The 275,909-nt window shown below is 36.6% G+C and overlaps 4 protein-coding genes across 11 annotated transcripts in view; 1 reads left to right on the top strand and 3 right to left on the bottom strand.

Annotated features, from left to right (window-relative positions):
- Positions 1-50,408: 50,408 nt before the first annotated feature.
- On the bottom strand, positions 50,409-209,068 carry LOC117407102 (unconventional myosin-XVI-like). 7 transcript variants are annotated; one of them, XM_034011736.3, is made up of 36 exons: positions 193,863-194,052; positions 186,153-186,416; positions 170,394-170,464; positions 169,841-169,984; positions 161,325-161,433; positions 156,318-156,442; positions 155,986-156,111; positions 151,612-151,687; positions 148,684-148,834; positions 148,097-148,247; positions 143,283-143,393; positions 139,800-139,865; positions 134,506-134,633; positions 133,079-133,184; positions 130,981-131,098; positions 128,345-128,492; positions 125,175-125,286; positions 121,773-121,890; positions 120,385-120,456; positions 116,119-116,260; positions 112,008-112,080; positions 103,437-103,589; positions 101,978-102,178; positions 99,396-99,471; positions 95,522-95,697; positions 94,537-94,617; positions 93,047-93,252; positions 87,396-87,498; positions 83,276-83,372; positions 81,397-81,643; positions 74,678-74,985; positions 72,818-73,972; positions 69,737-69,895; positions 67,123-67,202; positions 65,820-65,904; positions 54,532-54,668 (listed from the first exon to the last, which is right to left on the bottom strand). In XM_034011736.3, exons 1-35 carry the CDS (start codon positions 193,888-193,890, stop codon positions 65,857-65,859), a joined length of 5,529 nt encoding a protein of 1,842 aa, XP_033867627.3. In that variant the 5' UTR covers positions 193,891-194,052; the 3' UTR covers positions 54,532-54,668; positions 65,820-65,856. The 7 variants fall into 7 exon arrangements, with proteins under 7 accessions (XP_058885120.1, XP_058885121.1, XP_033867625.3 ...); XM_059029137.1 differs by lacking the exons at positions 65,820-65,904; positions 193,863-194,052 and adding an exon at positions 208,689-209,068 and having other exon boundaries at positions 50,409-54,668; XM_059029138.1 differs by lacking the exons at positions 65,820-65,904; positions 193,863-194,052 and adding an exon at positions 201,273-201,393 and having other exon boundaries at positions 50,409-54,668.
- Positions 209,069-225,137: 16,069 nt separating this feature from the next.
- LOC117406875 (tumor necrosis factor ligand superfamily member 13B-like) lies at positions 225,138-231,576 on the bottom strand. 2 transcript variants are annotated; one of them, XM_034011243.3, is made up of 6 exons: positions 231,210-231,576; positions 230,920-231,040; positions 229,994-230,050; positions 227,247-227,359; positions 227,006-227,156; positions 225,138-226,404 (listed from the first exon to the last, which is right to left on the bottom strand). In XM_034011243.3, the coding sequence occupies exons 1-6, from the start codon at positions 231,462-231,464 to the stop codon at positions 226,292-226,294; spliced, it is 810 nt and encodes a 269-aa protein (XP_033867134.3). In that variant the 5' UTR covers positions 231,465-231,576; the 3' UTR covers positions 225,138-226,291. The 2 variants fall into 2 exon arrangements, with proteins under 2 accessions (XP_033867134.3, XP_033867135.3); XM_034011244.3 differs by having other exon boundaries at positions 227,247-227,329.
- A 5,998-nt stretch (positions 231,577-237,574) lies between these two features.
- Positions 237,575-240,684, bottom strand: LOC117406742 (protein ABHD13). Its single transcript, XM_034011028.3, has 2 exons — positions 240,323-240,684; positions 237,575-238,735 (listed from the first exon to the last, which is right to left on the bottom strand). The coding sequence occupies exon 2, from the start codon at positions 238,688-238,690 to the stop codon at positions 237,677-237,679; it is 1,014 nt and encodes a 337-aa protein (XP_033866919.1). The 5' UTR covers positions 238,691-238,735; positions 240,323-240,684; the 3' UTR covers positions 237,575-237,676.
- A 33,984-nt stretch (positions 240,685-274,668) lies between these two features.
- The window catches only part of LOC117406466 (NALCN channel auxiliary factor 1), a 119,953-nt gene continuing 118,712 nt past the window's right edge, over positions 274,669-275,909 (top strand). The window contains exon 1 of the mRNA XM_034010520.3: positions 274,669-275,882. Coding sequence (XP_033866411.1) covers positions 275,154-275,882 — 729 coding nt within the window. The 5' untranslated portion in view covers positions 274,669-275,153. The remainder of the gene's footprint in view (positions 275,883-275,909) is intronic.

Genomic DNA, 275,909 nt, shown 5'->3' with positions numbered 1-275,909 from the left:
GAGGTCATAAATGTATTACAATTATGTGCATATAAAGATATACAGCATCTATGGAGACAGTAGTTTGAAATGTACAGTAGATACTGTGTACAAACACTTTCAGATTATATTCTGATGTTATTTTCAAAGGATGGAAGAGAAGAAAATAACACACCAGACACGATCTCATATTACCATAATGATCAGTTTTACAGTTTATATATATATATATATATATATATATATATATATATATATAAATATATACACACATACGTATGACAAAATTCAACCTTTCCTCTTATATGTTTAAAAGTAAAACATTATTTTATAAACACTATTGTACATTTCATATTGCAAAATGGAACAAGTTATTTCCTGTGAAAAGGAATTTCCTGTTTCGGAAAGTTATGTCAGTAAAACTTAACCTTGTGTCTGTTTATATGCATACAAAAAAACAGACTCGCCGATTTTTCAAAAACCAGATTGCTGGTTAAAAGCCAAACAGTATTTACAGTATTTAAAAACTGCTTGAATGCATAACCTGCATTTTTCATGAATTTGAGAGGCCCCCTTGACTGCAGCTGGTAGGATACATGCATTTACTATTATTGATACCACTGGTTTGGGAATTTTTTCAATTAAACACCCTAAAGGAAGAAAACAAATAAAGGTTTTTTGTTGTTACAATGGAAATAGAATGCATTATTGAAAGAAAAATGTCCTGGTAAATTGCATGTTCATGCGCAGATACATGCAAAAAATACATGTCATATATCACCTCCTTCATAATAATGATGCTTCATTGTACCACTTGTTCATTACTGCCCAAAACTCGAGACATATATGCGTGTGTGATAATATCATCGTGATCCACACATTGTTCTTTTTTCATAATACAATCCATCTCTTCTCTGCTGTCCCATAACGTGTGCAAAAACCTTCTGTAGTTGTATAACTACTGTTGCATAGCCACCAACAACCACCAAAAGTTGTCTTTAAAGATTACATTGCCATGCCAGTAAGGTAAACACTTTGAATTGTTCTCTAGGGCTCACTGAGTCATCCTATTCAAATAACACATTCAAATGTGTTTGAGGTGCCATGTACATTAATCACAGTGATCCCAATGCTGTATGTTTTTTCATTTTTATTTCTGCTATCTTTACCAAACTGCTTTGGAAAACATTAAAGGGTGAGGTTGCTGTTTACAGGAATTGGGTAACAGAGAGATCTGCGGTATCCAGACTCCACTGATTCCTCAATTGCAACTGTCCAGATGTGGTGTTTGCTTTCAATGCCAAACCCTAGTTTGCATGTAAAAGCTATTTAGCTGTGGAACACTCAACACTCTTTGAAATAACACCCTGTAGCTACCTGAAAGGTGAGTCACTGGAGATGGGAGGGGTCAGAAAGCCAGATGGCGAGCATATTGCTTAACCTACTCCCAACTGTTTTTCTTTGCTGTAGGATCAAGAACAGGAAGAGGCGTGACAATGGAAGTTCCATTGATAAAAGTCACATCCTTTTTCCTCTGGCATGGATGGGCCAGAGAGGGCCCAAATGGTCAACAGAGAAAATATTAGTACCTGAGAATACCTGTTTTAATTATAGAAAAATCCCTGCCCTAAAAAGAAAAGAAAAGAAAATGTTAGCAGGACAGAGGCTCTATAATTGTGCTCATTCCTGCATTTAGTAGTTGGAATGCTCCAATAAAAAAAGAGCGTTGGCGTCTCCCGGCAGGATATTATTTGATCAAATGGACCCATAGGTGCCATGATACAGCTCAGATGTTTTTATACCTTGACATGGAACTTCAGTTCTGGGTCCAATTGTGAATCATGTACTGTACACATTTAAAACCTTAAGCAATGTATTGAGCAATTTCTAACAGGATTAAAGGCAATATTATGTCCCCTTTAACTACATGTGTGCACTAATAAATCAGGAAACAGTAATGTTGAGATATCTTGTGGGAATTTTTATATAATTATTTACCAGCTATTTTTAGTATTAGGATACATAGACATTCTCTAGAAAGTACATACAGTCCAATAGATTTTTTTAAAAGTTAACATTAACGAATATCAGCAATGGCGTAACTTTTTTCCAGTTTATTTTTTCTGTTTATTTACCTTTGAAATATTCCTATTCTCATTCTCAGGCTTTAAAAGGCAACTCTGAGTGGAATACTGACCTATGAACTTTCCCATAACAACAGTCCTGACTCAGTGCCAAGAACAATTTTAGTAGTATTAACAAAAATAAATATTTATATTGGTTTTACTTCTTTCAGGATTTTAATTTCTCAGACTTTATTTTCACATTGATTCTGTTTTTTTCTTCCACAACTTTATACATAGGAACCCTCCTCTTGCCGATAAGAAGCTATGTGCGATCAGGTGAGATGCTATTAGTGAAAGATATGAACTTGTATCATATCTAGAGGACCATGGTTTGCAATGCTTCAACATTTTATTTCTTACCACAGTTGTTTATCTCATTTGTCACCCAGGGAAGAGTCGATCTGTTCACTACTAACAAGAATTACAACCCCTATCTCACACAAATCAAGATAAGTACGTTTCCTCATCTCTACCATGATGTCAAAACTGAACCCACTTGTTAGTCCTAAATGTAGATGGCCAAAAAACAATTAAATGTGTGGCGTTTTCACCATGTTTACTATATATGCATATTTACAACATGCATACACAGTCTGAAAGGCTCAACTGCACCCTCACATAATAAGTCAAAACATAGCTTGTTTTAGGTCTGTCTTTTTTTAAGAGTACAATTGGACAAAGTGGAGTATGTTTTTCAGAAAAATTTGAATAACATAATTACAATATTAGGTCACCACAGGATGCAAAACACTGCTTTTCTGGGGGCTGGGAGGGGCTGGTGGGCTGTGCTGCCGATGCATTTTGACTAGTATGCGTCAGTGAACATATTAAAATTCATCAGTCTGCTGGTGGCACCAGAAAGAGCATGCTAACCATTTAAGCAAAGATTATTCTTTATTAGCAGAAGATTGTATTAGCAAACCGAAGGCAGAAGGCCTTGTTCTACATATGGGTTTGTGTTTTTTTTTGTCCAGAAAAACAATTCAGAAGGATACAGGCTGGACGCCATCCTTTTTTCTTAACCAATTTGCACTGACCAGATGGCATGCACTGAAGATAGAGAAGTCTTTGACAAAATAACAGCAACAAAGATTGTGGCTTTTACACAAGAGGTTTTTCAAAATACTCTTCAAAGTCTACATCCCCTAATTTCTGTTCACAAAAAAAAAAAAATGGTATAATTCAAATACTGTAGAATGTTTCTTTGAATCATATACTAACACAAACATATTGCTGGAAGTCCAATACAGGCCTGCTACCTCATGAATGTATGGTTGTCTGAAGTAAACATAAGATATTCTATAACTGGCCCTGAACTTGGATGCATTTACTGTTGACAATAGAAACTCCTGTGCCTTCAACACATAAAAAAGGGTGATTATGAGGTTTACTTTTGGCCTACGTGAATGAGTGCTGGATTACGTGTTTCATTCTTGCAACCCATCTGTGATATTTTATATTCCCTAGTGCAAAACAGATGGTAGACAAAGGCATTCCTACATTTCATGCAGAGTCTCGTCAGCCACCTACATCTTTGAGTGCTTGGAATAAAAAAGGGGGCGCCTCTTCCATTGCATGTTGTCAATTAGTCCGGAAACAAATGCTCCAGGAACATCCACACTTTCATCTGCACATAAACCCAGTCCTAACCTTAAATCACAATTTCATCCCAGATCGTCAATTTAATCCGAACTTTAATGACTGTATCAGGTTGCAAAATTTCTGTTTAGCTCCACAGTGTTATTCTCTGTACAACGGATGCTATGCGAAGTCTGGATGCACCCAGAGAATTTTGTGACCAACAATGCGCCGTTCAGTGAAGGATTTTTTACCTCATTTTTATCTCTATGTGCAGGACAACATTATACTGAAGGGGGCCTGCATCATCAACCTTGTTTTAAATTAAATAAAGCTAATCTTGAATATGGCTTTGAGAAAACTACATTTTCTGCTGTTCAACACCAGTGAATCTGTTAATGGCAATAGAACCAGTTCTCCACACATGTTGGAACCAGAAAAGAGGAGGAAGACCACTGTACACCTGGGCTTGAATCTGATGGGAGTGAAATGAGTGTGGTGGTCTCAGCTTAGTAGGCATTAAAAATAAAGAAAACAAATAATAAAACGGCACACAATTCAATAAAGCTGGGTCTGCAGGTGGGGAGTAGGGAGACTAGAGAACTGCCAATCCAGCGCTTTTCATCAGAATCAGGTTAGTATTTCTTCTACTGTCACAAAGCATTTTTGATGTATTGGTGGATTTATGCCTCAGGCAAGTAACAATGAAAATATTTTATTCAAATCCTTATAAACACTCTGACATGACCCAGGACCAGCGATTAGGGAGGCCGTGTGTCATTTGGACAGACCTCTTGGGTCCTCTAGGAAGCTGAGAATTTTACAACAGCAGCTATTTGAGCTGAATAGGTAAAATAAAAATATACATTGTTATCACACAGGTTGTAAAACAGCCAAACATAAGACTATCTGTAATTTGCCCATGAATCATTAACCTGTAACCACAGCTGCTTCAGAAACCTAACATTTGTGTTCTTGACTTAAAAAGTGTTTACAAACATTCTCTGAAGTTTAAAGGTGCTTTTTAAAAATGAACATTTCTAACCCCCTCTAAAACAGTTCAAATAGCCAAAAGCATTCATTAATATAGTCCTTAGCACATTTTTTGTCAGAATGTGTATTTACACTATAATGTAATATTGCTACAGTTCTCTTTTAAATTTAAATGTGTAATGCAGATCAAAAATGAACAGTATGTCAATTGATCATTTCACACTGAAATATGTATCTCATTCCCTAGTTTTCTCTTTTTGTTTCTCAATCTACCCTTATAAAAGCAGAGAGGTATGTTACAGTATATTAAAAAATATGACAAACCAGGATAAACTATGGTAAATATATGCTTTGGTGTATTGCTTTGGTTTTTAATATGCTTTTATCATACATTTTTGTGCTTTAATACACTTTCATACACTTTTACCATGGTCAACCTTTTTGAAGCTCCCTTATGTAAAAAAAATGGTGGTATTGCTTGAAGGAATTTTTTACAGCCTGATTTTGATCAGATTTTAGCAAGAAAACACATCCCTGAGCACATTCCTGAACAAAAACATTCTGTCCTCTAGAAGATACAAATCATTTTTCCATTTTTGAATTGGAAAGAGTAGCTTACTATTAAAGAACTGACTGTATAGTATAATTAAAACCACAGCTTCTGTCCTGCACAGCTTCTGTGTTTTATCTCCTATAAGTCATACATTCTATTGAAAAAGATTTCTCATTAATATAAAAAAAATATTTTCTGTTTTCATCCCTTAAAAACATGACCACCAAGAAAAAAATATCATATTGTATGAGAACATCACCTTTTAGCCTTCATTTTTACACAAAAAAAAAAAAAAAAAAATAGGAGGGCGATAGTAGAAAATGATTGACCCGAGGGAAGACTATTGTTACCGACAGGGGGCTGTAATGCCCAAAACCGCAGGAGGTAACAATAGTCTTCCCGAGGGGCATTTAATTTTCCACTACGGCTGAGGCTGCAGTACATATTTAATATATGAATCAGTCAAGAAAATAAGTGAGGCAAGGTTGGATAGTAAATACGACTTCATGTATTTTGTTTAAATATAGCTGATACAGCATAAGTAAATAAATAAATAAAATAAATACGTAACAGAAAATGTTTTTGAAGTTCATACCATATAGTTAGCAAAGTCTTTCTCTGTGTCTGTCTGGTTTGCCGACTGCTGCATAATCTAGTTTATATCCTGCACGTCATAATTGTTTTCGTTGAGTTGAATTTGTTTGAATTTCAGAAAGTCAGAAAACAGTGACAGTGACGTTTTAATCACCGTTTTAGTGTTTGGAGCATCTTTCTTTTGTAGTATGTTTTCTAATTAATTTTTTGTTAACTCACAGAATCGATGTTCAGCCATTTTCTCTTGTGAAGAGTGCAGGGGAGAAAGGTGTTCCTTTGAAAAGGGGCGGCACAGTGATGTGAACCAATCACATGACAGACCGAGACTATTGACTGGTGGTGTAAGGATGTTAGGACAATAGTTCAATCTATTTTTCCTCCTATAATGAGGTTTTAACCAATCACAGGCCAGGATTTCCAATCTCTGATTCATACTGCAAAATAACTAGAAACTTTTGGAGTTTTTGTGAATAAAAATAAAGCATCCCCAGTGGCATAATCTAGGGGAATGTCCTATCAGATCAAAAGGTTTTTAAACATGAAATAAAATGCATATGTGAAATATATCGAGGAGGCTGTGTGGTCCAGTGGTTAAAGCAAAGGGCTTGTAACCAGGCGGTCCCCGGTTCAAATCCCACCTCAGCCACTGACTCATTGTGTGACCCTGAGCAAGTCACTTAACCTCCTTGTGCTCCGTCTTTCGGGTGAGATGTAATTGTAAGTGACTCTGCAGCTGATGCAAAGTTCACACACCCTAGTCTCTGTAAGTCGCCTTGGATAAAGGCGTCTGCTAAATAAACAAATAATAATATCTGTATCCTTGGTAGAACTTGATGGATATTTTAAACATTTCTACAGAAATGTCCTTTTTGAGTTCACAATGGCATTAATATCCTATTGCAAGTGGCATTCTTGCTTTAAGTGTCAGTTCATGACAGTTCATGACACTTAACAGATGCTGTGGTCAAAAGTGTTGCAACACGCTATAGAATTAACTAACCTTGCTTCATAAGACTCGAAAGAAACCTGCCGAACAATATTACGTTAACATATTGAATTACATACTGCTTTCTAGTTTTCCATATATTTAACAAAAAACTGTCAATTTAAAAATGTGACATTTCAAAATCTAACATGAAATATTATACTACTATTTTGGTTTCCAGTAGACTTTTGCGATATAATTTTGTAGTTGCTTTGATTACATGATGTTAAATAAAATATCACAATTTTGTTTATATAGTTTTTTTGTTTTTTTTTGTTTTTTTTTTTAATTATGTCTCAATCCTAAAATTCTAGGTGGTGCAAAACGTTTGGCCATAGCTGTATATAATACATTCATTGTTTGAAAATTACATTAGTTTTATTAAGAAGGGTAACATAAAAAACAATTTGTATTTCGTATTTAACACTACAATTCAATATGAATCGCTACTTTGAAATAATAATGTTTAGATTATTCATTTATTAGAAACAGGGGCACTTTGTGATATCTAAGAAATTAAGAAAGCAAATTTCTTATAATTTTGTAAGCTTAAACTGTTCTGTGTTATAGAACTGATGATGCCTTACATGGTGTAGGATATTGAATGCTTCCTATTAGCTGACTCTGAGACTAATATATTCATCCTGTATTATTTTGCTACTTCCACTTTATGGCTTACAGGAAACTAATCCTGGTCCAATAACTACCTTCCTGTTCTCACTAACAAATGGAGCCAAATTGCTTTGGGAGGGAAACCTCCGCAGCCCAGTGCAGTTCCTGTTAAGCAGTGATGAAAGCAGTATAGGAAAATGCAGGGTGAGAAGAATAAGAGAAGTCCATTGATAGTCTAGCTATGTACCAGGAAAGTAATGCTTGTTTGTGTTTTGTTTACATTTTGTATGAATAATTGCCACTTCCTCCCGCGCAGATCAGGTACTCAGTGAGGACACACTGCAGTGGGGGGGTGGTATACTCTTAACATGTATATAATCACACTGTTCAAAACCAACACAAAACCATCCCAGAGGAGGAGCTACTGTCCCGAAAGCCCAAGAGGGAAGAACTGTCATCCACAGAAAAAAGGCCCACAGTCATGCCGCCCTCAGCAGGCAGTCTACAAGCTGCCTGCACAACCAGTGTTCATGTGGCAAGCATTGCGTGCCCAGCATCCACGTGTCCTGAGCTGTTGCTGCTGGAGTGCCCACTACAGATGCCAACTGTCCAGTTTTAGACTGGACAGTCCTGTTTTTAAACTTACTGTCTGGTTATGTTTTACCACCCTGCTCTGTGCATTGTGATTTATTATATGACAATGGAATTGACTTCCCCACTTAATCCTGCAATAAAAACATAAAAAATAAGTGAATTGATGGAATAGTATTGGATCTTTTATATGTACCATTGCTGTAGTGTTTTAGGACCTGAGTAAGTTTATTGCCGTATCAGGTGTGCACTATGTATACAATTCTGTTACCATCACCTGGTGAGAACAGATTATTGCTTGGTGAGAATATTATTATGTGAGAATACTGCAGGTAAACACTTCTGATGGTGACTCATGGAACAGTAAAAACATCCTGGAGAAAACACTGCTGTGAGGGAGAAATATGTAGAAAACAGGGACAAGTGGCAACCCTAAATGTAATACTTATGTCTCCTGTAACCAAATTTTTATGCTTAATTTGTGCTTTGTTCATTACCCGCATTCATAGCTAACACACCAACAAACCAACTTGGTCATTTTTTTCTCCTACTGTAGCATTTTAAGGGCTTCATTCACTAAAGGGTGATATTTTTTGGCATGTTTTCCAGTTAACTGCCTTATTCCTCAAAGTTTTTGCTGGAAAGAATACCACATGTTAAAAGCACTTATTAGCATATACGACCACTAGTGAACATGCTGTATTTTACTATGCATTCGGATAGTCTACCACATAGTAAATCGCAGCCTGCTTTCTGGCTGGGGGAGAGTATGAAAGGGACAGCATTCCACTGTGGTCTTTGCCTTTGCCCATCAGGATACTGCAACCCTGCAATTAGGGTTATAATGGCAAAAAACTATAACATTTCAGAACAGTACCACTCAGCACCAGGTGCTCAGCTCCCAGTACTGCTTGAAAGAATACATCCAGATTTGTCCAAGGTAAAAATTACTTTACATTTTATTGCCAACGGTAGGGTGCTGAGGATTAAAAACTGAGAGAGTTTAAGGAGAAAATAAATATCTGATTTGTGTTTTTTGTGAGGCTGAAACTCTTGCTGGCGTCAGGCAGTGTAGATTTCCTAATGACTTAACCTGTCTCATTTCTCTCTTATCCCTAGGGGGACACATCATTGTAATAATAATAATGTAATAATTGTAAGAGAGTCCTCTTGCCCACACAGTATAGCTGGCTTCAAAAGCAAGTATGGGCCAGGACAAGGCAACTGAGCACAGGGTTAAGGAAACAGGGAAGGCTCTTCAGTATAACAGTATTTAGGAGTGAGAGTTTGTGTGACATAATTCCAAATATACAGATGTTTTGTGGTATCTACATGTAAAAATGTGCTTTCTAGGTTGCAGGAAATTGCACATTTCAACTGGAAGCGACTCTCTCGTTTCACTCGTTCACTACCACACTATGAGCCACTCGCTCACTTAATGCAACACAAGTGTACCTATTTTCATCTGTCAAATGTTGGAGGGCATGCCACCCTGCACTGCAAGGATAAACCAAGTGTTGTCATTCCGTTCATTCTGTGTAGTCTGAGGAAGAATGAAATGCAGTGCCAAAAATGTGTCCATGAGTATAGCAGTGGCAAAAAGTTAGAACTCTATTTAGATTTTTATATAACTAATTCAAACTGAATCCAATTTCCCTTAAATTGTAACATGATCTATACCAGACATTCCAAAAACGGAACTCTATACAAAGAACATGAGTAATAATGAGAAAGAAAATGCCACTGCATTAAGAAATGTATATGTGAGGGTCATATATAAATGACCCTGGCTATACAAAAATGTCTGGTATCTAAAGGTTAAAAAATAGAGTGTAGAGAGAAAAAAAATATTGAAAGAAAAATATTGATAAGCAAAAAAATATAGTATTCTTTAAGTGTGATTTAATTTTAAGCTAATTTCATGTTTCTCTTGAAGGAAAGACTGATCTGAATTGCCTGTACAAGTGTAGTTGTAAAATAAAGGATGTTAGAAAAGCCATGCCCTTACTATATACGAAAGAAATGTTTTTACCTGCATGGTTAAGTATAGTTGAAACCTAATTTAGACAAATCAAAAGCATCGTCTCCTTCTATTGTTGCATCTTCACTTTTAACATTCAGAAAGAGACTTACAACTGTTCATGTGTTTGTTCTTTCTATAGCAGCTTTAATGTTGCTGTAATAGCATTGGGATTTGGAGGGGGCATTCGTCTGCTGTTTGAATTGTAAGAATGTAAAGCAGGTTCACTGTTGAAACAATGGAGAAGCTGAATCTGTTTTGAAGTGCTGCAGGAGTCAATTTTGTGTTTTATGGGCTTAATAAAAAGCAGTGGGAGACCAGTTTCTGTATTTAAAGTTTTCCATGGGACTGTTTCATTACTGGTACAGTAAGAAAGAGAACGTTACTTTCTGAAGTGGTTTATTGATAACCGTCACCGATACGCAGATGATCTCCAAAAAAACAACAACAAAAAACTCAATAATCAGTGAAAAAACAACTCGATCTACATTGGTCCAACCTGTTGATTAAAACAAGCTTATCTTCAAGCAACAGTTAGTGAATAGGCTGAAGGTAGTGCAAACTATTCTCCACGTGTGTGGTGAGTCACCAGCACTCAATGTTAGGTTTTAGTTACATGAGTATGGATTGTCAAGATAAATGCGTAACAAGAATCTCCTGACCAACACCACCACCTTCAGAAATGAATCAGTGGCCAGCTTGTTGCAGTGAAGTCCCAATAATGGCTTCACCAAGCTTTCATTTCAGAGCTCTCCAGAGAAATGGCAATGGTTAATGTGTACAACAAAAATAAATCACTTCATTAAATCGTAACTAAATGTTTAATTACGCTTGGTATTAATGGAAAACAAGATAGTTTTTCATGGGCAACTCTAAAATAATTAGGACTAATTTTGTGAGTAAAGACATAAATAATTATGGACTTCACCCGTATGTGTCTTCTCTCACACATTGATTACTGTGTTGCCCAACCATCCTGTATCTCTCTGGGAGACTGTACTTCCAAATTAGCACTCAGTTTTGTTTCAAGAATGAATTTGTAAATCTGATACAAAAAAATGCAATTTGTGTTTGTTCAGCTTTAATTTGAACTATCAGCATCCCCTGAATTCCTAATAGTAGAGAAATATATTTGCAGCGTCCAATGGAATATCTACACATTCTCAATATTCAGTTCATTTGGACTTTGTTAAAAAAATTATTGACTGAAAAATAAATACACTATGTTGAATCTACAATAGAAATGTTTATCGTTTTAATAATTTCTGTATAGCCATGAAATACCTTAAGCTTCATTCTTATCAAAAAAAAAGAAAAAACTTTACATGGTGGAAAACTAGCATAGAAATAAATCAAGGGCTAAAGTGCACAGAGACATTGCCCCCACATATTATGTCTTGATTGCGTGTTTATGCCATTGCGTGTGTTTTATAAATCCCATCCAAGAATTCAGAACCCTCAGCGCCTGTTTTACGGTCGTAAAACATGCGCAATCCTTTTATAAATCTGGGCCTCAGTCGTAGTATATGTAGAAATACTGAAAAGAAACTGAATGGTAGCAGATCAAAAATGATTTAAATCATTTAAACAGAATCCTTCATAAGCAGAATAAAGAGATGCACACACACTGTTATTTTCAGATATTTTCAGTATTAACAGTGGCAGTATAGATCTTCAGCTGTTTAGATCAATTGATTAGACTCCTATATGTTAAAATGTGATGATTGACAATTCAAAAACAATTAAAAGCAAAGATGTATACACCATATACCCCACGGGCCTGCGACAGAATAGCCAGACTTTACAATCACAGTAAAACCTGAACATCCAAATGTGTAAACAAATTAACAAAAAATGTCTGGGCATTTTGGTCCTTCCAGTCACAACCCTTGATTCAACCTCGTCCTTCATTATTAAATTGAACCAGATTCAATTCTTACATGATCTAATATTTTGGCAGGGAGTGTATGTGTGAAGGACACCATGTCCTTATGGAAAAAAGAGCTCAGGCAATGGAAACTCTTAATAAAACCCTACTCCTCTTTTCAAAGAGGAATTCATAAGGGCTCTCAGTATAGGAGGCAGAGGTGGAACAAAGCTGATGTAAAACAACTGTCCCATCTGAGGGATGGTGTTGGTGTTAAACACTTCTTGGTGGACATCTGTTGTTTCTGATGCTGCTGCTGAAAAAAACTGTTTTTCCATTTCCTTCAGCTACAAACACTTTCAGACCTCAGTGATTTACAGATGAAGTGATAACTTACCACCCTTCAAGCCTAATCTTGTCAGTGCGTCAGCCTAGGTATTCTTTGTATTCACCCTAGTATAACATGACCCAGTGGCGTTGCTAGGATTTTATTAACCTGGGGTGCATGTTACATAAGCATAAGAACACTGGTATTTTTTGGAATTATAGTTTTCCGAAAAGTAATTCCAAAAGTGAAAGAGTTTTTTCGGAAAACACCACCTAGAATATTCCAATAGTATTCCAAAAACAAATATAATTGATGTCATGTAAACACACTTTTCAGAAAACTTATTCTGATTGTGTACTGCACATGTGCAAACTGTGACATCAGTCCCCCACCACGTGATTATTAAAGCAACTATATCCATATTTCCAGCCAGAAAACAAAACAAACCAAACAAACGCAGCGGCTCTAATGATTTAAGGACACACAGAGATGAGTACCAGAACACTGGGTATTGGAGGAACAACAGTGTTTTGTCATGTTCCCATTTCAATGTATCTCCATAGATCAAAATGTTCCGGTATTTATGAAACCCTTGCTAGATTGACACTCGCATTAAAATTGGCTAATGCTGGGTCACATGACTAATAATACAGTAGTACTTTTTGTAAATATTACAGCCTAGCAACTTCATTTTCTTATCATAAAAAGATTAACAAACAAGATCTAAAAAGCAGCAATACATGAGAAGAAAGGAAAGTATGATGACTATGTTTTATGAGTTTTGCTTGGCAGGTTATAGAACGGCATCTTGTGTGAGGGTGGTAATAAAAATCAAGCTAATGATGCACATAATGGGGACCGCTTAATCATTTTGGATTATATAATAATATATAGTCCAAGGGATACTTTTCTGTTTTGTGTTGTATTTATTTTTCCAAAACAAAAAATCAATAAAATAATTATAAATTAATATCTTATTTCAGTCACCGACCATTTGGCACAGTTATATTATTAATTTAAATAAAGTAATAGTATTTAATCAAAATAAAACTCCATTATTACAAGTATAGTTGTTCACACAAAAATTGCCTATACCGTCGGAGCAGCTAATTAATTCTAGCTGGTAAAATGCATTGAGAATTTATAGTATCGTATGTAAGGTACAGTAGCTAATATGAAGAAAAGGATGAGCTGTTGCAAGGATTGGACAGTTTACACACGCTGGGGAATTAGAACAAGAGAAATGTACAGGATAATAATCTATTGAATACAGCATAAGAATTTGCAACTCTGCTAAATCTAAAATACCTGGTAATCTATGCCTGTTTTACTGCAGATTGACCCGAGACCTGTCTGTTCCCATCCTACTCACTAGTGCATATGCGCAAATGCTGTAGGTTTTCTGAAAAATGAAATCAATGTATACAGTAGAATTTATCAGACTTTTAATTGGATTATCTATTCCAAGTCATGTAAACACAGAAAAGTGTCTGTGAAAGGGTAGCATTGTGGCCCAGGCTGGTAAATTGGCAGGAAGTAGACCCAGAGGCAGAAAGTTGCAGTTTAGTGTGGGTGCACACTTTTATTACCAAAACTTGAACAAAACCAAACACAAGATTTGAACAAGCACAAATCAAAACCGCACCCAAGCCACGCTATCACGGTGCAAACCTGCAGCTCTCAGCCTTTGCCCTAAACTAACTCTACAAATAAAGGATCTTGCTCCTATTTTATACCGTGTGGCTGTGGCTTGATTGACCATCAATTAATCAATCAAGACCCAGCCACATTCCACACATGGATTTGGCTTACATTTAACATATTTAAGCTTTAGTTACCTAAATAAAAACACACTATTTACATAACTGTCATTTTCAGAAAGACAATTTTCTGATTCAGTTTTCAGAATACATTAGTTTTCTGGACCTACCAGAACAAAAGGGTCAGACTTGGCAGAATTGATTGTGAAAAGACTAACCCCAACTGTTACTCTGATGGCAGTTTCCGTAATTTAATGTTTTATAGTAGCAGTAAAATCCCGATAAGCACAGATTCTCCACTGACAGGTGAGATTAATCTTTAATTCCCCCATTAGAGTAAAATATATATTGTAACGACCTGGGGGTCTGCTTTACTACAATGGAACATAATTGTGTGTTCACAGAGATCTGTAATGTTCTTTGGCCCAGAACCAAGGTAGTGTTCAGTGACGCCAGAAGCGAGAGAATTTCCACCCATCATGAGCTCAGCTTGCAGAACGGAGGGACCCCATTAGGGCTCGCCATGCCAATGCAGACACCCTTTTATGCCACCCCTGCGCCAGAGAGGACTGCAACCACTGCCATAAGAGGGAGGCCCGGGAGAGGGAGCTGAAGATGGCTGAGCCAGGGGAGAGCCAAGACAGGAATAGAGCTGGGAAGAATTGACGAGTGGGGTCGTGGGCAATCATTTGTCGGGAGCTGGCCACAGCCGGAGCCAAAGAATGGAGGCGGCAACAGGAACAGGATCCTGAACATCCCATCCTACAGTAGCTGGTGGACCAGCAGCGGCACCCTGGGAAGAAGTGACATCACAGCCCCCAGTGACAAAGGGCCATGCTGTTCAGAACTCTCTCTTATGGGAAAAGACTGCAAAAGGCCCTAAGATATTAACAGTTTCTGACTGACAAAGAAAAATATATATATCTGCTGTCTGATTAAGATGTACCAGAAAGTGAGATTTTACTTTCGTTTTAATTGGCCACAAGAATCAAACATAAGCAACCTTAGCAAGGAAGTGAATCTTGTTTCCATGTTTACACATCTCTATTTCTTGATTAGATGAGCAAAAGCTTTAGAATAATATTTATTTTCTTTTAGATATACAGGTTGTCAGTTGTCTTCATTGGGTATGGCCACCTCAAAGAAACAGCTGTAGATTACCGCTACTTGTCCTGGAGAACTAGTACATTATTGCATAAAACCAGCCACATGGTAGGAGTCAGTTTCAGAAGATGTCAGGCAGTGACTTTTCCCTGAGGTCAGTGTGACCTTGCTTTCTTTTGATAGTGAGTTTGCTGATTGGGTGGTGCTATAGGCTGAAGGTATTTGATGTGATCAGTTCTACTGGCTTTATGAAGGTGGTATGATTGTTGCTGTGGTAACCAGCTTCCACTTTGAGTTATGTGAAATCAGAAGTTGTACAGTAAGTATGTATTGAAAGTCAAGTTGACATTTTGTTACAAATGCATTGTTAATACAGAGAACTGAAAGCAACTCAATGCCACAAATAGAAAGAGGAGTCTAAAGAAAATGAAGAATATAAAAGAGGAGGAAAGGAAATGCATGTTTTTTTTGAGAGCTGTGTGTTTTTCTTACCACTTTTTCTCACTATCTGCAGGTAGTCATTATTAAGGAAGCAACTGCGCATGTCTAGAGTGTATTGCACTATTTAAAGAATCAACTGCTCATGTACAATATAATATTTAGCTGATTGTTAAAATGTTACGTTTATTGATTACTTTTCATTTTCATTTAAGGATAGTGTATGAATATAGTATAGTGGAGCCATATCCTGGGTATGTATCTCTATACATAGATCCTTGCAGGTCTAGTTGTATTTAATTATTTTAGTACAAACATGTATTTTCTGTCTGTCAATTAGTGACATCTACAGTTTTTCCCCACTCTATTAACATTATAACATACATTCCAACATAATGCCTGTAATCCTGCCATAAATAGAAAAGGCACAGTTGTGTGTTGCCATGACAACTGTATGCAGATTAAATTGTTCTGGTCACATATTGTGTAACAAAATGACTAAGAAATAAAGGATAAGTCTCACATAAGGGGTGTCTCTTATTGTACGAGATATCCTGCAGTTTTGGCCAGAGGCTCACATTATCGTGTTTTCAGTATTTATAAATTACATCTGAAAGTACATATTTCAAAACTTTTAACTATGTTTTTGTTAACATTTATGTAAAATGTATATTTCTTGGTTAAATCTAGGAAACATTACGTGATTTAAGTTAAATCCAGAAAAAAACACCTGGTAAATATTTGTGTTTTTTTTTTTTTACACTTGCAACTCCATACATATCCTCCTCAGCCCTTTTGCACCATAAAACCGCCTGTGAAAATACCCACTGATCACATGAATGAAACTGGCATTACAAAGAAAAAAAAAAAAACATTTTACATTTATGTTTTTATTTGTTCTGTACTTTCTCATTCTTCCTCAACAAACTGTATTAACCAGCTACTGTATAATACATCCTGGCATTTTGTAATAGTAGCTTGAAATTAAAGAAGACAGTGCAGTAATTACAGTTAAATGTACAGCTAAGGCCAAAAGTATTGCATCACCAGAATTTTAGGATTGAGACATCAAAAAAAACCAAAAAAAAAACCCCAATGTATATATATATATGAACATAATTTAGATCTTGTATTTAACATCATGTAATCAAAGAAACAAAATGATATCACAAAATTCTACCGGAAGCCATAATAGTAGTACAGTATTTCATGTTAGATTTCGAAATGTCACAGTATATGGAAAACTACAAAGTGGTGTATGTACCGTAATTCAGTATGTTAACGTAACATTATTCAGCAGTTGCATTTGACTTTATGAAGCAAAATGATTCATGCAAAACTTTTGGCCATAGCTATAAGGCATACGTGCTGTATATTTTTTTTTGGCTTCTCCCAAATATATAAAAATATGCTACTCCTCATTAGAATCCTCCTTATAAGAGCATGGCTATCAGGTTGACCTATCAACCCTAAAAGGTTTTACCGCTACCCAGTCTCCTGGTTATTGTTGGTTGTCCTGTTGGACTGTATTGAATGCACCTCAAGTCTAGAGAAATAATGATCTGGAAGTGTAATATAATATCCAATAACATTGTCAAACAAATGCATGTGAGTGAAACATATTTGCACATGTGCTTAGCAAAGCAGCTTTAGGAAAAACACATGGCTAGTTAAATACCATGTAATGATATCCCTTGTCACCTTATCAGAGTAAATACCTTTTCCATAAAGATTATAAGAAAACTAAACAGAGACATGTACATGTTTAAATGTGTCTTTTCAGGACCAATGTCATTCAATAACATGTGCTCTGTAACTTGTAAAACTGCACTTCTCTTTTGCTAGTCTGATTCTGTCACACTGGACAAGACTGCAAATCTAACAGGATTCTGTATCTAATGGTCACATAGCACTATAGAACAGTTTAAAATCAGGTGTACGCCAGGTGTTTCGAATGTTTGTTCTAACCATGTATCTTATGGGTGCAAGTGACATACCATAGCTATCCTGCATGTGTAAATGACCGTCTTCACTTATGATTTCTTAAGACAGACTCTGTACTAAATACTTCTTTTACCTTGGATTACTAAAAGCATTCAGAGAATTAGGTGCATATCTGTCTTTCAGTTATGAAGTATGGCATTTTAAATAGATTTCTGTGATGAAGTTTCATACCCATGGTGAATGGAAAAGCTAACGCAGTCCTCGAGTGTAGTTTATTTTAGGGTTATTTGGGCCGCAGCGGATCTTTCACCAAGCTCTGAAATGTGTTTTCTTTTTTATCCCATCGCCCCTATATGTCACCTATTGTTTTTTTGTTTTTTGTTTAAATTTAGTAGTCGATTGATTTTACCCTGTTTTTCTCCCAGTTTTAAATATCCAATTGTATTTAGGCTTAGCTCACCGCTACCACCCCTGCGCTGACTTGGGAGTGGCGAAGACGAACACACGCTGTCCTCCGAAGCGTGTGCCGTCAGCCGACTGCTTCTTTTCACTCTGCAGGCCCGTCATGTAGCCAACCCAGAGCTACAGAGTCGGAGGACAACGCAGCTCTGGGCAGTTTACAGGCAAGCCTGCAGGCGCCCGGCCAGACCACAGGGGTCGCTGGTGCGCAGTGCACTATGCGCTGAGGACACCCTGGCCGACCAAATCCCCCCCCCCCCCCCCCCCCACTTCCCCCGGGCAGCGCTCAGCCAATTGTGCGCCGCCCCCTGGAAGCTCCCGCAGCCACGTATACAATCACAAATAAAGGTTTTGTTTCTCTGTAGACTCAAGGTCATTACAGGATTTCTCAATAAAGCATACAATCAGAAAGCACACATACATGACCATTTTAGTCTTGAATTACGTTTTCTTTTGTTGGCGTCACTACTGCATTTTTGCGGATTGTATGATATAAAACATGGTAACAATATAGTGTGGGAATAAATTAATTCTAATAGAAGAATTCAACAGAGTGTCTGAATACTCAAGCAAGGTTACAGTTCTATCAGTGTTGCACAGTGGCTTAATAATAAATTCAATTTTAAGCTTGATAAAGTACAAGTCATAATGCATTACAGATCTAAAAGATGTCATCCTGAACTATGGAAATGAAGTTTGAATGAAATCTTCAGTAGAGGTGAATCCCAAATTATATACAGTAAATGCTCTTTCAACATTGCATCCAGTTTTTAGTGTCATTCGAATTATCCTGAATACAGACTGATCATCTACAGTTTAAGTAAACAAATAAATAGACAGACACGTAAATAGACAGTATTGGCCCAATGCAGATGAATTATATCTACCCTGTACAATTTCTGGCCTTGGGAAATGCAATTATTCCCTTTAATACAGTGGAAATCACTTGCAGCTCTTTCAGTCTGTTCCAATCAAGGATGATGCTCCAACCAGGTCTTCAAGTACTATAATATATCATTGAAAATACTAGGTTCAATCAAACCATTAAAGGCATGTTTAAAACAAGGCTCTGGACTGTTTAATTGAATAATTGAATATTGCATGGCTGGAACAAGATCATGGGCTGGACTGGATTGAAAGACCTGCCAGTGAGTACCACTGCTGTAATATGTAATATAAAGTGTCAGTAATTGAAATGCAATGTATGAACTTACAAATTATTATTTTCTTTCTTAGCAGACACCCTTATCCAGGGCAATTTACAATTGTTACAAGATATCACATTTTTTTATAGATACAATTACTAATTTATACAGTTGGGTTTTTACTGGAGCAATCTAGGTAAACTAACTTGCTCAAGGGTACAGCAGCAGCGTCCCCCACCTGGGATTGAACCCACGACCCTCCGGTCAGGAGTCCAGAGCCCTAACCACTACTCCACACTGCTGCCCAATTTCCTATTGGATTTATGACTTTGATATAAAGTAAGAATTTATTCGACAACTTCAACATCACCAGTAGGCATGTAATTTAAAGAATTACAGTTCTTCCTTCAGTGTAAATTGACGTGGCTTCTATGTATTAAATCCGTGGCATTTCACAATCTCTAAATGAAATTGCTACGAAACGTTTGTTTGCTCTTCATTTAACTTGGACACCACCACCACTGCTACACATGTCTGTAGCTTTGTTTATGTTTATTCAGGTTAATACTTTTAGGCATATGATTCCAGTGCCAAATCAGTGAAGGAAGGACTTTCCCATTGATACAGTAAATACAACATAAATGTCATGTTTGTACAGTGATAACTGCTGTTCTTTACTTTACTTGCAGCTATTCGCAGGCTCCAATAGGACCCAACCTACTTTTAACTAAATAAGAAGTTTGGCATTTTAACCAAGCTCAGCAATACACTGCATTGCACCCAGGACATTTCATTTGCTCTGGTTGTTGGGCTTGACTCTTCCATGCTATTCCATTTGTTACAACCAGTTCCTTAATTGTTTAATTTATCGTCAGCAGTATAAATGTAATTTTTAAGGGGAAAGTCTAATTCGGATTACATTTGTTTTACCTGATTTATGCTCACCCAGATAACTGGTAACCCCAAATATGTTTTGAATCGCATCTGCTTGCATCTTCTTCCCCTGAAATCTTACTGGGAAATGCGGTCAAGACCTAATATGAGCACAATACATTGAATCCAACTGGGACAGACCACAGGCCGAATTCAAGAGAGGGTTACTGAACAAGATTAAATTAATCTCTTCTGTGAGATGTGTAACTAACGTCTTGCTCTAGCCTATAATGGAAACACTGAATACACACTTAGTGACCATGAACAGGGCCTGACATCGGCTGAATTCATTAACTGAATTAGTTTAAACAAATCAGTTTCGTCACAGTTCACACACAGTCTCACCAATGCAGTCTTCCTTGTTTCTATCCCGTTGCAATGTTCCCTTAAAGAAACCAGTTGAAACAAAATCCTTCATTGGAATAGACTGGAAGAGTCAAGGTTACCTACCCCTAAATTAGGTAGATTTATTTTTATCAGTTTATTACGGTAGCTTATTGAGGACATGGAAAATAAAATGTGTTAATTTGAGGTCATCAAATTGTTTGTCTTGTGATCTCGACTTAACACATTTCTATTTATTTTTTTCCACTGTACTTAATGAACCACATAGTTTACAATGTGCTTGAATTATTTAAATTTTCAACATTTCTGTGTACTTCACCTTCATGCAACAAAGGGCTAAACTATTTCCCATAGTCAAGACATTTAGTCGATATATTGAAATGATGACCAACTAAATCAACCCTGACAACTAGGAGTTTTTATTTTTATTTAATCACATCTGCTTTTTATACGGACATTCTGTCAGTTAAATACAAAAAACGGTATGGGCTTTCAGATTCTAAATTCAGTTTCTTCTACACGTATAAAGCATTAAAAGAAGGTAGAAAGGTCAAACAATTTCTATTTGTCTTTCCTATTATGGCTAAAGAGGTAAATAAATCAGGTTTATTGTTACTCAGTACACATATTTCAAATATATACATAAACATACAAGATTAAGTACCATTTTGAAAGAAAAAAGCATTGTATTTGCTTGTAACACACTGAGGTTTTATTTTTTTATTTTTAAATGGTAATTTGTAGCAAAAACAAAATATTGGGTGAGCAGAAGCTTTATTGAACAGCCATCTGGCTCTGTCTGCGACAATGGATGCCACAAGTCATTTTGTGTTTGCAGTCTGAATACAAATTCTTGCAGAGTGATTTCGAGCTACGGGGTGCATTTAGAAAATCTGCCTTTTGCTGAGGGAAGATAAAAAAAAGAATCTCCCTGTCTAGAACGAATGGTACTGTCCCAGACAGCAAGGCTCCCAAGGGCCAGCCTATTCATGCACTATCACACTGCTGAGAGCTCATAGCGGTGGCACTGACACAGAGAAAAACAATGAAAACAACTGCAGTGGCCACATGATACCCTAGCACTCCACTAATTGGCTTTGGTAGCAGTTTCTGCAGTGAAAGAAAGCTGAACATCGCTATCAGAGAACTGCAATAATAACAAAAACACATACTCTTGACTTGCTAAGGAAGAAATAAGTGTTTTGATCTGCTTTCTTAAAGTGTTTTCTTGAATTAAGACTTATAATGGTCAAATGACCCTGTGAATCAAGAAAGGCATTATCCAAAATGATTTCCAAAATGATTTTGTCTTCTGAATAAATTAGAAAATGACAGAACTGCAACACAAGGATATTGTATAAAGTCTGTTCAGAGAACACATACCGGTTCTGCAATTTCTAATTCTGAGAAGTTTATCGTCCTCTGCTTAGCATCAACATCATTGTAGTGTGGGGAAACAACAACAAAAAAAGGCAGTTCAGCCAACACAAATTGACATACGTTGGCCTTCAGCTATCAACAAATAAACTAACTTCAGTGCTTGAGAATCCAAAATCCTTGGCAAGAGCTCAGCTAGACAGGCTAAAATAAGTGAGGTTGAAAAAAGGATGATAACTAGCGAATATGACTATTTATTTTGAAACTTAAATTTGAAACTTCCAGTAAACTCCTGGCTGTATTTTGTAAAACCCAGTTAGTTAAAATGCTACGGAGGTTCCCTCATGTTTTTATTTTAATGACTCTTTTGTAATTCCTATGCTTTGTTTCTTTAAGGGACATATGTCGTGTATGCATGGCCTCCAACACTTTTTTTTGTAGTTTTCTTTTAAACTTTATTCAAAGGGGATAGTAAACATGACGGTACCACCACTTACTATTATTCACAACACAAACATTTGGAAACTGAAAAATGTCCACAGGAATATAATATGTTTACATATAAGTGGTTATGCACTTTTGTTTTTGTTTTTCCAAGTATTTTTGGCCATGCACGTTGTGTAAAAAAGAAAAATATGGGATCCCCTGTTTCTCACAATATTTGAGTACATGCTCTCTTTCTCAGTGAGAACAATATTCCTGCCTGTAATAACTCAGCTATCATGTTAAAAATAATACATTAAATCATATTGATTGGATTGACAGGTTTTATTGCTGAAAACAGGATTTGCTTATGTTTGTGGCTGTTATACTTAGCAAAGATGAAATGCTGTGGCTTTTAATGATTATTTGCTGGGTCTTCCACTGGAGTCTAATCCCTGTTTACACTTAAAAGACCTGACCAATCAACAGTGAAAACACCCCACCTAGCAGTGCAATGCATTCATTATTTAGCATTTATAGAAGGCAACTTAATTATATAATCCTAAAATCCCTCGAATAAAACAGTTTCACCTTTGATTGTGCAAATTAAATATCCATTTGCTGTTTATATAATATCGGATTGGGACACTGTTTCCCTGATCACATCCTTAACACGACACGGCACAGGCTCCACTAGGTGCTGAAAAGTGACTCGAGGGATGTTAATCCATTGACTCATTAATATTTCACATAACTGGTGTAGAGAGGTAGGCAAAAGATTAGGGTGACAAAAAAGCTGTTCATCCCAAACATGCTTAATTGAGATCCTGGGATTGTAGTGGCCATGGAAGATGTCTGACGTTTCTGTCACGGTCCTCAAATCATTCATGCACAATTCTGGCACTGCGGACGATGGCATTGTCATCTTAATTAGTCATCAGCAAGTGCAGCATTGTTATGAGGACATAATACGCAAACTAAGGCATTTGTTCTGCTGCTGTTTTTTAATAGAGATGTTGACAGCACTGGGGAATCCCTCTGCAAATAGGTGGTTGATGAAATCCAGGGTGATTCCATAGTACTGTAAAATTCTTTAATACAATACAGGGGTGCCTTATCCTGGCAGGGAATACATTGGTCAACAGACATTTTGTGCTTTCTTCAGTGTTACAATTAAAAATAATATAAACTTCTATTTTTTTATGTATTTTATGTATACATCTGATACTAAGCCATCAACATGTATTATTTCACTTTTGGTTGACTCTGGAATTCATCGGTGTGCCTATAATTTTACTACCAGTAACTTGTGCTTCAGACTAGTTGCCAGCAAAGGCACTACAATATTTCTATATTTAACCAGATACTATGTCATCAAATACTGTAGGAAATGACCTTGCACTGTATAAATTTACTGTATAAGATTCCTTGGATTAATAAATGAATTCAAGTCACATTCTCCACACAACAAAAAAAAATCCTCTATAAAGTGCATCGAGGAAAGAATTTTCAAAAGAACAAATAATACCCGCTTGCTAGCAAATTAGTTAAATATGTTTTAATATTATTGTATAGTTGTATCGCCTCAAGTGCGTTGTGAGGCACAGTCATGTGTTCTTGTCCAGCCAATCGCAGTGTTTAATTTATCCAAGCCAAACTCATACTGCACCACATCTAATTTTCTCAGAACATTTACACAAAAAATAATTAAATATATAAATACAAAATATATAGATTTTACACAATTCTACACTGATATCTTATAGATATCACTTGCTTTTGCTCTTAGATGAATGTAAGTGGTGCATCATATGATTTCTCAACAAAACCCCTATAGATAGCACCGGAGGCAATCTTTTAACCAGGATCAGGAGCTTTAGGGAACCAGCAGGTTTTAAAGCAGCTGTTCAACTATTGCACATTGGCTTGTCAGATGTAGGTCGTAAGCTATAGCCAGCATAAATCTAGCTCACAGTACTGACAACTAGATCCGACAGAACCATTAGGCAACAGCCAGCATATATCCAGTTCCCTGCCGGGACAGTTTTGCATTTGCACTGCCCGTGAAGATGTGAGCCAAGCTGTCATCGTTTATCCACCCCTCTGGGACACTGTCAATAACAAATGCAACCTCTGAACCAGCCAAGCAATAAGTCACAGAGCAACACTACTCTCTAAGCAATCCAGATTGGTGCACTGTCTAAAATCAGTTATTACAGACACCTCAATCATTTGAGTCATTGAAATAATGCCAATAAGAACAACCTCCTGACTAGAAGACACGTGGGTGAAGGCATGATGTTAAACACAACCAAAAATACATTGATGAAAATGACTGAATCCATTGCTTTGAGAAAGACATTTAAAATGTTTGCTTTATGAACCACATAACTAGGCTAGTTATTTACTCCAAACCATCAGCACAGTTTTTTTCTTTAAAGGATAAAATGCCAGCAGGCCCAACGGCAGCATGAACGTTGTGGGGGGGGGGGGCATCCACGTATTTAGGGCGGGATCATTTTGAAAAAGACAAATCAATGAGCTTGTATAATCTACTATTTTACTTCACTGTGATGACAATAAACAAATAAATAAATCATATTACAGCAAAATATTATGAACTATCCACACAGCACGAATTACCACAGCTCTTTCTGAAAAGTTTTTTTTTTCTTTTAAATTATTATTATTACAGAATTAGCAACAACGGGGTATCTGAGCAACAGTACTAGAAACGAATACAATCATACAGTGAGCAGGCCCTCTACAGAGATTGCAATAAACAGATTCCCTTATCCAGGGCGACTTACAATTGTTACAAGATGTCACATTATACATTATTTCACATTATACAGATATCACATTATTTTTACATACAATTACCCATTTATGCAGTTGGGTTTTTACTGGAGCAATCTAGGTAAAGTACCTTGCTCAAGGGTACAACAGCAGTGTCCCCCACTGGGGATTGAACCCACAACCCTCCGGTCAAGAGTCCAGAGCCCTAACCACTACTCCACACTGCTGCCCATGTACGATTGGAGTCTAAACTACCAATACAGTCTCTCATTAAATACCACTCTAAAATGCCTCCTAACTCACCTTGTTTCTACCTTCAGCCAAAACCTCTCTCTCCTGAAACTACATATGAATGGAGCAATATTACTGAACTGTCCGCGTCTCGCTTTGTTGTTCTTGAAAGATGCTGTGTCTGTGCGCCAGTCGAGCTGACAGTCTGTGATTGGCTCTCGGCAGTTGCAGGTACAGAATTGGCTGCTTCGTCGATTCAAAATATTGATTGGCTAGTTTTGGTGGATAATAAAATTAATTTGGACCAATTGTGTCTTTGTTTAGTATTTTCTGTTCAATAGTGAGCTACACTTAAAAATACAGCAAGTCAAAAAGAAAAAAGCCAGCACTTGCGCGGATTGATTTTAAATTTGATTCACAGTTGGTGCTGAGACATTCCAGCGGACATCTACTGCTAGAACTGGAAGCTGACGGTATTGAATCAATTTAGAATCTGAAACTGGGGGGGCACTGGACCTAAACTGGGGGGGCCAGGACCCCTAAGGCCCGCCCATGATGTCGCCCATGATGCCTGCCTGAATGCCAGTTACAATTCTAAAACAAATTAAAAACAACCTGAGAGTGTTTATAAGCCCCTAAATTAAACATTGTAGTTGTCTATTTCAGGTTTTGTAACTTTATTGGTATGTTTTTTATTTTGTGAAAAAAATGCACATGAAAAGAGCTTTGAGAATCTAGTCCATTGTATTTTGACAATGCCAGTACAAGACTATGAGTTAATTCCGCTGGACAGAAGCATATGGTATTCATAAGCAGCAGCATATGTTGCATGGAGGGATTGGTGACTGGTCTGAACACTCTCCTGGCTACCTCTGACACCCTGACACATCCAGGAACATTTGAGATGGCCAAGGGATCACATCAGATGGAATGCCAATGACTGAACTTCAGAACACAATTGATATGGAGGAGGATCTGTTAGGGTTTGGACTGGAATCAGCATACAGTCAAGGACAGTTATCCAAGTCATTTTCATGCGATGGTGTGGTCAATCTACATGATTTAATTGCAAGGGTCCAGTTTAATTTGAATAGACAAACCTTCCATAAATGCCTTGCAAAAGCTTCTAGCTGGGTGGCTTTTCTGTAAATCTTCCATTGGCTGTTAATAGAGACAAGTGATGCCATAGATGCACCAGTGGTCAGCAATAGGTCCAGCTAGACTGCAAGACTGCACCAGAAGTGGACGTTTAAACAGCCCTTCTGCCAGTTTAACAGGGCAAGTTGCCTTGAGACCAATCTGTGTTTTAGAAGACCTGCATTTTATTTATAACACAGGATTGGAGAGGAGGGCTTTAAACATAGGTGAGTATTTCTTTAGTCTTTTCACAGTTTTTCTTTTTTAAAAGCTGTACGTCAATAGTCATTCGCAAGATATCGCAGACAATAGTCTCTTTGTCACTAAACTTGGCGTCCAAATACATTTTCATGGTCAGACGGTATTGCTATGTGGAGAAACCTTCCTTCCAGATCCTGAGGCGTGCAGAAGATTACAATGTAACCCATTTCTATACAGTGATGTATTTTAACATTTCCCGGTATGCTGTGTTGCCAGACTCGAAATGTAGTTTATCAAATGATGATAGGAGAGAGGTGTGTGATTCATTTTCATATCATAAGATGAAGTACCAAATAATATGCTTGGTTCTATAGATTCTAAGTAGAAAATTATACAGATTACTTGCATGAAAAATGCATTGCAACAGTGACATAATAATAAAAAGCACCAGCTTTTACATGTATCTTGATCTGTCTACCATTTGCAGGGGTGCAAATAGAAACAACAATTGTTAATACCTGAGCAGCTTCCAAATGAGCAGCATCATAGATTTTTGAGTCCACATTGAGATGAATATACTAACAAGAGAGGATAATGAGATATAATTAGAGTCCAGCATGTAATGTTAGTGTATATACTGAAGGATCATTTTCTAGGTTCAACATTAACTACTTTACTTTTGTTATGTGAGATGTAGCAGCACCAGTTTGGAAAAATTCAGACTGCACAATTTGTGATTTAACATTTGTAGTTATTTTGTTAGTTCTTAGTTAAAATAGTTTATGAACCATTTGGTTTATCCCTCTCTTGTGTTTTACAAGTCCTTTTTCCCAGCTGTTGATTTAAATAGCAAAATATCATGCTATTGTTCATGTTTTGAAAGCGAATTCTATGGTTTCTTTATTAGCTAGGTTTGTTCTTCTGGTGTGTTATGCTGCAATGACATGTGGTTGGTTGATACGCTTACAGAAAATTATAAAATTGAACACATGTGTATATTAATAATTGGTGCTGACCCATGGCATGGCACCAGTGCATGGCATAAAGGTGCTACATGTAATGTTTAGGCTCCAGTAACAATTAAGTGTGCTAAAGCAGTATCTCAATAAGGGACTCTTGAATGCAATAACATTAATAATCACTGCACATTCATGCAATAAACTGTGGTATTATTGTTATGACTTCATATGAATATTTGTTATTATTATTATTTGTTTATTTAGCAGACGCCTTTATCCAAGGCGACTTACAGGGACTAGGGTGCGTGAACTATGCATCAGCTGCAGAGTCACTTACAACTACGTCTCACCCGAAAGACGGAGCACAAGGAGGTTAAGTGACTTGCTCAGGGTCACACAATGAGTCAGTGGCTGAGGTGGGATTTGAACCGGGGACCTCCTGGTTACAAGCCCTTTTCGTTAACCACTGGACCACACAGCCTCCTTTGTCTTATAGATGCTGTCCTCTTCTCAAGGGAAACACACATTGATCCGTCACATCCAGGATTTAGCACCATAGGGTTCTTGCCGCATGGTATAATTCACCAAGCCAAACAGCTAATTGATGGATAGACACCTTGTCCTTGGACAACAGGACACGTGTAGGTCATAGTCTAGTCTGACGACAATAATTTTGAAAACACAGAAATCAGGAGGCTTTATTCAATTGAACAAAAACAAAATCCTGGACAATTACTACTGGATGTTTCATATATTTTCATATAAGTAAAACCTGCCGTCGCTGCGTTTTTATTAAGCCTTATAATAACCCATAAATGTATTATATTATTAGTGTACAACTTATAGTGATTTCTTATGCTTAGTACGGATTAATTTATCTTTATAAACACATATTATATACTAAACTGTAAATAATGATTTTATGTGCAATATAACAAAGTAGCTAGATTTGTTTACAGTGCAGCTTTTTATGACACACGATTGCCAATATTTATAAAAGGCTTGGCTGGCTAACCTTAAATGTCATACATAAATTGTATTTGTTGAAATCACCTGTTTGTAAATTCTGAGGCACATATGCCTGCATTATTATTATTTATTTATTTCTTAGCAGACACCCTTATCCAGGGCAACTTACAATTGTTACATACAATTACATTATTTTTTATGTACAATTACCCATTTATACAGTTGGGTTTTTACTGGAGCAATCCAGGTAAAGTACCTTGCTGAAGGGTACAGCAGCAGTGTCCCCCACCTGGGATTGAACCCACGACCCTCCAGTCAAAAGTCCAGAGCCCTAACCACTACTCCACTGAAATTGAACAGCATCTAATGTCTTACACAATATATCCTAATCAGCAAATGAATGGGCACTAAAAAAAAAATTGTACAAATCTGTGATTTAACTATTTTTTCAGCCAAAATGTAATTAATTGCATTCATCCATAATGTACTGTAATTAATCTGCTATTATCTACTGTCCATTTATATAGTTCTAGGAAATAACCTCCCACAGTAACAACGTATTTGATAAGCTGGTCTGCTCTGTTGTGTCTTTGCCATTATACTACTCGTTTACCCTTCACTGCACTCAAATACCTAGAGGGAAGAGGTCAGCTGTTTACTTCTAGTGTTGGTGCCTTTGGAACAGGAGGTTGTGGATTTGAGTCGCCTAGATGTAATTCTTGCTTGTGCACTGAGGCAGGTTGACTAGTTGTCTGGGGAAAATGTAAATCATACTATATAGAGAGCTACAGCAATAGATTCCAGAGTTCATGCCTGCCAAGGTGTTGGGGAATAGAAAAGACAGCAGAACATGATTTATGCCGTTTTTGTGACACTCATGTTACCAAGTGACTGAAAGGTCTACCTCCATTGGTTGGGTGTAAAAAAAGCATTTATTTTAAACATTATTGTATATATAGTATTTGCTTGTTTTCAATTTCTTAAAAACTTTATGTAACACCAAAAATAAATAAATCAATAAATAAAAGCAGAGTAATAATAACAAAGTTGTGGCATCTATTATACTACAAGCTGATTCTCACTTCCGTTCAAGTCGTTTTTTAACAGTTTCATTAAGGCATGAGGAAACATACACTGTACACAGTTGTCGAATGTACATCCAACCTTCCAAGCTGGTTATAGATGAGTGGAATAAAATATAGTTTCAACAGTGTAAGTGCTACGTAGACTGGTTACAGTTGCCAAGGAAACATACATTTACATGGTGTTACATTACACTTATTGGGTCATTTTTGAAAGATTTCAAACTACATTTATGTACAGAAAAATACACTTTTGATGAGCACTAAACTTGCACTACCTACTGTTATCATAGGTAAGGTAGTCCAAGATTAGTGCTAACACTAATTACAGAGAACTAATGGTGATGATGAAATGCACAAAACGGTATTTCCTTATATTATAAGCATCTATGTTATTTTTATTTGTACATTGCTACAAGCTAACTCTAAATCAAGACATTTACACATGTAAAACATATACAATGTAAAGCATTTCTAGTGTAGTGAAGAGCATATTAAAGTATTGATTTCTGTAATCCTTTTTTTCCATATGATTCCTGACTAAAAAGGTTAAAGGGGTCTTGTTTTCAATAAACACCTACACAGGCAATCATGACATTATTATTGTTTATTATGTTTTTATTAGCATACATAAGAGAATTGAAGAAAACAACTAGCAAACAAAAACAACACGTTTACTTTGGTTTCCTGGTTCACTGCTATCTTGTTTACCCCAGGGTGTGGTATCCCAGAATATCATGTATGAAGATTAATACCTACAACACCATGTTGGTTTGTTATTCTTCAATAACCAGAAGTCTTGTGATCTGCTATTATTGTACCATGAGTCGTTTGCAGACAGAAACTGGTAGCTAATGATCAATATCTATTCCCAGATAACACAGCACTCAACATTCAAATTGTGTTCAGCTTGCTCAACACATAATAAGGAGTTTCATTTTCACTTAGTATGGAACAAATTAATTTTAAATATAATTGTCTCACTGAAAGACACACGAGTTTTCAGTTTTGACTGTCTAAAGATAATAAATGAATGAGATATTGAATAAGAACATCAGTCTTACTCAAACGGCTTTAACACTTAAAAAGCCACAGTACAATACATTGCAGGACTTAGGACATACTGTATATGTAAAGCATACAGTACAGAATTGATGTATACTGTATTTCATAGCAAGGGCAAAAACATTCCGTCTCTACTGTATATTCCACACATGTATTGCTATTTTTGTTAACTGAGGTAGCTGCTCAAAGCAGGTCTGTAAAGCAATCTGCTGTTTTTGGTTCATGCTTTCATTAAGTCCTGTATTGATTGTCCCAATACCTATTTCATGTGTTTTCTGAAATATGCTTTAAAGACAATTCTTTAGTTGTGAACTCTGATGTGCATGTGATGAGACTTAGAGTATCTCACCAGTTATAGACAGGCATTGCTTCCAGTTTCATTTAGAGTTGATTTTAACACATTCAGTATACAACACATGCTTTCATTGCTAGTAGGCCTTTTAAGTCACCGATGAGCTGCTTAATAATCGTAGGTGGCAGGACATGGGACATATATGTAAAGAATATAGTACAGAATTGATTTATACTGTATATGCCATGTGTATTGCTCAATATTATTAGCTGAGGTAGCTGCAAAAAGCAGGTCTTTAAGCTGTTTTTGTATTTTTTCCCAAATTGCTTCCTGTTCAAGTTGACTGGAGTAGATTGCCTATCCTCTGATAAGATACAGGCATTATTGTGATTTTCACAGTCACAGAGGGGCTGAGAAAATGGATTTACATGAAAAAAATACTTTTTTTTACCCATGTTTTTTCCTCATTTAAAAAATTGCTACCCTTCTGCACTGTCCATTTGTCTGTTTTTTTCTGTGTGTCACACTTGACATGGTGAACACAATAACCGCACCAACTTATCATACTCTCCTATTGATGTTTCAGATTGCACTTGGCTATAGTCTGATAAACTCTCAATTTTAAGCAAGTATTTTTTTTAACCACTTTAATGGTTTTACCTCTGCACTTACATTCAAACTCCTGGTACGTCACCTGAACTGTACCTCGCTGATCAATATTATTACTATTACACTTGTGTAACATAATTTGTTTTGAAAAGCTTATAAGAACTGAGTGTTTCACACCATATTAACTACACAAATAATAATGACATTACATAATGAATAATAATTATTATTATTGTTGTTGTTGTTGTTGTTGATGATGTTATTTATGTAGTTAATATGGTGTTAAACACTAAGTGCTTTTTAAAACAAATTATGTTACACGAGTTTGGTTAAGTAACTTTAAGCAGCCTGAAGGTCAGCTAGCCAGATGGAAGGAACTGTTAGCCCAGTTTGAATACCATATAGTCCACAGGCCTGGTACGCTGCATAAAAATGCAGATACAGATCCAGTGTTAGCGTGGCTTAAAATTTGGAATTTGCAGGGCAGGACTCCCCCCCCGCCGATGAGGTAAATACAAACATATACAAATATGTGGGATTTACTGCATTTGAGGTTGGGAATACACTCTGAAACTGCTGAGACTGTTTGGAGAGCCCTTATACCAACTAACCTTATATCCCAGTTTCGCGTTTACTGGCCTGGTTGGCAAAGATCAGTAAAACAATGCTATAAATGTGTTGCACAAACAAACACAGGTGCAGCTCCTAGAGTATCTATCATGATGTACAGTACAGGACACTTTAGAGGGAATTGCTTTGGATATTGTGAAACCTGTGACCTCTAAGAAAAATAAGTACATATACTTGCTGATTACTTTACAGGGTGGGCAGAAGCGTACTCCCTTACCAAACCAAGAAGCAGGTAACTGTTGCAAAGGTTTTTGTTAATGAGTTTATTTGTAGGTTATAGGTACCACGCAGCCTACATACTGACAATCTGTTGCAGATTAATAAAACTAGGATAACCGCACACCACCCTCAATCAGATAGCCTGGTTGGGAGACTCAATAGGACCCTGTGGCAAAGTGCCCCGCCCCTGTGTGCATTTGTGTGTTCTGTGTTGTGTATATGCGTGCGTCTGTTAATGTTGGTGTATAGATTGGTACACGGGATATAAACGGGTCTGTGTTTCACGTATATTTAAAGTGTAGATTTGTATTTAGGCACGAGGAGAGCACAAATCACTTCACGTGCTGGTTAAATGTAATATGTGAGCACGGGGTTGCACAGAATTAATTCACGTGCTGGGATTCAAGTGAATGATTAATTAGTAATTGAATCCCAGCACAACAGTATATATAGATGCACATTTTCACTCAGTCGTGGTTAGGTGTTCAGAGAGTGGAGAACGGGAGAGAGAGAGGAGAGTTAAATCGTTAAGTATAAATATAATAAGTGTATTCTCACCGTGTTTGTTCGTCTCCGTTTCACCTGTGTGTTAGTGTCTAGTCGTTTTGTCTGTCTGTTTATTTTGGCGTCAAGTGCCGTGTCCTGTTTTTGTACTGTTAAACCTTTTTATTTTGTTAATAAACGCTGAGTGCAGCCATTGCACTCAGCTCATCATCACAACCACTGTCTTTGTTTGAATTCCTTCCTGCTTCCGGTCTGACGCCACCCACTCTGGCCGTCTTTGTGACAGACCCTCATTGGAATGTTAGCGATGATTGTTGAGCCATATCAAAGTAACATAATGATGGCCTACCAAAGTAGCACACATGCTTCAATTAGGTTTACTCCTTATAGAGTAGTGGTTGGCCATGAAGTGTAACTGAAAATGTTTCAGGACCTGTATGAGAATGTCCTAATGTAATCAGTGAGAGTGAGACTGTAAATGTGTCTTGTAACCCAGATAACACTAATGTCAGTGTTGATCGCTCTCGGTGTCAGCCACACTTGGGAGACTCACTTGTTTTGGGTAGACTCCAGAACTGAATTATATGTCCAGTCTGGCATGAAGGCTATGTACCCCACACTCATAGTTCTCATCTTTTAAAGAAGGGGGTAATATACTGCATATTGAGAGAGATATGTTTAAACATATGTATAATGCATATTGAGAAAACTAATCTAAAGCTGTGAATGTTGTTAAACTTTAATCTGTTATTACACAGTAAGTCCAATGAAAGGAGACAAGAGAATGTCCTACTATAGTTCTACACTGGAAATCTACTGTGGACTTCAGAATGGTGTATGTTCTGGAGTCTCATTTGCATAACAAATAAGTACCTCTTGCATTGAGCAGGGGTGTGTCAGTGGGTAACTACAAGCACGATATATGTTTTGTTAACTCTACTGGTTAAGGACTGGAAGCCTCTTCTGAAGCTGGTATAAGGCAACTCAGTGCAAATCAGTTACAATAGGTATTGCAATGTGAGTTTACATATGGGGTACCCTGTTGTGGGAAATTAGGATGGCAGTTCAGCTGGGATTATGATGGTCAAACAGAGGTGAAAAGACATCCGTGCCACTGTCATGCACAGAAATTGCTAGTCAGATTTTCCTGCTGCTTTTAAGTGCATGTTGTTCCATCTGTTAGGGTGAAATGATAGTGCTTATTGATTTTACACAGAGTTTCCTGTCTCTTTCTGCCCAGCAGTTTAATGAGACCACTCCCCCTGAAGTATATGTATAATAACATGGAAAATCCCACCAATGTGTGCCTGCAGATGATTATGCTCATAGGGTTTTGAGGGTTTTTGGAACTATTTGTTATAACAATCAACAACTGTGTTTTGTTCCAGCATCATTATGAAGCTGTATACAAATCTGGAGATCAATTTAACAAGGCATTGAAACAAAACCTCCAAACAACAAAACATATTAGAAAAAATAGTATGCATAAGTAAAGCTAAGCTGAAACAGTTCTTAATTTTAACGATTACAGGTCATGACAAACCTGAAGTTAATGAATTTGTCCCACATCTGTTGGATTGAAAAATAAACTTCACAATACAATTAAAAATCCAGTATTTTTTAACAAGGAATGTCTGGCTAAAATTATTATTTTGATGACTACTGGAAAGAAATGAGCAGGGTTTGTTTTTTTTACAATTAAAAAAAAAAGATGAAGCTAGATTAATAACTCAGCTGCTTTCATGCATTTGTATCTTGTGTGTTTTAGTTAAGAATTCAAATTTTTCAGTACATTGTAAATGAATAAATAAATAAACAACAGCTTTAACCACTTCCACACATTTGCTTAGTGTACTTGCTAATATGAAAGCTTACAGGAGGAAGTCGTATTATCCAAAGTAAACAGAGGAAACTGTTATAAAAAGATAAAGCACTTTGAAAGTAAGTAGCCTAAATCTAATTGCTGGTAATACTCCAGAGTCCACCTCTCGACCGGATGACATCTGAGCTTTTAAATAATGCATTAAAAAGATTTATGCAAGTAATGACTAGCATCTCAGCCCGGACATTCCCCTCGCTCCACATGCAACATTGGTTCCAGGCTGCCTGCTTTAATTCCCAGTCTTCCAAACAGGAATTCAAGGATTTTGAAATGTCTGCCTTTGTGTGAACTTGAATTCATCCAAGCTGGAACTCAACAAAGAAGAAATGAGAAATATACAATGTTTTTGTTTATCTTCAACCCATTAGTGGCAATAAAATGAATCAAAATACTTAATATATGATGCTGTGGAACTTCCGCACTTTTGGGTGTGCATAAACACTGTGTAAAACAGCTTAGAAATTTAGTTTTAAATAAGACTTGGATCTAAGTTCTGTATTGATTGCCCCAATACCTTTGTTTTTGTTGTTCTTCTGAAATATGATGGCATACAGACATTGCTTCCAATTTCATTGAGGGTTAATTTTAACATATTCATGTTTACTTCACAAATTGGTTCCTCGATATACCACACATGCTTTCATTGCTAGCAGGCCTTTTTCACAGATGAGCTGCATAATAATCATAAGTGGCAGGACTTAGGACATATACTGTATGTAAAGAATATAGTACAGAATTGATTTTTACTGTATTTCATAGCAAGGGCAAAAACATTATATCTATATTGTATATTCCACATGTCTATTGCTATTATTGTTAACTGAGGTAGCTGCAAAAAGCAGGTCTGTAAACCGATCTGCTGTTTTTGTATTTTTTCCCAAATTGCTTCCTGTTCAAGTTGACTGGAGTAGATTGCCTCTGGAGCACATGTCTCATCTCCTCTGATAAGATACACAAGGCATTACTGTGATTTTCACGGTCCCAGAGGGAGGCTGAGAAACACCACAGAATAAGAAAAGAGGAAATAATGAATGAGAGAAGCTCAAACAGCCAGCAAAGCATAGCAGGCACTGCACTCAGGGTAGTAAACAAATACACATGTGCTGGAGTGAGAACCGCCCCTTCGACTCAAACAAACCACCCACTCATTTAAAATGAAACGCTCTTTATTAAACTCGTTGAAATGCAGAAATGTCATTTCAGCGACATAAAATAAATGACATTTAGCAAAGGTTTCAAAGTTATTATTATATTTGTTTTAGTGATATACTTACCTTGCCTCCTACAGTGCATTTTGTCTTTGTCATACAATCCTAAACAAACTCCACTGACCCTCTACCACCACTAACAGCAGATTTCTCCTTTGTCCCTGGTTGACCCATAAGGGATATGTTTAATGACCTTATGTGTGTTAGAATTTTGATCATTCTTTTTAACCAGCTAATTACACATTAGCTGTTATGTAAGTAAGCACAGTTGGAGACTACATTTCTACTAACATCTACCTACATAGTATTTAATGTTTATTAATGTACAGTATGATATGACAGGTTAAATGTGTCCTCCAATTCATTTCATTAGCCAGTGCTGGGTCTTACAGCATGGTGTGCATTCATTTTCAAGTATGGGTAAAACTGTAATTGACATTTTGGATTTTCAAACACAAACAAAAAATGAATAGATTGTATATAAATAATATGATAATCAATGTCCTTGTCTGTATCCCTATGAAAGTTTACCATGGTAAATGTGCACAGTAATTTTGCATATTTCACAATGCAGTGTACACTTAAAATGAGAGAATTAAGGAACATGCACAAAGTACAAAAATGAATAAAATTTATTCTGGACATTTCAGACTTGAAATATGGATGCACACTAGTCTCATGGAATACATTGATTAACACAAGAATAAAAGATTAATTAGCAATATATATATATATATACAGTACTGTGCAAACGTTTTAGGCAGGTGTGAAAAAATGCTGTAAAGTAAGAATGCTTTCAAAAATAGACGTTAACAGATTATATTTATCAATTAACTAAATGCAAAGTGAGTGAACAGAAGAAAAATCTAAATCAAATCAATATTTGGTGTGACCACCCTTTGCCTTCAAAACAGCATCAATTCTTCTAGGTACACTTGCACAAAGTCAGGGATTTTGTAGGCATATAGTCAGGTGTATGATTAAACAATTATACCAAACAGGTGCTAATGATCATCAATTCAATATGTAGGTTGAAACACAATCATTAACTGAAACAGAAACAGCTGTGTAGGAGGAATAAAACTGGGTGAGGAACAGCCAAACTCAGCTAACAAGGTGAGGTTGCTGAAGACAGTTTATTGTCAAAAGTCATACACCATGGCAAGACTGAGCACAGCAACAAGACACAAGGTATTTATACTGCATCAGCAAGGTCTCTCCCAGGCAGAAATTTCAAGGCAGACAGGGGTTTCCAGATGTGCTGTCCAAGCTCTTTTGAAGAAGCACAAAGAAACGGGCAACGTTGAGGACCGTAGATGCAGTGGTCGGCCAAGGAAACTTACTGCAGCAGATGAAAGACACATCATGCTTACTTCCTTTCACAATCGGAAGATGTCCAGCAGTGCCATCTGCTCAGAATTGGCAGAAAACAGTGGGACCCTGGTACACCCATCTACTGTCCAGAGAAGTCTGGTCAGAAGTGGCCTTCATGGAAGACTTGCGGCCAAAAAGCCATACCTCTGACGTGGAAACAAGGCCAAGCGACTCAACTATGCACGAAAACACAGGAACTGGGGTGCAGAAAAATGGCAGCAGGTGCTCTGGACTGATGAGTCAATATTTGGCTGTAGAAGAAGGCAGTTTGTTTCGCCGAAGGGCTGGAGAGCGGTACACGAATGAGTGACTGCAGACAACAGTGAAGCATGGTGGAGGTTCCTTGCAAGTTTGGGGCTGCATTTCTGCAAATGGAGTTGGAGATTTAGTCAGAATTAATGGTCTCCTCAATGCTTAGAAGTACAGGCAGATACTTATCCATCATGCAATACCATCAGGGAGGCATCTGATTGGCCCCAAATTTATTCTGCAGCATGACAACGACCCCAAACATACAGCGCAAGTCATTAAGAACTATCTTCAGCGTAAAGAAGAACAAGGAGTCCTGGAAGTGATGGTATGGCCCCCACAGAGCCCTGATCTCAACATCATCGAGTCTGTCTGGGATTACATGAAGAGAGAGAAGCAACTGAGGCTGCCTAAATCTACAGAAGAACTGTGGTTAGTTCTCCAAGATGTTTGGGCCAACCTACCTGCCGAGTTCCTTCAAAAACTGTGTGCAAGTGTACCTAGAAGAATTGATGCTGTTTTGAAGGCAAAGGGTGGTCACACCAAATATTGATTTGATGTAGATTTTTCTTCTGTTCACTCACTTTGCATTTTGTTAATTGATAAATATAAACTATTAACATGTCTATTTTTGACAGCATTCTTACTTTACAGCATTTTTTCACACCTGCCTAAAACCTTTGCACAGTACTGTATATACATAATTACAGTTCTAAATGTGTCTATTATTGATTGGAATGAAGCAATAAACAGTTATGGCATTTCTGGGCCTATTGCGACAATAAAGCCTGTACGAAATACAGACATGTCAAGTCTCCTGCATTGGGCGTGAGACTCACACATGGTTCTAAAGTCTTTTAAATGCTACTATAAATGTAAAAAAAGACTACATTAAGTTACCACTGAAATCATGACTGTAGCAAAAACACAGAGTTAAACATCCAGGGTTAATGTAGTGCTTGTACTTTCTTTGAAATCTGCCTCTATACATTTGTTGATACAGTAATTTTGCCTCCTTCATGTCTATCTGGTTGCATTGTTCATATGGCTGTGATTGCATACTTCCAGCTGAAAGTGGGGTGTTTGGTTGACCGGTCAGTTCGTAAGTTTGGCATTCATAACTCTGAGGTTTTACTGTAGTGTACAGTATCTGGCTGCTACTTATGTCAGCAGAGACTTTAACTGCTCCTAAAACACTATAGGGTGACAGAAACCTTGGTCGTCATCTAATGCTCTTTGCCACATTAGCATCATCAGTTGATCTACAAGCTACCATATGTATATAGACATATGTTGTAAGATGTATTGTTATTCCCTTCATAAATAGTCTCTATTGCAAAGCCTTGTGGTTACAGGGACCATTACAGAATGCTCAGCTTCCATTCAGCTCCCATACAGAAATGAGACTCTACTTCAAGATAGTGGTAAAAAAATACATCTATAGAAACATGTGTTATATATTTACCAAGCTGACCCATATTAACTTCTTGTAAAGTGGTCTAGGCTTGGAGTTATTTTCAAAACATGCTTGCATGGCTAGGCTTGTGAAAGACTGGAGGGATGTCTCCCAGCAAGGACCAAGGAACCTCCTTTTGATCACAGAAGAGCATTTTATTGGTGTCTGCTATGCTATAGTCTTAGTTAGCTTTCAGTGCATTTTACTGTCCTTTTTGACCAGCTTCTTTTTAGTGTGCCCAGTTACCCTGGTTGAGCATTCATTTAAACTGAAAGACAGAAGGACAAAAGGACAGAAGATATAGGATCTTTCAGATGACCCGGATGCCTATCAAAGTAATGTTACCCAGGCTGAGGGATACAGTTATCTACATGTACACTGCTGGTAGCTGTTTGGTGTTATTTTGAATGTAACACTTACTACTTGACGTCAGCTTTATCTTGAGTCAAGGCCCTGAATGAGGACCCCAACACAATGAATACTTTGTGCGGGAGTCCACCATCACTTAACTTCCCTGCAACACCTATAAATCTAAATGTTAAGTGTTCAGAAATGTCCGGTTTATTTCAGTAATTGTGATAGACCTTTTCAAAGTCATTATAAGAAACAAATGCAACCACTTTAACCATGCCTTTCACACAGTGTACCGTGGTGTTCTGTCTTTTCATAGTTTGAACACCCTTGAACACCAGGGCACAGTTCTGTTGTTTTAGTTTAATGCTTGAAGGATCATGTTTTTCAGTTATCCATAATGAATGTCATTATTTATTAAAGTTGAATCTGTGCTGTACAATGTTGATCGTGGACTACAAATCTTTATTTCATAAGAAGCTTAGATACTTTAGATACTTCTCTGAAGATTGATGAGTTAATAAATCCTACATTGGCACTGCCTTACACATGTGCATATAAAGTGTGTTGGGTACCTGAAACAATAACTGCATAATTACTCAAGAACTGATTTATTTCTTTACATGTACACTGAACACAGTTATATTTAATCTTGAATGTTAAATCTGCGGTCATTGTAACATGCAATAACAACTCAGCCTGAGCTTTTAAGTCTAACTTTTTTAATGTATGAAAGCCTAACATCTAACAGCCGGCAGACACACAGAAAACAAAGCTATTAAAATACTAATATTCTGAAGTTAAAATAATTGTTTTTTAAAAGCTCTACATTATTCTTCACAATTATGTCAAGATACTGTATGGAGTGCTAGTTATGAGACATTTTAAGTGCAGGTATATATCATAGTTTGTCACACAGAAATACTGGTATATTAAATTGATTTTAGAGTCAGGAGTCTAAACTGAAAGATTGCTTCATGTGAGGCCATTAACCCCTTTTCTCTAAAATTCACTTGATCCAGATACTGGAAACTAAGTAGGCTGGTACTGTATACATGTAAATACATGTAATTGTAGTACCATAAAAAAAAAAAAATATATATATATATATATATATATATATATATATATATATATATATATATATATATATATATATATATTACATGAAAATGGACAAAAAACATGAACCACAACAAAAATCTAAAACATACAATGTAAAACACATTCTTTATTTTCAATCTCTCTTTTTGTAGTTTATTTTGAAAATGTTTTAATTTAAGAGCCCCATAGATCCATATTCTTGGTAAAAGTGGTTAAAATGAAATGGTACTGTTTTCCATATGCACAAAGTTGTTTTCTGAGTTGTTCCATTATTGAATTGGGTAATTGTTTCTCTATTATAACACACCTGACATTATCTGAGCTTGGTGTATTGTAGTTGCTGAGTATTTGCTGGTTCCAAAGAAATTACATGCTGCAGTGACCTCTCACCTCTGCTGAACTCTTCATAATATTACTATAGACCAAGTGGGACCAGCATCATGAGATTTCTTTGGTATCAGGAAGTACTCAAAAGGGCTCAAAAACAGTATACCCTTTAATGCGATTGGAACATCTTAGCATGAAATAATATTAAAGTAAAAAAAAAAAAAAATGTTAAGAAAGGATGAAACAAAAAGCTAAAGCAAATGAAATTGCAAATATTTAAGCCAAGCATCAAATTATTTCACAGGTATAATACGCGCTGTTAGAAAAGATTAGTTTAAGTTTAGTGTCTGCCATTTCCCATTTGATTTTGATTCAAGTTACTAGGAATGTAATCGTCCTGAATGGAAGACTGAACATTCGCCTTTTGTTACTTTTACTGGTTAATATATATTTTTTAATTGAATCTAAAGCCACAAACTGAAACTATTAACAGATTCTCAAAAAATAAGTTTTGTTACATTACATTCTGCAACAATAGAGTCATTTAATTATCTAATTTAGAGATTAGATAATTAAATGTCTGCCCCGAGGTGGTATTAGCAGTGTGATTAGACCTGTTCTTTATTGAACATGATTTCCCATGTGCACTAGAGTTCTAGTTTGTGAACCTCACAAGTGGCAGTCTACTTAATCTTTTTTAGATAATTTTTTTTTATAATTTAATTTTCTTGCCTCAAAATAACACATATAATTAAGTAACTGGATTTTTTTTTTTTAATTCACCAGAAAAACACCTCTAACTATTTGTCTGCCAAAGATTAAACATAATCAGTGAAGAGATTATTTGAAAGGATATTGCAATCAACCATAGAGGAGGATAGCAAATGATTTTGCCCTGGTGCTAGTGTTCTTATGCTTACGGATGGACCCTGATTGGTACTAATCTTGGACTACACCTAAGGTGACATTTGGCAGATCAAGGTTTATGCTAATTAGGGTCTATAGAACACATCCCATTATTGTTTTCAAGTTTAAAAAGTTACAGAAAAAAGTATTCGTGCCCCCCTCAAAGAAAAAATATCAAAGAATATTTTTTTTCCTGATTATAAAATTAAATTCTATTTCTTAGAATCCTCTTCAGCCATTCAGAGAGCTCCCTATTTCTGAAGCATTCAGACAAAAAAACATTTACAGAGCTTCCAGGGGGCGGCACACAATTGGCCGAGCACTGCCCGGAGGGCGAGGGCTTAGGTCGGCCAGGGTGTCCTCAGCTCAGCACACACCAACGACCCCTGTGGTCTGGCCGGGCGGCTAACGGCACAGAGTACAGTGTGTGTTTGTCTTCGCCCCTCCCGAGTCAGTGCAGGGGTGATAGCTGTGAGCTGAGCTTAAAAAAAAAAAAATTGGACATTCTAAATTGGGAGAAAATAATAATAATAAAAAAACATATATATTGTCTTTCATTATGACCTGTATCATGTTGGGCCACCATTTGCCCTGATCACAGCCTTGACACCACACAGAGTCCACAAGGTGTTGGAAGGTGTAACGAGGGAAGTTAATCATCCAGTCATTGATGTTTCATGCAATCGGTGCAGAGTGGTAGGCAGAGGATTGTGATGATGAATCGTTCAAGTTCATCCCAAACATGGTCATGCTTCTCAAACAATTCTGGCTCATCTTGAAAGTAGCCATCGGCATCACGGTACAAATGCAGCATTGTAGACCTGATCAGCTTGAGTAAACTACAGCAGCTTTATTCTGCTGAAGGGATCCCACGCAACCTCGTATGAGCAGCCTCATTTACATTTCTAATTCAGGGTAATACCAAAGTCAGTGGTGTAGATATCAACCAGATTGCGTATAGTCAAAAAGGAGCTCTCTTAGAACCAGATGGACAGTTTAACACAATCTAATTTCACACTTATGGTTTTTTGTCTCAACGGAATACAGCATGAGCAAGTACTCTTTTAAATTGAGACAAAGATAAATGACAAGTTACGTTATAGAATTTTAAGTATCATATATATTTTTTTCTTAATTCCAAAAAATGTTACTGAAAATTGACTCTTTAGAGGATTTTACTGCATAGGTGTTCTCAACAAGCATTTCACCGCTAATAGTTTATATTCAGCTTATGTAGCTTATGTTTTGTTATTATAAAACTGGAAACATTATTATACATGGGAGACATTTTGTAAGGCATATCCTATAAATTGTAATATGGTTGACTATTCAAATAGCCAAACCCTTTTGTTACTCTAAAATTGTTGATTTTGTGCTTTTCTTTGACCTATTTATGAAAAAAAGAGACCACCGCCTTCTTTTATATTAGTTCTTGACCTCTGCTTAAACAATCGCTGAATCAAACATTTTCCCTTTTCTTCAAGAGAGTGAGAGATTATTACTATACATTGTTACTCAAATAGCAATGTAATTTGAACCTCAAATGAATAATGACTGTCAATTTGGTGATTTTTAATGTTTTTTTTTTTCTAAAGCGAGGGCTGAAATGAATATCTTGCCTACTCAACATTTCAAAGACAAGCCATGTCAGTCCAGCCCCAGTCCAGACACCGCAGAAAAAGGATTCAGTTTATGTTGAATATGATAATACTGCAGCTTATATATCATGCATGGGCTTTTAATGGGGAGTTTAAATTAGGGGAAATATGTGTGAAATGCAGATTTTGTGGTATCCGCATTTTGCATATGCGTTGCCACCAGCTGTTTTACAGCCAGTGTGGTGCTGCACATTTGGACGATAGATCTTGTAATTGATCTGGTTTAGAGTAAAGAGAGGGCTTGAATGAAGTTTGACTGCATTTTGAGCCTCCCTCTCACAATGTGTGCTGTTGCATTTAAAAATCCTTTAGAAGAATTTCTCTTTAGCCATGTTAATATCATGAACTGGAATCCAATTGAGAGCTGAGCTACAATAGTTCATTTACCCTATCCAGCTCCCTCTTAGTGTTACATTAGGTTAAAGTCCATATTATGCAGCTGTTAAGCCTTAATCCCATTCCTCATTCACTTTATTCAGACATGTGGCATGTGCCTATAATGATTAAAATGCATGGCTGAAATGAATGGATGGTTATCACTACTTACTTCCTCAATTTCTATCAGCAGCCCGGCTGTTCTTCATGCAGTACTGGCAGCAATTATTTCAGTCATGGCAAAGGAAAGGATCATTTTGTAACACATTCTTTGATGAAAAAATTAACAAGGTTTAGACATTATTATGCATTAGAATAAAAATCTCACACAACACTGAGTACCAAGAAAATAGGTGCATAAGAGTTCAGGATATCAAGTCGTTTTGAATAGTAAGAGCATGTTTCACATCACATGCTTCTTGTGAGTCAAGCATTGCACATTACAGTTGCTATTTGCATTGTAGTGGAACGGTTATAGTGTTGGCTCGCTAAAGGTTAACTTCTTAATTCTTTGCATACCAGTAACATAGTGGTCTTTATGAAGGTAAGGCATCAAACAGTAATAGAAGGAGAAGTCTTGCAAACATATAACACAACTTACAGTACAACTCCCTCCCTGTTGGTGGTAAAAGCAGGTTCTAATTTTGTAATGATTTTTTGCCATTAAAAAAAAAAAAAAAAATGTTTTAGCAACTGTGGTGCTACAAAAGATTTGTAACTGTCTTAAGCATGGTAAAAATAATAGAAATACTACAAAAAAATGAGAAAATTGCCTAAACAATTGTGTAACTAGCATTGTACAGTAAATGAGCTGTGTATACCCAGTAGTTGGCCAGTGGTACTGAAGTGGCACTGCAGTTGCAATGTCAAAGTTTTGTATTAAGGGTGAATAGTAAGAGGCTATAATACACTGTATTAGCAGCAGAGTGGTACCACCCTGGACACTTTTTTGACACATTGGTGTGAATTAATACAAACTGTTTATTTGAGTTACGGGACCATGATACCATATCAGCTCACTACCCTGGGTGTTCCCCCCCCCCCCCCCCCCCCCCCCGCCCCCCCCCCCCCCCCCCCCGCTTGACGAAATCACACAGAGCACCAAAGCGTTCACACACTGCTATGATATTTTCAGCTGTCAGCGGTGATTAGAGATCAGTTACAGTAGGAATGGTTCTGATACTGCCCTTTGGGATTCCTTTCTCAACCAAGTGTGCTCTGAGCTACTGTAAGTATACTGACTGACTGACCAGCATTGTGATCACATTCATTGACCGTGGAGTTCTGATGTATTTTGGTTCTGGAATTGTTTTTTAAAGGTAAACTGGTATTATAATGGTTTATATTATTTTTCTGGCTTAAGTGAAGCAGATCTTTGAAGAGCCCTGTGATTTAGGGAAACATTTTTTTTATATATATTTTCTTTAGTTCTTATATATCTAAATAATACTTAACGTGTTTATGTTTTTTTCTGCTGTGGTTTAATCACTATTGTTCATAGCTATTATTTTCAATGAATAGTTTAGATTTATTAAAGGTGACACAAAGAAATTATGACCGGAGCTCTTTAAGGAAAATTTATATACAATGACGGTAACAAAATGTCCTGTAGAGGTATCATATTAAATCCTGGTTGCCTTTTTTTCCAGACAAAGCAAGACAAACATAATTACATTTACCATCAACCCTAAGGCGTTTGACAATGTTGAAGAAATGTGAAAGATTTTACAGCTGGTGTAATTGTGGGGGGTTATTAACATAATTTAATAGAATTCCTGTCCAGTGCCACTGTTATTTACTTTCATCAGCATGTTGTAAAGTGTCTTGTATAATCAGATCATTTTTAATGTAAAGTTTTGAAGTGCACACCTCTTTGGCACATGCTGTATTTAAATAATATCCAAATACTTGATTGGATACATTATGAATTTGAAATTGTATAATACTTACAAGCGACATTTGCTGTGACTGTGCATCTGATCTGCTGTTAAATAGCAATTCATCTGTGTGAGAAACCTGTTTTTAAAAACACATTGAACAATTTCCTTTGTAAAACCTTCTTTGTAAATTATTATTACAGTGCTACCCCATTATAACGCGACCTGTTATAGTGTGGAATCGGTTATAACATGGTAAGGTTGTGGCTCCCATTTCCCCCATAATGCAATTTGACTCACAAACGTTGGAAAGTTACAAATATACAGTAAGCAGCAAAAAATGAAAATCTATGCGGTGGACAGAGTAAGAAATGGTGAAACTCAATCAGTGTTTCAAAACATATAAATGTTGCAAAATCTACATTGCGTGGATGGCTAAAAGACAAAGAAAAACAAAGCAATTTTCTTGATGAGATTGACTCTACCAAAGAGGGCTGCTCTAGGAAAAAAGCGTGCTGCGCTAAAGAGTGATCTAAGCTGCTGTGTGAATGTGGTGCTGAGAGAGTGCAAGACTGTTTGTTATTTTTGGTGTGGCCCAGGCTAACAGGGGCCAAGAATAATCATCCTAATAAACCGTTGATTCAAGTACCTGCAAATTGTGTGTGTGTCATTCCTTCATTTTCTACTGTATGCTACAATATTAATTTGGCTTGTGGGCATTGTAAATCATTTCGGGAACAAAAATGCCAATATAAGTTAAAAAGGCAAAACACAAACAAGGCAGTCTCCTAATTATGGACTCTGACAACTGCATTATAACAGGGTAGCACTGTTTTATCCTCTGGCTCAAGAAGAATATACAGGACTAATCTTTCAATAAAGGTTGTTTACATTAGGTAAATGTTATACATTTATTTTTATTTCATATCCATTGAGCACTCTTTTCAATTCCTTATACACTGTCTGTAGCAGTAAGTTGGGGTGAATTGGTTGGTCTGGTTTATGTTGATGCACATTAGAATTGACCAATTCAGTGGTGGCGTAGTGTGACATAGAAATGACAGAATGAGCCTTAAGAGTAAATTAACCTTGTGCTCTCTTGAAACACAGGTTTCTCCAAGTCTCAACTGAAGTGCATCAGCATGTGGGAAAGAAGAGCACATTGCTTCCAGTGCTCTTCCATATGGGAAGCGGGGGCAATCCGTCATGATGAACACTGAACTCGTTCCAAAACAAGAAGGAATAACAATTGGGAATTACTGGTATGGTGGAATCATTGAAATTCCATCTGTTCTGCTGAAACCTGTGATTTCAGACAAATGCATGCTAGATTTGGAAAGTGATTTAGATTCGGAAAAGGTGGGTCCAAGCCCAAGTGAAGGTGATGAAAACATAAAAAATATAAAAGAGAACAAAATACATTTTATGAACTAAAGCTTAAATTGAAAGCAAACAGTGTCTTTAGACCTGTCACTGAACACAAAAAGCTCTACATGTATCCTGAGTCCAAAGCAAAGCAACACAACCCTGGACAGGAAACTTGGAGTGAAATAGTATTTGGAGGTGGGGGAAGTTGTCTTTTTCAAAACAGGAGTTTGACATCTACATTAAAAAGATCAACATAAGAATGTGTTTAAAGCATTATGACAAATATCTAAAAAAAAAAAACTGCCTCAGGAAACAAAGGCTGGCCTGCTCTTTCAGGTATCAGCGGTTCATCTGGTCATTTCCCATTATTGAGAAAGGCATGTCATATTTAATTAACATGAATTTTTTTAAATCTTCTAGTGAAAGCTAGCAATGTTTAAAGCAAACATATCAAGATCAGATATGCAAAGGGGAGAAAAGCGGATATCCTTAACATTTCACTGCCTCATTTGTTTAAACTCCAGTCATACTTCATATTTACTTTCTCCACCTTACAACACCAAAAATTACCCATTTTACTTCATAACTCCTAGCTGAAACAGTACATTTATATTGACATGAATGAGCTCAATCAGACTAAATTGTATTTTAAATAAGTTCTTGTTTCTACTTATGGCGTTAAAATGTATTTGTCAAAAGCTATGGATATAAATAGATTTATATGAAATCTTCCACAATCCTTTCTGATCGAGGTGCTTTAGGAGGGCAGCAGTGTGGAGTAGCGGTTAGGGCTCTGGACTCTTGACCGGAGGGTTGTGGGTTCAATCCCCGGTGGGGACACTGCTGCTGTACCCTTGAGCAAGGTACTTTACCTAGATTGCTCCAGTAAAAATCAGACTGTATAAATGGGTAATTGTATGTAAAAATAATGTGATATCTTGTAAGTCGCCCTGGATAAGGGCGTCTGCTAAGAAAGAAATTATTATTATTATTATTTAAGAATGCTGGTCTCGTAAGCAGAGGATATCGGCTCTCTGCGGCTGATCTCATTTCGGACAACGGGCCTCCCGCAGATTTTCACAACCCATTCTTTGTTGTTATTTGAATCCAATGGTACATGAATTGCTATAATTATATGGAATTGGTCTGCTACTGGCAATACAAATCTGATTTATGTACAGTAATGATGAATACATATTTCAACAGTGAAATTGAAATATTTTGTATATGTGTTGCTTTGGTGTTTCTGCCGATCTGTGTAATGGTTATTCACTTCAAATGATGAGTTTGTAACATTACAAATGATTTAAGAAAAAATTAGAACTCTGTAGGGTGTAACATTATGGACTTTGAAGGCTTTTAACATTCATTTGTAATATTGTTATGATTTAAGCTTGAAGCCACAAAAGTCAGAACATTTCTTACAATAAAATGACAAACCAAAAAAGCCAGGAGATGCCATACCACCTATAACTCAGCCGCATCCAGGTCAGGCTTTTAGTGTAGATGCTGAGATGTGATGGGCAGGGTAGCATTCAGTGATTAAGGAATCAATGAAAATGGCAGCAGTAAGAAAACACATTTTAAAATCTTACCAAAAACACCTTTAACAATGAAAAGTTCCACTAAACAATGACAAGAGTGAGCATTTCCTGACCTTTGTAAATACTAATGATTCTGTTGTATAGTTATTGTGGATATTGTGGTTGTAGCCACTTTCCTCCAATATAACTACAAAATGCATTTTACATTATTGTATAATTATATGCTGTTTAATGGTTGTGTTCACGTCAGTGTTATGAATAAACAGTAAAAAAAAAACATAGGAAAATGTATGCTTATGGTGGGTAGGATAAGGTTTTCTTATCAGACACAGATAAAGGAACTTTATTTTTATTTTTTTAAATCAAATGCATTTGTATACAATATTGTAAATGCTGGTATAGCTAAATACACGCTTTAATGGCGTCAATACTGATTTAACAGCATCAATACTACTTCAGAAGTCTTACAAATTATATTTGCTGAATTATCAGAGTAATATGGGCATTAGACCAAAAATAGACAAAGTGACACATAAATCCAGTTACTGCTACGGCTCTATGACCTGGAAAACTGTGGCAATGACTTCCATAAAGTGTGGCTCATGGACAGTTAGTGTCCAACTTGGATATATCCTGTGAACTCTCAGTAAGGAGGGACTACAGGTTTTGCACACAGGTTCCATCCTGGGGAAAGGAAAGCCATTAATACAGTACTGTCAACTTCAGAGTGTATTCCTCTCAACAGATTACTGCTGGGAGTTTATAAAAGGTGGGACAAAGTATGAATTCAACAAAGGTCAGCTAAGTCATGTGTTGCTTATGATGTTATTATTTGAAAATGGAAAAGGTCACAGGTGTCATACTGGTACAAATGTTTGAGATTTTTATTTTTTAGAATAGACATGTTATATTAATTTTGTGGCTTGCTCATGTTTTGAAGACCATAAAAATGGGTTTAAAAATGTATTACTTTATATATTTATAAGAAACAGACAAAACAGGTATTGCACTCCATACATAATCTTGGCAGCTTCTTAATGAAATCTCTCTCACGATCCTTTTTAATTATTTAAACAGCATTGTTGCTGGAGACCATGAACCGTATTTGAAAACAAAAGCTTTAATGAAAAATGCAATATGCATAATGTGAGGCATATTTATTAATTAAGTTTTATGTCTAGAGTATTTCAATAAAAATACAGTTCTTATTTAATATATATATATATATATATATATATATATATATATATATATATATATATACATATATAAAAATACTTCAACCACATGACATTTTATAATATTAGAATGACTCAATTTAACAAGATATTTTCCTTGTGTTTTCCTAAGTATTTGATAGTGCTTGTTTAAAAGACAAAGAAAAAGAACAGACTACTTGAACATGGGCAGCAGTGTGGAGTAGTGGTTAGGGCTCTGGACTCTTGACCGGAGGGTTGTGGGTTCAATCCCTGGTAGTGGACACTGCTGCTGTACCCTTGAGCAAGGTACTTTACCTAGATTGCTCCAGTAAAAACCCAACTGTATAAATGGGTAATTGTATGTAAAAATAATGTGATATCTTGTAGCAATTGTAAGTCGCCCTGGATAAGGGCGTCTGCTAAGAAATAAATAATAATAATAATAATTGTACAAATATTGTTTATTCAGAAGTTACACACCAAACTACTAGACATGAACAATAATTCAGAACCGCCTATACCAAGTGTCATCTGCACATAATAGAATTACAAGCGTTCAAACAACATTGCAATCCTAAACTATGCACCATGCTTTCATTAAATCATGTAGTTAGCTTCCTTCATGACTTGGAAGGATGTGTAAGAGTCTCTTTTGAAGAAACAATCTTGTGAAGAATAACAATCTTGTGACAGTTGTTCTTCCGTGGTCCGGCCTTTTAAGCTTTTGAAGAAATAAGTTTCATGGAGAAGGAAAATAATAATCCTGCAACAATTCTTGCTCCTGTCCTGCCCCTGAATTCGAAACAAAGAGAATTAGATTCTGGTGCAGATTTTTCATGTCACCAACAAGACATTTATTGCCAAATGAACGTTCGTGAATGCTCAGCAGGGCATCGAAAAACACAACATTTGCCACGAGATAAGAATCGTGTCACCTCTCTCATCAGTGAGAGTGTTCTCCTTCATTGGAGGTGTTAAAAGTGTCTCTTTTCTTTGAAGCTTTTGTGTTTGTGACTGGAATGTTATCCCTTTTATCTTTTTGAATGTGTACATAGACTTGCAATAAACACTTCTGAGGTCTCCTTGCTAAAAAAAGTTTCCTTTAGAAAACTATTTGTTAAGACAGGATTTTTAACTCCAAATGCTTTAGCTTTTTTTTTTTTCTGACGCTTCTAAATAAGTTGTTAACCTGTTTGTTGAAATCAACAATATGAATAATAATGTACAGAAACACATTCAAGATATTGCTTCTGATAACATTTTTGATAAAACAGTATCTATATATTCATAATCTATACATTGTTTTTATTTAGTGAGCAACATTGCATTTAATGGAGTGCAGATTACTAATTTATTATGCAGACTTAAAATGCAAAATGAGCTTTGAGGGAATCACAAAGTGTTGCATCTCTCAGGGATGAAGGTAAATGCTTCTCAGTACTGTCCTGGTTGGTGGTTGGGGAAGTGCAAAGCCTTTGAATCAGATCTTCTTTACTGAATGTAATAAAGAATTGATCCTTGGAAACTGGGAAGGCTGCAACATCCTTTGTTATCCAGGTAATAATGCTGACCACACCTCAGATACATACCCTTCAAGCTGTAATTTCAAAAAGGGCTGTTAAGAAATATGTAGAACCTGACCTAATTTAATGTTCTGCTTATGTCTGCTTGATCACTAGCTTTTATTAATAAACTTCATTATTATGGGTCACTTTCTACTTATATCCATTTTACTGTGAACATAATTATTGACTGTTTCATACAACTAACAATCCAATAAAAATAATGAATGTGTAAATTATATGTATTTTCAATATTCAATAAATAGATTTGTTTATAATAAGATCTGGTTACTTACCTGTTCAGTAAAAGGCAGCAGCATCTATAAAAATCAACAATTAACCTGCCTCTAGTAAAATATTCAGTATCATTCCATATCAGAAAATAACTCACATACTGTATATTGTGTTACAGAGTTAGATGCTAAATTCTGGATGATGTAAGCTAATGTTGCTTGTGAATAACCACCCCTCCTGCACTAACAGATATGACAATCATGTTTCAAATAATATAGATAAAAGGATTTAAATATGATGAAACGTGACTTTTTGGGTTCATTCCAAGGGTCTGGTTCAATTGTGCTTTATTGCTATATTTATAAATGCTGAAAACAGGATAAAGAAACATTTCTTCACAAACATTGCACATGGAACTAAAAGTGATATTTTAAAATTACAAAACAAAATCTACTTAAAAGCTGCACACCACACATTTCTTCTAATATACAGTATATAAGCAATGCACATAGATTTGTGTACAATAAAAAAAGGCATTTGCAAAAGCACTATTCTGAAAAAGAATTGCCCTAGTAAACTATATTGATTTTTTTTTTTTTTTTTCAACACAAAAGGTCCAGGTCATCAAATAAAGCTTGGGCCTTTTGGGGTGTGCAGGAGAGTGCATTAGCATGAGCGCATTCAAACAATACAGTGACTCTCTAGAACCCCAAAGTGTTTGACTATGTACAATGACAATATATCCATAAAAAAGTCTGAAGCACAACATTAAGTTTGAGCTAATGTGGTCTTGCAATTACAAATGCGTAACAGATTCTTGTGTATATCAGAGTACAATAGTCATAGTAAAGCTGAAAAATGAATGACAGACTGGGAGTAATTTAAACAAGTTTAAAATACACCAATGTGGGATGTAAATTTTGTGGAAAATATTTTTTTTTATTGTGCTATAAAATGTTTTCATTTTTAATTTTTTGTATTGATTTTAGCTATGTTTACATTAATCTAACAGTTGATAGCCACTACTTTTATGTGTTGTGCAAATTGTACTGTTTAATCTAGCATTATATTTAGGTAAGATGTTTGTGCTTTTAACAAATAACAGCTTAATTGCTAAACCAGCTTATCTGCTTTCTGAACAGGGAAATGTTAGTGGCAGTGAGGGAAGCTTCAACAATAATTTGTCTCATTTTCAATACTTATTTCCTCCAGATACAGGCACTGTCTATATTTGTAGCAGTGTGTTATCACCCATATACAAATATTATAGTACCCTATAGCAAGAAATCACCTCACTTGAGTTACTATAGTATTTTTTACATGGGCATCTTGTCTTTTTTGTCCAGCGTTAAGTACTGTAGTCACCATTCTTATATTGCCCCTTAGAAACTGCTGTAACCCTTCTAAATATGTTTTATTTACAGTGACAAAGCTTTTTTTGTGGGCTAGTTTGTATAGAACTGCAGCTTGATCTGTATGGTAAATGTGACTTACTGTTACCTAGCAGTGTCAAATCTGGACAATAACACTATTAAAGACTCACGTGTAAAAGTGCTAGGCAAAGTAACCTACAGAGGTATTTATGTGACAGGCCTTTTTCAGTACTGAATTCTATAGTATTACATGGTTGATTATATTCAAGGCCCTTTAGTTTCAATATTAAAAAAAAAAAAAAAAAAAAAAAAAAAAATTATATATATATATATAGGGCATCCAAGCATGTAAATACAGATTTATACCAAGAAAATGAATGTCAATACATTGGTTTTAGTGAAGTTCTGTTTAATATATTGTAACACTGATATGGTTTAACCAGATTTCCACAACTAGTTGTCAAGTGGGCTCCTTTTCCATCCATTTATCTTAATGAGCACATATAACTTCCTGCGCAGATTTATATAAATTAAAAACCCAAAACAAAGGGACTTGATTATATCTGAGAAACGTTAAGTACCGCTAACTGAAAGTCAAGCACCAGCAACTACCATTTGTTCTAATTTGTCTTTTTAAAAAATGGCCAAAAAGGAGTCTGATGACAAATGATGTTACACCAATACTGTTCTGTAAGGCAAACTACTTCAGTTAGTATGTTCCCAACAGAAATCTTACAAAGCATAACACCAGTAAATAGATCACACATGGCACAGAGCAACGAATCTAAAGCTGTCTGGGAAATAAACTCATTGAAACATGGAGATTGGTTTTGCTCTCCAATTCATTTTTTAAATAGTTATTAGCCTTGGTGCCAAAAACGGTGTTAGAATGTCTCAGCAACCAGTGAAATGAATCTGACTTTATGTTTTTGAATTTCCCTGAAACTACACTATTTATAGGGCAGCAGAACCTGAAAGTGAAAGCACATTGCCATACCTGAATGGTTAATACAAAGTGATAACACTGAGGTCAACAGTTAAGCTGTAACCTGTGCTAAGTATCCCCTGCACATTGAGTTAAGAAAACCAGCACCAGTTGGGTATATGTTTTATAGTCCCACCTATAAAACACAAAACGTATATTTTGTCCCCAGTTTAACATATAGGTGTACAAATTAATACATAACCATTCATGAAGTTACATGAGCCGGCAGCTTTTTTTTTTTTAAAGACACTTGACAGTATTTACCAGTTGTATGTATAAACCTGTGTCCCCCCCAAAGAAATAACATTTAAGATACATTCATGACTTTGATGACGGTTTTGTGCAACAATCCATTCAGACTGCTCTCACAGTTCTTAGAAGGTAGTGTTGTTTCCAAAGCATGCTGTTTTTGTACCTTTTCAGCAGAATTTCACACCAGGCGCTTGTTCAACAAAAATCTTTCGAGCCTTGACAAGCAGAAGGACCTGATATATAATTGCGGTTCCCAGATTGTTTAGAAGTCTCTTCTTGGTCATGAAGAAAAACACATTTTGTATCCAATAATCCAGGGAGCATGGACAGTCACAAAATCAATCTCACATCTTCTTTACCAGAGTTGTTTTTTTGCAGGGTGGGTGAGGGGGAGGAGGTGCATTGGTCTTGTGCTCTGATTTATGGATGGTTTTCTGCCAGTCTTCCTTCTCGTCACACAGTTTCCGTCTCCACTCCAATAACTCATGCAAGGCTGTGCTTTCATTTTGCGATAGACGCAGCTGATGGATCACCTGTAAGAAAAACACAGGCTGTTTAAAGCTGTTGCACACATATCTATCACCTGTATTAATAATTTGGGACTGTTTTTTGTTTGCCTCCACTGTTTCATTGACTTATTTCATTGCAGTATTTTAACAGACTCCCCCTTTAGATGATACTGGTAATATTAAGCCTTGCTAAACTTGGGAGTAGGGTTGCAGCGATACCATATTTTTCACATCACAATACAAAAATGATGATATTCCGATATTATTACGATAAACCATCATCTGCATCTAGAACTGATATTTTTTCTTCAAGATAATTTTAAAGAAAGGAACAGTTGTATTAATGTCAACAATAATACAGTATAGAATATAATTTCAATGACAAATTTTATATTTCACTAAATTGTATTCTTGTAAACTTCCAAAAAGTAGTATAATGGTACATGCCCAGACAGTAAACAGACTACAACACTAAAAACACTTTAAATTCAGTGAATGGTGTTGAATTAAGAAAGAAAAAGAAGAGAACATTGCCTGGAATAGGAGAACTCAAACTCAGTTATACTGACAGCAGATACACCATACAGATACTGAATGCTTTACTGGAAAGATTTGTTTATTTACAGTTCATTGAAATATGAACGCTCTAAACAATGAACGCACTGTTCCAATGGTGAAATTAGGTTTATTGTGATTGTATACCATTTAAACAGCTATGTCAGTAACATACACCCTTTGACTGCTGTTACAAATGGGAACGATCAGTATATGAAAACATTGATGACCATGACATAAATCCACAGTAAGTACAGAATACTATGGAATAAGACATGTCAGTAATTAGTTTCATGAACATTGGATAAGTAGTATTTAACACTTAGAAGTAAGCAGTATAATGAGAAAGTATAAAATTACATTTATAGTATGTGGAATAACTTTATATGTTCTTAAATGTAACATACAGACTTATGCATGAATAAGGATTTAATCTATAACTTTCATAAAAAATGCCAGTTATGTTTAGATGATGGGGAAAAAAAAATGGAAGATTTGAATTTTAAGAAAATGACTGCAAGGATTATAGTGCAAGGTATGCATTAAATCCTTCTTTGTATCATACTTGGGGGTAAATTACAATGAATTAAGTTACAGTAGCTTACAGGATGTCATGAAAAACAATATGTGTGTTTTTTGTTTAAACCAACGACTTATGATTATTTATTTACATTAATTTTAAATTTTGGCTGTCAAATTCAAAATGGCCTCCATTAAGTCAGCCATCTTGCCAACAGGCAAAAGCTACAGTACCAACAAATTGTTCAATACTTATACTTTTATATTCTTTAAGGTGATTATACAGTGTCTGTGAATCCTATAGGAAGTTCAATGACTGCTTACATCTATGTTTCTATTTTTTCCACTTTTTCCAAAAATAACAAAATATGTCTAATATATTCTGAAATCTAAAACTGCTAAAATGTAACGACACACTAGCAGATACATTTACAATCCGACTTTGTAAACAGACAGTATTGTTGCTGTTTAAAAGATGGGTGAATGCAGTACCTAGCTGCCTATGCCTAGCTGTGTTTGGCATGTAAATACTGAAGGATACAGGGGATGCTTTCATTTTATCCCCAGTTGATAGGAATCGCTGCCTCATTACTCTGCCAGTTATATGTGTTATATAATCCATAGTGCCTAAATTGCAGCTGGCTAATACACTATGAAATATAGACAAACAAGCAGCTCCAAGAGTCACTTATTAAGGGATGCTATTTGCCATGATTAATGACCCATCGTTTACTTTAAAGTGAATTGTATCATGACTAGGGTTCCTAAAACACACTCCAAACTAGTGGTTTATATCTAAAAGAATCTAAACGTAGTGTTGGTAGTACTCTCACTAATAGAGGTGAATATAAGAAATTGAGTGCGTCAAAACAAGGATCCAATCCGAGAATGATTTACTGTCCCCATTAATGGGATTATTAATATGAATGATCTTGTCTCCATGGAAACTATACATGTGATATGCCGCTGTATCAGGTTTTTTTTTTCTAATTTTATACACATCATCAATTCCAAAATACCACAAAACAATATATTCACAGACAGCCAAATTAGCCAGATAATGGGGTCTATTCATCTGATGTAAACAGCAGGCGATCTAAATACTGCCACCCTTTAAACCACTAGGCAGGAAACTCTGACCTCTTACATATTTCTACAGACAGACATGGACTGGAGAGACTTTCTGCACTCTTAAGACATTTGATTTTCATAACCTTTGTATGCATTTTTTAATGATCTCAGTTAGATCTGCCACAGTTTAGATCAATTGAATAGATGCCAATGAGTCTTCTCAAGTGCATAAAATCAACTCACATAAATGTCCACTGCTGAAGGGAAGGCATTATTTAAATTAAAAATAACATTTAACCATCATGAAATGTATTTCACATTCCGCTTCTAAAATGAAATATGATTTAGGAGTAAGTATATGTTTGTAGTTCACCTTATCACTTCTCAGCCATTAGTTAATGGCCATTAGAGACTACACTGTATTTCTACACTTTACTAGAAAGTAGAAATAAGACAAATGCAATGGCAAATATTCTCAATACTCCTCTGCTCTGAATATGAATATTCATATTCATAGGAATCCTAGCTCTTTTGACCAAGGATAAATTAGCTTCATATGCAGATGTATTAAAACCAGCACCAGTTACTGGGGGCTAATATTGGGAGAAAAAGACAATATTACACTTTTAAACATGCAAGTTTCTAATGTGTTATCATTTACCCTTCAGCTAGAAAAGGTAATCAGCAATGCAAAGTTAATGATGGTTTGAATAATGCATTGAATACACTATTTAGCATAACATGTATGCCATGTCTAATATCAATATTGTTTTTCAAATTTACTTCATGGAGTAGAATTTTGATTGCATGCATGTTAGAGAATACATTCAATACATTCAGGCATGTCAGTATAAAATCAGTTTTATTGTTTAAAAACCATTACAAGATAAGTATTTCTGCAAATGCAGCTTTGCCAAAATAATACATTTAACAATTGTGAAAGCATATCATGTGGATGTTCTGTTCTAAAAAAATAATAAAAAATAATAAATAATAAAATGAATACTTTATATCATCTGCATTCCAAGTATTCAATTTATCGCAGGTTTGATATGCTATTAAGGGTGTTTCATTCTCTGTTGTCGTTTCTGCTTAGATTGTAATTTGCCATATTTACTCCTTTTCTAGCAAATATATATTGAAAAGACTCAGGTTTCTTTACTGTAATACACTGGTATTCTAATAGTTCCCTATAGTATTGTTCGAAATGTCATTTAAGGGCTATAAACAGCATTGTGAGTGATGCAACAGGTTCTGGGGACTGGAGACTATGCCAATTGCTGGTATTAAGCTTTTTTTTTTTTTTTTACCAATAGATAATATTTTTTGATACAATTTTTCCTTAGAATAACATTATCATGTGAAAGCTCTGCTTATATGAAACAGAAAACTACATAACGTATTATCTACCACTCTGTTATTCTCAGCCTGGTGTGTCAGAGAGCGTACACAAAATGTCAGGGCTATATAAAGAAATATTTACCTCACAAATGGAGATATTTAAAGCTCTGTTTGACAGTGTGTGGCGTGGTTTCAGTCAAAGAATGTTATCAGTCACAAATAGATAATACAAGTGGTGTATATTGAGTGTTACGTGGCACAAGGCTTACATACATTTTATGGTGCATATTACCTAATTTACACCCTTATTGTAATCTATTTCTACCCCTGACATTATCTCCCCAACTAATGTCAATGTTCCATATAGATAAATGAAGCTCTTTTCATCCATATGTTGCACTTAGCTGTAGATGGCTTTCAGTTTTCCCGAGCAGTTCATATGCAGTATGATCCAGGAATCAAATTGGGTAACACTTGATATTTCACTAAAACAAGTACTGTATAGAAGTACAGGATGGTTCAATCCCATGTTCTGCAAAGATGTGTGCACGTAGGTACAGTGTACATAGTCTGTGGTGCTATTCATGTGGAATAACCTTACAGAGAAACACAATGGGATTACTTTTGACTTCCATTACAGCAGCCACAATGCCAGATTGTTGTTTAGCGCCACCATTTTTGTTTTGTACACGCTCCAGTCCAATTTCCTATAATGATACTACCTACAACATGAGAACCTACATTTCTTTCAAGCAACAATATACAGGTAGTGGATAAAAAAATGGAAACACCTGGGTAAATGAGGGACACCAAGTATACTGAAAGCAAGGGCTTCCACACAGGTGTGGCTCATGCGTTAATTAAGCAAATAACATCCCAGCATGCCTGGGGTCATGTATAAAAATGCTGGACAGGCCTTGTTGCCTATAATTATGGCTAGCATGGCTGCAAGAGGAGACCTCAGTGACTTTGAAAGAGGGGTGATTTTTGGGGCGCGTTTGGCAGGAGCTTCAATGACCAAGACAGCTGAACTTGCTGATGTTTCACGAGCAACGGTGTCTAAGGTAATGTCGGCATGGAACTCCGAGGGAAAGACATCATCAGCAAAGGGCAACAGTGGGCGGAAGCGCATACTCCAGGATCGTGATATCCGTGCATTAATTCGAAGTGCAAGGCATAACAGGTGAGCAACTGCAGAGCAATTGACTGCAAATTTCAACCTGGGGTGCGAGCAGCCAGTTTTATCAAAAACTGGTCCGCCGAGAACTCCACAGAGCGGGATACCATAGTGGCCCAACGCCCTAAGTGACTTTACATTGGTGTTTCCATTTTTTTGTCCACTACCTGTACATATATATATATATATATATATATATATATATATATATATATATATATATATTTATTTATTCAAAACTGTAACATTCCCAATACATTGGTTTTCCCCAATACTTTTAATGTGTAGGAGTTCCAAGCTAATAAATTGCATCAAGGAGTTTTGTGACATCATAAACCATGCAAGTGAAAGCTTGATGTCAAAACCGTGTAATACAACTGTTTTATCAAGATGTAGTAATAGGTACTATCCATGTAATTATGTACCATATACTGTACAGTGTTACCATAGTAATTTATTTATTTATTTATTATTTTTTTAATTTTTTTTTTTTTAATTTAGTCGTCGCCAATTATTTTTACCCCGGTTTTCACCCCAATTTAGCATGCCCAATTATTATCTGTATCCCCGGCTCACCGCTCGCAACCCCCCCGCCGACTCGGGAAACTGAGGCTGGAACACGCGTCCTCCGAAACGTGCTCCTTCCAAGCCGTCATTTTTCGCACTGCAGATCCACAGCAACGCCACCAGACCTATAGTGCCGGAGGACAACACAGATCTGGCGGCTCCGCTGCAGAGCCACAGGCGCCCTATCGGCCACAGGGGTCGCTGATGCGCGGTGAGCCGTGGATTCCCCTGCCGACCTAATCCCTCCCTACCCGGGCAGCGCTCAGCCAATTGTGCGCCGCCCCCTAGCAACTCTCGGTCACGGTCAGCTGTGACATAGCCTGGATTCGAACCTGCGATCTCCAGGCTATAGTGCACATCCTGCGAGGAGCGCCTTTACTGGATGCGCCACTCGGGAGCCCCACCATAGTAATTTATTGAAATAAATTAAATTAATGTTAATGCATAATAAAAGAAAAACTAAAATATTATAACAAAAACACTTTTACCTTCACAATAATATGCCTCTTGTTGGTTTCTGAATGATAATTGGTACTGAGAATTGCATATATTATCATGTTGTTATATATTGGACCAATATATAATTATATTGTACAACGATAGAATGTGTTGCCTGGAAACTTCATTTGTCAGCATAGGGTTAAACACAATAGCATTTGTATATCTGAATGAAACTATTTTTTTAAATGGCTAAAAAAAGCATTTACTTAGATGTTTATAAAACACAACAAATGTACACTGATGCACTTTGTAGGTGACATATTGTTCATTTATTTGTTTTTTGGCATGTCATTCAAATTAAATCACTGTACTATATTTTTCTTATGTTTCACATTAACTAGGACCAATCCAAGGGAAAGGACTGATTATTAGTATTATAAACACGAAATAGCATAAAACCTTTTTCAGAAACAGACTACAATACATATGAAGGTTTGTAGCAAGAATAACCTCTTTCATGATGAAAATTAAACACTGCTTCATTAGTTTCACATATTACCACCTTTTAGAATGGTTTAGTTAAAGGGGGCCCTTAGTGAAGAAATGTATTTGAACACTGAATGTAAATCAAGTCAATATGTAAATCTGAGTTTGATTGGTCTCTCCCAACTGGTTACTTTAGACTACATATGAATCAAAGGTCAGCTACGAGTTATGTGTGTACATGCTTCTCAGATCTAAATCAAAAGCTGGACCTGGTGCTCTAATACTGCCCTAGGGTCCCTCTTTAAACCACATCATTCTCCTGAGAGTTGAGACTGCATGACACTATGCAGATAATGCCACAGCCATCACCACTTCCACTAACAGCAAGGTTTTACTGATACTGCACTGTTTTCTTTTTTTTTTATTTCTGCTTCGATTAAGCTTGAATTGGCCATTACTGCTTATTTATATATATATTTTTACTTGCAATATTTTTCTTTATTCAACTGCAGTCTTCAATATATTGTTTAGTATGAAGAGATGCAGAATATATGGACAATAATATTTGCAAACATGCCCTACTTCTAATAAAGGAGAAATACATTTCATAGTAAATATTACATTTTTGTAGCCAAAATTCACATCTTACAGACACTTGACCTTTCTGTGTTTCTAACTTGTAACAACAGCTTTCAAATAGTCACCTTTATAATTGAGTTTATAAATCAAAAGTTAAAAAGAACATCTGACAAAATGTACATTAATTTTATATCACGGCTGTAATGATAATAATAAAATAAAAAAATAAAAACACACATACAATCGCAGTGGAAATGTCAAAATTGTTGAGGTTCTATACTAAAACATGTAAAATGTGCTTGACAGAATATATGGTGCTTAGCATAAATAGGTTACTATGGCATTTGTTCCAGTAATAGTATACTATAAAGACTTTGCTGTCACAAGAACAAGAAAAGACTCATCTACAATCTCCTACAGTATAATACAGTGTGCTTAGCTGGCAGGGCCTAATGACATTTGCAATTAAAACTGTAATTTTAATTTGTATGTCTTGTATTTTATGCAAAATGAGTCATACAGCAAAGCTAGATAAGCCTTTGAAAACCATGTTATTTAATAAACTGCATGATCCATATGCATATAAATTATTATATAAACTGTCACCATATAACTATATGACTGTCATTTGTAAGTGAGACAATTATCCGAGGAAATATTTTGGACCAAAAAATACAAAGCATTATCATTTCCAGGTTGATCATTTTTTCTTGAGCCTTTAAATGCAAATGGTAGACATATAATTGTACAGTACATTTAATCATTATTTAAATTTTCCATCTCATCATTTATTTTTGACTGCTTTATAAACAAAAACATCACACTAAACTGCTATAAATATGCATTTTAATTTAAATGTTATCAGTTTTAAAAATGATCAAATAAGTGTTTCTAACTTCATTTAAGTCTAATTCCATTTAAATGCCATACTATGCCTGATTGCCACAGTAGCATGCAATGTTTTAAAACGTACTTACATAATAGACTTCAACTTTTTAAAACAAAAAACTGCATCAACAGTCTTCAATGTAGACATTACATTTCACAGATCAGTTACAGTTAACTAATTTAAATATACAGGGAAAAGATGTATTACATGCAAACTTTGTTTCAAAACTTATTAATTTGTTGCTAAATTAACAGTCAAGCAGAGCTTGTGTGTGCTGACCAGCTTATTGTACTTATAGTCACTCACAATAATCAGATTTCTCAGACCTTTTAAAATCAAGGGATTTAATGTCTTTTACATAAGCCTTTAAGGCACGCACAATAAATGATACATCTTTCCAGCAGCTGCTCATAGTAATGTAAGCTGTTTCAAGGCTCATTTAGAAACATTTCTAATGTAAACATGGTTAATATGAGAATAATATTATAGAAGTAATGTACAGCAGAAACACAACAGCAAATCTGATCGGTCTATCAATATTCTTTCTTTCGACTAGAGCCGTTTGTTTAGAATTAAGCAAACCTGTACACTTTGAACATACTGGGTTTGATTTCCTGATACATGTGTACTATAGATTTAAGCAATTCCCAAATTATATCACAATATAATATATGGATAAGTACTATAATTGCATTTCATCCCATACCAAAAAAATTTCCCAATTAAGCAATAGTACGTCAAAAAGTAATAATTAAGTGATGTGACGACACATCGTCTAATTATGACTTCCCCAGCAATTTTTGGGGAATTCTCTGTATGTCTTCGAAACAGGAGGTGTTGTTTTTATTTAGAAAAAAAAAAAATTGAAGCACTGAAAATGGCCCACTTTGAAATTCCCAACTACAAGCAAGGGAATCATTCACCGGAGACCAAGAAAACAAAAAAACAACAAAAAAACAGCCTTCAATGTAAGCCTTCAAATTCAAATGGGGCTGAAGTGAATTGCTTTAGGTTATAATTGCATCTCTGGCTTCTGGTGAATTCATCATAAACCACTGGGGCTTCGCTCTCATTTGTTTGGTGTCACCAGAACCTTTCGATGCAATTGAAACCTTGTAATTCACTGCAGCTCATCTATTATTCTATAGGAATTAGATCTGATATAATTATGTAAATATGGCTTCAGTACATTCTAGCCCCATTTTATTTCCTGCACCTAATGCAAATTATTGTATAGCTTGATTATATAAATCAATGACTTATATATTATATACTGTAAGGCATCATACTGAATATTATATATATATATATATATATATATATATAATACATGGATGAAGGCTATATTTGCATCCTGAGCCATTCGAAAAAAAGGCATAATATTGCAGTAGTGACTTCAAAATGGCATAATAGTCCAGAAGATTATACTTGACCTTTGACTCCTGTGCACCCCGAGACCACTTTCAAACAAAATGTCTAATTTTAAATCACTCGACAACACCCACAATTCATGTTTTTTAGGCACTTTTAACAAATCTGTCTCTGAAGATTTACAATCATAATCGTCCTTCGCCAACGGCAGCATCAACCAAGCAAACAAGACACATAATCGTCAACTCTGACAGCGACTAAAAAATAAAACAAACAGCATATCCCATTAAAACACCTTTTCCTTAAAAATACATTATTTTTTCTACCCAGTTTAATTATGCCGACACATAAACCCTAGATGGAATTATTTTCCTGTAACTCACTGAAGCACATCTATTATCCTCTCTCTGTCTCTCTCTCTCTCTCTCTCTCTCTCTCTCTCTCTATACAGTATATATATATATATATATATATATATATATATATATATATATATACATTATATCATCATTACAATTACTTGCAAATCCTAATGATACTTACCTTTCAGAAGTTTCACACAAAATGTTCTAAATGTTCACATTCTTTCTTGGTTTATATTACGTCAGTTATGGGTCAGAACTTCGTATCAAGCAATGCAACAATATAGGTATTCTATTTAGCAAGCAAGTTAATGGACTAAAAAGTACCTCAAGTAATAGGATAATTGCAGGGCTGATTTAATATTAATAGCTGTATTTTTGCAGTACTGTTAATTAGGACAGATTCCAAATCATTCTTCAGAAAGACTATTTTCTTTTAACAAATACCTGGAAGCTATAGAAACCAAGACTTATGTATAGAAGAACTAATTATAAATACAAGCAGGGGAAGCAAAGGAAGACTGTCAGCACTTAAGTAAGAGGACCTAACAGTAAAGTTTAGATGATCTTTAGGAATATGAAAACGGCAGCATATATTTTACTTTTAACTGCATTAAATAAGCCTAGGGGATCATTATTCATAATTTCCTGCAAAGTGAAATAACCATGAAAGGAACAAAAGCTTTTACCCAATTTTACTGCAGCTTGTTTTGCACTGTAACATCTGATGAGCTCAAGTGATATTTCCAGGGCAATAATACCAATCAAGCTATATTTAAAGCTAAAACCTTAAGGTGTTAACGAAAAGCTGTAGAGTTTATAACAAAACACAATGCATACTGTAGCAGACCGCTGTGATCCACTAATTTATCTTTTTCAACATAATCCTGATGGGTTTGATATTTGAATTCAAAGATCATTCCTCATAAATCAGTGTTAACCATGTGTGTTTTTTTTATATCAGAGTATAATAATTATTATTAATTTGGGTTATATGGAATAAATGAATAAACAAATACATATAGCTGGACTTGGATGGGATATGAACCCAATAGATATCACCATAGTTTACAAGCAAGATGTATGCACATTTTATGAACATGTTCATATTGAGTTATAAAATGGTATGGATAAATTAAGTGCTGTGATTGGCTGAACAAGAGACCGTGTGGTAATAATTGTCTTACAGCACGGCTATGACATCATAGACCAACTTACTTACCTGATCTATTAATATTACTACGCCTTAATAGTAACAATTATCTAAACAGTGTTTCCGTAGGTAGAAATGTCAACATACAACTTTATGCGTGCGGTAAGACAATTCTTAACGCACATCCTGGGTGATTGAACGCAGGGCGTGTGGTAAGAATTGTCTTACCGCACACCCTGTCGTGGGTTATTTCTTACATAGCCAGGTGGGATATGTGTCTATGGAAGCAAACAGCGTATCTGTAACACTGATAGGAAATGTTATTGTGAGCACAAGATTTCAACAAAACAATGGGCCAACAAAACAATTGTGAATATGTTGAAAAAGAGGACTATGTAAATCAGTATAGTTTTTTGCTGTAAACTCTATAGCATAGTCAGTAACACATTAAAAGGTCCCTGACATTTGCAAAAAAAAAACCACAAGATTAAGCACAACCATGAATTAAATCACCACCATAGCACCAGTATAACAATAGCAATGACACAGTGTCAATGCACATATCTTTATAGTGACAATGGCTATAGTGGCTCTATAAATGTGAAATGGGAAAAGAAGCCAGCTGAGGGTGTGCTAAATGTAAACAACATTTTACCAAACTCACCCCATCCCCATAAACACCAGCACACCCATTCCCCACCTTAGACTGGGCCTCCAGTGCCACAGGCAGAGAAGGAGAGGTGTCCCCTCTGAAAGGATATAAAATAGGAAGAGAAAGCAATCCACTCTCACTGAATAACAGCCATGATGCCAACACTTCCAAATGAGAAATCACAACAGAAATACAGCAGACATGTTGTACCAGTGCCTTTTTAAAGCAACACATACACAGAAAATACTCATAGAAATATATATTACACAATAACATATCACAATATGAAAGTCGACTTTCAGGGAAACCAGGAATCTGTTTTTCTTCTGAATCTCAAACATGCTGTTTTACCCTGTTGTTATGCTGTTTAAGATATGGTTATCAAAATATGATACCCCAGAGATTTATTCAACATTCAACGTCCTTCAGAAGAGACATAAAACTGAGGTCCTATTGTAAGTGACTCTGCAGCAGCAGTTATGATGCATAGTTTACTCCCTAGTCTCTGTATGTCGCTTTGGATAAAAGCATCTGCTAAATGACTAATTAATAATAATTTATTCAAGGTACCAAGCGCTGACAATTGCAGTCAAAAGTTATGTTTTTAAAGATCTAATACCTGCATCTGTATTAATAATATTCATCGTGCCCCATGTACTGAGAACATTCAACCAATTTCTTTAATCTGTCTTTGATGATGCTGGGGCTTTCTGGTTCTACAAGATGCACATCCAAAGGCAATAAATCTTCATCTCCAAAAAATACATTAAAAAAAAGGCATCAACTCTTGGTTAGTACTGTAAAGTTCATGATAATAGCCTGTCCCAATGAAAGCCCAGTTTGGATTGTAAAACCTAATACTAGTCTTCTGCGGCCTATTAAGTGACTGGTTTAAACTACAAAGTAGCCTCCGACACCCATGAAAGCTCACACTGGAATTACAGTAGTGATTCCACGCTAGCATTAGCAGTGAAATGCTTTTTCACAAAGCCAGATCTGAATTTTAGAGTAATCATAAAGGACATAGCTTCTGCCTTCATGTGGCAAGTTTAAGTGAAAGATGCCCCATTTCACACAAGTAATGTTTCTGCTTCTGCTAGTGGATCACTTTAATAATGCTCTCTTGGTTAGCTTTCTGTTTATTCATGAAAGAAAAGTCCATGTCAAACATGCCACCCGGGATTATATATTTACCTCTAGAGTTTGTCTCTCTCAATAATGATTAACTATTGTTAGTAAATAATTAATTTCTGTATACCGGATCCCATCTCAATACTATCAGTTTAAAAGAGATAAAGTAAATGCAGGTCATTACCTGACTATTATGGCCTTCCATGTGTCTTTGAACTGATGGAGCTGCTGAGCTACTGGAAGATTTTGAATACTCTGGTAAACCTATGAATAAAAACAAAATGGTATTTTAATGCAAGATACATTTATTATACATAAACAGATCCTTAAGTAGTTTTTACCAAACAAATATCTGAACTAGGACTATTTGCTGTTACATCTTGTGACTTCTGCTGCCCTGCTGTGCATTTTCTGTTTATTATAGAGTAGAGACAATGGGGGTTATTTTCAAAGCAGATCCGCTGGAGGATAGCACAATACGCCATTATTTTCCACCAATTGAGTATTTTCTAGAGCTGCAGAAAACACGTCGTTAATCTATCGGCTAGTTTGGGTCATTGGTTATTCCAACACTTTCTTTTTGGTGGCATATATAATGATCTAAGAATCTGTGTCTATTTTCCACAGACCAAAGTGGTGGTTAATTTAAACTTCCACCAGTTAGCTTTCCACCTGCTTCAGAACGGTCAATACATCTATCCGACAGTAAAAAAAAAAAAAAAAAGTGACAGCACTTCAAATCGTAGGCACAATTACAGTGTCTCCCTCAAAATTCATCATGTCCCAGTTTGAACAAACAATGCGCTTAGAAAAGCTGCTGACATGAACCCATGTCTATTTTTTTTTTACATTATGTGAAAAACGACTTAATGAATATCACATTCTTTTTTTTATCCAACGATATGAAAAAGCTTTCACCTTCTTATTTACAATGTAGGCGATCACTGCTTGCGACCCAAGAGAACCAAACTCCCTGCTGCCCTAGACCTTTACCGCACTCTCCTCTCCTCCTTCTCCTCTACTCTCTCCTCTGCTAAATGTACTTATTTCCAATCTATAATCCAAGCCTCCACTAACAACCCACGTAAACTATTCTCTACCTTCTCCTCCCTCTTAAACCCTCCCCCCTCCTCCTCCCTCCTCTATCTCCCCTGATGACTTTGCCTCCTTCTTCTCTTCTAAAATCTCAGATATCCGCAAACTCTTTAACACCTCTCCATCCCCCGCACCCACTCCTGCTCCAACCCCTACACCCACTGCACCCCCTACTAACTCACCCTCCTTCTCCACCTTCTCACCCCTCTCAGACTCTGACCTCTCCTCCCTGCTCCAGGGTCACAAACCCACTACGTGTGCCCTGGACCCCCTCCCCTCACCTCTTTCAAGCTGCTGCTCCTGCTCTACTTCCCTTCATCTCCTCCCTTCTCAACAACTCTCTCCTTTCTCGTCTCTTTCCCTCTGCCTTCAAAAAAGCCTCTATCACTCCCCTCCGCAAAAAACCTACCCTCGACCCCACCTCCCTCCAGAGCTACCGTCCCGTCTCCCTCCTACCCTTCCTCTCCAAAACCCTCGAGCGGACTGTACACCGCCAGCTCTCTGCTTTCCTGTCCAACCACTCTCTGCTCGACCCTCTCCAATCTGGCTTCCGCTCTGCTCACTCCACTGAAACCGCCCTCCTGTCTGTCACCAACTCACTAAAGTCTGCCCGAGCTGCCTCTCTCCTCTGTCCTAATTCTCCTCGACCTCTCTGCTGCCTTTGACACTGTTGATCACTCTATCCTACTATCCTCTCTTGCTGACCTGGGAATCTCTGGAACTGCTCTGGCTTGGTTCTCCTCCTACCTCTCCAACCGCACTTACCAGGTAACCTGGCATGAAGCAACCTCCACACCTCGCCCTCTCTCAACAGGAGTCCCCCAAGGGTCAGTCTTGGGTCCTCTCCTGTTCTCTCTCTACACCCGCTCCCTGGGCCCCCTCATCACATCCTATGGTTTCTCATACCATTTCTATGCTGATGATGCTCAGATTTTCCTCTCCTTCCCCACCTCTGACTCCACCATCCCCTCCCGTATCTCTACCTGTCTGTCTGCTATCTCCTCCTGGATGCACTCGCATCATCTCAAACTCAACCTCTCTAAATCTGACCTCCTTTTCTTTCCCTCCTCCTCCTCCCCTCCCTCCTCTGATCTCTCTGTCTCTGTTCCTCTGGAACCTACCACACTCTCTCCCTCTTCCTCCGCTAAGAACCTCGGAGTCACCCTGGACCTCTGTCTCTCTTATTCCCAGTACATCTCCACTCTGGCACGCACTTGCCGATTCTTCCTGAGCAACATCCGAAGAATCCGACCCTTCCTCACCAACTACGCTACCCAGCTCCTGGTCCAGGCCCTGGTACTCTCCCGCCTAGACTACTGCAACTCACTCCTGGCTGGCCTCCCTGCGTCCGCCACCCGCCACCCGAGGATATTTCTTTTCGGATTAACAGGTGGAAAAATGTTTTGGATTTTGCCAGTTTCCACTGAAAATGAAACCCCTTTCCAAAATTGTGTTCATTCTTTTTAAAATATTACTTTTACAATTTTCGAAATATATAAACCGGTATATTTAACATCTGAAGCTATCCACTACCTATAATAACACACATGCAAACATGCTACTGGTCCAAGGCCAGGTCAATAATGATTACAGTGGTCTGATGATAAGATGCCTTATCACTAGGGAGGTTGCCATGCAGAGTAAAGTTCAAGTCTTGCGTACAAGTTCAACAAGGCTCTAAAGGCCATGCACCACACTTTTACCATTTGAAATCTGGTTTCCATTTTCTACTGCAACAGGACTGGGTGCTGATGAAGAGAAGGTAGTCACATGGTTATTGGCATTTTTATCCTGAAGTTCTGGCGACTGTCTTGTTTCACTGTGGTTCTCCCTGCTAGGCATGTTGATGTTTGAGTTGCTGCCTATTTTTGAAAAAGAGAAGGCTCTTACACAAAATGCTGTTACAGTATAACAAGAAGGCAGTTGGTAAACTACAGTCCGTTTTTTTTTTTTTTAATATGGATATGCAATTGTATCATATACTCTTCTCAATTTGTTCCTGCATGTAACTTTACATATTTTCTCATTTGCTTTACAATCATGGAGAAAGCACCTTCTTCATGGAGTCATAAATACTAGATTGATAATCAATATCCCACAGATGGGAATGTAATGCTCCCCCTCCCGTAATATAGCTCTAATATGCCCCACGGGGCACACTTTCACCACAATACATTTTTTATGATTGCTTTAATGGGGGTAAACTAGTCTGCTTTGGGGCAAGGTTCCTAAACGTATTTTCTTTGTGTTCTCTATGAACTGATAAAAGGATCCATTGTCCTGAACTCACAGAAAAACACTGTTTTCTAATTCTTGTTGACTAAAATTATATAACAATAATGCAATATATGCAGAGTTCCTTCATTGGGAGACTTAAGCTGTAAAGGCTCTAAACATTACGTGCTGTATAGAGTTTAATCACTCTTTTCACTTGTATAGACTTTTATTTTGGTAATCTCAAATCGGATATGCTACAGGGGAATATAGTACATAAGAACATAGAAAATGGTGGTAACAAGAAGCTATGTGAATTGGGCCCATTATCCCAGTGAGCTGTCGTTTATATTCTGGTATGTCACAGGTCTATGTCACCATCACATTTAGCATGTAGTATATAACCCTGCAAATACAAAGTCAGTACCTGAAATGGTCCCTGAGATATAAGGCAATAACAGTGTAAGGCAGAAGCTTTGTAAAATTAGTGTGTGGCGGAGTGTCCCGGCTTGGAACAGCTTTGTCGCAGTGGTTCGGGGCTTCCTGGGCAATCACAAGGCCGAAAACTATGTGGAGCTGGTTGAGACTCTGGTGAAGATCTACGGCACAATGGGCTGTAGGATGTCCCTCAAAGTCCATATCCTTGATGCTCATCTTGATAAATGCAAGGAGAACATGGGAGCGTACTCGGAGGAGCAAGGCGAGCGCTTCCACCAGGATATACTGGACTTTGAACGCCGCTACCAAGGACAGTATAACGAGAACATGATGGGAGACTACATTTGGGGGCTGATTCGTGAAAGTGATTTACAGTATAATCGTAAATCTTGAAAAACTACTCACTTCTAAATCTTTTGTATTCATTTTTGTATTACTTTTTTATAAATACATGTTAATTTGGATTCATATGTTGTTTTTTTCTGACTTTATGTGAACGAAAAGACACAAATTCGCCCGTTTTCTCATTGGAAATAGGTCAATTTCAAAATATCACTCCTGGTCACAAAAGCAAAGTTTGTGGGGAATAATAGCCATTTTCTATACTTTTGCGGCACAAGCAATTAGGAAATAACACTTACTACCCAGGAACAAAAATTGTGTTACATATATTTAAAAACCCTGTGAGGATGCATGGCTGATCAGCTACTGATTATTTAACTAGCTGACAGTCATGCATCCTTACCAAACGCGTGCAGACTCTGGCCGAGGGGTAATAAGATAATTAACAACTAGTTAATCCCTCGGCCAGAGTATATAAACCTGCAGCTCTCTGCACTCGGGGTGAAGTGTACAGAGGAGAGTATGGGGAGCGGAGAGAGCGAGCGAAAAAATAACGACAGTTAAAAACGACTGCTAAACAGTATTTGTTTATTCGTTTGGCCCTTGTGCCTTTTTGTTTTGTGTTTTGTTGTTTTGTTAAAATCATTTGTTTTGTTTATTAAACACGCTGAGTGCCATTGCATTCAGCTTCACCCGCCCATCCACTGTTTGGGTTTCAGTTACTTCCTGGTCCGTGACATCATCACACCTCACCACTCCAAGCCAGACTGTTACATAGTGCCACAAAAGGGTACATTTTTCTACTACAATGTCAACAGTCAAACTTGACCATGAGATTCCAACGCTGCAGTAGTGTAGAGTTTGGCTTTTATCATCTGGAAACCAACAAGTCACATGACCACAACAGGTGATCTGCTGCAATATTTTATTAATCACAAAAACAAAATGTCAACATGAATAACGGTCTGAGCATAAGCCATTTATAAGGGGGTTCATCTTTAACATTATCGTTTGGTAATTGACAGCAATCCTTTTTGGAAACACGTGGCTCCTGAGTCCCTAAGCAAGCAACTTTAGCTTTTTTTTTTACCCACAGAACAACTTTAGATTTATATTAATTTAAAATGTTTGCACAACTCTTTTCACTTGTATTCTTCATAAGTAGACATTATGAATGTCTGAAACAGCAGTAATATGGATTCATACACATGATTGATAATAGGACAACAAATTATGGCTACTGTAATCCTATTCTAACACTATTTGCACTCTATGATGTTCAGCTGTTTGGACATTAATTGAAAACGTATGAAAAGACAAATGGAGATACTGTATCTGTCTAAGCTGGAGTTTGTGCTTGTATTTGTCTTGCATTACATTAAGCACTTTATACACAGGGGATTCCTAGGAGCTTTTATGAAGGAAATAACCTTAGCAGAACTAACTAACCCCCCTATTTTATAATATTACTGATCCTGTTTGTAAAATCTAAAGATGCACTGGGGACAGTTTGTGTAGCAAGTAAGGGTTACTGACCAAAATCCATCTCACAACATAAACAGACTTGTATCCAACCAAGCCATTACTGTCATAACTAATTTACTGCTACACCCAGGTGGATGGGCAATGTGCAACGTGGTGTACAGCACGTATTTAACCAGCACACACCCTTCATTTTCAGCTATTTATTTTGTTTAAGCTATACCAATGTAAAAGTCAGAGACCAGGTTTCTGAACTAACCTGGAACAGCAATACAACATAACAGTTTCATAATATCATGAACACTCACTTGCTGGCTCCCTTATTTTCTGTCCAGCAGCAGACTTCCTTAAGAGGCTTTTTCCCGAGCTGAAAAGAGTGGTCAGCTCATCAAGGGGGCTGGTCAGAGGTCTGATATTTGCAGGATTGAACGGTAGTGGGGAAGAAGAACAGGAGTGAGATTTCCTTGGTTCCACCCTGGCAGTCTTTACAGGGGAGTAGGGCGCTTTTGAACAGCCTGAAGGAGCTTCTGTTGCGTTACCTGTCTTTTGAGGTACTTTTGTTAATGCCAAAGCACACAAGTCTGGGGGGAAAGGGAAATGTGACAGGGGTCTGTAGGGAGGGGGAGGCCCAGGAGGAGGAGGAGGAAGAGGAAGAAGAGGAGGAGGTGGAGGTGTTGGAGGTGGTGAGACCTTGCTGGATATATAGAAAACGGACAGACTGGGAGAAGTTGGTCTCTCACTTTCTCCTTTCTGATGCCTTGCAAACTGTGGAGACAGTGGGCTGGAACCTTCAGGCTGCACTGGAAAGTTCAGATTGGTTTCAAAAACCGGCAGCTTCTTGACCTCCAATGGCGTTAGAGGTGATTCATCTGAGGCAGGAGAACATGTAACAGGGGTTGGGGGAAAGACCAAGAGAGGTGGCCGGTGAGGGAGCAAGTTCGGGAAAGGTGGCGGAATGTCACAAGTACCGTCTTTGCAGTAAACTTTTCCTATAGGAACAGGGTTGAAGTGCTCGACGATTACAAGCTTTTTGGTCTCATACAACTGCTGGGAACACTTGTCTGTTTTTGCCAGCATTATTTTACCAGTTGTTCCTTCTTCTGGCAGAAAATACTTCATTTCTTCATACACAGACTCCCCTTGGTCAGGACTGTCCACCCCTGTTAAGCTCTTGGTTCTGGCGTTTCCTACCATTTCAATATATACAGCCTCCTCTTCTTCCTGTGAGCTGTACAAGCTGACCACACCATACTGGGGCCCATCTGCTGAAGCAGCCCTTTGTATCATCCCTAGGCAGTGCCCCCCCTTAATAAGGCAGGACAGCTTAACCTCAGTTGGTCTGGGAGCTGAAATCTCTTCATAAGAACAACTAAGTTTAGTATTGGGACTTCTTTTTGGCTTTGGTGGAGGAATCTTCTTCATTGTGCTGTAGTCATCACTATGAGGCCGTGGTTTAGCCAGAGCTACATTAACAAGAGAAAGAAAATCTACAAAGTTAGAAGAAAGACTAATCAAAGGGTAACCCATTTCCCTTATTACATGCTTGATGACCTTCATATCAGGAGGCATTCTTAGTTCAACAAAGTCTGCAAATACAGTTTCTAGTCCATGTCGTCAAAATATCAGTTGTTTTTAAATCTAAAGGTTATGAAGAGAACTCAAGTACTCAGAGGATGTTAAACTAATAGCAAACACTGATACTGTTTCCATGTGGTTCCACACACCTCAGCTATTTCAAACCCAGTATTTTAAAACCCAGTTTTGGTATTCCTAGAAGGTATTTGCAGTCAAACTTAATGAGTGCTACTAAATTAAGTCAAGCCATGCTTGCTTCAAACAAACATTTAGGGACAGTTAAATAAACTTGTTCCCCATTTTAGATGCTTATCTTTTTGTGCTTCAGGCCAGGAAATAGTTATTCATGACACTTAAATTTTCTTTTCTGTTGTCATAATTAATATCTGGTCTTTAAAGCAAGGATACAGAATGTAGCATTTTCACAAAAAAACAGTATGATGTGTATTGCTTGATAAACTAAAAAGGCTTAGTCATGAAACTTCAAATAATGCATTTCCTCAAAAGACTACAATGCCAATACACAAGTTAAAAGTAATTAAAATATATCAAATTTCACATAAGATAAGTTGATGTTTTCTGTTATGCCTGACCTTCACTGGGTGTTTCTTTAGAGGCAGCTGACAAGCATGCACTAACGGCTTCATATGAAGCACTCAGCCTTGTGTTGGGGTCCCTCTTTGGTTTGGGAGGAGGCTGTTTCCGTGGTGATGGTAGGCAGTTGCTATCCTCCATGCTGAACACTGATTGTAGCGAAGGGGATTTGATTGATGTAGCAGCTGCGGAATGTACCACGTTGTCCACAGCCAAAGGGATGGGAATGGAGCTGCAATGATAGTGCTTGAGTGTCCGGCAGCCCCCAAAGCTGCCTTCATTGATCTTCCCACCCTTGTCTACAGCTCTGCAAGATAAAATGATACCCAGATGTATCATTCAAATGATAACAATGAGTCAGTTCATGCAAACATAATTAAGACTTTCTGTAAACAACCACCCTGAATCCCTTGCTGTGAACAGGTATTATACAATAACCTCAAAAACAAAACAAAAAACATTCAGATATAACATGGTTGGTCTTTTTCTTGGTAAACAAGTATATTTTTGCTTATTAAAATTGAGAGCTCTCAAGAAACATTTACTATTTACTGTGCACGTTTTTTTTCTACACAGTACATTTAAACTGTATCTAGATGTAATATACAAAAACAAAAACTGGAAAAAAAACCCTTTACTTTAATACCGGTAAACAATTAGACTCTTACTGTATTTGAGTAATAAACCCTAAAACAGGATTTACGCACTGTATTAATCCCAGATATACAGTATGATTGTTTAAGCCTGATCTACATCCTCTAATACTATAATATGATTTGTATTCTCTAATTTATATCTATGCCTTAATCTGCTACCACCATCTGTTGTTTCTTTAGGTTTAAGATAAAGATATTTCTGACAGCAATACCCCTTAATCCATGTTAATACACATTTTAAAGTATTACTGAGTGCATTACATATATACTACATATACCTGCATACTATATTTTCAACAATGAGTCAAAACACACATACTTGACTGTTCACATACTGGAGTTTAAAATGAATCATACTGTTGTGTATGAAGAACATTTCTGCTTGATAGATCAGCACTATGGTTACCGGCTACGCTACACAATACTACCATGTGCCTGTGAGGTAAATGCAATCACCAAAGATCACCTAAACCTAACCCTAACCTTTAGGCTAAATAGGTAATTATTCAACACAGTGTTAAATTAAGTTTTTCATATGCAGGAAAAAAGACTTCTGTCTATTATATATAATATATAATTGAAGTTATTCAAAGCTAATTAACTTGTTTGGAACAGCTATGTGAATGCCAGATACCCCTGTTACCTGATGCTACGTGGTATCCCCGTTCTGGTATGTTGGTAAATACAGTAGAGGTTGAGATTTAGTTGAATGTTCCTTATGCAAATCCCGAGGATGTTATTTGCAAGAAATAGAATGAGTACAGAATCACAAACATTTCATGCAGCATGACTTTGTATATATACATACACCTAACATCAGCTGTGTTTTTACACTAAAAAGAGTACAATCTGAAGAATCTAATGAAGTAGAATTCAGATTTCTCTAGATGAGGGTTTGTAGGTTTAGTCCAGGGGATCAATAGCTCCACCAGGACAGAAGACATGGGCAGCCAGCAATACGAGCCTAGTGACAATTGATAATAGCATGTCGAATTATAGTATGGGAATAGACAGCCAACCAGACAAATAAATCGGAATCCACCTACATGAAATAATGAGGACTGCATAACCTGAAACTAAACAGACCTAAAATAAATCTCAAAGAATGCCCAGTTTTGTATTGCTGTTATTATAAACATCAGTTGAAACATGCAAGGAACAATAGATAAGTGTCCCCAGGATGTTTTCTTAGATGTTAATCTGGTTGTGATATTTTGCCCTGCAGTTATTTGACTATGAATCAAAATTATCTTATTTATATCACAGTCTATAGTTTATACCAACCTAAGCCTTCTACAAATTTAAAACAGTTGTATTTGAGGAAGAAGGACCCTTTTTTGCCTTATATAATATTCAAAACTTAACAATGATCCAGTTTTAATGATACCCAATACCCACCACTTAAACAATTTAAAAATAATATATCGATCAATCTTATTTACGGTATAAAAAACGGAGTGAAAAAGACATTTTGAAAAATGACGGAGGTTACTTCCAAAGATAATCCATATTACCAAGACACTCAACTCCACCTTCACGTCTGTCATGCGGAGTGCAAGGCATCATAGGAAATAAAGAGAGCTTCAGGGCTATTTTTCTATTGAGTGTTTATTGAGAGGGGTCAGATTGAGCTGATTCCACCGTGTAACAAATTTTTATTTTTTTTTGGTTCCTGGGTAGTAAGTGTTATTTCCTAATTGCTTATGCCTCAAAAGTATGGAAAATGGCTATTATTCCCCACAAACTTTGCTTTTGTGACCAGGACAGTGATATTTTGAAATTTACCTATTTTCCAGAACATTCCAGATAGATTCAGTGCTGAGTAAACTTGGAGTAACTTCTAGAACTTTCTAGAACTTTCCAGTAATATAAATAGTAGTATAAATACAGGGGCCTTAAGCCCACCAGTTCAGTTTAGTTCCAGCTGCCTAAGTGGATACATATCTGCATTTTTCTGAGATGGCATCAAGAGGCTTCAAGCATCCGGCAGACGCATTTTGCTATGTCTGCGGCCAATTTATCAAGACAAGAGCGAAAAAGTACTCTGTGGAAGCATCTGCTAAGATGTGTGAGGCCTTGTGGCAATGTGCCCCGCCCCTGTGTGCAATTGTGTGTTAGGTGTATGTATGGGTGCGTATGTTAATGTTGGTGTATAGATTGATCCACGGGATATAAACGGGTCTGTGTTTCACGTGTGTTTAAATTGTATATTTGTATTTAGGCACGGGATTGCACATCACGCACGTGCATTTAAAATATAATATGCGAGCACGGGGTTGCACAGAATTAATTCACGTGCTGGGATTCAAGTGAATAATTAATTAGTAATTGAATCCCAGCACAATAGTATATATAGACGCACATTTCTTGCACTCAGGGAGGTGTTCGGTGAGTGGAGAACGGGATTGAAGACGGAGGTAAAGAGAATAGTAGTAATAATAATAATAGTTAGAGTATCTACTCACCGTGTTTGTTCGTCTGTCTGTCCTGCACCGTCTGTTTAGCGTTTAGTCGTTTTGTATGTCTGTTTATTTTGGCGCAAGTGCCGTGTCCCGTGTTTTCTGTTTAAACCTTTTATTTTGTCATTAAACGCTGAGTGCAGCCATTGCACTCAGCATTTCTCATCACCATCACCGTCTCTGTGTATTCCTTTTCTGGTCTGACGCCACCCACTCTGGCCGTCTTTGTGACAGGCCTACAAGGCATATTTCGGCATGCCTGTCGGGGAGCAAGACAAACCCTGGGCACCTCATTTCACCTGCGAGCACTGCAAAAAAACTCTGGAAGGTAAGATGGACAATTGTTGCTCGGAATTTTATGTTATAAAATTTGTTAAAATTTTTAAAATTGTAAATGTTTTACAATTTTCAATGTTATTGAAAAAATATATCATATATGAAAAATGTTGCGAGAATCTCTTACACATTAGTCATGGGTGAAATAAATGTATTTTTGTAGGATGGTACAGAGGGGAAAAGAGAGCCATGAAGTTCGCTATCCCAAGAATTTGGCGGGAACCCACTGACCACTCAAGCAACTGCTACTTCTGCATGGTGGACCCTTCCAAACGTCGGACTGGCAAGAATGCACCTGCTATCACGTATCCAGACCTTCCTTCATCCATCGCCCTGGTGCCACACTGCCATGAGCTCCCCGTACCCACTCCTCCGGAGAGAGAGCAGCCGTCTTTAGAAGAGAGCAGCAAGTCAGAGAGCGAGGAAGACGTTGTAGATCCAGATGACAATTTTAGAGGTGGAGCTGAGGAGAGAAACCCATACTACCCCAACCAAAAAGACCTCAACGACTTGATTAGAGATCTTGGTCTCACCAAGTCCAATGCCGAGCTTTTGACGTCTAGGCTCAAGCAGTGGAACTTGTTGGATGAAAGTGTGCAAGTCACAGATCAGAGGAAGCGTCACCAACCTTTTTCCAGCTTCTTTACCCGTCAAGATGGGCTCTGCTTCTGCCACAATGTAACCAGTCTGTTCGAGGCAATCGGAATCACCTGTAACCAGAATGAGTGGCGCCACTTCATTGACAGCTCATCCAGGAGCCTCAAAGCCGTGCTGCTCCATAATGGTAACAAGTACCCGTCTCTTCCCCTGGCTCACTCGGTGCACCTCAAAGAGTATTACAACAGCATCAAGACCTTGCTGGACGCCTTGAAGTATGATGAGTACGGCTGGGAGGTCATAGGAGACTTAAAAATGGTGGCATTCCTGATGGGTCTCCAAGGCGGTTTTACCAAGTTTCCCTGCTATCTTTGCCTTTGGGACAGCAGGGACACCAAGGCACACTACCACAGGCGGGACTAGCCACAGCGGACCGAGTTCTCTGTGGGGAGGAACAACGTCAAGTGGGAGCCACTGGTGGACCCCCGGAAGGGGCTGATGCCACCACTGCACATCAAATTGGGCCTCATGAAACAATTTGTCAGAGCTCTAGATAAGGAGTTGGCAGCCTTCAAGTACCTTCAAAACTTCTTCTCTAAGCTGTCTGAGGCAAAGGTCAAAGCCGGTGTCTTCGTCGGACCACAGATAAAGAAGATCCTGGAGTGCAATGAATTCCCCAAGAAGCTCACTAGTAAGGAGAAAGCGGCTTGGAACAGCTTTGTCGCAGTGGTTCGGGGCTTCCTGGGCAATCACAAGGCCGAAAACTATGTGGAGCTGGTTGAGACTGGTGAAGAACTATGGCACAATGGACTGTAGGATGTCCCTCAAAGTCCATATCCTTGATGCTCATCTTGATAAATTCAAGGAGAACATGGGAGCGTACTCGGAAGAGAAAGGTGAGCGCTTCCACCAGGATATACTGGACTTTGAACGCCGCTACCAAGGACAGTATAACGAGAACATGATGGGAGACTACATTTGGGGGCTGATTCGTGAAAGTGATTTACAGTATAATCGTAAATCTCGAAAAACTACTCACTTCTAAATCTTTTGTAGTCATTTCTGTATTACTTTAGTATAAATACATGTTAATTTGGATTCATATGTTGTTTTTTTCTTACTTTATGTGAACGAAAAGACACAAATTCGCCCATTTTCTCACTGGAAATAGGTAAATTTCAAAATATCACTGTCCTGGTCACAAAAGCAAAGTTTATGGGGAATAATAGCCATTTTCTATACTTTTGAGGCATAAGCAATTAGGAAATAACACTTACTACCCGGAACAAAAATTGTGTTACATAGTGTTCTCAGTGTTTAAGTAAAAGCCCGTTTCACAGTTGCCCAGGGTCCATGGAAGAAATATATTAACCTGGTGAATGATGATGTAATGTAATTGATAAGAAAAATGACCTTTTCTGAACACAGTCCTTCATCTGTGCATGCGCAGTTAAGATCACAGGTTTTCTAGAGCCGTGTAAAAGGATTTTGTGATTGCAGTACCATATTTACATGTAGCAAAATACTTTATTTACTGCAGCAGTATATATTTTGCTGTACTAATGCAAATGTGAAATATATTAAATAATTAGCTTGATTTATTCTGGAATTATATATATATGTGAACCCGGCTGCACTCTCCGCGGTTCGTTGCCCCTTTAAAAGCAGACCCAGGACACAGGATTTGAAGGTTTAAAAGCGCTGATGCGCTATTTTTAATAAACAGACAAAACAAAAACAAACACCTAGCTCTATTCGAGCAATAACTAAAACACAGGAGCCAAAACTACCTGACAAATAAACACAATAAACCACATAGGTTTCACACTACCTTTCTTTTTTTCTTTACGGTTGAACACAGTCCCAACCGGGCTCTTCACTCTTCATGCCCAGAACAGACTGGCTGCTTTCTTTAAATACCCTGCACCTGGCTCTAATTTACAATGATAGCCAGGTGCAGGGGATAATTACTAATCAAACAATTAACACATATAATTAAATAATAAAACAAAACAATTAAATTCAACCAATGTGCATTTGCACATGGTTTTCATGCAGGGAGGATATTAACCCCCTCCCTGCTGTGTTACAATATATATATATATAACATCTCCAATACAGTTCAATTAAATAAATATTGCAAAACGGAACTCAGTCAATAAGGATCTTTGTTTTATTCATTTCTGTCTTCATAGAGAGGTTACAGTAGTATACGATCGAAGTGAAATTCGAATAAATGGTAGACACTGACGTTTAATACCAATAGAGCCAATAAATTCACATTTTATAATTGCATCTGCTGTGCAAAGCTCTAATTTCTGCTTTCTGCGCATGCATCATTTCTGCTACTGCGTTCAGAAAAGGGCATTTTTTTGCATCAATTACGCTATGTCATCATTAACATGGGTTATGCTTCTCGTCAAGACACCTTGAGCAAGAGTAAAACAGACTTCACAAGTGTCTTATATTTTTAAACATTGATAAAATCAGCACAAAGCAATAGTCATTTAAAATAAAATAAATATATTAACATAAGCTTCCCATATATAAGAAAATAGGACAATGATTTGAAGCTATATATTTAAAATGCACACCATACATTGGCTATATATCTTGTTTCTGGGACTTAGGGAATTCAACAGTTACTTCTCAAACTGGGTCCACACTTACCTTTTATTTCCCTCTGTCTCTGCGCTGATGCTGTCAAGTTTTTCTCTCACATGAGCCCCATTCATTTCGTTCCTGATGCGGTCATTCTCCCGAGCAATATCCGAGGCGTTCTGGATGACCAAGCCATCATATGTTCTGAGTCCCTTGTCTTCCACATTCTGCAGGAAGCTCCTCATGGAGGTGACCTCTTGCTGCTTGATGCTCATTGTGTGCAGCAGCCTCTGGCGTGCAAGAAACCCTCTCACTACTACCATAATGGAACAAAATCACAGGCCAATGAGTTTGAGTCAAACCACAGATAACAGGCAATAATGCAAAACTTAATATTAATGTGCATCCATCTGTAAAGCACATAATGTGGATATAGCAAATCAATATCAATAAATAAACGTGAGGGTGTTAAATTCAATTTCACATAGAAACCTTTTTTTAACTAATGCACAATTGTAACTACAATTATTTCGATTTTTTTTAACCCGTATACATTGTAATGCTAATATCTTCTGCGATTCACAAAACTTACTTCTGAAGATGTCCCTCCTTTGAAGGGATTCACAACAGCTAACCATACTGTACTAAGAACTCAGCTCTGTACCTATCACAGAAAAGAGCCTGACGGTATCAATATACAAGGGCAGTAGACTGCACATGTACCAACACTGGTATAATATCATAATACAGTATGTGTTAGTTACTCATTTACACACATTTGGACATTGCTTCTTTTGTGTATTGAATCTACTGCTGCAGCTGAGAACCCAAAGGCAAGTTTGTGTTTCTGACTACTGTCTCTGCTGTACTGTGATGCAAATGATAAAGACATGCTACCTAGTCTAGATGAGGAAGGATGCTATCTACAGAACTCTTCGAAGAAGTGTTTTAAAGGATATGTGATAAACACATAATAAAGTGAAGTCAGGCAGTTATAGCACAAACAGCATAACCACATGGTAAAAACAAGTTATTGGGGGTATAAAGGGAATTTATTTGTGACCTATAATTTAGGTTTCTGTGTGATGAAAGTACTATGTGAAACAAATCAGTGATTACTCACATAACCTAGGTTCTCCGAAGGGAACCGTCATTTACCATGAATGGGAACACAACTTGCTTCCACGCCCTATTATACCAAAGCTCTTCTGGGAGAGAAGCAGAAGTCTCAATCTGAGCTCAAACGAAAAGGAGGTACAATCTCTGTGGACGGAAAAAAGATTCTGAAGGCCAGTCGCAAAATGACGGCGCTAAATACCCTGACCCCGGAAGTGATGTCGTGGGAGGGCCGACCGTTTGATGGACTGGTTCTGGGCTGGCCCAGAAGAGCTTTGCTATAATAATTGTTTGAAAGGGTGTGGAAACAAGGATGTTCCCATTCATGATGAATGGAAGGTTCCCTGTCTGACGGACAACCTAAAATACCTATTCATACTACCAAAATAACGCACAATTGTTACATATTGAATCATTACATTTGTGTAATTAGTAATGAAGTAAATGGTAATTAAGTGGATTCAACTTGTGTTGATTGCACATTATTTAGGTAGTGTGGATGGGGTTATCATGCCAAAAACAAGGAGCAGGGTTTTAACCGTCAAACTTAGTTGTAAAACAGAACTGGCAGAGTTCCGCATAGCGAACACGTTTGTTGTGAAAGGGTTAAATATAATTAAGATTTAATCTGAGAAATAAATATTATGTAATGTACCAAATATTATGTATTACAAAAAAAACCAAAAAACACAACAACAACAGCAAAAAAACAAAATAAGTGCAAAATCTAGATTTCCATCAGTGAAAGTATTGGAATGGCAGAGGGTCCTTTCTGATTAATGTATACAAAGTATAGCTTAGATATCAAGAATAATTAAGATGCAACGGTTACCTTTCTGACAAGTTACGATTTTCCTCTGCAGCTGAAGGCACAGATCATTAAGACTGTCAGCTTGCCAGTACTTCAGAAACACTTTGCTGTGCCCTACCTAAATATGAAACACAGCAGTCATTAATGAGCAAGAAAAGGAACTGTGGTCAATATGTAGTTGGCAGCAATGTCTTAAATGGAGTCTCAGGTAACAGGAACATCAAAGACAACTGCTACCTTTTCTCAAGCATGCTGCTAGTTAGTAAACTGGCTCCTGGGAGGGAATCTTGATTTGACACTTTTTGGAACACAAGAATAATCTAATGACCAAACTGCTCTTCCAGCACTCCTTTCAAAAGGCATTTCGTCTGAGCTTTTGAGTTGATCAGTAACTTCTGTTGAGATTTTTTTTTTTTAATTCCCAGAACATTTTATAAAAGAATCCTTTGATATTGACATAAAACATTTATAAGCTTTAAAGACTGGGACAGCAGTGTAAGCTGTAAAATAGTCTGTTAATTAAAAGCTGGCATTTATTCAGGGTCTTTCCAAGTTATAGTCAAACAGGCATATTTATCTCAACTTGTCTGCACCACAGTCGGATTTATCATGGGTTTTAGTTCATTACAAAGGGTTGGCAGGATATAAAACTACCTCATACTTTTGGTGATTTTAAGCTCCCTTTTTATTTTAATCCATTCAAAATGAATACTTCAATGACATAGCCAGACTAATCCACAAATGTTAGGACTTGGTAAATGTAAATATGTGTAACGATACCCAACGACACTTTCATTGTGGATTGGATAAACACAAAAAAACAGACCGGAGGGCTGTGAAATAATTATGCTATCAGGAAAATACTGGATATAGATGAATTAACTTATGACTTTACAGACAAGTATACACATTGTTGTACAGTACATATAGTTAATTTTTGACCTTTAGATTGCGGCAACCCCAGTTTGACATTGGAACAAGATGAACTTCAGTTTTATAAACTGGATTTAAGGTGCAGATGGAAATAGTGTGAATGAACTGGACCAGTACCCACAGAAAACCACTTAATATGGAAAAGGATCACTAGTATTTTAACAAGATCCTTCAGTATGGATTCTGTATTTTTTTTTTTAATTACAGAATTCTTGGAATTAGACTATAACAGCATTTTTAACCAATTTGACCAAATTGTGGGTGGCATTCATTTCAAGTGTTAAATGCTTTAATGATTGTGGTAACATTACAACACAAAGTCTGATGTGTTTGGAGACGGAGGCAAATGTCAAACCTCTTAGTGATGCCATTGTACTACCCACTTGCTTCAGACTGGTTAATTAAACTCTTGCACAAATAAAGAACATGATAACTATTGTCTGTAATATCTGTTAGTCAGAGTGATTTGTTTTGTGTTTCTCTAGGCTGTAGATTCTGAAGTACCGAGTCAACTGTGAGGGTGGTGAGTGGGAGTCCTGTACACAGTATTAGCTCATATTTTGGGGGTGGGGACAGGGACTCTGAACTGGCAGTGAAATTCATTCTTTTTTAATAGAAAAACAGATTCACGTCACAAAATTACTAAATGTGGGAGTATATGTTATTTTCTTGCCATGTACATACTAAGTGAGATAAAAGAACCACATATCAGTGGCAGATGCGGGATTTTAATTCATTTTGGTGATTAGCATTTGCCCTTATGGGATGATTGCAAAGTCAATGTGCTCCTTTTTGTCTCCAAAATTATACTGGTTGCCTGTATAATACCTTTAAGATTTAATTGGTCCTCCCCTTATTTACCAGACAACTTTGAGTCCCTTCAACATTCAGATTGGATCTTCCTTGAACCCAGAACACATTGCATTTGAAAGAGTTTGTAACAGCTGTGGATATTTCTTTCTAACTCCATGATCTGAGACCTTCATAGTGCGTGGTAAGATTTATGGAATTATTTTATTAGCTAGTTAGACTTTAAAGGGATTCCTGATATATCACCTGGAAATTCCAATCAGCTGCTGAGCATTTCTTTGAGTAACACCTCACACTTGTAAATTCTCTGTTCACGTAAACAATTAATCAAAATGCAATGCTTTTCTGTCTCACTTGTGGGTGCAGAAACACATTATTTCTTACTTTATATCTGGTGTGTGATTATTATGTGAAACAAAAACACATTGGAAATATGAAAAAACGCCAAGCTATCAAAAATGCCCAGCCATTTAAAGTAGAGATATCAAAAACACAAGCCATGTTTCAAGACACCTTCGGGGCAACCTTGCCCAGCACAAAGCAAATAGGCACAACTGTAAAACCGATGGGGGCCATGGTTGCCCCAGTTGTTTCTACTAAATCGGCTTGTGTTTTTCATGCATTTGATGTGCTTTTATTGTGCTTTCCAATGTGTTTTTGTTTCAGATGACATACACGTCACAATAAGTGCGTTCCCTAGTATATTTCCATGTTGACAAAACAAGTTAAATGTCATTGAAATCGAATGAGCTGTAACATACATATGCGTGGATAAAAGTGCCTGGGGTCTTCAATTATTATTATTTTTTTTGCCTGCGATGCATGCAACTAGTCAATTTTAAAATATCAATACATTGTTTAATATACATGATACAGACGTCAAAATAAGTGCGTTCCCCATTATATTTCCATGTTGACAAAATACGTTAATTGCCATTTGTGGCAGGATGGCTGATGTGGTGATGTGTGTGACGTCAGGTTCCAGGAAAGCAGAACACCAAAGGCAGAATACCCTTTATGTTACAAAGAATACACAACCAATTAGCAGCGGACAGTTCTAGCCCCAAAAAATGGATGTTTTTATAGAGCAACATTTACCTGACCGAAGATCCCCTGGGTTCAGGATCTTTTTGGGCTTTGAATAAGGTTTTGTGACAATAGCTTTGGTTTCACAGACCCTGATTTGCACTAATCTTGGATTACCGTATGCTAACATTTCAAACCTCAAAACCCAATACTCAGCTCTAAGGTAATTAAAGACTGAAGCAAAGACTGAGAATATGGCCTACAGTTCACTAAGGACAAGCCAGAGCCCATAATACGCATTTTATGCATTGCTGAAAAAAATATCTACCGAAGCAAAAACAAATCTGTAAAATGCTGGCAGTTGTGTATACTGGACAAAAAGTAGGTTACATGGGCATTCACTTAAAATCTGAAACAGCTCACAGTGCACTTCATTAAAATAATCTAATATGAGACATAAATGGTCTGACAGATGTGGCTAGGACAGTATCATTTCTTCTTGGCTTTACCAAAATTCAGATTATATTTGTTCTAGTAAACTCTATTTACCCAACCATATGCACATACTGTATATACACATTTTCATAATTCTTCTGAATGTTTAATTTTCTAGTACATTTTAAAATGTTTTGTAGCACTAGCCTTTTATAATGTTGTACTGGTAACAGATATCCTTGCATGGCCTAAAAAGCAAATTATAATCCAGGGTAACTAGTAAAACTTTGTTTATTTTTTGTAAATTTGTATCATTGTATATGTACCACTTTCAAGTCAACAAATCCCTTTGCCTGAAATGGTTGAGGATCTCCCAAAACAGCAATATCTTTATTAGGGATAAGCACAGTAAATCAGGGATCTGTACACAAGTTCTTAACTTCTTGGCTCATTAAAGTTTTTTTTTTTTTTTTTAAATAAAGTATTAAATTAATACGTGAAGCAATTACCCAATTGCTATTTGCCACTGCCCCCAAAGCCCCTAAGAGGATTGACCTATGGTCGGTGTAATCATATGAACAGGACAGTAAGCTAAGCTTGAGCATTCATCTGTCTAAATCTAAATAAAGGATTATACTTGGTTAACATTTTAAGTACTGCTACTGTATGAGCGGATTTTGTTCACACACACTGTTAGGTTTATTCATGGGGCAAGAGGGGGTGTGTGTAAACTGGTAAACTGGCTAATCACCCACAGGACACACGAAAGCTCCAGTTATTTAAACGCTTAATTCACTTAGAACCAGAAAGCAACATCATGTCACTATTATGAATGCTCCAAACCCAGGCCCATACTTTGGCTTTACAATACCTACCCTAAACCCTTACCGGCACTTACATTGTCCCTTTATGCTTACATGTTTAAAATCCAACCAACCTGCCACCCCTGCAACTTGCAATAGTGGAGAATATGGCGACACTTCTCTTCAGAGGACAGCTTCTTCTTGTCTCCAAGTACTGTGTCAGCCAAATCCTTGTACCTGCGTGAAAATAAAGTTGACATTACTGGTGCAACAAAGCAAATTTAAAACCAAAAATAAACATTAATTGTAGTGCCCATTACCAGTACTTTGGTAATTCACCTTCTGAAAAAGATGAAGCGCTTAAGGTTTTTAGGCATCTCTGTCTCAGATCTTCTAAACACAATGGTCACAGAATCCAATTCTTCCAATCAAGGGTAGGTGAACAGAATTTGAACAGATAGTCTGTTTAGAGGTTTCTAAATAACTGTAACTCCAAGTGTAAACAGAAGACTTTAGTTTACTACAGTTAGTGTACATTTATACAAATATTAGGAAATGTGAAGCCCTACTTGTAATTCACGTGTACAGTATATTTACATAATGTAAAACCCATTCTTCCTGGACTAAGACCCTCTAAACAGTTACAATTGTTTGGAATACTAGATCTATACATAAACAATGGTGTACTCAAATAGGAAATTAAAATAAATTATTGTCAAAAGAACAAGAGCACATACTGTCTTCTTAAACGTCTCCAATAAATAGAGTTTTTAAATGACACAATGCTATTGAGTGTTACGATGCAGCAGTTGCTTCTCTGTCTTTCTGATCTCTTTATATGGTTTGTATCTCATGGAACAAATGTGTTATACTATGCCTCCAGATGGGCAAATGGCGGTCATTTGAGTATCAGAGAAGGTTAAATGTCAGTGTTTGAAAGACAAGCATGATTGTAACCATCTGCTCTTGCTGGTGCTACATTCCAGTCCTGATCTGGCAAAAGGTCAAATAAATGCAGGCCCAGCAGACTATAGGGTCAGTATTGCTTTTGTGGTCAAGCAGTTAATAAAAATGTATAAGATATAGTTCTGGGACAAACAAGGGTTTTTCAATTCTTTAAAAATATCTGCATAAAAAGTAAAGAAATGTCAAAGAAAAACCTTGAGGGAAAATTAATCCTGGCACCCCATCAAATTATATATATATATGAACATTGTGTATGAGTATTCAAATATTTGTCCCAGCTCTAGGAAGATATTTAACTAACAGATGGTCCTTTCCAAACCATGTGCCAATAACCCCCAATCCCCCCTTAAAAATCATTCATAGAACAACATAGATTTGTTCTGTGGGCAACCATGTGCAGAATCACCATATAGAAAACTACAGCCGCTGTATAGTAAGAAAATATTAGGGATGGAGTCGTTTTTATAGTGTGTGTGCATTGGAGCAACCAAAAATACATCCTATTGAAAACCAAAACACCAGTCACTTGACATAGCAGATCTATGTCATTTCATTTTGATAAATTGGTATTTAGATGTCAAATTTCACTTAGTTTAGAAGTATTGAGGGAATATTACAAGTCCAAGTACTAATTAGGTTACTCAAGAATTACCAGGAGGTAACCTTATGAGACAGAGGTCTCTTTTCATTAGGTTCCTGTGGGCAGTAAACTAAAGAATATCTTACATTCCATCTAATCCTAAATATTTAATCATGTTCCCATGAAAGCTACTTAAAGCCTTAGGTATTTTACTTTTAAGATTTTAGAATTGTCTGCTTCTTCCTGCTTTGTTATGTTTATTTTGTGTTCACTTTTGCGCTTCAGCTGTAGTTGCTTTTACAATGCACTGCTTACAAAGCCTCTCAAGAATATTAACTCCATTTTGCAAGATTGACAAAAATCTTCATCACCCCAATTAAAACAACTTCAAGCTCCTCCCTAAAGAGCAAGACATGAAAAAAACAGGGGTCATTAGGGTCACATTAATGTAGACATATAAGAGGGTTGCTGTTTAATTACGATAATTTTGTTTCTGGTTATATTATTAATGATTAAGTTATTAGTTTTACAGACACTTTCATGTTTTCCCCAAGTATGTTTGATTAATATACATACAAGCAATTAAGAAGTTCCACTTTGTTTACTGGTAAGTTCAGTTGACAAGATTATCAATACTATACAAATTAAGCCAACAAAAAAGCTTCCATTAATATTATGGGAAAATAGAAACTGTAATGAATGCATTTTTGTGCAGGTTACAATATTTTTTTCTATTGTTGTTGCTTTGTTTCCCCCCTAAACTAACTGTGTGCTGAAATTGGAAGAAGTGTCAGGTAACTGGTTAACTACAGCCGTGTCATGAATTGTGAAGGTTATCATAATTAATTCACTCAACACCTGATTGTTTGTTCTCTGTGATATACCAAAGCGGGCAGTGTGCAATTTGTCATTCACACAAAATGTTATTTAAATGGAAATACTGATGTCTGAATAAGTCCTTTGTTACTCAGCGGATGTTTTTCTTTTCAATAAAACATTTTTCTGACATTTGACTAACATGAACTTAACTGATTTGTATTTACGGAATGTGCATTTCTGTATAATATGCTGCATAGCTTTCAGCATGTCTTGTCACCTCACCCTCCTTACCTAGATAACATATTACTGTTTACACTGATGCATTCCTTACAAACCCATGTTCCAGGCATTTCTTTGTCACATTGTAGAGCTGGCTGCATCATTCATATGCAAAAACTGTGCACAAACAATACTATACAGTGAGCTATATCTTTGGAATTACCTTTTGTATGTTTGTAAAATCGTCGTGCGAAAATCTGAAAAGGGTTATAGGCATATGTGATTTCCCTTCAGAGAGCATGGCTAAGATAGATGATTTTGTTGTATTAATCCTAGGGAATTACTGTCTGCACCTGATGTAACTATGTAGGATTTCTCAGTCCTTACACAATGTCCTTGTAGGATGATGAATAGCGTGCTAAATTATAGGTCAGCTCCTGGAAGCAGACACAAAAGCAATGCAAATCAACATGAATTCAAAACAAAACGCTAAAAAGGAATTTACATTACAATTCCTTCCCAGTCTGGGGTGGTGTAGGCTATTGTAATGTTAACTACGGAATCCTGCAAACGGCGAGAAAGGGAGAAGGATATGTTATTATTTACAAGCAGGGAACACTTTGAGGGAACTCATTATAAGTATGGAGGATGTCAACTAAGCAGCGGAAAAAATAGCTTGTGCAGCTGTAAAAATAGTGAAATAACATATACGGTATATACTTGGTTAGGCTCAGGCACATTTTCTATGGAGAATGTGTCGTGGACACTGGGTACGGTACCCCACCTCCAATGAGTGCCACTGGATCACAAATGTGATTAAAACACAAGGCATCTTAGATTTGATCCTCAAAGATAAGTGTACATTACAATTGGCCATTGTACATTACAATTGGCTTGTTTATTGTATTCTATCCGGCTGAAGTTTGTCCACACAAAGTGTTCAGAAGGGGGTCATTTTCACAAAACTCAATGACATGCTAAAATAGCCAGTTCCATCTTAAACCATCATTTTGGATTACTGCCTTATTCACAAACTCACGTACAGTCTACTTGCTCAGGGCTTTTGCAGCCTGACAAAATACTTGATCACCACAGAAAAAAAGCACATACTTTGACTTAATGGCGAATTGCCAATAGAAAAAGATAAAACATTATCAGGGCAGAAATCTGATGCAAATCCAAGTTTGTTGAGAGATAGACGGCATCAAATTCATAATACCATAAACATTGATAAATGATGGTTTAATGTACCATTGTACCAGGTAACAACACAACCCCTCAAACTGCTGTCATTCTACCTCAGTGAACAGTAACAAAACACAAGCTTATTTCTCCATATAGAACACGGATCACTATCCCAGTTTTAAAATAAGTATACTCCAAATTGCTTTTGCGCATTCAGTCTGCCTAGTGAACCAAGGAGACGACATTAGCCTTGGCCTGTTTCTATCTTACTAATTGATACAGAAAAGTAAGGGGTTGGATTGACACTAACATATATGGGTTTTCAATACCACTGACAGCTTTTTGTCTTAAGGATTCTACATCAGAGACACAGCAGTTCCCCATCATATTATACTTGCTCTGTGGTTGCATTCAACACAAACAAACACTGAGTCTGTTACTCAGTTCCCAATGAAACTTGACATACAAGAGCCACTGAACAGCTCAACATATTGCAACATTTTTTGTGAGACAGAGATCACTTTACAATTCCGTTCCTATCACTCCAGCTTTTTCGCCGAGAGGGCCATAGCAGTGAAGAAGTGTTACACGTTCAACAGACAAGTAATAGACGTGCTTGAACACTGCCCAGTGAACAATTTATTGGACCACTTTCTTAGTTAATGTATTGCTTACCTAAATTATTGTTATTAAATGTACTGTTCATAAAAAAAGACTGAATGTAGGCTTCATGATGAAACATTGTGATAAAGAGGCTTTTTGTGAGCCTTCTTGGCCAAGAGACCATTGCAACTTGTTTTAATGGTTTCTTGTCTCGCAAAATAAATCTTTTCAGTAAAGCAGCATTTTTATTGGAGACCAGTAAAGCACCCACTCCTGGCAAACAACAGCTTTGGGTTTGATAAATACACCTGACCCTAAGGTACTTTGAATAACACCCAATAATAAAAGGTCAATATTGTGAAACTCAAAAATAATAAAAAAATAAACAAGCTTGCTTTTACGCACGGTGGCAGAAAATAACACCACTTTTCCCAGGAGACTTTGCTTAAGAAAGACTGTCAGTTACTGCTTACCAAAATAAACACAATTAAACTTTGAATCTGTTCATTATTTCATCAGTTTTGTTTTTGCAACGTTCAGCCTCAATTCAATTCAGGGTATGGAAACCCAATAACGTCTTTGTATTCATTATTGTTTTCCTTGGGTTTGGAAAGTCGCCTTATTAAGCTACTGTATGCAGAAGCACAGAAGCCAGCTAGAAGTAGAACACTTAAAAAGTCTAAAAATGCCCTCTTAAATCCAGCCGTATTTCAAACATACAGTGACACAGTGTTTGTTGCATTTACTAGAATGTGCTGCAGCAAGTAGCTAATGCTGTGAAGTTCAGTGCACAAGGCAATCTTCCCAGGAACAAAATGGGAAAAACAGAGGCACTGAAAATTAAGCCTCCACTGTGCTTTTGAGTCTTAAGTTACGATGACCTGACAGGAAAGTAGTGGATAACAATTGTTCTGTGCCTCACAGCAAACATTCAAAGCTATTGTTGGTAAGAGATGAAGCATTTGAAATGTTCCTCTGCCCCTCACCTCAAAGCCAAATGCTTCAAGCTGGTGCAAAGTTAACAGCTTTCATTCCTTAACACTTACAGGTTTTAGTAAGGATATTTAACACACGTATGTTCTAATTATATATACAGTATGAAAAACACAACTTGTAAATGACTATCAATTACATAGAATTCAATTTAACTGTGGAAAAAAGTTATGCAGAATTATACTCCTGAAATATCGAATGGCTAAAGCTTTGTATTATACATTAAGAAATAGCAATACATTATATTAATTAAAGTCATTATAGAAGAAAATATGTAAGTACCAGGACTCATTTGGAAACAAAGTCTTTAGTCTCATGTTGGCTATCCTGGTCTGCAATTTTTCAATAAATGAATCTAACTCTGAATATCAGTTTGAATCTAACACTGAATATCAGTTTTTTTTCTGTATTTAAACTTACCTTGCCAAGAAACCTGAAAAGGACAGTCTCACTGGGTATCCATAGCGAATCATCTTTACCATCTCCAGTACGCCAATGTATTGCAGTTGAGTGGACACATAGAAATTGTCAAAAGAATCTGGCTGCCTTGAGTTGTTGGGTTTAATGCACTGTACAAAATGTGGAGTGCAGTTCTGCAGCTTACCAGTAATATCAGCAATTGAGTTCTAAAAATAAAAATAGGTAACAAGGTTACTAGCTCTGTGTTGCTGTGAAACAAAGTTTCAGTTTTCACAATAGAGTAAAGGCCTCCACAAACCAGACGCAATGCGGTTTTTCATTGGGTGACGAGACACTTTCGCAGCGACATGACCATACACACTAGAAACGACACAGAGGAGATGTGACAGATTTGAAAACTGCCAGATCAATAAAACTATAAAAAATTGTTCTTGGCAAAACTGTGATCAAGACAGGTACATATTTGTCAACATGATGTAGAAATGCGTGCCTTCTCTGACAGTTTCTCAGCATATATCGCATCGCGTCTGGTGTGTAGCATCCTTTATTATATTACATTTATAAGAATATACATCTTAGATATATATGTGAAAGAACTGACCTGAAGTCATTACCGGTACTTTACTATGAAAAAGTATTGAACATTTTTGTTATAAATTGGACACCATTTATGTATTTTTAAAATATAATTTGCAATATGTTGATTACTAATTAGCACTACAATTAAGAATTAATGTTAGATTGTTAGATTTTTTTGGCTGGTTTCACAGACCTTGAGTATCACTGATATTGGACTAACTAGTTATTTTAATGTAGTCCAAGACCACTGCTAACCGGGGGTATGTGAAATCAGCCACTCAACATAAATCAATGTTAGATTACCTAACAATTTGGGTGGATTCTTTTTTTGCGATTTATTTTTATTTGAATAGAAATTATTGCAGTTTTTGCTTGTTTTTCCCTTTTTAATTTGTCAATTTTATTTATATTTTGATATTATATTTCTGGAAAAACTTTTTCACAGACCATGAGGAGCATCAGTCTTGGACTACCTAATAATACCTAAATTCAAGATTAGTGCTAATTGGGGACTGTGAAACCAGGTCCTAAATTATTCATAATTGTGATTTGCATGTTTTAATCACAATCATTGTGGTAGTGCTAGAGCTAAGATCATCCAACACTCTCTAAGCGTGCACTCTATTTACATTGGGATTGGACACATTTAAAGATGTTATACTAGTAACATGTATAGCTGGTTTCACCCTGATTAGTACTGATCTCAGACTATCTTACCTAAAGTACAGTGACACTAGGTAGTCAGTATATTGCTAATCTAATTGAGGTCTGTGAAACTACAGAATAAGCAACCCATTGTGGTGTATATGAGCATTTCCCTTTATACTGAAAAATCTGATTAGCAGGAGTCAGTTTGGTTTGTCTCACAGATTATTTAAAGTAAAAAAAAAAAAATTGCAGGTCAAACTCACCCTGAGCTGTACAGCCACGGTAACTGGACCACAACGCTCTAGCCGCTGAAGAAATGAAGTTGCTCCTTTCTTTTTCAGCAGCTACCAAAAATAGAGAACCAAACACATATCTATTTTTTACATTTCAGATATCAAAGAACTAGGTATCCATTATATATAAAAGAAACACATCAATATAAAAAAGTAATTCTTCTTAATGCTCTTTTTTAGCAACCATGATCTCCTGGACATGTAGTATATCATTATTAAACTATTAAGAACCATTCCCTCAACATAAAGTCCACCACCGCTGTGCTTTCAAAAAAGCTATATTGAATGGGCCTTTTTTTGGCCTACTTTGACTTAAGATATCAGGGCCTTGCACGTGTTACTAACCATGATTCATTATTTAATAGGATGGCGTTATCCACTCTCCTTCTCCTGGTCAAGAATAAGACTACAACATAATAATCTAGATACTCTTGCAGGGATTTTCTCACCTTCGAGACGAGGTTGTCATGGCAACTTGGTAACTAACAAGGCAACATGAGGTATGGAAGGAGTTACAGTCAGCAAGTTATTTGATTGCAGTGAAAATACAGTACATTAAAAAATACTGATTTCATATGAGCTAAACAGTGCTTTTAATTTCTGATATACTGTGTTACCACTGCGTGTAATGTTTAAGCAACACAGTAGCATTTCCCCTTCTTGGTGACACATTGCTGGCAAGTAAAACATTTTGGAGATGCTGGATGCTCCAACATTTCCTAAACCTAACCCTTGTCATTAAAAAAGGTAACAACAAAATGGTACTTGAATCTCAGGCTTTAAGTGGTAATGTCTGATATTTCATTTCCAGGTTTGGAATATTGAAATAGTGTGAAATGTTGCCCTCTGCCTTTGTAATAGCCAACTAATATAGCCCTTCAATGTGGTCAATTAGCTACAACTAAGAGGCCATTGTCAAAACCTCAAGACACAGTTCATTCATGGGAAACAGTACCTTACTGAGGTCCAGGTATTTCTTTGGTTCTTTGGGTGCTGCAGCTGATGTCATTTTCTGAATAAGCAGAGCAGCTTTGGGTCCTCTGAGTTTAAGGCGATGGTAGGGAGGAACAAGGGAACCAGTTTGTGTCAGCTTTGACTGGAACATTTGATGGATGACTACGTTTTCACTGGCTGTGGGGTACAGTGGAAATTACAAAGATAAACAATCATTCCTAATGTTTAACGGTTGGTCTCTGTAAATGCAAAATGTTCTTCTTGCAACAATGAAACCATTGAGAAACAAATATTGCTACCCTGCACAGTAACTGCTACTGCTGGTATAAGTGCCTCCTTATGAATTAACCACCAGTCACTGCATTGAGCTGTGCACTGTTTTTGAGCTCTGAGCTTCTAGTTGCATTTTTGTTAACACTTTTTATTAAAATGTTGCAGAACACTGTGGAATGTTTAGAATAAACTTAAAAAGTAGGCATTTTAACCTATTTTGTAATGATCAGTTGATCATTAACATTACTTATTGTCATCATATGATATTGTCCTATATGTTCCATGTGATAACTTTTTCTTTAAAATTTAGCATCTAAAAAAATCCACTTGACCTTTTTTTTTATTTTGATATGGGTTTACAATGAACTTCAAAGTGCAATTGGGTGTCATTTTATGGTAATTAAGCAAGAGTTGTGCTAATATTTTAGATGTCACACATTTTAAGAACTGTACCATTTTTAAACACGCATTGTATTACGAAGGGTGTTTAAAAGATTGTCAAATGATATTACAGAAACATTCTAATTGTACTTACCTAATCATGGACATGTAATTGGGGCATTCTACTTGTCATCTTTGTTTTCATTTTTCTTTTTCTTTTTATCTCCCGAGGATGGTTAAATGTAATTATTTGTTAAATGTTTCCATTAAATATTTCAATAGAATAAAAAATATGTGTTAATGTGCTGTGCTAAAGCTGTGCTAATAGGCCACTGTGATACTAACTCAATTGAAGTTTATTTATTTTTAACTACGTTCTATTAATATGTGCTTTATGGCTTTGTGGCTACCCCCCAGAATAGCATAACTGTAATATGAACTTCATTCAAAGAATAAATGAAATGTGTCTAGTACAAGATGTATGATTTTTTAACTTAAAATCAATAGATTTTCAATGAAAGGATATAACTACTTTAATGAATACAATAGAAATATATTTGAATTAAAATACTTTCATCAGAAGGATTTAAAGCTCTTAAGGACTGCAAGGCTTTTATTGATTGAGCTGCAGTCAGGCTTGCTGCTGAGATTTTATCAGTGACAGTTTGGAGGAGTTTATATCTAGACATTATACTGTATTTATAATGTATAAAAATAAGTGCAGTATAAACAAATTAACTTGTTTTGAGATTATTCCGAGAAGGCTGTTGTGAAGTTTTGTAGTACTGCTGTGTCCTTTCACAGTCTTTTTTTTCTTTTTGATACAGTTTCATTGGCCTTAGTGTTATTTGCTCTGAAGTTGTGCAATACCAATATGATTTGCTGAAAACGAGACTTGTAATGGGATTACAGGAGATAAGTAAGTGAATTTCTGTCTACCCCATCCAGGTGTTTCACGATTGGAACATGCATTGCCAAAATATAGTACAATAACGGAATGATGACATCAAAATTCTAGAAAAAGAATGTTCCATTCTGGGTCCCGAAAGTCATGTAGACATAGCCAATTTTCCATTAAGGGGGTTTATTGTTTAAGATATAAGTTGAAACATAAACTTTAAGTGTACATTTAAAGTTACATTCTGTCTTTCTTCTGACTTGAGTCAAGCAGGAATTCTGCAGTTAACAAGCAGAAACCTCTATCCTCTTTCAGTTGTCCTTTACAATGTAGCTTTTGTGTGAGACTGCTGCACTGCCAATCTTGAGAAATGACTGCTGGCCCTAAACATAATTCCCCAAACAACTGTGAATTGAAAAAATGATATTCAATTATTAAACTCTATGAAAATTATTAAAATGCTGGATAGCGGCCATTAAAAAAAACATCTTTTTATGTTTTATTTTTCATCAAGCATCATCCAACAGCTGAAAACTATTACAATTTATTTGTTTGAAGATAATGTTAAAACACTTGAGATTTACTGACACTTCTTGTTTTATTATTCTTTCTTCTGTAAGTACTTAAGTATTAAAAAGTATTTTTTATTAAATGTGTGATAAACAACAATTCATCTTGGGGACAGAAAGTTCCTGAACAGTATGGAAGGGGATCTAAACAAGTGCAGTGTACCCAGCAGAGTACTACAAAAGAAGGGAAACACAGATCTGGCATAATGTAGTGGGGGGGGCTACAATGCCTGTCCTGGGGTTTGTTTCTATATCTGCCTGTGTGGATTGTATAATGCACAAAGGCAGATCGGTATTTAAATCCGAAATGCAAGCTTTTTTATTTTAACAAAACATCTTTCATAATAAACATGTTGGGACCTGTAGACCTTGCATAACCAAGCCTTGGTAATATGTTTACTTGCATTTAATTGTCTTACTTAAAATAATTTCTTAAAATGACCTCTCTGGTGATGTCTATTTTATAACAGTTAAACATGTGTTGTTAAAATGTATATTTGTATTTAGGCACGGAGATTGCACAATCGCTCCACATGCAGATTAAAGTGGGTATTAGTATGGAAGCACGGGGAGCACAATTAGTTCACGTGGATTCCAACTGAATGATTGATTAGCAAATCGAGTCTCAGTACAGCTGCATAAAAGATGCAGTGTTTCACTCCCTCGGGGTAGGGTGTTCGTGAGTGGAGAACGGGACAGAGAGAGAGAGAGAGAGAGAGAGAGAGAGAGAGAGAGAGAGAGAGAGAGAGAGAGAGAGAGAGGAGGAGGAGGAGGAGGAGAAATTAAATAAGATATAAACAATTGCTACGCGTACTGGAGGACCAGCACGATACTTGTTTGTTTTGTCCACTGTCTGTTTGTCTGTTTGTTTGGCCATTGTGCCGTTTATTTTCAGTGTTTGTTCTGTTTGGTTTACAATAAACCGGCGCATCAGCGCATTTCATATCCCAGTCTGCTGTTGTGTGGTTTCATTTCCTGGCCTGACCACCACACATGCCATCCTTGCCACACATATATTACTTAAAGGGTACATAATTTTATTTTATTGGTGATACATGTTCCCATGTGTTGCTACAACTGTTTATGTAAGGTGTGTGTATTGTTTTAATTTTTTGTTTACATTTTGACCACTTTTTTAAACTTTTAAATTGCATTCCCTGTTCAAGGAGGCTCCCCATGTACCCGCATGGACCTCTCAGAACTACATTACCCATCATCCTCCTGTTCACTGGTAAATCCATCTCAGTTACATATGTGAGCAGGAGGATGATGGGACATATAGTTCTGAGAGGTCCATGCGAGTACATGGGAAGCCATCTTGAGCAGGGAATGCAATTTAAAAATTTAAAAAAAGTGGTCAAAACGTAAAAAAATAAATAAAATAAAACAATACACACACCTTACATAACAGTTGTAGCAACACATGGGAACATGTAACACCAATAAAATAAAAAGGTCCTTATGTACCCTTTAAGCTTTAACATGGCTTTACTACATCTTCCTATGTGTTTATCATAAAGCATGAGGATAACTTTAAGGTTCTCTTTAAGTTTACAAAAAAAACAAAACCCATCTACAGTATTGCCTACAATAGAGAATCATCAGGTGATCTGCTTCAAGATGTAATTTCCTTTAACAGTTTCTGCACTGTCCACCAGTCATGTTTTTTTTAATACAGATTCCAAAGTAAGATTCCATGTTGTCAGTACAAGGATACACTGCAGATGCAAGCCTAGGTAAAGCAAGTCACTTACTTTTCATCACAAAAAGGAGATTTTGTGGAAGTAAATCCTTATTCTTTTCAAGTGCTCCTGTGAGGTCGTAAGTCATCTGTAAATAAGAATGATCAAGAAAGCAGTCCATTAAGTTTTATAAAGACAAAGTATCCATTTCATGTTTGCGATTCTTCTTGTTTTCTTGCAACACCGTTTTCGCAAGAAAAAGATATAGAGCATCAATCAGACAGTTCAAAATGCTTCTTTATAATAAAATAGAACATGAACAGAATTAGAATTTTTGGTCAGATGTAACATTTTACATTAGTGTTTGTTGTGCAGCATTTTTTTTTTTGTGTAATCTTTTCATGTAGGTTTTCAACACATGTTTAGAAGAATTGTTTGAATCAGTAGGGGTTTGACTGCGATTGCTTGGATGCCTACATGACAGCTGTAAAGCTATTAGAATTAAATGTGTTTTTCCCACTTTGGGCTAGGTACCATTTAATCCCAAATTATAACATCACAGTGCAGGCAGTGCATTCATCAAGTGCTCACATCTTTTATATACATTTGATACCCGGAAACCAGATTCAAATAATAAACCTTTAATCTTTTGATTACTTTACATGAGGATTCCATACATACATACATCCATACAAATGTGTTTTTGTGTTAACAATCTATTTATTCCTTGATTCCTTGACAGATTAAAAGATGCTTCTGTTTTCTGGTACCTAATCACATAAGGTGCTGCAGGTCAATTACACTCCACGCGAACAAGAAGTGATTAACTCACACAGGTAAGAACATGGATGTTATAGATTTGCTTACAACTTTAGCCGTAACATGTTAAAAAGTACTGAATATGTGAGTCCAGGAAACAAACTGAAAAGGGAAGGGCCAGCTGAGTGCATATGTCTATCAATCTTTTAGCAATCTCTTAGATCCCTGACCCTTCCGCTGCTCTTCCTTGGTTTTATTAAAAAGCTCGGGGTCGAGCAGTCCACTGCTAGCTTGGAAGTGTCTAATGAGCACTTTACCATATGTTTAGATCCTTCCTTTTCCCAAGGGAACATTTGAAGCGGAGGGCGGACAACCATAAGAGAAATCAAGCCTGACCTGAATGGGCCAGGTCCCTTTTCTTTCCTTACACTGAACGACAAAATACTGTGTACTGTATATACATAAATCAAATATTCATTAAATGAAAAGCCATTTTAATATTTCCTTTAAAATGTTTTCAAAAGAATACAAATGCTAATACTATTACTAAAAATGCTTACACTAACATCCAGCAGCATGTTGTTTCCCCTTTGGGCATTCTACGATGCTATTGTTTTGGCAGCATTATATCATCTATAGTATTTCACAAAAGTGACAGTGTGAAATATATAATTGCATCTTCTTGGACAAACAAGGCTGTCTTTTGGCCTGGAAGACAGATACACTGTATATAATATACAAGTGAGTATCTGGTAGGTAAAATCCCAGCAATCTTTACAAGTTCTGTTCATCTTCCATGATTTTGACTGCATACAGTTTCCAGCTGGGCCAGTGTCTGTTACTGGGGGTGGGTTCTGACCTCTATGTTATACTTATGCCACTTTGCAGGGAGAGGACTTTACATTTATCAAGTCATTACAATAATGTTAAAATGAGACCCTTAGTTTTTTCCCTTCATTGGTAGATCCCTTACTCCTGCTGAAGTTGTTGAAATGTGTATATACACCCTTGAAGGACTGTTTGAAGACTCATTAGAAACTTACTTACTCCTTTAAAGGGCATTAATAGTGACTACATAAAGAAAGGGCATTGCAGGCATGCAAACATCTTTACAAGTCCAAAGGAGGTAATGTCACTCATATTGGGTGTTGTAAACCTAAATAGAATTGCCACTTAAACTCCCTTGCCATGATCCTGCTATTTAACACAGCAGCATGCTTCATACACATTTACATAATAATGAGATGAACTCTATATTGTGTGTGTGTGTGTATATATATATATATATATATATATATATATATATATATATAATTTTAAACCAGATGTCTCCCATTACCAGTAAAGTACAGCTTAAAAACATAGACACATTAATTCTTCAATTCCTTCTTTGAAGCTTAAAATGTTCAATTCTGTTTGATCTGATTTGTGTCCATTATGGGTTATAATTATTCCGTTTTAACCCTGTGATGCCTTTGGCTACTGTTCAGAAAACTTTTCCCTGAAGGCCGCCTTTTAATTTGATATTTTCTCTAGTAGGACTAGCTTTGATTTACACCGTCTTTCTCTGTGCTAAATGATTAATGTATATTTTGAATCTTCAGCATTTGTTTTCTGATAATTATTGGCTAGCCTCCTTCACACACCTCATTCTCTCTCAATTGAAACATGTCTCTATCTTATCAAGATGTATTCATGGATTTTATAATGTGTCTTCAAAAAGACTCACCCTGTCAACAATTTCACCAAGACCATGGGGTACAGTGAAATACACCCAATGGGTGAGATTTCCTTTAATTTAATCAACTCATATGATCCACTTCAGCAGAGAAGCCTCTTTGTACCTTTCTGTTAATTGACCATATTGGATTAATCACAAATTTCTGTCAACTTACCCTGCCTGCATAATGCATGACAGTGAAAGCGGGCCCTTGGTCCTTTGGCGCAGGGTTGCCATTTCCATCCTTTGTAGACATGTACACAGCATTCACGTTTGACATTTCCAGCTGAGACTGGAGCTTCTTATACAGGTTTTGTTCCGCAGGTCGAAGTGCCTGGCTCTCCTCATCCAGCACCGATAGCAGGCCGTGGGGTTTCTGAAAGGAAATGGCTGCTGCATTACACATATTGATTTTATCTAGCAGAAAACACTGTCTTTTTTACATTCATTTTAAACCCACTGTCAACAACAAATGTCCAATGTTGTCCGAGAAAATGGCCAGATATTCTGCAGGCTGACGTGTTTCTATTTTAGTAATACTCATACATCACAAATTAAGCCTGTTGTAAACATGATGAAGAATGAAAGGCAGAGAAGTTTATAATTTTCTCATGTGTCTTCTGGTTAAATATGTATGTGTATCAAAACTAAAAACAAAATCTCAGATATATTTTTGTCCCAGTTGTGATATGTTATGGTATGGTATGGTTTCAGACAATTTGGTAAACAATAATGACAAAGGAGCAGTACCACAATATCCTTTACACAATGTGAACAGCTGCAAACGAATAAGGCTGCCTTACTGCTGTGCCATGCATATGGGTCTATTTGCCGTACTGTCAAGAGACACAATTCTGTCATACATCTTTTTAAAGCGTGAAGCTGCACCTTGGTATAAATTATAGAACAACTTTATGCTTTCACTTCAATTTTACCAAATTGAATAAAAGCAACAAAAAATGGAGATTGTAGATGTAAAATCGAGGTCCTATTGTAAGTGATACTGCACCAGCAGTTGTGATGCATAGTTTACCCCCTAGTCTCTGTAAGTCGCTTTGGATAAAAGCATCTGCTAAATGACTAATTATTAATAATAATAATTATAGTGATGCTCTTGTAAAGATGTCACTGAGTTGTGCTAGATATAACAAAGTATGATGTCATTTAAAGCTGCAGAAATGTCACCATGTCTGTTTTTTTTTTTTTTAATTATACCCATATTTGCATTTTTCTTGAGAATTGTGTATCCAATTGTGATAAAGCTGTGTATGGACATTTTTAGCACACGATGCTGAGGATATTTTAATCCAACTCACAGAGACCTAATTCAGATCTCTTATTGATGAAGGCTAAATGAAGAAAGTCGCCATGAAAATTTGTGACAGGAACCATATCTCACCTACTCTGAATGTGTTTATGTGCAGTCATATTTTAGTACTGCCACTGCATTGTTTACACTAGAACTACTTTATTATGAAATACATCAGGCACACTGACAGCTTAACTAAGCATGTATTGTGTTACTCTGATCTCAGCCCAGTGCTCAAGGACTATAACAAATTGTATTTTTAGTATTGTCTGTCACACCAAAGAGATTTTTCTAGCATCAACTAAGCAGGCAGTTTAATGAGTACCTGAAAGAAAAAATCCAAGACAGCAGACTGGTTGCCAGGAGAATGTAGCGTTTCCATAGCGACTCCCTCCTGCACGCACTCTGTCTGCTCCTGCTGAAAGAGTACCTCCATAATGTACTGGTGAATCCTCTCATTAGTCATGTTGATACACAACTGGAAAAAAAAAACAAATGAAAGCTCTTTAGAGCAGTCGCTTAAACACAAAATAGCCTTTTAGTTTGTGGATTTAACAGCAAAATAAAACAAAGCAGAACTGATAGATTTTTTTGTAAGGACAAAAATAGAACCTTTTTTGAACAGGTATTTGTTACTATTAAGCAAGCCACAGTCTGGAATTACATTTTAATTATGGTACCACTTATATTTTATTTATAGTGCCAAACAGTTTTAAATGACTACCACAATAACAAGATCAACAAGCACAAGAGTGATTAATCAAATCTATATTTTTGTCAACATAGATTTTGAGGTAAAACAAATAAAAATAAACGAGTACACTTTACTTTTCTCATTCAGTAGTTTACCCTGTGTTACTTCTTGGAAATACTAATTGCTTATGGAATTCAGTGAGCTGTTGGCCCAAATGATAAAATTTCATCAACTCTCAAGTCATTTTTTTCAGAATCAATGTATTTTGTGTAGTGACAAGATAATCTATAAGTATGTCTCATATTCCAAATCAAAATGGCTAGAAAAGATTGAGATACCAACTTTAAAACATTTTTTTTTTATAACATCATACTGTGGTAGTTGTTTACCAAGAGTCTGTTCCCACTTTGTATATGATTAAGTGAACAGCTGTTCCAACTTTATAAATATGAAATGAACCCATGGCGTTTCAAGTAAGAGGGGATTGAATAATCTCATGCTATTTCTTTGATCATGAAGTCCAATGAGATCTTTATGAGATATTTATTTCACCCCCAAAGTAGCAACATACAGATCTTTTAAAACCCACATATGAGACTGGCCTTATATAGCTGACCTATCATTGGTGGCAGATGCTTTAAAAGCAGTTTAAAAGCCTTCAGTACACATTAGCGTTGAAGTCTTTAGTGTTGTGATACATAATACGACAGCAGTAGTGGTGCGCTGAAATTTGAAGTTGTTAAGGTATTAATTAAAGGGAATAAAACATGTTAATTACTCAACACAAAACAATGCGGTCCCTCGGCTTCCCTTGTTTACAAAATTATTCTGTATCAATTAAAAACAATCTGACAGTGTTATTTAATATAAAACCTGCCACGATCAAAGTAACTAACATTTTTTCTTACCTTTCTTTTATAGTTTATTGGCACACCCCTAATATCGAGGAAATATTTATTTTGAAAAACCTACCAAAAACTGCATGTTTTTCCTGTTTGTTTGTTTTTTTATATATGTTTTATGGTGATTATTTTCTGTTCAGTTATATTAGAAAACTGAACTTCTAGTCATTAATAAGCAATATATGATACTCTTTATTAATTCTTTGCCTTGGAGATTTTAGAAGCAAACTATTTCCATAATAATAATTACTATCCTGCCTTAAGGTAGTGGATTACATTGGATTGGGCACTTAGATAATATCGTATTCAGAATGGTCTATGCCTGTGGCTTTTTAAAAATATTTTGTGTTATCCTTATTTTATAATAAGGCCCTTTTACAATAGCTTCTGGTTCATATCTCCAAGACCCACAGATCCCCCATCTTTACAGATGTGCTCTGAGATCCCAGAATTCTGATTCTAAAAAGTGGCTAAAAGCAAGGGCTGGGGAAATTCACTTCAGCAGTAAATCCAGACAATTTAAAAGTTTAAATCTTTAAGATGTATTTGTTTGAGTGTGTTTTTTGTAGACCGTTTGATTATAAGCTATTTTTCGCTTTTCTACTTTATTGTGAAGTCCCCTGAATGCCTTGGCATAAAGACAGCTATGCAAGAGTAATTTGTATTCACTATACTGTAGGGTTTGTTGCCTCCGGGTAACAGCATGATGATAGTTTCATTGCTAATAGCTGACATTTAAAAAAGACAAAATGTGCTCCCCTCGCTGTAACTCCAGTGCTAACAAGAATCTGTAAGGTTCACCTGAAGCTTTTGTGCAGACAGGACAAATAGACAATGCATCAAGTAACCTGATAATCATTGAACAAAGGATTTATAATGAAGCTCATTTATTACTGCAAATGCCTCTAATTCTGCTAATGAATAAGCATACTCTCTTTCATTACCTCGTATATATGCTGCCATCATTATGTTTTACCTTAAGGTATTTTGTATTATAACATTCATTTTCATAATGCATTTCTACAAAGATACTGTTTCATTTCAAATTCAACAACTTAAAATGTGCATGTTATTTTATATAACTGAGGCTGGACAAAAAGTAAAAAACACCAATGCTTTGAAATATGCATTGTTATTAGTTTTTATCCTTAGTACTACCATATTAGAAGTTTCTCCTTAGTACTGCCATATACTGTGTTTGTCTAACTAAGGAAAAGAAAAAGGCACATTTTAAATGTGTATATGTTGCCACCATAATAGCCATGACTTTTCATGTTTGACAAGAATGAAACAAAATACAAATTTAAAAAAATCCTGGGCCTTTTAATGCTAGTCCAGCAGCAATAACAAATCACCCACAATAACTTTATCTCAGTGACTAGGACAGAGAGTCCCTGGGTGTATACTTTATATTAGGTAACAGTATTGAAGTATTCTGGGATATTGTTGTGAAGTTACACGTTACATGAGGGAAGAAAATAATTTGGTAGTTGTAGGTTCTAGACTGAATGCTATAGTGCAGAATGTCTTGTACAAAGCATGTCTAAATGGGAAACCTCGGCTAATCCAATAGGCAGCAAGGAATTACATAATTATGTCGGTAGTGCAACATCAATGAAACAATCTAATTGTCTGCAGTTGGATTTTTTGTATGAAAACTAATATCAATCTCTGGTGTAAAACGGTGTGGAAGGAAGTGGCTATAAACATCACTGTAGTCAATGCTTCTTGGTGCAGCAGACTTCTTGTTTACCAGCAGCAAAGTGTAGCAGTTTGATAGAGCTCATGCTGTACTATTCCAGCGTGTTCAAGCCCTACACCTTTTTATAGGACCAGGGGTTTAGGTCAGCAGTTTGATTTGGCATGTCAATAGCTAGAGCACTTAGAATGAAACCTTCCATAAAGCAGGCTTGAGAATTTTTACAATGATTTGATAACGTACTCATTCTTTACTGATGTCTCTCTTGTGTCCCAGAAGGGCAGTAAGCTTACACAATGTATTGCCACGCTGTCATTAAGTTCATGGCACTTGGCACATCGAACGAAGACTGTTCATGAAACAACAAGAATTATGCAAGTTCTCAATAAAGCAGACAGGGAATAGGATTATGAAGTTCTTTGAAGATCATTTCTATTGTCTCTTTCTTCATGAACACAAAATAACTTTATAACTTTGAATAAAGTGTATTGGTTAAATGGTACCTTTCCTGCAGGTGTTATGCGTAATAAAACGAATAATGGTGCACGTCATTGCCTTGTGTATTAAGAGAAAACCAATAACAGAAGACCTAAAATGTTACTGTACTGTAAATTCTGTTTGTTACTGTTTATGGAGTAATCAAGCAATACAAGCTACATGACTGACAATTTATGTTATTAAATCTGCAATGCCCAACAATCATGTTCAATTTTACAGCTTATAAGCTCTCTGCTTCATCAGAAAATTGATCATTTTGGCTTTCCAGTTTAAATATATTGCCTGAAGACAGTTTCAGCTGCAGGAACACAGATTTGCTATCTCTTTGAATCATTCTTGCCACTTTGTTCTATATGTGAACTAAACAGACACAACCCTGTTGTTGGGGATATGAATATTATCTGTATCCTCTTCTCTGTAGCTCAGAAAAATAAAAATGTTAAAAAAAGAAAAAAAGGGGATAACATTTTTCAGATGGTGTTTTTTTATACTGAAGACATTTGGCAGCCAACACAAATACCTTGCTGTCATGATGGGCTGATAGGCAGTGTGGTCCAGTGGTTAAAGTCCAGAGCTTGTAACCAGAAGGTTACCAGTTCAAATCCCACCTCTGCCACTGACTGACTCACTGTGTGACCCTGAGCAAGTCACTGAACCTCCTCCTTGAGATGTTAAATCAATGTCCTATTGTAAGTGACTCTGCATACAATGCATAGTTCATAGCCTACCTCTGTAAAGCACTTTGTGATGGTGGTCCACTATGAAAGGAGCTATATAAAAATAAAGATATTATTATTTTCATAAACACACCAGTAAAGTGGAACATCCACTCAAAATAAATTAAAATAAATGCATATACTATACGGTCTCATATAGCGTTAACCCTCTCTTAACAACTTTCAAATGCATAGATCACTCCACAAGTATGACAACAGATGGCTATAAAAGTAGACCACAAATATTCCTTCATTGTTTTTATGAAACTATAAACAGCTGTAAATTCCACTTCAAAGTTTCTCAGATGCAAAGGGTTTGTTTTTCTTTTCCATTAAATATCCAAATTCAATTTATGGCAAATTAACATATCACTTTAACATCAAATTATATGCTTGGTAGACTCATATTGTCCAAACAAAGTACCTACGAACATCAGGAAACCATCAGTAACAGCCCCCTTCTAAAGGACCCTTCTAAAAATATACTGCTGTTCTCAAAGGTTAACATACATGTAATGGACTCTCTCCAGTAGCTAGCAGAGTGAAGTAGTAACTATGGATGTGTCTGTTTGCTCTGCCGATAGAGCCATGCTTTTTTATAGGCTTCATACCATGAGTCCTCGGGTCGATCCTCAGTTCCTTTTATTATGTTAAAGATGCCGAAATACCATCCCACCACGTCACACAGTAGGGACCAAAAAAAAAAAAAAGACAATCCATGATAGTTGAAAGATGAAATTCATCAGCATGCTGTGCACAACATGAGCAATAGGATGAATGCTGGGTGGTTTCTCTCAGATGTCGTTCAACCTCTGGGGGACAGTCGAGAATGTCCATGCTGACAGGCGTAGAACTGAAGCTCCTAAAGTCTGGGCTGAGTGAGCATGCCAATGTGTATACTCAAGTATCAGCTCTGTTGAAGCGGGTAGAGTATGTAATCGACATGCGTCAGACGAGCTGTGTCCACAATGGTGATGGAGACTGGCACTTTTATTGCAGCAGTTAACACGTTAGCCACCTGGCCTGGATTTGACCCTCAGTCACTACTGCTTATATTATGGTGCTCCTTCCATACCTTCCCGTAGTTTGCAAATAGCAACTTGCAGTAGAGCACAGAGTGTACAGTGTATCCCGGAAAAAGAGATGTTTTTTGCTGATTTGCAAATTACAGATGGTAGCTGGCTCATGCAAGCCAGCTTGACACCATGTCTTGAAAGAGCTGTCTGAATTCAAACGATGTTCAGCTGCCACATTAGTGGGAAGAGCAATAGGGAAACCGGTGAGCTAACCAGACATCCAAAAACACCTGAGTGGAATGTGATATTTAAGTGAAAAGACAAGGACAAAATGCCAAATAAGCTCCATCAGAGAGCAACAAGAATGAAAACTAAGGCATGCCTGCTCTGTCCTGAATCTATTCGGAACACACTGCACGAAATGGGATAGAGCGACAGGGCTGGGGTTAGTGATAAACATTGTGATAAACACCATTCCAACTGGAACACCTGTCATAGACTCTGGATGACTGGAAAAGTGTTATGTCAAGTCTTGCTTTACACTCTTTCACCAAGGGTTAGTTTGGATCTTACGATCCATCATGTCTACTGTCAACTATGAAACGTACAAGGGGGCTCATGTGGGCTTATTTCTGTTGACATAGAAAGGGCCTCGTTATCCCTTTGGATGGAAAACTGAACTCCCAAGGGACTTTTTCAGCACAACAATGCTCCCTGTCACTCTGCAAGAGTGGTTCATTAACAATAAATATCTATCTTACTGTGGCCAGCTCAGAGCCCAGATCTCAGGAAAGAGTTGGAGCACCAACTCCACATACCCAATAATATACCCAATAACTGCTGCGCTGCTTTAAAAAAGGGGAAAATTCCACTCAAGATACTCTGCATCCATGGTAAAGGTGGCCCCACAAAATACTAAATGTGTATTTTGTGGTCCAACACTTTTTCAAGGGTACTATATGTTTGCTGTGTATACCAAAGTATAATCTGGACCGAGTAGGGGGGGACAGGCTTTTCTGTACAGTACAGAATTGCAAAATTAAGCAACAATTGCACACTTTAAAACCATATGTTATAATATGTATTGCAAAATGTGTACTTTTGATGTAGATATTATTATTATTTGTTTATTTAGCAGACACCTTTATCCAAGGCAACTTACAGAGACTAGGGTGTGTGAACGATGCATCAGCTGCAGAGTCACTTACAATTACATCTCACCCGAAAGACGGAGCACAAGGAGGTTAAGTGACTTGCTCAGGGTCACACAATGAGTCAGTGGTTGAGGTGGGATTTGAACCGGGGACCTTCTGGTTACAAGCCTGTTTCTATTGCACATAAAAATAAATACTACATAATTAGTCAGCTATTTAGCAGCGCTTCATTGAACAACAAGGGTCTGTGCCAAGAGGAACTAACAATGAAGACTGTCTGCTTGTATTTAATTGAAGATAAACAGCTCCAGAATGGTGGTGTAAAACAATGGAGCTATTTTATCACTTGTATCTATATAGGAGAAGAGAGAGGGAAGTAGTTCCATATGCCGGCATAAATGTCATGTTCAATAGGGTGCTGTGGTACAGCACCACTATGATATCACAACTGCAGCTGTTTCTGCTTACTATGGGTAATATTTGTTTTGTTTTTTTAACAAATATTATTATTCATTATTCAAATTTTCCAATTTTCTCATGGCGAATTATTATTCAACCTGGCTCATCACTGCAACCACTGAACTAACTCTGGAGAGACGAAGATGAGCACTCGCGTCCTCCGAAACGAGTGCTGTCAGCCGTCCACTTTTTTCACTCTGCAAGCCTGCCGTGCAGCCATATCCAGAACTTACAGCGTCGGAGGACCACGCAGTTCTGAATTGCGTACAGGCCAGCCTGCAGGTGCCCGCCAGCCACAGGGGTCCCTGGTATGCGGTGAGCCAAGGACTCCCCAGCCGACCCAACCCCTGTTCCGCCCGGGCAGTGCTTTGCCAATTGTGCGCCGCCCCCTGGGAACTCCCGTCCACGGTCGGCAGTGACATAACTTGGATTCGAACCGGCGATCTCCAAGCTATAGGGCGCATCCTGCACTCTGGTGGAGTGCCTTTACTGGATGCGCCAATCGGTCCCCTCTGGCTACTGTTCTGACTGTGTCACCAGTATATTTTGTACAGCAGATCAGCAATGGGCTAGAGAATTCAAATCTCATGATCTGCGATTCATAATGACTTAGTGTACTTGTAAGATATCAGAAATATAACATTTAAAAAAAAAGATAGCCCATGCAAAAAAAAAAAAAAAAAAAGAAAAGCTATATCCAACCTAAAACCAAGTAGCTAGTGTAAATTAAGTTTAACTTATGAACTGCTTATGATTACACATATATATATCAAGGTAACAAACTGACATCAAACTGCTGTTTGCTGGATTAATGCATAACAACACAGTGTGGCCATTGGCAGGGCAGGAGAGCCAACAAAACAACACGACTTTTATGGGGGTTTATGTATCCAAATGTAATAACATATACAGTACATGTTACTGTCGTTGCATACTGGACTGTATGTACCGAGGAATAGAGCTGTGAACAGTTGTGGGGTTAATCCCTCCTCATCAATAACGGAACTCATGATTAAAGCATTCATTTAAATGTTCATGGTATATCACCATCAACAGGTGATTGCAGACATATGTGACAGAAATTACCCTACCTAGTTTCTTCGTTCAGGAAAAACTAACAATAGCTATAATTTTAGTTGCCTAAGTTTTCCTGAAAATTGCAAAAATTCTATACTATTCGATTACTATGAATGCTAGAACTGTTTGGCATGCAGAGTACATCAACTGCAGCACATGTAGCTGATATATAAAATAGCCTATGTCTAAAATACTAAATACATATTTGATGTTAATATATTTAACTTTTAGTTGGTTGGTATGTGCTAATAATTAATTTAATGGTGAGACCTGCTGGAGTTGCTTAAATAAATGTCAATATGTATGAACTTGTCTGTGTTCAGCTATGGCCACAAGTTTAGCATCACCCTATAGAATTAACACCCTATGTTATGTTAACATGTTGAATTACACACCACTTTGTAGCTTTTCATATCAATGTGTAACTGACAAAAAATGAAACATTTTGGAGTTTCTTTGATTACATGATGTTAAATAAAATATCTAAATTATGTTCATATAATTTCATATAATTATGTCTCAATCCTAAAATTCTAGGTGATGCAAAAATGTTGGTCATAGCTTTGATGCTATTACCTGTGGGATGCTGGCTCTGTACACGCAAATAACCTGTATTTGTTTTTACTGTCAGAGTGGCACCGAATAAAATACTGAAAAGTAAGCAAGGCTTTAAATATGTACCTGCTCAAAACTATTCTTCTGAAACTCTTCAAACCCAAAGATGTCCAATATTCCAATTTCAAGGGCGGGGTCTCTGTAACAGGATAGAAAGAAGAGATGAGTGGCAATGAAAGCATGTTTTTAACAGAGTCCCATGTATCCATTGACAGTGTATGTGCTGTGACAGCATTTTATTTATTAGAATTACAGTATGTTTAATGCAACAACAACAAATGACTTCTTTACTTTTTGCATTTATACATATCTTCAAATGTAGTGTTTTATCTTAAAATGTAGTGTTTTAAAGTTTTTGTTTTACTTAGTGATCCTGTTCTGTTGCAGTCATTTAAGTACATAACCCACTTTGCACTGTTTCCACTGCTTTCACTGTGTTGGTATGTTCATGGGAAACACAACGTCTACATCACTTGCAATTAGTTCCTGAACTGTAATTATCCACTGCCTGTTATTGAACAAAGAAAGATCAAAACCTATGATTGTTAACCTATTTTACAATATACTGATATATTATGCATCGCTGTGGTGAACAAGGCAATGAGTAACTTCACTTTGAATATTTATGACTGACTATTCTTGTCTCCTCATGTAAAGAACCCTGAGCATAACAAGCTACACCCTTGTGACACAGTGGCAGTTATTTGTATTTCCTTTTCCTTTTATGGTTTTGCTGGACCTGCTATTATGTGGGTCCAAGTAAAAACATACCTAAAATCTTGCCAACATTCCTTGTGTGGTATAAGGTAGTAGATGCATTTTCCTGCATTTTCCTCTCAGAATCTCACATTAAGGAAAGAATGCTTAAATATTTCCATTTAATGTGGGAGGCTGTAGAATTAATATTCATTTAAGAAAAGTAATCTTCTTTGTAACAGAATAGTTAAACATTTCTAATCATTTTGATAGCAAAGAATACCGTGCATTACAGTGATTACAATACAACTTTACTGGAGCACTCTTCATGTGCAATCATCGAAGGGCACTTCAAGAATGTATAAGCAAGACTGAACAAATGTGCTTATAATTCAATGTATTATGAGTTCAGCAAGTGGTCCCAGAGTCCTTGTGTATAGTGAGGGAAATATATAGCCCTAAAGGCTTTAAGGTGTACCCTGGGGACCTTCAGGAACCCCCATGGTTGACTAGGATTGAACAAGTCAATGATTCACCAGCTGGTCTTATATAAGGAGAAGCCTGTAGATAGACCTTGAACTGGATGGATCTCAAGGGTGATTATACAATAAGACCAGTAAACATGGATTTAGATTCATTTAGTCTTGATGCTATGCAAGTTCAAACAGTGGTTCTAATTTTGATGTTTCTTAGATTTAATTGCAATGGCTGTCAAAAGAAAAACAAACTGTGGTACAAAATGACTATGAGAGCACAAGTCTAGTAGACAGACAGATAATATTCTCATCTAAAGGAACCGCAGAAGATGATAAACCATCCGGGAGGTGACTAAGGCTGACCGAGAGCAACAAGGTTTGTCAGAACTATCAAAGACTATCAAAGACTAGACTTTAACATCCCATCAAACTTAATCGCATCTCCGGGGTCACAGATAGAAATACAGGTGCACAGAGGTGTATTATTAGTGTAACAAGGAGAACATGTGTCTCTGAACATGCCAAACCAAAACAAAACTAACCATAGCATACCCTACACATAAGAGCATGGGAGTAACCAGTTAATATGTACTGAAAGTGCATCATACCTGTTTTAACAGTCTTGAGAGTTCTAGCATTGAGTAAATTGTTTCTTATTCAACAGAACAGAGTGCCCTTTTTTTCAAAGGATCTTGTTTTGCAATCTATGAATCCTGCATTTATTCAAATCCAAAGACAAAATGACGACGGTTAATTGTACTGTTCCAAATTATGCTGTGTTTCTAAAAAGATGTGTAACAGAAAGTAGATTTTCCAAATTCAGCAGTTTAATCCTAATGTGTATAAGCATACTTTCTTTTTCATATATTTTACTGGTTCTATGAAACAGAATAGAGTGCTGTGTTTATTTGACTCATAAAGCTATTATCATTCATGGAGTAACTAATGAAATCCCTTTTACAAGTTTACAGTGCGTCATAACTACTACCTGCATTGAATGCTTGCGATTTACATTATCTCTTATTGCCAAGAAGTCAGATACCTCTCATAGACATTCCTAACAAACCAATGGTTATGTATGTTTGTCCTAAATGTTGATTTGAAGTTTCTGGGAAGTTTTTTTTATTTTATTTTTTGTGAAAACTGTAGACATTTTAGCTGAAAAACAGAGAAAAGAAGACAGACTGTTACAGAGCCTGCCAATTAAGACGTGTATTGTACAGTATAGTCTCCTCTTGTTGAAAACCCTGTTTAGACATCTGCCATAACATGATGTGATAAACACCCTGCAATAGACGTAATGCAGACCCTCAGTTACTTCATTCCCAGCTTTTTCAGGCACTCAAGCGCAGTCACTGTGTATATACATGTAGTACGTTAGTCTGTATGTTACTAGTTCTTAAACTGGCTACAGCAGCCACTAGAAAAACATGGAAGGGGTCTGTACTAAATGGAATATTAAGATGTGTTTTATACCAAGTAATTATTTCTCATTCAGTACCATGGGTATTAATTCAGTTACAGTGTATACACTATACTTTACCAATAGCAATGAAAGATTACATTATTGTTATTGATGTACTGATTTTAACCTTGCTTTGGCGAAGTTAATGACATTTCTGTAGAGAACCAGTTCCTGATAGTACAAAACATTAAACCAATACACAACTGGGTATATGCGTTTATTTGAAGCTTTCTGATTGCAATTTAGTTTTAATGAGAAGAATATTAAGTGTTGCATTGACAAAATGCCACCTAGACCTGTCAATATATGCCACCTAGACCTGTCAATATATCTGAAGGAGCCTCCTGCACCAAACGATTATTAGATCTAGCGATTGATGACTCTACATTTTTCAAGCAAATGTAATAAAGATAAACAAAATAGATCAGCTGCAATTAATTCATTTCAAACATTAATGCATAGTCTATTTGGTTTGATTAGCACATTTGTGTTAATGGTTACCAACAAACACTGTGGTTAAAACTGATAAGTGTAGTGATCATGTTATCCATTACAACAGACTTAAGGTTAACCTCAAATACTAGATCTCTTGGTTCACTGGTATTTGGTTCTGCATACAATACTCTGTACTTTATTTTCTAAACACCACCATCTTTAAAGTAATTTTAAACGATTAAAATGGGACTGTGGCAGAGCGGAAGCATGGAAAGAGTGATATTTGGGAATGCAAGTTTGGCAGGGATGGGGTTAAATCCATCCCAGCCAACAACCATGGGTAAAAATGTGGCCATTCCCTAATTAGGTAATTGAGTGCTGATGAGGGAATGGCCACATGTATTTAAAGGGAGGAAAGACCCTTTGTTTGTTGAAGGAGTTTGGAAAGGGAGGAAATGCCAATGTCCAGTGAAGGCACTGTGCAGCCTGGACAAAAGGAAGCATTCTTTTGAAAACACGTATTTGTGTTTTGTTCAACCTTTTATTTTGGCCTCTGTACTGTGTTTATTTGTTCATGGTTATTTGTGTTTGTAAATCAGCACTTTCACTGCAGCTTTCCTGACTGAGTCTCATTTTGACACTATCCTGTCACAAGGACCCATTCTGGAGTTTTCCTTTTTTTTTTTTGACAAAAATACAGAAATACACAAATACATGGTTGATTTTCATACATAAAGAGGCCTATTATAATGATAGTTAAATAGCTTTGGTGTCAATCTATTGACTAGAATCCATTAACTGTAGCATAGGGCAGTTTTTCTTTCAGGTAGCAGAAAGTAGTATGTGTATATTCATCCATTACTGTATCATTTGTTATTTCTAGCAGCCTTTATCCAGTATTAAAACAACTTGGATTATTTTACATTTCTATAAACAATTCAAATGGCCGTATTCCCCAGCAATTTCTAACAGTCATTTTTTTCTCTTATATGCAGTCTTTTTAAAATGATTTTTACAACACAGTTATCAACATATTTTCCTGAGGTCCATGCAGATATCAGCAATTGCTCTATGAATCCATTTATCCTTGATAATTATCTCTTACCCGTTGCTGTCGTCCTGACTCTGGAGGTAGTAGTTGATGCTGTTCACCAAAAAGCTGAAGAGACGATTATACAGTGACTTTGCTAGGAGATCCCGGTAATGATTTGCCACTTCAACTGTGTGTCTTCTCATTATAACGTCCCCTGGGAGCACAAAGACACATACATAAAACCAGAATGCCACACTTTTGTGACTGTGAACTGATTTCAAAATTTAAAAAATAAATAAATAAATGAATTGTGCATTGTAATGTTAAACGTAAGGCTCAAGTATATTGATACAATAAATCTAGCAAGGTGTAGGATTTACACGGACATGTGTAAAAAACATAATATGAATGAGGAAGAAGCTTAATGTCAATTTCTTGGTAGTTTTAATGTCCCCTTACCTTTTTATGATGTTTGCAATTATTCTGAATGGTTCGAAACGCAATTACTCATATGCTATGCTATGTTTTTTTTTTAAATTTTTTATGCAAGTCTGTGTTAAAGTGCTTACCTGAGTTCAGGAATTGCACTTTAGTTCCAGTTACTTACCATCCATCTATCTATCTATCTATCTATCTATCTATCTATCTATCTATCTATCTATCTATCTATCTATCTATCTACATATATCTATATCTATCAATCTATATAAATATGACCTAGACTAGATCAGCTGGTGCTTACTTTATATACTAATATAAAAATACTTTGGGTGATCTAACCTACATTACATTTGTCTATGGCAGGCAACTAGAAACTCCAGAACTCATAGTCAAGGCATCTTAACAATAAGAACCACTCAAAGTGATTGCAAACATCATGAAAATTACGTTGTGTTTCTGAAAGGTGGATCCACCCCTAATCACATATGCAATCAGGATATCCTGTAAAGAACCCTTGGCCCATGCCTCCCTGTTGTTTCTCCTCCCCCCTGCCTCCACCTTGCGTGCCGTGTCCAGAGTGCCTCTTGCTGCCTACCCATACATCACAGTTCAGCCAGCTCATGGGTGGGGTAACGTCGCCAAAGCGCACTTGCCCCGCTGCTGGCTATAGCTGTCATACTCATGCATCCACTCCGCAGTTCAGCCAGCTCATGGGTGGGGTAACGTCGCCAAAGCGCACTTGCCCTGCCGCTGACTATAGCTGTCATACTCATGCATCCACTCTGCAGTTCAGCCAGCTCATGGGATGGGTAATGTCGTCAAAGTGCACTTGCCCCGCTGCTGGCTATAGGTGTCATACTCATACATCACAGTTCAGCCAGCTCACAATGGGGGTAGCGGGGTAGTATCATTTCATAACAATTCATCACCACATGGGGAAGGTGGCCCAGAGTGCCACAATCCTGCTGCTGGCATGACTATCATTAATTATTAACCAGTTCATCACAATCAGCCAGTACATGGGGCAGTATAACGTGGCCAGAGTGCCATGTCCTGCTAGCATCATCAAACAATAACACCGTGTGACAATTTTTTTTTTTTTTGGTTCCTGGGTAGTAAGTGTTATTTCCTAATTGCTTATGCCTCAAAAGTATAGAAAATGGCTATTAATTCCCCACAAACTTTGCTTTTGTGACCAGGACAGTGATATTTTGAAATTTACCTATTTTACAGAACATTCCAGATAGATTCAGTGCTGAGTAAACTTGGAGTAACTTCTAGAACTGTCCAGTAATATAAATAGTAGTATAAATACAGGGGCCTTAAGCCCACCAGTTCAGTTTAGTTCCAGCTGCCTAAGTGGATACATATCTGCATTTTTCTGAGATGGCATCAAGAGGCTGCAAGCATCCGGCAGACGCATTTTGCTATGTCTGCGGCCAATTTATCAAGACAAGAGCGAAAAAGTACTCCGTGGAAGCATCTGCTAAGATGTGTGAGGCCTACAAGGCATATTTCGGCATGCCTGTCAGGGATCAAGACAAACCCTGGGCACCTCATTTCACCTGCGAGCACTGCAAAAAAACTCTGGAAGGTAAGATGGACAATTGTTGCTCGGAATTTTATGTTATAAAATTTGTTAAAATTTTTAAAATTGTAAATGTTTTACAATTTTCAATGTTATTGAAAAAATATATCATATATGAAAAATGTTGCGAGAATCTCTTACACATTAGTCATGGGTGAAATAAATGTATTTTTGTAGGATGGTACAGAGGGGAAAAGAGAGCCATGAAGTTCGCTATCCCAAGAATTTGGCGGGAACCCACTGACCACTCAATCAACTGCTACTTCTGCATGGTGGACCCTTCCAAACGTCGGACTGGCAAGAATGCACCTGCTATCATGTATCCGGACCTTCCTTCATCCATCGTCCCCGTTGCCACACTGCCATGAGCTCCCCGTACCCACTCCTCCGGAGAGAGAGAAGCCGTCTTTAGAAGAGAGCAGCAAGTCAGAGAGCGAGGAAGACGTTGTAGAGGTGGAGCTGAGGAGAGAAACCCATACTACCCCAACCAAAAAGACCTCAACGACTTGATTAGAGATATTGGTCTCACCAAGTCCAATGCCGAGCTTTTGACGTCTAGGCTCAAGCAGTGGAACTTGTTGGATGAAAGTGTGGAAGTCACAGATCAGAGGAAGCGTCACCAACCTTTTACCAGCTTCTTCACCCGTCAAGATGGGCTCTGCTTCTGCCACAATGTGACCAGTCTGTTCGAGAATCACCTGTAACCAGAATGAGTGGCGCCTCTTCATTGACAGCTCATCCAGGAGCCTCAAAGCCGTGCTGCTCCATAATGGTAACAAGTACCCGTCTCTTCCCCTGGCTCACTCGGTGCACCTCAAAGAGTATTACAACAGCATCAAGACCTTGCTGGACGCCTTGAAGTATGATGAGTACGGCTGGGAGGTCATAGGAGACTTAAAAATGGTGGCATTCCTGATGGGTCTCCAAGGCGGTTTTACCAAGTTTCCCTGCTATCTTTGCCTTTGGGACAGCAGGGACACCAAGGCACACTACCACAGGCGGGACTAGCCACAGCGGACCGAGTTCTCTGTGGGGAGGAACAACGTCAAGTTGGAGCCACTGGTGGACCCCCGGAAGGTGCTGATGCCACCACTGCACATCAAATTGGGCCTTATGAAACAATTTGTCAGAGCTCTAGATAAAGAGTCGGCAGCCTTCAAGTACCTTCAAGACTTCTTCCCTAAGCTGTCTGAGGCAAAGGTCAAAGCTAGTGTCTTCGTCGGACCACAGATAAAGAAGATCCTGGAGTGCAATGAATTCCCCAAGAAGCTCACTAGTAAGGAGAAAGCGGCTTGGAACAGCTTTGTTGCAGTGGTTCGGGGCTTCCTGGGCAATCACAAGGCCGAAAACTATGTGGAGCTGGTTGAGACTCTGGTGAAGAACTACGGCACAATGGGCTGTAGGATGTCCCTCAAAGTCCATATCCTTGATGCTCATCTTGATAAATTCAAGGAGAACATGGGAGCGTCCTCAGAGGAGCAAGGCGAGTTCTTCCACCAGGATATACTGGACTTTGAACGCCGCTACCAAGGACAGTATAACGAGAACATGATGGGAGACTACATTTGGGGGCTGATTCGTGAAAGTGATTTACAGTATAATCGTAAATCTCGAAAAACTACTCACTTCTAAATCTTTTGTAGTCATTTTTGTATTACTTTAGTATAAATACATGTTAATTTGGATTCATATGTTGTTTTTTTCGGACTTTATGTGAACGAAAAGACACAAATTCTCCCGTTTTCTCATTGGAAATAGGTAAATTTCAAAATATCACTGTCCTGGTCACAAAAGCAAAGTTTGTGGGGAATAATAGCCATTTTCTATACTTTTGAGGCATAAGCAATTAGGAAATAACACTTACTACCCAGGAACAAAAATTGTGTTACATAGTAATCATTCATCTGAGTCAGTCAGCACATGGGCAGCTCAGAGCTCAATGGACAAGGCCACGGGCCAAAAAGTATGTTACGTCTCTTGGTCCTTCTGTCAAAACACAATAAAGATTCGGTCAAATCAATCTTTGGTGGATGCCTCCTTTCTGAATTTAAAGTTAAAGGAGCAAAATAAATAAATACATAAATAAATACATAAACGAATAAGACAATGTTATTTTAAGCTACTTACTCTTTAAACACACTGTTACACATAAAAAATAGGACATGAACTTGGGCTAAACAAACTAGTATTTCCCAGTAAAGCAGACATGGTTCCAGGTTAAGCTGTCAAGGTTACTATTGTGTTACTACAGTGTCATGGCAAGTGTCTGTATCAGAGGACAGCCTTAGGTTAGCTGCAATGATATTTACCTTTGAAGTACTGTACATCAGATGTTAAGGCTGATCCAAGTTCATCAGTTGAAATTTTCAGCATGCCAGCCACTGAAGAGAACAAACTTCATGTTAAATTATTATTGCTGCTTCACTACAGTTCATACACTATAACAAATATTCAATCTGCTCTTAATGAAACAGATTTGAAGTGTAGCACTTGAGAACTTCTCTAAGAATTTTTTTGAATGTGTGAACAACTTCCAGATAATTCTGTGACCTTTCTTTCAGAACTGGTCTCAGTAGGCTGACCCCATGCAACGTCCTGATAAGACCTCCAAAAACCTCTCAAGTTAGTTTTTAAGTTTGGTTGGTGACACTGATCGTAATGACAAATGGACTGAAACGGATTCTGCACATACATGGTAAAAGTAAAAACACAATAAGATAATGAAGGAGATAAAAAAAAAAACAGCTTGAACAAGATATACATTATATCATCTACATGCATCTAATATTTAACTTCTTACCTGTTTAATATCCTAATATTTGTGTTCTGTATTATTCTTCATTGCTGTTTATTTAACAGATCATTATTTGTTACGCTTACTAATTATTCCAGCAATTTTTTTCCAGCAAGACCAAATTATGAGAAAATCAGGAGGTAAAGCATATTACTGTTGCCTAGTATAATTGGCAAATAACAATAAAGGAAAATATAGCTAATATAAAGAATCTCTTTAAATAACATATTGTATATACACCATGTACAGCAACTCACTTTAGAAATGGGAACTGAGAGTCCTGGAAATGTCAGGGGATTGCCAGAGGGAACAGAACAATATTCTATTCAAGGAATGCAGGGAGGTAAAGGTTAAGCTTCTCTAATGGCATGAGGTATGATATCAATGCAAGATGAATGTATGACTTTCCCAGAAAAAGGTTTTGTCAGAATAAGAGTATGGTGTTGGGTGGTACAGTCAGGAAAAGAAGCAATAATGACCTCACAACATATTTTTAATTTGGTGTAATAACAAAAAGAAAAACAAACAAAAAAACACTTATTTAAACATACTTTAAAATATACTGTAATCATGGCTTAGAGTGGGAGGGGAATTGAGTTTGACTGGAAGTGGGTGGTGGAGGTATTTGGGTATGACCCTTTATGGTTTTATTATCTCTGCCTCAAATGAAGCAATGATATTAAGAGATGACTATCTACAATTAGATTTTTGCCACATAATCAGTAACCACTGTCATACAAAAATAAGTAAACTCTATTATCAGCTTATGCAAAGATGTTGTTTTTTAGGAAAGATTCTATTCATTGCAATAGTATTCCTGCAGCTTCTGGATTGTACATGGGAAGTGCTCCCCTTGCAGGAAAGGCCTGTAGTTAAAGAGCCAGAAGGTCACATGTCACTGACCTTGTTCTAGTAACTGCAGGTCTGACACAAACGCTGTCTCAGCATCTGTCAGGGCAGTGAACCGAATGTCCCCAAGGTGTAAAACTGCAGACAGGATAACAAACAGGTTTTCCACCTCCTGAAACATTAAAATAATAATAAAAAAGGAATTCAGTGAAAATGCAAAAAGGGTACACTTTAATTTGAAGGGACCAATCAGTTAATGGTTTTCAAACCCATGTTTAATGAAAGAGATAAAAAAAAATCAGCTTGCACTCACACAAGGCATGCTTAGCACAGCAGGGCTGGCTTTCAGCAAAGGAGACCTTAACTGACAGCACTATTAATTGCACTGCAGTACCGATAATGTATTCACGGACCCAGACCAATTATTGACTGACTGGCTATAGCCAACAAGGAAATCTAGACACCAATGTCTAAAAGTATAATTTTTACACGGTTCCAATGTATTTATCTCAAAAAAAGAAATACTTGCTCGTGGCACCAATCTTTACTTGAAATAAATTGCATTTGTGACTCATTTTTTAAACTGAATTGGAGTTACAGTAGTTCACAATCCATATTTTTAAACTGGTTTACTCAAGATGTCACTTGTTTTTGTCAGTTTCAGAATGATTTATTTTAAGTAATGAGTTTACATTATGAAGGCATACACAATGCTCTCTCTCTCTCTCTCTCTCTCTCTCTCTCTCTCTCTCTCTCTCTCATACATTCATAACATTTATTGTATAGATCTTCTTTAACTCCATAGTGTCCACCAAATAAGGAAAGTGAGCCATCTGCTAACTGGGATGAAGGTTTATTAACAGGATCTTAAGGATGTGTTCAGACATTCCAGCAGGAAAAGAGACTCCTGACCAGAAATGCACTGAGATATTGCAACACCATGCTGACTGCATACAGTGACTCCGCCGAGCTGACCTGCTACAGCAGTTACTGTAGGTAACACTTTCTCAGGCTGCTTTCTTTGTTAGATGAATGTACCGTATGCAACTTAGGTATGCCATATAGCATAAGCAATTTAAACTATTAAGTGGCAGTCAAAATGCTGATTATCAAATATTTCATTACATATAATTACCACCATTGCTGTCTCATTCGCAATAAATAAATAAAAATAATAATAATAAACAAATGTTCTTCTGCCCATCCAAACTGCTCACATGAAAGTACCCATCTTTTACCATAAGACACAGGGTCATGTGTACATATTAACTCATATGAGACCTAATACAAAATTACTGTGAATTACCTAGTTATGGGTCAGAGGAATTCCGTCAGTAAGACAAGGAAGTTGACATTTTTGACAAGTATTTCTTTTTTTGTAACAAAGCTAGTTTGACTCAACTTGTTCTATGTTAAGTGATGTCTTAACTTTCCCTCTGAGTAAAAGGGGCATTAACTCCTTTTTCATTAAAATATTTTCCATACCATGCCAATGCCACTGAAAACCAAATATGGCATAAGCTTACGAAAATGAATGCAATGCAGAACATATATCACTCTCAATATCCTTCATTATCTTTGAAATAAATGCAAACAATTATTTGATCCTAATCTCTTTCAAGATCCAGTATATTTATGCCTTCTAAAAATAGAAATGACTGACATGACTGCATCAGTGTTGTGCTGATGGAATGGTCACTAGCTGCCTTCCAAAACAGGGACAAGAAGGTCTCTGATGTTCAGATATATGTTTTGGTTGCTGGCCCAGCCCAGAGAAGGACAGCCAGTGTTCTCTGAAAGGGGAATCCTACTGGATCTGCCAAGGCAGTGCTGAGGCAGCTTGTGCCAAGGTGGAGACATACGGTACCGTACATGAAATCGTCTGGAAAACATTTGTCTTTTTTTGACCTTTTTTCAGGGCCTTGGCGACTGTGCAGCCCTCCCTACAATCACCTCCTGCTAAGGACTCTAAAGCTTACTCTCACATATGATTTGCTTCAAAGGAATTTCATTTTTCTTTTAAATGGTCAATGCAGTTCACCTTCACATACCCACAGTGACAGGGAAGAAGGAAGGATAACAATGTACTGTACAGACATAAATAACCTGCTTGTATAGAAACAGGAAGTATGAATCTACAATTGGGCAGCAGTGTGGAGTAGTGGTTAGGGCTTTGGACTCTTGACCGGAGGGTTGTGGGTTCAGTCCCAGGTGGAAGACACTGCTGCTGTACCCTTGAGCAAGGTACTTTACCTAGATTGCTCCAGTAAAAACTCAACTGTATAAATGGGTAATTGTATGTAAAAATAATGTGATATCTTGTAACAATTGTAAGTCGCACTGGATAAGGGCGTCTGCTAAGAAATAAATAATAATAATAATAATAATAATAATAATAATAATAATAATAATAATAATAATAATAATAATAATAATAATAACTGTAATCTCTGCTCTCTGTGGCCTAGACAAACATCACTAGACAATGAAATTGGAACACACTGTTTTAATCAGATAAAGAACGCTAAACACACTGTTAAATGACATGCTCTGATACTGCTCTGAATGTAGTTAATAACAGGATAATCAATATATATGCCCTGATTAAAGGGCAGACATGCACAAATGAGTTTGTACCACCCATATGCTCCCTGAAGCCAGACACACAGATCTACAGCTGGGAAGGAATGACATGATTCGCAGGTACAGGTGCAATCTCAAAACAATGTTAACTGGAAATAATGTTGTGTAATCTGAGATATGAGGCACAATCGTCAAATTCATACTATTATGATAGAAATACATCAGTGCATAACCTTTCAATAGATCTATGTTTAGTAAAACAATATTCTTATTTAAGGCCATAGTTCTTTAACTAAATTAGATATTCAATATGAGACATAAGACATATACCAGAGGTACAGTTGCTACAAATCCTAATGTAGTTGAAAAATATCATTCTGTATGCTTCTATTTCAGTCATGGCAATAATGGTATTTTCGAAGCCAACACAGTAATATTTTTACAATGATGGAATATTTAACTTTACAACATCATGTTTGCGCATAATTTTGTCCTTTGTCTCTCTCTTCTTTAAAGTATGCATCATCTTAAGCCACCCTTGACTGCCACCCTTGGTGGCAGCGGGGAGAAAGATAAACTACTGTAAAGCCATAAATATGTGTTAGAGTAGCAGACGTCCTCCTCCACAGGTACTCATTTGATATGCCACCCTTGTGGCTAACCAGTATGCCCTGTCCTTCCACTTCATAACTACACCTGCACATTATTTCTCTTCTCTTCTATGTATGAAATAGTTTCTATCCAGTTCTTCCAAAACAGTCACTGCCAAAACTAACCCACTTTTGATACTGATCTGTCATATGATGTTGACGATGATTGTTTTCAGTTTCGTTAAAGGGGTGGAGTTCAGGACAAGTTGTTCTCACAACATACCAGATTGTTGAAGCCCAAGACCCTCAGGGCTTGTTTCAGGCTAGCAAATTTTTCTCTGTTTTGAGTGTTCGCTGTTGACTGTGTCTCCTCGGGTACATTTTGGCTCAGGTACCTACAACAAACAAATCACAAACAGCAATTACCTGTTGGCTTCTACTCTGCGTCTCCTGTTTTTTGTCATTTAAGCAAAGGTTGGATCTCAAAATGACTAAAACTGCATAAACAGGCAGGTCAAAACTTTAATTTCCAGCTTAATATATGCCACACATATCTATCATTTTAATGAATGTGTTGCTCCTCATTAATGAAAAAAAAAATGTGAATGTATTTGGTAATTATGTGTTCCTACATTGATGAAAAACAGGACTGATAATGAGAAAATAATTGATGTACAGTGCTACCCTGTTATAACGAAACCTGTTATAGTGTGGAATCAGTTATAACACGGTAAGGTCGTGCCTCCCATTTTCCCCATAATACAAATTGTACACAAACGTTGGATTTTATTGTTTTTACATTACTGTATTTAAACTCATTTAAGTTGAAACTGAGACATATTGTAGTACTTATAAAGCTCCCACGATTATATTGTATTTTTTTTTCTAAACGTAAAAGCAAACTGTCTGTTAATGTTACAAAACCACTATGAAACAATACAAGTGTGCATAAATGTCTTTGGATTCTGTGTTATTTATTTACAGTTTACAACATTTATTATAAAAAATATAAAATTTAAATAAGAGTGGTGTAAACTTTTAATTGGTGGAATAGCAGTTTCTATTATACTGTCTATATATATATATATATATATATATATATATATAGTGTAATGACCTGGGATTTATACTGTTACACGACTGGTCTACGAACCCTCTGTGTGTGTGTGTGTGTGTGTGTGTGTGTGTGTAAGCAGGGAAGCGGTAAGCTTGCCTCAGCCGGGATTGATTGACGTCCGGGTAGACGGGGACATGCGAGCCCGCGTCAACGTGGACAGAGCTGACAGCTGAGTCAGACAAGCTGCTGTGTATGTCAAAACTGTTTGCTGTTTTTGGTGTGGCCCAGGCTGACAGGGGCCAGGAATAATCGTCCCAATAAACCGTGGCATCGAGTACCTGCAAATTGTGTGTGTCTCCTTCCTTCATTTTCCACAGTACGCTACAATATTAATTTGGCCATTGTAAATCATTTCGGGGAAAAAAAAGTCAATATTATTAATTCATTTCTGCAGATTTCGTTATTATAAGGCGAAACACAAATAACGCGGTCTCCAATTATGGACCCCGACAACCTAGTTATAACAAGGCAGCACTGCATGTACAGTATGTGGCCCTGTACTACAGGAGCTATTTAAACAAGCAGCAGCACATTTTTTTTGCAGTAGATATTGAATGGGTTGAGGGAACCTCGCTCCTCTTATTGGCACTTCCAAAAACATGTTGGGATGTCGGTATAGCAAGGACTGCCCTTAAATACATTGAAACTTACATTTCTGTCTCTTTGGCAAGTTTTTAACAACTATTTAGTCACACTTAATAATTCAGTAAATAAATAAATACATAAATAAATAAACCAACTAGGCTGACATTTTACTGGGTTCATTTTGTTTACTGTGCTCTTTTTTAATTTAATTTCCTGTGTTAACTTTGATCATGCTGATGATTGAATCCACTTCATTGATGTATGAACTGATATGGTAAAAGTCAAATAGAGTACACACAGTACCAACCAAATGCCACAGTTTGGTACAAAATGTACAGATTATGTGCTTTTGCTATCCAGGTCAGAGGACAACAGACAGACAGGGTCCAAACCTTTATTTCTGGAGGACCTGTACTCCTCAGACACCTGCTTATTAGGCTGTTATGTCCATTATACTGCATATTAGTTTTTAACTGCTCCGCCTGTACTACTGAATTTTTCCTGTCAAATTTTCTTCACTTTGGAATAACTCCCTCTGTATAGACTGCTCAACCCATTTAGTTTGCACTGTTCATGGTGTTTGATTAACTTTCTCCCTTTGGTCGACAGCGAGTCATTTTCCACTTAACACATTTTGCTTTACAGAAAGTGCTTGATAAGTTAATATTTTCTCTGTAAAGCACACTGTTTCAGGCATAGAGAGGCCTGGGAGACTCCGCTACTTATGGATCAACACAGAGGAAAGGGCTGTTATACTGTGTTGTATCATTAGAGATACAATATCACAGTTATGAAAATGGGTTCAAGAAATTAGAAGCTGTCATATCCGATTTAATTGGTTCCAGAGGTCCATCAGATATGTACAAAAATTGTAGCTCAGAGGGTGTCGTTATACTACATTGTAGTTGCTTTATTAACATTGGGGAATTATAAATGAACAATGTCAGAGACATATGGGTGCACAGGTACTGTACCTATGCTATACAAAGAAAATCAATACGGTATTTGGCATTTTACAAAACAGCATTCTAAAAACAGTTCTTACCAAAGTATAACCTGTGATAACAGAAGACAGAAACAACAAGAAGTACGCGCACACACAAACACAAACTGGCTTTGGAGGTCGGCAAAAAAATCTTGTTTCAGCTTTTTAACGGTACAGTAATTATATGAATCCCTTGTTTTCTTTTATTTAACATGATTAAACTGGGCAGTTCCGTACAAATACAGGTACAGTAGTGAGATTCCATTGAAGCTAATTAAGAGTAGGACGTGTATTCCCTTCTGAGAAAGTTGCAAAAGGAAATGGGGTCATGCTGTCACAAGTCACAAATGGCAGGTGTTTTTTTGTGGTTATGTACCAATAAAGTTTGCAGTGTTTGGTGTGTAAATAAAAAGCAAGCCAATGAGAACATGTCAATATTGTTAAAACAGAGACACATGCATTGTGTTTTGTTCAAACAAAACTTGACTTTTGGACTTTTTTTTAAGTTTGTCCTTGTCTACTGGGTTCAAGTCTGTTGTGTGCTTTTCTTCTTTTTCTGGTGCTGCTAAGCTAACTACAATACACAAATAATTCACAAGTGGACTTAAGAGCCTGCATGCACTTGAATGAGAAAACACATGATATTGTTTATGGATATACACACTTTTAAGTTAACACATGCTTTATACAAATCACTCTTGTGTTTTTCAACCTCCCCACTTTGCCTTCAAACACATCATGTTAAAAAGTAATTAGAAGGTTTTACCTGTGTGCAAGTAAGTTATTGAGGTATAGACCACACTTCTCCTCACTGGACATGCCATCAATCATCAGGTAGAAGATATTAAAGTTGTTCTGTTGAGGTGGCTGTGAAACGAGACGTGACTTTTCCAAGACATAGGTATAAACCCTGGCTGAAAAAATATAAATAAATAAAGCCTTTAACTTGCTTTCATATCGGAACTTCCTGCTTTTAAGCCAATCTGTTATTTTCACCCTATGAGCATAATCTTTCCACCTTGAGATGAGGCCTGATTTGTTTCCACCTGGCCTTGTCGGGCACCTGACCAGCAGTGGTTGCTGAAGCAAGAAGAGGTGAACTATCTCGAGACAATCTTCTCTCAAACTCATGGGACCGCAAATGAGTTGTTTAATTTTTACTGGACACCAGTAAATTTAACTGGGAAAATCACAAAATAAAGCTGTGCCAAAAATTGTACTGTCTCTATACCGCTACCCCCCCAAAAAAATAAACGTTAAAGTTTGTATGACCACAAAATGGCAGTCAATGAGTAAGACGGTTCTACATTGATAGAATTCCTCCCCTATTAACAACAGTACAAACTGCTATGTGAAATACGACCATTTACAAAAATATGCAGGTAGTTCACGATTAGCTTACAGTGTTTTTTTCTTTCTTGCAATATGGTAGTTCGTAGTGAATCAACATAATATTAGTGATGACTTAAAAAACAAACACATTCTTGAAATTCCCAGTTGCTGCCATGCAATGCCATCGTGTCAGGTATCATACAGTAATCTGCCCTTCCTACTGTATAAACTCCCTAAACAGATATTTCATTGTGTTCAAAAGAAACCTGCATTCATGACGCACCTTCTAAAGAGAAGCAAACTGTTGAAAATAAACATTGCAATCAGAATGAAGATAGAAAACTTTGTAAAAAGCCTGGCCTTAGTAAACGAGCGACCTCTGGGGCTAAGCAGCACAAAGAATGCAGAGAAATGTGGAATCTGTAAAGCATGGCAGCCAGAACAAAAGGTTAAAATAGGTCAGTCGAGTAATCAGATTACAATGTTATTTAAAACAGTTCAATGGTGGCACAAGAACCCCATTTTAAGTCATTTAAAATATAAATAGTTTATTAAACCGTGCAATTGATTTAAATAAGACGTGATTGTGACCTTGTACCAACCAACTGCTTTACTGATACCATGTATTGTAGTCTGTGGATAGAAAAAACATTTATCAAGATAGTTGAGGTAAAGTTTTTTTTTTATCATACCACAATCAAACAGGAACTCAATGTGTACTACCAAGCTTTTGGTGCAAAAACAATGGATTATAAAAGTTGTCAACACATGAGAGTAAAATTAAAAAAAAAAAAAAAAAACACCTTGATCTCTTTAGGTACAATTCATTCTATTCAAGGCAATCTGATGGTGCAAGAGAATGTCTATAAACTTGCAATATATTAAAAACATGGCAGCACTAATGAAAAGCTGTATAATACCAGCTCAATAAATCGCTAGAAATGCTTGCAAACCACTGAGCTCATAAGCTTACAAGACTGTAAACTTTTACAGACCACCAACTGCTTATGTTTCACCAGCAATATTGATCTTCATATCTGTACAACACAGTTGATAGGAGTTAGTGTTGTGTTTTAACTTTTTCAATAAAAGAGGCATGGGAAAGCTTTTACGACTAAATCCTTAAAACTTTATCTTGTTTAAACTGAAATTATGTTCTGCGTGTCAAATGGAACCTGAGGTTTATGGGGGTGGGGTCTTTCCATGGTTGTTACCACCACTTTTGGCTTGGTGATATTGCAAAATAAAATCAGCATACTTGAAAGATTGCATAATTCTCTTACCTGTGTATAAATATAACGTATATTACACTATTTATTATACCAAATTGGTTTTACAATATTCTAGAACTAGCAAAATACAGACAGAGCATACACTCAAATGAACATTTGTCTGCTGTGAAAAGCATGTTATTGATTACTGAACACGCATGTCATGCGTGTCTCTGTTTGGTCTGGAATATGGACACCTTAAAGCAGAAGAAGCAATCTCTAAACCAAATAAAACAAAACAAGTGGGTAAGATAATTATGCAGACGTGTAAACAATATCTATTAGACCTAAAGCACAGTTACTTATTTCACTATGCAGTGCATTTCAGCACACAGAAAACCAGGCAAAATAGTTGGAGTTGATACGAATCATTGGAAAGGACACAACTGAAAACATGTGCAATGCACCGGTTTAAAAAGGTACAGATAATTCCAGTGAAGGAATTATTACTGTGTACTTTATGTAGGGATTTGCTGCCCTCTTATGGATTGAAGTAACATTTTCAGAAGATAAAGAGAAATGATTCCAAATTGTTATAACCAAACCTAATGGTACTATATTAAATAAATACATATTAAAAAAAAAAAAAAGTTACGGTTTAGTCACTAATATCTTTGTAAATGTCTTTTTAAACACTATCATACACTTAATTTTTTTTTTTTTTGTATCCCAACCCAAACCTTCATCTATTTCCCACACCTTTACCCTGTTGTTACTTATGTAATTACCCTGGAGACTCCAACCTAAACCTATGCACCTGAAAACCTCCAATCCACCCTTTTTAGTAAAGACAGCTCACCTCCGATTAGTGTCCTTTTCTTTTCACAGTATTGCAGTGACAGATATTTTATAAAGCGACTTGAGAAATCATTCCATTTTGTTCTGGCATGGCCAAATGCTTCGAGGACACAGCTTACCTAAAAGAATACAACACAAAACAACAGTAACACAAACAATATGTAAGTAAATGTACATACCTGGCCTGATTTCTCGTGGATTGTTTAGAATAAATCTGCTTTTCTTTTGTATTTCAACTTAAAATGAATCTATTTTGCCCTGCAAAGTTGTTTCCATAAATATTCAAAACTCAAAACCATGATTTGCTTTTTTTTTTTTTGTTCTAGTGCTTTATTATCATAGATATGCTCAAGATAAGTTACCAAGCTTTGAAAGTAAGACCCGTAAACTGGAATTTCACATTTAATTTGAGACACTATACTGCTCTTAACTAAAAATGTCTACATTTCTAATTTCCTTTGCCATCCCTATTTAGCTAACACTTTAAAGATAACTGATTAAGGTGTAGATGCAGCCATGTGTAAAGTAACTCAATTCTAACCAGAAGAGGGCAGTGTAGAATTACTGTTAAATTGCAGCCAATTGCACATTGGTAGGTTATTATTCTTCATTTTTCTTAAACATGATACTATATATATATATATATATATATATATATATATATATATATATATATATACATATATATATATATATATATATATATATATATATATATATATATATATACACAACCTTTTAATATGTGATTATAATACATTTTGGACTTATTACGATGTAAAATACGTGATTATAAAATGTAACACTAGTACGTACAATACTCATAAACTTGTTATGATTTTGAATGTGCGCTTCAGAAGGACGGTATTATTGTCATTGCTTGCGCCCCGGCACCTCCTTCTTTACAAATTAAGCACTGGTAATTAGTATTGTTTAAAATAAGCCACAAATAAATGAAATGTTTGAGTTGGAAATAAACCAAAATGTTATTATGTTTAATCAAAGTATAAATCAACTAAGGACTTCTTCAGAGACAAGTCAAGGAATGTTATACGCTGTCTGTATATTCTGCCTGCATGATATTTCCTATTTTTCTGTTGCTCTGCTAGCATTTGCAGATATAGCTGTCTGAAAGCCATGTTCACTCTTTAACTAGAAACAGACTGACCTGAAATACTTCCTGCGAAATAATTAAGAGGAGTGTAACCAGTCTTAAGTGATTTCCATGCAACATAGTGATTTTGAATTTAGATTGTGGTGGTGAACTTGTGGGATTATTCATGACACCTCCCCCAAATCTGAAGGAAAAGCACTTGCAAGAGAACAACTCGCAAACCCATTTTTCCCAACGCAGGATCTATTTTGAATCTCACTCAAAAGTGCAGCTTTTTTCGCAAAAAGGACTTGCGGAAAAAAATCTCCCCTTGCGACACACGCAAGGCGTTTGAATATTTGGCCCATATGTTTTTAAGAACTACTTTGTTCGTTAAATGACAGCTATTAAAGTTCCATAAAGAACAAAAAAAAAATTCTACTTCAGCAGTGGTGTGCAGATCTTCATACTGCCTAAATATTTTACCTGTGCTACATAACCCACACTCCATGCACCACTACAATAATACATACAACATACAGCATAAAACACAAAGTACACACAGGGGCGGGGCACCTTGCCACAACATTTTAGTTTATTAGGACATCAATAAATAACCCTTGAACTTTAGTGTTTTATAAAGTTTTCACAAAAGGTTAGAATAAGTCGTGAGGTTCCAAAAAATAGCGTTACATGACCCCATGTGTTGCTAGAACTGTTTAAATAACGTACCTGTAAGTTTTCTTTTCATTGTTAACATCCTAACCACTTTTTACACTTATGATGTTAAAGTCTGTTTCAATGCTCTTTTCAAAATGGCCACTCTAGTGCACTGATAGTGTTTAGACCGACATAGATTGATTTTTTTTTTTTTTGGGGGGGGGGGGGGGGGGCAAAAACCTGTTTTCATACATAAAAGCAACAAATACTGTAGGCTTATAACTTTAAAATCGGTTTCAAAACTGTTTTCAAAATGGCTGTAGTCAACAGCCCATCTTCCACCTACATGTTTAATCTTGGATTCCAGCGAGAAGCCCTTTGTACTTGATCGACATGCCAGGTGCTTCACTATGTGCTTGCAGGCCTCAGTCTTTCCTGAACCGCTTTCTCCACTGTGAAAATGTAAGAGTAAGTTTAAATAGTTCAAACTGTGCTGCATTCAGTGTATTGTATATGTATATACACTCCTGCTCTTCCTTAACTGCACATATGAGAACAACAATGCAGTTTGCCTACAGTGCAAGCATCACAGCCCAGTGTCACAGGACAAGGGTAGTTAACCACTATCATATTATCTATCAGTGTTCCCACTTTCCGATAAACGTTTAAACTTTATTCACACTCAGCAAGGTTTGGTGTTAATATAGGCTCAATGATCCGTGTCTAGAACTGTCATTTCCACGTTCTTCACACTTTGTCCATGAACAATCATTATATCTACATCCTACAGGCAGCAATGTCATGAAGCATGAAGCACGTACACAAAATAAATAAATAAAATCAATTTAACTGCTAATTAAACAATTGTTTAAAGAAGCGTATTATTGTTTGTATGATATGTTTGTTGTTGGGATCAGTGATAAGGAAACAAAAACAAACAAACAGATGGCTTCAGAAGGTCAATTACACTTTCTGAAAATTAATCCAGCAAACTGTAAAGATGAATTTGAAACATACAAGAAGCCAGAGGCGTATTACACTCCAGACTAAATGTTACATAGCTGGGGTTTCATTTGCTATATCACAGGCCAGTGGTAAATAAAGGGCTGTAGTCAATATTCTATATACAAATGTACAGTAAAAAATATGCAAAACATATGTTACTACTATAATTCATGTGTGTTTTAAAAATGAATTCCAAACAGTCATGGCCACAGGAAAACACAACACACCACTTTTCATTTCTAATGCCAATGTTAAATTAAAATGTAAGTCAGCCTTTTAATAAGGTGTAAAAAAAAAAAAATACAAATGAACTGCAGCAAATTGTCATTTTCTATAGTGTGTTACTTTGGGTTGCCATTGAAGCTTACAATTGGATAAGTAATTACCATTCCTCCTCCACAGATGAATAGAATGCAAAAGTAAGCATTTTTTAAAAAAAATTCATCATTGAATACATGGCCCAGTATAAATTATTGTGATTTACATATTTTACTTCACACCAAAACAGCTTGAAAACACGCCTTTAAACACCCTGTAATTTAACATTTTAATTAAAACCAGCCAGGTTGCAAAAGCCTCTCCCTAAAGAGATTCCATGTCCAGAATTGCAAGCTTCTATCAGCCTGACAAAGTACGACACGGGGCACAGACTGCGATTAAAGATGGATGACTAAATAAACAGAAATCAATTGAAGGTTTACAACTTAAATGGCTCTAAGGGCAAGAAGTAATTCTTTAGGCTATTAATCAAGAAACACGTCACTGTACCTGAGGATAAAGCACTGTGGCCGACGCTCTTGGAACAGCATGTGATACGCTCTTTCAGCAGAGGAGAAGATGTGAGGTGGGAGTGAGGAACACAGTCTCCCTGAGCTGCTCAGATAAAGCTGGCTAACCTGCAACACAAATGACTTGCTACTGTTTACACTGCATATGTAAGTGTATTTTCCGGGGAGAAAAAAAACACGTACATTGAATCAAGATATCTGGGTTCTATTTTTTTTAACATAAGTGGCTATCAGAGTGATGGATGGTCACATTAACAAATGGAATGCATTTTCTGTTTCTCTTCCATTTTCTCTCTATTCTGTGCCATGCATTCCCAAGGACACTATTATTGAACAAGGTAGTAGTGAGAATGAGGAGCAGAAGGCTGTTTGAAATCTCATTACTTTACTAAATATACCCTTTACATTCACAGTGCTCTGGAAAAGCTGCACTGGCAATCTGAGCATTTTTTGTTATTTTCTTCTGTGAGGAACCACCAGAATTAATAAACTCTGTCATTGCCAATCAGAGATTGTGTTACCTGTTGTGTACTACGATATGTCAGAAACAAACCCCATTCCCATACCACGTTGAGTCTCTACTCTTTTTTTGTGGCTGTAGGTCTGTGACAGGGTGGCTGAGTGGTCTGACGTCACGGCAGAAGCAGGAAGGGAAAATAAACTGACACCAGGGCAAGTACTGCAGTTCAAAGTAAGACGCGGCTGGCTGCCGTTTTTATTAAATAACAAAAATAACTCCCTGCAGATGACACACAGGGGGGCCCCTTCAGCTCTCCACTGCTCCTGTTCCATGTCCCAGTAAGGGGGTCTCAGTTGGGTGGGGTCCCGTGTCCACCATCTCCTCACACCTCTCTCCTGCTGCTGCTTCTGGCAGCTCTTCCTCTTTCCTTCCATCCTTCCTCTTCTTCCTCCCATCTTCCTTCCTCCCATCTTCCTTCCTCCACACACAATAATCGAAAAAAATGAAAAACAAAAAACTGCAGTACCCACTTTTGCCTGCGTCTAGGAGGCGCTGGTGATCCCACGCTGGACACCACGTGTGACAGGGTGGCTGAGTGGTCTGACGTCACGGCAGAAGCAGGAAGGGAAAATAAACTGACACCAGGGCAAGTACTGCAGTTCAAAGTAAGACGCGGCTGGCCACCGTTTTTATTAAATAACCAAAATAAATAAAAGGTTTGAACAAAAAAACACACTTTGTGCTCGCACAGCAAAATAAAAGGGTAAACACAAAATAAAATAAACTATACAGGTCAGGCTGGGCAGTCGCTGTCACTGTTCCTGTAAAGTATACTTAAATGTCTAAGTCTCGTTTTCTCACGTTCTCTCCGCTCTCGTTCCTCCTCTGAACTCCCACCCGGAATATGGAGAGATGCAGGCTTTTATAACAGGTGACCATCTCCCGATTAGCAACAAATTAAATCACCTAATTAATTCGGGAGATGGCCACCTTCTGCACGAGTTTTTTTAAAATACCATGTGGATGGGGCTTCCCATCCATGTTACTAAACAACAACAAACGGCTACGCCGTCATTTAAAATACAAAACAACCGGCGCTTCGCCGTCATAAATATAATACAATAAAAATAAATAAACAATACAAAATAAACACAGGGGCAGAGGGGGACCCCGCTCTAAAATAAAATAAACAAAACAATGTACAGGGCACCTCGCCCTGTTACAAGGTCACATGGACTGATTGAAGCTAGGCCATTGGAGTGGAATTGATGCATACAGCAGCTTAAGAAAGGATTAGGCACCATGAAGCATCAGCTGCTTTTCATTTTACAAAAGATATTCAGCACAAGAAATATGACACTAGCAATCATGTGGCTGCTATACTTCCTATAAGAATTAAGGTAATGGATTTCAAATCCTTAGTTATCACTCCTTTAATGGTAGTATTGTCTTTAGAAATCCATAAATGAAGTAACGTTGCTATCTTCACACCATTGAGATATCATTAACATGGATGACCACCGTTTAATGTTTAAGGTTCAATGGTTACCACTAGAATATTTACTGTACATATTTAGTATACCAATATAACCTAGATGGCAACATCTAATTTTCTCTCATGGTCTTACTTGTATCCCAAATCGTACAGCTCAGAGTGACTTGCTCAAGGTCCAACAATGAGATTAATGGGTGTGTGGGATTGGTTCATTACTCTCACTGTTAAATATTAATGACATCCTTACATGAGCTAACCCTTTCGGTTTTGTATGATCACTGTATTACTATAATAAAATATAATAAACACTTCTTAGGCGTGTCCTGAGATACAACATATAGACGTGAACTATCCTAATTAAATATATATGGAATTAAACATTTTATTTAGCTCCTCAGGGCTTTTCTTCTAGAACATTAACAAGAATAATTCACAAAAAAGTATGGTTTGATGTGAAAAATAACATTTAGAATCTATTGAGACTCATTTCAAAAAGAAGATGTTATACACTGGCCTCCGCTGAGATCCTATTACAAGGCCACAGACCCATTATATTCACCCGCTGTGCAGCAGGCATGATTGTGAGGACACTGGAAGGACATTGAGAGTAATCGTGGCAAAGAGGAAAAAAGAACAGCAGCAGTTGATGAATGTGGCTGTTTTTTAGCTGTTAGCAATTTAAATTACCCCTTTACGTGCCATGAGATTGATGGATACAGATTACCCTTCCTGGGTGCATTAATGCTGTAAATGGAATAAAGCTCAGAGAACTGACAGGGAAGTGGGAAGCTTGTTGTACCATTGACCTTTACAGCTTTATACAGTATATAATATAACACGGAAACCCACAAAACATCAATGCAATTTAGACCCCCCACCCCTCCACCCCTCACCCCTCCCTCCCTCCCATCCCATTCAGACAGACCACCATTGTATGGAAATTTTCAATAGTGTGTTTTAATCATCATGTCATGCTGTCATGATTATTACCAAAATAATAGGTTTGACCTGTTAAAAAAAGGAGTGAAAAAGGCTATTCCCCAAAGGTGCAAAAGGAACAGGTACAATATTATTAAGTCAGTTAATATTTTTAAAAGTTACAGGAATCCAAGAGCTGGGTGCCTCAGTAGAAATGACAGGCGGTAGCTGGGGCAGTAATCAGGCAGAGAGATGTGACAGTGAAGGGGATGGTTACCGACTGGTACTGATCCAGACTCCTTTATAAGTTAAGATGTGGTGTGCACGGTGTTTCTTATTGTATAACATATAACATATTCCATCTCTTGCCATTTGGGCGAGAGGCCTGTGAAGCAAAGATGGTTCTGGCTGCTTAAGATGCATAATGACGTATACACACCCTATGCACAATGTATTAACTTATTATCAAATCATAAAAACAGATAATGTATTCAGGAACCAGAATTACACATACTTTTTTATTACTTTTTACTTTGAATTCTGCTGTATGTTCTACACAAAGGACGACATCTATAACAGTGACTTTTCAAACTTGATTTATAATGACTATTAGCATTATGTATTTCATAAATGATATCAGAACAAATTTTATACGATACAGTAAGTGCCGCTTTATTGGGACGCCTTGGGAGAAGGAAAACTATCCCAAATAAGCAGCAATTAAACGAGAGGCAGTTGAGACGACCATAGTCACACTTTTTTGTTTCTTAATGAAATGAAAAAGAATGAAATCACATCTTATCACAAGGCGAGGCACCTGCAATGTTAACTGCCAACTTTCATTCTTTTTTTTTTTTTTTAATTTCGTCATTGCCAATTATTTTTATTATTTTCTTCCAATTTAGAATGGCCAATTTTTTTTTTTAAGCTCAGCTCATCGCTACCACCCCTGCACTGACTCGGGAGGGCGAAGACGAACACACACTGCCCTCCAAAGCGTGTGCCGTCAGCCGATCGCTTTTTTTTACACTGCGGACTCGCCATGCAGCCACCCAAGAGCTACAGAGTCGGAGGACAACGCAGCTCTCGGGCAGCTTACAGGCAAGCCCGCAGGCGCCCGGCCAGACTACGGGGTCGCTGGTGTGCGGTGAATCGAGGACACCCTGGCCGACCTAGCCCTCCCTCCCCCCGGGCGGCGCTCGACCAACTGAGCGCCGCCCCCTGGAAGCTCCCGTCCTTGGTCAGCAAAGGAATAACCTGGACTCGAACTCGCGACGTCCAGACTATAGGGCACATCCTGCACTCTACGCGGAGCACCTTTACTGGATGCGCCACTCGGGAGCTCCAAAAAGCAGCTCTTTATTTAACAACATTTTCTCAAAATAACTTATTTGAAGATGTATTGTAACCATGCTGAGCCACCTTTTTCCAGTTCTTCTTCCAATGCCTAAAGCTACGGTACTAACAGCAAGACACCCATCATGAAAGCAGAAGGTGAAGAGCACATGCTCTGTTTAATGACATACAGTTCTAAAGGTTACACAGCAGCCCTTGCTAGTCATCTAACTGAGCTAAGCACATCACAGCATGCAGGTTCTAGCCAAGCAAATAAGCTTTCACACAGAGACTGACAAGTGGCGTATTTATTCCTCACACTTGACTACAAGCATAAGGCTACATTAGGTAGCCTGTGGAAGAAAATTACAAATGACACAACAAATGTCTCCTTTTCTTATTATCTCTCCTCCTCCTCCTCCTCCTCACAGGCATTCAGCGAGGTGACATTAAAATTCACTGCAGTATGAACGCCGAGAAGAAAAGGTTTTGGGCAATGATTCCTGGTTCAGAAGTTGGTATTGAATGCCTTTTCATAATTCACTGCCATTTGAAAAAAGTGTTGCATGAATTTGATTTATAAACCTCAGCGATCGTCTCAGTCAATCAGGTTCCAAGTAGTGTGGTCATAATCCCACAGGTACTGTATATCCCTAAACCTGCTTTAATTGGTGACATATCAAGATATAAAATTGTCTTCATAGAGAAAAACATTTGCTCAGTTTATTTGCATTTATATCCTCCGCAGTGGCAATTACTTGTATATACAGTGCTCCCCCTTTTTAACACTGTAGTTAGGAGCCATAGGTAAGACAAGTGCTGGTGGAGTGGCATTATGGTGACAATGGGAGCTATACCCAGCATAGTTAGCGGGGATTGATGTAGGCAGACCAGACAACAACAATAGTTCTATTAAAACTAATATAACTAATACATATAATCTAATACCTAACACATAATACAACTAATGCAAATAATACTAATATGAGCATGAATCCTAATTCTAGTACTAATCTTAATACTAATAATCATGTACAAAACAAAAACTAAAAAAGAAGGTACTCACCATTGTTGAATAAATATGGAGGTTTTTATATGGATTTACCAGCAAAAGAATATTTCCAATGTAAGTCTGAAAATTAAGGTAAGATACAAATGATGAACTAATTTTCACAGTATAGTAAAAATGCAATCAATATAATAATGAAAAAGAAGATCTTTGCACACTGTCATGGCCCACTTGCCCCTCAGTGTTATTTAGCTGTACCTATTTATCAGTGGTATAATAGCCATATAATAGCAAGAGCTAAACAGAGCCTGACTGCTCTTAGCTCAATGGGATAGTTTTCCAAATACATTGAAAAAATCAAATTCCTAATTACATGCGTAACAGCATTCTCAAAATACAGCTCTCCAAAATCCAAATCTATTTTAAACCAGCCTATTATTGTCATCTAATATCAATATTATAGACCATTACTGTCAACTAATAGCTGTCAACTATTTGCTGCTTTTCTTATCTAGTATGCACAGTGAGATGTGTTTTACTGAATTATTCAAAATGGACAATGTGAAAATTTACATTTCAGCTTAAAATCAAATCAGAGGCATCTCCAAAGCAGAAGTTGGTTTAGAAATAGGGCAGTATTTAGATGCTGTTTTGTGAATTAAAATAGGTGCTTGTAGAGCTGCTATTATTATTATTATTATTATTATTATTATTATTATTATTATTATTATTATTATTATTATTATAATAAAGGGCTTGTGCTAGGACTTTGTGTGTGTTTCTGTGCTTGAACTGAACAATGCTGCTTTGCAGAGCTAAGTTGCATGGTCTGCAACCATGCTTCACACGTGCAGGAGTACCTTGCTGCAGGCACTGTTCATCTGTACTAGACTATTGGTGCAACCCTGCACCAGTGCTGACCCAGATCAATCACAGGAAAGGGATCCCGGAGGTTAATTAGTGCACCTGGCAGGAGTCAGGGACAGTGCAACTAATCACGGCCATTGGCTGGCTAAAGGTCTTTCACATTGTTGCAATATTAGGGATTGTGGGTTATAAAAGAGGGAGCCTGCGAGCTAGCCAGTGTAGGGGATTCCAGTGAGTGGTGAATCGTGTTGCACCTCGCTATGATTACCTGCTGCTGCTGAACAAAGAACCTATTATTTTGAGCTTCATATCTGTTTTGTGTCCTTCCTTCTTAGCTAAAATGCATTATTATTATTATGATTATGATGATGATGATGACGATTATTATTATTATTATTATGATTATTATGATTATTATTATTATTACAGTAATACTACTTTGAGGAGAACCATTATTCTTGAAAAATGTATGTGGTGCATGCATTGACCTATAATGATTGCGTCACTTATACAAAATATACTTTAGAGTAGCTAAACAGGAAATAGGTCACGTTTCAGTTTTATTTATTTTTATATATTTATTTAAAGTGTCAATTTAGCAAGTAAATTGTGGGAAAAATGATCCTCCAGAGAGCAATGATGATGTTAGCATTGCTGCCATGTTTACTGCACTCATTGCCCCTGAAGGTTCATTTTCTTTACTATGAATTTTAAAATTCCCATGGCAGCCCTGGTAATATGTTGTACTTTTTCACCGTCGAAGCCTTACTCTGACAAGAAATTAACCTGAAGCTGATCCATATGAGGTTTCTATAGCAACAGTGATTGATTCAGTAGATTCTAGTAAAGGGAAAGCAAAGAAGAAATGCTAACTGTATGCTCCCCCTCAAATGCACCTCAGAATACACTCAAGTATTGTAGCGAGTTGCATAAAATTCAGTATGATCCTTATTGAACATTATTGTATCATGTAACAGTGAGCTCCCCAAAATTTGAAGACATTCTGTAAAAAGCACAATTAAGTTGTTTTACTGTTAGCGACAATAGATACACAATTCAAAACATTATTTGTCAACTATCTTTCCATAATACAGTTAAATGTTGACATTTTCAGCACTATCAATATCACCATGGGACTCACTACAGTATACAGATGCTCTCTATGTTACTTGTGGCAAAACCTTGCAACAGGTTTCAGTAACAGACTAAAGCTATAGATTCAAGCTGGAGCCTGCAAGAGTCCTGAGAGCAACTTGGTGAGTGTGCAGTCAGCCAGCTGGCTTGGGGAAAGAAGTCTAAAGTTCCAAACTGTAATGGAAACCTCACACTGAGAAACTAAAACTGGAGGCACCCTGGAGATCGGCTCGTACAAATATTGATTAATAACATTGGAAAGGTGTGCCTAGATCTTTCCAATAGAAACCAAATTGCGCTCAAAATCCCAAATGGTGTCACGTGCAGGTTACAAGTTCTTCTGGCAGTTCATTGCAATCCACTGATATAAGGGTAAAAGGCAAACATAATTAATCGCAATCAGAGAAAACATACATTTGGGGTATACTGTTCTTCATAAAACCATTTGTGTGCATTTTCCCATACTATATCCCTTTATATTAAAGTTTAAGCAAATCACCATAAGAAATCTTTCTTATGCTGGTTAAGTCTGTAAGGTACTGGAGTTTTGTAAAAAGTCTGAATGACAGGCTTTTCTAAGACAAAAGCTCTGAGCCAAGATCAGAATTGGTCTGCAATTCATTTTTAAAACACCATGTATAGCAAAACACTGTATGATCAAATCCAATTTTTTGGCATTTTAAGTCTTGTGTTTGTGTTTGCTCAGCAGCTGAACCTGTTGACTAATTTATCTATTGAAATTCATTAGTGACCAACAAATTGGACTTTGTTGTCCACTTGGCGCATCAGCTTTCACAATCCCTGTTGTTTTCTCTGTTACATTATATATTATTTTCTTGCTGGGTGTTCATTGCAGTGAGTCACATTCTGTATTAAACAGGTTCACACAAAGAAATAAAACACCACTTGTCTTGCCTTAAAAATACTGTGGTTAGTTTTTCCCAAAGCCTGTGAAAATTATTAAGAGATATTAATATACAGTCATTTTCTGACTAAGACACACCCTTTTACAAATTATAGGAGAATTGTTGCATTTTCTATACAGGTTGTGCACCATACTCAGGTAACAGTATTATGCAGTGTTTTTAATAGATTAGTATACAAGAGGTGTGTTTTATACAAGGCATGTGGTGTTATATACAATGGAATGGAACTATTTTACAGCAAACCCAGTGCAAACCAAATTGGCCTTATTTTACAAGGCACTGGTGTTCATAGCGTAAATGTTGGGACTGAAAGGGTGAGGAAACCCAGTGCCAGCACAGATCTCAAGGACTCTACAAAAGAACCTGGCTCGTTTGGATGTGCAATTACAGACTTGCCTTTTTGTGCACCACCTTGTACTGGCTGTACTTTCCTGCATCACTTAGCCTGTGCCACATCAGCAAACAAAAAGGTCGGGCTATGAAGCAGTTATTGGTTGTATATACATTTCGTATCACTGAAATTTTGTTGCATTATCAGTTAGTGAATACATTTGAATTATTTACGAGATTATTTAATATTTATTAATTCTCATTCACAAGCACATATACTTACATAAATCTGATTGTTTCCAAACCGTTTCTGCATTTCATAGAGTAAACTGCTGTCAGTCAGTTCATTCAGTGATGCCAAATCATCGTTGGGGGCAGGAGGCATAAGCGTCACCTGCAACATTAAATATATATATATGTTAAAAATCATTTATGCATTCATTTAAAGTATTAAAATACAGTGATCAATGGAATAGGAGACTCTGAGTTTGTGTGTCACTGAATCTTTAAGGTGGCATTTACATTAAAATAGAAAACACACTTCCCAATATCAGCTGCATAACAAACACAACAAAGCATTGGTACGATGCAAACCGATTGTAGGCTGGTTCTAATTGCTGGGTGCTATATCCAGTCACGCATGTTCCAATGTTTCTGCATGACAGTGGATCTGAGTTCATTGTACTTTTTAGTAATAAACATCTCCAATTACGGACAATTTGAATGTGAAAGCAGCTTTGGAGACATGGGGCTCTATGTACTAATATTACTAGTAAATACTGTGAATTCATTGCCTCCATCCTTCGTAATTTTTACATGCGATGTACTAAACAGCTATTTTTTGTGAACAACTACCGTAATATCAGCATAAATTTACGAACAGCATAAATTACTGCTCATTATACAGGAGAGACTGGAATTTGCATCTCATTATAAATAGATTTAGAACTTCTTTCTGGCAAAGATAAATGAGTGGTATAGTGAACAAAAAGAAGTAGTAGGCAAGTAGAATAGGATCGATCTGTGAATTCTGTAACTATGGCACTGGCCAAAAAGAAAAGGAAAACACATTTCCACAAAGACGAAATTGACCTGTTAGTTAATGAAATGGAATTTAAAAAAAAAAAAAAAATCAGGAAATATTATTTAAAACTTTGCAGGGCCAAGTAAGAAAAGAAACATGGAAAGAAATAACTAACAAAATTAATTCACTGGGACACTGTAAGCGACAGACACTTGACATTTTAAAAAATGGCATGACCTTAGGAGGATTACAAAAAAGAAAGCAGCAGAAAATAAAAAAATAAACAAACTGAATGTGATGTGTTAAACGTAGCACAAACCCTGAGCACAGCGAGATCTCAAAGAAAGGGTCCCCAAAAACGGAAACAAAAACTAAGCTTGTTTCTATATATGGAAGTTTACCATGGTAAATGTGCCCGGTAATTCTCCAGTTTACCATGTTTGTACTCGTCTGTACCCTAACCATACTTCCCTGTGCTTTCAGTGCTTTAATTTAAGAATATCACAGAACACTTTTGTTTGAGTATATTTTAGTTGTGTAAAGGAAAAAAATACAGTACATACAGTAGGCTACACAAGTAAATACTTTTCATCATATTTCAGTTGTCTATGCACTACATAATTAATTACTGAGAAGAAAAAGATTCAGTTTGTGTTTAATCAAAAAACTCTGCAATGATTTGTTTCTGAGTTTGCCTACCATTATTAATGTGAAGTTTAAAATAAAACACTTAAATAGAAAATAAACCAAAACAAATTCATTTATTGCCATTGTTATTTAATATAGACTATTAATACATACATTTTTTGTGGATTATTTTATATTTTAAGGTGCTTTATTTTAAAGTAACTAAAAGCCTGTAAACATTTAAACAGGAGGCTTCACATACGAACAGCTAGTTGAATATACGCCAGTGAGAGGCATGCATAAAATAACAGGCACAAACCAAAGCCGTAAATCAGGAAAAAATGATATTACATCCAGGGTAAGAGCGAAACTTCTATATTATAATGAGATTCGTATATTTGCATATGAAAGATATAACTAAGTCATAACTAAACTACCGCAGCAGGAATAAAACTAAGTTACGGGAGTGAAAATGACTTTAATTGCGGGGAGGTCTACGAAGTCACAAAAACCTATGAAAAGTCAAGATACGAAAGAAAAATCAATGATACATAGAGCCCAAGATCTCCAAAAAATTATAATTAGCATTCTTATGTAACTATGGTATTGTAGTAAGGAATAGCAAGGGTCAGCATCTTTAGTGAAGTATATGAAAGGTAGTGACCCTGGTCTTCAGGTCTCTATATATTTTTTTCCTGTGATCTCTTTTTTTTTTTTAAGGATTTTAAAATGTCCTTTCTCTGTATCAAAAACCCCATATTCCACGAGGAAGCAATCCACCATGACTGCTCTTTTCTGTATACTTCTGATAGCTTTATGAAACAGGCCCCTAGGACAGCTCTTGAAGGCTCTCTGTTGTCACGTCACTTTAAACAGCTCAGTCCACCAGCTTTACAGACAGAAGTATTTTTGTTTATTGAATACCACAAACAAATAAATCAGTAAATATCAAGGCTATGCAACACTTTTTGATCCATATAAGTGCTGTTTTGGCCCTTTTCAAATACTCTGTGACAATTGTGCCAGGGCACACCTAATTAATTTACATTTTACAGTTCTTTACACTTGAAAGGCTGTCGAAGACAACACTTTGCAACCATGTATTTACTAGCCTGTCTTCAGGGCTTTTACTGCCAGCACCTTATGAAATGAACATGTTGCATCTGTTTCTTGAAAGTCTCCTCGCCCCCACATTAAAGGGTATGAATCTATTTTATAGCAGGAATTTTCTTTACCATTTTGAATGTACAGCCGTGGCAGGGCAGGTATGTCATTGACATACTTGTTATAACAGTACATCTTTTTATCTTTGAAGAAAAAAATGAACAAACAGAGTGAGTCGTTTGTATTTCTAGATAGAGTAAAAGGGTCTTGCATGAGTTTGGCAATGTTTTCCCAACATCTGTTTACTGACACTGCTGGGAGACTGGAGACTGAACCCCGCCTCCAGGTTCAGAAACCAATGCAGTGCAAAACCAAACATGTGAGAGGATGTCAGTATAAAAAAATGCATAGTTCTAAGGGTTTGGAGACCAGTGGAATGTTGGCTGAGCTTAAAGATCCAGGCTCCATCTGCAGACCACGATCCATATAACTCAACTGTCACCTCGCAGAGTTCACATCAATTCATTTTTTATGTTAGTTTGGTTGTGCTACAACTCAACTGGGGAAGAAGATATTGTATGTAGGAAACGCCTTTGACCCTCTGGCTTAAGTTAGTTTACCTAATGCAGTTCAAAGAGCAGTGCCTAATACTTTTACAACCGCTATACTAATCTGAAGATATAATGTTCCTCGGATTAATTTTTTTCTAATAGCCATTGAAATGTGTTGCTGTTTGTGGCAGGGCGAAAGCCCTGCAGATGTAAATTGTGTGTAGGGGAATGTATGGTTGGCAGGGATGGGGTTAAATCCGTCTTTGCCAACAATCACACATGTGGCCATTCCCCAATTAGGTAACTGGGTGCTAATTGGGGAATGGCCACATATATAAAAAGGGGAGAAATCCTTTGTTTGGTGAGGGGAGTTTAGGCACTGTGTTTTGAGAATTGTAGCGAAGGTCACTGCCTAGCTGGCAAGCCTGTATTGTTTAAACTGTTTATTTTGGCACTTGTATCCTTTTTTTTCATTTTTGTAAATAAACATGTGCAAACCGCAATTTAACTGCAGATTTTCCTGACTGAGTCTTACCTGATGCTATCCTGTCACACTCTTATTTAATGTATAGACCAGGGGTTCTCAAACCCGGTCCTGGGGACCCCCTGTGTCTTCTGGTTTTCATTCCAACTGAGCTCTCAATCACTTAACTAAACCCTTAACTGAACTAATAATTTGCTTAACTAGACCTTTTTAATTGTTTTCAGCTCTTAAACAGTTGCAGTTCAAGTTACTTATAAAAGTAGTAGTGGTTAGGGCTCTGGACTTCTGACCGGAGGGTCGTGGGTTCAATCCCTTGTGGGGGACACTGCTGCTGTACCCTTGAGCAAGGTACTTTACCTAGATTGCTCCAGTAAAAACCCAACTGTATAAATGGGTAATTGTATGTAAAAATAATGTGATATCTTGTAACAATTGTAAGTCGCCCTGGATAAGGGCGTCTGCTAAGAAATAAATAATAATAAATAATAATAATAAAATGCATTGATGGGCTGTCATTTCAGACACGTTTGCTGCTGTGCCAGATAATTGCCATTTCAGAGTCGTTTTCTTGATCATTTTCAAAAAGAACCAGTCAGACAATCTGAACATTCATGCCTTTGGAATTGTGGAACTGACATATCAAAGTGATATCATATTCTGAGCAAAAAGAGCTGGAGGTACAGTAAGCCCAAAGCATTAATCAACTGTTCCTCAGAACTTCGCACAGCTGCAAAATAATCCACAGCCTTAATAGCTGTTATTGACAGATTAGAAAGATACATGATTTATAAATGATTTAATATTTGTGCGATGCTTTACATGAAAAGCATTCAGTGAAATGAACGCAGTGCTTTTTGTCTACAGTAGTGCAAGGAAAGTTAAGACGAATAAAAGTTACTTCTAAATAATAATTAGAATTTGCTTCTGCCAGCTGAAGCTGCAGCATTGTAACAGTCATAATAGTTAGCGTAATACAATTGTACAACACAAAAACTGAACATTTACTGGTACTACTGTAATACACTGGATGGATGTACTAATGTTACAATTCTACATTAGTTTAAAGTAGGCTTGAATATTGAGTATATCCTTTGCTTCAATTTGTTTTCATCATGTTATTATGTATTGCATTAATGCATACACACATTTTTCTGAAAATAAATCAATTTAAAAACAGTCGTCATGAGTTGGTTTATTTTTTTTCTGCAAGTACAGCTTCCTATAAAGACAATGATCAAGTACTTACAGTATTATACATGACTAAGGAAATGCAATGTTGTAGATCAGTATGCCTCTCATAGAATTACCTGTTCCAGTTTATTTGTGCTGTTCTCCAAAGGGCTGTCACATCCATTGTCTTGAGAATGCTGCCTGCACAGGCCTCCAGCAGTGTCTCTGAACATGGCGTCTTTTTCGAGCAGACTGTCCTGCTTGGAGATCGGCAGAGTGAGGGGATTCCTGAAGGGCAGTAAAAAAGAAATGTCACAGTCAGTTTGTTAGCAATATAGGAAAAAGGAACCACTTTTACAAATCAAGTAATTATGTACATACAAACATATGATTTCCTACTGGATTCACAGAAAGCAAATATTAATAATGCATCACGAATATGTGCTTACGTTGTGTGGATAACACTATAAAACCGTGGCCTTTAATCCAATTAAATAAGAATTGGTGATATTCAAATACAATTTGACTAATACCAATTGAAGTCATGAAAATACACAGAAGAAAATATTTTAACTTGAGGGACTGTCTCAATATAAACAGATAAACAGGAGATCAGATAGACATATTCTAACAATGTCTTCTGGTACAAAAGACCCAAAAAGTGTATCTTGGCTCTGCAAAGTTCAAGAGACGAAAACCATCCCAGCGATATACATATACTTACAGTTTCTTTACTGGCATGGAAACATCATGGATAATTTCTTCATAAGGCTCTTCTTGTGTTAATGACACAGTTGCCGGGTCTCTTATCCTTTCTTCCCAGGTAGTTTCTGCTTTCAATAACATGTCTTCTATAAACTCAGAAGCTGCAATGTCTACAAATGAAGGCAACATGTACTATATGATCAATATGATACAGATGATGTCCTAAACAACTAGAACAATTTAGACTTTCCATTAATTATAGACACAAAATTCAAAATTGTCATAGTTTTCTATCTCAGCATGGTTTTCTGTGATGCAAGGGAAATCCTAAGAGCTTGGCCACTGAGAATTAATTGTACTTTAAACTGTAAATGGTAAAGGTGTTCCGCTTTGTTACAAAAACATTCAAGAAAAAAGCAGATACTTTTAAAAAAAAAAATTTTTACTTTTTATTTAATAGTCGCCAATTAATTTTTACCCCGTTTTTCTCCCAATTTGAAATAGCCAATTATTTTAGGCTCAGCTCACCGGTACCACCCCCGTGCTGACTCGGGAGTGGTGAAGATGAACACACGTTGTCCTCCGAAGCGTGTGCCGTCAGCCGACCACTTATTTTTCACTCTGCAGGCCCACCATGCAACCACCTCAGCTACAGCGTTGGAGGACAACACAGCTTAGACGCAAGCCCGAAGACGCCTGGCCAGTCCACAGGGGTACTGGTGCGCGGTGAGCCGATGACACCCTGGCCGACCTAAGCCCTCCCCACCCGGGTGACGCTCGGCCAATTGTGCGCCGCCCCTTGGGAGCTCTCATCCATGGTCGGCAGTGGAATAGCCTGGACTCGAACCGGCGACCTCCAGGCTATATGGGACATCCTGCACTCCACGCAGAGCACCTTTACCGGATGCGCCGCTCAGGAGCCCCCAGCAGATACATTTGTTGAACTAGAAATACATGTAGAGATTTTTTTAAATGTTCTGTATTTTTAGATTTCTGTACAGGTAGCATGATCTACTGTGAACAGCAAGTTTCCGGTTTAAATTCCAGAAGTCACTCGTTTATTGAGTGACCTTGTGAAAGCTTCTTGCACGCCTTGTTATCCACTCCTATTTCAAAATAATATTAGGTAGTGAGAAACAGACAGCTGTATAGGAGGTATTCTATGTTTTGTCTTTCAAGCTCCTGAGAAAACTCCTCAAGTTATATAGTCAGTTCTTCTACTGTATTTCGATTGAACTTACAACCTTATTGTAATATCTGGAAATCACACTGCAAACAATATTCACATATTCCCCTTTTTGTAATTCCCACACAGACAATAGTGATTATTGAAAATGCTATACATCAGAGCCAGACTATTGATTTTATCTTACTCAATGTGTGAGGTGATTATAAAATATTTTTTAAAAGATAGAACAAACATTGTCATTGCAAATAATGAAACAAACAAACTAACAGATGAACAAATAAATAAATAAATACATGAAACACAGTAGATGAGACAATAACATCAACACAGACTAATCCATGAGAATGCAAGTCACGTTCACCCCCAGTTTCTCACTTGTAGACATCCTTGGGAAAGTGCTACAGTTAAAATGAGTTATCGATTAGTGTGAATTGAAGTGTAGACAGTGATTACATGTGGGGGGAATGCTGTTGTCACAAGGATTTGAAATGAGAAAGGGATGTCAAACACGTTGACAGTCTTCACAGAAGTCTTTGCCACTCTGTTAATGTACTGTAGTCGTGATGCAGAAAGGGGAACTGGGACTGGTTGTAAGATATAACAAATGTTCTTTTAAACTAGTGTTGAATACGGATGTGCTTTTTAGCACATTTTTGGTGTTGCCCTTAAGGGAATCCTCTGATGTAGGTTAAAACATAATTGCTTTTTTTTTTACTTGGTGCTGGATTAGCAGCACTAGAGACTGAAGTCCTCCATTTATCTGCTGAGCAGAGTGCACTCCCTTAGTGGCTCACCGTCTTTTACCAGGTCATTGGTCAATCTATACATTAACTGGTAAATGTATAAATTTACCAGCTAATTTATGAAATAACCAAGGACACAGTCTATACATTTCACGCATTTTTTGCAGGTCAATTTATAAAATAACTAAGCAGGTGTTAGTTAATGTATATAGCTAAAAAAAAAAAAAAAACTAAAAAAAAACATATAGTTAGTTAATGCATTTAACTAAAAAAAAAAACCTAACTACAGCTGCGCCTATGAAAAATAAAAATAAGAAACTAACCACAGCTGTGCAGTTTGCTCTGCTCACAATGCTCGCTTCACTCGCAAATCAATAAATTAGGCTCATGGGGGAGCAAACACACCATTTAAATGGTCTAATAAGTCTTGATTATGCCCATCACCTTAAACAATAGCTGATGCATGCATTAAATGACACCTCCTTGGTTATTTTAGAAACGTACCTGTGAGTTGGTAAATCTATACATTTACCAGTTAATCTATAGATTTATCTATTTTACACATGAACTGTAACATGTCAATTATCCAGAAATAATTTAAAAAGACTGCCACCACCCTCCATTACTGTGGTTATGTGACCTTGTACTGTGATTCCAAATACAATAGGTATGTTTAATAAAGTGCAGGAAGTGTACATGTCTTTATTATCCTTTCTGTGCGGTTTGTACTCTGGAGCCATGTAAGCAATAAAGCCATGAGGGCACATTGGTGTGCGTAATGATAGCAACAGATAAAGTGTATTTATGACAAATAATGTCTAATGAATACAGCCTTTATACTAGAAATAGTTAACTTGAATTAGTGTGTGTGTAGAGGGAGGGGGATATTTCAAAATTCTGTTACTCCTCTATGTGATTAACCATCCAGAACAAATGACAGCACCATTTGTGAGCAAAATGAAAACACTTTAGAGTTTAATTAGCACATAAATAGAAAGCACTCAGCGATACCTACCTGAGGCCTTTTCTTCATTACAATTAAGAAGATTAGGATTTGCAAAATGCTTCAGAAGCTGATTCACGATACTGGTCTGTAAGAAGAAAAACAACAAAACACAGCTAAATAAACCCCTTGTCTGCTTCGCAAAGGTGGTAGAACGCAACACATTTAAAAGACTCTTGGAAATCTAAACAGAGGTTCCATAACTTACATTATTCTATTGACCTGCAGCTCTACTGTTGGTATTTAAAGAAATCAGTCTTGAGTGATTAAGTAAATCATAATAAAACAAGTTAAAATTAGCTTTTCATAATTATTCATAATATATTTTGTTTCAGAAAGAGCATTACAAATGCTTGTTGTTTTCATCCAATATTTATTTCTCTTAGCCAGTGGCTTCAAATTGGACCTCTAATTACTTGAGTTTCCAGCAAATCAATGTTAATACATTTTGCATTGCAAAATTGCACAGCAAGACCTGTGCAGGAATAATTAGCTGCAATGCTTGATGAATAAAGATAATACATTCCATCGTATAATGCTTTTAAAATCCATTGCTGGTATTTTCAGCATACTTAAAACAACTAGGGAAATGTTCTGACCTGCTGCAATTCAGCGTTTACTTTGTGTAACATTTCAACTGCTTCATTAATTGTTTTGAGATACTAGTGTAGAACGATAATTAAAAATACCCCTTAAAACTGAGGATTTGCCTTGAATAAAGCTAAAGGGGTCAATATAAAATGTTAGATAGTGGATTAGAAAATTGTCTTTTCAAAGGCTGAGCAAATACATTTTAAAAGTATGCAGACAAAGGAAATAAAAATAATGAGTATTAGGAATGCTAAAGTTGCTTAATTAAACACACTTTGGTACTTCTAATATTGTTAGCATGAGGATCTGTCAAGGTTACACCCATAGTTGGTGAGGAGCTCAATTTAACTTTCAGTGTCTGAGCTATTTTCGCCTGTTTTTTACTGTTGTTAGATTTGTGGCTATAACTCTAACTATAAAGGTGACAGGTACATGTCATGTATGAAATTAATGTGTACACACTAGGCTTTCATAAAACAAAGTGAAATAGTCTGAAACTCACCCTGTTCAATACAGATAACAAAAAACACAGAAAAAGAGATACGCTTTTTAGAAAAAATTGGTTATTGTTTGTAAAAAATATTTTAGCATGGCCAGGTCAAATCTGACAATGCACAATGGTCTGAATCTCTTCTTTCCAAGCAGGGCTGTCTCTCACAGTGCCTGAGTAAAATGAGTTAAAGGGCCAGGTTGCTGGGGGATATTTAACATTGGGCAGACCCTAAATTAAAAATGGGAGTTTTTGTACAGAAAAACAAAACATTCCCGGTAGCACACTACTTAGCACAATAGTAAAATGGAAATGTGAAAGAAAAAAGGTTAACAAGAACGTGGCACTGGAGTGGTTAATGTTCACTGGACACAACCATTAATGGAACTATTCTGAAAGAATAACAGAATAGAACTGTGTACCAACTATAAGGACTCTAAGTCAAAGCATGTGGTCAGCAACACATTACTACCACACCCACGATCAAACTTATTGTAGTCGTAGTAGGTGTGGCTGCAGTGGCACATTGACAAACCCCCCTTATGGGGATGCTTAAAGAGTCCACAGTCAAGAGACTTTTTTAGTTTAAGCGTATATGCTTTACAGAATACAGATTGTGTCTGGCGTTGAGGCTTACAGTGGAAAACTATTTGATTGACAATGTGACAGATCCTTTTTTCAATCTAATTCACTATATTGTGAAACCTCAGTCAATATCTGTTTTACTGAACCTATGGTATCAGTGGGCAATGGTTTTCTGACTGTATGAGAGTTACTATTGGCTGATTTTTGTGCAATAGCACCTAAGGTTTTATGCTTATTAAGTGTAACCTAAATTATTTTTTTAAGGGCCTATACTGTTGTCCACAGCCACCAAGCTATACAAACAAATGTATCAGTGGCCTGGCACTTTGCCCTCTTCAACGTTATTTTCAATTGCATCGAATCTGTCATACTATTGAAATAAAATCCAAGCTTGGCAGCATCCTATTTTAGGCACTAAAATGCTCATTGTCTGTGCAACCAGGAGAGCTTGACACTGCACGCCTGAGCTGATGACCCACTTTTTGTTCTGGTGTATAGAAAACCTTTGCTGACTCAGGCCAGATTTAGCTTTCATCTCCTATCACTTTGAAAAAAAAACATGCTAGATTGGGTTATGTGCTGGATCTGGGTTACTGACGTCTTTACACTTTTCAAAAATTTACACTTTTCAAGTGACACACATAAAGCAGATGAATTTAGATTTCAGATTGTAAAGTGTTATTTGTTGTGACAGTCATGTCAAAAATCATCATCTGGCACAATGCACTGGATTATTTTCTCAACCTTCTTGAGTACGAGTACTTCTTGAGCCACTCGATGTCTGTGAGTTATCTATTAATTGAAAATACATTGCACGCCTTACAAGCCAGAAAAACAGAACTGCTGTTACTGTTGTTAACATTCTGAAAGACCTTTGTATTGTGTGTCGTCTGTATCTGTGCGGATCGAGTCGTATCTACACAACACTACATTACAGAGCACGTTCAGGCAAGATGGTCTTTGAAAACATTGCAGGGTTTTCTTTTCAAAACAAAAAGGGTTATTTTTTCTAAAAATGATCAATAATAAAGTTTTTTTTTTGATACACTGTAGTTAAAATATTCATCAATAACAGTAATTAGAACAGCCTTATATCAAGTAATATATATAAAAAAAAGTTATCGCTATCATTCATTTTTAATACATATTTTAACATAAATGTATAGAATATAAAATTAATATAAAAAAACTTAATAATGCACAATACATTTTCTGATATTGAGCGCGCAGACAGGATTAGAAAAATGTTGCTTCAGCAATAAAATCCCTGTTTAAATGCCAACAAAGCAGCATCAATTTTTATGAAATCATGCTCTGAGCATTTTAAAGGGATTTTTGCTGTTTTACAAGGTAACTGCGATAATAGATTTGAAGAGTTGATACTTTGTTAGATTAGTTGTGATATCGGTGGATGCAGGGCATGTGTCTTAACCACTATGCAAAAATGCAGACTCATCTGCACACTTCCCCCATTTAAATTGAGATCTGGGTCATGGCAACAATGTGGGCACGAACCGGCATCCTCACATGCCACAAATGTCTTAACCACTATGCAAAAGAACCAGGCTCATCTGCATTTGTGGTTATAGAGCTTTTACTCCCATCTCATCTCACCAAAGCAGAGACCTTTGAGGTCTTGAAAGCTAGTGTTTCTTTATCAAAATTAATGTAATAAATATGTGCAAGGAATCATTGACAGAAAAATACACTACATGGAAAAAAAGCACACAATAATTAGGTTGTGCAGAAAACAGGCCTGATTTATGCATTGCACTGTAAACAAATCAGCATAAGGCTTTAAAGAAACCACCATCAGTTTGACGAAACGGTTTTAAACACTATTGACAAACCATCGCTCACATGCATGGGTAAACCAGATGAAATATAAGAAAACTGATGATCGCTATTTTGCTGATTATTAGATTTTCTTGCCCCCATTCTTGCCATTTCAGAAATATATATTACATCATTATTATAAACCTGCTTGTCACAAAGCCAGCATTTAAACAGCCAGGGGCATTCAATCAATCAATGCACAAAAACAAAGTACATACTAACAAATAACTAACACAGTATAGAACAATCACAATTCTGAATATATACAGTGCAGTAGGTCAGTAAAAGTATGCTAGCGGAGAAGACTGGACGCCACCCAGCGAGGTTACTTTCAGTCTGATGAGTTGCTGCAGGAGACCGGCTCTGCCTCACCGCTCTGCAGTTCCAGGCTGGGGGGCAGTCTTAGGAGGCGTCTTGGAGGAGTGTGCTGATTGGTTCTCATCAATATGCAAATAAGTCGCCTCAACAGAGCACCAATCAGAGGGATTTTCTGGGTCTAATTAAAACAGCCTGCGAGCCAGTCCAGCGGATTGTCGCCTACAACCACTATTAAATAGAGCTTCCATTTACTAAAAGAGCCAGTATATCCATTTACCCAGGGCATCACGTTATATTAGTATCAATAAGTGAAAGTAGAGTAGACTGAAGTGCAAGTGAATTGTTAAGCTGGCTCGAGGGATCAGTAATTAAACATCACTGGCACATCAAAAGCAGAGTGTCAAAAAAGAAAATACAAAAAGAGTATAATGCTGGTACCAGGACTCAGGAGGACCTCCAAGTCATTAATATTGTTGTCAACAGCAAACATGTTTTTGTATCAATACATTCCTTACTGTCCACACAAGTCCAGGCTACGTCCATATAATACAAATAATTACAATTACCTGTCCATATTTTGCTGCTAAGTGGAGAGGTGTCCAGTAGTTGTTATCAGCAATCTGTGGATCAGCCCCATTCTCCAACAACAGAGAAACAACGTCCCTATAGCCACTGGCACAAGCCATATGTAACTGTAATCAGAGAAAACAGTAACATAAACAGCAGCAACAGGACAGATACACTGGGATTTACATCTTTAAGTAAAACCACTTTGGTGTGTATGCATTCCATCGGCATGTTTGGAGATGGTAATCTAACACTACTTAGAATCATCAATTGGCAATACCTAAGAGTTAACACATTGCCATACAGCTGAGACATGAAGCTATCATCTTACCAATGTGACTCCTTCATCGTTCCTCTGGTTGACACTTCCACCAGCTGCTAGGAGATGCTTGACATCTGACAACATGGTTAAAGGCCGCTGTGTTTTCATGTGATGCATGGAGTTGACGTCGACGCCTGCAATCAAGATGATCCTTTTATTTTGTGTGGATTATACAGCCAGTATTCAAAGCCCTTACAGATATATTTGATCTTTGGCAGCTGCAGTTTTTTGTTTACGTCATCCATATATACTCTAGAGGAAGTCACAGGGAGTTCACATAGCCCGTTTCTTGAAATAGAAAAAATAAATCAGCTGAATTAGAACAGTGTTAATATATCAGTTATCTTTCATCTTGTGTGCTGAAGTGTGTTGAGGTGCCTGTGTAAAAAAGCCACATTGTTCAGAAGTAACACTAACATACTGTACCGTGCTTTTGGCATCACAAACAGAAGATTTTTTTCTTTTTTTTTTTTAATTCAGCAGCTCTTTTCCAAACCTCTTTTGCATAAATACTTTGTAGACTTGTTTGAAGAAAAGACTTGTATGAAGCAAGTTTAAAAGACTTGCATTAAGAAAGTTTAAAGCAAAGTTATTTTTAAAGGTTTGAAGGTTTTTTTCACATTTCTTGGAAAAATCAACAGCTGTTCTTTTTTTCATGTATATTGCTGAAATGTAGGTACTTTTGAAATAATAGGTATGTGGTGTATATAAATGAAAAAAGGTGGTGCAATTTTTTGAGGAAGTGAGAAAACAAAAATAGTATTTCAGTATTTTACAAAATTAACAAATCAAGCATGTTTCCCACATGCATGCAACATTTTATTTTTTAATATCTATCAAATGATGAAAATAATTTGTGTGTTCTAATATATAATGTATGCCACTTTGCAATACTGTTGTGGAGCATTCTGAGCAGAGCAATGGAAATAGACATCAGTGATGAGCAAAATTATTCTAAGACCATCAACAGGAGTCATAAAAGATGACACCTACAGTAAACAATCAATGTGATTCACTGCTTAATAGAGATAACATTAGTCTTGAGAAAGGGTTCAGTTGTAAAAAAGCAGCTTCATTTTCACTGTGATATACAAACAAAGACCAAGTAGGGTACCTGCATACCTGAAGTCAGTACACAGCAATTGCCACATTTAATAGAAAAGTCACTTACAATGTACTCTGGTACTTATTTAAAGCAGCTGTGTCTTTTTTAAAATCCATATCGATACAGTGCATATTAAGATAATTAACCTAAAGCTACATAACGTACCTTGCTCCTGCTGGCTTATTTATTCTACATCCTAGCTTTACTTATTGTATAATACAGCATCAGGCTGTGTATTTTGTTTCTATAGTAAAACAAATACAGCCTACCAGTCGTAATGATACCTAACAGGTCATCCATAGCCAACACATTTCCGTTGGTTATTCGAGTTGATTTAATCAAAAGCTAATTACTGAGCATGTATTTTTTGTCAATTCTTTTTGCCTGCGGTATTCTTGGTCCTTGTGCGCAGAATCCTTCTTCTTATCCCCCACATAAGCTGTCTCAGCAGCTCAATGGCTTTTCTTTTTATAGTCCCATGTTAAACGATAGAGGCTCTACATGTTTAAGTTCTGCCCATTATATTTCCAGCAAATGCCTAGCAGTAAGACATTAATAGCATCTCTCTTGTAATACTATTACTGTGTCGTTGTAGTTCGTACCGAAATTAACAGGAATAAATGAACCCGAGAACCTATAATAAACACCTACAATAGGCTGTTTTCAAAATTATAATACTACCCTATTGTATCTGCCAATAGATATAAAAAGCATGCAGAAATCAGTGTGCCTGTACCACTCCCAGCATGTTTTCTCTGCACTTTAGACCTTAAAAAACCTTGAGAATATTATGCAGAAAGCTGAACAGATACACAAGTTGACAGATGTGCTTTGTCTCTTGCAGGTCTCCACTCATACATATTTATGTAAACGACAAGGGACAGCAGAGCATGTGATGTTGCACTATCCAATGTAAGACATAGTCAAGGTCACAGAGAGATAAGTTGCTAAAAAATATGAACCGGTTTACACGGTCTGTAACAAGCAGGTAGAGATATATATATATATATATATATATATATATATATATATATATATATATATATATATATATATATATATATATATATATATATAGATAGATAGATAGATAGATAGATAGATAGATAGATAGATAGATATAAATTGTGTCAAACCACTGCAGAAAGAATGGTGTTGGTGATTTAGAGACAATTAATGGGATCCTGACAGACGCCAAGCACAAGCAGGTACTGAACCATCATAGCCCTGTGTGGGATAAGTCTGATTTAACAGTGGTGCTCTGTGCTAAAGAGTAAGTAGCAGGGTTCAGAAAAATATAGTTATATGTCCCCATGTGTTGCTACAACTGTTTAAATAACGTACCTGTATTTTTTTCTTTTCGTTGTTAACATCCTGCCCACTTTTTACACTTATAACTTTAAAATCAAAGCTTTTTTTTCAAAATGGCTCGAAAAAAAAAAAAACATAACAAATGCTCTGGCTTTTCTGTTCCGTACCACATTATGGATCGTTATTAATGTGTTACCTATTTCACAATGTGGGCAATAATATAGATGACAAGTAGATATATTGCATTGCACCAGTGGATTCTTAATGATTGTTACTTCACTAAATCTAGTGGCTAGAAATGTGGCATCCCTCATCATTTTTACAATATGAACTAGTAAAAATAAGCAGTGATTGGGCATCTTTCACTGAAAGAATGTTTTTAAGTATGTTTTTATGAATAAAATCAAGTTTGATATTCCTGAACTATTCCTAAACTGAACAGCAGACTGCTAAATCTGACTTTACTAAATAACTACACTTAACTATAATATGGCTTGCTGCTTTTTGATATTAATCGGTAAATCTCGTTAAACGTCGAATTCCCAAAAAAATATGAGTTTGTCTGAAATAAATTTATATAGGATAAGCGTCGGTAAAACCACTCGATATATTTTTTATATTTTCTTACCAAAAATGATCTCTAGTTTGTGTAGTTTTTATACTTACTGTCTGTCCCGTCTCCTTTCCGCTCTGAATGGCTAGGGGTCGCTGTCAATCCTCTCAGTGGTCCGTTAGTACTGTAGTTTCCCTGTCACTGTCATTTCAATCTGCTCTGACAGATCTCGTTGACGGAAGCAGCGCTACAATGCTCTCATTCGCTTAAATGACTGTCAATCATCATGACACACACCGACTGTGCAGTTTCATTTGCCAGCTACAGCACCTGTCATTCAAAGCGCCTACTTTGAAATTAGCAAGTTAAGGTGTAAGTAGGCTTTTGCTAGATATACGGTGACAGTTACTAGTTTGAATTGAAAATGGGGCGCAAGAGGAAAACACTTAATGAACATTGTGCACAATACTGTGACCGAAGTGGGCCCGTCTGCCTTACCTTCCAGTGACTCTGGGTCCAGCTGTGCTAAGCCTGAAAGAAGGAGAGGGGCGGACCTCAGACTGCGAATAATAAATGCATCTGTTCAACTATCTAATGTTTTGTTGCAGGTTGAATATTGTAGCGTCGGGTCTTGCAGTACCGCCGAACGGCACCTTTGGTGTGCTACACTGAACTTGCGGGGTGACCCGGACTATTCCTTTTCTTTTAAATAGTGTAATTATGTGTGTTGGTGTACAGGTGTGTGTGCTGTCCTGTCTTCTCCGCCGTTTGTGTTTGCTACCCTGCGAGAGTCTGAGTGGAAGCGCGTTCAGTGTATAGGCAGTGCTGGCTGCACTGTGATTTTGTGTTCGGTTCCGCCAGTCAGCTGTTTGCGCGGGACCAAGGGTCTGAGCGATTGGTCTGGCTTGAGAGGAATCCCTATTTAGGAGCTGCTTGCAGGCAGCTTCCCTGTCGTGTTGTGTGGTTGGCAATGCGTAACTGAGCTACTTTTTGCTAAAAAGAGCGTTCTTTTGTCTGCTGTTCCATTTTCAATAAAAATGGCAGTTTTAACTGCTTTGAACTGCAATCTGTGCTGTCGTCATTTATTCCGTTCCGGACCAGATACGCCTCCGCTACAATATGATAAAGGGCTTTCGCTAAATAAGATGTTTCTCAATGGCATTAAAGTCTTGTTTTTGTTTGTTTGTTTGTTTGTTTGATGAGTATGATGAGAGAAAAGTACAGCCTTGGGACGTTGAGGAAGTGCAGGCTCTAGTTTCTCTGTGGGCAGAAGTGTTGCTTCAGGAAGATCTCGAGTCGTGTGTCAGAAAGGAGAACGTTTATTACCGAATTTCTGACGATTTGAAGCAAACGGACATAAACCGCGGGTACGGTACACTTAACTCAGACTCAAAAACACAACATTCTACGAAATTTCTCATAGTTGACCTTTATTATATCAATATAAAAAAGGAAAAAATCGAAAATAAAACAATTCTAAACTTATTTGCAAAAATATCAAACAAAAGTCCAACAAAATACTGTACAGGTGTACCATACATACAACTACAGCTCTCGTGCGCTCGCACAGATTATTTTTTTAAGCACCTAAAAAAAAAAAAAAAACTAGAAAAAACAACAACTATCCTTAAACGAGATATCCTTGGCAAGTCATATTTTTAAAACCGGTAAATTCTTTCTAAATAAACGTCGGTATTAATCGTCGATTTGGCAAAAAAAATAAAAATCGAATAATAGCAAGCCTAAGTATAATCAACTGACACATCTTCAAAATGCTTCCAACTGCTCTGATGTTATAACCATCCATATAGATGAATACAGACAGTGATCCTGTCTCCTTACAAGAACTTTTGATCAGAGAACAGCTGGACATAACTGTACTACCTCCCCCCCATTACAGAATATGACAATTAGTTATGGAGTGAAAAAAATGTAGAGGAATGTTGAGCATAGAGAACATTAAAGGTACTCTTTTGGAATTCTGATGACAAGCAAAATGTCCATATTTTTGGACCACAACATAAGTATTTATGCCACTGACTCTTACCATTCTCTTCCAGATGCCTGAGAAGAATGTAACTGGACTCTGTACCTTCCATTGCATAATCAAGTGGAATGTTTCCATTGACATCCTGCAGCAACACATTGGCTCCAGCCTACAGATGTAGATGGAAAAAAGGTAATAAAGGAACATATCCCCAACACCGCAATGTATACACATGATGGAATACGTAATAAATTAAGTTCTATACTATTACCTCAGCTTCTCAACAGTTACATGATCTTGCACCCACTTGTGGATATATATAATTACTATGGTACAATGTTAATGTGCATTCAAAGGTAAATTGTATTACAATAGCCAATGCTGGCAGTATTTAGATCAATGAAATAACAAAAAATAGGCTAAATAAAGCAATATTCTTATTTTCTGAAGAATTAGAAAAATGTAAAAAGTCTTTAGGTTTTCTTTCAACCTTGTTTGTTAACTGAATTCTTATCTCTCCCTTACTGTACTGTAAGTGGACTCTGGAGAACAACTTGTGTAAGAATATCCAATTCAGTGCCACCAGTACCAGTTCCACAAACTGCACCTACTGTATTATCATTGTATTCTGTAAGCAATAGTTTATCGTCTGGTTTCACAGACCCCAATTAGTATGTGTCTTTGATTATATTATCTTAGGTAAAGTAGTCCAAGATTAGTGCTAATCGAGGTCTGTGAAACCATCCATGCTATGTGCTCCTAACAAATCCTGCTAAAGTTATAAGACTAGCAGACAACAGGGCACACTGAGCAACAGTACCTGCAGTGGCAGATATAAGATGGATAATACATTGCAAGTAATGAGGTCTTATTGAATCTTTACTGCACTCAACAAATAGAATTTTAATGAGCACAGCCTCCCAGTCTGAGATTTATGGAGCAAAAAACAGACATTATTGCTAAACCTTTTTGGTAAGCAAGTAAAGGAAACATTGAAATGAAAAATGTACAATGTTTTTTTTTTTATCACTTTCTTAATCAAGTCCCTATCATTAATTCTCCTTAATCATGTATATAGAAAAGTATTTTAAAGACATCTTCTATGATAAAACTGAAAAAAAACTGTAATAACCTGACACCAGTAGAGATGCAAAAATAAATTAAATACATACCGAGATTTCCATGGAAATCTTAGATTAAGCCATAGCCCAAACCTGGCTTTGTCTGATACCATTAAATGCTTTAGATACTTGGAAACACTATATATTTCCACAAAATGTCACACCAAGTATAGCTGCAATATACAATCCTTTCTATTCTTTCTGTGTTGTTATGTGGTACTTTTCTCTTCCTTGTGAATGACAAATTGTTAAGTGGTGGAATTATCGGATTTAATTTCCTAATGATATGTATGAATAGGTATACAAAACCAATCTAAAGTGTACTTAATAATAATTTCTTACAAAGAGGTAAGCTCTAATATTGTGGATGCCATTCATTACATTTTTTAAAACAAAGTTCAGGTTTTTAAAACGCTGACCTGACATACACATATAAACATTTTACAGTGCTTTGGCTCCCTGAATGTGCCAGTAATAATGACCCAGATATTTCAGATAGACACATCATACAGCAACAGTACTGTGTGACTTTGTACAGTTAATAATTATTTGTTAACAATGCAATGCATGCAATCTCATCGTTATGCTTCCCAACATCTTGGCATTCCACCGGTTTAACTAAGGCATCCAGATGTGTTATTCTTTTAAATGATTGCAACTAATGCCCAGTGACCTTCAAAATATAATTTCCCAGATAGCTAGGATAGGGGCATTGGCAGCTCAGTAGCTAGCCAGCATGCTTGCCTCCAGGCTTCATGGTCAGGAGGTTAAAAAGCCATGTGCAGATAGTAATTCCATCCAAACGGAAGTCCCATTTTCAGTGCTCTTAATAAAGATGCCACTGCCTTGTAAAGGAAAGAGCTCCCCAGCCCTAACCTAAAGAAAAAACTCCACCTTAGAAAATTAGGCACAAGGGACGACCAAAAAAATCAGGAATCTAAGCCAAATGCATACAGTCAGGTTTTTTTTTTTTTTATTGAAGTTCAGTAACAATTAAATCAAATAAAAAATATATATTATATATTTAAAAGTATATTGTGCATTGTTTTGAAAATATGGTTGTAAGTTAACTTTTAAAAAGTATACATTGCAACTTGAAGTATGCATGACCCATTCTGATCACAGGCATTTTTAAACCACAAAAGCAGGGCGTCCTCAACATCAGGGTATTGAGCAAATTGGCTTGCATCTACAGTTTTGCTGTTCATTACCTGTATTATTTATTTAGTTTTTTCAGAAATGTTGACAGTGTTCATGGGAATGATGAAATATGAAAAGCAATGTTTTTCTTTTTTTTGTATAGTGGTGCATTATCCATCGCTTTCAACACCTCCACTTTTGTCTGCAAGGATAATGCATGTTTTTTGCACTGGTCATTAATTTCTATGCTTTATGGAAATGGCATTGATGCGTGACTATGGCAACTCGAAATGCAGCAGAGGATCAGTAGTCTCAAAACAGCACTAAACACTAAAAACACTAATGTGGATGCAAGTTAATACATACCGATATTCTCAGCTGCTCAAACTAGGGTAATTCGCTTTATTCAAATTTTTCTTCCTTGGGGGGGGTCTCCAAAATAATTCACACAAAATGGAAATTGGTGTTAAATGAATTTGTATTATAAAAAGTAATTTAAAATAAGCAACTGCTAAAGTTGGTCGGGACCATGTAGAAAATGTGTAGATCCGAGTTAGTCATACCCCTTCTCCTGGCACATCCGACCCGTGAGGGCTCGGTACGGTACGGGTACGGGTGGTTCTCCACTGGCTATTTGTTGAGCCGAGTGAGAACCAAACCGTGAAACTCTAGCCTCATAAGACATCTGAATCTGGCTGCGAACCGAGCCGAGCTAGGGGCGGGGTTAAGGATTTTCGTCATTATGTTGCATCAGTCAGTACACTCCAGAAAGAAAAAAAACAAACATGGCGTGCAGGGAGTGTGATGAGAGAAAAGTACAGCTTGGGCTTGGGACGTTGAGGAAGTGCAGGCTCTAGTTTCTCTGTGGGCAGATTAAAGTGTTACTTCAGGAAGATCTGGAGTTGTGCGTCAGAAAGGAGAATGTTTATTCCCGAATTTATGACGACTTGAAGCAAATGGACATAAACCGCAGGTGCGGTTAACTCACACTCAAAAACACAAAATCCTACCAAATTTCTCATCCTTGACTTTTATTATATTAATATAAAGAAGGGGAAAAAAAGCAAAAATAAAACAATTCTAAACTTATGTAGCATACATACAACTACAGCTCTCGTTGCACTAACACAGATAATTTTTTTTAAGCACCTGAACAAAAAAAAAAATAGAAAAAACAACAACTATCGTTAAACAAGATATATTTGGCAAATCATTTTTGAACACCATTTGTTTGCGCATCTTTTAGCAAACTGAGTTAATTAACAATTAATAACAACTGTATCTCATTGTGTGTGATGTCAGTAGAATGGCTCGGTTGTACAGTGGAAAAGTGGCATCCATTAATTTCAAGGGGGGGGGGTCAAACCTCTAAAAGGAGGGTGGTTTTAGAGGTTTGACCCCCCCCCCCCCCCTTGAAATTCATTATCCAACGACGTGGGAGAAAAAAAAAAGTAAACCCCCGTCCCAACCAATGTAAGCTCTGATCCGTGAGCTGTTTGCTTCGCTGCCCGCCTAAGCACACTTTTAAAAAAAAAAAACAGTCAAACACATAATTAGTTGTGATTGGACAGAGTCCTGTCATTTTTACACCAGATTCAGCCTTCAACTCATTTGATTGGACGTGTTTGCACGTACAGTTCAAACTGATGTGTGATGAGACGTCCAAGTCGAAGATTAATATAGAAATTATATTATTATTATTTGTTTATTTAGCAGACGCCTTTATCCAAGGCGACTTACAGAGACTAGGGTGTGTGAACTATGCATCAGCTGCAGAATCACTTACAATTACGTCTCACCCGAAAGACGGAGCACAAGGAGGTTAAGTGACTTCCTCAGGGTCACCCAATGAGTCAGTGGCTGAGGTGGGATTTGAACCGGAGATCTCTTGGATACAAGCCCGTTTCTTTAACCACTGGACCACACAGCCTCCTATATATAAAATTATAGTTTATAGAAAGTGAGTTTGGTGGTGTCTTGGGACGAGGGGGAAAGGTTACCACGGGGTACTGTGAGCAACTCTCATTGAGCTCTGTATTCTAATGCTGTAACTAAGAGCAACAAATATGTGCCAAGGAAATAAATATTGCTAAGAGGGACAAGACCGGAGTGTGATTAACATGCGTTAAAAAATTAAACGCAGAAGTTAAATCAGATTTTATTGACAGCTCTAATTATTACCCATCTGCAAAAATCTCCATCTCCCCCCACCAAAACAAAATCCTGGCTACACCACTGGTGTGTGTGTGAGTGTAATATATATATATATATATATATATATATATATATATATATATATATATATATATATATATATATATATATATATATCCTTGTCTGCTGGTCGGCAAAACAAAACTGGAGCTCAAGAATTCAGTCGGAAAGGCAATCAATTTCATTAATGCAGTGAAGAGATAAGAGAATTAGCATTGGTGATTGTGAAACAATGTGGCACTTGCCATACTTGCTCATCCATTGGAGACCCACATACCCTCTCTGTCAGCAAGAAAAAAAAGAAAAAAATGTAGGCACTGAGCTTTTAAGATACGAGCAAGGCAGCCTAGAGTATCCTTAAGTATGCCCTTGACAAGTGTTGCTAAATCCCTTTCATCAAGGACAGAGAAATTAATGACTACAGAGTAATGAAGAAAGACAAGCCATCTCTGCTTAATTAGTATGTGCAAAGAACCGTCTGTTACTGACAATATGGCTTTACTTTACTTCTCTTGTTTTTGGTTAAATTTAGCATAGTGCAAACAAAACAAAAAATCACGGGTCCTTGTTCATGTTAAAGATTATAAAGCTAGTATAAATATGAGCTAGCACAAAAGAACATTACAAGAAATGTTGATGCAAGATACATATACATTAAGTACAATGTATGTACAATGTCTGGTCAAATTCAATACAGATCTCTAATTACATTGTAATAATACAATAATTACACATGTGGTTGTGTAGTTACAAAGAGGGAAATAATAACGAGAGAAATGTAAATTCAACACATAGGAGGTCGGTTTAATTTCCCCTTTCTTTTCTTACAGCAGGTTCTAAGAGTCGCAGGGCTAAACTCTTTAATGTATGGTGCATTTCTTTCTCTTCAACCAGCAAGATAACTAAACACTCACAGTCTCCTGATTCAGGCAGGGCTTCGGTGAGGAAGATGAGTTCATCCCATGGCTATCCCTGAAACAGCAACGCCACAACGAGAGCTACACTAGCATCTATTTGACACATTCAGTGGGGTAGGGTGGGAGTGCCATTTTATAAACGCAATAACACACTCCAGAGTGCTCAAATATGGTTCAACAGCACTTGGCTTTGCCTCAGTGTGTGGATACTGAACCATATTTTTACAGCCTGTAGTGTGTTATTGTTTTCATATCTTATTAGAACTTAGGATGGAGCATATGCGTACATTGCTGTTTTGCAGCTATTTCTGCAACTTATTCACAGATTTAATTTGTACTCTTATCTTCAGCTTATTCAAAAGCACTGTGAGTGTTTCATTATATGGAAAAATAAGGTAAAATATTTACAGCTGAATTAAAAGCGTTTTTCACTCTTTCTACTTTCGAGGGAAAACAAATTGTTGTTGCTGCTTTTTTTTTATATGCCATCCAAGAACATGTGTCATTCGAGGATAAGCCTAAGATATATATTTTGTGCAGTATGAGACTTCTCTCCTTTCCTCTAAATGTTCCTTTTATTTTCCAAATTACCTCTACCTATCTATTTAAAAGAAATATCTGTTCCATTTTCTAATTCTCTTAATCCTTTAATCATTGATCATGCTGCCGAGACATAGCATCGAATCAGATATCTTTTATAACCAACAGAAGCACACTATTTAATCATGACCGTTACTATGGTAATATAACAAAAAACTAACAAGAGTTGAAATCATGAATTATTTCAACACCCATGTGTTTGATCATTTTTGTTAGCTGGGTAAATACACTGGCTTATCTTGAATGGCCACACATTGTATTCTGTCAGACCAAGAGCAAGCTGATAGCTAACAGTGCACATTCCTCAACACAGCCAAACCACTTATTTGTTACCTGGAGATTACACAGTTGTTTGTTTTCATTGCTGTTGTAGTTAAGAGGAAAATGGACTTGCTGGTAGTGCTATTACCTCAGTCTTCATATTAAGACAAAATACCTGACCACTTGTCATATGCTTTTAGAATAAAAGACAGTATGACATACAGCATACATTTGTTGCAGGGGTTGACGTTCTGAAGACTAATGTGATAAAAGAAGTGACCCCATAACATTATATTTGTTGTAAAAAAAAAAAAAAACCTAAGAATAAATAGGAAACATATTTCAATGAATACACATTTTATAATAATGCTGGTGATGCACTATTGAGCTGCCAGTCTAGTTATTTCCTTATCCATTAGCCCTGTCTGCTTTAGGGATCACTGAAATTCATATTGTGCCTTTATGCAGCGTTTTAACCAAATCCAAACCAGATCTGATTAATGTATGAAAGGGGCCCATGACAGTCCTTCCACCTTGTGATAAAGAGAGAAAGAATCGATGCTGTAAATCTCCCTCCTGATCGGCAAGGGCGCTGGGTAAGGTTGGTTGTACACTTCCCCATAGATGGGTCGACTCGACGGTGGTCGGAAACTGGAAGTCGGCACACCTTGGGGAAAGTGCATAACTGCAAGTACTCTAAACAACTCCATTGCGATCACACACGGGTCAGGCAGCGATTGGATAAACCATGGCAACGGGCTGATTGCAGGGAGGAGTTCGGTGGTGCAAAGGGGATGCAGTTGCATGCGTACGGCCCCTTACACTGAGATTGCTATCATAGTCATGAGCACTCCCTTCACCTCACAACACCCGCAGTCACCACGATCCTCCAACTTTTGAAGAGCACAGTTTCAAGCACTGGAGACATGGGATTCTAATTGTTATTTCTGGGTTTGCAAAACCCACCGTGTTCCCCCCAATACCATTGTTTGTAGAGGGGCAGTTTTTGTGTTTGTATTTAAATAAACACTGACATTTCTGGAATTGCAACAACTGTTTGGACAATCATTTACTATACCACTTGCATCATTTTCACACGCACCTATCCCTTTAAGAAGCTCTTGACTTGGCTACATAGTGACCCCTCCTGGGAATTGAGTGGCTGGAGAGGCAGCAGCAACAGAGGGCTTTTCTGGGATGCCTGCCTATCAATACCGCCTTCTGATTTTAACTGAGCCATGGCCAATGTTTGCCAATCCCTGTTTTTGATCTACTGCCAACTTTGCAATAAGCATCAATCTGCCAAAACCATCCCTACCCCCCCAGGAGCCACAAACAATCCAATCACTAAGGAACAAGCACAGCTAAGCTCCAGATACGTGGCACATCCGCACACTGGCATTCCACCCGTGACTGACTGAGGAATCAGGCTTGCAGGCCTGTGATGCGGAGCCTCAGCATGAAGCGTACCAGTGTTTACAAAGATGCCCTACCAGCTGGAGGACTTGAGCAATGGCTTTACTCTCAACTGGAATTGTTAAGGGAAGGAAGTGCACATCCTGGCAGAAGCAATCACAGTGATCAACCAACCTCAGCACTGCATAGCAAATAGAAACTAGAATGCTGGCAGTGAGAAAGCACATGGCATGTACAGTGTTATTAATATACAGTAATAAACCACTTTACGCAATAACTTTTTTTGTCTTTGTTTTAGAATGCTTCCAGATTAATGTGAAAACTGCAAATCTTTTATTGCTTACCTCCCCTCACAAGAAACCTAGGACTATTCTCCCATGTGACGATGATAATATTTCTATGACCTTGTTTGGCACTAAAATAGGCATTACTATAATACAGTAGAGCATGTGTGGAATAGAAGATGTTATGGTTGGCACGGTGCATCATAAGGGCACTGTCATAACATGTGCTTAATATGATCACAACAGCGCCACCTATCATGTCACAACAGCAATAACAACAATAATAATAATAACAGATGCAGTTTTTTTCCAGATTGACACATGTCTCATCCACCTTTATCTATCTCACTCACACTATCCCCTAAACAATGATCTTACCAGTGGATCCTAATACCTCTGCTCTTTAACCATATTAACCCTTCATGTTTTTTCCCCCAAAGCTAATGTATTGATCCACTAATTAACAATAACTCATAATAGAAATACAGTGAAATGAAATCTGCAAAAAAAAAAAAATAATCTAAATTTGAGTCCTACTCTAGCAGCACTGGATGAAAAAACTGATGATACAAGACCATTTTCCTTACTTTAATTCATTGCTTTTCTGACTGGAATCTGCTTACCAGTAACAAAAGCAGTACAATGTCCCCATTGTCACAGGCACAGGCCACATGCAGCGCAGCCCAGAAGTCCTCATCCTGCTGGTTGACATTCATTCCTCTCTCAATCAGAATCTCTGCAGCAAAGGCATTATCATATCGGGCACACTAGAACAATGAAGAAAGGTCAGATTTAAGCAGTGATAAATGGAGGTTTTGCTTTATTCCATATGGTAACAACAACATTCTTATACTATACAAGGTGTTTTTTTATCCTAAAGCGAGGAGACTTGACAGGAGACATTTTATGCATAATAGAAACACCATAGGTTGCAGGTACTTAGATGATCAGTACTTTATCCAAATCAAAGTAATTGAGTAATGATTGAATAGTAATGGTCAATTATGCAATATTCATTAAACAAATCATTAACCACAATGTTTACTTGGTTTCTTATCATTTTTACCTCATGTGTCTATAAGAGCATTGGAATTTCTTAAAAAAAACAAAAAAAAAACATTACATTAGCTTCCTCCTGCATTGTGTTTTTACTCAAATAAAATCATAAGTCTTTACCAGATGGAGCAGGGAGCCTCCAGAAGAAATGAGTGCATTGGGATCAGCTCCATCCTTCAGCAGCCTTAAGACTGAAAGATTAAAGAAAACTTAATGCAGCAAACTACTGCTTTCCCGCGCTTCATATCATTGGGGTCTTAATCATTTTATTATCATTTTGTTCTCCTTACAATGGTCCCAATTTTTTGTACAGGTATTGGAAGAATATAAATGTATGATTGAGATTTCAAAATAGTAAGGATTTGTAATGAATTGGTATCTCAGCCCATAAACTAAATGGAAAGGCAAGATGAACGTATTACCATTCAACTAAAGTACTAGCTCTGTAGTCGAGAGGTAAGCATGCGTCTTATGCTGATGTCAGTGTTAGGAACTCATCAGCCACTAGAAGGAGATGCATTACATGTTACATTGGAAATAACTTACACCTACAGTAACAGCAGCATAAAAATAAGGACCCCTCTTTTGTACTTTTTATATTTCATTGCCATGTCACCTGTGAATAGCTTAACCTCAAAGAAGATTTTATTATACAGAAATGCCAGTCCAATGATGCCTCTGGGCAGTGGTTAGCTGTTTGCCTTGGTTTTATCAGGCAACAGTAGGGGGTATTCCCAGCCAAAAGTCTGAGGGAGGCATGATGCCTAACTGTGACACATTCCTATTGATCATCGAAAGCTTGTGGTCTTGTATTGAAACGTGATAATAAAGGGTAAAGCTGGTCTTCATGGAGTCAAGGTTCTATATACAGACTAGCACAGATGAAAAACAGGCAGACCAACACAGATGAAAAACCACAATGGACTAGATTCTCATTTCTTTTGACCCCAGATAAGTCTATCTGGTCCAAGGTATGCAGAATCCCTTCTGCCATTCTCTTTGTAATGCATTATTTTAAATTCATATCATTTTCTTTTAAGGAATTACACACACTTTACACAAGACACTTCACTTATTTTTACCAACTCAATACTCCTACATTATGATAGGCATTGTGAAAACGTTGCTTTAAGTGACCTAAATAAGAATGCTACCTCAACAGTTAAGGTCCCGATTTGCTACTGTTATAATATAAAACCACTTCAATATTAAGGTCCCTGTATTCAGTATTATGGCCACCATATACAGTTTGAAACGTTACTGTTAAATTTCCAATGTAATACGACCAACATGCTGTGAACTATCAAACACTATGACATATGTTGGTGTCTTGATTGGCCTTAATAGCAGTCCATATCAAATCTCCAGTAAGAAATGACTTAACAGACTACCTTATGGCAAAATAACCAGTTGTTATATCAGGACAAAACATGGCAGTGGGACAATAGTTATCCCTGTAAATCCACTGACAGGAAAGAGTTGTTAGCGAAAGGGTTGTTAGGGTTGGTAGTAAGTCAGGGGTGCAAATTTGGCACTATGGCGCTAGATTTTAATACCAGGGTACCTCATATAACATGAGCAACATTACATTCTGGTACCAGCAGACATTTGTATTTTTTGTATTAAATTTGTATTTTTTTTCATTTTTATTCCTTAGCAACCATAGATGGTGATAGATTCTCATTGGGACTACTCACATGATCCACCCACACTCATCCACATACACAGCAGAGAAGGTTCGTGTCGTGTGGGAAAGTGGTAGCAAACATGTCGCAGCGCACTTTACACAGTTATCAATTCAATCCTTGTTCAGCCAGTCAAAAAGGTATGTGGGCAATAGTAGACTAAACAGGTAACAATACATTGTAAAATAATGTTTCATGTTTGCAAGCCTCTTCAAATTACCCTGAAAGTTAAACTGAGCTAGTTTATAAACACATTTTGTTTATTCATGAGCTATTGTTTCGTTTATATGTCGTTTGGGCTACTCAAGTCTGCCATCTTAGGTTTCTTAATATAGGAATTTTGGTGTTAAGCGATTATATATATATATATATATATATATATATATATATATATATATATATACCGTTAATCATTTTGTTAATTAGATTTGTTTTTACCCAGTAATATTTCTGAATGGAATAATAATAATGACAATTAAAACTACATCAGGTAAACATGATTACAAATATGGGTGTGATTAGATATGGGGTTCATTTTTGGGTTACCACAGCAGTCTTCTATTCAGGGATGCCTAGATAATTAGTGAGCATGTTGTCTGAGTGAATTTATCTGGCAACAGACTCCCCATCCCCAGTTGTACTGCTTTCCTAGGGTCACCATTCTACTTCTGAGATGTCTTCCTCATTAAAATATGTAGCATATTTTTGTGAGTAGATGTTTTTTATGACAAAATATGTTATTAATTGGTGAAGAAGTGTGCATTAAAAATGAGATGTTTACTGAAATATGACACATCTGATTTTCACATTGTCTCATTTATCTGTACATATACTCTTATTGATTTTCATATTACCAGTACCTTATTTATCTATACATATACCCCTTATCGATTTTCAATTGTAACTGCAATCCTGTTGTGTTTTGTTTAATTTTAGTACATAAGTTTACTAACCATACATTGGTAACCCTTTTTATGAAGTGATCCACATGCGTGAGATTCATGTGGATGAAAACTACATTTAATCATACAAACAGAAATTGCTTCTGCCATCTACTTTCATCTGTCAAAACTCAGTTACCATGAAATCAAGGACTGAATATAATAAATACATATTGTGTGTCTTGATTTAACTTAGCCTTGAAAAACAAACTGTATGTTCTATTAGGAACAAAAAAAAAGTAAAATAACTGTACATCTATGCAAAGCATCTGTATGTTGAAAACAAATCCCACAAGTTCGCCAGTGCTTGTCTTGACAATGTAATGTGGGGAAAAAAACAAAACAAAAAAAAAACAGTTTGTGATATTGGTCAATTTTATGTGCTGAACATAAGAAAAGTAATCAGAATGGAGTCAGAGGCAACGGAATCAATGCCTTAAATATTCCGTCCCACACTGCAGTGGAAAAGAAGTCGTTTTTTTTTTTTTTTTTTACTCAAGCTCAAATCTCCATATAATTGAGTTTGAAAGGTGCCTGTTTGCCAACTGTATGGAAATTGAGGTTAAAACTTGAACACTAGAAGGCTGTGCAGCTCTACTGGTAACAAAGTTAATGGCCTTAACAATTAACACATAAAACCCTCCTAATAATAATAAGTTGGTGCAGAGATTACACTAATCATTCATACAACACGAACATGTGCTTATCTGAGGGAGTGCACTAGAGTTACACAAGAGTACATTTACATTCATTACAGGATCCAAACCCTGTTCAACCGTTAATTTAACCAAATGCTGAACAGCCAGTATGACTCAGAAATAAAGAATGCTTAATTTAGCCAAATGACAACGACAAAGTCTATTGCAAAGACAGAACAATGGGAAATACATTACTACTGCTAACATTTTGTGTTCATGTTTTTTCTACCAAGTAAAATGTCTTAATCATTTATGTTGCAGGTTGATCACTATTGCAGCTTGGATTTGGGCGGGTTACTGTTCTTAAGTCTCTTCCACTCAAATACCAGGATAATAGGCAAGTGCACCCTTAGGCTGTGGAGAAGCCTAACAGATAATAGGAGGCAGACAAGTTGGTACTCTGTGTGAGTTAAAACAAAAAAATAACCCTGTTTCTATAAGTGCTATGGCCCATAGTTCTCTGATTAGTTGTTTAATTACATCTGTTTTTAAAAAGTTTTTTTTTTCTGTTGCTCAGGTTTTCAAAGCTGCACGTTCGTCTGTTTTAAAATGGGTTTTATTTTAGTTACTGTCTGAAAGCACGACATTGGGTTTTATGTTCTAGTAAAGCAGGGCCTTGTGATTGGTCAAAACATTATCAGTATGATACAATATACTTATGAAACCATGTGGGATTGAAAACCATTCCTTTAAACTGCACCCCTGGTATCATGCTTATATCAGGGCTTTCTCATGCAAATCTCAGACATCTCCAGAGGTGCTCCATAGTTAACCAAAACATTAAAAGTATCCTGTCCCTGTCATTGTGATCCTTTCAGTTCATAAAAATGTGTAAAGAGTACTTGAGAACCAAACTCCTCATGCTAAACACACTTATTAATCATGTTCACCCCATAAAGAGCGACATGGCGCTGCCATATGGAGTGATCCTGCTGCTCTGAGAGTTCCCAGGTGATCTGTGCCCTTGCCAAAGCCAAATTGAACCCCAATCACCAGGAGTCTTCCGCAGTAGCCACCTTGAGTGCAGTTGACAGTGGCCTGTGCTGCCAAGCAGCTGGATTTTTTTTTAATTTATCACAGCACCTGGGGCTGTTATTTGCTCCTAATGAGTATTTTTTCTACTTCCTTACAATAGTAATTCCAATGTCAGACCAACAGGAGAAATTGTTTTTAGAGAACAAATATTCTGAATTAGCATTCCAAAAACAGCACTTTTATTATTATTATTATTATTATTATTATTATTATTATTATTATTATTATTATTATTATTAGTGAGTGTAGACCCAAGACTTTCTTTATAAGTGTAAACATTCACAAAATATTTGCTAATTTCTCAGACATGTACTCAAAGTAGTACCTTGTATGGCAATACAAGGTACTACTTGAAATCTTGAAATGTATTTTTGTTTACGACTGTAAGTCGCCCTGTTTAAGGGTGTCTGCTAAGAAATAAATAAATAAATAATAATAATAATAATAATAATAATAATAATAATAATAATAATAGACAATGTATGACAACTCTTTTCAAGGATGACCTACATTTGAAAAAAGCCATTTACATCTACCATCCATGATTACTCAATAGTAATGAAAATAGTTTTAACATCAGATGACAGATAAATGCTCACACATCACTCTCCTTAAAGTATAGAAGACCTGTGTCTCATTACAGTCCCATTGATTTTGAGGTTAGTATGTATAACATAACCAATGAAAAATAAAATTATATCGTTCAGTTATAGCCAACATTAAGAAATAATTACATTTGCATTCCAATGACTGGATGTGCTTTGATAAATGCATGGAGATTTTATGCAGGAAATAAATTATCTTAGCTCATCAATATTGTATAACTAATACCCCAAATATTTCTTCCTCACACAAAACTGAGGAGGACAGGAAATGGCAGTGTTGTCCTTTTAATTATTTGGTAGTGCTGTAATTTGCAAATACTGTAAATGGGCACTATTCACAAAGCTTGTGTGTTATTTAAATGATGATTTTTTTTTAAAAAGTCTGTTTTAGAAATAAAATGTATTCTTTAAAGCTGTTGTTGGCTACTGTGGGCTTCTTTGAAAACAATCAGCAATAGTTTAAAAAATATATAACTTTATTTATTAAACGGTCTGTTAAAGCTCTGTCCATAGTGCAGTATGTATATGCAATATTTGTATAGTCATTCACAACAATATAAGTGAAATAAGGGTCCCTTATTTCTAAAGCTTAAACTTCTTCTAGCTTAAACTTCTTAAAGAAACAGTGAAAACCAGTTTAAAGAATATCAATATTTAGAAAATGCATGGACATGATTTTAGGTTGTAAGAATTAATATGAAAAACATTTTAACAAAAATTAAACAACAAAATACACGATAAATGATCAAGGACAGAAAGGTTTAATTTACTGTGCCAACAAAATAGAGTTCAGTGACATTGCCATCTGTGCACCTCCTCATAATGACTTTTTAGAAACTGAAAGCAATATTGTACTCATTGTGTCAGTGCTATTGCCGGTAGCATGGGGTTGAGCCAAAGAGTCTGGTGTACAAGCTGTGTTTGCATTAGACATGGAACAGACCCGCTTTAGTTTTTCCTCAGTTATTCAACGGACTTCCTACTGTTCACTGCCAGACATGTTTAATATGGCTCTGAATCGGATTAGTTAAACTGTCAAGATCAGAAATAGGTTTCTAAGATGTTGTTCAAAATGGCTGACCCTGTCCAAAATGTAATTTGGCAGAAAGGAGCCACAGTATTACTCTGCTTCGATTTCACTGTTTGGTCTCCCTTTGCTAATTGTTTAATTAATACCTTTATTTAAAACCTGCTGTTAAAATGATTTAAAATTAAATGAAACAGTGACTTCTTTCCCTCCAATCACCATAAAATCCAGTGCACGTTTAAAGATTCAGCTAAGAGAAAGCCAGTTAACATTGAACCTAATGTTCCCATACACAGCATTCACATGGCGATTATTAAACTCTTCAGTGGCTATCTGCACATTAATGTTTCTGCTCCATTATACGTGGGACATTTTGCTGGAGTCATCACTATCTGAACGTAGCTAAATGAGGTGGAGCTCCAGGCCCATAATTTAATCTAACAACACCCATGAGTTTAAAATCAGGAGGGGATGAGGAAGTCCATTAATGTTCTACAGCAGCAGCCTGCTTTCCAACTCTTTTCATCTCATTGCAGGGAGACTCTTAGTTGAACCTCCTCATTTCTATGAAAACCGAACATGCAAAACCTGCAAACTGAATAAAAGTATTACATATTTCAAAACGTCCAAGCCATAAAGCCATACCTTTTTAATAAAGTATACATTCTGGTTTAATCATTTAAAAATTTAGGGTTGAATTCAAATCCAAAAATCCCACCAAGTTTTCTTTAAACTAGAGGTACTGAATATTCAAAATGATCCCAACATTACAATGGCACACAGAATCCCACGCAGAGCATTTGCACAAACAGGACTCAATGGAGTTCAACGTGTTTGTCAGCAACATGTAAACAGCTTGTAATAGCCAATCTCACTGTTTAGCTTTAGACTGCTTGGTTTATTGTGAAATACAGTTTTGAAATATATCAGCATTGAGATCTGTTGTACACTTTGGGATTTTAATCCAGGTTATTAATAAGAAGTTGTTTCATTGCAAATTGTGGTAAACCCGTGCTGATTTAGGGTAAGAAAGCTTTGGGGATTTGCATATTTAGGAATGTGGTTGTCTGTTGACGTACCTATTAATTTAGATCGTATCATTACATTTCTAAATGTCTAACTACTATTTAAAAATATATATATTACCCATGCAGTTGCTAATGAAAGTTAAAGTAACATATGACCTGGTAACAATGGCTGAAGATATACATAAAACATGTTTATACTACTAAAAATAGACACATCTATCAGATGATAGGAGAGCCTCATGTTTCCCAGGTGGTCAGGGAGAGACACAAAGCAACAATGTAAGAACGTCTGTCTCACACGCCACTTTAAGGTTACACAGTTTAATTTATAAAGTTCAACTGTTTATATTTAAGTATATTGTGAGTATGTTAACATGTGGAAATCTAGTGTGATAAACTATTTTCTTCTGAATTGTTTAAAACAAGAATCGAATACTTGTAGTAAAATTTTACACAAAGAAAGATATATATATTTGCTTGTAAATCTGCTAGCGATCAAAACACAATTGTATTAGCTATCAAACATTATTATTATTATTATTATTATTATTATTATTATTATTATTATTATTATTATTATTATTATTATTATTATTATTTATGTATTTATTTATTTATTTATGCAGCTATATAGTATTCCAAAGAAGTATTTTTAGCATTACATTTAATGACCTAACATCTGTTACCCTGTAATTAAAAACAAGGCACCCTGCAAAGTAACAAAAAGATACTCTTTGTATGAAGCGGCTTAGCACACCATGCCTAAAGAAGGTTAACAACCATGCTGAACTTATGGAAGTGTGGCATTAGCTTCATTCCTGTCTTTCACTTTGCTCTCATGATGAACAGTCTGAGCGGGTGCTACATTTAATGGCAGATGCTATCTCTATCACCAAAAGCAATGAACTGCTGCCTATACTCTCTCCAAACACAGCAGTGGAGTGTAGACCTCATCATCTATGTGGAAGTAATAGGGGATCTAGTTATGTTTAAGATTATGCTCCCCTACTTTCTGTTCAATTAGCTGACTGAATTTACTGGATATGTATTTTTTATCCACTAAATGGTTATATATTTATCTGCAGTCTCAATTTGAATCATAACGTTTTCTAAACAAGATTTTATTTTTCCACAGCCTGCCCTCAAACACTTGGAGCCCATAAACATCAGTTCACTGGATCTCACTAGAAGTGTATTGAGTCTGTCTGAGGAAGAAGTTATTTTGATAAATAAGAATAGTAACAGGTTTGTTGACTGTCGTTGTTATATATGAAATTGAAGTGGACCTTTCAAAATGAGAGGGTTGTTTTTGAGTGAGTGATTAGTTAGTATGTTACTGTAAGAAGTCTACCAAGATATAGTTTTGATGTTTAGAAATAAGAAAAAAAACAATATACCATTAGGAGAGTGAGTGTAGGTACAAAATGGAGAATAAACAATATATGTATTTTCAGTGAAAACAAATACAGTGTGTAACAGCTTGCCCGTGGTCATTTCATTTTTACTACATACAAACTGCAAAACATCTGTCATAGAGATGTTTTGTTTTCTCTGTTATGTTGCTACAGCAACAATAAAGGGCAGGAAATCTAAAATTTTCTGATGCAGAACCCTGTTTTTGTAGTTTATGGAATAGCTGAAACTAACTTACTTGGTAGAATTCTAATCAGTATATTCAATTTGATTTTTTACCTGAATGCAGCATGTGAAATGGTTGGAAAAATTTAACCAGAACCAAAAAGACCAAAGCTATGAACCTCTTCATATTCAATCAGGTAACCAGGCAAAGAGAGTTCATATATAGTAACAGTTACACACAGCCAATATGAAATAGGACTGAAAGAAACAATGTGTTTTATAATGTAAATTTACTGAAGTAAAACTGATTTGAAGCTAGCAGATACCGCCGTTTGTTGACTGATTAATTTAGTGAAGGCTTACAATAAATTACTCTGTACACAAACCTGGCATAATTTACAGTGTAACACAAATATTTGTATAGAAATGTTGTCATATTAATGTATATTGATATTCTATGTTTTGTTGTGATCAACAAACATTTAATTAAAAAAAAAAAAAAAACATAATAGAAATAATACAATCCACTACAGTATAACAGCAATAACAATATTATAACATTATATGTCACTTTACTGGGGGATCCAAATAACGGTGCCATTTAAATAATAATAACCTTGAAATCAAAAACACTAAGAGATGTGCATGCACAGTTTGATTCTTCTTCCATCCATCTATTCACCCATCCTGCTTCCCAATCCACAGCATGCAAATAGCTGATTATGCAGACATTTTCTTTTTTTTTTTATCAATTTGGACATTTTTTTCTGTGAGGATTCAATTAGATAACTAAAATGTTGCCAAGGCAAATATGAATATTGCTATCCATGCTATCTGAAAGTATGTTTTGCAGACCTATTAGTTCTAACTGTGCTGCATATTAAACTAGCTTTTGCACCAGAATCTAAATGAATATCAATTTGAAGAATACAATTATAGGTTTAGCTTGACATATTCTTTGTCTTGACAGCAGTAATATTTGAGTAACCGGTGTAATTAGCTCTGATTAATGCATTAAAATGCTAAGTCATTTCCTAGTTGAAGCATTTAAAGCTACAGCATTTATATTTACACTCTGTACCATCTTTACAGTAAAAGTATGATCACTTTGTTAATACAATTTATTCAACAGAATAAAAGCTATATCATGAACAATGTCCACGAAGAATCTATGGGCGGGGAAATCCTTATTGCTCTTATAAAACATCCCTTTAGTAAAATGAATCATTATAAACCTAAGGGATTGACAATCGGATTACAAATGCAGCAGTCTTTTTCCAGTGTTATATGTAGCCAATTAAGGTTTGAATCCAACTTTAACCTTAGGCACCCTCATTATATAATATCTGGTACAAAAACACATTACAAAATTGTTTTCATGCACCAAAATGTATTGTTTGGCTCATAACCGCAGGACAGCTCCTCTGCAGAAGGCATAGATAAAATAAAGAAATATTTCACAAGCCAGTTTAAAAACTCTGAAATCAATTAGCAGTGTTTATTTCTTAGCAGACGCGTTACCATCATGCCAATAAATGAATAAACAAAGTTGAAACAGTATTACTCATACTGCCTGATGTCAGACAGGCGTGCCTGAGTTTGCTTTTGCTGGACTCTAAGGGGTAAGATGAGGCTATAGTTTGGATAAACAAATACTGTTTACTGTATATAAGTGCAAGTGTAGGTAGGCCTAGTGCTTGTCACTACAATTATTTAAAATAGAGACACTGAATTCCAGTCCTGAAGGACATTCCACTACAGGTTTATTTAGTAAAATGAAATAACTAGGTTAGGACCTGGGTGGTGGTTTCAACGGTAAGGGATAAACAACAATAGGTGTTGAATAGTTAAAAATAATTAGGCACGAGAAACTCTGGATGCTTTTTTTTAGCAATTCAACTCTGAGTTGTTTATGCCACTTAAAACATTTAAGTTTGAATTCCCACTTACACAGACACAATTGTCTGTTGTAAGTGAAGATAGTAGCGAGGACTATGTTTTAGATGTCAACATGAAAGTGGCATCAGAAAACTAAAAATGCAAAAAACAAAGAAATGTGAACCAACAACAAAAAAGTTATTGATAGTTTTTACAAACCTGAAACAGATGAAGTCCTAAATATCATTGCCAGTGATCGGTTTTAGAGAAGTACTCAAATGCAAGTGGGCTATACACTTGTTTGAACAATGGTTAAACGAAAGAAATGCAAAAGATTGTGATTGACTGATGGAGATTTATTAAATTATGATGCAATTGCTGCTGTTTCTGAATCTGTCCAAAAGAAATGTGAAATAAAAATGGAAGTGAATTTGTAATTGTAGTTTTTTTTTTTTTACATTGTTTTAATGCATAATTTACCAATATGGAATTCTAAACTGAAATTGCAAGCCCTTTTCTAACTGTTTGAAATGTGTAATGCTATAATTAATTCATTGTTGAAACGATTGTTGCATAATAAAATGTTTTTCACTTATTTGTTGAATTGTTCTGACTGTGGTTTCGTTGACGAATCAATAGTTTTCTGTAGATTTGTAGCATAAGTGTGGATTTGTTAATCAACAAAGTAGTATATCTGCCCCACACTCCCCTTCTCTTCAAAGTCACACAGCCACGCAGTCACTTTTACTTAGAAGATCTGTCGAATGAAACAATTAAAAGGGTGATGTCACAAAAATGTTTTAAGTTTGGTTAAGCCGTTTATTGAATGGTTGGAAAAAAAAAACTGGACCTAGAGTAAATTCTACTATGGACTGGGCTCCACAGTAAACCTTTTCAGTTTTTTTTTTCTTTCTGTGTAATTATTGAGAGTAATACTTAAATACTTGCAACTCGTAAACATCTTTGACAAGCATTTCGACTAATAGTCATTGAAGAAGATTACTACTTAGTTTAGTATTACTACATATGTGAGTGTTTCATAGTCATGGATGAACTGTGTAATCATTACATATGTCATAGATGTAATGTCTTACATTGGAGAAGAAAGAAAGAATAATTAAGGCAACACCCAATATCATTCAAAGTTTCCTTTTTTAAATGAACAAAAATCAGTTACATTTATGTTAAAATTGAGGTGCATCTATATTTGAACATCAACATTAAAATCCCTGCAGTATCTTACCAGATAATATACCTTTTCATACTCAATAGAAATGTGCACAAAAGATTACCTTGCACCTGTTTGCTGATGAATTGCAACATAAGTGCCTCATCCTCAAGTGTGGTTTTCTACCTTAATTTCCTACGCTCCAACTCTGAATCTCAGCGTCTTTCTATTATGTCCCCCCACTCTTAGTTAAAATATATTTGTAGACCTTAGAACCCTCTTTGTTTCAATTTGAAAGCTGTCTACATATTCTTTTATCTCTTCTTACAAGCTTATTTTCAATAGTATTTTTTTTCTTTTGGCTTCCAATAATAGTTTCTGTTTCTCTTATACAGCTGATTATTTTTCTAATCCTAAATTTGAGTCTGTTCATTTTAACTTATTTTTTATATATTCTTTATATACTTCTCTCCAGGAGTGTTTGTATATTGTATGTAGGGGCATGGATGAGTAGCAAAAAAAGTTAAAAATACTAAAAATAATGTAGAGGTCTCAACTTAAACACAAAATCTCACAAAACTTATTTGAAAAAGTATGTCTTCAATACCAATGTGAACTTTTTGAAACAAAAAAGAAAATCCACTACCAAGATTTTCTTCAAGAATGTCCCTTTGAACCACTAACCCAAGTATTATTTTCATATTCCATAGTCCTCTGAATGCTAATGTTCTCTTTCAGGATGTTTTTATTCCTGATAGATTTAAAAAAGGTACTTTGTGCACAGCTAATAAGACAGGTATGATTAAATGCACTGATAGATACTTAAAAAACCATCTATGTAATTACTTTGGGCATTAACTCACTGAAAATGGTGAATTCACCTGTTGTTAAGTGGTTTAGTCCCCATAGGAAAATCAATATGAGAGTGTAAAAAAGATGTTTCCTACAACATAAGTGCCAACTTTTTAGAGTCACGCTCGAGACCACAAGCTTCTTATTAATCAGTCAGCTGTAGCAGAGGCTATCAACACTGTTGACATTGACACATGCCAGATTTAAACATGTAATCTGACAAATACTGAGCTACTGAGACACTCAACACACTGACAGCACTTCCTGAAAGTATTTACTAAAGCCAAGCCACAATTGTAAAGATGAATAATACTGTAGAAACGAGTTAATTGAATCATGAAAGAATACAATTCAATACAACTTTGACACATTACAGAACTTTAGGAATTATTAAACTTCAAAAATCCAGTAAAATATTTCTATTCTTTGACACTTGCTGTTACGGCATTGTAATAACACGCTCATAACATAGTCAGGATCTCCAGCCCTTACTGACGAAATAGGTGACCGTTTTATTTTGCTTAACTGCAACAATGTAAAGCACACAATGCTCCAGCTAAGGTTTTGGTGGTCTGAATAATTCTGTAATTTTCATTTGCCTCAGTCTGCTGGTCCTTTTTTTGGCTGTTTTAGCAGCAGAAGCTTTGTGTGTAATACACCACACGTAATTCATCACGTGATTACAGGTGTGTTCGGTTGATTAGACACTACGGTTGATCAAAGATCGGATAATTGACTTCCTACTGTATTTCATTTGATCTGCATTAGTGCTGTATATGTGTGTAATACTACTACTACGAATACTACGACTACTACTACCACTACTACTAACAGTTGCCACTTTAGTTTAAAGTGCATGTTGTTGCTGTGGGGGGCCATTGGAAGCCAGATCCACCAGGACAGAGACCTGATTTAATATAGAGCTTTGTGCATTTAAAATGTGAAAGTGTATAAAGCAAGGTAGGATGTTGGATACAGAAATACAATCTACAGGACAATGTGTGAGTACTGTTGTATAACACCAGGTTGTGCTCCACTTGATTAACAATTAATAGACAATTTGATAACCGACTCTATACTGTACATAAGAAAGTATGAATTGCTAATGGTTTCTGAGATATATTCTGCTGAATGAATCTTATTATTGTGAACATTACTCTAATTCTAATTCTGTGTTTTTAATACAGATCTCAGCAACAGTGATTACACATATGTAAATGAGGGATAATGTAAATTAATTGTTACATTGTTGTGTGTTTATTTAATATAGGCTATCAGTTTCATAATTGAGTGCATTATTTAAATTTGCTTTTTATATACAGTACCATACACACATTGAATAATACATGCCCTTTTACCATACCAGGTTAAAAGTCAAAAATGGATCCAAATTATATTGCATTATTTCCTTCATATAAAGTACATGAAGTCATTGTGTGGAGGCTGTCACCAAATCCAACTTGTATTCTCCCTGTCAACTTTTATTCCAAATGCAAGTCATTTAATTGATTTATCCCCTGCCATTTGAGCACAGTGCTGTAGTTGGGATATTCGTTTTTGACATCTGTATAATCAGTTTGAAGAATGAGCTTATATTTCACTATTTGTTACAGCTCATAACAATTCTTCTAAGTCACAAGTTAATTTGCCCTTTTCACTGCAAGCCCAGTAGCAAGCCTTAATTTAATTTGACCATATTATTGATTAAGTAAAATGTTACATTAACAGACCATCTATATGGAAAGACAGAAATTATGAAAAAGTGTGTGTGAATTGTTATGGGGAGACAAAAATCCAGAGATAAACTTGTTATAAAAGTACCAGAACCTGCTCATAACTCTGGGATTATATTAACCATGGCATCCTGCCCAGTTTGAAAAGCTCAACACTATAACCCACATTTCAATAGACATCCCATCGCTGTAGAGCTGTTATGTGACCTAGGCGCATATGATTTTCCCTTTCTACCTTTTAAGAGCACAAAAGCTAATGCACAGCTCCCTCTGGGCTCCACCTCTGCACTATTCAGACAGGATTCGAACCAGTGAGCTCCCATTGGAATTACTTCAATTACAAGTGACTTTTACAAGGTGAGCGACTGGGGACACCACTCGGACATGAATTATTAACTGTTTAACAGCCAATTCTAGCATTTCTGCTTTTAAATTTCTGCTCCAGTGCTGGTTAAAATTAGTTCTCATAGTTGAGGCTGCAAAATCAGGAAATGTGTAACAGATCTTGAGGGAAATGGGACATGTCTTTTTATTTGTGGTTATTTAAGTGTTGGGCTACCAGATGTGAGCATGAAATTACACAAAAGGATACCTAATGAAAGGATGCCCAATGCAAAAATTGGACAGGAAAAAAACAACTTACTGGAATTTGCCCAAGTGGTACCATGATTTCCATCAAAAGCAAATAAACTGAACCGACTAAAACCAAACCAGCCACTTCCCAACCACAGATCTTCTCCTGAACTAAAAAAATGTAACACACATTAAAATGTAAATGTTTTAAACTTGCCAGAGTTATAAGCAAAACTGGGCAACTTCAAAAGATTCTCCAAATATATAGATCAATCAACAGAAAAACAACTTCCTAACATCACCAAATCAATAAGCAAATTTAGTGCAAACTTGTTCCAAATTGTTTTAACAAAATAGCAAAATTGTTGGATACACTTCAAAATACAAGTACATAAACTACACTATAGCTGCACAGTACTTTTGTTGCATTATTATTAATGTGCTTACAACAAAATTATAAGATCGCTAAAAACTTTTTGTTAAGTAGATGTTGTTAATTAATCAATTTTTACAATCACAGAATTGTGTGAAGCACTGTCGTTACAGATCTGACCCCTGTGGATGAGATGAGATGAAGTTTAAAATATCTTGAGCCACAAATGCAGAGAAGCCTTGCTTGATTGTATAGTGGTGTAGATTGTGCGGTGAGTGTAGTTGCCAGGTCATGTCCAGCCTCCATCCTGTTACACTAAGTGCATGCAGTAAATATTGACATATTGTGATACTTGCATTGTGAAGTGCACCCAGATAGTAAATAACTAAATACATGAGTATGCATCTTGGTTATTATATTTACCGTAGTATACCCCATGACTACATTGATTATATATATATATATATATATATATATATATATATATATATATATTGTAAAAGACAACAAAATTTAAATGCATTTAATTTCTATATCTGACTAGGCAAATGGATGCACCAAACACCCAACAGACTAAAAGATGCCTCACAGCATTTAACATTGACATGGGGGAGTTAATAATTTATTAGTGAGTGGATTACAGGCAGTGTTGCATTTATAAATATCAGCAAACCGTAAGAGATCATTGACTGAAATGTTTCATACCTTCTTTGTCATCGTGGTGAATGATTGCATCCTGGATCATTTCTGACAAGCCAAAGTGGATCTTATATTTCTTCTTCTGTTTCAATTTGGACTTGTGCCCCACTTGTTTCTGTAGTGTCTTCTCTCGCTCGTAGTAGGCCTTGATCTGGTCGCAGCGCATGCGTTTCACCAGCCGCTGGCGCTGACCAAGCGGGAGGGACTCCAACAAACATTGGTCGATTTCCATGTCATGAGATCGAAAAACATTACATAGCTGAAAACAACCTGCAGGAGGAGAAGAGAGTCTGTGTCAAAATCAATGTGATGCATGGATAGAATTATTTATCCTATTGAAATATATTGAGGAGATTCGCTGACTCCTTCCCAACCCACCCTCCAGAATAGGGCTCTCTAGCCCATATTATAGAAGCAACATTTTGCTTTTTGAATGTACCCCAATGATATTTCTGAATTACATATCAAATAAGAGATGCCTTACCAAATATAGGCATGAAACAACCTGAAACCAACCACAAATAATAGAAACGCCCCCCCCCCCGAATTCAATCCACTTGAGCTGCAGTGGTCCTGTTAATGTACTGTTAGATTGCTTACATTCAGGATGATTAGCTCAATCTAATCAAGTCAAATCAAAGATGTAACATGGGCACATTTTCTTGCAATTAAGTTTTAACTATGCATGTTTGAAGAAGTAATTAATAAAACAGAATTGAACATAACCCCTATTGAAGTAATACATGAACACATCACACTGATTTATTAGAGAATGGCTTCAGAGGCTCCCACTTTATTTCCCCTCTGATCTAACCTTTAACTGATTGCACAGCAAAACAAAATGCCAGATTGTTTAGTGTTCATGCTGTGCAATGCTCAATACTTCAGGGCTGCAGGCTGATCTTAGTGTTAATTCTGCATTTTTTCAAAGTGGAACATCTGCCACATTTTAATGTGATCACTGACTGCAAGGCAAAAATCAACTTTGTAAAACGGATGGGTTTATCTGTCTGCCCATTGTCTCTGCTAGAACACAGGAGGCCATTGATAAAGCGGGGATTGTCAAAGATCTGCACAGTCGGTAGAAGCAAAGGACTGATCCAGCACAAAAATTCAAGTCTCAGTTCATTTCCCTATGTGAGCGCTCAAAGGTTGAATGAAAGATTTAGTTCAGTGGATCAGGCCGCTTTTTTACTCACAATAAAAAAATAAATTAAAATAAAACAAAACTAGATCACAATGAGCAAAGGATTCTGGACTCTGTACTGTACTTTTATTGAACATATCATTTGGACATACAGCATATTCTATTTAAATAATCAGTTTAATCTGTGTAGTATATGTATGCGATTGCAGTGCACTACCACACAGTACTTAACTGTGAAACTTTTAGACAGATGCATGATGCATCTAGCTTTAATATACAAAATGGAGTGAAAAAATATTGGGATGGTAAACAAACTTGTACATTTGAGATTTAGGATGGTTAAAATAATAATAAAGCCACTGTTTACAGCACCAGTTTCTAATTGTAATAAAGCTCTGTTATTGGACATTACCTTGGTAGTTGACCTCGTCTGTACGGTATCGCACCTTCCAGATTCGGGCAACTACCAGATGGTAATGAACTCAAATCCGGGTTCTATTTGTAAGACAGTGTGTTGCAAAGCCAGCACTCAAAATGTGTTTTTGTTTGAAAGTAGGTTCTTCAGAAGAGCAGATTGCAGCCTTGCTGCAGGTGTCACTTATCATGTATGAAAAGACTGTGGAGGATAAATAAAACTGATGGAGGGATTGAGAAAAAAAGAAATAAACTAACTTTTCAAAATGTGAAGTATATCAAATTGGGCAAGAACCCATGGCTGGATGCCAAGAGTACAAATTGATTTCGGATTGGTCCCAATGCAATGGTATAAGCAAGGAATTATATAAATGACAAAAAAAAACCAATAAGACAAGAGCAATGCCCTACATTGACAAATACATATTAAAACACGATTACTGTTGAGTGCTAACTCTAAGCATACCGCTTATATCAATGGGGAGTGTGGTCTGGTCCCATCTCCCATATGACAATGGCTTGTGGGTATCAGTGGCAAACGGCACACAGTTGCTTTATCTCTTTGTATGGGCATTACTATGCATTAAGCCACAAAAAACATAAATGGAAGACTCAACAAGCTGTAGTGATAATACATGTTTGAAATATGTATGCATTCTCTCTCACTGCAATAGAATTCTATCACCTGTGTGAGGGAGGGTTTTAGAGCTGATTTTACTGAACAATAGAAAGGTACAATCATTTTGTAGACCATTTTGAGGCCAGTAAAGCGTAGACTTGCTGATTTAAGATAATACAAAAAAGACGGTTTGACTTATAAAGAGTTGGCTGGTAATCTCTCTTAATATATTAATCAGCTATCTAAATGTAGGGTGAATAAGTGCTTTTTTAAAAGATACATTAATAAAACCTGTACAATTTAGAAAAAAGGAAGGTTAGAAAAGTGCTGAATAGCCGCATTTATATTGTTATACCTGATAGGGATCTAGCCTATACAGCATGTCTAGGGGATTTGGTGTCTGTGTAGAGCATGATTCTCTCTGCATACTCTATACATTCAAGGTTACAAAAAGGAAAGCATTTTTTCTAACTGCAGCGGTGCTGTGGAATACAGATGGTGACTTTGAAATACAATGTTATACCAAACAGAAACCAAAAACTAACATCAAAATGTAAAAACAAAGCTTACATAATAATGTATAGCATGACCTTAAATGCCCTATATGCATGTCTTGCTTTTTTGAAGCTCAGATTCAGATTTTCATTCTGCTGCAGTAGCTTCTAACCCCCTGTTGGTAAAACTCCAAGCCTCAGGGCCTTTCCCCTGAATACTCAGCTTTCTTCTAATTTAGAATCAGACTGTCAATCTGTCATCTTCCATACGTATATAATTTTATTTATGTATTTATTGAACCCATTTTATGGGTATCCCTAATAGAACCAGAGCAATATTTCGTCTCCTTCAGCCTTTATATCCACCAGGTGGTCTTTTCAATTAAAACACCAGTCTAACATACAAATTCCTACACATTGGACTGTCCCCCTGTCTTTTAAAATGCTCAATAGCCTTAAACTGAAAATCCTCTTTCTACTTCTAAATAACAGCTCTTGCAGCCATGTCTTCTGATTCTAATGCAGCAGCTACCCAGCCCTACTCAGGCAGTTGACAACCAACGCAATTGATTCCAAGGCTAATCCTGGCACTGATTCTATTAGCTCTAGACCAATCCTTACTGTGCCAGGATAAAGAAATAAAACCAACAGTGTCACAGAAATAACAAAGGGACCTCACGGAACAACAGTATCTATCCTTGCTTTGGCTGAACCAACTCTTTCTCCTTCTCCTCAGTTACTTGTTCTGCAGGGATATTACAGTTCTATAAACTTTGATTTTTCCTTTCCTTTATGGCAGATCTGCTATTGATGCCAAGTTTCTACTTATCCAAGTCAGCTGAAATATTACGAGGTTCCATAGTTTGACTGCAGCATCCAGGAAAAATAACAATTTTAATATTCTGTTGGTTGCAAGATCAGTATCCTGCCAATTGCATGGCTCCTTCCCCCAAACTGTATCCTTATACACCATGACAACATGAATCAATGAACATGGAACTTTTTCATCTCCTTTGAACTTGATTTTCAAGATTTTTTTTTTTTTCATGTCCACTCCAATACTGCTCTGTCTCTAATTTCACAGTGTGTTGCACATAGACAGAGAGGCCGAGGGAAGAATTTTTTCATTTAGCTTGATGTGCGTAATTATATCAGTGACCCATATCAAAGATATTAAACATCTCCAAAAACACATCGATAATAAAATAGAGTAATCTCCACAGTGACTAGGAAGGTGTGCACATCTCCTGTTGTATCTTAGGGCTTCTAACAGCCATTTCCTTGTGAATTATAAAAAAAGCCAGTACACTGTCAACATTGTTGGACTGGGTCCTGTCTTTCAAGACAATCCATGCATTATGGCAATTTCACTTTTCAAAACTATTGTATATCTTCCTGTAGAGGTGAGGAACAAGGCTGGATAAAGTCACTGAATTGCTATTCATATTGCCACCTCCCTAGATACTGAAAAATAACGCAATAAAGCTCTCTATATGTTTACGAGTCACTCCTTCATTCATTGGCAACATTGATATTGGCTATTGTGTGGTTTCAGGTCAAAATTACATTATTGTTTTTTAACATTTCTATTTCTATCAGGTGGATTATTTGATTTTTTATTAGCTTTAAGGTTCCCTGGAGGTTTCCCCTATAAGTTTTGTTTTATTTTTTTATTCCAATTTCATGTTGGTAAGAATGTACCTTTGCCTGGGGGTGGGTGTCAAGGTTATTTGAGTTTATGTGAAAGCGGGACACAGCTCAGTCTTAGTAGCCTATAAGGGAAGGCACCTCTGACAGTGACATATTCACAAACCATTTAACAAGTTAATTTTACACCAGTTTTCACTTAATAGCAACCCAAACCTTGATGTTAAAACACTTCAAAGAAATTACACAATTACCTCAGTGAAATTTTCAACAAAAGAAAGTGCAGATACTCTTATGCACAATTGGGTCTAAACATTTTTAAAAAATGGAGCCAATTTGAGTGCCAATGAAAAAATACTTCTAAAATGTATAAATATTGGTACATGGTATTTTAATTCAAAATAAGCCTTAAAAAATAACTGAAAATGTGACTAATTCACCATAAACACCGAAGCCGAATATACTGAAAGCTTTGTATCCTCTGCATGTATCACATTTATCTTTTTACTTATTACTTATCCTACAATTATATATTCTGTGTGCTTTTATCGTATAATTATACTACAGTATAACTGTCATTTTTTCTGTCGGGGAATGGTCAATCAACTTGTGACTCATTAACCAACTGGATTTATAAAGAGTTTAATTTAACATGAAAAAACTTTATGCAGATAGCGTGGACACAAGCATGACTTTAATTTTTATCTTCATGGGAGTAACTTTCAAAAATATTAAATCAGGAGACTAAATTAAACATTTCATAACAGCAAACTTACTTCAGATGTCATTCATTTAATGAACAGAAGTCTTTAACTTTCCATTTCTTAAAGAATTAGTAGTCGATATCAGGGAGGGTACCTACTGACAGCACATTATTTTGACAGGGTTATTGACAAATTATATAAATTCATAGGCGGAGGAGACTGATCGATTGGTTTAATAGTGATTGGCGCCAAAGCTGCCAAATAACTGCTCATGATCTTGCAGCCAAGAACTAAGGTAAATATATCATCCATTGATCTTGGTTAATTTTGAGAATATTTTAATGATCGTTTTGTTTCTGTAACAAGGATGTTTTCTAACGACACACTAGTGGACTGTGTAAGCGGATGAAATGCACGGACATTGGGTGAAAAGCAGATAAACCGATCAAATAAGTCCTGGTACTGAGTACCGGTAAGCACCAGTAGAATTTCACCCCTAGTTGTAAACATATAGTCTACTGTATGCACAGTATGCAAACCGCACAGCTGTACATAGCTTACAATTATTTTGTCAAGTCATTTAACCAAACAACTGAAGTATGTCAGAATGTGGTCAAATCACTACAAATTGTATATCAGTATGATCAACAATGTATGTCATTTGATCAACTGCCTGGTTTAAAATTCTAGTAAACTATATAAAGATTACGGTAGTAGACTTTTTCTGTGTACTCAAACCATAGGAATTGACAAATCGAAATTGGATTGATGTTAATAGTAGCTCTGCATATGAAATAAAATTGAAAAACAAAATGCTTATTTCACATGTACCACCTATCTTGCTATTAACTAAAATGTTATTGACAGGCAAGTACTGGCAATGCCAGGCAGTGTCCTACAAGTTTTTATTAAACACATCATTTATTGATTATTCAATGAAATAGCGTTAATGGGACACATTTTATTTTAAACATAATATAGTCTGTTTCAAGACCTTAGCTGTTGGAGTGACTTCTAAAAAGCAGATGATGGAGATTACACAGTACGGCCTGAATAAACAACATGCTTTTATCTGAACCTGACATGCATCAATAAGATCCCACGTTACGAATTCATGAAAGCCCTTGTGTAATTAAGACGCAAAATGGACAATCACAACATAAAAAAGTCATTTTATGTATTAGCTACTGAATTACAACTTGAGTTGTCTGGTAAGTGTCATTCTCTGCTTTTTGTGTTCTCTGCATAGGCAATTGAATTACTGTCACATATTGATCACCATTAGAACAGTTTATAGAACTACAGTTAATAAAAGTGACAGACAAGTAAGTCTGTAAATTGGTTAGCAAAAAAAGCCTCCAGCTTTCCAGTATCTATCCGCACAGAATCCTCCATCTCTGCTGTGTAAAAAATTCCAAGCATGTTCCAGAGTCCATCCTACCTCTATATGCTGTTCTTCAAGAACCATTCTATGTGACTAGACTGATAAGCAATCATTTATTAGGGCTAAAATAAAACAGATGCTTCATCTATAGTTTTTTTTTCTTAAGCGAAACATATATATTTATACACACACACACACACACACACACACACACACACAATATCAAGAAAATGAAGATGAACATATAGACAATTGCCAGATAGAAAAATAAATACAGAGCTACATTTGTGTTACAACTCACCATCCTATAACAAGAGAAAAAAATAAAACTTCCTTTCAAGTACAGTAATATTCCTGCAAGACATTTTTAGCAGTAGTCTTTCCTATGACCTCAGTAGTGTACATATCTGACTGAACAGACATCAAATAACAGAATACAGTCTCTGCGGTATATGCCAAAGTCTGAACGGGTTGTTTCCCAAGCTGTTCTCCCTTGGCAGTGATGCTGTATAATCCCTCAGTCTTTCTTTCTTCCCTTGCACTTACACACAAATTCATTCCTTTAAATGATTTACTGTACATAACAGGAATTGATATACAATTACAATGGTAAAAAATGTAACTTTAGTTTACTTGAAATAATTTACTGCCTTCAATACTGTGATTAAGACTCCCCAGTGATGTCTTAACAATAAATACACAAATACTCAAATAAGACATAAAACCTTTAAAATCCTTCAAATGTCACATTGCACAGACAGGGACTCCAAAAACGGGGTTTTCCATAGCAACTTTCCAAAAAAGCAATACAGTCCAGTACTCTCAAAGAATTTGCAAACATTCAGCATCAGGTTGACTATATCTAAAGACTTCTTACATGCTATGTACATATTACTTTATATTTGAAGTATCATAACTAAGTCAGTGCAAATTGCATGTTCAGCATTTGCACCAGAAACACAAGAACCAATTGAATGCAGCTTAACATTTGAATTCTAATATCTCTATTAGACATCAATTGAATCTACAAACCGAACAAATTCTTTACAGAAAATAAAAAAGGATCCCTTTAATAACTTGCTCATGCCAGTATAAAAATACACATTCCTTTATTATAGACATACTACAATATTTCATCAGAACACGACAGGTTTAAAACCAGCACAGCACCAAATCACACACTCACAAACCGTAAAAAAAAGGGTCGATGGATTTAAAATGAAAAACACAGCATTGATATCGTTGAAAGAGAAAAGAAAAGGTTATATATATATATATATAAAAAAAATTCCCAAGTTATTACTTACAGCATTTGATAAAATGATAATGGGACATTGTTTCTGCTCAAACAGTTGTTCGGCTACAGGTTCCAGCATTCTCTTTTGCCACTGTTGTACCCAAGAAATACATAATTCAGAGCCCTGCTTCAGATATTTAGTTTACCTCGACATACATTATTTAAAGAAGATTGAATTCCAGCATCTTATAGAGTGTCTCTCTCAGCCTGCTTCTGCAGCACTGGCTGCCTGTGTTGAGATAACCCTCTGTGTGTCTTGAACCATGACTACTGCACGTGCTGTTGTATCACCATTGATTGGCACTGCTCCTAATCCCACATCCCTGGGAATTGGAGGATTTAATTGGTGCGCCGCCACACTCCTCCAGCACTGAGGTGTGCTGCTGCACTGCGGCTATTACAGCACTGGCAGTTATACAGTTTTTCAATAGCTTTTAACTGGCAACAAATTAGGGTTTATAAGCAGGCTTATGTTTAAGAGCAGAGCGTGGACTCCTTTCATTGTATCATACCCTGTCTCTGTGAGAAATGTAAGTACATTCTTGGCTTTTGGTAAAATCCTTTTTTTTTTTTGACTGACACCTGAGACATGCATAGAAATGTGATATTTCATTGCTTGAAATCCAAGTTCAAGTCCCGAATTTAACTCAGTTCTCAAACTATTGTCTAATGAACTGTGTTTGCATATAAGGTTTTTACAAATGTAATATGTAAAATAGTCAAATTATCAAACACCTGTTTTATGTTAGTAACAGTTGAAACAAAGGATTGACATCCGTACTGTTTACCAATATGTTAATCAGCTAATTAAGCATTCACATCCAATTCACATCTGAAGTCAACCTTATCAATTCAGTTTTGCATGGACGATAACAGAGGGAGTGCTTATATTCTAAGCATATCAAGCAATCAATTCCTTCATGTAACCAGATGAAACTACAGTATTATGCAGGTTTGCATTTACAGTGGTGTGGCAGCAAAGGCTAGTAATCTGCAGCAAAATATCATGGCAAGGTCACTGGCACATTCTTTTACATGCTTACAAAAAAACATCAATATAGAATAGTGAATCAGTCAAAAAGTTGATGGTTCAAGAGAGAATAAATATAGGGCATAATTCTCACTCTAAGGAACAGTCATCTGAGGTCCCTGACACATCAGCAATCACTGAAACAAATCATATTATAAACTGTTGAGTCAACCTAGTATCATAATAGCTTCATAATGGCTACATTAATAGGACAAGTAATAGTTATTTTCCCCTGTTGAAAATCTGATCTATACCTTTCAATTAATTTTAAATTCAATTGACACAGCTCTATAATGTACCATGTAATGCAGTATGTCATGCTATTTTATTTGGTCAGTTTTGCATACTAAGTGTTTTGATTTATCAATTTTTTTATGTAATTTCTTTAAAAAAAAAAAAAGCTTAAAGTGAAGGCCAATATGAATGCAAGAAAAATAAATATGAAGAATAGTTTTCAAACAAAATATGCTTTCTATATAATGTATTCTTCCAACAAATGACAATGTTATCACAGAGCCTGGTGAAATTAAATAGCAAGCAACCCACACTATCATTAAAATACATGTTTTGGAAAATAACCTAATGTACCAGAATCTGTGACATTGAGGTAACATTTATTTTAATGCAGACATACTTTAAGCACTTATACTGTGACTACCTCAGAAAAACATATTGGGATGTCTTAAACATAAAACCCTTATTTTACCCCTGTGTGTTTTCCCCAGTTTAGAATGCCCTACTATGTTTCCTCATCGCAGCAAATAACCACAACTGCTCATAAGCCCTGGTCAGTGGCACTCTACGATCCCTCTTTGTTGTCCAGGGTCTCTATAGCAGATGCTGAAGAGATACTGGGCCCCGAAGGACAAACTCTGGTCCTGCAGGTATTTGCTTTGGGCTCACCGCCTGCCTGGCCAGTAGAGTCTACTGTAGCACAATTATGAGAAACAGTCCTTTACGATACAATGTTCCCTGTGGAAATCCAGTGGTGATCATCAACTTTGCACAGCCAGTTTGCAAGCCTGTCCTCCCCTGACTGTATGACACCCTGCACACCATGCGGTTGTGCCTTTACCAGGTGAGTAGTTTGGGGGCGACTGGTGCCATTCCTTTGCCAAACATCCTAACGATGGACAGAAAATTGGCGGCTTATGACATAACACTATTAACAGGATAAACTACTAAGATTTGAAAAGTTTGGAAAATGTTATATTATTAAGGAGGAAAATGATTGTACAGATCGAAGGTTCAATATGAACCTCTACTGACACCCTGTGCACTGGAATTTGAGAGTTACATTCAGCCATCACAATACCAGGGGCTTCGCGATGCAAACGTTATCCAGAAACCATAGCATTTAAATACAAGCGTAAAACAACTTGAAGCACACTTTATTAGTGATTAGAAGTAATTTACAAATTCCTGTTGACATTGGCTGTTATGTGACACTATTGTCTAAGTCTCCTGCAGTATTTGATAAGGTAAAGTGTTCATAGTATCTGTTCTGTGATCCATACACAGTAACCATACCCTCAAGGCAAGCGATGAAGCTGAAAAAAGCTTTAGCATCATTAAGCTGTACTATTCCGACCCTTAAAAGCACTAGATAGTATTGATAACAGTGCAACCCCTTTTTAACATCTTCTACTGCAATGCAATATGAACCAGAATAAATATATAGCAGTAGAAATAGAAACAATGCATGTACTGCTCCCCTTGAGTGTTTTACATAAATATACCATAATGTAGAACAACAGTTTGGATCCATTAGACACCATAGCTCTAGGTTGTCAAACGTGTCACTGTGGGCTACGTGGTCAACCAAAAGTCAGCAATTCTTTGGAATGACGAATTAATAAAAATAATCTATTAACCATTTGGCAAAGCAACATAGTTTGCCAGTGTGTTGGCAGAACAGAACTGTATTTGTATGATTCCTGAGTCTTGCATTGTACTTTCACATTTCTAAAGTGGTATGTATTCAATCTGCTGCTTTGGCAGAAAAAAAAGAGGCATCAGTAATGTCACATGGGAGAATGTTATGGCATGAGCTGATGCATTTGTGATTAATTTAGCTCATTAACAAAGATTGCTATAAAGGCTGTAGTCCGACAAGGCTTCCTTGTATCTGGCAGTTCTCAGAAGGAAAGGAATACTATCTCACACACTAATGCACACACATACACTCTCACACACTCCCACTCTAGTAAACTATTAACTGCTATACTGTACAGGCAGTTGCACTTTTAAGACACAGCTATGTTTTCAAGAGTATACAAGATCTCCTGCTACAAAGTTGTCCTAACAGGCCCGGGAATAGAGTTGCTTCCCATTCAGATGATTTGCAGAATATTTAAAGTGGAGGAGCAGTAAAACTATTTCACATGCCATAAAATTCCACTCTGCCCCTGTTTTATGTTGTAAACAAACCCCTGTCACTTGGCAACCAGTAGTTGTATTACAAAAGAAATGTCGATTGCCATATTTAGATTTTCATTCTCTGGAGGGATAGAATATGAATTATACACCAGATAAACACATATACTATCCTTTAACAAGAGTACACAAATGATGTTTCAAAAAGTTAAAGCTGCTCAATTCATTTAAAAATGTGTCTTACTTTATTTTCGTAGTCTACTGTTCATTCACTATGTACTGTATGATTGTGATGTATTTGTTGTACAATGCTAGAACTTCTTAGATTATTGCCCGACAGAGATGACAAAAAATATAGACTCTAGGATATGGCTTCCTGAGCCTTTTCATGTTTGTGATTTCAAAACATGAACACTAGAACATTATTTACATTGCGTATGGGTGGAGTGCATTATTTATTGACAGGTTGAGTAGACACAAGACTACCAATGGTGTGCCACTGTAGAACATTTCTGACCATAACTGAATGGACTGCCATCAATTTAACATCACTGTTATTACTATGACATTAGTAATTAAATATACATTCCTATATCTGTGAACATGTTGTGATGAAACCGGAAGGTGGTGGTGTAGCTCCCCAGCCAATGCCAATTGGCTGCCAAATGAGGGGGAATTGTGTGGGCTCTTTTGGTTGTTTTAGGGGGTTTAGAGGGGCCGAGCATGGTTGGGAGGAATGATTAGTGAATTATAATGGACCGCCATCAGATGGGGGGTTGATGCATGGGGGTTTGATGCCGTGGGGACACAAGTGGGTGCTGTTTCTCTGTTTCATAACCGGAATTGCTCAGTCAGTTCTCTGGCATGGGGGAATTCCCCTGGAGCACCATGTGTAACGGTTGTCCTGGGTGGTTCTTTGTTGTGTTGAGCAGCTTTTAATAAAAAAAGACTGGAAAGGACTACTATGTTATTGCACCACAAACACAATATTTAAAATGGTGTTACTAAATATATATACAAGGTAAACAAAACTTAAGCTTCATTTCTATTTCCTTTTTCTCAAATAAATGTATCTGAACCCAATATGCTCCCAAAAGAATGTTCATTTCTGTTGTGTGGAAAGATTACATGACCCGGTCCATTTTGCGTGTCCAGAAATAGAAAATAATTATTAAGCCTGGAATGTAACAACTTTAGAAATAAACAATATTTATACAATATTTTTTTGATACATGTACAGTATGAATAAGTACTTTATTTATTGAAGTAAATGTAAATATCAACCTCCATTAAGTATTGGAACAAGTTATCCCAATACGTTTCTGCATTAAATTCACATTGCAAATCACAAGGCTGACTTTAGAGTTTCAGAGAAGAAATTGATATATTTGCACAAAAAGGTGTTATGACATTCAGCTGTTTTTCCAACCCAATGGCAGGGGGAAATATATATATATCATATCTATCTCATGGTATGAGTTGTTAGCCATGGCTTAAAGTATAAAAAAGAAAACCCATTTTCCACCAGCACATGGAATGTATTATACTGCAGCACAATATAGCCAACTTAATTGCCAATAGTTTCAATCACATTTTCTGCTTAGAGACCGATCCTCATGAACAAAAAAGGTTGTATGTTGTGATTCTGGACACTGAACAAACTAGAGACTTTTACTTTAGTAACGTACCATAAATCAAGCCATGAATCTGAGGTAGCTGTAACAATTAACATCTATACGCACACATGGGCTTCTCATAACACTCCCACCTCTTCACTGAAGCGTTGTTTTCACACCTGCACGTTAATGCCCTGCAGAAGCCAGTTGGTTATGCTTCCTCATTTTGTGGTGGTGGGGGTGACACAAAAGGTCTTCAGAAAGGTTAAAGTAACTGGGGAGTTCTGGCTGGCATTGGTAGATGCTTTTTTTTGTATAAAATATTTTATTGTTTTTAAAACTTTTTTGTAGAAGGAAAGTAAATTCCTTTGTTCATTATATGAAAATCATCACTATAATACATTTTTACAGTTTGTATTTGAGTGTACAGAACGTTGTTGTCTTCTTTATGTTGTGAAAGGCCTTATCTCACTGATTAAATCCATTAGGCACTCCCTTATTCCTGTTCATATAAATTAAAACAATCTGCCCCTGGGAGTTCTATGGTCTTGATAGTCTATACATTCTTTGATAGACGTGGTGGACAGGTCTGAGGTAAACCTACAGCAATTGCTTCAATCATAATACTGATTGAAGACATTTGACAACATGTTTGTCTAATTAACTTTGACATTTTATCATTACAAATGACTGATGAATTAACAGCTTACAGTAAATTGACATATAGTACAAATAAAACAAATGCACATCTGAACTACTGTAACATTTTTTGACTTTAGACAGTGTTGAAAAGATCTCACACACAGAAGCTGCATTATTCATTAAACTCTGTGCTGACCAACTTCAACAACTAGCAGCTTCATGTAATAATCAGAAACATCCATCTTTTTCTATCAAAGCAAGATTGTGAATGTACAGTAAGTGGTATTCACTAGAGACAATGAGAAAGGACATTACTTACAATGCTGATGATGCCATCGATCAAAATATCTGTGTCTGTTGACTTGCTGACTTTATAATAATGTTGTTTGTAGAGATCTATAGATAGTAATGACAAGTCAACTTGCTTACCAGTGTAGCCATATTTTATATAATATAGGTTTGTGATTTTAATATGTTCAAGTCAATTCTATAATATTATTAACTATGCCTACTGTATAAAAGTCAAAGTCTAAGATTATAATAAAAGTTAATCTAATGGCAGCACATTCACACTTTTAATTGTTATTGATTAGGTTTTACAAATAAAAATGAATATATATATTATTATTATTATTTGTTTATTTGGCAGACGCCTTTATCCAAGGCGACTTACAGAGACTAGGGTGTGTGAACTTTGCATCAGCTGCAGAGTCACTTACAACTACGTCTCACCCGAAAGACCGAGCACAAGGAGGTTAAGTGACTTGCTCAGAGTCACACAATGAGTCAGTGGCTGAGGTGGGATTTGAACCGGGGACCTCCTGGTTACAAGCCCTTTTCTTTAACCACTGGACCACACAGCCTCATATGTTAAGTAAAACATTGGTCTAAATAGGAGTACTAGCACTGATGACAATATATGATCAGGAATGCTTTAGTAGTGCCCATACAGGTTAAACATCTGTGTTATGTTTTTGAAGGCTGATGTTATATGACCAGTCAGTCAATCAAATTTGTATTCACTGTAAATTGCAACCAGCAATAAAAAAAAAAATCTAATAAAATATGATTGTGTTTTATTACTGCTTGAAATCGAGAGTGCGTCTCTCACAGTTTAACTTGTATTCAGTGTTCATTCTACATTTTAATACAAAATGAATACAATCTGCGTTTTTCTTGCCTGAATTGTGTTCCATTTACACTTGTTTTCCTTGTCATTTCATTTTCTCACAACTACTGAACTACTCAATGAAACGTATCTTGAAATAATGAAAAATTCGGTATGACATTGGCAACTTTTTATGGACAGCCAATAGTGACAAACTTAATGCAGCATGCATATAGCGTTATCGCGATGTCACGATATGGAAATTATTATCGATATCGATAGCATATCAAAATATTGTTATTGGTGCCCATCACTAAAAAAGTGATAAACAGTGTCACGGGGGCAATATGTATAGAGAGAGAGAGAGAGTGAGAGTGTGCTATACTAAACTTTGCACAAAACACTTGTTCCCCTCAACACAGGTCTCTCCCCAGGTGCTAGGATGCAAAATGGTTGAAATTATTTTTTAGAAGTATCGGAAAGGTTTGAATTTATTAAATTTTTTGTTGTCACGTTAATTACTTCAGCAGGAGGCGTGCCGGCTGCCGAGACACTTGGGCTTGATTGGGAGGGAAAGAAACTTTGATAATGCCAGCAGGAACGGAAACATTTTAAATAAAAAAAAAATATATAGAAATTTACACTTACAGGGCAGGTGTCCTTTTTTCCTTTTACTTGATGAAGATATGTTGTATATGAACCAGTAGAAGTAACTATCTCTGCACAGGTGAAGCAGGAAAGTACAGCTGGTGTTTTCTCTTTGTGAGGAAGCCTGCCGAGAACGTTCTGAAGGTTTAGGAGACAGTACCATTTTATAAGCATTGTGTATCCTTTAGGTATAATTGTTACACTAGTTGTTGGAGAATTTGCTTTAGAAACAGGTAATGTAAACCAACGGGGAGCGTCTGTAGCTGAAGTTCTAAACCTTTTTAACCTTTATGTCACATTTACACCAATAATGTTAGGATAATATGAATCATCACCTATCACCTTTGACATTTAACACCAGTCCCTATTTAACACCAGTCCCCAGAATGAAATTTATAAACATTGTCTGTAACACTGTCAGTGGAACAGAACATAGAATGTATCTTAAAAGTAAATTAAAACAATACTTAATAACTACTCTGCACCTTTTACATCCATCCATATATTTAACTGTCTAGAGAAACTTCACCAATAAATTGTAAAAGCTGACTGTTTTATTAAGTTACGTTATTTATTTATTTATTTAACATTTACATGATCAATGATAAGAACAAGCAACTTACAGATTTGTACATGCAACAATTTATATAAATTATTATCAAGTATCAAGTTAAGATAAAATTACTGAATCAGAGGGATGCCTTTTTTACACAAATTGCTATATGCATAATGGTTTTAAACCTTTTGCATAGTCCAGCTAGAACATTTCAAGGCAGCTTTTACATACCACAGTCATTCAACTGAAACACATCTCATGCTTTGATTTTCAGTCAGTAAGAAAATACATGCATAAAATATTCCTGTGAAAGGAAAATGGAATTACAGGCTGTTCTTGCAATCCTTTTTAAATACAACATTGAAATTGGAAGTACAATCTAAAACCCCTACCAGAAATCCTATCCTAGGTAAATTTGGCTCCCGTGTATTCCTCTGTGCCACTGAATCAATTTCACACTTTACTCACCTCACCTCACTGTCTCCATTCATTCATTGGTTTGCTATTACCATGGTAACCAGGCAACATGGTGACATGTCAGCTAAGGCAACTCTGCCTGCCTCCAAATGCAGGGTAACATAATTCCCTTGCCCAGCAAGCAGAAATGGAATTTTATAAAGGAATGCCTATATTCTGATTCCATTATAACACCATACAAGATGAAGAAATCTTTTTTATAAGATTTGTATGTACTGTATGTATATATTGGTTTTAGTACTTAGTCAAATAGCATTTGTGCTTCCCTTTAGCAGTATCTGATGCCTACCCTTAATATAGGGTGAACATACACATCTGACCTTATTTAGTGTTACTAAAGACTTGCAATGCAGATGTCTTCAGTATATCTATTTTCACGTCAACAAACTCAGTAATTATATCTACCTCATTGTTTGCTGTGTTTTATTTTCTGGTCAGTCTAGCGCTGCAGTCTTTAAGATGGCAGAGCTGTGGATGATGTTGTTGCTTTTTTTAAATTCTTTAAGTACATTAGTAAACAAGAGTGTTAGATATTACCTTATTAAAGCAATCCCCATAGGTGTCGTACCCCACAGACCCAAAGTCAAAAATCGACTGTACAGTACCTATTTCTAGCATTTTATTCCTATAGGGTATAGCAGGATTTGTAGTGTGGTTTATAGGTTAAATAATAATAATAATAATAATAATAATAATAATAATAATAATAATGTTTAGTAAATATACATCATTATATATATATATATTTTTTTTTTCCTTTTAAACATTTTTGATATTCTAAATGTAGTATTTATTTCAAAGTGAGAATATAGTCCCAGTGATGTTACTGTGTTAGTTAAAATGGCATCAATTATTATCATTATTATTATTATTATTATTATTATTATTATTATTATTATTATTATTATTATTATTATTATTATTATTATTATATTACGTATGCCCATTAGAAACCAAAGCAATTTTCACAGACCACCCCTAAGTTTTAAAACATTAAAGTTGCTGCTTCATCCTAAACACAACTCTATTTTTATATAAATGCTCTTTTTAACATTAATCCTCAGTGTCTCACAACCATGTTCAACACAAAAACAAACCTTGCTAACAGACTGGTGTTTGCATTCCCAAAGGTAATTGTAGGGAATCAGGGACACAAACGTACCCTCGTCTGAAATCAACTTGCAACCACATGCTACTGCTACTGTTTGGGGCAATTGGTCATGAACAAGATCTCAAGAGATGTTGATGATGGGATGATAAGGCTTATGAGGGAACATGTTTCTTTAATATTTAAAAGCTTTAAATCCAAGAATTTTACATATACATGTACTGTATTTAATTTATAATACAACATCAGTGACAGGGTTGCTAATTGTACCATTCAAAATGTTCTGTGTGTGGGGTAATGAAATCCACTGAATTATAATGATATAGGGCATTTACTGTACGGGTCTTAAACAAAACACCAGAGATGTATTTGTAACCATGCATGTAAAGGACACTACAGAAAGAATCAATGGAAAACCTTCACCTTTTTCCAAAAGCCTTTTATCGTACAACAACTGAGAATTTACTGCGATAAAAAAAAGCACAACAGTTAAACACACTCTCAGAAATGGTCTTTCAAGGTCAGGAATCCTACTGAGAGGCTTCTAACTTAAAAAAAAAAAATGTTTTATCTGCCTTGTTATGTACTGCATCCTTAGAATATTATGACATCTTTAGCTGTTTTTTTTGTTGTTGTTTTCCTTCTTTTTTTATCAGCGCTTTTCTATGCTGACAATTCATACCCTTTTCAGAAGAGGAATGTTTTCTGATGTTCCTGTGTTTCTTATGCTTTGAAAGGCTGTACTGTCTGCTACAGCACATTAAAAGAAGTATCACATTGACCTTCCACAATTATAAACCTCCAGACAGCACCTTCACGGTCAAAACTGACAAAGGAGAACTACAATACTGAGAAGTAGGCAGTGCAGCTCATAAAGAGCCTAATAGGTGCAACAAAGCTCTCATTAAACCATAAATAAAGGAGGCTGTTCCGCTGGAGGGTAACACATTGTACAGCACATTTAATTAAGAAGGTGTAATGCAGATATTACCCTGCTGTTAAACTGCTGGATTTTCTCTCTCTTCCTCTACCAGTGTCATCGTGAGGTTGATAGTATTGTGATAGCCTTGTTACTCCAAAAGACTTGTACTGGTAACAGAACAGTTCCTATAGAAACGTGGTCATTACCATCTTTATTTGACTCTGTTACGTTCATTCGATTTAATGTAATAGGGGGCAGTAAAGCTTATCAATTCTGATGGTCTGGTAAAACTTTTTTTTTTTTCAGGAAGTAATATAATAATCAACCTTGAAATGACATTGAATTGACAAAAGTACAAAAGATTTAAAATATTTTAGATTGTAGCTTACCTATTAATAACAACGGCGTACTTGCGCACACAGCTCAAGAGTACATTATAATATTCACTTAAATGTAATTTTCGCTTCCTGCCATCTGTTGTATTACCTCAATACACACTTCTAGCTACAATACCGTGGGCCGGTCACAGCACATTTCTGCCACTTGTGACTTTTTGTCACAGTCCAGGGCCTCTAATGTCTGTCTTTTCTTACATGCTCAAAGCTCAAAGGAAGGTGGCTACTGAATACTGAAGACAAGCAGCTGATTTTCAATGCCACAGATGCCTTGCACTCCAGGAAACCCCGGTACATATCTACCATGTCCTTTATCAGCTGTCTCTTACATCATCTGTATGACTGCAAACTAGCTACTGAAGATCCATACAAAGCCTCTTTTTTCATGTCTTCTACACACTGTACAATTTATTCACCTACTTCACTTTCATTATATGAACTCAAATTAATCCCCTCACCCCTCCTGCTGTAGCCCCCAATACACACATAAACACTGCCCTGCCAAAAAATAGATAATGTGGTGTTGCCTAGAAACATCAGTTAGATAAAGGCCTCTGAGACTGAGAATAGGAGATGGGCAGATCAAGAGAGATGTGTGAAGCCCCTGCAGGCATTCTTTGAATCAGTTCCTGAACCTTCCCCATATTGAAAGAAAGCATATTTTGGATATATTATTTTAATAAAATAGCATTATATAGGTAAGCCATTATGTATTGGTGGAGAAATGTTTTGTAGAAAAATCCAGACACTGAGGGTATTACCAGGCATTAAGGGCTGTTTGGGTGATCTAGGTGAATGGTCAAAAAAAAAAATGGTTAAGAGGATGAAAAAGAGACTCAATACAGCATAAAATATGAAGAAAAGACTAGAAATATTATAGAACACTGGAGTACACACGACTTGTGCTCCCTTACCCCTTAAAAATCAATCTTATTTTATATATAGTGCCTTTCACAAGATGCAGTAACAAGAAGAAAATCCATAATACTTTAAATACAGAGAAATGCATAATACGTGATATACAGTAAAATAAAAAAAACAAGTCCTTATTGCCCGGTAATGCCCTCTGCATCAGGACTCTTTGCTTAGGTATACCTCACAAATAAATTACATTATAATGTTGTGACTGGCTGCTGTATAGGTTGCCCTGTCTCTGGATGAAAAACAAGCGAAAAGAACAAAAAAAAAATAACAGTCACGAAGACCAACTAGAAAGAATAGTCTGAGTTATTGTTCACTGCAGGCAAACCTTTTTTTTCCTGTGTAATAAACCTAAATCAAAGCTTGCCTCCGATCTGCATTGCAAATCCCGTAGTGGCTGCAGCAGTTGTAAGCAGCTACCCTACAATCAGCTGTGCCAAATCTATTCCCAAGCGCCTGGCAGCAGCCACAAAGTGAACCGACTTCTAGAGCCAAAAAGATGTCGCATGATTCAAAACCCAATCTGAAAACCTGGAAGCATGCTTGTTTTCATCACTTCTCTTTTCACAGACCGTTGACATGGGTTACGTACTTGAACATTTTCATTATATTACCTTGCATAGATCTGTGACCTTGGTGACCTTTTGACGTAATACTTTTTATATATACAGTACCGGCACAAATTATGGCAACAACACATGATTTACAGCAAGACTGGGGATTATATTGCCCATTTGTCCTCACTCAGATCCCTTACTTACTAATTACCCTGGTATCCCAAAATAGAAAATCGTCTCCTCTTTAAAAATATGCAAGAGATTTTAATGAACAGTCTCCGACAAGTGCTGTGGTACCCTAAATATGATCCACTTATTACCACTGCGAAATGACTGGGCATGTTAATTTTACCTGCAAAAATAGGTTTCTGGCTCAGGACTGCCAAGGACAGCACTACATTGAATATTGTACTAGTCTTGGCAGTCATAACATTTTTGGGGTAAAATAGAGAGCAGATGCTCCACCCAGTCATTCAGCAATTATATTTAGTCTTACCGTATCTAGGATAAATATTTTCACATTAACACGTGGCAGCAGGAATACAAATCAGTTTTCAGCTTTTCATTCCAGCGCATTTCCATGTCACATATCTTTGAAATGGATAAGTAATTTGATAACGTTGGCTGTCAAACCATTGGTGTTGAAATGAATCTGTTGCTGCAGATAGCGTCCACAGATGAACAGGAAATACAGTATGCACAGTAAGGTTATGCACCATGTGAAAAAAACAGAACTGAAAAAAATATTAACATGTAGTTCTACTTTCAGTGCTTGTCCTGCTGCCAAATAAATATACATTTACCAGTCTACCATGGTTTGCCATGTTTTTAATGTCCAACCTCACTGGGCTTTACAATGCTTACCTATGCTTATCCATGCTTTTATCACACTTTGTTATGCTTTTACTATGGGAAACTTGAACAAGGGGCAGTACCACAAGATTAAAACATACTCCCTGAATACATTTGCATAAACTGCTGGTTGCCTAATAGGCTCCCACATTGCTAGTTGGGGGTATTGCTTGCAAACCTGTTCTTCTTAATTTATTTTTAGGCTGTCCTTATTAATTACACACAACAGGAAAAACTATTTGCCTGGTATTATGCCGTTCATTAGTTGTGACAGCCCATCAGTCATGCAATATTGCCTTCTGTGTTTACTTATCAGTTCTCCATTTGATATCAAGGCAGTTCAAACATAAACAAACCCAATGTTTTTAGGTTTTTTTTTAACTGTATTTCTTGTTATAATTGGTAGGGCTAGCCAGTTTTTTGACAGGTTGAAACCTCATATTATTATTTATTTCTTAGCAATTCTTACAATTGTTGCAAGATATCACGTTATTTTTACATACAATTACTTTTTATTTATTTATTTTTACACATTATTTTTACATACAATTACCCATTTATACAGTTGGGTTATTACTGGAGCAATCTAGGTAAAGTACCTTGCTCAAGGGTACAGCAGCAGTGTCCCCCACCTGGGATTGAACCCACAACCCTCCAGTCAGGAGTCCAGAGCCCTAACCACTACTCCACACTGGTGGCGGTACTGATACGATATAGATAAGTGTTTTGTTTTGTTAAACAATAACGTAAAGACAATTATAATTGATTTATTCAGTTTGTTTGCCAAATATAAAGTGTAATCTGAATCGTGTGATGGTGCAATCTGGTGAGTGGATTTTTGACTTTATTTAATGGTAAGCCTGTTCTGAATGTTTTGTATGCCAGAACTGTCATGCAGAACTGAGCCAGCAGATGGTCACGTTTGCTTTCTACGTTCAATGCTGCCGCAAACAATTCAAAGGGGAGTCATTAAAACTAGCCCTAAATCGGATTGATGTAATTAATACGTTAAAGGTCTCCTTCCTGGTACACAGTGGGGTAGTCAACTGATATCAAAGAACAGTTACTTTGTAGGCTTGAAAAGCACCATCTGTGAGCTTTCTACAGAAAGGTGAAAAGAGACATATCTAACAAGCTCCTTTGCTCATTAAATTGAGACAGCTTGGTCTCAGTCTTAACCTTAGCATCTTGTCAGAAAAATTCTTATTTGTTTAGTTTATTTTGATAGTTAAAAAAATGTGTTTCTGAGTTACAAATAGATGTAAACACACATGGACTGGCCTAAAAATACATACTGCCTCGTCCACACAATTAGTTCAGCCTTATTGTGATCCTAGATATACATACTGATATGCATAAACATCTAAATACACAAACCTCTACTATATTTGACTATAGCCAACACCTCCAGAGAGTAGAGCTTTAATGCAAATAAAGCTTCAGTTTTTATGCCGAGCCTGATGAATAAAAGAAAGACTCACAACACAATACACCTATCAAACTGTCATACATGTCAGCAAAGAACAAGCACAGTTTTACAAAGCACACATTTTAAATACTCTACATGAAAAAAAGAAGCCTAGTTAGGATAAATTTATTATTTTCACAAAATTCCTTGTCATACATACCAAATCAGAAGAGGTTGAAATATCCACTGAAGATTCAAAATATAAAAATCCCCACTGCTTATTCAATTCAACGGGCAATGATCCTCCAGAACTCACCCATCAGAATACTCACAAGGATCTGCCAAAGCAGACAGTAAGAATCTCTAATTACAGCTGCTTAGCAAAACCCACCAGCTGCACACACTGACACTCAAGTTCCTGCACAGGGAGTTAACTCTGACAGGAGGTGTTTGATTTCAGGTTATTAATAATATGCCTCTAATCTCTCTGACTTGCTCTAAGTGTACAGCCGCAAAAACACAGAATTGCTCCTTTTTCAAACTTCCTCCCTCTTTTCTGGGTTGCTTGGAAGTTCAGACTAAAGCAGCCTGGTCCTAATCAGCATGACAAAGGCAGCTGGTTGACCCAGCAGAGCTAATTCCAGCTCACAGAGCGTCAGACAAAGAGGTTACACTGGGAATCTAGCAATTGTCACTATGTAAAATGGAAGAGCATCTTCTTAAAGACATAGCACCCAGGAATTGCACTGTAATGTCTTTATGCACCAAAAAGGATCAGAGCCTTGGGTTTTTGTTGCTGTTTCTCGATTCATTTTTTCAGAAAGTAAATTCATCTTTTTTTTTATCATCTTTTTTTTTAAAAGTCTGCCTCTCGCAATCTGTCATGTTTTCTTTAAGGAGTTACTTTTAATATGCAAAAAGCAGTGAAGCTGTTTGTTGTATTTATTAATGCACTGGGATAGTTAAGTTGGAAGCAGTCTGGGATTTTCAAACAATGCCATGTTACATTCAGCTTTAAAAAATAAATTATTGCATGATGACCTAGACATTCTATCAGGAGTGTTGTTGTGCCAGAGCTTAATACAGCAATCCTGATAGGACTACATGACTTAATGGGGCTATTCTAAATGACACAAGAGTAACTCACAGTGCAACTGAGGTAAAGAGGAAAACTAGACGAAGTCATCAGAGTGAGCCTAGTGAGAAATGTTTTGCCAGAGGATACTGATATCACAACAAAACATTTGGAAATCATGTTGGCTTTTTTTCACATGAAATGAGCTCAGATTTTGAATCAATCAATATAATAAAAGAGCTGAAAGAGAGTCTGATACTGTAGTGTTATAATTTCCCCCTGGAACTTTCAATGAATGTAATTTTGTAACAGCCGTGATTGGTCTCTCCATTCAGACCATTGCTCTGCCCGCAGGAAAGGTTATTTAAGGCGCTCCAAAGGGGAACTTGATCTCTCTCCAGCAACTGGGAATAAGCCTGGTACACGGGTTTCCTTTGGCATTCTGCTCTGTATACTTACTGATGCTCTAATTCTGCCTGCCTGTTAATAAAGCTGTGTTAAGGGTTTAGTGAGCTGATTGTGTTGCCTGTCCATGTAATAAGTTCCAGCAATTTGAGGATTTTAGTTAGCATGGATATAGCGGATTCTTTAAGGCGTGTTTCCTAACCAATTGGTTAAGGAAAGCTGCTGTAGGGACATTATATTGGAGTTTTACTAAACTTGCCTCTGGCTCAAAAAAGTTGGAATTCATCTAGGGGGTTCTTATAAAAATGTAAAGATGCACAGTATTGGTTATACTATGCATTTACCATAATTTTACAGTACCATGGTGTGCCATGCTTTTTAATATGCTTTACCATAACTCTATGGGGTTTACTATGCTGCTTTATGACACTTTGCTATGTTTTTACTATGGGAAACTTTTTAAGGGGGAAAGCTAGACATTATCCATTTATTAACATCACAGATTTGCTATTCAGACCCCATGGCTGGTGTGACTTACATTTACACAAGTGAATGAAAGAAACCTTGGAACCAGCAAGTAGCAGTATATAAAAAAGGTGCCCAGCTTTACAGTACTTGTCATTAGAGCTTAAAGAACCTGCCAACAGAAAAGCTTATAGTGTGTTTTTTTCAGTTTACCTATTTTTTTTCCCCCTAAGCAGAGAAAATCCATTAGTGACATGACAACATTTGTTGTCAAAGGGTCTGTAGTGGATATTTAAGGTGTCACAAATATGATAATGAATTTTGTTGAACAAATATAATAGCTTAACCTTTTTCTCAATTCCATGGGTAGAGTTAAAATGCAGTCCCTCCATGTCAGTGTTAGTGAAAGAGTTAATCTGTGTTTATCCAGAATGTATACACAAGTCCTTTTTATCTCCACAGGACTTGTTAGCACTATTCACAAAGAATGAATAACATCAGGAATGACATCAGCTTCCGTCAACATGTAAGAGGTTGCCATGGCAGTGGTCAACGTTTCCAGAGCACAAACCAGTATCGTGATTGATATCTTACCCTGTTAAAAGAAAGTGGTTCCATAGAAATCATTACACCCACTTACTGAATAGCCAGTTGCACTGCAAGCCAGTTTTTTTTTCAATATGTTCTTTTTAACTTCAAAGCTTTGGCAATAATATTATTCCTTGGTCCCCACACAGTAGAATGACCCTATCTTTGGACCCGTTTTTTTTTTACTAACATAATCCTCTCACTGGACACATACTATACTGTACATCTGGCAAACACTAAAGTTATTGCTTATTGTGCCAAGTGAAGGTCCACAGTGAAATTAAATATTGCAATGCGTGCCAAGAAGGGTGGCTCACGTGATCACCCAGCTGGCTCTACACAGATTCTGTACCTGCATTGGGAAGAATGCAGCCCTCTTTACTCAGGGTAGTAAATAAAAGCTCCCCTACTCTGTCACCATAACAACCAAAAGGAATATCTATTAACTCCAGGAGTGAGAAAAAAAAAATATTGTTTCCATTGGAGACCTTAAAAGAAAAAGGGTAAAATCATGTTTAAAATATGTTTTAAAATATCTCAGAATGTGTGTGTGTGTGTGTGTGTGTGTGTGTGTGTGTGTGTGTGTGTGTGTGTGTGTGTGTATATATATATATATATATAGAGAGAGAGAGAGAGAGAGAGAGAGAGAGAGAGAGAGAGAGAGACTCCGATTTTATATAAAAAAGGATATCCTTAGCTGCAAAAAAATACCACTGTTATGCAGAGGTTTGCAACATTTTCCATTTATTTCTTAGCAGACGCCCTTATCCAGGGCCACTTACAACAGTTACAAGATATCACATTATACAGATATCACATTATTTTTTACATACAATTACCCATTTATACAGTTGTGTTTTTACTGGAGCAATCTAGGTAAAGTACCTTGCTCAAGGGTACAGCAGCAGTGTCCCCCACAAGGGATTGAACCCACAACGCTCCGGTCAGGAGTCCAGAGCCCTAACCACTACTCCACACTGGTGGCAATACTGATATGATATAGATAAGTGTTTTGTTTTGTTAAACAATAATGTAAAAACAATTATAATTGATTTATTCAGTTTGTTTGCCAAATATAAAGTGTAATCTGAATCGTGTGATGGTGCAATCTGGTGATTGGATTTTTGACTTTATTTAATGGTAAGCCTGTTCTGAATGTTTTGTATGCCAGAACTGTCATGCAGAACTGAGCCAGCAGATGGTCACGTTTGCTTTCTACGTTCAATGCTGCCGCAATCAATTCAAAGGGGAGTCATTAAAACTAGCCCTAAATCGGATTGATGTAATTAATTCGTAGCTTTGCCTACTCAGAGGTTCCTTGCTACAGATTTTTTGTCCATATAAAAAGCTACCAAAAAGATAACATGGTCAGCACTTTCTATTGTAGAACTGTGTAGGTAAATGAATTTCATGATCATGCAGCACCATTTCAGGCCATTGAAAATAAATATGATACAGTTATACTCAAAACTTATGGTAGATGTATTGCACAATTGAAAAATAATTGCTGTGCCTTTTTTATTTATTTATTTATTTTTTTATATATATATATTGTACATAAATATGTCAAGTCAGCAAGTTGTTTCTGCTGACTTCACAACTTGTAGTAGTTTGTTCAGGGCTGGAGAAGAGCTTGTATCTCACTTACATTGATGCACATCAATGCCTGCCTTCTATGCCTGGGGCGTTAAGTCAAGGGACTTTTCTTATCCTCTTCAGACCAATTTGAAGATTCTTGAAGAAGCAGTAGGATCTTAAATGCATGTTCACACTGAATTTGTCAGTTTCGCAAAGAAGAGGGTCAGAATCATATCCTCATCAGACTCAATGTAATAATTGTGCCTACATTTTCTTCCTTCAAGTCATGTGTACTGCACATATGTTCTTGTATTTCAGCCAGTATGCACCGCAGTCACATCATGCAGCCAAAATGCATTTCCTTTGCAGTTCTTTGTGATTTATGGATTATTTGACAGTGAAAACAGGCACGTTTACAAGAGAAATCTGTTCATTACAAAATCAAGCTATCGATAAAGTACATTTAGTCAAAGTTTATTAAAGCTAATTTTAATATTTTCCCACCATCCTCCTGCTCACTGGTAAATCCATCTCAGTTACATATATGTGGGCAGGAAGATGATGGGAAATGTACTTCTGAGAGGTCCATGCAGGTACATGGGAAGCCATCTTGAGCAGGGAATGCAATTTAAAAGTTTAAAAAAGCAGTCAAAATGTAAAAAAAAAAAAAAATTACACACACCTTACGTAAACAGTAACCCATGGGAACATATAACACAATAAAATAAAAAGGTCTTTATGTACCCTTCACATAGGTTATAAATGCTCAATGCATCAAGATGCTCAGCCCCTCTACGCTCCTTGTATACCTGACAGCAGTTCATCGCCATTTTGGGAAGTTCTGAGCAGGACCTAGAAAGATAAAATTAATTTACTTGAGCAATTAGCAAATCATGACCCCAATCTTGACATAACTCTTGATGGACCATTATGTATGACAAAATACATTTTGATAGCTTGATAACAAACAATAATATTCATAGTATAATACATTTAATATACTTCTTGCATTTACAATAATTCTACTGGTTTGTGATCTAGACAGATGTTTAATTTAACAGTGGCATATTATACCTACTTATGTCTTATGTGCTTCAAATTACTTAACAAGGAAATATGTACTGCTGTTTAAAAAAATATTCAAATTAATACATGTTTATGTTATTTGCATACATTTTTTGCTGCACTTTTCATTACAATTATCTGTATTGTTACACACCTACCTATATTGTGTCTGTGACATGTACACATCCATGCATTTCTATTAATTTAACTACTGTACAAGAAGTCTTTCATATGGGTTGATGGGTTAGTGTTAAACTGCCTTATTTATGCCTAGAGTGACGAATCCAAAAATCATTCTGTGTGGAGCAGCAGATAATCTCCACGAAATTCTAATTTGTAAGCACAGCACATTTGTTCTGCAGCCAAGTCCAGTGGATAGTGCTGACTAGGTGTGAGACAGTGTGGTATTACAGCTGTAACCCTTCTAGTGCCAAGCATAAATGTATAGTCTGTCTGAGATTCGTCATGTAGCGGCACAGCAATTTTTTTATGATCCAAATATTTTTTGATGTTTATGTCACACAAGTTGTATTCATGTAATTTAATCTGCAGTCATTCTTTCTTTCTTTCTTACTGAAAATGTACGCCAATCAGTTTACACCCATTTTTCAACCCATTTTGAAATGCCCATTTTGAATGTCATCTAACCAACCTCTGTTCCCACTGTCAAGCCAATCACCTCTTTTCAACCGCCAAACCAAAGCAACGATTGTTGACAAGCCACTAAAACCTGCAGCTAAGCCCTGGCTACACTCATCAGTAGAATGGCCTTGTCAATAGAACTGCTAAAGCACGATGGTGCAAACTATTCCCAGATGAGTTTCCACTGCAACCAAATGGAGTGCAAAGGTGACTTACATAGATATGGCCCCCCAAGTCAAAAACAGAGAACGGGATTTGAACTATGTTTGCATGGCTATCTCTGCACCATAGTTTTTAATTATTTTTCTTTTTACTAGTTCAGCCACTGGTCACTCATTTTCAAAGCACAATAACACACACTCATTTCCCTATTGATGCATTAGTTAAGAACAGTTGATGGCACTGTTAAACTGTACACATAGATGGTGGAAGAATAAATTGTTGTTGATTTTGCTTACAATAAAAACTGTTGTGTGTATTCTTAATTACATTGCTGGTCACTACAGAGATATAACAAGAACATTTTTATATCACCATCTTAATAATCTTAATAAATTGAAATTGTAACTCCTACAACAGTCATGACTGTAAAATAATAACTTGGCCTGGCCAATAATCCTATGTATTAGCTTGAGAAAAGAAAGAATTCAAGAGTAGAAAACAGCAAAGAACAAGGGAAGCATTAAAAAGGATGAATACTGCACCACCTGCAAGAAAGGAAACACACAGTACTGTAGATACTCCACTGAAAAACTACTATTATATCAGATCGAACAATAATGACACTTAACAACTCCTCCTATAATGAATGTTACAATGATCCAAAAAGGGCAGTATTTTAAAGATCAATAGCATGATGAAATAGCCAACACTTGCGAAATTATTAAGCTATCTGTGCTTTGAGTTGATCAAAGATCCTTTTTTTTAATACCACAAAAAGAGAAATCTTCACCAAGACTTATCTCAACTTAGTAGTAGCTTGAGATTGCAGTGTATCTACCAAAACACATCGCAAGCAAAAAATATTCAGACAGTTAATATCCATTGTCAAATTTCCCATCTTGACAATAAAACCAATGTAATAAATTCAAACACTATGTGTTGAAATAAAAGTCTGAGATGCCATGAAAAATGTTATTAACAATTCATTAAAATTGAATTTCAGCAGTGAAAAGAATAACTGAGAGAATTTCAATTCAAGTTCATATGTTGAAAGGGCTGTGATCTGCTTGTTATTTTTTTCTTTAGACTAGTGGGATTGGCACAGACAGTAGATACAAAGAAATCCGATTTTGTGTGATAGATCAGTCCTGGTGTGTGATTGATAACACTTTGCTCTTACTTTTAAAGGTTGACTTAAGTTGTACCAAGGGACGACATTGCTGCTCATAACAGAGAAACTAAATTCTCTTTGAAAGAAAATTGAAACATGGCTTCCAACCCTATCTCTTCTTGTTCAACTTTTAGGTAAATGACTGTGGGGTAAATTTTCCACCAGTGGGGAAAAAAAAACACTTTTTTAAATAAAATAATACTGCAGTGGAAAATATCTAATCATGTGTCCAAAGCAGACACTTGAAAATCATCTCACTGAGATAATTAAGATTGTCATAAATAGCTTTAAAGTAGCCACCTATTTATCATGTTAAGAATTCTTAACTTATTGGCCCTCCTAATTATGCTGAGACTAAAAACGGAAGAACCAGTGCCACAGACCATATTTGGATATTAGATTCTATGGAGAGCTTTATCCTGTAACAATAAGTGTTTTCTATAAATGTTAGCCACTGTATTAATTTGGGAGTATTTGACTGGGAGAATGTCAACAATGATGTAAAGGGTGGAGAGTTTTTCTCACAGTGGAAAATGCTCCCCAGTGAGATACAGTAATCCCTTTTCATCCATTGCAGTGACATACAGCCATTTTGGTATATGGGTTAAACCATGCTCGTAAAAAGAGATTCTGAAAAGCAAAAAGAGACATCCCTACACATGAATGGCTGCCCCCTGCGGAGCTTTCCTTTTCTAAAACCACACAGGGAGAGCTCCAACGGATAAGTGTGTCAAAAACATAATTAGGTGACTCAGCCTTTCAAATCCCCAGTTCGGCTCAGTAAAGCACCTTTTAGATGTTCAGTCTAGAGTCCTAAAATACAGTTATTGCAGTTTACTCTACTTCCAGGAAGGTAATCTGAATGTTCTGAGACAGTGCGGTGAAGCCGGTTCCAGTCACAGAGCAATAAAAACAGTTTCAAGGTGTAGTCACGTTCTTGTACCTTGAGTTACTATTGTAAACTTGTAAGAATAGTATTTTTACTTAAAATATGCAACATTAAGGCACATTTTGACAGGATGTAAGGTGGCTCTTAGCCAAGGACGGTTTACTTGGCGCCATGACCAGGTGCTGCGATGTTTGGCCTTAGCATTGGAAAACAAGCGTAACATGACCAATAAGTTGCCACCAGTTCCATCAAAACATTACACACAAAAGACAACATTCCTCCGCCCAGGAGAGCAACCGCCAAGAAAAGGTGTTAAAACCAAGCCTCACCCAGGACAACTGGAAGCTGCTAGAGACTGGAAAATACTGGCAGATATTGGTCAATGGCTTATTTTTCCACCTGAGATTGCCACTACTAACCTTCGACCAGATATTGTCTTGTGGTCTGGATCAGCACGCCTTGCTCACCTGGTAGAGTTAACAGTGCCATGGGAGGATGCTGTAGATGAGGCGAATGAGAGGATGAAACTGCGGTATGCTCAACTAGCTGCTGAAGCAGAACAGCGAGGATGGACTGTCCGGGTTTACCCAGTGGAGGTGGGTTGTCGAGGATTTGTGGCACACTCTACAACCTGGTTTCTCAGAGACGTCGGATTCAGTGGCCAAGAGTTGTGTTGCACAGTGAAGGACTTATCTGAAGCAACAGAGAGTAGCAGCAACTGGCTGTGGTTGAGACGGAAAGATTCTTGTCAGGGATCTCAACCACAATAGAACTCTGATGTACGGGTAAGTAAGCTGGGCTGAGTTGAGTGAGGGACGGAGGGGGGTGATGCTGGGACGCCAGAATCTCCATTGAGTCCTCTTGAGGTGTCGTGGGCTAGTTGACAAAATACAGAGGATGGAAGGTGCCCACTTGAAGACCCCAGAGATGTACCCTACTTAGCTCAATCCAGATGGTTGTCATGCTGATGCGCTGGGGAGACCGCACTGTGGTTGATCTCTGGAGCCAACATCACAGCCGTTGTGTGTACTGATGCGCTAGGGAGGCAAAATAAGCTGATCCCTGGAGCCAGCATTACACTTCAGCCATCAATACCAGGTAGAAGGTTAGCTACATCATCATATGGAAGGAAACGCAAATGGATGGAGACACAGATGGATCACATTAGTTTACTAAAGCTATGTCTTTAGTTTACTAAAGCTATGTCTTAGTTGGTGCTTATCTTGGTGAGAGCCGAGTTCAAATCAGCATGAAGTTTACTCTCATGTAATGGAAATCATGTTAAAGTTGTACCTAACAAAATACTTTCATAAACCTTACCTGTCATGCAATTCTATTTTGAGATCAATAAGCTTAGAGGACCTGGCCGAGTTGGGTCGAATGGCCTCCTCTTGTTTGAAATTCTCATATGTTCTTTTGTTCGTCTACTTATGTTAACACAAACCCACCACCTCTGCTATTAAAATATGGGTTTCGATGCTTGTACTATACAGCATTTTGTAATTCTTCTCAGCAGGCATTACAAGTTGGAAGCAGCTGTCTTTATTTGGGGTTTTAGTGTTTGCTCTACTTTTGATTTATTTAAACCACATATTACCGTTTTCCATTATTTTTTTAAGCACATTCAGTAGGGAGGAGCTGTGTTTTTCTGTGAACAGCATTTGAATAAGTATTTTTAAACCCCCCAAATTAGTATTCATATATATATATATATATATACTGTATATATAATCTATTATAAAATAATAGATAATCTATTATAAAATGAATACTCATTATATATTTAGGTTAAATAATTGATTGACTTAAATATTATATTTATATATATTAACAACCTTTTATATATACAGTCAATTTAGAAAAACCATGATCAAGAGCATGTACAATTAGCATCATCAATTATTACAATTGTTAACAATCAGATTGGTGTGCAGAAGAAGCTAAAGTTATTTTAGTTATTCCACATTAATGAGGTCCAATTTCACTCATCAGTTGGAAAACATGAATGACCTTAATCAGTATAATAAAACAAAGAATAAAAATCAGGATCGGAATTTACAACAGTTGCAGCTGCATTCAGTCCAAGACATGGATGGATCACCAAACCTGAATATGCTTTTCTTAAAGTGGACTCTCCAATCTGTCCTGCCTTCTACTGCCTCCCAAAAATACACAAGGATCCGGTCAACCCTCCGGAAAGACCAATTGTGTCAGGGATTGGCTCTGTAATTGAACCTTTATACCAATTTATTAACTTTTTTTTACAACTCTTTGTGTGTAAATTACCAGCATATCTCTCAGATACATGTGATGTATTGCATTGCATTAATACTGTACAAATTGAATCTGACAATCTTCTGGTAACACTGGATGTAACGAGTCTGTACACCAACATCCCACATACAGGTGGCATAGATGCTGTTAATTTTTATTTAAATTCTAGACCTATTGAAGACAGCACTTTCTAATTGTATCTTGCAATTACTAGACTTGAATTATTTTGTATTTGAAGGTCAATATATCTTACAAACAAAGGGTATGGCAATGGGAGCACCGAGCTATGTGAACCTATATATGGGTATGTTGGGAAGAAAAGTTAATTTTCAGTGAAATCAATGTCTTTTTGCCTTTCATTTGTTTATGGAAATGATATTGATGATATTTTACTGATATGGTCAGGATCCAAATTACAACTTGAATGGTTTGTGGGTTTTAATTCAGTGGATAGCAATTTACAATTAAAATGTGAATCAGATATACAAAAATGCACTTTCTTAATTTAGAGATCTATAAGAGATAACATTGCTACATACCACTCTGTTTAATAAACCTACAGACCGTAATTCAATATTACCTGCGAATAGTCAATAGCCAAGGTTTCTGATAAGAAATATACCTAGGGGTCAATTTTTACGTATTAAACGAAACCTCAGCACAGAAAACCAATACATTACAAAATCAGAGGAAATGTGTTCAAAATTCAAGATGCACAGATATATCAAGATCGCCTCTTGAAGAAAACAATTCAGGAAGTTAAATGTGTGAACAGAGATGCACTCCTTAAAAGGAAAACTCGCAAACCAATTAATCCCAATATGATCTGTTTTTTTTTTAACTGAATTGAATCATTTATTGAATGATAGTAAACAGATTGTATTTAAACATTGACATATATTAAGGATAGACCACACACTTAAGGAAATAATACAGGACAAACCACCCTTGATAACATTTAAATGTGCAAGAAATTTTAAGGACATACTTGTTCACTCATTTAGTCCTAAATTGGATCCTCCACAAACTTGGTTATCAAAAAACAGACCCCTAAACTGGAAAAAAAAACCCTGGTATCAGTTACATTCATACCTATGCACCTGGTTAATACTGTTTTTATTAGACTTCTACCTACGTCATCACTGCCTGCACCGCTTAATGTCACTAAAGCGCACAATGTCGTATTTTGCATTCAGTGGGACAAAAGAGATAATTTCATCAGCTACCTGAAAAAGATCTGGACATACACCTTTCAAATGTCATCTTGTCAGTAAAAAGTAAATACAAATGGAGACAACTTTTAACAAATGTCTCTCCGAAGCATGGCAGCATAGCCTGCGCTGACATAACTATGAATGCAGCAGTTTACACAAACAGAACGAAACTAGAAGGTAAGAAACACAGAATATATAAAATAATAGTATGGGTCAAACTGTATCACAAAAAATATCTCTCGTTAGTTTTGAGGTAGAAATGAACTCGTGGCTATACCACTCAAGCATTACGGCTCAAAACTATATTATTGTGTGGTAATATATTCTGACCTCATATAGTATTCTCTCTCTCTCTCTCTCTCTCTCTCTCTCTCTCTCTCTCTCTCTCTCTCTGTCTCTCTCTCTCTCTCTCTCTCTCTCGATAGACAGATAGACAGATAGACAGATAGTTACTTTTTTTATATAATAGAGCAAATGTTAGATGTAATGTGAGTTCCAGGAAATTCTTTTAGGAGATGATATAACAGGCATTGAAGGGTAATCTTTGCATTTCCCCACAAGCCCAACACTTCCTAGAAGCAAGATGATTGCTAAATCATTTTCACACATCTCACTGAAGGTGTTACATAACACATTCAAACCTAACAAAACCTGGAAACAACTGAATTATGTCAAGATGCTGCTAAATGGCATTGAGCTATCATTTGTAAAAAATAAAAAATAAAATTCGAAGGAGTCTGTGGAAGAAAGTGTTCTATGCCATCTGATACATTTTGAATATGGAATTCGATTTTTTATTTTTTTTTTTACTGTGAGATACATTCTTATCATGTCAAATGTAAGTTATAAAAATGAAAAACATACAACAGCATGGCTTGCGTATCAAATTTTCTGGAAAAAAAATACACCATGGCCAAAGTAATCATATCATCTCCATTGTTCTGAACAATTTTCATTCTGCATGATTGGTGACAGGTGGTCAGCAGGTATGGTTAACAGAATTGAATTGGCACAGTAAGGATGTGCTCCTAATACTCACAACGCCCGCAGTGACCTATAGAGGGTGCTGTACATCCCTAATTTACATAACATTGCATTACCTATGCTGTCAAAAACCGCAAATAAGCCTTGTAAGCCTTTATTATGCCAGCTAGAAAAAAAAATAAAAACTGCTGCAGCTTTGAGAGCTTACAGCAGGAATCGTATTGCTGTGATGATGCTCCTGTTAGCTGTTTAAAGCATACTCTCAAGAATGGATGCTGTTACTCAAGCAAATGGAAATCACATGGATTGAAATTGCTGATGATGGTCAAACAGCACCCCCTATGGGCCATAGAGGAAACTGTGGAAAACATCATGTAGAACCACAGCCTACTCAATTATAGTGATCTGTGACTAAACCACCCTATTGATTTAGTGTTTATCATTAATCCTGAAGCTACAGTACATTGTTCACTTGCAGTAACAGTTTCAGCATAGTTTTTAAGTAGGTTAAGATTGTGGGGGCCTGTTGTGAGTCCAACTGTTAAAATGCTAAAAACATACAGAGATGGAGATTACACTGTATTGGGAGAGCAGTGGTTGAAAGATGGTGCTTTCCTTCTAGGATATATTGGCCAACCAATTCTATTCATGGATGAATGCCGTCTTTGTATCTGAATATTTGGCGGTGGGGCACTGAGTAGAATTATGTGTGCCACAGTGAATAAAGTGTCACCAAGACATACTTGGTAGACATAAGAAACTTCAAAGCGTGGATATGGGTTCCACACAGAGCTATTTTCATATTTTGGTAATGCAATTTTAAAGATGATTGGAGTAGCAAGTTCTTCTTTAAAGGCTTGTTATCATCCAAAAGTCTACATTTAGAATCTTTGGTAGTGTGATTATGTTGAAATACGTACAACACAGCAAGCACCAATGGTAAGTAATGTGCTTTGTAGAATTTAATAAGCCCTTATGTATTACCAGGTACAGCATGATTATTTATTGGTTCAATATTTTAAAAGAATATGATTAAAATCAATAGCAATGCACTTCCAAACTTAATGTCGCCCTCTGCTGGTGAATTCTCTCAAAAGCTTATGCTATTTCAAGGTTCCAAAAGGCTTTTTAAAAACACAACATACACATAGCATTGATGCAGAATACAGAAAAACACAGACAGTGGAAGAGCAGTTGTTTTAGCTCACTATACTGGGCCAGAAATGTCCTGGAGGTCTGCTTCTTGAAACTACATATCTCTCTGGGATTTGTGATGAAATTGATAAATTCTGCCAGAAGTGGAAGTGGATATTGAAATAGCCTTTTCTTGAGTGCTGGATGACCATTCAAGGTGACATCTTAAAACCTGATTAGTATGTGACATTAACCCTCCAAAGCCAGGGCACACACACAGGAGAATTTAAATAACTGCACACATTCTGTAAAGTCTACTGGGAAACAATACCTTTGGGTATTACTGTAACAACATGAACATGACTTTGGTTTGAACTGAGGTACTGTTTTAATGCTGTAGACTTTTGTTTAATTCTGAAGAACTATTTATGGCAGAATGAAGATGGAATTTATTCTTGGGTAACTCTGCTAACCTCATTTGATTTGGTTCTGCTCACAGTTCATCAAGTGCAAGCAGCATTTCAAATGAATTTGAAAATAATTATTTTACATTTCCTTTACTATGCTATGCTTTCTGCAATGAGGTTCTGGGTTCTGTTGCTCCAATGTTAAATTATTATACTTGTTCCCTCAATCTGCCTTTAGTGGGCTTAAGCTTGCTTTGAGTTTGGCTGGAGATCCTAAGTGCCTGGATTGAACAACCTTTCTCATTCCATTCAGATTATATTACTATATGACCTACTGTGCGTGTTTATATATTAGTGTGTGTGTGTGTGTGTGTGTGTAAGAAATAAAGAAATTGCAATATTATTATCTTCAATAATGGTATTTTGCATTGGGTATAATATTATTCATAAAGCCGAGATTACAATACATTTAACTGGCTTAAAGAGTGCATCTTTTAGAGTAATATATATATATATATATATATATATATATATATATATATATATATATATATATATATATACTGTAGATTTGAAAGGAGGTATAACTGCAGTGTACAAATGGTTTAAATTACTAAAAAAGCTATTATTTCAGGATGTTTCGGACAAAAGCCCTTCTTCGGCTGTGTAGAAAAGAAAAGTAAGCGCAGTGCAGTAAACGTGTTGTATATATAGGTAGAGTAGGTGGGGCTGGCAGAGTTTGAAGGTCATATTGTCATGAACTGAATGGAACGAAGACTACTTCGGATCTCCAGTGAAGCTCCAGGCGAATTCTATGCCAGGTAAAGGGAGGATTTCAATACTGGAGCCACAGAGCAGGGAGTCACTCAGAATGACTGGAAACATCATTACAGTTCCATCTAAAGCTACTTGATCTTTAGTGTACTGTGGAGACTCTAAAACCACAGTTTGCAAAGAGCAATCTTGCACAAGCTTCATATTGCAACCACATAATGCCCTCCACTAGTCTGATAAACTAGAAAGAGCTATACCAGAGAGATAGTGTGATCCAAAACTGCATACATACTAAACAGAGGGTACATCAGTCAATCAGCGTGGAATGGTTTGTTGTTTTATTTGTTTGTTGATTCAGATAATCATTCTTAACTTTTGTTTACTCGGATACCTGGTATGAGCTATAGTTTCATTTAAAAACACAAGTGTGTGCAATTGTCCATGACCAGCTGCCACTGACTATAAGTCTGTCAGGCTTGTATGGAGCAGCTGCACAGTGATAATTTTAGCTGCTCACTGAACTGTATGGGTGAGGTTTATATATATATATATATATATATATATATATATATATATATATGTGTGTGTGTGTGTGTGTGTGTGTGTGTGTGTGTGTGTATGCTAGTTCATGAAGCAATACTGCACACGTCAGACAGGAAAACCAAGTATAGCACTTGACATATTTTGAATTACTGGTTCCACAATTGTTTTTTGCCGCTGATCATATGCAGTGTCTGCCGGAAGCATCTACTTCATGGTTTCATGAACGCTGAAGTAACTGTGAAAAACAATGTTAGAGCTTCATCTTAGAGCTCCATAGAAGTGTCAAAAAACATCCAGATGCTATGTCGCTCCCAGAGTCATATAAAGTCTCTGAATAGAACATTATGTAGCAATTGCAATAACATGCCATCTATACATGTTAACGTCAGCTCCTCTGAGCGGTGTGTTGGCTATTAGTAAAAACAAGGATGGATCTTATAAAAGCATAGCAAAGTCTAATAAAACATAGTGAAAGCATGATTTGCATAGGTTAGCATTGTAAAGCCACAGAGGTATGGTAAGGCGTATTAAAATCATGGCAAACCATGGTACACTGTGGTAAATGCATAGTATAACCATGGAAAAATTGCAAAATGGCCTTATAAGTCATATGTTGCCTGACATACATTTCCCTTTATGAATATATTTCTGTACAGTACATTAAACATGTATGTTCTTGTGTGCTTTTCAAGGGCATATTCTAGCTGCCATCTAGAGGAACTAAACTCCATTACACCTTACAAAACTATTATTCTGTCCCTGACTAGAATAATAATAATAATAATAATAATAATAATAATAATAATAATAATAATAATAATAATAATAATAATTACATAGCAGTCAGTCACTATTGCTCAGAAGTATCAGTTTAATTTCCTAGGACTACTGCTTTTAAAAAGGATATGAAATTAGTAATTAATAACCAAACATTTGTATGTATTTTACCAATTATTTATATTTTTAGGAAAAGAAATGAAAAAAAGGAGTTTATTGCTTATGTATCTTAATATGTACTTTGTTTCACCCAGCATGCCTTGTTTCTTTCTGTTCCTTGTTTAGATTTTTTTTTTAGGTCAATCATAAACTCCAAATATCTTCATAAAATTTATCATTACAGTTATTTCAAGAAAAGAAAACCTATTTAACTGAAATAATGTTCTAAGCAGTTGAAATAAAAAATACATGACTGTGATTTAAAGGAACATTCATTACCAGGTATAGTATGGTTAAGGTAAAATATCAAGTATTCTTAAACTTACCTCAGTTGTTTAAAAACAAACAAACAAAAAACACTGATCATTTTACAAGTACTTTCTTTACTGACAGGTATTTTACAAAGCATGAACAAATTGTTGTTGTTTTGACTTCATCAGATGTAAATCCAATGTAGCTATAAATGCATATTAAATCTATACGGCACATAAACTGTACAATGTACACAGAGTAGGATAAGCAGACCTTTTTTTGGTGATGATAGTTTTTAATATGATCAGCTGAATATATATTTAAAATACATCTGAAGAAGAGACCTTTGTGGTCTTGAAAGCGAGAGTATTTTTCATACAGGTTTAACTGATCCTATTAAAAGGTACATCTGCAACATACAACGAAACCCATATTTTTATTGTAGAGCCTATCTAGTACTTTGGATCTGGATCATTGGAAACCTGAAAGCTGGGTTAGTCTATATCTAATGAAGTACTTCAATAAAGTGGACCATTCATTATGTAGGTCTCATATAGCAAACATGTATTTTCCCAATGTCGGTTAAAGAAAACTTGTTTGCAGGCATTTCTTTCAGGTAATCTTATAATTGCACTTCAAACCCATTTTACCCCAGCAGTGCCATTGGGGTCAAAGCATTTCACTGGCTGCAAAGCATGTCATGAGGGAAAGTGGCTGGTTGGTTAATAACAAGAAAGAAGCTGTGGAAGGGGCTGAGATGATGACCTAGGCTAGGAAGTGTAACAGGCTACCTGAAAGTAAGCCATGCAAGCTTTCTTTAACCTAGCATAGTATGGTACTTGTTATACTTTTTTTTTAAATGAAAATACATATAAATCTTACAAAACCTACATGGCGAATGGAATGGTGTGACAAGTAAGGGTTTTTTGCAATTATTTCATTATCTATAACCCCTTAAGACTCAAGTCATCTGCACATGGAAAATAAAAGATATATATTTTTAATACCATGCCTGATGTTTTGAACATCCTGTTTGATTTGCTTGTCACCAGTGATGGCACCATGCCAAGTCACTTTCCGAAAAACCATGTGACACAAGTGCTTACACAGCCATTGGGCTTCCTGTTTGTACCAGAAGAAGTTGAGCAGACGCATCCTCACTGAAACAGGTCTCTACAGTGTCAACTACCCTCAATCTACTGAGGCACACCCACAAACAGAGAAGTACGTCTTCGTGCCCACCCATTTGGCTTGACCCACAAAATTCATATAAGCTTTATAGCACCAAAGAATGTTGAATCCCCATCCAGAGATACCACTGCTGACTGCCGAGGTATGAGGAGTTCAATACTATCTCCTTCTTCCAGTTTTGCAATCCCTATTAAAAGAAAAAAAGAAAGAACACAGAATTTAACATTTTAACTGATGAAAATGTTTTAGGCAAGTAGGTAAGCTGCTTCTATACTGACTTCTTAAAAAATGCTGTTAATATTACAAAGCTTATCCATATAGACATAGAAATGTGTTTCTTGAGAAAGCAGGTGTTGCCAAATCCTGAATACTGAATCCTAAAGGTGAGAGTTCAACCTAATCTGGCACCCTGGCCAGTAGGGGTCGCTGTTGTGCTGTGGCTAACCAACTAAAAAAAGTTACAAAGGTCAATGCTTCACTGCCCAAGTGTCCCCAGTCTAGACCTCCTGATCACGTGACTCACTGTTGTCTGTAGCATTGCCCTCTGTGAAAAATATTATATGAATTACCTATTTTATATAACTTGCCATTTATAATCAATCAGGGATACTTTTGGGATACCTTTGAACTTTACCTCTCAGATTTTGAATTCTGTAGCAAGTGCAAACCGCACATAGCTGACATAGTGAAAACAAATGGAGGCTTTTGTGGGGTCACTAAAAAGAGCCATACTTGTAGTATAAAACATATTATTTAGATTAAGCACAATACCAAAAAAAAGTACATACCAGCCGTATAGCAGGTATTGAAAGGAAACTCATCACTCATATTTTGGATACATCGGAATAAATTGACATTTTGTAGTTCATCTCCAACTACGCTTGCCTTTTTCCTTACTATTATGTGCCCCATTGCATAGATTTTATCCTTATAATAAACCTGTAAGAAAAAATAAAATAATATTTGTTGAATTATTGCTTAACTAGTATGTATTATTTTCTTTAAACTGCTGTAAATCTCTTTTCTTACCTGGCTGTACACAAAAAAGTAACCTGTTTCTTTAATAATTATTGCATTGGTTTGCTCTTCCAGGGCAGTGCCTCTTTTAAGACCTGGAAGCCAAGAGATAGCTGTATTTTCACCTGATAAAAACACCAGAGAGATTTTATACAACATTGAGAGGCCATTCACCAGGAAGTAAAATGGAAATGTGAAAAAGAGGCTAAACAAAAAGGGGGCACTAAAACAGTTCATGTTCACGGGAAACCACCTGTAACAGAAATGTATTATTATTATTATTATTATTATTATTTATTAGCAGACACCAGTATCCAGGGCGACTTACAGTTGTTACAAAGTATCACATTACAAAGTATCATATTACAGATAATAGCAGTTATAGAATGCAATCAAATCAGTAGTAAAAGCAAATTCAAATGAGAGAAAATAAAAAATACAGTAAGCAATTCAACTTAAAAATATTTGGTTTTAAGAGTAAATTCCAATCAGAGCAAGTAGTAAGTACAATAAATGAATAAAATAAGAGCAATTACAAAAACCGTGAATAAGGTTACCTTTAAGAGTAAAATCAAGTACAAGATACAGAAAGTATAATTATGTTAGTGTGGAGCAGTTAAGTGCAAGTACAAGATGATTATTATTTGTTTATTCAGCAGACGCCTTTATCCAAGGTGACTTACAGGGACTAGGGCGTGTGAACTATGCATCAGCTGCAGAGTCACTTACAATTACGTCTCACCCGAAAGACAGAGCACAAGGAGGTTAAGTGACTTGCTCAGGGTCACACAATGAGTCAGTGGCTGAGGTGGGATTTGAACCGGGGACCTCCTGGTTACAAGCCCTTTTCTTTAACCACTGGACCACACAGCCTCCTATGATAATGCAAGTGCTGATACAGTTGGGTGCCATATATTCCAGTTTAGTCGGGAGTTGTGAGGTTTATAGATGCTGTCTGAACAGGTGTGTCTTGAGGAGGCGCTGAAAGGTGGTCAGGGACTGAGCATAGAATACAACTGTGTACCAATGATAAAGATCTCATGTCCAAGCAACGTGGAAGTGAAAGGGTTTACTAGACAACACTGTAATGGAACTTAAGTAAGAAAATCAAAATACAGCTGTGTACCAAATAGTAAGATAATCACTCAAAATGTACTATGCAACTGTGACGCAGGACCAAAGCCAGTCTGGATCCAAATGCAGATGAATTGTCCTGTTCAAACCCAACACATCTGTCAAACATAAACTGCATAACTAAAACAATGTGGTCTTGACATTTAAATTCCTGGAAATATTTCAGTAAGCACTTGGCTGCTGTCCAGCAATAACAAGCTACCCCTTACATATCAAGAACCAACCAATCAGTTTGGATATAAAGTGATTAAAACAGTTCACATGCAAGAAGACCAAAGACCATCGTAGAAGCATAAAGGTAAGATTGCTAGCACTTTAAAACACATATTCATATTTTTCATATCTAAGTACCATTGTATTACCTCCCACCAGAACCTCCCACTTACAGCATGATTTTCAAAAGCGGCAAAATAAGAACTAGGTCGCAAAGTGATTTCTAAAAGCTCAAACTTGTAAACCTAAGATGTATACAGTGCTTCCTTGCTATAAGGCTCTCGATTATAACGCACCTCGGATATAATGTCCCCCAATTCCCTATACTTGTGATTCATGAAATATTTCTACAGTAAATACAGTACCGATGCTGAAACTGAAACTGAAAGTCTAACGTCTGTTTCTGTCTCTCCCTTTTGATACAGTATCTGAACTGAAGAAATGCTGTGCTGGCACTTTATAACACAGACATCTTATTCAGCATTTGTTTTATAACTAAAAAAAGATTAGGCCTATTATGTGGTTATCTTTCCTAATGTATTTACTTTTCTCCTGGAGACGAGATGCTTCAGCTTTGCTTCAGCCCCGCTCCAGAAACCAAACCTGGGGCGAGCCCATTCCCTCTTCCCCTCGCCCGACCCGCTCTCCTTCTCGCACTTGGTTTGCTTGTCTGTCGCTTCAAACTGAACTCCCAACCGCCGTTTAGCCAGGCTATTTACACTTTAAAAACTGCTAATTAAAATGATCCACAAGTGGGAATGTTACCTTTTTTTTTCTTTTTGTAAACAATATAGTGTTGATTACATGGTGCTTTATGCATAGTTAATTCACAGAAAGTTACATTTTTGCTTCATTACATGTGGATTATAGAGAGGGAGTTATTTTATTTTGTATTTTAGTCAGATGTGTGTTGTTACGTGTCCTGTGGCGCCCCCCACCCCATCCCCCGTTTATAACGCTTTGGTTATAACACTCACGTTGTGTGTCCCCCGAGTCCCGCTTTATAGCAAGGGAGCACTGTAAATGAATAAACACTTAAGATTAAAATATATATTTTTGTAGGCGTCTGAAAAAAATCTAAAAGAACAGTTAAGGTTAAGACTTACATGTACAGGCAAGTGCATTCAGTCTAAACAATGAAATAGTCCCTGTTTTCTCTTAAAAATAGTTTTAAACACTAAAGACAATGTATTAAGAATAGTGTTTTTGTGGAACTAGTGCTTTGAAGGAACATGTTAAACACAGATCCACTACCCTGTGACTTGAACGATAACACAGTGTGAACAACCGTATACATGAATTAATTCATACATCAGTACAGTTCTGAACATACACTTTGCAAATTAATACATTTTATTATCACTTTGCATATATGAGTGAAACGTAATGTAAAATGAGGGGAAAAAAAGTACCTTTTTGGAAGGTGCCTTTATCTTTGTTTGCGATCATTTGCAAACACGGCTGAAGTACTGGAAAATAAAACAAAGAGTACAAGCCACGTCTGATTAGTTTGTCTTTAACAATTGTGTGTTGATTGAAGTCTTTCAAATCTTAAAAGAAGTAGACAAAGCAACCCTAGCCAATGCTGAAAGCACAGCACAGAAACCAGCAACAAAAGACACAACTAATGTCAAACTGTGAAGAAACAGCAGGAAATGTAGATGTGCACTTTTAACACCCACAGTGTTTATCTCACCACACTGAAAGTCTCTTCCAATAAAGCTCAAACTGTTATTTATGCACAGCAGTTTTCGACCAGCATTTAATATATAAAATATATTCTTTACCATCAGATGTCATATATACTGTATATCACTGAATTTAGATTTCTGCCTAAAGCATAAAGTGAAGTGGTTGCTTAAATGAATCTATACCTTGCCACAGCAGGGTTTCTTAAGAGCATTTTACAGCACCGGGGAATCAGTCTGGGTGGCATCAACTACTTATCCGTGGTTTAGATGGGTGGTTGATGCTCATTAATGAGTTTCACATTTATTAATTTAGCTCCAGTGCAAAGTTGTTTCCACTTTTAGCAAGAAACAATTCAGATGTAGGTAAAAATTATTGGACTGCTAATTTCAAATTTTAAACAATACTATACCTATCAGAATATACACTCACCGCAACTTTCAGAAACAAGTTATGGGTAATATATACAGGCGATGCATTATCTACACAGTATACTCCGGTATCACTATCCTACTGTATATCGTATGCAGTATTGCTATTAGCTTTTTATTCCACTTAGTAGTGCAAACACGTACATAGGGTCCTCATAATCTCTATTAATCGCCAGGTTACAGACATGGTTATGGTTTATAAAAAAAAGAAAACCTACCTGTTTTATCAGTGAGATTATTTGACCTGCGCAGCCTTATTCTGTGATTACCAGGCTTTGCTATAGAGTTTCCTGTCCCGAGGTCCTCCAGTATATCTTCTTCATTTACATACTGCACTCTCTAAAAAGGTGACATAATATAATTTAAGTCTCAAATTAACATAAAATATAACATAATTATGTAAATCAAGAAAAGTATATTCCAATGCAGAATAGTAGCCTAACTACTTGTTCTGCCAGCTACTGACAATTTCTGTACCTATTCTGATAATTTTTTTTAAATAACTCACCTGCTCTTGGTCCCTGTTTGGTTGGGGCATTTCTCCAACAGGATAGGTCAACGATACCAAGTGCTCTTCTCGCTTTTTGAAAACCTCTGTCTTCAAAGTGGCTACTTCTGCTTTTAATGTTATTACGTGGTACAAAGAGACAGCTGACAGAGAAGTAGACATTATTGCTGCAAGTGTCAGAAACAATATCGTGGAGATCAGGTACTTCTGTTGGAGATCAAAGTAAATGTTGAGGTTTTGTTCAGTAGATTTCATTCTGGTTTCAAGCCGAGCTCACAGAAACTGCCCGAAGAATCCAGCTGATCTTTTAATACTGACATCCATTTTTCGTCTAGCTGTAAAAAAAAAAAACAATGCATCCACTGGATTTGGGTTGCTCAGCTGTGCAAATCACTTCCTGTCAGATGGGACTATAACTGCATCTTGAGTGATTTAACTTGTAATTTTGATGTTCCTTTTTTGCTTGATTAATGAACAGCAGTTAAACTATGTTAAAGCAAAACTGTAGGTATACTGTACATTATTATACCTACATTTGCCAACCTAAGATGTAAGTTAATATACATATATATTTTTTATTTTGTTAAAAAATATTTGCTAAGTTGACAGTGCTTTTGCCTAATAGGAACTTATTTTCTATAAGACTGAATGCTATCTCAAATAATAATATTTGCTGTCCCATAGTTTACAATGATTTTGTTTAATGGTGTTATATAAAAAAATAAATGATGGGGTGGGGGATTTCTAATCTCATTGGCGGCGTTTACATGCACGTCATGACAGTTTTCCTCACAACGTGTTTGCCGTACTTTTCAGGAAATGCGTTGCTATGCAGTTCTGATTTAGGAAAAAAATTGTCCGTACCAATGCAGATTATTCAATTCATAGTCATTTAGGGGAGGGGATATTTAAATATTTAAATGAGGGGACGTCCTTTTGCTGTTTCACGATGTATCGCGTGACAACGTCACACAGTCATGACTGTAGAGTCGATTTTCATGTGCATGTAAACAAAGCCATTGTTGCTATCACTCTCTCTTGACTATATATATATATATATATATATATATATATATATATATATATATATATATATATATATATATATAAGGTCATATATATAATGTAATTGTATGTAAAAATAATGTGATATCTTGTAACAATTGTAAGTCGCCCTGGATAAGGGCGTCTGCTAAGAAATAAATAATAATAATAATAATATATATATATAAATATATATTATTTATTTCTTAGCTGACACCCTTATCCAGGGCGACTTACAATTGTTACAATATATCACATTTTTTTTTACATACAATTAGCCATTTATACTGTTGGGTTTTTAGTGGCGCAATCTAGGTAAAGTACCTTACTCAAGGGTACAGCAGCAGTATCCCCACTGGGGATTGAACCCACGAACCTCTGGTCCAGAGCCCTAACCACTACTCCACACTGCTCTGTCTCTGTCTCTCTCTCTGTCTCTCTCTCTGTCTCTCTCTCTCTCTGTCTCTCTCTCTCTCTCTCTCTCTCTCTCTCTCTCTCTCTCTCTCTACTACCGGTCAAAAGTTTTAGAACACCTCCATTTTTCCAGTTTTTTTTTACATTTATGCAGTTTAATGTCTCAATGTACTCTGAAATTAAAGCATAGAACAAATAAACAATTGGAGATAAAAAAGAAATCATGCAATCATTTTGTTTAACAAAAATTAATCTAAATTTTTGACTCATCAAAGTAGCCACCTTTTGCAGATATAACAGCCGAACACACTCGTGGCATTCTTTCTACAATGGAAATCAAATATTGTTCGGAAAGTTCTTCCCAACACTGTTGCAGAAGTTCCCACAAATGTGTTGCACTTGTAGGTTGCTTTGCTTTCACCCTTCTGTCCAGTTCATCCCAAACCAGCTCGATGGGGTTTAAGTCTGGAGACTGTGCAGGCCATTCCATGATTTGAAGCCTACCGTCTTGTTCTTTTCTTCTAAGGTAGTTCTGACATAGCCTGGAGGTATGTTTTGGGTCATTATCTTGCTGTAGGATGAACCCCTGACCAACTAGGCGTATACCAGAGGGTATTGCATGACGCTGCAAAATGCTGTGGTAGCAGTTTTGGTTCAGGGTGCCACTCACTCTGTGCAAGTCACCGACTCTGGATCCAGCAAAAGAGCCCCAGACCATCACGCTTCCTCCTCCATGTTTGACAGTTGGTGTCACACACCGAGGAACCATCCTTTCGCCTACTCGACGACGTACAAAAACCCTGCGTGATTATTATTATTATTATTTATTTCTTAGCAGACGCCCTTATCCAGGGCGACTTACAATTGTTACAATTGATGCTGTTTTGAAGGCAAAGGGTGGTCACACCAAATATTGATTTGATTTAGATTTTTCTTCTGTTCACTCACTTTGCATTTAGTTAATTGATAAATATAATCTATTAACATGTCTATTTTTGAAAGCATTCTTACTTTACAGCATTCTTTCACACCTGCCTAAAACTTTTGCACAGTACTATATATATATATATATATATATATATATATATATATATATATATATATATACATATATCAAGTTTTTCCAAGTAAACAAAATCCACATTTTTGTATTCCTAATTATGATTAACTCCTTTTTTTCCCAGTTATGCAATTCTAACATTTCTTGCAACTTTCAGTTGATACATTTCAAGTAAATCATAAATCATTTTGTCAGTGAATAAAGCAAAACATTTTTTTTAAAGAGTTGATTTTGAAATTCTGTAACCTTTATTTTATTTACCATGTGATGTCTGCTATATCTTCATTAAAAATAAATAAATAAATATAACATTGACGTCAGGAACAGCTGTGGACTGACCTTTTTAAAATCTTGTAATTGTCTCTCAGTTCTGTGTTAGTGACTTTCAGTACAGGCATGAAAACCACAGTACTGTACATTTCACCCTCAAGAAACCTGAAGATGGTGAAAAATACCAAGCATGCTTAAACACCTGCTGCGGTTTTACATCTTATCCATTTACTTCCTTTTAAGATTTTTAAAAAGCGAAGTCCTTTTAACCACAATGCAGCCGTTTTTAACCATAAATGATCGCCTTGTCTGTAAAGCAACATTCCTTGTGTGGTCTCTGCCCTTCTTATGATACTGAGTGGCGTTACTAAAGATATAAACAGAAACCGCTTTTGATGGAAATATCTACAAAGGGTTGTAAACAAATGACTGAAATCAAGGCAAATTGGACAGTTTTGTTTGACCCTTTTGGTGCACTCAGAAGCATGCTTGTGCACAAATGCTTGAATTAAAGTTAGTTTGTAGGGAAGTCTGACTGCTGGAAAGCAAGGTGGATATTTCAAAAGGCAAAAACGGTACTTAAATTAATACTTTTCACCATTTACAGTTTATTTAATTTTTTACCTGTTTCATATCATTTGTTATGTGTTCTGCATAGTCACATATAGTTATTGTAATTTAGATGATTGTTTGCCATGCTTACTAAACTTTTCCAGGAAATGAGACTGAACACAGTACCCCACGCAAATCTGCCACTGGGCCTGAATACAAGAAAAAAAACATTAAAAATGTCTTTCAACTCAAAGATGTGTGTTATTGGATTAATGTCAACAGTTCACATGCTTGCAATATTGTGTGATGACATGCCTATTACACATCTAAAATGTTTCCCTAAAACGTTTTGAAAACTGTAAAAAAAAAAAAAAATGCTGAAAGAAAACCAAGTTGAGAATAGGAAGGCTAATAAATTGAGAAATTGAAACTTGTATTCTATGTCACTGACTGTTTGCTCCCAACCCCTTATCAAAACAGTAATCAGTTCAAACTAAAATAAACTGAATGTATATTACATTTAATACAGCTGTGTATAAGACAATGACATGTTGTATTATCACAAAGCTATTTTTGTTTTTAGAAGTTATCAGGAATATTATGACATAAAATAAACGACTAAGAACGAGGTACAAGGCTACACCAGGGTGCGACATGGCATCTCAACATTGCTTATAAAAAGACTCCTACAGGATACTTTTCTGAAGTGAGTTGAGAAGCATATTAGAGTTGCACAGTGCACTGAAGCCAGTAGTGCTTTTCAGAAGCAATTTTTACTGGAATAGTTTTTAGGTCTTCTCAGCTGCTACAAATATAAGTTCAAGGAAAAGGGAAGTTCCACTTTAAAATTGTATTTTCTATGTTGGTAGTTAGTAGTAGTCGTAGTGATAGTATATGTATTGACTTTTATTAGATATCTCCTGCAGAGCATAGTTTTGGTTTGTTCTTTTTAAGTATGTGGTTTTAAAGGAAAATCAAATAATCCATATAAAAATATATACTGTATATTTTATGTGGGACACTTTTTTGCCTGCTGCTGAATGCCCGATTCCTTAGAAGTCATGACTCAAGATTGGAAGCAGCTGAAAATGACTTTTTATTTTTACAATCCAGGATCATTAAAAGCAACAAAACACTTGTCATATACAATAACACGGAGACCTAGATGATGCTGTACTTGGATAACTGCCTATCTTACTATTAAAAACCTTTATCCCAATTCTATTGACTCAGAAGACAGCATCTTCTTGTACACTTGATTCAATTTCCTACAGTACCTGTACAAAAGATTTTAAGATATATTTTCTAAACATTTTTGGTACCTGAGACAGACACCGTCAAGTCCTTACAACATGAACTCCTCCAAAGTTTGTTTTTTAAAACTCATACCCTATACCTTCATTTTGATCATATTGTCTATTTACAGAGAATTTAAATTACATTGAAGTGTTAAGTGATGGGCATTAACAGCTTTTTTAATTTACCTGAATTACAGTAGACATCTTGCACTGTGTTTAATGTCATGCATATGCTTTCATACTTGTATTTATTTACTGGGAATGCATCTGGTGCCAGTTAATGATAAATCTGATATTTATAACATAACAAAATATTTGTAAACTATGAAACAGCAGTACTGCCTGAATAGACCATTTTAATAATTTATTGCATGTAACAGTACAGCAAATAGAAAGTGTGACAGGTGTATTAAAAAAATACACCATTATGATTTCAAAAATTATGAAAAATTATGATTTCAATGCAGTGAAAGAGCTCTTGTGTTAGCATACATACAGTACATAATTTATGGTGACTGACCATAAATACAAAGAGGCAATAACAATGAAAGTTAGTTATTTTTGTTAGAATATACGACACAATGGAAATCCCTAAACTTCAATCCAAACCAGAAGTAAAGAACAATGCTACACACATTCAGAATACACGATACTGTAAATTTAAAGGGGCGTATTGGATGTTTGTTTGTAATTCTGCCAGGCTGTTTTATTAAATTATATATATATATATATATATATATATATATATATATATATTGTTACTTAATAAGAATAAGTGTGCATGCCACTACAAACCAACACAGATATGCAATTTCAATGCTGAGTGTAATGGAATAAATAATGTTTACTTATTTTTTTTTTTTTTAAATACAGCCGTAATATTTAAATTGCTTAACTTTCGTTTGTAGTTTACTTAACTACTTACTAAGCACTGGGTGTATACAGGACTCAAAGTTCAGATGAGGGACTAGGTGGCACATTTTGAAAATAAAAAATGTCAGCAATCATGAAAAAAATATATACTGTGTATATATAATTATGAAGCTTCATCAATATCACAAGATGAATATTGTGGTTGAATGAACACAGAATAAGGAAGTTTCTGTAAGGCTACAATTCACATTCAAAACAGCTCATATTATAGTATGTACATAAATTACTTGCACGTACTACCAAACCTGTCGGCAAACTTGTATGCACTTTAGAGCACAGCAAGAATATACTTGCTAATTGCATTCATCATGTCAAATTTATGATCAACTGATTTTAGGATGGAAGGAGTAATTAAGATTAGATGTGTTTCTTTGAGCCACGTACAGTAACTTAATCACAACTGTAAAAAAAACTATAACTTTTTTTGGAAAACAGAAAAGAAAATCTGTGCAAAATTATTCATGAAATACATAATATTTTGTTTTAATGGCTTAATACATATTTTGTATGGTTTTATTCCCTGGAAGACGTGCAGAGAATTATTATGTCTACTGATATTAGTATAAAAATGATGTTAATATCAGAAAGATCAAGCAATATTTTAGCAAGGTAAGCATTTGAGCCAACATAATGTCATTTAAAAACACATTTTTAGCAAATCATGAAAGCTTTAGTAATATTTGTATGTGTTGTTTAATAAAATAACTGTTCTTGAAAGAAACCTCTTGAAAAATCTTTTCAAATCAGAAAGGAACACTCATGCATTCACCTTAGAGAAGAAAAATGAAGATCCATAAATAGCAGTTTGAGTTTAATCTCACCCCCATAAAATACACATAAAAAGTTACATTCTGTTACCACTTTTCACAAAACGATGCATTATCAGAAAGCCCAATTCATATAATTGTTACATTTGACACTGCTATCGTTGTTTCTTCATGAGAATGGTTTTGTATAAGTTCTTTAATGAATTGTTCAATGGCTGTGAAGTATCCTTGGCACTGCCAGGTGTCGTTGTGAGTGCCATCTGGAAATATGGCAAACCTCTTAGTCCGGGACGGAGAAAGTTCATACAGCTGCTTCATCATGACTGGTGGAATCAGCTGGTCAGACAGTCCGGAGATGAAAAGTGAAGGCATCCTGCACTGTGCAATTTTCTTGTAGGACAGGAATTTGTTTTTGTAGCACCAGAGTGGAAGATATTTCATTGGAAAGAAAGAAAACAAAGTACTGGCCATGTGGGGGATGCTAAGAAATGTATTTTCTACCATTATGGCAGAGATCCGATGGGGATTTTCAGATGCCAGATGGACAGCTACTGCTCCTCCTAATGAGCGGCCAAACAGAATGATTTTAGTTTTATCTATGTCTGGTCTGGTCATGACATAGTCCAGCACAGCTTCGGAATCTAAATACAGCCCATCTTCACTTGCTTCACCTTCACTTTTGCCATAACCTCTGTAATCAACCAGTATTACGTTCACCTTCAAGTTGACCAGCATTAACAGTGCATTGGGTATGCGGTGACCAATGTTGCCAGCATTCCCGTGGAAGTAGATAACGGTGGGTGAAAATGCTGGATTGTCACCAGTGTACCTAAGAAGAATGAGATTAAGACGTACACCGTCTTTGGTTTTTACAAAGATGTTTTCATGTGGGATCCCAGTAGGCACAGGAACATACAAGCGAGAAGAGGAAGGCTGATCGGGAAAATACAGCAGCACGTCTTGGAATTTGTACAATATACCTGCTACCGAAGCAAGTATCAGTGCAAGTAACATAAAGCCACCATACAGATGAAAAGTTAAAATCAGAGCCAGCAGTGAGATGCGGCACAGCCCCCAGGACCACGACGCCAAATTTAACAACCACTTTTGAGCAATGGTCCACAACCTCCATGACTTTTCCATTGTAGTTTCTTTTTCAGAAGAATAACCTTTTACAGCATGTGTGTTCTGAAAAAAATAGACAAAAACAAAACAAGAACAAAACCTTAAAAAGGTACATTTAATGCGAAAGCACTTGCATTTAAGATTATGTCTGATGCGGTAATATTCTTTAAACCCAAGCGACTAACAGTTTAAGATGTGACAGGGCACATTTTATCATAAGATTGCTTGGTTAAAACAATGACATTTTATAAAATCTTATTTACAAATACACACTTAAATTATATAACTGTGATATCAACCTTGGATGCTCTCGAAGTCAATTGGAACTGTGTATTAAAGAAGAAGTTTTTTTTTTAATTGAGGAAAAGGTACATGCATTAAGAAGTTACAGCATCACCTTCTACTGGTTAAATTACGGTATTATTAATAAAGTATTTGACCAGGGATGTGGGATACACACACAAATGAAAATCCTAATTAGTCAATTATCTAAACTGATATTTCAGCCTTATTTCTTTCATTTCTGAAACTAAATGCATACAATATTTGATTAGGTCAACTTCAGGCCACTCTCAATCTTTGCAAAAGCTGATATTTTTTCTTTCAGTCTTACACAAAATTATACAAAGGCAACCCCAGGATACTTCAATCTCTGGATCAGTCATACAGCCTGAGGGCCACGTGCAGCCCTTAGTGACACAGGGCGCAAACTTCAGGTAATGTGTACATTAAGTCTAGTTTGAACGTTTGCTAATCTTTCTACCTCCACCTTTTGTGATCAACATATGATTGCCAAAGAAGCAGTCTAAGTCAGGATGCAGTCACTTTTGTAATAAGAAAGTGTAAAAATGAAGAGGATAAATCATGTATCTCCAACATTTTTTGTAGTTAATAGTGTAGCTCCCTCCAAATAATCAGTAAGGATTAGTGCCCTATACCTTCATTATGATCAAAAGGCTTAATCATATTAACAATATATTGGTTAAACGTCAGAATTCATATGGTATGGTTTTGTAGACGTGCATTGTGTAAAACATGAAGGTAATTTTTTTTATATACTGTAATTTATCTTAATTTGTAAACATAACTATTTGCAAAAACTGGAAATATAAAACAGACTAAATGAACAAACAAGCAACATCACCTTGTATTAGGATACTGTTAATTTCAGTTTTAGATTATAATTGCAATTTTATTGGGGGAAGGAGGGGTTAGTAATTCAACTGCAATGTAAGTAATTGACTCAAGGGTCTATTTCATCGCAAAAACTGTGTTAGGAATCAGGCCGTTTTGCATTTAAGTGTTTTGATTTGATAACTACTAGCTCGGCCTCGTTATGACAGCAAGCCATACACCGGATTATCTTTGTGAGGCCATTTTTTAAGAACTGGTTTTCATTCAAAGGGTGTAGGGTGATCTCCAAAAACAAAATAATGCTTGGATTCACTATTATATTACTGCAGAGCACGAATCAACATACTGTTAATATTCACCCCAACAATACCTGCTGCAGAGATGTCACACAGCTGTCAGTTTTGTGTGTGATTTGCAGTGCTGTATTGTACTGTAGGTCGTCTTTCTAGTATTGTACTAGCAATGTTGAAAACAGCATTTTTATGTATATACACCGAGATAATGTTGGGTACTCACTTATTTCTCATCCTCCCGAAGACTGCGATTGTCGCCCCACAGAATATTAAATATATATGGTTTGATTTTGTGACTCTCCTGAGTTGTGTTTCTACGCGAGATGCTGCTTCCTGACACTCACGGCTACCGCAGTGAGCCTTGAAACTGTTCCGAGTGACAACAAATATGCACTGAACTAACTATAAGAAACTCAGACAAACACATAAAACCTGCAATTTTATTGTAACAATCGTGTGCGGCCTGTAGTTTTCTTATTTTAGTTCTATTTTCTATGTTTTCTTTTCTTTAAAGTGTGTATTTGTGTATGTTTTACTGATGATGTTGTTCTCTGTTCCAGGGGGTTCAATTAAGTGGACGGTTTCCTGGTGCTTCAACACGACGACGGAAGTGTTTCCGTCTTTGAAGCAACTTGTCAAATCAAAATAATCCCAGGTGCAGATACTATAATATAGCTTGTGATTTGACCGGTGTCTACTGTTTATTTTCTTAAAAATACATTCATATTTTTTTGCTTGTTTTTTTTTTTTTTTGGTATGTTTTTGGGGTTTTGCTTACTTTTTAGGTTTGATAATCTTAAGAGTTCATACATATAAAAATATGTTAGTGAAAAACGAGAAAATTCTAAACAAGACAGGTAGCCATTTATTCTCGTATGTATTAACAAGAAAGCTACTCCACCCCCACAGAACGAATGTGAGGCTATTCTCCACTCCCCCCCTAACTGTTTTATGCACACAAAACTTGATTAAGTATCTCAACAAATATTAACCCCTTCTCTGCTGAGGCCTGTGTAACAGGCATTTTTTGAATTTGGGACTGGTTTACATCAAAATTACTCTATGTTCCTTTTCAGGTACCCCTTGCAAACTTTCTCTCTCTCTCTCTCTCTCTCTCTCTCTCTCTCTCTCTCTCTCTATTAGTCAGACTGAAGTTTCTATTGGTGCCAAGTTTTTGTGGTTTATTTGGACATGTGGACTTTTAAAATATTGGATGTGCCTGTGCCTATGTGGAAATCTTTTCACATAGGCACAGGCACAGGTCCAAATTGCAGAAGGATTATGGGTAACACCCCATTGACGCACAAGGTCATGTTACCCATTTATAAAATTAAGATAAAGATTTTATAAATGGGTAACATGACCTTGTGCGTCAATGGGATGTTACCCATAATCCTTCTGCAATTTGGACCTGTGAATCTAACAGCTGTTATTCCACTATTAAAAAGACAGTGTTTCTGGATTGCCCCGAGTGTCCTGAATTCATTGAGTGGTTCTGCGTTTTCTTGCTCCATAAACACTGACATTAACAGCTGTACAGTAGGCGCGACCAGCAGAGTTAAAAAGTCACATTGTGACATGATTTGAGTGGAATGAAGACGGCTGGTCTTAGGATACTCTAGACAAACTCAAAACCCAGGTAAGGCAGTTTAGAGCAGCAGAACCCAGAACCACTCAGAATGACTGCAAACACAGTAGAATAACAAAGTCATTTAAAAAAAAACAATGATAATTACATTTGAAGCTACTTTCTTTTCAAATAAAAACTATAAAAAGAAGACTTGTTTAATGTCTCCCAAGTATGCTGCAATATTTTACATTGTTATTTTTATTTTAAAGATACTCGTCATTTCTCTGAATGGCTGCAGCAGTGTAATCAGTGTCCTTGCCTCAGACTACAGTTGCATCTCAAGTTCCTTTTGCTCATCTGTGTTCAACTTTAGAAAAAATACAGAAAGCCAGACCAAAACCAGAGAAAACAAAACATTTTAAAGACTTTCTGGAGTCTTGGAGAAAGTTCCATGAGGCTCTTTATGAGAAAGCTTCAAATATCACAGACTCATTCTACCCAGCAATGTGTCTCATTCTCCCCCAATTATAAAGGGAGAGAATGACATATGGGATCAAGGAAATATGTTTGCGAAGCTGTACATAGAAGTTTTAGATCTACCAAAAGATGGAGGGGATGCAAACAAGCTTCTGAACTATAGAACTCCTACAACCTCACAGGGAGACGCTGGGGACTTTGCTGTTGTTGCATACTTTGTTCTTAAGTTCAGGTGCCTAGCTCAAGGAAAGTTAAAAATACAACAGATCAATGATTTATTGGATTCTGTTGCCAATAATAATGCTAGCAAAAGAAAAGACTTGGTAAAAAAGAGCCTGTTACAGCTAATAACTAAGAGTTCTGCCCTGGAACAAAAGTGGCTTATCCATATGATTCTTAAAGACATGAAATTGGGCATTAGTAAAGAAACTGCTTCAGATATGTTGTTGTCTCCAAGCTTGTGGAAGGAGTTTCACACATTGTCATTGGTAATCAAGCCTGTGTTCTCGAGCTGAAGGCTCTTAGGAGACAGTTTGCTAAGAAGTTTAAGATAGTGTCAGAATTATGGGTTGTGGAATCAGTAAGTGAAGGACGTTTGTTGAATGACAATGATTACTTAGTTTAATGTTTCAATGCAAATAACACTACTGGTGCTTGGTCCTGGACAATTGCCAGTTTAGATATTGCTTTTCCCTGTGTTTTTGTTTGTTTGTTTGTTTGTTTGTTTTTTTAATTAAATTAATAAATGTAATAACTTAATGTGGCCAACGTAGAGCAAAATAATCCACAGAGGTTAAGTTTGGATATACAAAATAAAACAGAACTTTGAAAAGACCACTGTGGTCGAGTCTTTCACACATCTGAATACCAGTGGTGTTTTTGTTTGTGTTATATAAAAGGCTCAGCCACATAAAGATATAATGTAATGAAAGTTGCTAAGTTAGACAAGACACTATTGGGGCAAACTTGGCACTTTTTATTTTATTCACGTTGCCACTACTTCCTACTGCAATAAAAATGGGGGTCCAAGGTTGTCTCAATTGTGTTTTGTTTAACAGCCATGTGTGTAAGGTATACAGGGTTCTCCCCAGGAATTCTGTACAGCCGGTTGGCAGAACATTATAGCCGGGAGTACTTAACAGAAAAATAAACTTGCCTTACCTGAAATATATAATATGATAAAGAATTTGAATAATGTGTTGTCTTTTGTTGACTATATCTGGTTGCTCTTTTTTATGTTATACATTTTCTTTTTTTTTTTTTGTTATGGTAAATTAACGTGCTTATTTAGGCACTCCATGATTTGACTGGGGAAAGATACCATTGTCAATATTTTTGCTTTGAAAATAATCGGTTGTTTTTTAGCAGTCATTTTAACGTTTTAGCCTCTCAAAGTGCTTAACTCAGAAAACACGCCCCTTCAACTCTCTGATTGGTTAAATGTTGTGTCAAGACGTAACACAGCTGTCGTGTGGTTCCAAGATTTTTTTTTTCACCCAGCAACGTGCAAGTGGTCAGCTAGAAGCGAAATCAATCCTTATTGTTAAAGGCACAGCAGCATCTGCAAGACGGGCGGATCGGTTTTTTTCAGCTGGGCGGCGACAGCCACTTTGCCGGGCACTCCGGCCAAATGAAAAGTCTTGGGGAGAACCCTGGTATAAACCACGACGGGTCGTGCGGTTCCCATGATATGGTGGTGGTGATAATAGCCTTTAACCACCCCAGAAGTGGTATATATATGAACCGCGCGGCCCGAAGTGGTTTATACCGCTTAACACGACTACCTGTCATTTGGGGGGAATTACAATAATTAAAATCATTAAAAGACATTTTAAATTAAGACCAAACCAGAACCTTATATTGTGTATACATCCACGGTGTAATATTTAATTTAATTTATTGTTCACTTATTAAAAATAAATTGCACGTCTCTTGTTTATTGTGAATTTATGCATTGAAAGTGGCATCTTGAAACTAGAGGACTGAGCACAAGCTAATCCAGAGCAGTGGGCTCGTACCTCTAGGCTGTAGTGCTTCAGTAAAATATGTACTGAATACCTAGTGTACAAGACAGTGTAAGAGAAGTGCTATGGTAGAATATGTTTGAAACATACAAAATATAAACTAACACTAATAATTTTAATTTCGAAAACTGAGCACCGTCCGGGCCTCTCTGCTCCAGCTCGTGTTATCCAGAAGCAAACCTTTAATTTATTCATTGGCCGTCTCGACAGCAAAGCGTTGTAACGTGCGTAAGGCGTAAGCTTATTGAAAGCAACGTCTTGAAACCCCTCTGCTGTTTGGGATTTTTTTGTTAAATGCCCAGACGACCAAAATAAAATGTTGAATGCAACCTATGCAAGCGACTCGTATCATCATGGAGGCATAACCAATCTCCGGGGTCATTTGACAAGCTTAAGTTCATATTATTATTATTAGTAATATTAATATTTTTAGTAGTAGTAAAATGTGACTGATAAATAAAGCTTTGTCCACTGCAGTTGGTGCTGGTGCAATGCAAGCTTACATGCATTATAAATATCATATGGGAGATACTGAAATTGAAGAAGGAATCTATGAAAAAGACCTAGGAGTTTATGTTGACTCAGAAATGTCTTCATCTAGACAATGTGGGGAAGCTATAAAAAAGGCCAACAAGATGCTCGGATATATTGTGAGAAGTGTTGAATTTAAATCAAGGGAAGTAATGTTAAAACTTTACAATGCATTAGTAAGACCTCACCTAGAATATTGTGTTCAGTTCTGGTCACCTCGTTACAAAAAGGATATTGCTGCTCTGGAAAGAGTGCAAAGAAGAGCAACCAGAATTATCCCGGGTTTAAAAGGCATGGTATACGCTATATATATATATATATATATATATATATATATATATATATATATATGTATATATATATATGTATATATATATATATATATATATATATATATATATATGCATATATACTGTATATGTGATGCTGTTTAACCAATCAGAGGTTGTTATTTTTCCAAGCTGTGTTTTATATATATATATGTATATATATATACACACACACACACACACACACACACACACACTGCTGTGCAAAAGTCTTCAGAGATGTTGCATTTTTCTACTCTGATGCATTATGAGCATCAACAATTTACTCAAAGCCTCCATTAGTGTTTTCTACTATTATAACAACCTTGATTTGCATAAAGAATTAAAAACATTGAGTGAAATAGCTCGCATCACTTAATTTTCAAGGTGTGGTATCCAAAACATTGACAAACCCAGGACTGGAAGACCCAAAAAGCTGTCTAACAAGGTTGAGCAATACTTGAAGATAATATACTTAAGGAATAGAAAGAAGACAAGTGTTGAATTGACAACTGTTGATTTGATGGACAACGACACCTGTGCCTTCTGCCAGTTCTGTTGTCAATTCAACGCTTTACCTGTAAGCAATGTCTTAGCGATGCTCTGATTGGGATGTTTCAAACTTTTAAATAAGGCTTCATCATCACAGTAGTTTTAAAGGTGCTATTTCTGTAAATTTGGTAACACTAGTAATCCAAGTGTAATTACACATTAGGGTTACTTAACAGGCTCTAGCATTTGCAACATAATGTAATGCATACGTACGTTTGCCGTCTGCTGTGTTGTATGTGTTTAAGGAATATCTTTTTTTTTTTAATCGATGGATATTTTTATTCACTTGTCATTGGTTATAAACAAGTTTTTAACACTTTCATTTTCGCATTGGATTTTGCCATGGAAATACAGTATCTAGCTGTGTTTTGTTTATACAGTAGAAGTTGTGCATACATCATTTTACACTGAACACAGGCTAAATGCTCCTGTGTGGGGTAGTGAGTAGAGTTCTTGCTTAGTTATTGTTTGTTTTCTGTTTGACCCAAATTAATAATTAGTATACTATCATAATATTTAAGAGGGACACGTGTTCACGTCGTATACATTGCGTTTTGAATTTGTGTCATCAGGGGATAAACTGGTGATTGAAACAACAGCCCCAAAGCAAATGTTGTAAGGATACTGGCAAAGATGTCAGGAACCAATGGCATGCTTCTGATTGGGAGCAAAGAGGGAATTAACATAAACCATGTATTATTGCAAGACCCCGATGTGAAATGAAAATACATTTTCCAAACTGATTTTATGTAGAAGTACATTTTTATATGAAAGTATCATGAAAGTTTTAGGACTGGTGTTTATATATCAACTGGTGAAAGAAGTATGATATTTGAAAAGTTTGTTAGCTACTGTTTGCACTAGTAAATATTGTACTGCCCCCATGTCCCAATCCATTGTTTTTCCGAAAAAATAAATAAATTATGTTAATATTTGCAGTGAAAATAGCAGGGAAAAAACGCCTTCTGAGTCATTACTGTATGTGCGCACGCCACAGCAGGGCACATGCTGTTTATATAACTTTTCTTGTCTTTTTTTATGTTTTTTTTTTCTCTGTCAATGCTTGTGACTTACAACTTCTGAATCCACAGTTGCAAATTGTTAGGGCTATGGCTTCCCCATAAAACCCACACGCTGGCTCTTAATAGATCTATGAACACAATCATTTGTGAACACATATCAGTTTTATTTATTTTTTTAAGGAATTTGGTTTGTATCAAACAGGTAAAAATGTATTTGTAAGCAAAAGTAAAAAATATCAAGGGAAAAGGGCCAGTAGCAAACAATATGCAGATTTGTGCACTCCACTTACATTTAATCGTGTTAGAGCAATGTTCTGTTCACAGTGCAATCGAGTAGAAGTTCTAGTGATTTACAGAAATACATCCCACAAACAAACTTGAACTCAAACTGAAAGTGAAAACCACATGAAATAACATTTCTATAACAGCCTTGATTAGATCAAATCTAAAAATAGAAGTCAATATTGAATGAAAAGCAAATATTTCTTGAAGTTATTGTTCCCTGCAGCTAAATTAGAATAGATGGAAATGTCTGTCAGCACTGTTGTCAGTAGGGGTGCGCTGAAGTTCAAGTCCCCTGCAGTGATGATGGAGGAATTATTTATATATTCTGCAGGAGCTGTTTCAAAGGTCTTGGTGATCATCTGGAAGTGCACACTGTAGATGTAGTGTAGAGAAAAGCACAATGTCTCTTGTTAATTGAGTCTCAACAGAGTAGAGACATAATACAGATTGGGTAGCCCTCCACATTATAGAGAACTACAAAGGAGTACCCTTTTCATTTTATATTTATAGCCACTAGCACTCAGCCTGCACCCCAGACTCCTCCAATGGTTACCATACTTATTATCTGATAACATGGGATGCACCCAACAGAATGTTCAGGGACAGCCTGCTATGCAAGTAGCTAATATGCACTCAAGAAAATGTTCAAGAACACTCTGCTATGCAAGCTCCAACCCAAGCTCCAGTCCGAACAAACAAAACTAATTTCAACTGTGAGTGGAATTGTAACCAGTATACATAGTGTAGACCTGTATACAGAACGCATGACTAGGTGGCTGGCATTGCACATTTTCAGCAATTAAATTAATACAGTATACATATAATTAATACAGTAAGTAGTATTCTTAATAAAACTTATATCATTATATCCATGTTTTACTGGCTCAATTGAATAAAGGTTCTCAAACTTAGTTTGGTTAGTAGCATTCTTCCATCCACGTCCCAAATATGATTTTAATCTATCACCCGGACACATTATAATTACAGTTTGCCCCGTGTTACATCCCTCTAAACTTTCAACTTCTAGCTTTGTGTCTGTATTATCATGCCGTATCCTCTGTGAACTTCAGAACCTTGAAGTAGCCCCCCCCCCCCCCCCCCCCTTTTGACCTACAGACACTGTTAGCAATGTTTATGTTTATATACATGGAATCGTGCCCTGTGAATGTTCAGTGCCGTACAAGAATGCAATAATTTTACCTCAAAAGGTTCCTGGAAGAATTGCCATAAAAGCTGTGTTTTTCTCAGACAACCTGCAGAGGGCACCCAGCAGGTTCATTTATTTCCCTGATACTTCTACAGTAGGTAAGCCCTTTGTTTGTTTGTTTAGCACTTGGCTGACTTCCTTTAGGAACAGCACTGATTTCTTAAGATTTCTTCTGTTGTTTAGCTACAGACATTTTTTTTGTTTTTATTGGCATCGCTAGTTAATGCTATATATCTATAAATTGTTTTGACTAGTAATGATCCCCTGCACCTGGCTATCATTGTAAATTAGAGCCAGGTGCAGGGTATTTAAAGAAAGCAGCCAGTCTGTTCTTGATTGCCGAAGAGTGAAGAGACTGGTTGGGAGTTGTGTTCAACCATAAAAGAAAAAAAGGTTTTTACACTACCTTTTTTCTTATGCTTGAGCAGACTATCAAGCAGGCTCCTATACACACCAGCAGTCCAGAACAGACTCAGTAAAGTACTTTGGATATTAACAAGCTGCCCAAACACAGACTTTCCCTATTGTTTTAACATTAATATTTTGGCAACGTATTTATCAATTACTGTTGGTTTTCTTTTCAAGGTTATCTTCACCCTGTCTAACAAAAAAACATTCAGTCTCATTGATGACTGCTTTCCAGCATCAGTTATTAACATGTAGCACATGCTGGTCTGCTTTTTTGTGTTTTTTAATGTCACTCAAGGCCTTTCCACTTTGCATAGGCCAATACATTAGGCATCATAATATCATGTTCTTGTGAATACCCTAATATTAATGATGTTGTTATCAATGATATCCATCCAATTTGTTCCCTTAATGCCAAAATCTGATAGCATTGTTGTATTCCCTATAATAGTCATAAGCATTAACACACTGGCAAAAACACAGAACTGTAATGCACTTACCATGCTGATTTTGTTATTCTAGACTATTACTCTTAAACAGCAATAGTGTTTATTCAATGTGTTTGACTATTGCATAACCCCTCTCCCCACCCGTTAAGACACTCATACCCTCTTTTCTACAGTGTCAACATAAAATTCCATTATTATAATCCCCACTTGATCCATTGAACTTATGTAAATTATGTTTAGGAGTGCAATCAATTAAAAAGAATATATTTTAACAGCTTTTGTCATGCTTGCTAATTGAAGTAACGAAGAATTAAAAGTTGATCAATGACTTGGTACTAGAAGGGCACCTGTAAGTCTGAAGTTTACTTTTTTGCTTTATTTTTGTTGCAAAAGTATTTATTTATTTATTTATTACTTGCAAGCAGATTCTCAGATGCCACTGGCAAATGTGCACATGTGTGTTACAAAATGAACAGACACAATGTTACTGTTAGTGTGCCTAGGATGTCATGTCAATGTCTTAAAAAAAAAGTAGAATTTATTTTATCAGCTGTGGGTGTTGGGTTATCTTAATTTCTTATGGTACACTTGACTGTGATGTCCTTGAGAAATGTGGACCAGTGGACCGGCCCCCCCCACCCTTAACCCCACTACTGTAAGAATGAAAAGCAGTAGTGCAAGGATTTAAGCAGTATCTAAAATATGAAACACAAATTTATCATTGAAATAAAATAATAAAGGTTGGCCACACCTGCAATTGGAAAACAGCATCATCGATTTAGTACATACCTTATTTTACAGTAATTCTCCAGACAGGAAGCTTACTGTACACTTATGAATTAATCATTCTGTTGTTTGTGCCCTAAAAGAGCTTAAGGGACATTTAATGAAATTATGAAAAAGGAAATAATAACCAGGTGCCGTCCTTGCTGTCAACAATGACAAATGAATAGATTGTGTATTCTTGCACTCCACCGCAGTGAGCAGATGGTAGGTCTGAGCAATGTGTTTCTCTGTTCATGTAGCATGTCCATTCCAATATCAACATGTTTGGAAACTTTAAATCAGGTGAATAAAGGCTTTCATTTGTTTAAATAACTACTTCGATTTTGCCATGTCTATACTTTTTGATTGTCTTCTAGGGAGTAGTATATTGGGGTGTGAAAGAGGGCCCAGGTTGTGAATTAGAAGATCATCTCAACATAGTTTATCTAACATGGACACTGATGTACTGTATATACTCACTTTCACCCATGCTCTGTATGGTGTTTTAAATGGCTTGGTGAGGGAGGAGAGACTTGCACTCCTTAACTTGAACACTTTGACGTAACTAGCTTTGTTTATTGTTCCTGAAAAGGGGATATAGTGGAGGCAGCTGTACATACATCACACTTTACAGATTTCTGCTGTCTGCTGAGCACAAACAGACAATAACAAATAAAATGTGTAATTATAACTTGCAACTGCCCATGCTTTCTTGCCTTTACAAGCATATCAATAGCTAATGTTGTATTAACAAGTAGAGAATAGGCAAAGCGATGCCATGGTTAGAACACCAAATGAGTGAGATTTGGGAATACTCACTTACGTTTTCTTTAGGAATAAGAGTGCTAAAAGTGACGCAATGTAAATTACAGAAGTCCAAATGAGTGAGACTTAGCATGTCTGAAGGTATGGGATGGAATAAGGGATCCTTTGCAAAAGAAAAATAGAGCAAGATGTCTGTAAATGCCTATTAACACACCAGGAACCCTTGTCAATGCTCTAACAGTCGTTTTACAGCAGACCAAAAAACTGTACACACAAAAACAGGGATCAGATCTGCAAAAAGGGTCAAGTATGTAAACAAATTCTAAATGACAACTACTTGGATCAGTGTCATGAAAATATAAAAGATACTGACATATATCCACTGTACACGCATATAAAACATACAAGTGTGACAAACAGGTGTATTTAGAGATTCCTACCTGAAACTTTGCATGGACCCAGTTAGGGGTTTTGAGCTCCACTGGAGTTCTGTTGCATGTCAGCTCCAGCAGATGGTGCAGACTGGCAGGTATTTTCTTAGTGGTGGAAACCACTGCACAGAATTTGCATTTCTTTATTTCATAGAGAGGTTGGATGATTCCTGTTTGGTTTATGCATCACAGGCTGAAATAATTGTTTTGCAGAAACTGACATAGCTACTGTAACACTACCGAGTCAAAGTGTGTATAACAGTATGGAACTCCTTTATGCTTACTCATGTCTCATACATTGGGTTTCTGTTTATTTTCTAATGTTCATAATTGTTGAGGCCTCACTGCATACTGAGCTCTCTGCTCTGATCACTAGCAAGAAATACAACCAGAGGTTGCAGAGAATACATCCTACTACCTGTTGTGATGCTTTAAAGAGCAACTTGGCACAGGCTTGAAGCCTAATTTATCTTAATGTATTCTTGTTATTGTTTATTCACTTTGCACATCACGGTGCATATTGTAATCACTTTGCACATCATGGTGATTTTCTAAAACTCAGAAGTTGGTCTCAGAAGGGCTCTTAAGCATCTCACTGTGTTCAGCTGGTACACCAGATTGTAACCACTAACCTATCCCCTTGTGATATAATTGTGGTATTTCGTAAGTTACATGGGGGTGGTTAATAGTTGCATTCTGGTGCACCAGCTAAACAAGAAGTGGAGTCAGCTTGCTGGAGAGCATAATAACTGGGAATAGAAATAGAACAAAGTATTAACAAGTTACAAAATCAACATATAATGGTTTGTCTGTCTGTCCCTCTAGTGAGGAGGTTCTGTTATGGTGTGAGAAAACAGAAGAAGCACCACTTGTATTCCACTTGTCCAACCCAGTGGCTGACAATGTTAAACAAGTATGTCAGGAACATACATCCCTTCCACAGCTGTAAATTCAAAATTAGAGGAATCAGTGTGATGAAAAAGCTGATGCCCATGATGTATATACTGTAAACAGTATGTACAAAATAGAATACAATCAAATTAGCAATGAACATGTTTAATCACATTTTGACAAGCAATTGGATATACTTGTACCAAGTGTCGTGACAATTGGATAAGTGGTGTATAGTGTGACAGATGTAGTGTACACCTGACCACCTCCACTATAATAAATGGTACATCAATACTTGCAATAAGATATTGTTGAAATTTGGCCCTATGGTCTGTGCTTTTTATTAGAAGTACTGTAAGAGATTTTAGAGGAATTGGTAAAACAGATTAAAGTGCTTATTACTTTTTTTTTTTTTTTAAATAAGAAATCGTTTAAAATGACTACTGAGGCAGGAAATGCCTGTTAAATGGAACACTCATTACACAGTAGGAGCTGTGGGGTATATTGCATTTGGGAGTTTTTACATCCCACATGAGTTTTCCTGAAAACACAACAGTCATTCATCAGTGTTATTTTTTACAGTTTACTTTTTTTGTCTTACTCATTGTTATTGCACTCGGCACAGCAGAGCTCCCTGTCGTGACAACCGTGATTTAATGATTTTTTTATTCACTAAATTAAAAGGTCCAGAATTTTTTTTTTTTTTTTTTTAGTTCACATTATGTTACTAATATTTGTTCTCTGTGGCTGTAATGGACTATAACAATCTCCTTGGTAACAAGAAATATCAGAATACATAACACAGAGACAACGCCACATAAAGTAATAAACCACACCCTTTTCAACTCCCATCCGGGTACATTGTCGCCCCTAGCCTCATCAATAGTACTACAGTATTTGATACCACTGATAAGGGCATCCTGGAGGAAAGGCTGGAGATCAATGTCACTGTTTCTGGTGCAGCTCCAAACTGCTATAGACCCTACTTGCCTCAGTCATGTCAGTTGCTCATTTGAAAGCGACTCATTTGCTACCAGAGCTATTTACCTAAGTGCTCCATTTATGGTCAGCATTTATATGTGGCTCCTTAACATGGTAATTTAGCAGTGTACTGTTTACAAAGATACTCTTCAAATCCAGGTATTGTGGTGCTGCTTCTGTGCTTTCATTGGGTGTTTATGCAATAATAGTAGGGGTTATGGCTTCAGTGGTTTAAAATACTGATTAATAAAAGTTACATTTGAAGGGGAGCAGCCCAAAAGTCAGACAAAAGGTCTATCTGTGAAAAGAACCATTGGAACATATTGAACTGTCAATGGTTCTCTGTGACACATGTATTTGTGAATGCATCAGATCACTGTTCTAGAATAGAATATGAAGTGCAATTTAAAAATATTATTGATATAAGTTTGTGACAGGGTACACCCCGTCCCTGTTTTTATTTTGTGTCGTGTTGTATGTGCGCTGTATTATTATTATGATTTAAATGTATGTATTTTTGCACTGCTGTTTTAGGTTGTCAGGGAAGGGTTAATTGCCTACCCTGCCAAATCAATTCACATGTAGAATATGCCTCAGCCCGATTGAATGATTGACAAGGAATCAAGCTCAGGCACAGCTGTATAAAAGAGGCAGAAACCTCTCAGTCTGGGTTGGAGTTTTGTTCAGAGTAGGAACATAAGTGAAAGATATCAATAACAATTGCTACTCGTGCTGGCTTTAAACCAGCACATTACTTGTTTCTGTGTTGATTGCTGTGTTTTGTCTATTTGTTTTGGCCATCATGCCTTTTTGTTTTATTCAGTGTTTGTTTTGTGTTAAAACCTTTTATTTTGCAATAAATACGCACATCAGAGCTTCAACCAGTAGTACTGGTCTGTCTCTTCCTGGTCTGTGATATCACCCACCCAGACATCCGTGACAAAGTTGTAGAAATTAAACAAATTGTTTCTTTTCCTTTTTTCTCAATTGAGAACTGTTTATAATATTAATAAAGTAGGTAATTTAAATAACAATGATGTCCAGCTGCTGTAATGAATTGTTTGTTTCTGCCGCATGCAAATGTTTTTTCTCGACAATTGAAATGATTAATTCCCTGAGGTGTCCAATGTATTTTATCAAGCAGTATTTGCATCTTGTGTTGAGAAAATAAAATAAGTACTTAATCAACAATGAATTATCTCTTTGCACTGTAGGGTCATTCCACACCAACTCAACCAGAAAAGGGACATTTCGTTGCACGTCCGTCTCAGATTTTCCTAGAAAAATTCACCTGGGGTTTTTCTGACATGCTGAGTTCAGAAATGATAGCCATTATTTTTATTTTTTTTAAATGTCCCCTTCGACCTGTGACCTTGCAAAGGTCATTCTAAAGTGAGAAAGGGACCTTGACCAGAAAAAATCACTTTGGGTGCAATTTAGATGCTACCATCATCGGTAGCAACTCGTTCTACTTGTATTGAATAGGACTTTTCAGAAAAAAATACTAGGAGCACCCTACTCACTTCTGGCAAATTGCCAGACGAGGGGTAACTGACAAACTTTATTCAAACTTCAGCCTAACCCTTTACCCTGTATGGGGACATGGGTCCTAAAATGTAAGTATTGCTGTAAGAACCTTAGGAACCAGTCTTCCAAATTCTGTGAAAAACTTTTGGTTTCAAGTCCCACCGCTGGTCATTAAATCCCCTTGAAATTTGAATTTTTGCTATTTGTACCAAGTTTAGGTCATAATAACTTGAGTGGGGGGAATCCAAAAAAATCATCCAAAGATATGTTTGGATAGATGTTGATGAGATCTACAAGCATCAAGCAAAATATTATGGTATTCGGGGATTTGGGATTTTTGGCAGATTTTTGAAGTTGGAAAAAGTAACAGTATGTGCTTCCACTGGCACTAGCTTGGAGCTGAGGGGTTATGAACTTGCATGGGACTTGGGACTTCTTTGTTACGATGACACATTTGAAACTACCAAAACCTTACTTAGTTGGATTTTAAAAACTAAATTCACGGTTTTTCTTAAAAAAAAAAAAAAATCTTCCCTGTTTACAGCACTGTTTAAATCCACCTGTCTCTCATCGAAAACCTCCTAAACCAAAGACTTTCAGTTGTGCCTGAAATTGACTGATTGGCTAGCATGAGAATGCAGCAAATGGCTTTTTCACAAATGGTTGGTCAGTCAATCAATCATCCCCCTAGATAAGCACCACAACTTTACTATCACTTTTTGGTTTTTAAAATCCAACTAAGTAAGGTTTTGGTAGTTTCAAATGTGTCATCATAACACAAAGTCCCAAGTCCCATATGCAAGTTCATAACCCCTCAGCTCCAAGTTAGTGCCATTGGAAGCACATACTTTTACTTTTTCCTCTAGATCAATCCTCAGAGGATGCACAATTAAATAAATAGCCAGTTTTGATAGAACTATGTGGTACTTTAACCTCACCAAAGTGTACAAATAGCAAAAATAGCAAAAATTCAAATTTCAAGGGGGTTTAATGACCAGCGGTGGGACTTGAAACCAAATGTTTTTCACAGAATTTGGAAGACTAGTTCTTAAGGTTCTTACAGCAATACTTACATTTTAGGACCCACATCCCCTACAGGTGAGTTTTTCTAGAAAAATCTGAGACGGTCGGGCAACGGCACTGGTTGAGTTGGCATGGAATGACCCTGTAGCATTTTAAATCATTCAACAGTCTCCAGTATAAAGTATCAAACCTGAATGACTCCAGTGCATCATGATTCATTTCAACCCAGTGAAGAGGAATGCTTTTACTTTTGCTGGTGACTGGGACCTAATCCATTAACAGCGCTTATCTTGTGGGTAAAGGATTTGCTGTGAAAACCTATTACATAATTATAAGATATCCTACAAACTCTGTGACTTTGTGGAACTGCCATCAGGCAAACATGAGTAAAAGAGAGTGTACCTGTAGTCTTGTGATCCAATAACTGGGACCTTGGACTATGTAGTCTTTTCACAAATAGCCTGCTATGGAAACCAATGTAGAAAGTATGTCAATGAGACTACAATACCACAATGCAACACACTTCCTAGATTGTCCATTGACTTACAGTGTGACATTGGGCAAGTCACTTCACTGCCTTTTAAAAGTAGAGTACACTTGAATACATTAAATTAATGAGGTCGAAAGTGATGCAACAGCATTAGTTCCCAAGTACGTTAAATAAACTGGAATAGTAAAACATTTTGCAGTAGACTATCAACACAAGCAAAAAACTATTAACCAGACCAATCAAACAGGCTAATGCTCCCTACTGTGCATTCATTTTATAAAGTGTGTTGGGGCTTGACCATCCAAATTCTGTTTTATATTGTAAGTAAGTGGGAAACAATAATACGTATTTATGTTGCAGTAACTGTTAGAAAAAGCAAACCATATGGAAGTAACCTAATCAACCATTTTCAACAAGTGCTGGACAGCATATACTGCAACCAGTCATAATAATTAAAGTACTATTAATGTCAGTCTGTTAAACTGCTGCAGAAATCGTTAACTATGTTTTTTGTAGTAGTAGCTTTACCCAAATAAATCTTGCAGGTTCTGTGACTGAGCTATCATAAAATCCTTACATTTATTAGTTGTCTTTTAATGAAATTACTTCTGTTTTTGCTAAACTGTTCACAAAGACATACAACTATATTATGATCTTGACTGGTAAAATATCTTTTATAGTTTACATGTAACTGAACCTCACACTGGTGTGTTGTTTATTTATATTACAGTCAGTAAAGTTGGAATGTGACTGGATTCTGGAATATCCACTTAAAATGGAACTGACACTTTCATCTTTGCAGTTGCTGCTATGGACTTCTGCAACAGGTACGCTAGACAGGGGTATAGCTTAGTGTGAAGGTAAGTGAGAATCCTCTTATATGCTGTAATTCTTTAACGTGTGCATTTCTGATGAAGGCAATATAGTAAGTATACCAATCAGACTACAGTACACTTCCCTTCATGAGGAGATCATTCAAGGCAGCTCTGTCAATTGCTGCTAGATCTATGACTATCAAAATATTAAAATATATTGTGCATTCATGTTTTATTTAAAGTTATTAAAAAGGACACCAAAGCATGATTCACACAGGACTAAAAACTAGGAGTGCGTTCAATGAGCAGAGTGCCCCACGGCGTTACGTGGCTTTTCCTATTGAACAATGCGCATGCCTCAGAGCTGCCTCGCTGGAGGTTCAGAATGACTGACCTCTATTACCAGTGCGGTGGATGCAAGTTTATTTCTCCAAATATGGATTTGTATGACCAACACATGTGTGATAAGTAATATTTTTGTTGTCATTTTGGTTTTCTAAAACATACCAATTAATAACTACTAACATATGGACGGCACGAGAGAGTGCTCTGCTTATTGAACGCACCCCAGGTGTCCTCAGAGTTGGTCAAAAGCAGAGGATGTCTAGTAAACTCACAGACATGGATTCGTTTTCATCAAGGAAAGTCAGTAAATTCTAAATGAAATGCGATGTTGTGGCCGGAGAAGGCGTTTTTGTGCATGATTTGTAAATAATGAACTAGGTGTAAATACAGTAATCCGTCGCATATCTGAATACGGTGGGACCAGAGTAAGGGCGGATGTGTAAAAAGTCAGATTAATGAATCGTGTTTGAAATACCATTATACACAGCTGTAGCAATTACTATATTCACACAATTATTGTTTTGAGATTCAGCTTTTATTAGGGAGCTCCCCTAAATACCTTGTATACCAGGGTATTAATGCTTGTGACAGTGTAGCCGTCTGCCACGTGGGTGTGTGCATTCACTGCTGAGTGAAAGGCAGGAGATCGAGACGGAGGTTGAAGTTAATACATCCCGCAGGCGAATAGGATTTATTTACATATCAACACACTGAACAGCTCACGTGACACTACCAGCAATGGCAGCGCACAGAGCACATGCAAAACAGTGTACAAAAACTTTGGTAGGATCTACAATATCTGAACTAATCTTCTGTGTTCAATTATAAATATTATGGCTTATTGTAAAGGCTGGTATCGCTTTGAGGCGAATACCCTGGAAATGCTGTATTAATTCTAACATAACACTGACATTGTCGATTCGCACAGGAGTAAAAAGATACAGGACATCCGAGTTTGACATTTTAGAGAAGGTCCTTATGTCCTGTAAAAAAATCGGAGGACCTCTGAAAGAATTATCTGGGATAAAAATAAATGGACGGTTATCATAGGACTAAATTTCACCAATGTCAGTAATAATTCTGAAACCACCTGTTTATGTGGTGATTTCTAATCCTGCATGAATCATGCTTTAAAGAAAACAGTACAATTCACCCTGAAAGCCTCTCAGAAGATTAACAAAACCAGTATCTCTCCCTTTGCTGCTTAAGAAGAATATCATAAAAAGCTATTTTAATTAAAACCAGCATGAGTGAGTGCACAAGCCAATTGTCTCATATTTCATGTACCAACAATAGTCCATTCAAAATGCGAACAATTACAGTACTTGTCTATTGTATAGAATTGAGTATTAGAGTAAAGGGAGAGTCAGAATCTGCCTGCTTGTTAGAGAAACTAATTTTAATTAAACATTAATGAGCCTAAAACTCAAATTCTCAGAACACAATGAAGTAGCACATGCAAATCTATTGATATACAATAAACAACAGTCCTGTCTTTATTTACATATCATTGTGATTCACCACCAAAAGAAATACCAGGGATCATGAACAGTGTAATATCCTTGGGTATACATTTTCAGATCAGTGGGAGTATTAATTTAAACATGTTGTAAACAAGCATGTCAGTGGCATCTGCTACCAAGGCTGTAAATCCATCAGTAACATGAAAAAGTTGATCACTACGACCAATACCACTGCATGTATATTTAAAAATGTAAGTTTGGCATACAGGCCGACTAACAGAGTGGCTTCAGATTCTGATGATTAACAACTAAAAGATGCTCCTCATAGATTATGAATGCCATTTTCAAGTTTCATTACAGTTGGATAAGCAAGTCTTCAGACATATATTTGAAAATGTAGGCTTGACTTAGACAGTGGACAACAAACACATATCCTCCATGTTATCCCCAGATTATGATACACAAAACAATTTGAGCTAAAGAAGGTCCTTAACAGGAACTGAAAACACAGGCAGTGCTTGGGTGTAAAGCACACTCTTGTGCCGTTTTTATTGAAACAAAAATAAATCAAGTATTTAAACACAAAAACACTGCTCACAGAGCAAAAAATAAAAAGGTAAACAAAGACAGGTCTCACACACAAAATCCAAACAGGCCCCGGCCACATAATTTCCAGCAGCGAAAGTGCTGCTTGGGAAAGTGGTCCCCTGACCTCCCCCCCATCTTCGTAACCAGCAGCTCCCTCTTCTGGCACTCCAGCCACACTATCTCCGGCAGCGAAAGTGCTGCTGGGGAAGGTGGTCTCCTGACCTCACCCCCTTCTTCACAGCCAGCGGCTCTCTAGGCAGTGGAAAGGCTGCCAGTGGAGCCGTTAATGGCTTCCAGGCTGGCTTCCCCAGCCCCAGCACATCACCGGAGGTCAGTAACAAACGACCTCCAAGTGATGAAGAACCAGCAACCCTATGCGACCCCAGGTGACAGGCGTCAGCATGCACAACGGTTACGCGCTACAGTTCTGCTTGGGGCCTCCTCCCTTTCGCGGGGTCACAAATACATCCATGACAGACCCTCTTCAGGTCTCGGTACTTCAGAAAGAAGTGGCCGCCTGTGCAAACGAGCCATTCGTCTTGTAGACCCCATCTCCTATGGAGAGGGGTTCTACTAGAGATATTTTCTGGTACCCAAGAAGGACGCCGGCTTTCTCCCCATCCTAGACCTGAGACTCCTCAACGAGCTTTTGAAGGCGAAGAGGTTCCAAATGCTGACTCACTGTCACATTCTGCAGTCCGTTCGGCCGGGCGACTGGTTTACCACCGTGGATTTACGGGACGCATGCTTTCACATTCCCATTCATCCAGAGCACAGGAAGAGTTTTCCGTGCTGTAGGCAATAGGCAGGCATATCCCATAAGTAATGTTTTGGTGGTCGTCTTCTCTTTCAGGGAACCAGGGTTACGGTAAGTTACTCTAGCTATATGCAAATCTTAAAAATGACATACAGAATACATTTTGGACAGACTAACAAACAGCCTCCAGCTATAACAAGATAATGACACATTACAAAAATTGTGCTAAAGAAGGTCCTTGCAAGTTGCCTGTCAACTGAAAAAGCAGATCATCCATCTCCACTATATCCCCCAATGAGGGATAATTAATTAATTAGAAAAAAGTGAAACTGAAACTGAAAAGCTTTTTTTCTAATATAGTGGGCTGGGATATCCTTGCCCACATTGAACGTTACTGTTTCTATTGGTGGCTCTGTCATAGAATGACAACTCAGACATGTGTGTCATTGACTAGGAACAGGGTTTCCATGGTTCATCAGGAGTCAAAATACAAATGGTTCTGTTTGTTTATAATATTTATTCTGTTATTTCCCAGTGGGGTACATACCTACTGTACTGGGTCCAACAGTAAGTAAACAAGAATGGCTTTTTAGTTCCTTTAATATCTAAGTGGAGGTGACAGAGATCTCATCTGAGGCTTCTCCAGCTTCATCTTTTCTGAGTCGTGTCTCACCCTGTCTGTAGGGGACAGGTGTGTTTATCCAGCTGTAGCCGTCCCTCTACCCTCTTTCTAATCTGAGCTAGAAATCATCCTCATGTCAATAATGTATTGTTTACTTATATTGGAAGACATGGTATGCAGTACATGTAAGGGTACAAACTACACATCTTATCTTATTCTATGTAGACTGAGACACTGACCATTTTTTCATTGTTAGTATTATTATATTTCTTTGTTTTGTGTATAGGCGACATAGTTTACCTCGCATTTCATATGATTTACAGTTGTTCTGCATGTACCATACATTTTGGTGCTTTCCCATGCTTATACTGCTTGAAAACACTTTGGTATGCTTTTACCAGCTTATACTGTAATACTGTGGCAATCAATAACAGTGCTAGACCTTTACTTTCGCAAACATGATTTTTTTACAGACATTAGCCATTTATTTTTTAAGTTGTTCTTCAGTCTCATAGTAATCATAATCTCACAATTCCCTTGCCTTAATTTTCCAGTGTGCAGTAGTGGTTAGGGCTCTGGACTCTTGACTGGAGGGTTGTGGGTTCAATCCCCAGTGGGGGACACTGCTGTTGTACCCTTGAGCAAGGTACTTTACCTAGATTGCTCCAGTAAAAAAACAACTGTATAAATGGGCAATTGTATGTAAAAATAATGTGATAACTGTATAATGTGAAATAATGTATAATGTGATATCTTGTAACAATTGTAAGTCGCCCTGGATAAGGGTGTCTGCTAAGAAATGAATAATAATAATAATAATAAAATATTCTATCCATGTCGTGCTGTAAATTATCTGAAAATCTTATTAAAGAGTATAACTTTGAATTGGTAACTGCACTTAATTGCAGTGATAGACATTCCACTCCCTGTCAAACATAATATAAAACATCAAAATGACAAAGTTGTTGACAAGGAATAATGATGATGTAGATACCCTGTCCCTAAATCAGATAATTATGCAGTATTTTCTAAAAAGAGTTGGAACTTTGGTCTGTGTCATTATTTATTCCTCTAGTAGGATGATGGCAGCATTAATTATCAAATTAATGGATGAATATTTCACCCCCCGCAGGTCTGAGAGATTGCACAGAGCTACAATTTGCATACCTAATGTAGAACTTCCCTCAGCAGGCTGTCCCAGTGCATAGCAAAGCTTGCTGAAATGTGTCAGCTACAAACACATCTAGAAACACAAGGGTGACTGCCTTTTTAGCAGGTCAGGGGATAGTTCAGTCACCATGTCCATCCATGTCCGTGGCTTCACTTACAGGCTCCAAAGGTGACCATTAGTGCCAGTTGTGATGGTGTTTTTGTGAAGTGGAGTAGGCTTTAACCTTCAGGACACTTTGCTGAGTTTCAACCATTACCTTCCTTGGAAGAGTTTGCTGACTTTCCATGTTTCTTATTAAAGCCATGTGTAGGGTCACCCGTATTGGATAAGCATCAGGCTCAGTGCTCACCACTGTGTCAAATGGGTAGTGGTTAAAACAAAGTAACAAATGTATCTCCATTTTCTGATGTTTCCTGCATTATTCTGGCAGGGAAAGGTTACACTAAAAGTAACAACATGTGGTCTAACCATCGGTATAAGTAATGAAAGTTCTTGGGGTATAAGCAAAGCTTGCCATTATGTACTGCGGAAAAAGCATAATTAAGATCAAATGTAATTTTCACATGCTTGGCTAAATATTCAATCTATCATCTTGAAATGCTATAGCTGCAGGTACTCAATTATTTGAACCATATGCAAAATCTTGCGGATTCAAACAGTTTTGTCTTTAAAAGATCTAGCATCCAAAAGGAAAATGTACCCAGGTAATCCAGGTAAAGGGAAACATCACCTATGCTTGGGAAATAGGCAGGTTTATCAGCTGAAGGGTGAGTGCAAGTTACCCAGGTGTTTCAAAAGGGCAAGTTACCCAGGTAATTGGAATATTCAGGTTTCCCAGAACTTGGTAAACATATCCCTGGAAATGTTTGATCTTTTCTCTGCCTCCAACATTTCTTATTACAGAAAATACTTAATCCAAGATCACTCTATCTCAATTAGAACATACATCAGTTATTTTTCTTTGAAGACATAACATTATTTTAAGAAGACGGGGCTGGCATTGCTACAGCAGTCCCCTAAGGCAGTAGATTAGCATTACAGCATTTATTTTTTTAATTTGTAAATTGATCCTAATTGGATCAGTTTTAGCTTCACATCAATGTGTCAATGCCAAACAGTATTAAAAAATATCACAAATTTAGAAGTTTTAAGCCATGTTTCTTTTCTCACTGTATTGCTGTGTAATTTTTAAAACATTTTTTAGTTAAAATCATGAACAAAACAGCGCTAAACAGAAAAGTGATTACTTGTCCATAAAGCAATTTTAAACACCTGCAATTTGCAGCCTGATAATTATGGTCCCTATACATACAGAGATTAGTCCAACAGATTTGTATTTATATGATAGTATTGTATATATTGATGTCAATTGTAACAGTCCCACAGTCTGCAATGAGAATTTGGGCAACTGTAAGTAGTGAGAATGTGTTTACTTACTCTTAGATAATACTATACTAGTTAATTTTTACTTCAGGAGTACAACATTTGTGCTTCCATTTCAGCAAGTTAAAATGTTGTCAAGCAGACGTTTAGTGTGGTTGACAATTTTCCATATGTACTGAGTAGTATGTCGTAGTATTGTATTTTAATGGCTTTCGGGAATGCTGTGTAATTCTCAAAAGGCAAGGAAATGGAAGTCACTCTTGTGTGGTGTATCTAAAACTAAATAACTGATGTACATTTATCTTATTCATATTTAGATTAGACTAATTTTATTCAATCGTTTGCTGAACTGTAATGCTACTCAAATACAAGCTACAATAAGTGCATATTTGATAGTGTCAATATTGTCCGACAGGTATCTACCCTGGCTTGGCTATGGCAATCTTTGTTTGCACTGTTCAGCTAAGTGACATGACTCCATTTGTTGATTAGCTGAGAAATACAGCAGCTGGAGAAATATCAGTGCAAACAGAAGTCAGAACCCCACAACAATGCTTAAAATATATGTATTAACATAGAGTATATTACACAATATGTGTTGCATAACTGCACATTTAATTTAAAAAAAATCTTAATAGAATCCAATTGATTTAATGTTGTTAAACTTCTAATTACTACTTTCATTTGCTCAGTAATCAGCATAAACATGTTAACCTTTATTATAATGTAACTGCAGTGACTCAGCAGTAGTTGAAAGCTTCTTCCATATTATAAATACTTATAATGATATATTATATTTGTGGTAATCATTTAATATGTAAATCAAGTAATAATAGGCAAAGCCTTTTTTTTAATCCCTACTGTCAAACTGAGTAAACCAGATATATTATCTTTTGAACTATGAAGTTACTTTACAGTTATTATTTTTTTTTTTTTATTTTGTTGAGATTAGTGAGAAAAATGTATTTTACTAACTGTGAAACTGTAGATTACAGACTAATGTTATGACAGCCCAAGGCATTCATCACAGTCTAGAAAACTCAGGCCTTTTCTCAGAATTTTCCTGACAGGTTTAGGCAGCAGGGTTCCAGCCCCCTGCAGATAAAGTTTCTGAGATGAGAAGGCAATATAATGTCAGGTGTATAGGTTGCTGTGTAGCATCTGCTCCTGGTAACTAGCATTAGGGCTCAAAACAGGATGGCTGAAGGTCATGACTGAGGAAAAGATTAAACAGACATCAAACTCCACCAGGACTTATTTGAAAGCAGAATCTGGTAATAAAGACAGTTTAATCACTGGCAAGCTATATACATAACAAGCTATCTACATATCCCTCCCAACATGGCAGGCTAATGTTTTCTGACCTAATTACATCTGCAGTAAAACAGCTATGGGACTGAATAGTCAAAAATATGCAGAATGCAGAGCACAATTTAATGTTTATTAAGGCTTGTGTTGTACAATAATTTAGTGAGGCATGTTTCACTACACTGGATTAAATACATATAATGATACAGCACGGCAGCACCATACACTTTGGTTAAATTCAGGCCAAAGTATTAATATTGAGCCACTTTTCTCTAAATCTGTCTTTACCTGTCTTTGAGTGTGAGGGCTGAATAGCCTTCCGCATTCCATTCAAATCAACCTGGCAGCCTTGCATACTCTTTCGGATGAAGGATGAAAATGTTGCTGGGCAACAAATTACATTCTACAGCCTGTCGTAACTCTCTGCCATCTACAATACATTACAATGAACTATTGTGCACAAATGTGTTGTTATTTTAATTTAAAATGTTTTCTGTCCTTTTTGAGCAAAGTCACTGTGGTTTGTTTACTTTTTTATATTTGTGTATGCGACAGTATAGCATCACGGCCCAAGCTGTTACCAGCAGGAAGCAGACTCAGAAGCTGGAAAGCTGCAGTTTAAGCACTAAAGTGCAAGTTTATTAATCCCACAGGGGGAAAAAACAATAATAAACAAACAAATATGGCACGAGGGCTAAATAAAGAGCTAAACACAAAACTTACAAGAGCCAGGCTGAGATATGCACACTTCTGATTAATTATGGAAGCTGCCTCACACTTTTTAAAATACATTATTTCACATTCATTTATGGATTCTGATATAACAGCTGGGTTTTTAGCCAGTGGATAGATTTTCAAATAATCCCAATACTATTTTTTAATGTAGTACTTCAGTCCTTTATATAGCTGAAACCTCTTTCGGATATACTAAGCCTCAAGTAATGTCATTTCCTTTTCTTACTTTATTCAGTTAAGGCTCCTACCTTGCCTTCAGGGCTTTATAATCTCTATAATACTCACACAGTATGTAATATGTACTCATTTTAAGATTAACCCCTGCCACAAGTTTAAAAATGGAATCTAGTCAGTACAGAACAGTGCATTGTGTTGGCATGCATTAGCAGTTGAATTATAGGCGGTTCAGAGTGTCAGGACTGTTTGGGCAGTCTAAGCATGTGGCTTAACGTAAACAAATGTCTGAAGGATAACATTATACGACAGAACACTTTATGACCAAAGTGTGAGAGCACTGTTAAAGTTTAAATACTGTATACAATAAAATAAGTAATTCATAACATTATCTGTTAATGTTACAAGTCGCTGGGAAACTGGCCTTTACTTGAGACCAGATTAGAAATGATTAGCATATCTTTGCCCCATAGGGGTTAACAATGACAATAACAACAACTGTGCATATGTTTGTGTGTGTGCTACTTAAATTAGTTTCCCCAATCATGCGGCTGCATTTTCAAGCTTTAATTCATTATTTATAGATCTTAGCTGCTCAATTAAATCCACAAATCACAAATTAAATGGAGGAGTGACAAAAAAGATTGTCCTCATTATGCAAATGTGATCTTAGATAAGCTATAATTTTGATAATGTTTTTATCTCAGGGATGTCTGACTGATGGCTTTTGAGCCGTACATGGCTCATTGAGCTCCAAATTTTTGAATTTAGAGGAAAGGCAAAATGGTTAAAAAATAAATAAATAAAAGCTACAAAGACAATAGGCACAACATAAAGAATCGGTTTCGTTTTAGGTCACAATGTTTGTATTTTATTTTTAAAAGTTTTATCAGTTATTTTAGCCACAGCGAATTAGCTGGTCCATTCAAAAGGTAAGCTACAAAAATAAACTGTTTTGCCATTACTGTTCTCTCTAAAAGATACATACACAGAGATAATGCTAATTAAAATGACATATTGGAATAAGTAAACACATATGTTGCTGATTAACCACCTTTCAGGTGTCAGCAATTGAGGGTTCCTTGCTGCTTCTGTGTATTGCAGTCCAGACTGGAAAGACCCAGCAACTTGATATTTCCTGACCTCCTCCATATGGCTTCCTGAGTGAAGATGGCTGTAAACACTAACGTGTGAAGGACTTGGCCAGTGGGGAAAGAGATAGCAAAGCAAGTCCACAGCCTAGTCTGCAGAGAAGCACTGCCTAAGGTAACACCTGCTCTGAAAATTAGAAGCCAAAATGCACTCAACATTATTAATTTTTCTCATCACTACATCAAAGACTTAATTTACACGTCTCTGTCTAAAAACTGAAAGGCAGGAATCTGGCAGGCTGTGAGTTTGGACTGGATTTTACTGTGAATACAATATTGCAATATTAGGTGTCATGATGAAACAAACACATGGGGCCCTATTTAGAAGCATGGCAAAGACTAAATATTATTTGAAAGCATTATATATATATATATATATATATATATATATATATATATATATATATATATATATATATATATATATATTAATTTCAAAATTGTATCATTTGAAAGGTTTTAAATTAAACAATAACGTGGTCAATTAAGTGGATGTTTAAAAGGTGTACATTTAGTGTGCTTCATTTTAAATGGCATAATCTGCGTTCCTTTAAGGGTGACTGACCACAGTGTTTGGGTGGGAGGGCACCCCAGTGGGTACAGTTGCTCTATGAAACTACTGTCACAGTTGTTTGCCTCTGATAACCTGAAAAGTGGCACAGTAAACCTTTCACCTCTGGACTGAAATCCATCTTTGGGAATTTGTTTAGTTCCCTCAGTGTATAATTTGTCTACCTACATTACCTTTTTCTTTTTGATTATCTATCTATCTATCTATCTATCTATCTATCTATCTATCTATCTATAGATATATATATATATATATATATATATATATATATATATATATATACACACACACACACACACACACCTCAGAACAGATTACATGCCTTGTGTTATTCATATAGAAATGTAATAGTTTAAAATAATATACTAATTATTATTTGTTTATTTAGCAGATGTCTTTAACCAAGACAGAGACCAGGGTGTGTGAACTATGCATCAGCTACAGAGTCACTTACAACTACGTCTCACCTGAAAGATGGAGCACAAGTGACTTGCTCATGGTCACACAATGAGTCAGTGGCTGAGCCGGGATTTTAACTGGGGACCTCCTGGTTACAAGCCCTTTTCTTTAACCACTGGACCACATAGACTCCTAATCCAGATATATAGCTAGAATGTAATTGATCCTAAATACAACTCTAAAGGCTGCGCACACCAGGCGCGATGTGATTTTTTTATTGGGCGACAGGATACTTTCGCAGCAACGTGACCATACACACCTGAAGCAACAAATAGGTTACAGGTTTGAATACTGCCAGATCTATAAAACTATTAAAAACTGCTATTGACAAAAATATGATCAAAACTGGTACATATTTGTCAACATGATGTAGAAATTATGAGTGTCTTCTTTGATGGTATTTCAACATGTATGGCAATAAATCATACATACCAGGCTTATCCAATTCCTTCAAAATAGACTCTATAAATAGACCATATATTGTCTTTCATATCTGTATCTTTATCATTGCGATGATCTTTGTCATAAAGCTCTGTGTATTCTTTCAATGCAAAGTATTATTTTTTCCTCTGTCATTCTGGATACTGCTTCACCCTTCTGGACCACGTACATTGAAGCTGTTCTTTGATTGGTTAATTCCCTAGTTGTTGCAAGACAAATCGCAGAAAATAGGATTCAATCTGGTGGGTAGCAGCCTTAAGAGTAGTAATCCAACATCATTAGGGATATTCAGGAAGGTATGTTTACATACATTGCTGATGTAATGAGTTTGTTGAAGGTCAAGGGCGTGCTTTAACAGAGATGAGACACAGAAGGTTGCAGGTTCAAGCACTGTTATGTGCACTTTTATTGCAAGAATCAAAATCTAAGAAAATATTTTAAAACAAACACAAATATCTCTATTAGCTCTCCGTTTCCCATCTTTATATAATGGCTATTTAAATAAGCAGACACTCACTTTTTTAAGGCTGATTGGCAATTCATACTCTTAATTTGAAACTATATCAATAATTCCTGCTGTATAAGCCCATTATTTCAGAAAAGGTATTCCAACAACTTTGTGCAACTGGCTCCTTCCTCGCGTGATAATTGGCATCTCACTTGCCAATTAAGACCCCTAAGCTACAGGCGAGAGAGGATTGAGGAAAATCTATTTTTAAACCTATTTCTGCCAGACAGAATTAAACACTACATATACAAATATTAACAGTGTATTGGTTGTGGAAAGCCATTTATATTGTCTTTGTACTGTCTATACACCCCATCACAGAGTTGTTATTGCAAAAGGCTTTAAAACGCATATTCTGTGCCTGCTGTCTGCCTCTAATCATGTTGAGAGTTATTGTGTTGTGGTCTGTCACACAAAGGAAACAAGCTAAAATTGCGATCAACATGATTACAGGAACACAGCAGGCACAGAATAATGTTTTATAATTGATACAATTATAAGTTAAGAAACTGGAAAAAAAAATATGTACAGTCATCTCCGGCTAAGAGAAAACCTCTCGGGAAGCAAGCGAAGTGCTCTCTTAGCCGAAGTGTTCTTTAAGTTGACCATCAGACGCAATATGAATCAATACATAAATAAATATGTATTACTTGTCATGACGCATGTGCATCAACATATGAAATGAATAGAATAAGAGAAAAGCAATAGGCAAGTGTATGTTAACAGACAAACTAACATTAATAAACTGTTAAACAAATTAACACAGCAAGATTTAATAAACCAATCAGTGTGCCTCAAGACACTCTCGTGGTGACAAGTCACATTTGAAAAGATTGAATAAACCATTTAAATTTAAGTTTGATGATGAGTTATTAGGTTACAAATCAGTACTGTATCAGTACTGTATCGCTAGTGGTGCCAAAAAGGTGTTCTTTTAAGTGAAGTTCCTGTTCCTTTAGGCAGAACATTTACAATGGGGAAAAATCAATTTCACCACAAGGGTGTTCTCTTAGGTAAAGTGTTCTCTTAGGAGGTATACTGTATTATTTAAATGATTGACAGAATGTTTAAAAACTTAATTGGCAATGCAGTGTGCCACGTTTGGAATTTAGATACGTTGATAACTTTATTAGAATGATCTTTTTTACAACTTATAATGCTTTATAAAATATTTAATTTGCTTTAATTAATTTAAAAAAGAAATGTTTAAATTACGTTTAATTCCCCTTGACATTTTTTAAATGGGCATATTGACCTTTACTTGTGGGCCAAGATATGTTGAACAAGGGTCCCTGAGTGGCTCACCTGGTAAAAGCATAGCCATGTGGTGTGCAGGGTGGGAGAGGGGTGGTGCATACAGTCAGTGGGGCGCAGGTTCACATCCTGACTGTGTGAAGTCACCAGTCTTTGCTGGGGATTCCGTAGGGAGTGTAGCATTGGCTCTGGCTCTCCTGTGGGTTAGGGAGGCAAAACCCGCAGGGACTGTTTCTCCTCATGGCACTACAGCTGACCCTGCTGGCCAGGCACCTTGCGAGCGGTGAGCCGAGGATGCAGATAATAATTGGGCATGCTAAATTGGGGAGAAAACCGGGGTAAAAAAATTGGTGATGACTAAATTATTAAAAAAATAAATAAATAAATTCCCGATTTTCAAAACAATGCTATCATACTGTACATTTGGACTAAATATTATACTTTCTCTGAATTGTATGTACCACAATTGTACCCATATTTATTATAGGAATCTAAAGAAATAAATAGTCGTGTGTGTGCATGATTCAACCTTCCTATAAATAAACAGGACATATTTAAAACAGATATGTTCAATCAGACAAAGACAAAGTCAAGGTTTTTATAATAGCAAGGGAAACTGCTTTTTCTGAGTACATCCACTGTGCCCTTTAGTTACAGCTCTGATGTGAGAAATGTTTTGGTATTTTCCTTCAAAAGGAATTATAATTATAAAGTCAACTATATTATGCCGCTGCTATGGGTCTGACTTATGACTCAACATGACATTTTTCTGTGTTGTTACAGAATAACAGATTTGGGATCCCAGTGAAAGTGAATCACAGAGAGATTTCACTTAATGTTACATAAATGTATTGGTTTGTTGTGCTTAGTAATTGTTTCCTGGAACAAATAAACTACGGATTTGAATATAATTTGTTCTGTTGTTACATTCAAGGGTATACTCTATTCGTTAAGCACCATGAAATTCATCATGTATTCAAATGCATTCAAATAGCACATTCGCAGTCTAATTTCTATTATCTCAGGTGAATTATGTCAATTCTGTGCTTTGTGTATACATTCCATTTTCTTTCTCCCGAGACACATTCACTTGATTGTCCCAGAAAAGTGAAAAGGCAGAAAATATCAGCCACATTGTAAACAGACTGGTACAATCTGGTAAAAGTGATGCAAAAAAAAACAAGCAGCATACATGCTGAGTTTATTTCAATATTTAATATTTATTTCTTAGCAGACGCCCTTATCCAGGGTGACTTACAATTGTTACAAGATATCACATTATTTTTACATACAATTACCCATTTATACAGCTAGGTTTTTACTGTAGCAATCTAGGTAAAGTACCTTGCTCAAGGGTATAGCAGCAGTGCCCCCCACCTGGGATTAAACCCATGACCCTCCGGTCAAGAGTCCAGAGCCCTAACCACTACTCCACACTGTATTTCCTCCTATTTGATTAAAATAAGAGGAAATACAAATTTACATTGATGAAGATTAGTATTTGAATGTATTCCATAAGTGGAAATTGGAATAAATTAAAATACGAGTACTCCAATTCTTAAGAATCTGAAGTAGGAGAATATATTAATATGTATTGATTTTCCTCCAATGCACCACTTGACTGTTAGTGTTAGTTAGAATAGAATCCTGTGTATGAATTACAAATAAAACAATACAGCATTCTGCAAAGAGGTAACATGGGCTCCATTTTGTGTTTTCCCCTTCTTATTGATTATACAACCCAGTTATTCTTTCATCTGTGAATTAGCCATTGAAGGAGATAATTAATGAATAAATGGTGAATTGGAACAGCATGGCATATCCTACTTCTTAAAAAAATGTGTAATACATTTTTAGATACATTATTGGATAAATAGATCTTAATACCCCTGCTCTTTAACTTTGTACATATCCTGCTGCTGTTTTCCACCAGCAGTGACTTTTTATAACCCCCTATTAACATTACTACATACAATAAAAGAACAGCGCTGATTAGATCATTGAAATGGACCTCCATGTGTTTGAAGATGTAAAATAAATGCTTTACTTTGTCACGGTCAAAAAGTGTCACCTACTCCTCCTTGACTTTTTTTCTCCTAGAGCCACATTGAAAAGGTAATATAAGGCAACCGCTTTTGTTCCTATTTGGTGGAAATGCATGTCATTCATAGCGTGTTAATCATGACACCACTTTAGAAACTTTACCAATGTGTAGAATTTCTCTTTATCACCTCTACTTTGGGCCTGCCGTAACAACTGCTTGATTTTTCTCACATCTGATGCCAACGAGAATGTGTCAAAGATGGTACTGCCTGCATTGTCTTCAGCAGCACTTGGCTGCCTGCTCTCTGGTGGTTTTGCTCTCCATTTAGGATGCATGGGGTTAGATGTGCAGGGTGACTCTAATAGCAGGTCATATTTACAGAGCTTCTCTGAGTGGCCATCCTAACAAACATCAATGCTGCATGTCTTCCTGTTGTCATGGTAATCAGAGGTGATACAGAGGTGGAACGTGGGCTGAAATAAGCAAAACATGAAAGGAACATTAAAAAATATGGTATGTTAGCTATTGAGGAGAATATAATACATCTAGATAGATAGATATACAGTACTTCCTATTGGAAGCTAATGACATGCACACATTTACAGGGACATCCTACTGGTAAAAAGCTATGGTATTTGTACTGGTGATGTCATGGTCATTGTGTCCTTCCTGTGATGAGATCTGCAAATCACTAGTTGAAGGGTTGACATAATGCATTTGTTTTGCTTCCCTGCTGCTCAGGGAAAATCATTTAATGTTTTATAGTAAAAGGTCACCTTGTATATGGGAGCACACGCATCTACTGTATACTGGAAGGTGGAACACTACACTACATATTAGATTATGTAATTATGTAACAAATAACCTACTCAGTGTGTTTTTTTGTTTTTTTTTGTATTGGTAGTAAGTGGATTGCACAGGTCTTTCTTTCTTTCTCTCTTTTTGATACAGTAACAGGATATTTACAGAATAAAAGAGGTTGGTTGAGGTATAAAGTGAAGTGACCAAACCAAGTGTAGCAACCACCTAGCTGAGCAGTGAAGTGTAAGACAAGTGGGAACTGCTTCCACTGGTTGGAATGTTCAGCCAATCTGAGTGCTCTGTTCACCAATGTTTTTTTTTTTTTAATAATACATTAATTAATCAATAAATACATAAATAAGTGCCCACTTTGATGAGAAGATGACCAGCAGGACACTTAACTGTGGAATGCTAGCAAGATGGGTAGCCTGGCGGTTCTTCTCTGTGACTGCTTGCAATGGCTCTAAAAATGTTAAGTTTGTTACTGTGTACTGCACACACAACATGTTCTTCAACTGCACGAGGACTGGGCGTGAAACATGAACCGGAACCGGATTCGGATTTTCTTACAAGAATCCGGACAGTACCCTGACTAATAATTTATATATATATATATATATATATATATATATATATATATATATATATATATATATATATATATATATATATATATACACACACACACACACACACACACATATACAGGTAGTGGACAAATAAATGGAAACACCTGGGGTGATTGTTGAGGCGCGTTGGGCAGGAGTTTCAGTGACCAAGACAGCTCAACTTGCTGATGTTTCACAAGCAACGGTGTCTAAGGTGATGTCGGCATGGAACTCCGAGGGAAAGACATCATCAGCAAAGGGCAACAGTGGGCGGAAGCGCATACTCCAGGATCGTGAGGTCCGTGCATTAATTTGAAGTGCAAAGCAAAACAGGCGAGCAACTGCAGATCAATTGACTGCAAATTTCAACCTGGGGCGCGTGCATCCAGTTTAATCAAAAACGGTTCGCCGAGAACTCCACAGAGCGGGATACCATAGTGGCCCAACGCCCTATAAGTGACTTTTACATTGGTGTTTCCATTATTTTGTCCACTACCTGTATATGTCAAATTGCTGGAAACTGGGCACCGCATTACACCCCCTTTGCCCCGTTTAATTGAAATAATATTCTAATCGTATTACTGTATTATTTGTAATTGTATTTACTGAACAAATAAATAAACTACCAAACAAAGCTACCACACACTTCTGTGCATCCTCATGTGACAACATAGTTCAAACTTACGTGACTGAGTTGTCTCCCAATTAGTTTTAAAAAAGGAGAACAATAAACCCCATACCCTCTGTTGTATATATCCTGTCGACGTTTTAAATACATTTTAACGCGTATCCAAAATTTCTTGGAAGTGAAGCAGCCTCATGCTGAATTTAAGAGATTTCCCCCCCCCCCCCCTTCTTCGTCACAGTAACAGTGTGGCATCTGAATACAGATAGACTGGGTGGTTGATGTGAACCAAAGAAGCGAACAACAACTAACAACCATCAATAGTCTAAGCTATATGGCTATATTACCGTACCTTTATTATTATTATTATTATTATTATTATTATTATTATTATTATTATTATTATTATTATCATCATATTGAATACAGTCGCCTATACAAGGAAAAATAAATATACACCTGTATAACACTGCCAAAAACACATTAGCACATTAGCATTTCATTAGCATTGTTTCCCACCATGTATTAAAAAGCACAGTAGCCTATTTATAAACAAAAACCAAACAAACAAACAAACAAAAAATCCAAAAATACATATACCTTACCTACTGCGCAGGCTACTCAACCATTTCAAGTTTGTTAAAACGTCAGCTTTCAAAAGCGTGGCAAAAGTTTGAGGGTAAGTGATTATGTATAAATGTTTGCAAAATAATTAATTTCATGTTACATAATTTAGACTATAAAATTACATTTGAATGTACGTATTGTGGTAAACTCTCTATAAATTAAAAAGTAAACATTTATAAGTAGTGTTTTCTTTTTATTTGCGCAATTGACACAACTCCAATACCTATCCTTTCGGAATATGCTACCTGTTAACAGTTTAGATCAAACATTACGGTGTCTGTTGTGAAGGTAAACTTGACAATATGCTGATTCGTTTATTCACGTGTATCAATATGTGTCACTTGGTTGTAAGCACACCTGCTACTGCACCAGGATGGAGAGATCTCATTGCTGGAGATGACGCAAATGACCCAGCTCCACCAAAAAGTGCTTCAAGACGAACATGGCGGCAACTAGCACTGGACCAAGATGATTGTGCTTTTCAAAAGGAAAAATCCACGGCATTCTGCCCAGATACCAAGGAAAAAATCGCCAGGTTGAAACAAAAAGATTTTACGAACCTTCATGATCTCTGGTTAGATGAGGGAATGCTGGTGAGAGCTGGGCTACGGAAAGGGAGAAAGCTCAGCACATTCAAGAGGAAAGAAAGAGGCATGTTGTCACAGAGAAGTAGGTTTTTCTCAAGAGAGCCATGGATAACTGTGATATGACAGTGCCTTGCTTAATCTCTTTGCATGCACTAATTGGATGGAAATAGCAGATAAGCACTAAGTGAAACAAGGACCACTTTAAATTCAACGTTTAAGAGGAAAAGAAAAAAGAAAATCTGCAAGTCAATGAATATTTTGGCAAAGAAGCCCTCACGGTGGAGTCGGCCAGTGCTGCGCTTTCCCAAAATATGAACAGGGGTGCTTGGATGTGTCGGCAGCAAGATGACGGCTTAAAAATCTGGTTTGCACCCCGAGAGAACGAAAAACCGTTTACTGATTCGGAAAGGGCACAGAAATGGCGACTGTCCTTAGCATCTCTCTTGTTTTTCACCGTCCTGCTTTCTGATCACCTGTGGTTCTGCGCTGAGGCAAAATTGACACGGACCAGAGACAAGGAGCTGGACAAGTTAGCATTAACAAACATGGGTGATCACTTCTCATCAGCAAGCAAAATACTTTCATCAAAACTCCATTCACCACACAGCAGCCTAAGTAAAGACAAAAATGCTATTTTTATAGGGAACACTACCAAACCTTTGTGGCGACTAGAAACGTGCCCTCCGCATAGTTTATCTAAAAACTGTTTTACTTTTGAACACGCTGAACCTGTTTGCAGGAGCATTGGCGAGGAGACGGGAGAGGAATCCACACCTTTGAATTTAAGCGATTTTTATCTTTCGTTTTGTAATTCGTATTCTCTTTTGGATTTGTTTATGGGGTTATCCAGTCCGGACAATTTAAACTGTAGCATGGAAGTGGTTATTGATGGGAATCTACATGGATGCAGCCAGTGCGTCCAGGCATACCAACGTTATGACCAACACGCTCAGGAGAAATATGAAGAGTTTGAGGTTATGATTCAGAAATACTTGCAATCGGATGGATATTCTGTGAAAACCTGCATGAAGGAGTGCAAGGTAGGGTGTTTTACTTTTTCAAGACAT

Source organism: Acipenser ruthenus, chromosome 8 (genome assembly GCF_902713425.1).
Source record: "Acipenser ruthenus chromosome 8, fAciRut3.2 maternal haplotype, whole genome shotgun sequence".
NCBI lineage: Eukaryota > Metazoa > Chordata > Actinopteri > Acipenseriformes > Acipenseridae > Acipenser > Acipenser ruthenus.
The sequence above is the reverse complement of the archived record's forward strand: the minus strand, read 5'-3'. Positions and strand labels throughout refer to the sequence as shown.

Bases quoted from the DNA above. Each gene is read 5' to 3' on its own strand.
- LOC117407102 (XM_034011734.3), bottom strand. From the start codon at position 193,890: ATGTCCCATTATCATTTTATCAAATGCT. The intron at 128,493-130,980 runs GTGAGCTGTCTT...ATATTTTTTCAG, and splicing joins GAAAAGGACACTAATCGGAG to CCAGGGTTTATACCTATGTC. The intron at 95,698-99,395 runs GTAAGTGACTTG...TGTACCCCACAG, and splicing joins TCTCCTTTTTGTGATGAAAA to CCAGTGAAAACGTAGTCATC.
- LOC117406875 (XM_034011243.3), bottom strand. From the start codon at position 231,464: ATGAAATCTACTGAACAAAACCTCAACATTTACTTTGATCTCCAACAG. The intron at 230,051-230,919 runs GTAGGTTTTCTT...TTTATTTTCCAG, and splicing joins TAATCTCACTGATAAAACAG to TACTTCAGCCGTGTTTGCAA. The intron at 227,360-229,993 runs GTACTTTTTTTC...TGTTTTTATCAG, and splicing joins TAAAGGCACCTTCCAAAAAG to GTGAAAATACAGCTATCTCT.
- LOC117406742 (XM_034011028.3), bottom strand. From the start codon at position 238,690: ATGGAAAAGTCATGGAGGTTGTGGACCATTGCTCAAAAGTGGTTGTTA.